The following is a 282,171-nucleotide window of genomic DNA, read 5'->3' as shown; positions in this document are numbered from 1 at the left end:
CCTCCGTAATCAAAAGCGTGTGATGTGAGCCAGGACCAGAAATGCAGAGCAGGAAAATACCACAGAGGAGTATGTTTGGGAACCTAGTTGATGACAAAGTGGAGTGGCAATTCACCGAGGGCAAGGTGGGCATCATTCATTTGACACTGTCAACTGGACGAGAAATGAATTCTTATGGAGTCTTCACTGTGACGCAAGACTGACCCTTCTTCTACGCCATTGCTCTGCTTCGACTCTGCAGCCCCCCACCCTCCCCATTCCAACCTTCCCTGAGCCAGCAGAAGCAGAAAGCCCCCTCCCACCTCCCCACCTGCCCACCCCCCGCCCCCAGTACCCTCATTCATTCAGCCAACACCAATTTTATTGAACACCTTCCAGCACCATGTGCTGGGTGTTCGTTGAGAAAAAGAGACAGGATGCCTGGCTCCGTGGTCGCCCACCGTCTGTCTCCCTGTTCAAAGTCCACCCGTCCATCCGAGCTCCGGGGCTCACACCTTCCTTTTCCAGCGGATTTCTCTTCTGTGGTTTTCGGCATCGTGCCCCGCCCTGCTGGGTTATTCCCATCAGCAAACCGCACGCTCAGATATCTCCCACTTTGAAAAACAAAACATCTCCTTTGAGTCACATCTCCCTGCATTCTCTTCACTGCTTCGTGGAGAAAAATAGCTGTAAATAAACACACGTCTATCAAAGAGTGTTCTGCATGTTCTGTTCCGTATGCTTTGCTTCCCACCACTTGTCTGCTTTCCTCCAATGACAGTCCCTGTCCCCCATCATTCCAGGGAAACTGCTCTCGACAAGGTCACCCATGAGCCCCGTGTGGCCAGAAGAAAGGGATATTTCAGGACTTCCTTGATGGCCCAGTGGCTAAGACTCTGCACTTCCACTGCAGGGGACGCAGGTTTGATCCCTATTCAGGGAACTAAGATCCCACACACCTCACGGCGTAGCCAAAAGAGAAAAAGAGGAAGAAAGGGGGTATTTCTCACTGCCCTTCTCGCCCCTCCACGCAGCAGCAAGTGACACAGCTGAACACGCCACCTTCCTGAGACTCTCCTCGCCTGCTGTGGTGATAATCCCACAAAGTCCGATGGTGTTCCTCTTTCTACTTACTTCCCAGCTCCTCTCTTCTCCTGGATGATCTGGGTTCCCCTGCCTCCATCCTCCGTGCACCCCACTGTCTCTCTGGGAGACACAGCCTGCGCTCGGGCACACGGCCCACATCTCCGGTCCTGCTGCTCCCCCGAGTTGGACACTCAGGTGCCAGCCTCTTACCGGATATCTGCCCTCAGATGTCTGACGGGCACTGCACACCTAACCTGCCCAGTAGAACTCTGAGTGGGGTATTTTTCCCTAAAGCTCACTTTTCTCAGATTTCCCCAGCTCTGTACAGGATGTCACCACTTAACCCAGTGAGCAGTGAGATTGCGCCTAAACCCAAAGGCCTATCTTCAGTCCTCTTTGCCCTGACATCTAACCCGTAGCCGTGCGCGCTCAGTTCTCAGTCGTGTATGACTCTGTGACCCCATGGACTGTAGTCTGCCAAGCTCCTCTGTCCACGGGATTTCCCAGGCAAAAATACTGGAGTGGGTCACCATTTCCCTCTTCAGGGGATCTTTCTAGTCCAGGGATGGAACCCTCATCTCCTGCATTGGTAGGCGGATTCTTTCCCACTGAGTCATCTGGGAACCCCAACCCATAACCAAGTCCTGCTAATCCATGTTACCTCTAAACTCACCTTGTTAATCTCCACCCCCACAGCCTCCAATATCACCTCTCACTGGGCTGACTGGATAACCTTCTGGCTTCCACTCTTCCTCCCTCTATTCGGCGTCCTCAGAGCCTTTGGAGGGAGGCTTTAAACAGGAGGCAAGGCACCTTGATGCAGCTCCTTACCCCCTCAACACACACACACACACACACACACACACACACACAGTCTTTTTTTTTTTGGCAACACTGCATGGCGTACAGGATCTTAGACCAGGGATCGAACTCATGCCCCCTGCAGTGGAAGCGTGGAGTCTTAACTGCTGGACCACCAAGTCCCACAGTCTTGTACTTACTATACGATCTAAACGTCTGCTTATGACCAGCTCCCACGACCTCCCTGCCCCAACACTTTGCTCCTCAGACACACTTCTCTTTTCTCTTCCTGCCTCAGGGCCTTTGCACTTGACTTCTCTCTGCCTGGAAAGCCCTTCCCCCAAAGTCCTCCCAGGGCTAACTTTTTCTGCTCCTTTCTGTCTCGGTACAGCAGGCACCAGCTATTTAAACAGCTTCCCACCAGCCATTAGTCTCTATTACAGCATCCTGTTTATCCCTTCTAACAATTGCCTCGATCTGGAGTTATCTTACCCATTCCCATTTTTTAAAAAAATTTCCTTTGGGTCTCCTTCCACCATGACATCATCCCCTGAGGTCTGGAGCCCCCTCCACCTTACTCAAGTTTGTAGCCGACACCTAGGACCAAGCCTACCCTCCCCCCAGGAAGTGCTCAATCAGTATTAGTCAAAAGAACAAACAAAAAAGAAAACAAATAAATAAATAAAGTGATGCAGAAATGAAATACAAGCTTTTCTTCCCCTGTGGAAGAGGGAGATTAGAGAGGAGAGGGGTTAGTAATGAGAGACTCTAAACTTTCCTGTGAGCTATTTTGGTATCACTTGACTTGTTTCATTAATCTAGCACCTTGTGAATCATTAAACACTAATAAAGTCACTGCGGAAGAAGAGGTTTCCAGGCTGACAAAGATAGGGAGAGCCAGGTTCAGGCTGCCAGGGCCAAAGTCCACCCAAGCATCAAATACTACCTGTAATTACATGGCTGGGAGGAGGAATTCTGGTTCGGAGCCAACTGGCAGTGCCCACAGGGGGAAGAGGACAGTGGAGCTTCACGGTGGTGATAGAATAAACCTCGCCCTGTACCCAGGTTACAGTATCACACGTACATTACCACGCGTCAAATAAATCGCCAGTGGGAGTTTGATGCCTGACACAGGGCACCCAAAGCCGGTGCTCTGCGACAACCTGGACGGATGGGGTGGGGTGGGAGGCAGGAGGAGGGTGTTCAGGATGGAGGGGACACATGAATGCCTATGGCCACTTCATATTCATGTATGGTAAAAACCATCACACTACTGTAAAGTAATTGTCCTCCAGTTTAAAAAAATTAATTAAAATGAAAAACGTACCACACCACAATGAAAGGAGACAAGGCAGTTGAAGACGAGCCCCTGAAAACTAGACCCCAAATGATGACGAGTCAGGATTTGCTAGCCGTCCCACCAAAGGGTTTTCAGTAAAACCCAGATTTCAGTCTGGGCTCTGGAGAGTGTTTCCACATTAGCAAGTCTACACTCCCCACCCCACTCCCCTCATGGCTGATCCCCTGTGGAAGGAGAGGCAGGGAGCAGGAAGTTGCAAAGAAAGGAAAATAGGAGTTATGTGGAAGGATGTGACCAAGGATGAGGAGTCCACAGCAAAGGCCAGGACTCCCCCACCCCAACCTGTACCCTCTCGTGGCAGTGTCTTTTCTATGCTTCCTGGGGGTTTCCCAGGTGATGAATCTGTCTCCCTCCCCGGAGGACTCCTCTTCTCCTCCTGGGCTCTACCTGGATCCTCTCTAACACAGCCACAGCCACCTGTCCTCCCCTGGCCTCCTTCCTCCTGGCCAGGAATAGGCTCTGTCCCCTAGAGGCCAGCTCAGCTGAGGCCCCCAAACCGGCTTCTCTAGCCCAACCCCCTCCAGGCTCCTGGCCTGGGCCCTTTTCTGCCTGTGATGCCAAGCCCTGGCATTCCTGCCTTTGCAAAGGCTCTGGGGCCTCCGGTATCTCCGTGACTACTGGACAGACGTGTGCTCACCTTCAAACTCCATAACCAGATTTCAGGGCTTGCAGAAACTCCTGGACCTCTCAGAGCATCGACTGAGGTGGAGCTGAAACTATGTCGAGATGGATTTAGAAGTTCCCAACACGTGCAGAGAGAATATCCTTGTTTCCAGCCTTATGACCTAAAAGCCAGGTAGCCAGGCAAGGTTACACTGGTACCTGTGTGGACACAGTCAGTTGTAAGAGCATCTTCTTCACTCTTAAGTCCTGCTTACTAATTATTTGTATTATAACTGCAGCCTATGTGAGCAATGCTTAAAATATTATAACTTTAAAACGATGCATTCAATATCTGATAATATAGAAAACGAGCCAAATAAAAAGAACAAGAAGAGAAAATTGTAGTCAGGAAATCATTGCAGAGGGACTTCCCTGGTGGTCCAATGGTTAAGAATCTGCCTGCCAAGGCAGGGGACATGGGTTGAGCCCCTGGTCTGGGAAGATTCCTCATACTGTGGAGCAGTTAAGCCCACATGTCCCAACTACTGAAGCCAAAGGGCTCTAGAGCCCTTGATCTGCAACAAAAGAAGCCACTGCTATGAGAGGCCCCTGCACCGCGACTAGAGACTAGTCCCCACTCGCCACAACCAGAGAAAGCCCTCACAGCAACGAAGACCTAGCGCAGCCAAAAATAAATGAGTAAAAAATACCAGTTAGCAGCTTACATTCCTTTTTTCTTTTTTAAAATTTATTTTTAATTGAAGGATAATTGCTTTACAGTATTGTATTGGTTTCTACCAAATATCAGCGTGAATCAGCCATAGATTTACTCCTGTCCCCTCCCACCTGAACATCCTTCCCACCTCCCTCCCCATCCCACCCCTCTAGGTTGTTACCAAGCAGTTTACAGTCTTTAAAAAATAGCCCTTTCAGAAACGGAAGAATTGTGTATGTCCACAGCTGCAGGATTCCATTCCAATATTTCTCAAAATCTCCCAGGATAGCTGGCCTTTTAGACACAACTGGTGGCCATTTGGTTTCTGCATGTGATACAGGTTTTAAAACCTCATTTCCTTCAACCATGAAAACACCCCCTCCCAGCCTCTGGGGAGACCAGAGTGGCACCTTCCCTCCTGCTTCGTGATCCCCAGATCTGTCTACACTGCTTTTCACGCACGGCTCCTGAGCTTCCTCTCACCCGCATCAGTGCTTTCATGGCCCAGTGCACTTACTTTACAAGGTTACGGGGCAAAGGCAATAACGCAGTGAGGCTGTGGTGTGCACCCTGCCGTAGAGACAGAGCTGGCGTTTCTGCAGACACTTGGGCCTGTGCCAGCTGGCCTGTCAGAACCTACCTTGGCTGTGGAAATGGTGCCCGGAGCTGCCAACTATCACAGCCCACAGGATGAACTGAGCCAACCCATGTCGACTACCAGTCTGAGGTAGCCTGATGGCCAGGCCCCTTCTTTCATACAACCACAGTGGTGAATTCTGTACAAAGGGGTAGCAGGCCCACCTGAAGACAGAAAAATGTCAATTTCATGATTAAATGAGAACCAAGTGCCCAAGAGGTAGATAGACGATAAATAGATAGATAGATAAATGATGGAGATGATAGACAGAGGGAATTCCCTGGCAGTTCAGTGGTTAGGACTCTGAGCATTCACTGCAGGGGTCAGGGGTTCGATCCCTGGTCAAGGAACTAAGATTCCACATGTAGTGTAGTATGCCCCTCCTCCGCAAAGATAGATAAACAGGTAGATAAGTAGACAGACAGTTGGAAGATAGACGATAGATAGACGATAAAGACAAAGACAGGTAGATGGTAAATAGATGATAGATGATTGTTTGGTAGGAAGAGAGCACTCGAATGTTGAAGCAAATGGGGAAAAGATTGACAACAGGTGAATTTGGGTAAAGGGTATATGGATGTTCTTTATATGCAATTTATATGCTAAAATAAGAAGTTTAAACAAATAAAAAGTAAAATTAAAATGCTCAGTATCTCTAAGGTGGTAATATGAATTGTTTTCTGTCCCAACTTATCTCTGCTTTTCAAATTTCTACGGTGAGTGTTGTTCATAATAGCTACAGATGTTATTAAGAAAGAAGTCTCGAAGCCATCATTTCTCCAAGGGTAGATCTCACCCCAGGCACAGTCTAATAAGGCCCCTACCATGGGAGCCACTGTTTCAGTCTACAAAGAACCCAGCAGGGCGAGCAGGGGCTGCCGTCCTTGGGTCAGGTGGCGCCTCCCAAGGGCCAGGAAGAGACAGAACACGTGTGGGCTGTAGGAGCCAGAAGTTGAAGAACGGAAGCCACGCTCACCTAGAAAGAGTGCGCTGCTTTTTTCTACCTCCTCAGATCTTTCTGATCATGATGAGTTTTGCTAATGCCTTTAATACCTTAAAGCCTAAGGACAGTGTCTTTCCAGCCTGTGCCTCTGGCTACAGCAACTGACGGGTAATGACAGCCCAACCTTATTGGACACTGGTCCCTTCAAAACCAGAGATCAACAGAGTCCAATTTTTCCAGAATCCAGGACAAGAGCTGGGCCTGCTTAGCCCCAAATGTCACTTTTCATGATTTTAAATTCTTGAAACTCCATATCTTGTTTTCTGTTGCTTTAATCTGTTTGGGCTGCTATAACAAAGTCCCATAGACTGGATGGTTTAAATATACATTTATTTCTCACAATTCTGGAGGCTGAGATCAGGGTGCCAGCATGGCTGGGTTCTGGTGAGACCCTCTACTAGACGGCAGACGGCTGACTCCTCGTATCCTCCCGTGGCAGAGGGCAGAGAGGAAGCAAGCTCTGCAGGGACTCTTATAAGGGCATTAACTCTCATGGCCTCAGCTAATATTAATTACCTCCCAAAGGCTCCACCTAATACCATCTCATGGCCAGCAGGGTAGGATGGGGGCGAGTGGGGTGGTGTTCAATTTTAGGAAAACACATTCAGTTCATAGCATCCTCCAGGACTTCCCAGGACCCTGACACCTGGACAGACTTGAACCCCACCCTTTCTCCACTGGCAGTGCTGGGGAGAGGAGTGACCAGGTAGGTATGAGGCTTTAGAACCAGGGGGAAGTTTGCATCACAGCTGCTGTGGCCACATAGGCTAAGGTAAATGTCAAGAATTCCAGGGGCCCCAGAGCCTGCCCAGGTATGTTCTGACTCACTGGCTACTTCACTGCAGATAGAAAGGACAGAGTGGGGAGGACTTAGATCGTGAGTGGATCCCCAAAGCTGATTTTCGTGAGGCTGTGATTCCCAATTGTCTTCTTCCTTATTCAAAATGATGGGGGAAGGGGGTAAGCGCGGGGAATGGACCACGTGAAGAAGAGGCCCTGCAGACAAGAGCAGAGCAAAGATGTAGAAGCCAGGAGAGGCAGGGCTGTTGAGGGGGAGGTCAGAAGTACAGCACGCTGTCACTGGGACATGATCTGAGGGCCAAGAGGGGCTGAGGGGGTAGCTAAGCCAGGACACAGAAGGCCTTTTTTGAAGTTGTGGTGAAATATATACAAAAAAATGTTTTTTTACCTTTTTTGTTTGTTTGCTTTTTGGCTGCTCCACGTGGCTTGCAGGGATCTCAGGTCCCTGACCAGGGATTGAACCTGACCATGGCAGTGAAAGTGACAAATCCTAACCACTGGGCCACCAGGGAATTCCTGTAAACGTAACCACTTTTAAGTAGACAGTTCAGCTGCCTTAAGTAAACACTTTTGTGCAGCCATCACTGCCAACCATGTTTTAGAATGTTACCGTCTTCCCAAACTGAATCTCTGTACTCATTCCTCTCCATTCTCCTTTCCCTTCCAGTGGCAAAAATGTCAGCTGTTTTCAAAACGTGTGGGACAGTTTCTACTTCACGTCGGCAAGTCTTCACTCATCGTTGACCGGAGACACATTAATGTCACGGGCGTTAGTTTCTGCAAAAATCCCCCTTAAATAAATGAAGTGTTATTTCACTTTAATAAAATGCGAACGTTTTACTTTAATAAAGTGCTAATCCACAACAACAATTTCTGATTTTTTTTTTAAATTTAGAAGTCTCTTAGGATTGCGAAATTAGCTGCCCAATTTCATTCAGCCACCACACAGAAAACAGACCCCACAGTCCCAATAGTGCGAATTTTGAAAGGATTGCGGTTATTTGACTAGAGTAGTTATGACTTGTTTTACCCGAAACTTTTGGCTTATTCTCTTAATAAGAACCAATCTGTTTCAGGTCTAACTTTGCAAGACTGGGCTCCAGAAGCATAGTGAACAAGAAACACAAATTCAAAGTATGACAACTTAAAAGTCAATCTGTTACTTATACAGACAGAACACTTTGGAATTTTGCAAACTGCATAAAGACAGTTGTTTTTTGTGGGTTTTTTTTTTTTTTTAACAATGTTGTGTTAGTTTCTTATATACAGCAAAGTGACTCAGTAATGCATATATATATTCAGATATTCTTTTTTACAATGGTTTATTACAAGATATTGAATGTAGTCCTCTGTGCTACAGAGGACTTTGTTGTTTATCTATCTTGTATACAATAGTTTGCGTCTGCTAACCCCAAACTCCGCACGACTTGGTAACCACGAGTTTGTTCTCTTTCTTCTCTTTGAATCCGTTTCTGTTTCATAAGTTCATTTGTGTCATATTTTAGATTCCACATGTAAGTGACATCATATGGTATTTGCCTTTCTCTTTACGACTTACTTCACTTAGTATGATAATATCTAGATCCATTCATGTTGCTACAAATGGCATTATTTCATTCTTTTATGGCTGAGTAATAGTCCATTGTATATATGTGTGTGTGTGTATGCCACATCTTTATCCATTCATCTGTCAATGAACAGTCAAGTTGTTTCCATACCTTGGTTATTATAAACAGTGTTGCTATGAACATAGGGATGTATATATCCTTTTTTAATTAATTTTTTTTGTTTGGAGTATAGTTGCTTTACGATGTTGTGTTAGTTTCTGCTGCATAACAAAGTGAATCAGCTGTACGTATACATATATCCCCTCTTTTCTGGATTTCCTTCCCATTTAGCTCACCACAGAGCACTGAGTAGAGTTCCCTAAGCTATGCAGTAGGTTTTCATTACTTACCTTTTTGTTTGCTTTATATATATTTTAATTGAAGGATAATTGCTTTACAGAATTCTGTTGTTTTCTGCCAAATCTCAAAATGAATCAGCCATAGGTATACATGCATCCCCTCCCTTTTGAACCTCCCTCCCATCTCCCTCCCCATCCCACCCCTCTAGGTTGATACAGAGTCCCTGTTTGAGTTTCCAGAGACGTATAGCAAATTCCCGTTGGCTATCTATTTTACATATATTAATGTAAGTTTCCATATTACTCTCACCATACATCTCACCCTCTCCTCCCCTCTCCCCATGTCCGTAAGTCTATTCTCTATGTCTGTTTCTCCACTGCTGCCATGCAAATAAATTCTTCAGCACCATTTTTCTAGATTCTGTATCTATTCATTACTTACCTATTTTACACAGAGTAGTGTACACACATCAACCCCAATCTCTCAATTCATCCCACCACCCTTCCCCTCTTGATATCCATATGTTTGTTCTCTCCACCTGTATCTCTGTTTCAGCTTTGCAAATAAGTTCGTCTGTATCATTTTTCTAGATTCCCCATACGAGTGATATTATATCTGTTTTTCTCTTTCTGGCTTACTTTACTTTGTATGACAGTCTCTAGGTCCATTCACATCTCTGCAAATGGCACAATTTCCTTCTTTTTATGGCTGAGTAATGTTCCATTGTATATAGTACCACACCTTCTTTATCAATTCCCCTGGTGATGGGCATTTAGGTTGTTTCCATGGTCTGGCTATTGTGAGTAGTGCTGCAATAAACACTGGGGTGTATGTATCTTTTTGGATTATGGTTTACGCTGGGTATATGTCCAGGAGCAGAATTGTTAGGTCAAATGGTAATCCTATTTTTAGTTATTTGAAGAGCCTCCATACTGTTCTCCATAGTGACTGTACCAATTTACATTCCCACCAACAGTGTAGGAGGGTTCCTGTTTCTCCACATCCTCTCTGGCATTTATTATTTGTAGACTTTTTAAATTTAATTTATTTTAATTGGAGGATAGTTACTTTACAATATTGTGATGGTTTCTGCCATACATCAACATGAAGCAGCCTCAGGTAATCCCCCCATGTGTCCCCCAATCCTGAACCCCTCTCCCACCTCCCTCCCCACCCCATCCCTCTCGGTTGTCCCGGAGCACCAGCTTTGAGTGCCCTGCTTCATGCACTTGCCCTGCTCACCTGTTTTACATATGGTAATGTATATGTTTCAATGCTGTTCTCTCTATTTGCAGACTTTTAAATGAGGCCCATTCTGACTGGTGTGAGGTGGCAAATGAAGATAGTTTTGATTCACATTTCTCTGATAATTAGTGACGTTGAGCATCTCTTCACATGCCTATTGGTCATCTGTATGTCTTCTTTAGAGAAATGTCTATTAAGTTACAGACTGCTGTTTGTTCAACAGAACTGAAAAAATTCTGGCCCAAGTGGCACTTATTTAGCCCAAATGACCAAAGACTATTTTATACCAAATTTGAATTTTTGAGAAATGGTTAACATTAACACTATGTGTGTTTTATACGTCAGATTAAGAGGTCATGGGCTTTCCTGGTGGCTCAGTAGTAAAGAACCGACCTGCCAATGCAAGAGACACAGATTCAATCCCTGATCTGGGAAGATTTCAGATGCCTCAGGGCAACTACGCCCAGGAGCTGCAACTGCTGAGCACACGAGCCTAGAGCCCAGGCTCCACAAGAGGAGCCACCACAGGGAGAAGCCGGCGCACCGCAGCTAGAGAGTGGCCCCCGCTGGCCGCAGCTAGAGAAAAGCCCGCACGGCAACAAAGACTCAGCACAGCCAAAAATAAATGAATAAAAATTATTTTTAAAAAAAAAGGGGTTCAAGAGTATATAAAGTAGAGCCATGCGTTACTACCTCTGGCTTCCCAGGTGACTCGGGGGTAAAGAACCCATCTGCTAAGCAGGAGACACAGGATTCTTGGGTCAGGAAGATCCTCTGAAGAAGGAAATGACAACCCTCTCCAGTATTCTTGCCTGGGAAATCCCACGGACAGAGGAGCCTGGCAGGCTACAGTCCATGGGGTAGCAAAGAGTCAGACACGGACACAAGTTAGTGACTAAACAATGATTACTACCCCTAAGGACATTATGCACAAGATAAACCCAAGAGGTTATGACAGTGTTTCGGGTGGAAACAGTCTTATGCAAAAACAGTCTAGTGTCTCTGCTGCGTGGGTCTGTATCTTAAAGAAATTTCAGGGATGACTGAGAGAAAAAAAAATCTCAGTCCATTAAAGATGGATAGAAAAAGTCAGTTTGTGGGATTTTAAATGCTTGCTTAAGAAAAAAATTCAGAACACATCACTTTCCATACAAAGAAAAATAGCAGACTTCTGGATGACCATATCTGATCACACTACGTGATTTAGAACAGGGGTCACAGACTGGTTCGGGTGCATGGTCTTTTAGGAGCTGGGCAGTACAGCTAGCTGGAGGTGAGCGGCTGGGCAAACGAGTGGTTTCATCTGCATATTTGCAGCCACTCCCCATTACTCACATTACCACCTGAGCTCTGCCTCCTGTCAGATCAGTGCAGGATAATAAATGTAACACACTTGAATCACTCCGAAACCACCACCACCACCCCACCCCACCCTGGTCCGTGGAAAAACTGTCTTCCACAAAACCAGTCCCTGGTGCCAAAAAGAGGTTGGGAACCAATGATTTATAATGAAACCATGTCTATGGTTAAAAGCTATTTTCTGCTGTACTCATTCCTTAAATAGCATCAATTTGTGAGCTAAAGTTCATCTTCAGTTCAGCTACATTTATGGCAGCAGATCTTGTTTCCAAATCAGTGACACTAATTTTCCTTAAGTGTAACAGCACTCAATTTTTAGTAGCAATTATATTTTTAAAAGGTTAACAACTTGTAGGACAAAAATATTCTAGCCATGTTTATTTTCTACCTTTTTAGTCACTATCACTTACACTATTTGCAGAAAGAGTAATCTACCTACAAGATGGTCTTTCTTACGCTCCCATCCCACATCTCATTCAAAGGATTTTCCTTCCTCCTTGCTCATTTCTAACTTGGTTGGTGCAAGTGCAGGAATTTCAGATAATACACAAGATACCTGTGTATTTTGGATAGAGTGAATAGCCATTCCCTTCTCCAGGGGATCTTCCTGACCGAGGGATTAAACCCAGGTCTCCTGCATTGCAGGCAGATTCTTTACCATTTGAGCCACCAGGGAAGCCCCAAAGGTAGAAAGAAGACAAAAAATCCTTAGTTTTACAGTGTCCCCAAAATTAGATATGAGAAATAGTTGTCTGTCAAGAATCTTGAGAAGATCGGGCCACCGAAGGTCCCTCTCTGTGCAATCTGATACGTCTGCAACAGTAGATTAGCAAGAAAGTCACCTTAGTCAACTAGTTATGCAAACAGCACTGACAGCAAGTACTAAATACACCTTCTGATGAAAACTGATGAAACCTTTTGTTAATAATCCCTTCCGAGAGGTCCCCAGCTCTACAGTTACGCTTTGCGTTAAATCACTGTTCAGGACTTCCCTGGTGGTCCAGTGGTTAAGAATCCACCTACCACTACAAGGGACACAGGTTTGATCCTGGGACAATTGCACATGCCATGGGGCAACTAAGCTGGGTACCATAACAACTGAAGCCTGAGCTTCAAGAGAAGCCACTGCAAAGAGAAGCCCATGCTCAGCAATGAAGACCCAGCACAACCAAAAATAAAATTAAAGTAAATAAATAAAATCATTAAAATAAATAATTAACCCTTAAGTTATTCGAGGAAATACTCATAGGAAGTAACTAGTGGCAAGACACTCGTTGTGAAAACTGAGGCAAATGAGTTGACAAATTCCCGAGAAAAGCCAAGTGACATCATTTGTCAGAATAAATGCTGGACAATACAACACCGGTCCAAACCTGAAATCTGTAAATTAAGATGGTGCTCCTACCAAGCAAGTTTTGGAATGGATGGCAAATTTCTCGAGGTGCCAGAAGGAGTATTTTCACCAGTCTCCCCTTCCCCCAAAGGAGTGGCTGAACATGTAAATAGTGTGAGAAAGAAAATGGGAAAATGTACCCACAGGAAGTGGCTCCGACTTGGAGAAGCCACCATGAGAAAACAAACCACAGACTGATGCCCAATGGACTCTCCAAAAAACACAAAGGGGGCGGAGGCAGAGTTAAGGCACCTAAATTTTTTTTTTAATCCAAGTGACTTTGGCCTTTTACAATATTTTACACTATTTTTTAAAAGAGGATTTCAAGCATGTGGGAAACAGGCAAATTGTTTCAAAAACCCTGCGTGGCAAATTCAGTTTGCAAGTGTCCTTCAGATGTTTGCCAAGGATAATAAAGCCGACTGTTGGCGGTGTCCGGTCCTTCTTCCTCCCTGACGCTCGCTGGAACCCCGAGGACTGTGCAGAGTCACAAACAAGTGGGCTGCAGGAAAGGGGCGTGGCATCTACATCGCTCGAAAACAGCTCGGCTCTCGCTTGGCAGATTTTCGAGAACCGTGATTGCCTCTTCCACGTGGAATCTTTCTCCTCGCCATATTCACAGAATTTCTCCAATCGTCTAATATTTCAGTGACAGTCAGGACACAAACACGTGTCCTGCGCCGCATTTATGGCAAAAGATCTCGTATTCAAAACCGTGGCCCCCATGTTCCCTGTAATAACAGCACTCGATTTGTAGCGGCCATCGTATACTTCAAAAAGGTTAACAACTTGGCGTCTTGGTGCAGGGCACCTCTGGCCAGGCGTCTCCCTCATTTTCCTTTGACGCCAACCTCTTCGTAAACCTGCCTTCCGACCGCACGGCCAGGTTCTCGCTGCTGCCCCATCCGTCCTTCCCAGCCGCTTGGTCTCCGGCGTGGCTGCGGGGGCAGGTCCCCCGCTCGCTGCTGTTCGGGCCGCAGCCCGAGGCGGGGCGATAGCGAGTCGGGGGCGCAGGTGGCGCGCGCGGAGGGCGGCTAGGCGCGTCCCTGGGGTGTGCTGGGGCCGGACTGGGCGCCCGGCGCCATCCAGCTAGCCAGGGTCGCAGCTGGCCCCGCACCGTGACCTCCCTATGCCCAGCGACATCTGTGCCAGGGTAAAACAAGGCTCGGCGTCAGGGGCGGCGATGCCAGGGACTCGGCCTACTGCGCAGCAGCGCCGCGCACCGGAAATCTCTGAATATTGCATAGATCCTCCCTTGGTACGCGAGACGATCGACTCAACATCAAGCTTTGGTTTTGTTTAAAAAAGCGGAAAAAAAGGCCTTTGGGATTATTTTTGCTTGTTGAAAATCTATACCGATAAAATGATGTACTGAGAGTAGTCCTGATTTGGGGTGTGTGATTGGCAAACAGAAAATGAAAGAATAGAATAATAAGAGGTTGAGAATATACGAATGTACTTCTCTAAAAAAAAAAAGAGAAAACCTTGGGGAGTCGGGAGGCGGGGGTGGAGGGCAGGCCCGCTCATGGGATTCTCCGGGTCGCAGATAATGTTAAGCTCTCAGAAAGCAAATCTGGCAAAGGGATCCGTGTTCTTTATTTTTATGGGCCCCCACCCCTCTGGGTCAGAAGAAGGCTAATTATGCCGCAGGAACAATCAGTCCGTGAAATCTCAATGGCTTAAATCAGTGGAGTCTTTTTCTTGCTTGTGTTCCCGGTCCACCGTAGGGGCTAGGGGGACCCTCTATCCGGTAGGGCTCGCCAGCCTCCTGGAGGCAGGCTGAAGCCACCGAGGCTCCACCTGATCACTCAGCAACCTGGCAGGGACCCTGTACATCACTCTCCAGCTCTTAAAACTATTGCCAGAGAGTGGTGTGTCACTTTTGCTCCCATTTTCAGTGGCCAAAGCGAATCACATGCTCACGCCTACCCCCAAAGATATGGGAAAAGAAAACTTCAGCAGGGGCAGGAACAAGGATAATGGGAGTGTTCTAAAGTAGTCCTGATGGCCATCACACCACCCAATCACTGTGCTGAGCCAACTTCTTTTTTCTTTTTTCAATTTATTTTATTGAAGTGTTTCAGTACTTCATGGTTTACCATGTGTTCATTTTTGCTGTACAGCAAAGTGATTCAGTTATTCATGTACATATGCATTCTTTTTCATATTCTTTTCCATTATGGTTTATCACAGAATATTGAATAAGTTCCCTGTGCTCTATATATACAGCAGGTTGTTCTTTATCCATTCTATATTTTATAGTTTGTATCTACTAATCCCAAACTCGCGATCCATGCCTCTGTCATCTCCCTGCCCCCTTGGCAACCACAAGTCTGTTCTCTCTGTAAGTCTGCTTCAGTTTCATAGATAAGTTCATTTGCATCGTGTTTTAGATTCCACATATAATTGATATCATATGGTACTTGTCTTTCTCTTTCTTACTTCACTTAGTAGAATAATCTCTAGATCCATCCATGTTGCTGCAAATGTTCGTCTGTCGATGGACATTTAGGCTGTTTCCATGTCTTGACTGTTGTAATTAGTGCTGCTATGAACATAGGGGTGCATGTATCTTTTTGAATTATAGTTTTGTCTGGATATATGCCCTGGAGTGGGATTGCTGGATCATATGGCAACTCTGTTTTTAGTTTTTTTAAGGAAACTTCACCACGTTTCCCATAGTGGCTGCACCAATTTATAGTCCCACCAACAGTGTAGGAGGGTTCTCTTTTCTCCACACCCCCCTCCAGCATTTATTACTTGTAGACTTTCTGATGATGGCCATCCTGACCCATGGGAGGTGGCACCTCTTTGTAGTTTCGATTTGCATTTCTCTAACAGTGTATCTGGGGCTTCCCAGGTATTCTGCCTGCCAGTGCAGAGGATGCAACAGACACTGGTTTGATCCCTGGGTCGGGAAGAAATCCCCTGGAGTAGCAAATGGCAACCCACTTCAGTATTCTTGCCTGGAAAATTCCATGAACAGAAGAGCTGACAGTCTACAGTCCCATGGGGTCTCAAAGAGCTGGACACAACTGAGTGACTGAGAACAGATACACACAGTAGTTTATCTAACTTCTTTGGGAAGGTCTGAGTGAATAAATAAACCCAAGAAAGGGAAAGACGTAAGATAATTGGAAAGAGGTTACATTTGTCACTGTTTTTCTATTGTAGCTCCCCTTAAAAGGACAGAGGCCACAGCCTGGCAGAAGTTGGTATCACTGCCCCAGCTCAGCACAAGTATGAGTTGGCTTAGGTACAGAGAATGCACCTGCCTGGTGTGCTCCCTACACACTTAGCTACCAACCACCTCCTGGCCACTGAAAAAGCAAAAAGCTTCTATAGAAAGGTCAGGACAGAGGGAAAGAGACTAAAGACAAAGTATTAATGGTCTCACAATCTTGATACATTTGTTCAAAGACTTGCCGGCTTTCACCCATCTCCTTCCACCCCCAACTCCATTTCTGTCACTCTCTCACACACACACACACCAAAAAATGCCACCATGAAGCTTCAGAACATCAGGAATAAAATCTTCAAAGCTACCGGTTAGAAGAGATACACTGCCTAGAAAGGAGTAAGAATCAGACAGCCCTGGCAGAGGGCTTTTCGCTTGCAAGCTGCTGTTTATGTTTGCTATTTTTGAATTACTGTGGCTACTGTTGTGTTGCATTCCCCCCCCCCAGTTCACAAAAATGAATCACTGGCTCAAAAGAGGTTCTTCAAAATGTAGAGGAATGATGAAAATGGCATCATGAATCATCAGAAGAACACAGTAGGCATAATGAATAAATAGTTCTCCAGTATAGCTATGAAATACGAAACTGCATATTCTAACATAGATAAATTCTTGGGTAATGATTTTTACACATGTAGCCATAAATGAAAATTTGGAGTATAAGTTCAGTGAAAAATATTTGAAAATTTTATTTATTGAGCCAGCAATCCATTGCCCCTAGTCCTCAACATGTTACCATTAAAATTAAAACTTTGATAAATAGTAGTCTGAAGCTATTAAAAAAAAAAAAAAAAGGCTCCATTGTCTTTCTAAAAGCAACCAATCCAGTTTTTGCGGAACAAACATGAAATAATACTTTCTAAACATAATTAATATCCTTGTTACTAAAAGTGCAAAGGAGACCAAAGCATCACTCTAGGCATCGTTTTAAGCTGCTGCCCTCTTTAACAAATGCACATAGAAGTCACACAACTACCAAAAAGGCTGTAAACCAGCTGCAAAAACAATGATAACGACTATTCTTGGAGAGACAGCCAAAGAGATTATTGACAAAATTCCTTTATCAGATAACACGGTTAGACATTGCATAACATTAAGAATACACAAAAGTAGAAAAGCAATTAGTGCGTACACATGCTATCGGATAGTTTTGCTTTTCAGCAAGCCAAAACTGCTCACGTGGGGGGTATGAAGCAAGCCCTTGGCATATACGGGGTTCCAGCATGAAGGAAAATGTTGCCTGGCTTGTCATTTTGTGTGTCGCGCCAAAGTATGATAAGAGACTCCTCAATTACAGATTATTTACTTTGTGAGTCATGTGCTGGAAATGGTACTTTAGGATGGGTGCCAGAGTTGAAGCGGTCACGGCTGCCATAAGCAAAGCCCTGCACTGTGGATAAAAGAGGTTGTCCCTTTACATGCTGTTTATTCACAGAAAAGCATTAATGGTCAGCAAAATGCAGCTGGACCTTGATTCCGGGTTAGGGGAAGTTAAAAACAAAAACAAAAACTATCATCTAATTCTGGTAGACTAAAATGCACATCTTTTCAGCATATGGCGGGGGGGGGGGGGGGCGGGGAGGCGGGGGGAACAGGTAGTATACAGGTCAGTATGCTTTTAGTTAGGGACAACAGAAACCCAATTCCAAGTGGATTAAACAATAAATGGAACTAATTAGATCGTTTGTGATGTCAGGGCTCTGGCTCCATTTCACTGCAGGTGCCTTGGCTCTGTCCTCCTTTGTATTGGCTTCTTTTCAGCTTCCCCTATGGTAGAAAATGGTTACAGCAGCACCAAACCCCACACGTTCAAGCCACACACTCCAGACAAAAAAAGTGGCTGTATGCCGAATCCCCATAAAAATCCCGAGGTTTACACTGATTGGATGGGTTTGGGTCATATGTCCACTTCTGAACCAATCACAGTGTGGCTGGGGGTGGAACCCTCTGATTGCTCCACCCCTTGGACCGAATAAAGAGGCAAAGCCAGAGAACAACAGAGGATGGAGTAGGAGGGTGATTTTACAGATACAAACTATTCCTTAGTCTTAAAATACTGTTTTATCTTGTAATTTAAAATCATTGTTGAAACTCTGTGTTTTTTTGTTTGTTTGTTTTTTGCTACAGATTGGTAATGCGTGGTGTGAAACCTTTGAAGAACTATGCTTAGTGGTAAAGAACCCGCCTGCCAATGCAGGAGATGCAAGAAATGTGGGTCAGATCCTGGGGAAGATCCCCTGGAGACAGAAATGGCAACCCACTCCAGTATGCTTGCCTGGGAAATCCCATAGAGGAACCTGACGGGTTAGAGTCCATGGGGTCGCAAAGAGTCGGACAGCACTTAGCGACTGAACATGTGTGAGCGTGCTCTAAGAGGATGCTTCAAGAATCTAGTACCTAATGACCATCCCTTGCAAATCCACGTTTCCCTTAGTAGCAAATACTTAAACAACTATTACAAATTCACACCTCCTAATAAGTCTCTTTCATCCATTTCTGTCACAGGGAATGGAGTCACTAAGTGGCATGGAGAGAGCTGGAAGCATCAGGGCTGACTTTCTGCTGTGCCATCATTCCCAGCTCTGCCCACCTGGCACCAGCTCTACAATGTCAGTGTCCCCTGCAGGTTGTCCTTGCCAAAGCAGCGCCTCTCTCCGGCTCGTCCTCTCTGTTTCTGCTTCTCCTTCTGCAGTTCCTACATTCCATCCCTCACCAGTCTGGTCTCTCTTCCTACACAAGGACTCATGCCTGTCCCAAAATGACCTGCTCAGCCCCAGGGCTCCCTGACCTTCCAGGTCCAGCAGCCAAAACCCACCTAGGAGAACCACTGCCTCTTAAGTCTAAGTCTCCAGAAGAGAGAGATTGTTCTGCTTGCATCAGGTGTCCACATCTGGTCCCATTAGCTATAGAAGCCTGTGGATCCCACCAATGTGGAGGAAGAAGGAAGATCACAGCAAAGGGGACACTGGCTCCATAAGTACTTCAGAGTGTGTCTGCAGATCCTTTGGGCGACATCCTGACATCCTCCTCTAAGTGTACCTTTTGCAGACAGTTCACAGGACGGCATGGACTTCGCTGTCCCATGAGTGGAGAACAGCACACCAGTGAACCAAGTGGAATCAGGATAAGCTCCCTGTAGGCTAGAAAAATCTCCATTTCCTGCTGACATGAGGAGATAGCTGGCCTGACATGGATCCAGAGTTGGCTGCACCCCTGGATCTGATTGAAGTCTGGGTGATTGCCAAGCTGATTCATCTAGGAACTGGAGAAAACCACCAGGCTGTAGCTTAGACCAAGCCTCACACCACATCACCTGATTCCTGTCTTATTCCCCTGCCAGATCTGTTGCATCTTTATTGGCTCTCCTGATGACTTCTTCTGTCATTGGAAGTTACTCATACTTTGGCTGTGCAAAACTGGAACACGCATGAGGCACTGAGGCAGGAAAAAAACCCTGGGCCCTGCTGAGAGTTGAACCCCAACTCTCCCTCCACCCCCTACTTTGGATGTAAGCTCCTGACCCCAAACTCTTATTGGCAATAGTTGCCATCCCAAACCAGCTCTCTAACCTTTTAATATGATCTCCAGACATTAAACAAGATCCTTGGACTTCCCTTGCGGCTCAGTGGTAAAGAATCTGCCTGTCAATGCAGGAGACACGAGTTCGACCCCTGATCCGGGAAGATCCCACATGCTGCAGAGCAACTAAGCCTGTGTGCCACGACTACTGAGCCTGTGTTCCACAGCCCAGGAGCTGCAACTACTGAAGTCCATTCATCTAGAGCCTGTGCTCTGTAGCGAGAGAAGACACTGCAATGAGAAGCCTGCGCATCACAACTAAAAAGTAGCCCCCACTCACAGAAACTAGAGACATGCCCGCACAGCGATGAAGACCCAGCACAGCCAAAAATAAATAAATAAACCAATAAAAATAAAAGCCAGGAACCTTGGATTCCTTGACAAAAAATAAAACACGATCCTTTTACAAACTACAAGCCCATTTTTTTCCCTCGTGGAATTTTATCTCTCTCTCCTTGCATAAGAAGGAAGTAGCAGTGATGATGAGGAAAACATGGCTTTTGGGGTAAGTAAGACCTGGATTTGAGCCCTTGACCCACACGGGAGCAATGGGATTCCATTCAGGAGGCTTGCCTCTATGAGCCTAATTCTTGACCAGGAAATTTGTGATGAGACTTTCATGAGGATTAAACTAAAGAACCTAATATCAAATGGCTGAAACAGTTGAGTCTCAAATGTTAGACCTTTTGCCCTCCTTTGGGGAAGGGATGAAAGCAAAACCTATTCTAAGTATCTACTCCACACTCTTTCTCTTCCACCCAAAAGCTGATCAATCCCACCAACACTTATTGAACATCTGCCATATACATTGACAAGGTAATAAGAGAATCCAGCATGAACTCTGAACTCCAGGAAATCACATCTCCATATCTCCATCCTCACCTATAAATTTACCATCAGTGGGAAATCGTGGTGTCTACTTCCCAACCTCCCAGAGGTCTTGGTGACCATAAAACTTTGTAAATGACACTCAAAAGAAATAGTCCCAGTTTCTTCTCTCCAGGAATGTCTCAGCAGCAGGATTCTCCAAAGGACTCAGTCTGTTTTTCTCCCTTCTCTCTACCTCTTACATCCTTGCTCACTCGATTCCCAGCCCCTTGGAGGAGCTGAACATGAGTGATCACCGCCCCAGTGGAAAGTGGAATAACAGTGCAAGAAAGACCAGTAGCTGTGGTTCAGGACCATGAACAGCGCCAGATGGACTCCTCCTGGTCCAGACAGGTGAGTCCTCCTAGCCCGGGGCCTCCCTGCATACAAGAACCATTCTGCTGACAGAATGGCTGCCTCGCATAGGTTTGGCTCCTGATGCTCCAGTGTTCTTACCTGGAGAATCCCAGGGACGGGGGAGCCTGGTAGGCTGCCGTCCGTGGGGTCACACAGAGTCGGACACAACTGAAGTGACTTAGCAGCAGCAACTGGAGTCACTGGATCTACAGCAGTGCTCATGCTGTGAATTAGGATGACAGCCCTCCTCTTGAGGCTGGAAGATGGCTCTGAAAACCAAAAATACTGGGAACACTTTCCATTTGGACCTATGCATGGAGAAAGGGGAGCTCCAATTGTCAGCTTTGAGGGTAAGCAGATGTAAAGGGGTGGGGCATCTGTGGATTTGCCTAAGAGCTGTTCATAAGCCAAGTCACAGTGCTTTTCTGCTTTAAGCCTCCTGTTCAAGTTAGTCAATGACTTTCAGGTACAAGAGTTTATGGAGGAGTGTCCCAGCAAGGACCAAGCCCAAAGGAGGTCTGAACCTTTTCTGCTGGTCTTGTCTGTTGCACATGGAAGGTGATCTTTCCCTCCTCGAGACTCCACTTTTAGAGCAATGCCTCTCATAGCAAAACTCCTTGACCAGTGTTGCTTCCTCCTCCTACCCCTCACTGAGGCCTTGGAGAACATGAAGTCTGTTTACTTCGTCTACTGTCTGTTTACTCTCTCACTGTCCTCCTTTCCTTGTATCTCAAGCCTCAGGTCTCACCTGCCTGTCTTTGCCTACAAAATCTGCTTCACCACCCTGGATGCTAGACTCTCATCCCTGAGGCTAGCAATGTGGAATCACCTTTGATTCTTCCTCTCCCTCCTCCTCTGTTATATCTGCTAGTGAAAACTTTTATCCTTTCTTTAGAAGTCTCTAAATCAACCATTCATCCAAAAGCTTTGTATGAAGGTTTTTAATTATTTTCCAGATTGCCAGTTGAAACTGAGGAGGTGACCACACACATTCAGCCTATTCACCCTTGGAGATCCTTCCAAGATGATGGTAAAGAATAAAAAGGGAATAAACCCCAAATTAAGAAGAGAATAAAAGGGTAGTCCTAGAAAAGAAAATAATCTGAAAGACTGAAAATAGATGGAGAAGAAAAAACTGATGATGTTTGGGTATGCATGGAGAGAAACTCAACCTGTGAATGAAATTTGCCCCCAAGGACTGCTCACAAAACGGAGGGCAGGGCCCAGGTTCACTGTTTGAAATCTTGGATCTTGGGTGGATTGTTCCCTGCTTGTGAAAAGAAGATCTAGAGGAAAGGACGGAGGGAGATAGAAACTTTCTGGCCAGGGGCTGTGCTAACCTCCCACTGTTCTGTAATGGGACCAGTCATCACCCAATATCATAGCAGAAAGGTAACCACTTGAGCTACTGCTGTGAAATGAGATCAAGGTTGGGGCCTCAAGGATCTAGCAACTGAAAGATGCTGACAGGGAGGATGATTAAGAGAAAAGGAGGGGAAGAAAAGAGAAACAAAAACAAACGTTTCAAAAGAAGTCTGCAAACCAAAATCCCCAAAGCCTAGAAAGAAAACTAAAGCTAAAAAAGAAAGTCAACAAAATCAACACATGAGGTCACCATGTGGAAGGTGATCTTTCCTTCCTCGAGACTCCACTTTTAGAGAGATGCCTCTCAGAGCAAAACTCCTTGACCGATGTTGCTAAGCTTTGGTGATGTTGGTCCTTATAAACTCCTTGACCGACTAAGTAATCTCACAGAGCAATATGACAGTGGCTTTAAAGAAGTACATGGAGAAGATTCAAAGACCTAGATGCCTGCTCTGACTCGAGGTTGGGAGACACTGCCGAGAAGCTTCCTCTGGGGTTTCTGGGAGGTGATGTTACTGACAGAAGCCACCCTTGAACTGGCATGCACAGGGTACGACTTCTCTGCCGTTCATCACTTGCCAGTTCTTGCCTTTGAGAATATTCCAAAAGGTTCTCAAGGAAGGTAACTGAGGCACCCCTGCAACCAGAGGAAGGAAGATCAAGTTGAACAATTAGAACTCTGGTCTAGTGGGGTAGGCTGAATGATGTGCCTCTGAAACATGTCCATGTTGTAATCTCAGAACCTATGAACATTCTACCTAATATAGAAAAAGGGACTTTGCAAACATTATAAAGCTGAGGATTTTAAGATGGGAGAGTACCCTGGATTATCTAGTGGGCCCAATAAAATAACAAGCCTCCTTATAAGTGGGAGGTAAGAGGTCAGAGTCAGAAAAAGATGTGGCAACATCACCAGAGGTTAGAATGGTGTGCTTTGAAGATGGAATAAGTGGCTGTGAGCCAAGGGTGGCTGCTGAGAAACTGGAAAAAAGCAAAGAAGTAGATCCTACCCTTAGAGTCTCCAGAAGGAGCCAGCCTTGCTGACACCTTGATTTTGGCCCAGTTAGACTGATTTTGACTTCTGACCTCCAGAATTAACAACAGTAAGATAATAAATTCATGTTATTGTAATCCACTGAACTTGTAGCCATTTATTACCATAACAATAGGGAACTAATATACCTGATGAAATAGAATCCAAGTGGATTTCATTTTTTTCAATTACACACACACAAAATTTCTCGGGGCATAAAACATAGTTTTCAACTAAAAAAAAAATCAGCAGGTAAATTGAAGATTATTCATATCCAGTTAGCAACCCTGAAGATGACATGCAGGAAATATCTCAAGAATATGGAGAAAGATAATCCCCCACAAAATGTAATTTATGAGGGAAGGAAGACTTGGTGAACAAAACCAATGGATGTAATGGACAAATAATAGCTGTTCCAGATGGAGATAAATGCTAACAGATGGGGGAGACGTCATAATCAAATACTAGAAGAAAATTTTTCCTGAACTGGGGAAAATACGCCCACCAACTGATTTAAAGGCTCACTGAATTCTATCTGGGTTGATGAGAAAGTCACACAGGAGGGCACATCTTAGTAAAATGCATGATCTTAGAAGATAAAAAGAAAATCTTCTAGGCTATCAGGCAGAAAGAACAACTTGAAAGGATGGAGTTCTAGCTTATGGGACACGGTTTATTCTTTGGGTTAGAAATCGATATTCTCTCTCATCACCAGAATATATGAGCCCAGGAATTAAGAGATAGAAATAAGAGAAGGTCCTCTCACTATTGGCGCTTCTCAGGTGATGCTAGTGGTAAAGAATCCACCTGCCAATGAAGGAGAGGTAAGAGACATGGGCTCCATCCTTGGGTTGGGGAGATCCCCTGGAGGAGAGCGGGGCAACCCACTCCAGTATTCTTGCCTGGAGAATCCCATGGACAGAGGATCCAGGCAGGCTATGGTCCATGGGATCGACTATGGACTGACTGTAGCAACTTGGCATGCACCCACACCTCTCACTATTACACTTAGTAACCTGCTTACAGAACTTTTTCTTCCCATTCCCACGACTCTGAGTACTGTGGATTTGGGGTTGCTACCAGCCATTTTGGGTCTCCCTGCCACTGAGCCAAGAAAGGGATTACTGCCTGGGATGACTGATATTGATTATGAAGAGAAACTGATTTGCTGCTACACAGTGGAGGCAGGGAGAGCAATATCTGAAACCTAGAGGATGTTGAAGCTGAAAGTCCAGTCCTTTGGCCACCTGATGTGAAGAACTGACTCATTGGAAAAGACCCTGATGCTGGGAAAGATTGAAGGCAGGAGAAGAAGGGGTCAACAGAAGATGAGATGGTTGGATGGCATCACCAACTCAATGGACATGAGTTTGAGTAGGCTCCGGGAGTTGGTGATGGATAGGAAGCCTGGCATGCTGCAGTCCATGGGATAGCAAAGAGTCAGACATGACTGAGCTACTGAACTGAACTGAGAGGATGTTCTGGGATTCCCCTGAGTATTGGGTTGGCCAAAAAGTTCATTTGCGTTTTTGACACTACCATGCAAGAAAACCTGAACGAAATTTTTGGCCATCTCAATTCTTCATGTCAAATCATAAAACTTAATGGAAAACTATAACAATCAAGGACCACTAAGAATTCAGAGACTTTGGGAATGAAGACTTATGTCACCTCATCAGTTTCACCCTAGCCAGTTGAAAGCAAAGGATATGCAGAATGAGGAGTAGAAGAAGAAATGATAAATGTCAACTACAGCCTCATTGCCTGTTATAGAAACAAAGACTGTGTCAACTGTGATTATTTTCTTCCTTGACTGCTTTATGGGATGTGTGTTTGTGTTTCTTCTCTTTCCCCCTTTCCTATTATTATTTTATATAAGTTTCGTTGGGAGTTAACTTTCCAATTTTGTATTTAGGTAGCAGAATATTCAGGTGTGACTGTGACCAGATTTAGGAGTTATTAACATTGCCCAGAGAGGGATACATGCCTGTTAGTACTTTGCATCTTCTCATTTGGGGGAGAAACTGGGAATGTCTTTATTTGCGTGAAGGATTGTGGCATCAAGTTAAATGGAAACCGAGAGTTGTTTCCTTGTTGTGTGAAAGTCAAAACACATATATAATGGTGACTATGAATGCTGAAAAGCCTGTGAGGTGGACTTGCCCCTTCTGAATCTATTGCCTCTCAGCTCGAAAGTGAAAGTCACTCAGTCGTGTCCAACTGTTTGTGACCCCATGGACTATACAGTCCGTGGAATTTTCCAGGCTAGAATACTGGAGTGGGTAGCCTTTCTCTTCTCCAGGGGATCTTCTGGACCCAGGAATTGAACCGGGGTCTCCTGCATTGCAGGTGGATTCTTTACCAACTGAGCTACCAGGAAGCCCAGATGCCCTTCTATATTCTGAGTTGTGATGCTGTAGCTGCCAGTCGAAACCTCTTTTCGGCTTGGCCAGCTGGTGCCATGTTAGATTGCCAGTAGGAGACGCTAGAGGAAAAATAGGAATCCAAGGGCGGAAGCTGTGTCTGCCTGTTTTCCATCTACTTCCTATTTGACTCCCTTGAGAATCACCTAGCAATTCACCCTGCAACAGCAACTGATTCCAGTTTGAAGTCTTTCCAACACTTGCAGAACCAGCCTGATCACACCCCACACGCACACCCCAGAGACACTAGCCAGCTTATGCCCCTCCTCACAAGTTGGGTTTCCAAACTCGTGGGGTGCCTCCTCCAAGCTGACCGACACCTGGATCAGTCTGACCTTACCCCTTCCATTAGAGGTCTGAGTTTCATCTTTATGGACCCCCCTCCTCAAAGTCACTAAATTTTAATAAATCCAACACTGTCCCTTTGCTTCCCCAATCCTAGGAGTGATAAATGCATTCTAAAGTTGCTAGCAGCAAATCTTAGAGTTATCTTTTTACCCTTTCAGTTACCCAATTAATGCCTTTGTACCTAGTCAACAATTCTTTCCATTAAATTCTCTCTGCTCAAATAACCAGTTTGGTTTTTTTTTTATTTCCTAAGTAGATCCTGAATGTCATATGATTCACTCAATATATTCAATGGCTATAGGACTATTCATGTTTTCTACATCCTCTTGAGTCAATATTGTAAGTTATATTTTTCTAGGTACTTGTCCATTATAAAATTTCAAATATATTAGTATAAGTTTATAATATCCCACTATTATTTTATGTATATCTGCAATGTATGAAGTTATGTCCTTATTTCATTCTGGATGTTATTATATTATTCATACCTTACTGCTTTCTCTTGATCAATCTTAGCAGAAGGTTACCAAGTTCATTAGTATTTTTAAAATATACTCTCTTTGCTGATCTGCTCTACTATATATTTTCTCTTTCATCAGTTTCTATCCTTTATTATTTTTCTTCTTTCCCTGTTTTGGGGATTTGTTTTGCTACATTAAAAAAAAAATACTTCTTGATATGGATGTGTAAATGATAAATTTTTAGTCTTTCTTATTTTCTATTGTGGGCTTCCCGGGTCCCCTTCATGGATCACAGCCTTGTTGTAGTGAAGGGGCTTGTGGGGGGCTCAGTGGTAAAAGAATCCTCTTGCTAAATAAAGCAGGAGACACAGGGAAGATACCCTAGAGTAGGAAATGGCAACCCACTCCAGTGTTCTTGCCTGGAGAATCCCACAGACAGAGGAACCTGGTGGGCTATGGCCATAAGGTTGTAAACAGTTGGACACAACTGAGCACACACACACACCTATTTTCTATTGTATGAAATCAAGGCTTTAAATTACCTTCTAAATACTATTTTAATTGAATGCCACAATTTTTAATATGTAAAATTTTCATATTATCTTTCAGTTTAACATTATACTTCATCTTTGACTAAAGGATTATATAAATCCTTTATATGAGGATTTATAAGATGTGAGCATCTTAACTTCCAGCTACATTAATAATCTATTATCTTTTTATTGATTTATAACTGGTCCACTATAATCATAGGAAGTGATCTGTATAATTTTAATCTTTGATGTTTGTTGAGCCCTGCTTTATAGCATAACATATGGTTAATTTTCACTAATGTTCCAAACCAATGAAAAATAGACACATTGGGCTTTATCTAAATTTAAAACTTTTGTATTTCAAAGGACACTATCAAGAAAGTGAAAAGACAACCCACAGAACAGGAGAAAATATTTGCAAATCATATATCTGAAGCTATTATCTCTCAGCTCTGAAACTGCCGTTCTGTACTCTGCTTTGTCCAGTATCAAAAATATGTAGAGTTCTTACAATTCAACAACAGAAAGACAAACAAGATGATTTTTTAAATAACCAAAGGAGTTGAAAAGACATTTTCCCAAATGGTCAATAAGCACTTGAAAAGATGCACGACATCATTAGTCACCATTGCTATTGTTTAGTCGCTAAGTCATGTCTGACTATTTTGTGACCCCCCTGGACTGTAGTCTGCCAGGTTCCTCTGTTCATGGGATTTCCCAAGCAAGAATATTGGTGTGGGTTGCCATTTCCTTCTCCAAGGGATCATCCCGACCCAGGGATTGAATCCACGTCTCCTGCATTCGTAGGCGGATTCTTTTCCTGGATCCACAAAATCAAATCACAATAAGATATTATTTCACACCCACTGAGATGTCTATAATCCAAGACAGACAATAGCAAGTGTCAGGGAGCATACAGAGAAATTGAAATTCTTGTATATTTTTGGTGGGTATGTAAAATGGTTCAGGGATTGTGGAAGATGGCTTTGCAGTTAGTTCCTCAAAAACTTAAATATAGAATTACCACATGACCCAGCAATTCTACTCCAAGGCATATACCCCAAAGAATTGAAAATAGGTATTCAAACAAATACATGTTTGACAAATGTAGTCAAACAAATATGAACTCATGTTTATAGTAGCACTATTCACAATAGCCAAAAGATGGAAATAACTCAAATATCCATAGATAAACAAATTGTAGTAAATGCATACAATGGAATATTATTAATATTCTGTCATAAAATGGAATAAAATATCGATACATGCTACAACATGGATGAATCTAAAAACATTATCCTAAGAGAAACAAGCCAAACATAAAAAGTCACATGTTGTGTGATTACATTTATGTAAAATATTCAGAATGGGTAAATCCATGAAAGCAGAAAGCAGATTGATGGTTGCCAGGGGTTGGGGAGAGAGAATGGAGGTAAATGGAGAATGGATACGGGGTCTCCTTTTGAGGTGATGAAAATTTTTTGGAACTAGATAGGGGTAGAGGCTGGGCTTCCCAGGTCCCACTCAAGGTAAAGAATCCTCCTGCCCATGCAGGAGACATAAGAGACTTGGGTATGATCTTGAGGGTTGAGATGATCCCCTGGAGGAGGGCATAGCAACTCACTCCAGTATTCTCACCTAGAGAATCCCATGGACAGAGGAGACTGGTGGGCTATAGTCCATAAGGTCATAGAGTCTGACACGGCTGAAGCAACTTAGCATGCAGACAGAGGTGGGGATTGAACAACACTTAGTGAATGTACTCAATGCAACTGAATTGTTCATTTTCAATGATTAACTTAAAATAACTCAATTAAAAAAAGGACAGAAGACCTGAATAGACACTTTTTCAAGATACCTTTTTACTCATACACTGCTGCATTGTCAATTATATCTCAATAAACTGGAAGAAAAAAAGATGCAAGTGAGAAAAAATAAATAGATGATGACTTTTATGTATGCAAATTTCACAGCAATAAAAAAGGCAAGGATTAGTCAGGTTTGATATCAAAACAAAATCCAAGTTGGAAAGTAAACAAATGAAAAATATATACTGGGAAAATACCCAAAGAAAGCAGGTGTATGTATTTTAACATTCAGAGAGGAAAAGAGACTTCAGGGCAAAATAGCTAATGACAAAGTGAGTCACTTTATCTTTGATGCAAGTGACACCATTTTCATCAGGAAGACAGAAAAATTCTAACCTTCATTTCCAACATAGCTTCAAAGTACATAAACAAAAAAAATCACAAATAGAAATTGACAAATCACTGTCAGAGTGAATCATTTTTACACAGTTTTCTCCATCAATCATGAATTAATTCACTCAACAAATACTTTTTTGAGTTACTCCTATGTGCCAGGCACAATTCTTAGCAACTCCTAATACAGAAGAGAGTGATCAAGTCCTCTGTAAATAACAGCAGTTTTGGTCCTTGTATTCCAATTTTATGATTTTTATTCATTTTTTCTGGCTCTACTGTATTTTAATGCCAAATAAAAATGGTGGAAGCAGGTATCTTTGCCTTGTTCCTGATCTTAACATTTTATCATTTACTAACATGTTAATTGCCAATCTGATCACATGGACCACAGCCTTGTGTAACTCAGTGAAACTAAGCTATGCCATGTGGGGCCACCCAAGACGGACGGGTCATGGTGGAGAGAGGTCTGACAGAATGTGGTCCACTGGAGAAGGAAATGGCAAACCACTTCAGTATTCTTGCCTTGAGAACACCATGAACAGTATGAAAAGGCAAAATGATAGGATACTGAAAGGGGAACTCCCCGGGTCGGTAGGTGCCCAATATGCTACTGGAGATCAGTGGAGAAATAACTCCAGAAAGAATAAAGGGATGGAGCCAAAGCAAAAACAATACCCAGTTGTTGATGTGACTGGTGAAAGAAGCAAGATCTGATGCTATAAAGAGCAATATTGCATAGGAACCTGGAATGTCAGGTCCATGAATCAAGGCAAATTGGAAGTAGTCAAACAGGAGATGGCAAGAGTGAACGTCAACATTCTAGGAATCAGCGAACTAAAATGGACTGGAATGGGTGAATTTAACTCAGATGACCATTATATCTACTATGTGGGCAAGAATCCCTTAGAAGAAATAGAATAGCCATCATGGTCAACAAAAGAGTCCTAAATGCAGTACTTGGATGCAATCTCAAAAACAACAGAATGATCTCTGTTCGTTTCCAAGGCAAACCATTCAATATCACAGTAATCCAAGCCTATGCCCCAACCAGTAACACTGAAGAAGCTGAAGTTGAATGGTTCTACGAAGACCTACAAGACCTTTTAGAACTAACACCCAAAAAAGATGTTCTTTTCACTATAGAGGACTGGAATGCAAAAGTAGGAAGTCAAGAAACACCTGGGGTAACAGGCAAATTTGGCCTTGGAATACGGAATGAAGCAGGGCAAAGGCTAATAGAATTTTGTCAAGAGAACACACTGGTCATAGCAAACACCCTCTTCCAACAACACAAGAGCAAACTCTACACATGGACATCACCAGATGGTCAACACCAAAATCAGATTGATTATATTCTTTGCAGCCAAAGATGGAGAAGCTCTATGCAGTCAGCAAAAACAAGACCAGGAGCTGACTGTGGCTCAGATCATGAACTCCTTATTGACAAATTCAGACTTAAATTGAAGAAAGTGGGGAAAACCACTAGACCATTCAGGTATGACCTAAATCAAATCCCTTATGATTATACAGTGGAAGTGAGAAATAGATTTAAGGGTCTAGATCTGATAGACAGAGTGCCTGATGAACTATGGATGGAGGTTCGTGACATTGTACAGGAGACAGGGATCAAGACCATCCTCATGGACAAGAAATGCAAAAAAGCAAAATGGCTGTCTGGGGAGGCCTTACAAATAGCTGTGAAAAGAAGAGAAGAGAAAAGCAAAGGAGAAAAGGAAAGATATAAGCATCTGAATGCAGAGTTCCAAAGAATAGCAAGGAGAGATAAGAAAGCCTTCCTCAGAGATCAATGCAAAGAAATAGAGGAAAACAACAGAATGGGAAAGACTAGAGATCTCTTCAAGAAAATTAGAGATACCAAGGGAACATTTCATGCAAAGATGGGCTCGATAAAGGACAGAAATGGTATGGACCTAACAGAAGCAGAAGGTATTAAGAAGAGGTGGCAAGAATACACAGAAGAACTGTACAAAAAAGATCTTCATGACCCAGATAATCACGATGGTGTGACCACTGACCTAGAGCCAGACATCCTGGAATGTGAAGTCAAGTGGGCCTTAGGAAGCATCACTATGAACAAAGCTAGTGGAGGTGATGGAATTCCAGTTGAGCTATTCCAAATCCTGAAAGATGATGCTGTGAAAGTGCTGCACTCAATATGCCAGCAAATTTGGAAAACTCAGCAGTGGCCACAGGACTGGAAAAGGTCAGTTTTCATTCCAGTCCCAAAGAAAGGCCATGCCAATGAATGCTCAAACTATCACACAATTGCACTCATCTCACACTCTAGTAAAGTAATGCTCAAAATTCTCCAAGCCAGGCTTCAGCAATACATGAACTGTGAACTTCCTGATGTTCAAGCTGGTTTTAGAAAAGACAGAAGAACCAGAGATCAAATTGCCAACATCTGCTGGATCATGGAAAAAGCAAGAGAGTTCCAGAAAAACATCTATTTCTGCTTTATTGACTATGCCAAAGTCTTTGACTGTGTGGATCACAATAAACTGTGCAAAATTCTGAAAGAGATGGGTATACCAGACCACCTGACCTGCCTCTTGAGGAACCTGTATGCAGGTCAGGAAGCAACAGTTAGAACTGGACATGGAACAACAGACGGTTCCAAATAGGAGAAGGAGTACGTCAAGGTTGTATATTGTCACCCTGCTTATTTAACTTCTATGCAGAGTACATCGTGAGAAATGCTGGACTGGAAGAAACACAAGCTGGAATCAAGATTTCCGGGAGAAATATCAATAGCCTCAGATATGCAGATGATACCACCCTTATGGCAGAAAGTGAAGAGGAACTAAAAATCCTCTTGATGAAAGTGAAAGAGGAGAGTGAAAAGATTGGCTTTAAGCTCAACATTCAGAAAACGAAGATCATGGCGTCTGGTCCCATCACTTCATGGGAAATAGATGGGGAAACAGTGGAAATAGTGTCAGACTTCATTTTTCTGGGCTCCAAAATCACTGCAGATGGTGACTGCAGCCATGAAATTAAAAGACGCTTACTCCTTGGAAGGAAAGTTATGACCAACCTAGATAGCATATTCAAAAGCAGAGATATTACTTTGCCAACAAAAGTCTTTCTAGTCAAGCCTATGGTTTTTCCAGTGATCACATACGGATGTGAGAGTTGGACTGTAAAGAAAGCTGAGCGCTGAAGAATTGATGCTTTTGAACTGTGGTGTTGGAGAAGACTCTTGAGAGTCCCTTGGACTGCAAGGAGATCCAACCAGTCCATCATAAAGGAGATCAGTCCTGGGTGTTCATTGGAAGGACTGATGCTAAAGCTGAAATTCCAATACTTTGGCCACCTGATGCGAGGAGTTGACTCATTGGAAAAGACTCTGATGCTAGGAGGGATTGGGGTCAGGAGGAGAAGGGGACGACAGAGGATGAGATGGCTGGATGGCATCACCGACTCGATGGACATGAGTTTGAGTGAACTCCGGGAGTCGGTGATGGACAGAGAGGCCTGGTGTGCTGTGATTCATGGGGTCGCAAAGAGTCGGACACGACTGAGCGACTGAACTGAACTGAACATGTTTAATTACATTTTTTAAAAAAATCTTTGAAATAAGAGAATTTCTTTCTAGTCCTAGTTTGCTTGGAATTTTTAAAAAATCATAAATGGAAGTTGAATTTTATCAGACATCTTTCCTGCGTTTGTGGAGATGCTCATGTGGTTTTTCTCCTTTTATCTATTAATGGGATGAATTATACTGCTTGATTTTCCAAAGCATTCCTGGCACAAACCCAGCTTGGTCATGATGCATTATCTTTTGTATGTATTGTTGGATTTGATTTGCTAATATTTTAAGAAAAAGATTGGCCTGTATTTCCTTTTCTCCAGCCATCTTTGGTTTGGATACCAAGATTCAGCCAACTTCTTAAGAAATGAGTTAGGGAGTATTGGGGATCTTTTTCTGTTCTCTGGAAGAGTTTGTGTTAGATTGAAATTTTTAAGTCTTTAAATATTTGGTGAAGTTCCTGAATTTTTAAGTTCAGTTCTGACACTCTTTTTTAAAGACGTATTTATTCATTCATGTGATTTGATTCTTTGGTTGTAGTGGGTCTCTGTTGCTGCACAGACTTTCTCTGGTTGTGCAGAGCGGGGCCTACACTTCGTTGCGGTGTGCAGGCTTCTCACGGCATTGGCTTCTCCTGTTGCAGATCACAGGCTCTGGGCGTCAGGACTTCAGAAGCTGGGGCACATGGGCTTTGTTGCTCCACAGCGTGTAGGATCTTCTCAGACCAAAGATCAAACAGGTGTCCCTTGCATTGCAAGGAGGAGTCTTAACCACTGGACCATAAAGGAAGCTGTCTGATACTCTTTGATATAAAGATGTTTGGTCACCAATTCAATTTTTAAAATGGTTACAACATTGTTCACATTTGAAATTTCTCTGGAGCCAAAGTGTATTACTGGTAAAAAGTTTTGCACACTCAAAATTTTCAACATTTCATTTGATTTAAATTTTCCAAATTATTGGCCAAAAAAATGCTCTTGATAGTCTCTCGATATATTTAAATGCTTTCTCTGTCTGGGGCCATGTTTCCTTTCAATTCCTCTTGATGGTTTTCGGGTGCCACCTCTCCGTTTCCTATTTAGACTGGCCAGAGGCTTGCCTGTTTTCTTACTCTTTTCAAAGAACCAGAATTTGGTGTCATTAGTCACATGTACCTTATGGATGTTTTCTGTTTCATTATGTCTATTCTTATCTTTTACATTTCCTTCTTCGTAATTCCTTTGAGTTGATTCAGCTGTTCTCTTGCTAACTTTTGTGTTGAATGTTTGGCTTATTGATTTTCAGCCTTTTTATCTCACAGAGGCCTCCCACATGTTCTAATGTGTGGAATTTTCCTTATCATTCACTTCTAAGCATATTCAAAATTTTATTATTCCCTTTTTTTATCCATGAATTATTTAAAGAGTGGTTTTTTTATTTCTATATTTTTTGTTACTAACTTCATCCTGAATTATGTGGTGGTCAGAAAGTGTTATTTGTTCAATCCAACTTTTTGTCATTAACCAAACATTCCTTTTTGATGAGCTAAATGGTCAATTCGCATAAATGTTCCAGGTGTGCTTGAGAAGAATGTTACGTCAGCAGTTACTTGGTGAAATGTTCTAGAAATTGCCATGAAGTGACATTTGTAATTCCATAATTCTCATCTTCTCTATCCTCATCAGTTTTGGGGGATGGAAGGCTGCTTGTTCCATGCAAGTGAGGTGTGTCAGACACAGAGGGAGGGGGGCCAGTGAGAAGGGAAGACAAAAAGCCCAGCTGAATCCACATCACGACAAGGAGCCAATCCGACAAACCCAGAAGGAAGAACATTCTACAGGACAATAGCTTAGTCCCCTCGATTCATGTTAGGAAAATAAGAACTGTTCTTAATTTATAAAGATTTATGGATGTAAGCAGATTGGGCCCTGGGTCCTAATTTAGAAAACCAGCTATAAAGGATATTTGGGGGATAATTGATCTGGGCCTCTCTAAAGCTTGAGGCCCCCCCTTGCCCAGGACCAAGGGCATCCAAGTGTCCTGCCTTTCCAGATGGCCAGTGTATTGATCATGCCAGAGGAAGGTTGACATCATCATCAACCTATTCCAATGATGATACAAGCTCCAGTTGCCATGATAACAAAATATGGTCCCTAGCACTGGGAGAGTGTCTGGAATATGATAGGAGCTTGAAAATACTGTTTTGAATGATTTACCAGTGGACTTTAGAAATGGTCTGTTCTTGCTGGGTAGGTTCTCTCTTAGGTCTCTTGATTGGGGCGATGGTTTCACAGGTTTATCCAAACTCACTGACTGTATACTTTAAATATGTAAGTTTATTATAGATTAATAATATCTCAATAAAGCTGCTTTCATTTTTTAAAATATCTATTTTGGCTGCACTGGGTCCTAGTTGTGGCATATAAGATCTAGTTTCCTGACCAGGGATCAAACCCAGGTCCCCTGCATTGGGAATGCCAAGTCTTACCCTCTGGATCAACAAGGAAGCCCCAATAAAGCTGTTTTTAAAAAGAATAAATGAGTATTGTTTTAAACCACTGAGTTTGGGGATGCTTTATTTGATTGCAAAGGCTTACTGATACATCTCCATTGTTTTATGTTTTGCTAAAACATTTCCCATCTCATCAGAATGAGAAGCAAGGGCCATTTCCCAAAACGTAAAGTTCAGTTTATCAAGGCTAACAGAATAGATACGTCTGAATAGCAGACATCAAACCCATGGGGTGCGAGTGTGCCTAAGTGTGGCGTCGTGATGGGATTTTAGGCTCTGAATCCCGAATTACCTTTTAACTGCCCGTGTGCGTGCTCAGTTGTGTCCGACTCTTTGTGACCCCATGGACTGTAGCCCACCAGGCTCCTCTGTCCGTGGAATTTTCCAGGCAAGAATACTGGAGTGGGTTGCCATTTCCTACTCCAGGGGATCTTCCCAAGCCAGGGATCAAACCCCACATCTTTTACATCTTCTGCCTTGACAGGCAAATTCTTTGCCACTGAGCCACCTGGGAAGCCCAACTGCCTGTATAACCCTGGACAAATGACCTAATCTCTCTGTGTCTCATTTTCTTTACCTGTAAAATGGGGAAGTTAACAGCACCTACTTCAAGAGTTGTTTGAATGGAATGAATTAATAGTGAAAAGCACGTGGAACTATTCCTGGAGCAGAGTTGGGCTTCCATAAACGTTAGCTACTAATCTCACCAAACTCGAAGGACTTTAGGCATTTTTATACATTTTAAGAGGCAGAATCATACAAAATCCAATCAGTGATGTAGAAACTCAGGTCAGAATTACAAATTTCTATGAACAGAGGGAAGAATTAGGTAATGGGATGATTCAAGCTCAAGGAAATGGACCAAGAGCTCTGAGATCACCCCACAAGGGAGATCTCGAGACATAAATACGTTTATAGATGCTTAAATGGCCTGGGAGGATCACAGGCGAGAATCTTGGCTAAACGTCTCAGATCTTTATGTGACTTTGAATGGTTGAGTAGGTATCCTCAGAAATTGCTTAAGTACTTTTTACCCTCAGGAAGAAAGTACATGACTTAAGTACAGAAATGTAAAAAGAACAAAAACTGAAATGTTAATATTTTCATTTGAAGGCAGTTTTGCTATTTTATATCCTTACACTGTTAAAGAGAACTTGGCTTATTAGAATGGATTGCCTTGTGATTCCAATTTAAAATATGTCTGGTAATTGATCTGCACTTGAGATTTTTACTCTTTCATACACAGGACTAGATGGTTCATCAAACTTCAAAGTTGCCATAGTTTTAAGCTAAATGTGTTAAGTTTATAATAATTGCTTAATTACTTGAGAAGATTTATCAGCCTATTCTACTTAGGAAGTTAAGCAAACATGTATGCTGGATAATGCAATATGAAATGTTTAAAGGAGTTAAGTTTGTAAACGAGACCAAAATTAACAAAGCCTTCTTAAAAGTGAGAGCTAAACTTTGCTAGATCTCTAATTAAAATAATAAATTATTAATATGGAAGCCAAAATTAAGAGATTAAGGGTGAATTAGGGTTTTTCCTTTTGTGTATAACTTTAACTAATTGAATATTTATTTTTAAAAAGCTAAACAAACCCCTAAATAATCTTTTTGGCACACAAAAACTCCTTTTAAGGGCACCCAAAAACTAATATTAATGTGTATATGTGTGTATGGGTTTGAGTTGTTTGAGACAGTCTCATCACCTCTTGGAGTGTCCCTGGTGGCTCAGTGATAAAGAAGCCACCTGCCAATGCAGAAGACACATGTTCAGTCCTTGGGTCAGGAAGATCCCCTGGAGGAGGAAAGGGCAACCCATTCCAGTATTCTTGCCTGGAAAATCCTATGCAGAGAGGAGCCTGGTGGGTTACAGACCATGAGATCGCAAAGAGTTGGACATGACTGAGCACGCATGCACGCATGCATCACCTCTTACTTCTCTATCTTTGTGGGGCCAACAATAGGACCCATCCCAGCAGGCCCCTCAGCTGACCAACCGGCCCCCTTCAATTCACACAGAAACTGCGCACAGGTCCCGACTTTGCCTGCTGCAAACACCCATCACCTGTTATGGGTCCCCTAGGACCCAGAGCACAAAAGTGTTCCCAGCCCCCATGAGACTAAGGTTGTGGTTCATAGTGTCCCCCAGAGCGATGTCCCACCTCTGAGAGATGGTGGCATGCAGACCTAACCCAGGTGCCCCAGGCCTCCGGCTCCCTCCAGGGCTCAGAACAGGAAGAGCAGGTACAAATTCTCTTTGGCAAAGTCCTCATGGGCCACCCCCTCCAGGTGAAGGCCCGTGCCTGGCAGCAGGATTGCCCGGGTAGAAGAGCTGACCTCACAGATTGGGGTACGCACACAACGCTAGAATGCTCTCAGCCCTGGAGGACGCTGAAGAACTTGGCTGGTGACCAAGTTCAGGGCCAGCCTCCCCTAGCCGGGGATCTCCACCAGCACTGCTTCTAAACGACATAATCAGGCCAACACGTTCTTTTGTCCTCTGGCTGTGGTTTACCCGCTCACCTGAGAAATCATGCCCCTGGGAAATCCCTCCCAGCGATGGGTGGGAGGCCCAGGTGTGTCCTCAAGTGCTGGAAATCCCCTTTCCCTCCCACCTTATCTGAGCCGCAGAGCGGGGTACAGTAGCTTTCTCCGCCAGGCATGCAAGTTAGAGGCAGAGCTCAATGAATCCATCAGAGGAATTCTTTCTAATTTAACCCCAAGAAGTTTCTTTTAAAACAGGTCCCAGAACTGCTGTGTCACAGTAAGGTTTGGTCTTTTCTTTTAAAGATTGGTGTGTGTGGGGGGACAATTTTTAAAGTCTTAATTGAATCTGTTACAATATTGCATTTCTTTTAAGTTTTGGTTTTTTTGGCCATGAGACATGTGGGATCTTAGTCCCCCAACCAGGGATCGAACCCACATCCCCTGCGTGGGAAGGCAAAGTCTTAACCACTGGACTGCCAGAGAAGTCCCTGATTTTAGTTTTCATTAGCACCCACCCTGGAGACCCCAGGGCTTCCCTGGTGGCTCAGACCAAAGAATCTGCCTGCAATGCAGGGCTTGATCCCTGGGTTGGGGAGATCCCCTGGAGAAGGAAATGGCAACACATTCCAGTATTCTTGCCTGAAGAATCCCATGGACAGAGGGGCCCAGTGAGCTACAGTCCATGGGGTCACAAAGAGTCGGACATGACTGAGCAACTAACACTTCCTTTTACTTTCGAGACCCCCGGGGAAGGAAGGAGGAGGAGAGGTAAAGGTGATGGAACACAGTGAGAAGTTCTCCTTCTCCGACCAGGTTAGTCGGCTCTAGGGTGACACTGGTCCCCACTGTGAGCAGGAATGGAGATGAAGCCAGGATGGTGGGGAGTGCAGGCGGCCAGCAGCAGCCAGCCTCTTCTGGGTCTCTCACTGGCCCACTGCGGTGGGGTGGGGTGGCTGGGTGTGGGAAGGGCAAGCAACTTGGCAGAACTCTCAGGGTGAAACCAACACAAAGAAGCACTCGCCTCTTGCCTCTCTTTCTCCCAGGTGCATCCTCCCAGCACCACCTGTCAGGTTGCCCTCACCCTTCCTTGCAGTGAAAAAGAACTTGGAGAAATTAACATCCCCTCCCAAACAACTGAAAAGTATTTGAAAAGAGAAAAAAAAGTTTCCCAGCAAAACAGGAAGAGCAGGAAGAGGGCAAGTTTGCACAGAGAGGAAAGGGAACTGCTGGGAACTTTGCATTTCTTCCCATCTGTTTTGCATTCACTAGAAGAAGGAAGGTTCACCAGGGCCAGGGGGCCCACAGGAGTGGGAATCGTCCAAGGATTCTGTCATGGCTCAGGAGTCAGCTTCACCCTATCGTAGCCTGGACCACCTCTCCCCTGTTCAGTCCTGCTGATCCTGCTGGGGACCACCAGCAATCAACAAGCCAGACAGTTGTTGAAGAGAGAAACAAATCCTTTTACTTTGGGATGTCTTTGCAGAGAAGCTTAACTAACCAGCAGACCAAGGGAATAGCCTTCTCACCCTTGCTCATCTCTCTATTAGAGGGTGCCCAAGCTTGGAGAGTCTTAACACAGCTCTCCCTTTTTAACCACAGCCTACTGCCTCCCTGGGCTTCCCTGGTGGCTCAGATGGTAAAGAATCTGCCTGCAATACAGGAGACCCGGGTTTGATCCCTAGGTCGGGAAGATGACCTGGAGAAGGCAATAGCACCCCACTCCAATATTCGTGCCTGGAGAATCCCATGGACAGAGGAGCCTAACAGGCTACAGTCCATGGGATTGCAGAGTTGGACATGACTGAGCGACTCACACAAGCTCTGCCTTCCTGGACTTACATCTAGGAGGCTGGACTGGGGTTGATTGGAGAAGCAGTCACTGCTCAGTGCTCAGAACCTCTCCAACCACCTGAGGCCTTGCCGCTACATCAGCCTCGATCTCACTGTGCCATGACCCATCTCCTCTCGCCATGAGCTCTCTCCTGGAGTTTCGTTACAGATATGAAAACAATGCCCAAGCTCTCCTTTGTGGCCTGTAAGACTCTGCACATGGGGCCTCTGCCTTCCTGGAAGACCTCAGTCTCCACTTCAGGCTCACAGATTTCCTTCGGTCCCTCAGATACACCAAGCATGTCCCTGCCTTGGGGCCTTTGCACCTGCTGTTCCTTCTGCTTGAAAAACTCTTCTCCCAGGTCTATGCAGCTGCCTCCTTTTCCTTGTGCAGGGCTCATCTCAGATCCAGCCCCTCAAAAGGCCTGCCCTAACCGCCCTAGCTGAGCACCCCACCCAGCTCCCCTGTTCTCCCTACCACACGATCTTAGTCTTACATTGTTGTTTTTGTTATTCAGTGACTCAATCATGTCTGACTTTGCAACCCCATGGACTGCAGCACACCAGGCTTCTCTGTCCTTCACTATCTCCTGGAGCTTGCTCAAACTCATGTCCATCAAGTCAGTGATGCCATCCAACCATCTCATCCTCTGTCATCTTCTTCTCCTCCTGCCTTCAATATTTCCCAGCATCAGGGTCTTTTCAAATGAGTTGGCTCTTTGCATCAGGTGGCCAAAGTATTGGAGCTGCAGCTTCAGCATCAGTCCTTCCGATGAATATTTAGGGTTGATTTCCTGTAGGATTGACTGATTTGATATCCTTGCTGTCCAATGGACTCTCAAAAATCTTCTCCAGCACCAGTTTGAAAGCATCAATTCTTTGATGCTCAACCTTCTTTATGGTCCAGCTCTCACATCTGTACATGAGTACTGGAAAAACTACAGCTTTGACTATACAGACCTTTGTCAGCAAAGTGATCTCTGCTTTTTAATATGCTGTCTAGATTTGTCATAGCTTTTCTCCCAAGGAGCAAGCATCTTTTAATTTCATGGCTGCAGTCACCATCTGCAGTGATTTTGGAGCCCAAGAAAATAAAGTGTGTCACTATTTCCATTGTTTCCCCATCTATTTGCCATGAAGTGGTGGGACTGGATGCCATGATCTTAGTTTTTTGAATGTTGAATTTTAAAACAACTTTTTCACTCTCCTCTTTCACCTTCATCAAGAGGCTCTTTAATTCCTCTTCTGCTTTTGGCCATTAAGATGGTGTCATCTGCATATCTGAGGTTATTAATGTTTCTCCCGGCAGTCTGGATTCCAGCTTGGGCTTCAGTCAGCCTGGCGCTTCACAGGCCTGAAAATCATGCCCTTGTCTTGTGTGTTCCACCTCTGCAGCTGCCTTCATAACAATCTTCCGGAGGGCAGGGATCTATCTGTCTTTTCTCTGTCGCACCTCCAGCACCTAGAATAGTGCTGGGTACATGGGTGGCACTCAGTAATGTGAGTTGGTTGGCTGCCCAGTGTCAGGGAAGGGAGGGGGGTGTGCAGTTTGGCCCTCGGGGAGGTCATGCTTTATAGGAAGTGATAGCAAGTAACCAAACAGAACTCTTCTGTGCTCTGAGAACTCTGCAGGCACTCACATGGGGCCAAGGACGTCTAGCCAGTTCTACCTGGGGGAACAGAGACAGTTTCATACAGGAGGATAAATCAGGATTGTGTTTTGAAAGATATGTAGGTGCTTCCCAGATGAACTGAAGACACGAAAGTGTGAAAAAGCAGGGACCATTCAGAAGACAGCAGGTGGTTTGATGAGATCAAAGGAGGGGGTTGTGCAGGGTGGGGGCAGGGAAGTGAAAACCCTCGGGAGGGGCCCCTTTGCCATGAGAAAGAGTTCTTGCTGACTTCTAGAGACAGCGATGAGCCACTGAGAGGGGGTTCTCCCTGTTGATATTTTAGCTTCTTCCAGTGTTGAAAAGTCTTAAAAGGAGGAATGACTGGGTCAGAGCTGCTTTTCCAAAAGATCCTTCTGCCAAAATTGGCGTTCCCCGTATCCCTTGCCCAATTATGACTCTATTCAGGCATATTTCCAAAAGTCTCTACTGCTCTCCTTCTAAAAATAGTTAGCCTTTCTCTGGGGGCACATAATTTCACAGCACAATATTTCAGAAGGCAATGTACGTGTTTCCATTCTTTGAGACTCATATTGACACCTGACTGCAGATCTTCAGCTTCTTTGTCCGTACTTTTGTTAAGTCAACTTACATCACATGATGGATCTCACTTGGTACCGGGAAGAGATGCGGGACATCTGATGAATGTAGAACTTAACGTGTTGTTCATCTCAGCTTCAGCATCTCCCTTGTTTGGATAGAGACCCAGTATTCTCAACAGTGAAATAGAATAATGGTATCCACCTCATAGGATTATTTTGAGGAGTAAATTAGTTAATATCATATGTACAGCACTTGGAAGAGTCCTTGAAACATGACAAATGCTATACAAAGTGTTTGGTGTCCACTGACCAATACAATTTTAGTTTCTAGAACTGAGTTTCAGTGGAAGAAAGGGTTGTAAGTATACACATTGTGTGTGTGTGTGTGTATCTTTCTCTAGTTATGAGCCAGACTGGAGCATCAGTCAGTCAGTTCAGTTCAGTTGCTCAGTTGTGTCCGACTCTTTGCGACCCCATGAATTGCAGCACGCCAGGCCTCCCTGTCCATCACCAACTCTCAGGGTTCACCCAGACTCACGTCCATCGAGTCGGTGATGCCATCCAGCCATCTCATCCTCTGTCTCCCCTTTTCCTCCTGCCCCCAATCCCTCCCAGCATCAGAGTCTTTTCCAATGAGTCAACTCTTCGCATGAGATGGCCAAAGTACTGGAGTTTAGGCTTTAGCATTATTCCTTCCAAAGAAATCCCAGGGCTGATCTCCTTTAGAATGGACTGGTTGGATCTTCTTGCAGTCCAAGGGACTCTCAAGAGTCTTCTCCAACAACACAGTTCAAAAGCATCCATTCTTTGGTGCTCAGCTTTCTTCACAGTCCAACTCTCACACCCATACATGACCACTGGAAAAACCATAGCCTTGACTAGACGGACCTTTGTTGGCAAAGTAATGTCTCTGCTTTTGAATATGCTATCTAGGTTGGTCATAACTTTCCTTCCAAGGAGTAAGCGACTTTTAATTTCATGGCTGCAGTCACCATCTGCAGTGATTTTGGAGCCCAAAAAAATACCCCATGAACAGTATGAAAAGGCAAAATGATAGGATACTGAAAGAGGAATTCCCCAGGTCGGTAGGTGCCCAAATTGCTACTGGAGATCAGTGGAGAAATAACTCCAGAAACAATGAAGGGATGGAGCCACAACAAAAGCAATACCCAGTTGTGGATGTGACTGGTGATAGAAGCAAGGTCTGATGCTGTAAAGAGCAATATTGCATAGGAACCTGGAATGTTAGGTCCATGAATCAAGGCAAATTGGAAGTAGTCAAACAGGAGATGGCAAGAGTAAACGTCGACATTCTGGGAATCAGCGAACTAAAATGGACTGGGATGGGTGAATTTAACTCAGATGACCATTATAACTACTACTATGGGCAGGAATCCCTTAGAAGAAATGGAGTGGCCATCATGGTCAACAAAAGAGTCTGAAATGCAGTACCTGGATGCAATCTCAAAAATGACAGAATGATCTCTGTTCATTTCCAAGGCAAACCATTCAATATCATAGTAATCCAAGTCTATGCCCCAACTAGTAACGCAGAAGAAGCTGAAGTTGAACGGTTCTATGAAGACCTACAAGACCTTTTAGAAATAACACCCAAAAAAAGAAGTCCTTTTCATTATAGGGGACTGGAATGCAAAAGTAGGAAGTCAAGAAACACCTGGGGTAACAGGCAAATTTGGCCTTGGAATGTGGAATGAAGCAGGGCAAAGGCTAATAGAGTTTTGCCAAGAGAACACACTGGTCATAGCAAACACCCTCTTCCAACAACACAAGAGAAGACTCTACACCAGAGTCTTGGACATCACTGGATGGTCAACACCGAAATCAGACTGGAGCATATACATATACAAATCTCCAGTGTCACACACATATTGTGTGCCCCACAGAGTTCCAGGTGCCATATTTGTGTTATCTCATTATCCTTATAATAAAACTACAGGATGTGCTTACTTATCAGCGTGTGTTCTCAGTCGCTCAGTGGTGTCCAACTCTTTGTGACCCCATGGACTGTAGCCCACCAGGCTCCTCTGTCCATGGGATTTTCTAGGCAAGAATACTGGAGTGGGTTGCTGTTTCTTCCTCCAGAGGATCTTTCTGACCCAGGGATCAAACCCATGTCTCCTGTGTCTCCTGCATTGTAGGTGGCTTCTTTGCCACTGAGCCACCTGGGAAGCCCTACAAGATAGGCATGAAGAAAACTGAAGCTCAGAGAAGTTGAAAACTAAAAGTTGGCACAAATCACATCTGTTTACACCTTCATCCCTCCATGCACCTCAGTTCCTGGAGGGTAGAAATCCCACCTCTTCCATCTTTGAGTTCCCTGAGTCCAACATGGCGAGGGAAGGGGACACCCAGAGAGTGTTTGCTGGGTGTGAATTCATACATATGTTATAGGGTCAAACTTACTCTCAAAAATCCCTTCAATGGCCCACTCATGTGTCCAAAAAATATTTATTGAACACCTTATATGAAGAGTACATCATGAGACACACTGGGCTAGAGGAAGCACAAGCTGGAATCAAGATTGCCAGGAGAAATATCAATAACCTCAGATATGCAGATGACACCACCCTTATGGCAGAAAGTGAAGAAGAACTAAAGAGCCTCTTGATGAAAGTGAAAGAAGAGAGTGAAAAAGTTGGCGTAAAGCTCAACATTCAGAAAACTAAGATCATGGCATCCAGTCCCATCACTTGATGGCAAATAGATGGGGAAACAGTGGAAACAGTGTCAGACTTTATTTTTCTGGGCTCCAAAATCACTGCAGATGGTGATTGCAGCCATGAAATTAAAAGACGCTTACTCCTTGGAAGGAAAGTTACGACCAACCTAGACGGCATATTAAAAAGCAGAGACATCACTTTGTCAACAAAGGTCTGTCTAGTCAAGGCTATGGTTTTTTCAGTGGTCATGTATGGGTGTGAGAGTTGGACTGTGAAGAAAGCTGAGCGCCGAAGAATTGATGCTTTTGAGCTGTGGTGTTGGAGAAGACTCTTGAGAGTCCCTTGGACTGCAAGGAGATCCAACCAGTCCATCCTAAAGGAGATCAGTCCTGGGTGTTCATTGGAAGGACTGATGTTGAAGCTGAAACTCCTATACTTCAGCCACCTGATGTGAAGAGCTGACTCATTTGAAAAGACCCTGATGCTGGGAAAGATTGAGGGCAGGAGGAGAAGGGGACGACAGAGGATGAGATGGTTGGATGGCATCACTGACTCACTGACATGGGTTTGAGTGGACTCCGGGAGTTGATGATGGACAGGGAGGCCTGGCGTGATGCGGTTCATGGGGTCACAAAGAGTGGGACACGACTGAGCAACTCAACTGAACTGAACTGAGGTGTCAGACTGTGGAAGAGGTGGGAGGGACTTTCTCTCACAGAAGCTCCTCTCCACTGACCTGAGATGCCTTTCTCATTCTTCACTAGCAGGCAACGCCTCTGCATCTTTCAGGTCCCACGTTAAATGTCCCCACCTCTGAGACTTCCCAGCCTCCCTTCCTCTAGGCAATGGGATGCTCCCTTATCTAGCAGGATGTTTCATTTTATAGGTCAGCCTGCCTGGGCTATGGGACACCCAAATAGCTGGTACACATTATCATTCACTTGTCTGCATTAGATTCAGTATGCCACGTAAAGAAGTCTACTCTTACCGATGTAGAAGGGCACCATGGTATTCACTGTTGTTGTTCAGTAACTCAGTCATGTCTGACTCTGTGCAACCCCATGCATGAACTGCAGCACGCCAGGCTCCCCTGTCCTTCACTATCTCCCAGAGTTTGCTCAAACTCATGCCCATTGAGTCCATGATGCCATCCAATCATCTCATCCTCTGTCATTCCCTTCTCCTCCTGCCCTCAATCTTTCCCAGCATCGGGGTCTTTTCCAATGAGTCAGCTCTTTGCATCAGGTGGCCAAAAGTATTGGAGCTTCAGTTCCAGCCTTTCAATAAATATTCAGGGTTGATTACCTTTAGGATTGACTGGTTTGATCTCCTTGCAGTCCAAGGGACTCTCAAGAGTCTTATCCAACACCACAGTTCAAAAGCATCAATTCTTCAGCGCTCAGCCTTCTTTATGGTCCAACTCTCACATCCGTACGTGACCACTGGAAGAACCACAGCTTTGATTCTATGAACCTCTGTTGGCAAAGTGATAACAGTACCCATGGAGGACCCAAATAAAACCAAAAGGTGGAGGAATGGCAAATTCCCTTTCTTTTTGAGCTGGGACATCGATCTTCTCCTGCCCTCAGACATTAGAGTTCCTAATTCTCAGACCCTCAGACTTGGGGACTTATCCCAGAAGCCCCCTGGTTCTCGGGCCTTTCACTACTGGCTTTCCTGTTTCTCCAGTTTGCAGACAGCAGACTTCTTGAGTTTCCATAATCATAAAGCCAATTCCTATAAGAAATCTCCTCTTACATATCTCTGAGTGAGTGTGTAGTCTCTTAGTCGTGTCTGACTCTTTGCGACCCCATGTAGGCAGGCGCTTTACTTTCTGAGCCACCAGGGAAGTCTTCTTATGTATCTCTATATACATGCTATTGGTTCTGTTTCTCTGGTGAGCCTTGGCTAATATATCTAGACCCCCAGGGCATCTTAAACATACCTTTTGTAGTAAGTTGAATAAGGCCCCACCCACCAAATAGGTCCCCAGAACCTATGAACATGATACTTTATATACTTTACATAATATGTAACTCTATGGTGAAAAGTACTCAGCAGATACAATTAAGGTAAGATATGTCAAGATGGGAAGATTGTCTTCAATTATTTGGGGGGCCCAATGTCATCACAAAGGTCCTTATTAGAAGGAGGTGGTCAGTCAGTCAAGGGAAGGCAAAAGTAAATACTAGAGTGAGCCAAGGAATGCCAGCAGCTTCTAGAAGCTGGAAGAAGCAAGGAATGGATTGTCTCCCTAGAGCCCAAAGACACAGATCTGGGCCTTCTGACCTCCAGAACTGTAAGATGAAACATGTGTGTTATTTCAAACCACTGGCCTGTAATGTTACATCACTGCTGTAATGTTATAGCAGCCATAAGAAATGAATGCATCTTTATTCAAGCATGGGTAACAGATGCCTTTCTCACCTCAGAGCTCCTCAGGCCTGGGCAACTTGGTTTTTGACAGTTGAACACAAAGCCTGAAAAAGGACTCACAGGAGCTGCTGAAAGAACCAACAAATGGGTTAATGCTTACCGGCTTCATCCAGCTGTCTGTGTTCTGCAGCCTGAGAACACACACACATTCATATCCACGAAGCTCACCTGTCCAACCACCTCCACCACCCCCAGGAGGGCAATTCTTTACTCACACAGAAGCCCACTTTGAGCTGGACAGCAAATAGCTATTTCTCAAGAGCATGTGGACTTTAAGAGGGGAGGGGGATCTCGCCCAAGGTAATAATTGGACAAATTAGCAGGCTGGTAGGGATGAGGAACAGAAATTTTGACGTGGTTGACTTGAAACCACAAGAATTGGGGTTGCACCACAGGACATGTAAAAATCTTCTTTTCCAACAAATAAATAATGAAAGCAAGAGACAGCCCTGATCGGAACCACATCCCCAGCCCTCTCCACCTCCGTCTGGGTCCCACCACAGACAAACGATTGGGAAATTGTACTCAATGACATCAAAAAAGGTCCATTTTATATCATTAAGGGAGAAAAGTGGATTCCAGCTAGTGTGAACAATGCGATCCCGTTCTGTGAAAACAAAGTATTTAAATACACATCTATACTACATATATATAACGTACAAAGGAGCATAGGTACGTGTGTTTATTAGGCATGGGACAGAGGCTAGAAGAAGATCCGTGAAGAGCTTAACGGTTGGATGGAGATTATAGACAGTTGCTTTTTTTTTTCTTACTTAAAAAATTGCAAAGAACAGGGCTGTTGGTGTTCTTTAAAAAAAAATAAAGTTTAAATAATTCAAAATAAAAGATATGGCGCTGTTTGTGTGGCAGGGCTGCTTTGTGCCCCTTCCAGGACAGCCGAAGTCTCCCTTTCCCTCCCCAAATAGGAAGCTGGGCTGTGGTCTCCCCGTTAGCAATGGCGGAACCATTAGAGGAACTGTAGGCGGCAGAAGGATGACGCGGCCAGGGGGCCTGGGAATCAGAAAACAGACAGACCTGACCGCGAAGGCGGCTTTTGCCGAGTGACCCAAGGATGACCCGCTTCGGGCCCAATCTGGTATGTAGGAAGCCTGTAGTCACCCCGCGGCCTCTTCTCCCTGGACCGCCCCCCCACCCCCAACCACCGCCACATCTTGCTCGCTGCGTCTTCACCCGACCTCCCTCCCGGTGAAGGCAGGTGCCCGCCCAAGACCCCGGCCGAAAACAAATCCAAGGGATCACCCCGACCTTCCTCGGCCCCATTCGCCGCCTCACCCCACCCTTTCCTGCGGTGGCGTTTTTGTTGTAATTCATCTGAACTGGTTACAAAACCACACTCCCACGAATACATAAATAATGGATAAGGGGGGGGGGGGGGGAGCAGTGTTTTAAAGAAATTCCCGCAGGGCCTGGCAAGGCAACAGCAAATGCATTTCTGCTGTATCATATTTAACTGTTTGCAAACTTCTTCTGGGAGGCTGAGCGGCGGCTGTAGAAATTCCACCCCCACTTCACCGCCCAGGGCCCAGGAGTGACTGTAAGGGAGGGTTAAGAGGGAGAGGTAGTCAGCGGTCGGGGGCCAGGAAGATGGAGGGGAGAATGAGAAAGTGTTTGTAGGATTGAAGCCGGGGTGTCCACAACCCGGCTTCCCGCAGGCCAAGCATCTCCTTCCCCGGCTTCGGGGCCGCGGCTCCCCGAGCCAGGCTAGGCCCCTTTAAGAGCCAGCGCGCGCCCTGGTCCCGCGTGCGCTCACTTTCCCTAGCAACCGCCCCGGGGGAGGAGGAGGTCCTGGCAACGGCGCACCAGCCCGGAGGGTCACGTGACGGCCCGCAGCTGGAACGCGAGCGCGCGCCCTGCCGCGCGCCCGCCCGCCGAGCCTGAGCGCTGCGGCGCGTGCGCGAGCGGTGCAGCACCGGCCGCGGGAGCAGGGAGTATTATGGGCTGTGGGTGCCGCTGAGCAAGATGGAGCTGTCTGCAGTGGGCGAGCGGGTCTTCGCGGCCGAATCTATCATCAAACGGCGGATCCGAAAGGTGAGCCGCCTCCCAGGGCGGGACGCCTCGCCCCGCAGCCGAGGCCGGAGTCCGTGGGCCAGCTAGGTGAAGCGGTCCCGCTAACCTGGGCTCTCTCGCCCACCCCCGCGCCGTCGCCTCCTCGCGTCCCCGCATCTTCCCCACCCCCACTCTCCTCTTTTTTTCCTTCTCTTTTTCAGGGACGCATCGAGTACCTGGTGAAATGGAAGGGGTGGGCCATCAAGTGAGTGTCACGGGATCCAGGAGCGAGGGGGGAAGGGAGGCAGCGGACATCGGGGCCTTTTTTTTCTTTTTTTTTTTTTACCTTGGGGGGTGCGCACATTTGGTCCCTCGCATGTGCCTCTGCCTCTCTGGTTTTGTTTTTTATTTTGTGCATGTGTAACTCGGCAGGTACAGCACTTGGGAGCCCGAAGAGAACATCCTGGACTCGCGGCTCATTGCAGCCTTCGAACAGAAGTGAGTTTGGGAAGCTGGCAGGGGCGGTGGGGCCGAGGCTCGGCTGGGGCGCCGCGCGGGGAAGCGGGAGGGCCGGGGAGGGCAGCGCGGAGTGGGGCCCGGGAAGGGGCTGGGTTTTAACCTCGGGTGTTTCTCGGCCGCAGGGAGCGGGAGCGTGAGCTGTATGGGCCCAAGAAGAGGGGACCCAAACCCAAAACTTTCCTCCTGAAGGTAACCTGGCCCAGCCCCAACAGCCCCCTCTCGGGCCCCTAGCCCGGGCGCAACACGGGGCCTGCAGGGGAGGGACAGATCCGCGGCCGCCCTTGCGGGCGGGCCTTTCGAGAGGGGGGCCCCAGCTGGGCAGGGGGTGGTTTTGAGCCCCCGACGAGCCCCTGGCAGGCGGCCCTGGCCAGTTCCAGCTTCTCTGCAATAGGGGCCTGGGAATGGGGACGAGGAGGGAGGATGATCCTTGCTCACAAAACCAGGGTCTGGGGAGGCCAGCAGGAAGAGGGTGGATGAGGCAGGTGGGGGCCTCTGCACGTGAGAGCTCTGCTGTCCCCCAGCCTTGAGCTGGTGGGGCTCTACCTGGAATTCACGTCCAGAGCAGGAGTGAATGTGATCTCCCTCATGGTGCGGAACAGGGAGAGGCTTTTGGGGTGGGGGGCTGCCTCCCTGTCTCTAGCTTGCCTCTCAGGATTTATTCTGCATGCCTTCCCTTCCGACAGGAGGATCGAACTTAAATTTGACCTTAAGTCACTTCACTTTGAGTTTTATCACCCAGACTGGGCCACTGGTTTCCAGTTATCCCCACTTCTGGCTGCGTCTGGAGGTTCTAATGAGGATGGAGGGGGAGAGAGTAAAAGCATGGCACATTGGCCTTGGCAAGGGAGGGAGACCTAGCTCCAGAGGAAGCCATCTTAGAGGTTTTTGGTGTTTATTTATTTATTTTTTTTTAATGAGAACAGAGTCTGGGAAAGGAAAGTCGAGATGACCCAAGGTGGCAGGCAAGGCTGCAGGCAGTCTCCGTGGGCAAGCACTGTCTCCCCCCTAGTGCTAAGGTTTTCTCAAGGCCCCGTCCCACCCTGACAACCTATGACTTTGTGGCAGTTGGCATGAGCAGGGCAGACGGGACTCTGCAGAAAAAAAGGCTGTTCAGAATGGCAGGTCCTCAGAATCTCCGATCTGTCCGAAAGGCTCAAAGCCCAGTTGGTGAAATTTCCAGCCCCCCGCTTCCCTCAAAAGGACTGTACATGTGTATAAAGTTTGCCTCGGACTTAAAGCAGAAGTGAAAGAAATAATGGTTTCCAGAATTACATCCTTCTGTGACCCTTGTCTCCAAATTACACACATCTTAGGAGATTCGTGGAGCAATCTTAACCCTTGATGTTTCTTTTCGGGAGGGATGGGGCAGAGCAGCAGGATGCCAGTGGGCTGTGTGACAGCCTCTCACAGTGCAGCTGGAGTGCCCTCTAGCGGGGAAGCGGGTAACGGCCATAAGCATTGATTCAGAATGCTTTTCTTTTTTAAATAGCTGTAGTTCTGGCTGTGGGCCTCATAGTGTTGAGCCCCGACATGGATTATCTCCTTTCGATTGCTCAAAACCCCCCTACGAAGTAGGGAATGGTATCCCTCTTTTGCAGATGAGAAAATCAAGGCCCAAGGAAGGGACGTGATTTTACCTGAGCTCCCATCACCCAGCTTCCTAGCTTTATCATGTCTCCTTTTCTTAACCCTGTTCCTCAGGGAGTACACATCAGGTTAAGGAGAAAAGATGGACACACACAGGAAACTATGAAGGCTGCAGAGCTGGTGGGGCAGGGGACAGAGAGGCAGATGAGAGGACCTTGATTTGGAGACGAGATGAAATAGATACTCAGCATGAGAGAGAGATTTGCAAGGGGTGATGGAGATCAGCTTGGTCTGAACCCAAGAGGCAGTGTCTAATAAACAAATCACACTCAGGTAGCACTCACTTGCTGCAGGGAACTATTCTGAAGAGAACAAGAGCCCATGAGGTACGTTGCATTATCTGCATTTTATACATAGAAAAACTTGAGACCAGAGAGGTTAAATAACTTGCTTGTGATCATGGAGAGGGAGTGGTAGAGTCCAGGGCTTTATCTTCCACGTTATCTAGATGTAGTACATGCCAAGCCCTGGGAGCTATGCCCATCACCCCGTCAGAGTGCAATAAATGCACTGGCTGTGGTTACCATTTTTAATTCACAGGCAGACCCAGGTCTCACTTTCAAAGAATTCTCATCCTGGGGAGGGGAGAGGAGGAGGAGCATAAACTAACCCCCTTTGAAAAAACATTTAGAAATTACAAAGTAAAATTTTTTTGTAGAAAGGTTGGAAGCCATACATTAGAAAAAGGTTACTCTCAAAAGCACCACCCCTTGGATAGACAAGTCTAGCATTTCTCGAGTGATTGCTGTGTGCCAGGCGTTTTGCTAAGCAGGTAACATATACTATCTCATGGTCCCAGGAGTCCCACAAGCAGCCAGGGTTTCATCCTGGATCTGACGTTTGCCTTGCCTACATGCTTCACCAGTCCCCAGGGACCATGCATCGCTGCTGGACTCCGGCAGAATCGTAATTACAGAGGTCCTGGAGCCCCAGCCGCGTTCAGAGGGAATAAAGTCTAACCCCCAGGGTATTGGAAAGAGTGGGGAATCCCCTAAGCTCCCTTGGGGATGAAGCTGCAAAAAGCCCTTACTGCCTTGCCAAGGAAGGCTGGCTTTCCCCTGCCTTTGTCTGGGAAGGGGTATGAGGGAACCAGCCCCTGGCTCCACTTGCTCTGAGCTGGAGGAACTGGCAGCCCTGGCACAGGGAGGTTGGGCCCACATATGCTGCCACCTAGTGGCTGGAGGGATTGTTAACTAAGCCACCCCAGGAGACGAGACAGAACTTGGAGGACATGTGCCTCTTCCACGTTCTAAATGACATCCTCACTTATTCAGCATTTAAGTCCACACATAACTTCCTTCTGGGGCTTGTGGTCAGATACACTCTAGTCTTGTCTACCAGGCTACCTCCGGGGTTCTGATTAAGCGTCCAGCACCGTGGGGATGGGTGGTGGAGAGACCCCTAACCACAGATCACACTCTTGGGGACCCCAGAGACTGACCCGTGGGAATGTGCCCTTCCTCTCAGCCACCCCAGCTCTCTTGGCTGGAGACAGTCACTGCCTAACAATCTCCCCCACCAGGAGCAAGGGTATCTGTACAGAACCCAGACTGGTCACCCATCTCTACCCTCTGTCCAGCCATGGCTTTCCGTTCCCTGGGCCCTCTCTGCCTCCACCATTGGTCTTAGCAGTACCCCTTCAGCAGGCCACCTGGGCCTCCACAGACGCTTGGGGCATAGCTCAGGAAAGTCAAGGGTGTTTTTTGTTTGTTTTCCTACTGATGCTTCATCCTCCAAGACAGGGACCTAATCTGTGCTCCTCTGGAACCTGTACTTCTTGCGTTGAATCACCCTGTACCCTAATTGCCTGTTACCTGTCTTTTCCTTGGATTGCTGCCCCCAGGACGTAGAAGCTGTGTGTGGTCGCAGCGGTAGCCCCAAGCAGCTGGCAGGTGACTCATTAGCACTTTCTTAGTGAGGGAAGGACTGGCCCCCGGAGGATGGCTTACCTAACCTTGTGAGTCTCTTGCCCTGGACCTGGGGTCTCTGAGGGCCCTGCCACACACATCCTGCACCTTCCCTGAGGTAGCAGGTGAGCTGCTGCAGAGTCCTGGGGCTTTACACACTTCACACCTGGGACTGTGTGCAGCTGGGCTTAGGAGCCTGGTGCAGTAAATATCGCTTGTTCCCCACAGACTTCTGCCCAGCCGTCCTGCCCCCAGGCCATCTTGGCACAGACTGTGGCGAGGTCCATCCCACCTCTTAGCCCATCCCCACCAAACCGATGCCAAGGAGGTTTTAGGTGCTGGCTTTGAAATCCGTTGGCACCAGTTTGCTCAGACCCAGGCCTTGAGCCAGACCCTGGGCAGACAGATGAATCAGACCCAGGAGGGGAAGTGCCAGGGGCTGGGAGTGAAGAGGAGGGCTCAAAGGTCTGCCCCCAGAGTTGAGGAGGTGAGACTGAGCTGGAGGTGCAGCTTGTTCAGAGGCAGAGAAAGGGCTCAGGGCATCTACAGATAGGTCCATTGGGCTGGGGTGTGGGGTGGAGCAGGGAGAGATCACCCTCTGCGTTTGGTCACCAAGAATTAGTCCATGGAGGAGTGCCAGGCTGGGCCGGGATCTTCCCAGGGCAGAAGTGGTCCGGGGCTTCTTTGCATGCAACATCCTGGCAGTTCCACTTCTGTGTGTCAGCAAGGACAGCCAGTGACTAGTTTGTCCCTGTGGCCCACAGCCGAGCTGGGAAAGTCAAGCCTTGCAAGTTGGGCCTGGATGAGGGTCTGCCTTGCTCCCCAGCCTTCTGCACTTTGCATCACCTGTCTGAACCTGTTTCTTTTTATCACTCAGGCAGGGGTAGGAGCACAGGCTGATTTTCTTAAGTGCCCTCAGGATGGTTTCTTGACCCCAGTACTCGTGGGTGGCCGAGGCAGGGGATGTCCAGAGGTCAGCGGGCAGCCCGAGCCCTCAGCCACCTGCCGCCCTCTGTCTCACAGGCGCGGGCCCAGGCCGAGGCCCTCCGCATCAGCGACGTGCATTTCTCCGTCAAGCCGAGCGCCAGCGCCTCCTCGCCCAAGCTGCATTCCAGCGCTGCGGTGCACCGGCTCAAGAAGGACATCCGCCGCTGCCATCGCATGTCCCGCCGCCCCCTGCCCCGCCCAGACCCCCAGGGGGGCAGCCCCGGCCTTCGCCCGCCCATCTCCCCTTTCTCCGAGACGGTGCGCATCATCAATCGCAAGGTCAAGCCGCGGGAGCCCAAGCGGAACCGCATTATCCTGAACCTGAAGGTGATCGACAAGGGCCCAGGCCCAGGCGGCGCCGGGCAGGGGGCTGGGGCTCTTGCCCGCCCCAAAGTCCCGTCCCGGAACCGCGTCATCGGCAAGAGCAAGAAGTTCAGCGAGAGCATCCTGCGCACGCAGGTCCGCCACATGAAGTTCGGCACGTTCGCGCTGTACAACAAGCCCCCGCCCGGCCCTCTGCAGCCCCCGCCTGCCGGCAAGACCGACATCACCGCCTCCCCCGGCCAGGGGCTGCTCCTGGCGCCCCCCAGTGCCCCCTACGACGAGCGCAGCTCCAGCTCCTCCGACTGCCCCTCGCCCGTCCCGCACTCCTCCGAGCCGGAGGACGCGCCCCCCAAGCTACTCCCGGAGACCACGAGCCCGTCGGCCCCCGACTGGCGGGAGCCCGAGGTGCTTGACCTGTCCCTCCCGCCTGAGGCGGCGGCCACCAACAAGCGGGCGCCTCCCGAGGTCCCTGCAGCTGCCAGCCAGGCCCTTCCCACCGTCCCTGAGCCGGCCGGCGCCGCCTCCGAGCCCGAGGCGGGGGACTGGCGCCCTGAGATGTCACCCTGCTCCAACGTGGTCGTCACCGACGTCACCAGCAACCTACTCACGGTCACTATCAAGGAATTCTGCAACCCAGAGGATTTCGAGAAGGTGGCTGCTGGAGTAGCAGGCGCCGCAGCGGGGGGTGGCAGCAGCGGGGCGAGCAAGTAAGGGGGGCTCCACCAAGGAGGGGGGGCTGGGGGGCGCCCTCCTGCCCAAAGTCATACTCTTGCTCCCGCCCCCCACACTCCCCGCCCTCAGACAACCCCGCCTGTGCTTTGCTTGTTTCAAAAGGCTCGGTGTTGACCCCGGGATGGGGCTGGGTAGTTGGAGACCCCCTGAAGCCCAGTGGGAGGGGCAGGCCTGAAACGGGGTGGGGCTGGGGTGGGGGCGAGGGCACCAGGAAGTCCTCCCTCTTACCTCTTGGCACCTTCCTTGCCCACCCACGCACGGTGGGGCCTGCCGGGTGGCTCCTGGGGAGTTTCAGAACCTGGGGTTCAGCTGCCCTCCCCACATCCCGCCCTGTGTCTCCCCAGCTTGCTTCCAGCTCTCGCGCACAGCATCTGATTTCTCGGTGCTAACCCCCGGCAGCTGCGGGGATCCTTAGGGGACCCCCATCCCAGCATGGGCACCGTCCCTTTCCTTCCTCCAGATAACCCGGGAAGGAGGGGCAGGGATGGGGAAGCCAGGACAGAGGTGGAGATGAAGGCGGCCGTGGCCCCTCTCTTCCCCTTCTCCCCTCCCGTGCGAGGGCGGCAGGAGCTGGGCCCACGTTTGGACCACCCAGGCGGGCCCCCGTGGGCCCCGCCCACCCGTCTCTTTCCTAATTTCTGTCTTGAAGGTGGGAGGGGCTGGCACGAACCTCGCCTGCCATGGCCTCCGGGCGTCTAAAGGTCCCTCAGTTTCAACCAAAGGTGCTACAAGAACCTGCAGCGCGGACTTCCGGCTGCGCATGCGCCTGCCGCCCCAGGCGCGTCCGCGTGTATCCGTGTCTGCGTGGGGCCCCGGACCTTCCCTGGCCATCAGCCGGGCCTGGGACCTGATCCAGGTCCGAGGAGTTTGCTGCGGAGGCCTAGCTTCCCGGCGCGCGTGTGCAGGGGCGGGGCGCCCGACCCCTGCCTTTCTCCTTTGGGGTGGTCGGACCTAGCATGATGGGGACTGAGGCCGAGGGGAGACAGGCCCCCGTCCCAAGCTGCTGCTTCCTCTTGGCTGTTTGCGGGGAGTTGGAAGCCTGGACACCGTTCTTAGGGTCTCCGGCTTCTCCCCTCCCTGCCCCCTCTCTCTTGCTTGTGATCGCCCAGGCTCTGTCACAGCCCAGCCTTCTCCAAGCAGCAGGAGGCCTCCACTGCTCTAGGCAGCTTCGTTTGCTGCTGCAGCCTGGAAACGAGTTGTCCACGCCAGTGGCAGAGACCAAAACCCCGGTTTTAGGCCGGGTGTTGGGAGGACAGACTGGCCAAAGCGGGGGATAGACGAGGGGGCCCGGTGTCCTTCAGGATAGCGGGCATGTGCAGGACCCGGGGTCTGGGGCACAGGGAATACAACCCCGCTGGCCAGCCCTGGGGCACTGCCTGGGCGGTTTGCAACGAGTCGGAGTCCTTACTGGTGGCTCGAGGTGGCTTCCTGGTGTGTCAGCTTAGAACCAGTGATGTTAGAAGGAGGACGCAGAAAGGGAATTCCGGCTGGTTAACAAACGCCTTGGCCCTAAGCATGGGGAGGACTCTGTCTTCCGACTCTCCCTGCCAGATTGTGGCAGGGTCCTCTGACCCTCCCCGAAACATTGATAGAACGAGGGTGGTCACAGGGTTTGGGTGTCTGGAGCTCCTGACCCCTCCCCATCCTGCCCTTCTGTTGGCTCCGTGGCCGTCCAAGTGCCAATTGGCTTCGCCCCAAATAAGGGCTGGTATTTCTCCTCTGTCCTTAGAGGGGATTCCGCCCCCCCCCCCACACACACACACCGACCCCCACCCCAGGTGCGTGTCCACCTGGGTGCCAGTTACAGGTGTTTCCAGAGACCATAGAAATGTGTTTTCCTGAGAGTCCTTGTCATTTGTGACCTTTTTTGTAAAGAAGTTGTGTTTTCAGAGGTGATTTTATGACAGGAAAGTGAAAGAATTAGTTTTGCAAAAAACAAAAAAAAAGAAAAAAAAAGGGGGGGAAGAAATAGAAAAAAATATTGTGGGATTCCTATGGGGTTGGGGAGGGTGGGGAGAAAGATATTTAAAGAAAAACTAGTAACGCAGCGATTGCACAGCTGAGGCGGCAATGTTAGGAACGTGGACAGAGGCCTAGGCCCAGTTGGGAGGGCACCCCCACCCCGGCGACAGCCCCTCTCCTTGGCCCTAGACAAGTTAAGCCCTCCCTCCTGTGCTCTGCCCAGGTTCCACTCTTGTCCCAGCTCAGACGGAAGGATGACCCCTGTTCCCAAAGGAACTTGCCAGAAGCTTCAGGGGCCAGGCAGGTAGAGCTGAGATTGGGGGAGGTAGGGGTCAGCAGGGGTTCCACTGTTGCCGGGACCCAGCGTTGGTGACTCTCCAGGAAGGCTGGTGAGTGGGTACAGTTGGGTTCCTTGCCCCCCTGGGAGAGTCTTCGGTGGTGATCATGGTGGGTTGGGGGTAACCCTAGGGAGAGGGTGTGTCCGCCCCGTCTCTTTCCACAGGCAAGTCGCTGCCCTGGACCCCCAGCTGTGCAGCCATGCCCCAGCAGAGGCACGCATGCGCATGGCTGTCTCCCAGGCGGGCAGCTCCCCTGGGGGCCCAAGTGGGCACCAGGTCAAGAGCAAGCGGAGCCCTCCTTACCTCTCTCCCAGGGTGGCTCTGAGCCGGGCCCAGTAGCTCCCACCACACTTGCACAGACCAGCCTCCCATGGGCCCTCCCTCCCCTGCTGCTGCTTTTCCGTTTGCCTAATTACCAAGCAGAAGTTGCAGTTTGGTTGGCTTTATTTTTTGTATGTGAAAGACCCCTCAAGACCCGGTCTTCTTCCTTGTTCAATATTGGTTGGGGTCATCTCCCCTTAATGCCACCCTCTCCTCGCCCCCATGACATAGGAAACAGATGAGGTCTGGTGTCTGGTTTGAGGGGGGAACTTGGAACCCATCCCTGTCTCATTCCCCTCCCAGATACTCAGTTTGCCCATCTGTGAAATGGGTGTATTGGGCAGCATGGCCTTTTCCTAAAGCATGGCCTTTTCACCTGTTGGTGTCCAGGCAGCTGCTGAGGATTAGGTGGTGGTGGAGGTTGCTGGCACTGGGGCCTCTACTCCCACAGCTGCTTTTCATTCTCACCCTGCAAGGGGGTCAGGATCAAAATGGGCTCCAGCAGAGCCCAGTGAGGCAGGCAGAGTGGGAAGGGTCACCCCACTTCCAAGGCCAGGAAACTGGGCCTCTGAGAGGCAAAGCTGCTTCATTGGAATGAAGAGCCCAGCTGCTCTGGCCTTTCGGGGACAACCTTTGAAAGGTGGAGTCCAGGGCCCTGGAGCTACCACAAAGCCAGGGGCTTTCCCTGAGCCAGGCAGTCTTGGGTGAGAGGTCAGCCCAAAGGAGGAAGCTGTTGGCTTGGGGAACTGGGCCACCACCAGCCTTTCTAGCCTCCGGGTGGACCCAAGTGGACACACTGCCTTTTGTGTCTTTAGGGGTTTTGTTGGTGGTTGTTAGTTTTGTGTTTTGGGAGGTTTTTTTCTTTTCTGTTTTTTTTTTTTTTTTGCACTTGGCCCATGCCGGACAGTGGGACCCGCCTGGTCAGTTCCACTTTCAGGCTCCCATGCACTAGCCCAAGGCAGCCTCTTGGGGGCTTGTATGGTTTAAGGAATCACTTTTGGAAAAAAAAAAAAAGGAAAGTGTTTAAAGGTTTTTTTCTTTTTTTTTTTCTTTCTGCATCTCCTCTCAGATTGAGAAAGCCCAGAATTAGGGGCTACCACTCCAGGAGAGAGGGAGGGTGTCCCCATCCTGGCCCTGTCTTACTGATAGTTGCCAAGACACCAAGATGGGGACAGGCTGGGTGGAGACCGAGGTACCCATCTCCCAGGCCTGTGGGGTCACCCCATCCCGCCTTGAAGGAGTCAGCACCCCACTCCAGCAGTGGGTGAGTGCCTGTTGTATGCAGAGCTTCAGTTAGGCAAAGAGGGGCTGGTGGTCTAATTGAGGGACCCCTTGCAAGAGGCCACAGTACAAGGAACCAAGGGTTCTGGGGCCTCCCCTTGCAATTGGGTGGAGTAGAGATGGAGACTTCTTGTTGGTTTTAATTTAAAAACGCAAAAGCCTAAAGAAATGTATCTTATAATTTTTTTTTAATTTTTGAAAAGCTCATTTAATGAATTGTGCACGAATGAATTCTATATATATAAAATATACATATATAGCTCTATATTTGGGGAGGGGTGCTATCTCTTTTTTCTCTCATTTTAAAAATGAAGTGTTGTTGCCTTTGTCTGTGGTTCAACCATCCAGCTCCCAGCTGGCTAAACTTTGCCTCCAGTGGTTCAAGACAGGAAACTAGTGGGGGGAGCGGGAGGCCGGAGACGCGGGGCGGGGGTGCCACCCCAGCACGGGCTGGGCCTCCGGGCCACCTGCTCCTCTGCCAGAGGTCACGGGTGGAGAAACGCCTCGTGTGGGCTGTGGGTTTCGGCTCTGTTGTTCGGGCATTGGTTGTTTCTGGGCCGGGGGAGGGGGGTCTGTGCTACTCTCATCTTGGATGTTTTGTTCTGCTGCTCTTCAATATCGTATCAATGCCAGGAAGGGGGCGCGGAAAGCCTCTTTGGCCCCCCCCCAAATAAATTGTCACATTCCGAAGCTAAGCTCTAGCCCCTGGTCTGTCTCGTTTCTTCTGGCTGGGACTGTGATCTAGAAAGCTCAGGCCGTGCCTCCCCCACTGCAGCGAGGAGAGGGGGTCCTGGCCCTCAGCAGTGGTGGGCCAGTGCTCCAGCCCATTTCCAAGCTCTCCCTCTCCTACCCCGCCTCCACCTTGTAAGTAAGCTAAACTTGAAGGGAGTGCCCCCTACACAGGTAAAGCGACGTGTGTGCCACATCTTGGAACCTGGAGACTACCTGGTCGGCGGGCACGTGGCGGGGTGGTGAGGGTCCCACCATTGCCCAGTCCCCAGGTCCTCACAGCACCTTCAGAGAGGGCATCCCCCGGGGGCTGGATCCCTAGCCAGCGGGTCACCACAGAGCCTGGGAGGGAGCAGGCTAGGGTAGGGGGCACGAGCTAGACCCTTGCCAGCGGTGGTGGTGGTTCAGTCAAGTTGTACCCGAGTCTGTGACCCCATGGACTGCAGCACGCCAGGCTTCCCTGTCCTTCACCATCTCCCAGAGCTTGCCCAGACTCGTGTAATTCCTTTGCCAGTAACAACCAGTGTTAACAAGAAGCTGCTTCAGTTCAGAGAAACCTGTTTGCTGGGTGTTTGTGCGCCTTCTCTAATGAGAATAGTGGACTGAGGAGCGTGTCGGACGCCGCGAAAGCATCAACCCCCTGCAGACGCCGGAGCCCTCACGGGTCTGCTGTGAGCAGCACCTCTGTCCATCTGTAGCCACTCATTTGTCAGGCCTGAAACAGGTGTTGCCTTCCAGCCCTCCCCTTCCCCACCGCCCCCACCCCCTTGTTGTGTAAGCCCCAAGGCTGGCCTCTCCAAGGTGTCCCCACCCTGCGCCCCCACCCCACCTGTCCTGACCCCAGCTCCTCTGACAAAACCTCCATGATCTGCTGTGCCCTCCCGGCACCTCACCTCAGGGGGCTGGCAGCCCTGCTGAGAGTCTTCAGGAAGCCCACTGCCCTCGGGATCATGTCCCAAGTGTCCCCCACCCCCCCGGCCACACACACACACACACACACACACACACTGTACCCAGGGAGAGTGCCCTGCCTGAGCCCCCATCCCTGTTCTGGCCTGAGGTCTTGGCCCTCCCGTCCCTCAAGGCGGGCGAGGTCTTCATCCCCAGCCTCATCCCCTAGGATCCATGCCTGACACCTTTTCTACTAAGTGTCACCAAGCTCGGGCCTCCTCCCTTGTTAGCACTGTCAGCGAGGCTTGAGAGTGGCGGAGCGGTCGACGTGGGGCCCCAGTGCCACTCGTCCAGCTGGCCGAGGTCCAACAGGAGTGTGTTTCTGTCTGAGAATGGTCTAGAAACAGAAGTTGGGCAGGGGGGTGGGGAGGTGGGGGCGGGGGGAGATGGGACCCCGGGTCGAGTCCGGGCTCCGAGACCCGCTCCCACTTTGTCATCTCGCCCAGTTCAGGGTTCCATCCTCCAAAAACCCCCATTTGGTACTTAAACAGCAATAACCTGAGTAGTCAGCACACCGGCTGCCTGTCAGGCCTCTGTGAGCTCTCTGCCTTCCCCTCTCACGCCCTGCCCACCCTCCCCAGTGCCCAGGGTGATGAGCCAGTGTCACAGAGGAGGGCCAAGGATAGAAGAAATTCCTTGAAAAAAAAAAAAAGAAATTCCTTGGCCCCCTCAGTGGCACAGCAGAGGGGGGCTTCCCCACCCCCACCCTTTTCTCTCTGGGGTTGAGACCATGTGGGCTGCCCTTGTGAGGGGCAAGCATCTCGTTGCAAGCATCATGTTCAGGGCTTAGCATCTCGATTGCCCCTTGTCACAAGTCCTGGGGGCCTTCTCTCAGCAGCCCAGTCCACCTATTAGCTGCGGATAAATGAGTGTGACCTCGGCAGCTTCTTAAGGAGGATGGGAGGGTTTGTGCCAAAGCTTGGGCAAGACCACACAGCTGGGCTCAGGGAGCCCAGCGTGCCCCGCTTGAGGTGAATCAGCACCCTGGCATCCTGCCGAGCTGGTGCCTCGTCCACCAGGCGAGCGGCCCCCTCCCCTCACCCTACCCTATTCCTGGGCGTCACCGGGAGTGAAGGTCAGCCGTGGGGTGCAGCTTAGGAGCCAGGTAAGGCGGAGGGGTTGAGATGCAGTGAGAATGACAACTTTGCAGATTTATTGTCATCCCATAGAAGCTGAAAGTGTGCTGCTATTTCTGTCCTTGTTACGCTGTACCTGAGGTGAAGGGGGTCAGAGTGGCAGCATCTAAATGCCGAGCACCCCCGAGGCTGGAGCCCAAGCCTGTCTGCACCCTCTTTGTTCAGGCTGCTATCCTCTGAGGGCTCACGCTTCAAAAGGTCTCTGCTGGGAGAGGCCAAGCAGGGACAGCTCGCCCATAGGGCGGAACCCAGAAGGGAGCAGAAGTGAGCGGGGGTCCTGGCCTCTGGGCATTCATGCGCTCTGAGCCTTTGAGAGTCAGAGGAGGGACAGAGGCCAGGACTTGAAATCACTGCGTGAGCTCTAATGAGGCCTGGACGTGGCCCAGGCAGTGGGAGGGGGGTGACAGGAAGTGGGCACAGAAATTTGGAATATTGAGGATTTGGTGATTGGGTTTGAGTGTGGACTGCCCTGGTGGCTCAGACAGTAAAGGTCTGCCTACTATGTGGGAGACCCGGGTTCGACCCCTGGATTGGGAAGATCCCCTGGAGAAGGAAATGGCAACCCACTCCAGTGCTCTTGTCTGGAAAATTCCATGGACGGAGGAGCCTGGTAGGCAACAGTCCATGCGGTCACAAAGAGTTGGACACGACTTCACTTTCAAGTGCTGTGAGAGGGACCCTCTGAAATACCTCCTGGGTATCTGGTGCAGGTAAAGGAGTGGGTGTTGTCATCACGGGCTGGGGGGCCGGCGAAGGAGTCAGCCTGGGAGGGAGGTGAGTGTAGTTTGGGACACCTTGGATGGATATCAGGCAGAGGAGCCAGGAGGAATTTTCATGCAGAGGTTTGAGACGTGGAGTGAGTTCCTTCTCAGGCTTTCCCCGTAGCTCCAGCAGGTTAAAAATCCGCCTGCAATGCAGATGTGGGTTCAATTTGTGATGCAGGTTGGGAAAGCTCTCCTGGAGGAGGAAATGACAATTCACTCCAGTATTCTTGCCTGGGAACTCTCTCGGACAGAAGAGCAGTGGACTATAGTCCATAATGTCAAAAAGAGCTGGACACAACTTAGGGACTGAGCACGCACACCTACCTCCCAGGTGCTGCTGGAGAAATCGGTCCCTTTGCTGAAGAGCCTTTGCCCCCAGGTGGCCCTCAGCTCTGAGATGACTGATCACCAGACATTCTGGAAGGACCACTGGGGACTTAGGTGCTTAGCTGCTGAAGCCATTGGGATATACAGACCCTGCCTGCCACCCCTACCCTCCCAACTTTATGCCTTTCATCTGAGTGAGGTTATAAAGTAGGTGGCTGGGGGATGATGAACCCCATCAGATAGGCGAGGAGGTGGAGCAAAGGACTTCCCAGGGTCACTCAGAAGCAGAAGAATGGAAGCTGGATCTTGGGTATGATGGATGGAACCTTTAAGAGCCAACTGCTGCACAGTACTGGAGACACCAAAGAAACTAGAACATTCTTTTAAATACCCAACTGAGCTTCCAAGAGAGTAAAGAAATCCCCAGGGACTAAAAACAAACAAAGAGGAAGCCAAAATCGGGGTGACGAGTGGTTGCCAATCCTTCGGGGGGGTCTGTGGTGGCTTGGGGACAAGGGTGGAGAGGTTGTTGACCTTTGCTGATCTTGGTAACTGAGGAGCTTGGATTTTACATCTATGTTGGGATGGGAGACAAGGCCTTGGGTCCCTGCCGAGAGAGTTTTGGAACTAAGACACCTGAGTAAAGCTGGATCCATATCCTCAGTGAAAGAGCAAACGGAAAAGAAATAATCCTTTTGCAAAAAAGCAGAAGAAGTTGTCAAAGAAGTTGGCTCATTTTGGGCTCTGTTGGAAAAATAAAAATCGAGTCTCTCTCGAGAAATTCTAACTCTAGGCGTTCCCTCACACAAAATTTGAGGTTTGAATTTGCATTGCCCACACGGTCCCAGAACTCCTAAGTCTGGAAATTAATATAAAAAGCAAACACGGGGTGGTTTACACCCACAGAGCAGGTGGCAACAGCAAAGGCAAGCCTCTCTGGAGAGACATTCCCACAGCAAAGGCCACGTGGGCTACTCACAGATAAAGCCTTGCTAACACGAGCTCTCAATTCCAAATTACAAATCATACAAAGAGGCAAGCCACAAACCGCAGAACAACAAACAGCACATATAGAATCCTGCATCTGATGTGTTATTTTCAAGCACACACCGAAGGTTTCCAAAAAAGATCGTGAATACAGGATGTAGTAGGACATGAAGCCAGTCCCAATAAATTTCAAGAAATTGGTGTCACAGATCACGTTTAATTTAAAAATCAATAGCAAAAACTTAACTGTTAATTAAAGACAAAACCTCATGTATTTAGACAGAAGCCCAGATCTCTCATTCCTGTGCATTTTTGTCCCTTCCCAAACTTCTGAAGTCTCTTTGGAACAGTGAGATTCCAGGATGGATGTGAAAGTGTTGGTCAGATGGCAGGCACACGGGAGGGTCACAGCCAGTCTGAGTTGAAGCTGGATATGGGAACAGGTCCCCCTCTGATCTCTAGACAGGATGTGATCATTAGAGCCAAAGACCAAAGTCCTCTCTGTCTTTTCCAAAAAATGGGCTCAGCGGGTGACAAAGACACGAGCCTGCATTTAAAAGACAGCCATCAGCCTTTATGAGCCAGAGGGTCTGGGAAACATTCTTGGAGAGCCAGGGTGGGCTGCTAGGAATGGGACAGAGCAGGTGGTGGGGGTTCTTGGTGCTGTCTCATAAAGACGAGCCCCGCTGCCAACAAGCCCCATGCTCTTTTGGGATGGATTTGGAGGTCCCAGGGGTTCTCTGTGAAGGCTTGGATACTCCCATCTGTGAGCAACAAAATAGGACACACTTTGGAAGAGGCACACGTGGCCTCTGTCCCCGACGGGGACTCATTACAGTGATCATCATCTCACTGGCTCCCCGGGCCATCCGTGCGAGTGCTCACAGCTCAGTTTCCACGCAGTGGTGTCCTAATGGAGGCTTGCTGTTCTCACCATCCCTGGCTCCCTCCCGTGCTCATCTGCCTGCCTGCCTTTGACAACTCAGGCACTGTAAAGAGACCCTTGTCCACGTTCAGGTGGCCATGTCACTCCCTTCTCAAGGTCTCCATGCTCCTCAGCAGTAAAAGAGGCCAGGACTCCTTGCTTGGCACGGTTCCTTGGGAGGACTGAATGGAGTGAGTGTGAAAAGCATTTGCTCAAGCACCACATGGGTAAGAAGGGACACAGATCTTCCTGACCTGTCTGGCCAGGATTGACCACTCCTCTGACTTCCCATCCTGGCGTTCCAGCCTCCCGCTTGCCAATTCTTGATGCCTTCCTCCCATGGAACAGCTTGTCAGTGGTGGAAGAACAGTGGAGGAGTCTGAGCTCTGCCAGCTGTGTGATCTCAGGCTGGTCACTCATGCTCTCTGAGCCCCTGTAACCTCTTCTGTAAAGTGGAGGGGAGCGCTTCCTCTCATTATCTTTTCCAACTCAGAATGACTCTAAGGGTAACTAACGAGTACAGAGTGGACCTTTTGAGGACTGACTCATTAAATCCTCAGCTTCCAGAGAGCACAGTGAGAACAACACACAGATGAGGGAGGAACTGAGGACTCAGAAAGGCAAAGTAACTTGCTCAAAAATTCCTACGTGGTAGAGCTGGGGTGTGAACCCATGCAGTCATACTTACCCACCAGGCCAGCATCCTCCCTGTGTAGCCTGGTGAGGGCTCAGTCACTGGGGCTGGACTGCCTGTCTGAGTGGGACCCTGGGCACATTGCTATCTCTTCTGTGCCTCTATCTCCCCATCTATAAAATGGGGGGTGAGAGTAATCCTCCCTTCCTCCTGGGACTGCAGGGAACTCTGCTGAGGACTCCAGGGGCCAGGCTCTGAGCTGCACACTCGGGTTTCAGTCCAGTCTGAACCCTCCCACAGTGCAGCCAAGGCAGCTGGAGAGAGAGGTTGAGTCACTTGCTCCAAATGGTACAAACTTGCGAAGCTGGACTTCAATCCCAAAGCCCCAGCTTCAAAGTCTGTGCTATTAACTACCCTGCTCTACCTCCTATGAGGCCCTCAGACTCCAGGTTCAAAACCAAATTCCAGACTGCAAATTGGCAGCCCCCCCACGGTCTGCCTGACTCACCACCCTCCTTGATGGGGGCCTGAACCCTGCATCTCTTCTTTGACTCATCCCTTCCCAGCTAGTCCTCAGCATCATGACTAATTGACCCCTGAATGGAAAAAACCATTCTGATTCCAACCATTCTGATTCCTCCCTTCCTCCTCAACTCTGCTGCCCAGCTCAGTTCAGACCCCAAAGGTGAGGATGATGGATACCAAGAATGCCCATTCTAGAGTGTAGACTTGCAACAGAGCTGGACAAAAATGCTCTTGGTCCCTCAGCTCGCCCAGGCTATGGGGCTACCAAGCCACGTGGAGGTGGGGTTTAGAGACAGCTGGGAAAGGGAGTTGTCTTTAGAGACAGTTGACATCACTCACCAACTTAAGCCAGGTGAGGGGGCTTCAGAGAGTGGGAGAGCACAGTGGCAGGTGTCCACCGGGTTTTGGGAGGTGGGTGACTGGGGAAAGGTGAGAGGCTGGCTGAGTCCCCTGTTTCTGCGAGGCAGGAAGAGACTGAACTGCTTTGGGGATGGTCTTTACCCCCAGCACTTGGGGGCCAGGATGCAAGCATATCTCCTGGGGTCCATGCCTGGAACTTTGCAGAAGGTGGCTGGTTTGAGGTCACTGGATTAGGATCTAACCCCAAGAGGATTGGGGGTGGGGAGAAACAAGGAAGGGATACATGATCTTATCAGAAGACTTATCATGTTGGGTGGGTGGACCTCGATGATAGGCGCTGAAGAGGGGTTGTGCAAGCCAAGGAATGCTGTGCCCAGGTGGGAACTGCAGGTGGGACATTCCTAGTGATGGAGGGACCCATGAAGAACGCACAAAAGTGCCCCTAATGGAAAAAGCACCAGCTTTCAGGTGATCATCTGACCCACCTGAAAACACTGATCTCCTGAGAACATCTGAACCAGACAAGCCAGACTTACCTTGTTACCTCTCTCTCCTCCCTGCCCCAGTCTCCCACCCTGGAGAAACCAGAGGCAACTAGTAGGGGAAAGGGCAAGGGGAGAGCAGACCAAATTGGGGTCTTAGAGCAGAATCCCACCGTGCCTCCTTCCGCATTATATAGGTCTTTGAGTTTAAGGCAGACTTGAGCTGGGGGAGAGGAGAAGCTTTGGCTAGAGCTTAGAGCTTTGCCATTAGACCCAACTGTTTCAACATCTAAAAGTAGGATAAAGCCCCGAAGCGACTGAACAAGCTATGAAATATGCCCAAGACCTCATCCAGAGGTAGGGAAGTTTGGGTCAACAGAACAGGTTAACAGGGTAGCCACTGAGAGTAAAATTCTTTCTGCTGCTTCCCTGGAAGCACAGCTCATTCTGTGTGTCCCGTCACTGCCTCAGCCTCCTGCTGCTGCTGCTGCTAAGTCGCTTCAGTCGTGTCCGACTCTGTGGGACCCCACAGATGGCAGCCCACCAGGCTCCGCCGTCCCTGGGATTCTCCAGGCAAGAACACTGGAGTGGGTTGCCATTTCCTTCTCCAATGCATGAAAGTGAAAGTGAAGTCGCTCAGTAAGTGTCCGACTATTCGTGACCCCATGGACTACAGCCTACCAGGCTCCTCCGTCCATGGGATTTTTCCAGGCAAGAGTACTGGAGTGGGTTGCCATTGCCTTCTCCCCTCAGCCTCCTAACAGGCCCTTTTACTTTCTTCTCCTGTTCCTACCCTGGGCTTCCCAGATGGCTCAGCGGTAGAGAATATGCCTGCCAATGCAGGAGATGTGGGTTCAATCCCCAGATTGGAAAGATCCCCTGGAGAAGGAAATGGCCACCCACTCCAGTATTCTTGCCTGGGAAATTCCATGGACAGAGGTGCCTGGCGGACTACAGTCCATGGGGTGGCAAAAGAGTCAGACATAACTTCCCGTCTAAACAATACGATACAATACAATCGTACCATACCCTGACCCCATCCCAGTCTACCAGGGCTTCCCTGCTCATCCAGGGAGACAGTCCATCCTAGTGATCATGAGGTTGGATGTCTGAGTTAGGACCCTAGCTCCTTGACTTGCAGCTGTGTGATCTGAAATAAGTTGCCTAATCTCTCTGTGCTCAGTATCACTGCTGCAACAGGGGGATCGTGATAGCCACACGCCTGTTCCACCGAGGCCTTGTGAGGCTCTTAATGATTACTTACAAAGGCCTTAGAAACATTGTAAGAAGGATCCCAGTGTTAGAGATCAACACTGTTCTCAAATGCTTCCTCCTTGCTGTGCAATCTTGGCAAAGTCCCTTTTCTCCCTGTTTCTCAGTTTCTGAAAAATAAACCGTGTGTGGGTACAATTTTTTTGTGGCTGCAGCTAGTGCTGGTGGCTGACAAACTTCAGTGAGGAGAGAGATCCAAGCCTGGACCCACCCCACGATGGGCCGAGAAGAGAGCTAGCAGGCTCTGCAGGCAGGAGCAGGGGAGGGTCGAGCAGGCAGGACTGCCCACTCTACCCTGGTCTCATGCCTTCTGCCTTCTTCTAGCCTCTGGGAGAGTCTCCCCAACCTGCCCCCTCTTCCCATAGGGATCACCTTGGGTACCCTGGGCTAGATCAGGAAACAGATGGCATTTGAGGGGTAGCTGCCAGGTACCCTTGGCTCCTCGCTGGATACAAGTGAAGAGCCATCCAGGTGAGGTCCCAGGTACACACCCCCTTGGTCTTGAGCCCCATCACACACCTCTGTCTGGCCCTGCAGTGTCCACCTGCCCCTCCTTCAGCAGCCGGCCTTTTGTCTTTCACCATGTCTGTAGGCAGCACAGGACTGCTCCTACCCATTTTACAGACTAAGGAAAGAATGTTCCCTAAAACTCAGCTTTCCTGCCTCCATGTGCTATAGCTACAGAGTCAGGGATCATCAGAAAAGTGCCCTTTGGGGACTGCGCTGGCAGTCCAGTGGTTAAGATTCCACACTTCCAATGCAGGGGGCGAGGGTTTGATCCCTGGTCGGGGAAACTAAGATCCCACCCACATGCCATGCGGTGCCGCCAAAAAAAAGGAAAATAGCCTTTTCTAGAGGAGCTGGAGTCACAGCCACCAGCCCTGAGGTTCCATTGTGCTTGGATGGAAATACACCCTGAACACAGGCAGGGAGCCAGTGACCCAGATACGAAGCAGACGTGGTACCAGACCTCAAGAAGTTCTTGAGCTGGGGAATGCAAGTTACAGGCGAATGCAGTGAAAACTGGTGCTGGGGCCACTGGTGAGGGCAGGAGGGGCGCTGCGGATCTAGGTGGGCTCCTGGGCTCTGCCTGGGAACTGCCTGGAGAAGAGGGTAGAAGGGGATGGGACTAAGCCAAGGGCGGAAGGAAGCTCCCAGGACATACTGCTTCCTCACTGGGTGGGGCTGATTGGCCCAGTGGAACAGGCGACATGGTTCAACTCCCAGATGGACACCCACTGACTAGGGGACCCTGGGGAAATGAACGAATCCCTCTGATTTCAACTTTCTTATTGTTAAATGGGGACGGTTACAGTATGGAGCTCCTAGGTTGCCACCGGTCAGGGTTAGGCAGAGTAAAAAGTTCAGGGGAGGAGGAACCGGGGGCTTTTGAGATGCTGATGAAACAGTGAGAGCCCCGGCCCTTACGTCTTCAGAGAGAGGACACAGCCTTATTAGGCAGCCACTCCTTCTGGTCCTTCTTGGCTGGACCTGGACTCAAGCTTACACGCTCCAGCCAACTCCCAGGCCCCCCACAAGGAGGACACCCGTTTCCTCCTTGATTCTCAGCTCCTCCCAAGCTGAGAACAGATGTCCTCACTTCCTGCTTGAGCCTGAGAGGTGAGTTGGCTCCTTTTCCCGCTTCCAAGGAAGTAAACACCCTGGATGGAAATCTCTGGGCTTCCCCAGAGAGGAAAGCTCCCTCTTCCCTGGCTGCTGCCCCTCCTCTCTGGTCTGGCTCCTCATCCCAACATCTGATGCTCAGACCTAAGCTTTTCGGGCCCTACCTGAGCCCTGTTTCCCCCTGGAAGGCCCCAGATTGGGGTGTGTTGATGGAACACATACAAGAACCTCAGCCTGAAGGATTCCCCAACGCTGCTCAGAAAGAGGGTGAGAGGGGAACGAAGAAAGGACAGAGCAACTATGGAGGAAGGCACTGTAGGCTCCTGGGGAATCAAGGAAAAGAAGTAAAAAGGGAAATTAACATTTACTGAGCATCTAATATACACTAGAAATAAATAAGGAAGAGGGTAGCATGTACTGGAGGGGCTTCCCAGGTGGCTCAGTGGTAAAGAATCCACCTGCCAAGGCAGGAGATGTGGGTTCGATCTTTGATTTGGGGAGATCCCCTGGAGAAGGAAATGACAACCTACTCCAGTATTCTTGCCTGGGAAATCCCGTGGACAGAGGAGCCTGGTGGGCTACAGTCCATGGGGTTGCAAAGAGTCAGACGCGACTGAGCATGCATGCAGCAGGTATTGGGCATCTACTGAGTGCCAGGCATACTGAGTGCCCTGGGAATACAAAGCAGCATGGTAAGAACTGATCCCTACCTCCGAGTTTGTGGGAGGTTTCACATGCAACATTTCATCTGGTCTTCTCATTCTCATTATAATCCTATGAGGTAGGTACCACAGCCCCATTTTATAGATGAGGAGACCGAGGCAGCTCTGGTCCAGGGACAGCCCATCCGTGGGTGGAGACTAGCCCCTTGGGATGGGGATGTCTGGAATGGATGCAGGCAGCTCTCTTTGACCCCAGTCCCCACCTCTCCACCCTCTGGGGAAAGGAAGTTCTTTGGTTCACGAGCACAGCCCTGGTGATGTCTCCAGTCACTGGGAGTTTGAGTATCCACAGGGGCTGGCCCTGGAGACCCAGAGATGAGGACGACAGAGCTGGTTCCTGCCTTCGAGGAGTTCACAGTCTTCTGATAGACAGGTAAAGGGGAAGATGCTGTAGTGGAGGGAAACCCGGGGGCTGAGGAAGGCAGGAAGAAAGAGAGTCGTGTGTTATTCAGTGTCCATTAGGTACCAGCACTGAGGGAGTGTAGTTTAGGGACAGTTCGGTTGACCAGCCAGCCAGATCTGCCCAGGACTGAGAGGTTTCCTGGGACACAGGACCTGCCATGCTGAAACTGGGTGAATCAGGTCACCTTAAGCCCTGATTTCAAAGTCTGGTTCTGCCACAGGCCTATAACAGAAACTAGTTGCCTGACTAGCGCCCACTCCCCTGTTCTTTTAGAAGTGACTTTCTTATAGTCTGAAGTTCTCCCTGCACAATCCTGCCTCCTCCCTCCCCGCCTGCAGATATGTTGTGCATGGACTTTACTAGGCTGGGGGAGGAAAGAATATTCTCCAGCCCTTCCTCGCCACCGTTTGCTCAGCAAGAGGTACTAACAGAAGGCAGAGGGAATTTAGACTGGGTGGCAGAGATAGGAGGCCGTGAATTCCTCTTGGGGCCCTGAGACCAGCTGTGATGGGGACTGTGGTTCATCATACCAACCCCTACTTCTCAACGTACCCTCATGAAGAGGGGCCCAGGGGACCTCAGAGGGGCTGCTCCTGGGTTGTGTATGGAGAAGTGAATGTTCATGGAGCAAGGGGTGGGATGTGGCAGCCTTGGAGGGCGCCTGTAGGTGCAGCTTTTGCTGGTTGGGTGGTTAGAGCAGTTTTCAGTTCGCAGTATACTGAGCAGAAGGTATAGAGGTTTCCCATATCCCCTCCCACCCCTACGTATGCAGCCTCCCCCATTATCCACATCCTACACCAGAGTGGGACATTCTGTATGACTGATGAGCTGATTTTTATGACTGATTCTACATCATTACACCCAGTGTCCATAGTCTACATTAGGGTTCCCTCTTGGTGGTGTACATTCTGTGGGTTTTGATAAATGATACCATCACAGTATCATAGAGAGTAGTTTCACTGCCCTAAAAATCCTCTGTGCTCCTCCTATTCATCCTCCCCTCCCCCGTAACCCCTGGCAAGCCCTGATCTTTTCACCATCTCCATAGTTTTGCCTCTTCATATGCTGGAGTCATACAGTATGCCGCCTTGTCAGACTGACTTCTTTCACTTAGTAATATGCATTTAGGGTACCTCCTTCTTTTCTCATGATTTGACAGCTCCTTTCTTTTTATTGCTGAATAATATTCCATCGTCTGGATATATCTGTTTAGTTATTCATTCACTTACCGAAGGGCATCTTGGGTGCTTCCAAGTCTTGGCAATCATAAACAGAGCTGCTGTAAACGTCCCCATGCAGGTTTCTGTGTGGACATCACCCTAGCTTTTGAGCCAAAGCCACCCTCTTCTGGGGAAGTACTCAAGTAATGACTGGGCATGAAAAAGTTATTGGGGAATGGGCATTTCTGCCAAATGCCAAACTTCCCTGATGGGCACTGTTGGCCACAGAGTGCATGCGTGCTCAGTCATGTCTGATTCTGCGACCCCATGGACTGTAGCCTGCCAGGGTCCTCTGTCCATGGGATTCTCCAGGCAAGAATGCGGGAGTGAGTTGCCATTTCATCCTCCAGGGGATCTTCCCAACCCAGGGATGGAACCATTGTCTCCTTCACTGGCAGGTGGATTCTTTTACCGTTGAGCCACTGGGGAAGCCCATTGGATCCAGAATACCCTGTTAAGATGGCCAAGGGTTTGTCAGATCTGCATGGAGGTCTGAGGTTCAACCTGCCCAATTCTTCTTTCTCCTCTTTATCTTTCACAGGACTTAATCTCCTATCAACCACTTGCATATCTAATGCTATCTTAGTGTCTGCTTCCTGAAGGACCCAACTAAGAGACTCTACCTCTAAAATCAATCCATGATCCATCCAATTTTCTCCATTATCATGACCTCCAAACCACTCAGTCCTCTCACCTAGATGGTTGCATGGCCCCTACCTGGTCTCCATGTTTCCTCTCCTATCCCTTAATGACCCAGCCCCCATACAACTGCCATTGATCTTTTACAAACACAAACCACATGATGTTACTTCCTTGCTTAAAGCTGACCAATGGAGCTTAACATCAAACCCATTCCCTCCCCTTGGCCTGTAAAGGCCCAAATGACCTTGCCCTGCCTTCCCCTCCAGTTTCCTCTCTCTCCAAGTGTTCACTGTGCTCCAGCCCCACTGGCCTTCTTTCTGTTCCTGGAATCTATCAAACTCATTTCTGCCTCAGGGCCTTTGCACTAGCTGTTCCCTCTGTCTGGAACACTCAGTCCTTCCCCAAGTTTCTCCATGGCTGGTTTCTCAGGTCATTCAACTCTCAGCTAAATGCAGGCCTTTTCTGATAACCTTATAAGCAATCCCCATCTCCCAACACCCCTCCCACACTCCCCACACACCTCCTATAACTTTCTATCATGTTACTTTAAAAATTTCCTTATAGTTCTCAGTACTATTGCTTATTTAATTATTCAGTTATTTACTGCTTGCCTCCCCACTAGAATATAAAACTGTAATTTTGTCCTGTTTCCAGCTCTCCCTGGTGCCTGGCACTATGCCTGGACCAAGTTCAGTTCAGTTCAGTCTCTCAGGAGTGTTCAACTCTTTGCGACCCCATGGACTGCAGCACACCAGGCTTCCCTGTTCATCACCAACTCCCAGAGCTTGCTTAAATTCATGTCCATTGAGTCGGTGATGCCATCCAACCATCTTATCCTCTGTTGTCCCCTTCTCCTCTTGTCTTCAATCTTTCCCAGTACCAAGGTCTTTTCAAATGAGTCAGTTCTTTGTATCAGGTGGCCAAAGTACTGGAATTTCGACTTCAGCATCAGTCCTTCCAATAAAGATTCAGGACTGATTTCCTTTAACATTGACTGGTTGGATCTCCTTGCAGACCAAGGTACTCTCAAGAGTCTTCTCCAACACCACAGTTCAAAAGCATCATAAGGGTGGTGTCATATCTGAGGTTATTGATATTTCTCCTGGCAATCTCAATTCCAGCTTGAGCTTCATCAAGCCTGCATTTTGCATGATGTACTCTGCATATAAGTTAAAAAAGCAAGGTGACAGTATACAGCCTTGACGTACTCCTTCCCCAGTATGGAACTCCTTCCCTATATTCCCCAATATGTCCAGTTCTAACTGTTGCTTCTTGACCTGAATACAGATTTCTCAGGAGGCAGGTAAGGTGGCCTGGTATTTTCATCTTTTGAAGAATTTTCCAGTTTGTTGTGATCCACACAGTCAAAGGCTTTGGAGTAGTCAATAAAGCAGAAGTAGATGTTTTCCTGGAACTCCCTCTTCTTTTTTAGATGATCCAGCAGATGTTGGCAATTTGATCTCTGGTTCTTCTGCCCTTTCTAAATCCAGCTTGAACATCTGGAAGTTCTCAGTTCATGAACTGTTGGAGCCTCACTTGGAGAATTTTGAGCATTACTTTGCTAGTGTGTGGGATGAGTGTAATTGTGCGATAGTTTGAACATTCTTTGGCATTGCCTTTCCTTGGGATTGGAATGAAAACTGACCTTTTCCAGTCCTGTGGCCACTGCTGAGTTTTCCAAATTTGCTGGCATATTGAGTGCAGTACTTTAACGGCATCCAAAGTCAGGCTCAAAACATATATTTTGAATGAATGACTATATTTGTTCATTTAGGGCAGAATTCCCTTTCCCTAAGGATGGAATGAAAGTGAAGGAATTTAAAAAAAAAGGAAAGTGAAGGAATAAAGAACCTCAGAGATGTGAGCTTCAGAAGGAAAATGTGAAGACTGTTGTAGTCTTATGAAAGTTCCCCTGTGAATCCTATTCTGGCCATCTCTTGAGGAATTCTGTGCTGGGATCAGGAGGGCCTCTCGCCAGAGCTCCAGAGAGATGGGTTTCAAGTCCTCTCTGTCCTAACTTCTCCCCTCTGCCTCCAGCAGCAGCCAGTGCTATCTGTGGGGGGAACTAGTACTGCAGACATTCACCCAGAGGCTGCCCGGGGTGTGGCCTCCTGCTGGATGCTGAGGATAGAGATGAATCAAGGAAGAAGGCGGGGTGGCATTCCAGGCAGGGGACAGCATGAGCAAAGGGAGAGACGGGAGACAGTCTGGTGTGTGGGGAAAGTTAGGCACAGTTTAATGCTGCTCCAAGAGTGAAGATGGGAAATGAGGCTGGGAGGGTGAGCCCGCCAAGTCTTGTAAACCAAGAAAAGCTAACATCATAAGGCCCAACATTTATTAAAGCTTTCCATGTGCTAGTACTCTTCTCCCATTTTATAGATTGTGGAACTAAGGCACAGAAAGGGTGGTGTCAGGCGCTGTCAAAGACCTGCTACTTTACCCTCTTTGCAAACTAGGTCACACCACTGGTAACAGGTAGAGGCAGGTTTGAACTAGGCCTTCTGGCTTCAGAATCCCTGCCTTAACCACTAGGTACTAGCGCCTTAAGGAATTTGGACTTTCTTCCATAAAGGGATGGGGATGCGTGCATGCTCAGCCCCTTCAGTTGTGTCCAACTCTTTACGACCCCATAGACTACAGCCCTCCAGGCTCCCCTGTCCTTGGGGTTCTCCAGGTAAAAATACTGGAGAGGGTTGCCATTTCCTTCCTTCTCCAGGGGACCTTCTCGACCCAGGGTTCTACCCTGCACTTCCTGCATTGCAGGCAGATTCTTTTACTGCTGAGCCACCAGGGAAGCCCCAAAGCGATGGCAACGGGGAGTCACTAATAGGTTTGTAAGCAGGAGAGTGACATGTTCATATCATAGGTTTAAAAAGTCATTCTAGGGGATAAACAGATCACTTTGAGCAAAATTCAACTCCAGCCTCTGGACCCATGTATCCAACTATTCCATCGCTCACGGAGCAGCTCACATAAAGGGGGCACCATTTGGTGCCCAAGCCACAGAGGCCTGCTGCTCTGGGCAGTAGGCCCCTCTCTTGGCCTTCTCTGCCCTTCCAAGATAGAATGTCAGTGCTTCTGTCTTCATAGAACACACGTAGATGTACCAGGAGTCCCAACGCCTCTCGTGTCTGCAGGACTTCAGGCCCCCTACTGCCTGTCTGCCTTCACCTTCAGAGAGCCTGGCCCACCTCTCTGTCGGGGAGATGCGTCCTCCAAGCTGTGCTGCTTGGCAGGTTTCCAGGTCACTGCTCCAATGAGTATTAACTCACATCCATGCACATACAGCTCTGGGGGTTCATCGTGTACAGAGCTGGCATTTGATTTGCTCCTACTTTACAAGTTAGGTAACCCTCGACTCCCAGAGATCAGGTAAGCAGGGCAGACATGATCCTGAGGCTGGGGTTGGGGTGAAGTGTGTGGAACATGTGCCCAGGGACCCCTGGGCAGGATCTCAGCAGCCACACAGGGCCTCCCTGGGCTGTTGATTCTGAGAAATGTTCTGGTCTCTCCCCACCACTTTGCTGAGACCACACTGCATCCCTGGTGGTCCAGAGCCCCACCATGGGCCTTCCCTTCAAGTCAAGAATGCAGGCTTGGCAGGGAGACAGGCCTGGGTGTGGCCTTGGCCCAGGACTGAACTGGGTGTGGCCTTGGCCAGTCCTCCAGTGAACCACAGCCCCTCTCCTCTATCCCAGCCTTCTGAACACTCTCCAAGTCCTGGAAACCCACGGCCAGGAAATGCTTCATGGAAAATTGGAGATGGAGCTGGATTCTGAAGGATGGTAGAATTTTTTAAAACATTTTTCATTGAGAGTTAATTTGCAACAAAATGTATATATACATTTTCAACAGGAGACAGTAAAAGTTTCCTGCATCACCCTGGCACTACAGCCCGCTCCCATGCCTGCTTGTTTGTCCCAGTGCCCAGTCCACCTGCCCACTGGGCTTTTGCCATGCCAGTGTAGACTGCAGTGGGAGAGGGGTCTTCTCAGTGACCCTTGATGTTCTGTGCTCCTGAAGATTCAGAGATGCTACCTTCTGAGATCACAGGGAAAAAAAAAATTTTTTTTTTTTGTATGGGGAGAAGGGGAGTCACCTCTGCTTTTTCAAGGGGTTGGGGTGGGAAAGGACGGTTGGGTGGCCATAGTATAACTAGAGGTTGGGTCAAAATCTCCAGTCCCCTCCCCTCTAACACTAGCCTCTTTCCTAGCTCTCCCTAGGCCCACCCCAGCTCCATTGCATAGTCTGGGTCCAGTCAGATGCATCTGAGCTCAAATGCTGCTCCAGCGCATACTAGCCTCGTGACCTTGGACAGCGACCTGACCCCTGTGGGTCTCATTTGTACTGGGAACGTGTCCACGGTGAGGCTTAATTGTGATCAAGCCCCTGGCTCTCTCAGCACAGAGCCCGGCGTGGAGAAAAGCTCCCCACAAGCTAGCAGACGGCCTGGTGGGCTCGGAGAGGGGGCCAGAGAGTCGTGGTGGGGTGGGGCGGGGGTCGCCCAGGAGTCCCGCCGCCCGGCCACCAGGTCGCCGCCCTCTGCGAGGCGACGGCTGCGGGCTGAGGCTCCCGGCACCGCCCCCGGCCCTCGCCGCATCCCGGGCGGCGCCCCCACTCGGCGCCCGGCATGGAACGGGTGCGGGGCTGGGCCAGGGCCGGCCCGGGGGAGCCGGCGGGGCGGGGCCGCCGCGCCCCGCTCCCCCTCCCCGCCGCCCGCCGCTTTCTCCTCCTCGCGCCGCCGGGGCTCAGAACGGCGGCAGCAGCGGCCGCGGCCACAGCTCCGGCTCCGGCTCCGGCTCCTCCTGCGCCCGGGCCCCGCTCGGCCCTGCGCGCCCGGGCCCCGCGCCCCAACCCCGCCGCCGCGCCTGCCGGGGGGCCTCGGGCGCCCCCGCCGCCCGCCTCACGCTGAAGTTCCTGGCCGTGCTGCTGGCCGCGGGCATGCTGGCGTTCCTCGGTGCCGTCATCTGCATCATCGCCAGCGTGCCCCTGGCGGCCAGCCCCGCACGGGCGCTGCCCGGCGGCGCCGACAACGCCTCGGCCGCCGCCGCGTCCCCGGGCCCGCAGCGCAGCCTGAGCGCGCTGCACGGCGCGGGCGGCTCGGCCGGGCCCCCGGCTCTGCCTGGGGCGCCGGCGGCCAGCGCGCACCCGCTGCCGCCAGTACCCCTCTTCAGCCGCTTCCTGTGCACGCCGCTGGCGGCCGCCTGCCCGTCGGGGGCCGAGCCAGGGGACGCGGCGCCGGGCGAGCGCGAGGAGCTGCTGCTGCTGCAGAGCACGGCGGAGCAGCTGCGCCAGACGGCGCTGCAGCAGGAGGCGCGCATCCGCGCCGACCAGGACACCATCCGCGAGCTCACCGGCAAGCTGGGCCGCTGCGAGAGCGGCCTGCCGCGCGGTCTCCAGGAAGCCGGGCCCCGCCGCGACACCATGGCCGACGGGCCCTGGGACTCGCCCGCGCTCATCCTCGAGCTAGAGGATGCAGTGCGCGCCCTCCGGGACCGCATCGACCGTATAGAGGTGAGCGCCGCGCCGCGCGCCGTCGGGGACCCTGCCGGGGGTGGGAGGGACCGCCCGCGGGAGTCGAGGGCATCCCCGGTCCCGCGGCCACCGCCGGCTCAGGGACCCTGGGGCCGCGGGGCGGCTGTCGAGTCTCTGAATCTTGGGTTTCCGTCTGTGCAAAGGGGATGGTTGGACCTTCCTCCCAGGGGAGAAGGGAGGAGTCAGGTAGGACCGGAAACTCACACTGCGGCTCAGGGAGCACGCGGGAAAAGCTCGCTCCCGATCCTTTTTCCTCCAGGCGCCTCTGTAAGCCTCAGTTTCTGAGTCTGTAAAATGGGTATAACGGTGCCCACTTGTAGTGTGGATTGATTAAAATGTAGATACGTGAAAATGCTCGGCACGTACCAGGACCTCTTTAAATGTCCGTTTCATTTCCTTCTTTCGGACATCCCCAAAGCAGCACCAGCCACACACTCAGCCCCCTGTGGTCAGGAGATAGGAGGGCTGTCTGAGGGACTCGGGGTCGTCCTCTCCTGCAGATTCGCAGGGAACAGTGTCTCATAAACCAAACCCGGATGCGCCTCACCTTCTGCACCCCTAAGGCCCCCAGCTGGGCTCGGACCGTGGACATGGACAGCAGAAGCTCAGATGGCTCTAGCCCTGCCAAGATGCCTGAAAGCCGGCCACTCTGGGCTGGGGGCTGAGTGGAGAGTAGGTCCCATCTGGGTTTCTCCCCCTCCAGTCACCTTTTTCAGATGTTCCTGTCTCAGGCTTGGAGTCAGACATGAGGGACCCAATAGGGGCAGTCCACCCTTGGCTGTCCTGTGATCCTGGACCAGCCATTTCTCCTTTGAAGCTGCCAGACCCCTGCCTCCCTCTGAGAACCTATTTGGAGCCACCTGGAGGGGGAGCTGGACAAATTAGTCAGGACAGACATCCAGGAGACCCTGACCACTCCCAGCATCCATGACTTCCAGACTGCAGGGAAGGGGTTTCACAGCAGAATAGGATCCTTGGAAGGAGCGGGCAGAATGAGGCCCAAGCACTGGCTGCCCCCTTTATTACCTCCCCCTAAACCGAGTGCAGCTGGTGAAGGGGGGAGAGTGGCTGGAAGAAAGGAAAGGCAGGGACTCTTCCCTCTCCATGGCTCTCGAAGTTAAATCCCCGGCGGAGCAGCACAGGAGATGCTGGTGTGGAAGCCTGGCCTTACTCATGGCCCAGTGGCCCTCCAGAAAGTCTGTGTGGTGTCTGCACCCACCCCGCAGGGTGTCAGAGCACAGCCAGGCAGCTATCACAGCCATCTCCAAACCTGGAGTTCAGAGACCTCCTCACAGAGAAGACCTCCTCTAACAGACTTCTCACAGAGGTCTCAATTTGAGTGACTGCTGTTTTTATCATTAAGTTCTAATATTACTAATTTTTTTTAATAGCCAAAATTTAAAATGAGAACAAATCCTCCATTTAGGAAATAGAGTTTATTAATGTAAAAATAAAAAAATTTGGTCGTCGATCAATTTCCTCTTGCCTGCCCTAGCCCCTGCCCCCACACCCAGATGGCTCCCGTGGTTCCTCCCACGTCTGGGGCTGGCAGGGCTGGGCTTGCCCTGGACCTGTTCCCCCAGCATCTGTGCATTTGGCAGGGTGGGCTCCCCTCCAGTTAGCCCGCTGAGGTTGAGGGGATCCTAGTGGCTGGGGTTCAGCACCAGGTCAGCCTCCTGGGTGGAAGAAGTCCTGCTTCCCTGTACGCATGCCTGCTTTCTGAGTGCAGGGGACATGGAGGGGGTGCCTGCCCACCAGGACTGTCTTCTGAGCCTGACAGCAGCCAGAGCCGGTCTCTTTGGGGTGTTTGACAGTGGCTGGGACTTGGAGCCCAACGGACTCGGGATCAGACTACTGGTCTCAATTCATGCACCTTTCAGCCACTGACTAGCTTCCCTCTTCCCTTCTCATCCAGAAACCTCAAAAGGATGCCCTTCAGGGGTCTACTTTATCACCACTAGTGTCTCTCCCACCTTGATTTGCCGGAAATACTCATGGTATTGAATTGGTAAATTGAGCAGGAACATTTCAGTCCTTCTCTTGCTGGTCCCCTCTCTGACATCTGACCTCATAGATCATTCCCTCCTACAAATCTCCATGCCCTGGGCTTCTAGGTACCTCTCAGCTGCCCCTCCTGTCTCCCTGCTTCTCTGTCCCCTCTTGGGTCCTCCTCCTTTAACATGTGCACCCCTCCAGACCCTCCTCTTGCTCTCCCTAGCAGAACTCAACCACACCCTGAAGCTTCCAACACCATTCCACTAAAGTGCCCCCAAACCAACTTTGTCCCCAGCCCAGGTTTCTCTCCAAGCTTCAGATCAAGAGATCCAATTGCTTCTTGAGCACCTCCCCGTGGGCATCCCACCAGCCCCCTCCCTTCATCATGTCCCAACCTGAACTCAGGTCCTCTGCCAACTTGCTTCTCAGGTGTACCCTGAGAAGCCATGCTTGGCTCCTTTCTCTCCCTCCTCCTCCCTGTCAGCCTCATTTTTCTATGGATGTTTGCAGCAGCCCCCTTGCTGGTCTCCCACCTGATCAGGCACACCCCTCCATCCATCCTCCTCCAGGCCACCCCAGGGATCTTCCTTAAGCCCACCATTGGGCTCTCCTGTGATAGCAGACTCCTGCCTGCTCCCAGCCTGCCATTTCATTTCCAACGTGTCTCCCAGTTCCTCCTTCTTCTGCCTAGATTACCCCCAGCTCATCTATACTCATCATTTAAGTCTGCTCTGAGGACACCTCCTCCCAGGGGTCCTCCCTGATTACACTCTGTCCCTTTCCTGTCCCCACCTCTGCTCCTCCCACCTCTCTGCATCACCCCCTTCCCCACCCCACTGGACTGACTGCTAAAAGGGAGGAAAGGTCTCTCTGGCCCACCCTCTGCCTGCAGACCTCAAGTTGGAGTCACATTTGAGGGCTTAGGAGAAATCGTTTGTCTTGTGTTTTTCTTTGTTGTTGTCGTTAATTGAAAAAATGTCAAAAGATTTGAGGGGGAAATTACATTTAGTTCCACCATTTTATTCATTTTTGAAGCCCTCCCCCTTTTGGTCCTTTATCAGAATGTGGACATTGTTTCCGAGTTGCTGGGGTTGCTGGTAATTACCATTTTAATGATGACTGTAAGATCCTGGATCCAGCTCAGCTTCCTGCATGCATCAATCCTTCGGCTGTCTCCTGTTGCTGGAGATGTAGGTTGTTTCTAATTATTTTTTCTTCTGGATGCTCATTGCAGGATCGATTTCATGCAGATAGTTGTTTTTTGTTTTTTTCTTTTTAAGTCAATTGAGTTATTTCTTTAGGCTGAATTCCCAGGAGTGGTGTTACTGGGTCAGATGATATTGACTTTTATGGCTGTGGCCAAAAACCACTTTCCAAAAGGGCCATTTATGTGGCAACCAGCCATGTATGTATGTTGCAGTGTTATGTTTTTGCACTAATTTATGTGTAAAACGGAATTTCTAAATTGATTTAAGTAGCAATTCTTTGACATAAACCACATTCTTAACCCTATGTGGCAAGCTAGTGGCCTCTCCTCATCTTGGGGTGGAAGTGATGAAAAGGAGCACCCTGATGATAGTCACAGAGGTTCCTGGACTATTATAACAGTTAGAGCTCACATTTACTGAGAGCTTACCGTGTGTCAGGTGCTGAGCATTATCTCATTTAATCCTGAGAAAATTTCCATGAGGGAGGTACGATTCTATCCGCCTTTAACAAATGAAGAAACCAAGGTTCAGAGAGGTTAAGAAACTGGCACAAGGGGACACAGCATTGGAGCCTGGATTTGCCTCTGTCAGTGTCTGGCTCCAGAGTCCTTGTTCTTCATCATTAACTCTAGGTCCATGTGAGGGATCAGGCCTCAACTTCCTCCAAGAGAGTGAGGAAGACGGGTGAGGGAAGTGCCTCTTGTGTAGTAACCTGGACCATTTCTGAATCAGAGCATCTGGAGCAAGAGTGATGAGGACCAGTCCTCAAAGGTTTGTCCTGATGGCTGGCAAGATAATCTGGAGGCCAGAAGCGATAAATAACAACAAGTAACATGTATTAGGCACTTAGTGCATATTAGCTTATTCAGTCTTCAGCCCTATGAAGCAGCCTGTACATATTCCCATCTTACAGATAAAGAAATGGAGGCTCATAGACTCTGGAGAAACCAGAGTGAGCTAAATCACCACCTGCCCTCCCTACCCCCAGCTTCTGTTTCCCCTCCGTAAAATGATACAGTGAGTAGATGCTCCGTAACCACCTTGCAGCTCTAAATATTCTCTGAAATGGGAAGACCGTATGGCATAAAGTTGAGTTCTTCTTGCTTGTGACTTTAATCACTTTCTCTCTCTGGGCCTCAGTCTTCTCATCTGTAAAATGGGTAGAAGGAGGGGCTGGGTGTGGTTCAAGCCCTTTGGGCTCCAAATTCTGAATTCTTGGGCAGATGTTTCCTGATTAGGAATTGTCATCTGTGCCCTGGAGGCCTTTCCTCCCTGGCAGGACTCCCCCTGAGAAAGGAGACCCCTCCTGCCTTTTCCAAGCCTGGCAGGAGCCACTTGGGCAGAAGACAGGGAGGGGCTTACGTGTGACCCTTTTTTTTAAGGTGTATCTTACATTCAAGATATTTAAGAACTCACATATCATACTTTAAAAAGACACAAAATTTTTTAATGTATTTATTTTTAACTGGAGGATAATTACTTTACCATATTCTCTTGGTCTCTGCCATACATCAACATGAATCAGCCATAAGTATACATATGTCGCCTCCATCTTGAACTTCCCTCCCACCTTCCCCCCCACCCCACCCCTCTAGGTTGTCACAGAGCACCAGTTTGAGCTCCCTGAGTCACACAGTAAATCCCCACTGGCTATCCATTTTACACATGGTAGTATATATATTTCCATGCTACTCTCTCAGTTCATCCCACCCTCTCCTTCCCCCACCGTGTCCACAAGTCAGTTCTCTCTGTCTGTGAAAAAGACGCAGATCTTAAATGTACAGCTGCATGAAAATATATGTATGGGCACACCGATGAAGCACCATCCAAATAAGAATCAGGACATTGCCAGCACCCTAGAAGGCTCCTTTGTGACCCCAAAGTCCAGGCTTCCCCAGAGGTAGCACGATTCCAGTTTTCATCGCTGTAGATCAGTCTTCTCTGTGTTTGAACTTCCCTCAGGTCGACTCAGACAAGCTGCAGCCCTTCATGTCTGGTGTCCTCGCTGCACGTTGACCTTCAGTCATGGTGTATGTGTGTCAGTGGTTTACTTTTCACTGCTGTGTAGTGTGTCAGCGTGTGGAAACACCTTACTTACCCATTCTCTGATGGAAGGACGTTTGGGTTGTTTCTGGCTTGGGATTATTACAAATCAAGCTCCTGTGAATGTCCTTGTGATATCCCTGGTTGGCTAAAAGTCCTCATTTCTCCTGGATGTATCCCCAGGAGTGGGATGCTTGGGTTCCAGGAGAGGCATATATTTAGCTCTAGGAGGCTCTGCCAAACGCTTTTCCAAAGTGGCATCTAAGCGTTCGCACGCCCACCTGGTGTGAAACTTGTCAACCTTGCTGTGGTCATTTTAAAGACACTCCCCATTCTGGTGGGTGTGTAGTGGACTCATCGTGGTTTCAATTTGTATTTCTCTGATGACTCATGATGTTGAGCACCTTTTCTTATGTTTATTGGCCATTTTGTGAAGTCCTTGCCTGTGGGAGGTGGACCGAGGTCAGGGGCTGGTACACCCCACCCCCCGAGTGACAAGGCCATTGGGTTTCCCCAGGACAGTCAGACACTTGATCCCCACAGAACTTGAGACAGGGATTGAGGCAGCCAACCCGAAGTGGAAGCTCTTAGGTGCCCCCGCCCACCCCACATTTGACTCCAGGGGAAGCTGAGGCTCAGAGAGGCTGAGTGACTTGCCCAAGGCCACACAGCATGTTGAATGCTGAGCCAAGATGACAGCTAGGATTTTCCATGAAAATGGGCTGAGGGTGGGGTCCTCAGTCTCTGCTGCAGATTTTGGCCCAGGGCCCAGAAGGTATGTGGGCAGGCAGGGCCAGGAAGGGATTTTGTGGCAGCTTGATGGGGAGTATGTGAAGGGAGGGGAAAGGGGCTTGGGGTTGGCGTGTCTAGTCGCTTGCTCTGAGGCCTCAGAGGAGGGTGTGTGGACAGACCCTCACAGAACTGCTCCCCCTTCTCCCGACCTCCCCTCCTGCATGCCGACTGCCATGACTTGTACCCTCAGTGTACAGAGGTCCATTTATCTGTTTTCCATTCCAACTGCAAAGTGGCAGTGGGGACCAGGACAAAGATCGGTCTGGCCTCTGCCACCTGCTCTCCTGCCCCTCCCCTGCCAGGGTGAGATGGAGACAGAGAAGCCTGCCAGGCGGGCTCCTGGGGAGGAAGTGGGGAGCAGGACGCCCCCTCTGAAAGACCTTCCCTCGACTCACCTCACCCTCTCTGCCAGCCTGTTCTGAGAGCCTTACAATTTAGTCCCACAAGAACCAGGGGATTGTTACTCTCCCCATTTCACAGATGAGGAAACCAAGGCTCATAGAGGTTAAGAACCTTGGCCAGGTCACTCAGCTGGGATTTCAGTCCTAAGCAGTCTGGCTCCCTGGCCCACATCCCACTCAGTTACTACTCACTATGCTCTTCTTGGTGGCTTAGATGGTAAAGAATCTGCCTGCAATGTGGGAGACTCGGGTTCGATCCCTAGGCTGGGAAGATCCCTTGGAGAAGGAAGTGGCAACCCATTCCAGTATTCTTGCCTGGAAAATTCCATGGACGGAGGAGCCCGGCCAGCCTAGGTCCATGTCATCGCAGAGAGTCGGACATGACTGAACGACTGACACTTTTTTCACTTTCATGCTCTCCTGCCTCTCAATAATAGGAAGTAATAATAATGGTTATGACTCTCTATCAGCCATTTTTATATACCAGGCTTTACATATTTTGTCATTTTTGTCATTACATATATCCTAAGATGTAGATATTAGTATTCCCATTTTACAGTTGAGGAAACTGAGGATCAGAGGAGTTGAACAGCTTGCCCAGGGCCACAGATCCAGTCAGTGGGGAGGCTTGTCTGACCTGAGAGTCATGCTGGTGCCTGTGCATCGTGTTGCCACAGCACATGGGTACAGATGAATGAATGAATGAACAGAGTGAGGACTTGCAGTCCCTCCAGAGATACCCTCGTTCCCTCTCCCTCTGGAGCATCTTGGCTGAGGCGTCAGGAAGCTGCCATCTGGTGAGGGTGAGGAGGCACTGGCCAGAGGAGGTGGAATGGGGGCGGGAAGAGTGTTCTTGGCAGAAGGAACAGCATGTGCGGAGGCCCAGGGGTGAGAGGGAGTTAGGGACAGCTGGGCTTTTCAGTTGGAGTGAAGGGTAGCCTCTAGGGGTGTGTAGTAAGGGCTGAGAGTAGAGGGGCAGGGTATCGAGGGTGGGAGAGGAGGACTACCGAAGGGTGTAAGCAGCGTGGTTGGATTTGCATTGAGCTGCCTGCCTTTTTGGCTGCTGTGTGGAGAAAGGCCAGAGTAGGAGCCTGGGGACGGTGGTCTGGACTGGGGTTGTGGGGGAGGATGAAGGAGCTGAGTGAGGCTGTGGTTAAGATTCTACCCTCAAAACTCTGCTTTTGGATCTCCCCCCCCCCGCCATTTTTTAAAAGAAAATTACTGGGGACTTCTCTGGCAGTCCAGTGGTTGAGACTCTGCCTTCCAAGGCAGGGGGTGTGGGTTCAATCCCTGGTCGGGGAATTAAGGTACAACCACACCATACACAGCACAGCCAAAACAACTTTTTAAAACAAGACATGCACTAAAGTGTAAAGACGACCATCCAAGTCCCCACTGACGCTCAAGACCCAGGACAGTTGCAACTGGCTGATGCCCCTGAGGGCCTCTCCTGTCCCAGCCCCAAGAGAGGGTCACCGCTGTCCTGAATTTGTATTTATCACTCCATGCATTTCTTTATGCTTTTATAAATACATGAGCTGGCTTTGAATCTTTGTACCTTTGTATGAATGATATCCAACTGTTCTTCTGTAACTTGCTTTTTTCCCTCAATATAATGATTAAACAAAAACATCAATGGTTGAAGGTGGAGGAGGATGGGCTCCTTTAAGAGATGTTTAAGGAGTGTTAGTAATAATCATAATAATAGCTGACACATACCTGTCATTTGCCAACTCTAAGGGCATTATATCTGTTAACATTTCTCACTGCAGTGCTATGAGCTATTATTTTTGTGCCCTTTTTGCTGATGAGGAAACTGAGGCAGGGAGGCTTTCCACAACAAGGTCACTGGGCTGATGGAGCCTGGGTGTGAGCTGGGGCAGACTCACACAGGACTTGGGGATGAGCCCGTATGGGAGATAGGTGGCCTGACCCACACCACAGCCACCAAGCCTGCTCTCTGCCCTCCTGTGCCTGGAGCTGGGCCCTGTGCTCTCTGCGCGGAGGGGAACTGTGCAGAGGGTGGAGCCTTGACCATGAAAACCGGCACCTTCCCGCTGCCCCTCATAGGAAAGGAGTAGACCCCACCTGGGAACAAGGTGGCAAGGTCTTCCCCACGCCCTCCCAGCACCAGAGCTCCCCCACTTAGGCAGGTCCCTCTATCCAAGCCCCTCTACAAAGCTGCCCCACACCAGGATCTGGCACCACCTGCCAGATCGTCCCAGCCTTCTCACGGCCACTGAAACCTCTTCTGCTGGTCCTCGAGGCAGGCAGGACAGCTGGCAATGTGCCCATTTGGCAGACCGACAAACTGAGACCCAGACTTTCAGGCAGGACCAAAGAAGGAGAAGGGGCTCTGGAGTCAGAAGGGACTGAACTGAGGTCCTGGCTCTGTGACTTGGCAGTGTGTGCCCTCAGGCAGATGACTTCACCTCTCTGAGCCTCTGCTCTCTCCTCTGAAAAGCAGCCCTCCTTAATTCCCCAGATAGTTGAGAGGGCTTGTGGAATGTTTGCACAGTACTTCCGGAGTGCAGGACTTGGCACGCGGCGCGCGGCAGTGAGGACAGCTGCCTCCGTTAGCATCTTGTTACCGAGTGCTAATGAGCCCAGCACGTTAGCTGAGTTGGACCGGAACCCTGGGCTCTGGCTCCAGGCCCCACGTACTTCCACCAAACCCCACCCCGGACTCCCAGCACGACAAGTGTGGGTTCCGAGCCCCCATCAGGACCCGCGTGGGGTGATGGCGTTGTCTCCCCACCATCTTGGGCTGGGGGCCCACTTGGCATCAGGCCCAGAGCCCACGCGTCACAGCCTGTGCCCGCAACAGATGGGTAAGTGGGGGGAGTCATGTTCTTCTGATGCAGACATCAGGGTGGGGAGGGGGCCACATGGGATCCGGTGAGCCCACCTCCTCCCTGGCCTTCCTGCCGGTGGCAGAGCTGGCGGCTCTGACAAAAGAACAGCTTGTGTGCCCACCTCCCTCGGCCTGTGCCGTGTCTCCTCGCAACGGCATCTGTGTAAATAGCACTTGACGTCCTGTTCCTTCCTGGCAGGTCTTTCTCCCTCTGAAGGAGGAGGACGCTTTGTGGGAGAGAGAGAAGGCTTTGGCTCCAGAGGGGTCAGCTTTGCTTATCCCCTCAGAAGGACGTCTCAGTTTCCCCATCTGTGAAATGGGGACACTAAGAGTGCCAATCAAAACGAGTTGGCTGTGAGGATTCATGAAAAATTACCTGCAAAGTACCGAGGGGAGACCTCCTTCAGAGGTGTGCCCCTCATGCCCAAGGAGGCCCAGTGGATGTAGGGACAGTGAGGCTAGAAGGGGGCCCATTCCAGGAGACCCGGCCCCGGCCCTTCCAGTGCTGATGTAGATGGCACTTCATGAGCTAATTGCCTCAGCCTAAGGTTTCCCGGAAGTCCCACTGCCTCAGATACAGTGGGTGGCTGGCCCTGTCACTCCATGAGCTGTCTGTGGTCAAGGAAAGATTCTGGAGGTAGCAAGCTCCCCGTCAGCTGATGTATTCAAGCCTCACAGTTTGCATTGTTTTTTCTTCTTTGGCCACACTGCACAGTGTGCAGGCTCTTCATTCCCTGACCAGGGGTCGAACCCAGGGCCCCTGAAGTGGAAGCATGGGGTCTTAAACCACTGGACTGCCAGGGAAGTCCCATGCATCCTGCTTTTACAGTCCACAAGGATCTGTTACTTCCACTGTTTCATCCTTACATCTGTCTTGCAGATGGGCAGAGTGGGGCCGGTTGTCCCTATTTTATAGAAGGGGAAACTGAGGCTTTGTGTTTAGTCAGCACCAGAGTCAGGATTCGTGGGCACCTGGGGAGTTCCAAGGAGCCCTCCAGAGGGTGGACAGTGAAGATTCGTGTAATAGAGTGGGCCATGTGTACTGAGCAGTTCATCCATCCATGCCCCGCCCCCCTCACCTGGGCTCCCCACCTGGTGGGCCAAGCAGGCGTCTGCATAGGTGGATGGCTGTGCCCTCCGACGTGGGACACTGCAGGGCATACAGGTGGCCACGCCAAGTCAAGCTGGAGCTCCCACTATGCGCCATCTTTTAATCCTGACCACAGGCCTGCAAGTCCAACATTCCAAGTCCCCACTTTACAGAGGAGGAAAAATGACCCCAGAGACATTAACCCACCTGCCCTCTGTCTCAGGGTGGAGTGGTGGAACCAAGTGCGTGGTCCCGTCACTGTCTGTGGCGGCAGCTCCCTTCTCTCTGGTGCTGAGTGTGGCAGTGACGCTTTGCCTGCACTGCCCTCCCCACCCCCAGCACTTTGAAGCAGGGGACACATTTATCCTCTCATCACAGGGCTAGGAAAAAAAAGAGCTCAGAGAGGTTAAGGGACTTACCCAGTGTCACACAGCAAATGACTGACAAGGTCAGAGCTGGGCCAGTGAATCTGACCGGGGTCTCTTGTGCTTGCCCCTGAGCTGTGGGGCCGTCCCTGTAGGCACAGGGTGCTCAGGGAATGCTTGGTTGTGCTCCTGGTTTTCTGTTTGGCCCACAGTAGGGGCTCAGGGAATATCTGCCCGGTGAAGGAATCATGAGAATTCAGTGAGCTCAGGTCTGGGGCTAAGCCTGTGGTCGGGGCCCAGGGCAGGTGAACTGGGAGCCAGCAGGGCCCCTGGACAGTGAGGAAGCATCGGGCTGTCAGTAGGGAGCATGGAGGAGGGGAGAGCAGACAAAGCTTGTCTAATTTGGCTCCTAGAAGCTCAATGAATTATTCATTTCCTACTCGTCTTCCCATGACGTGTCTACCAGAGACTGTCCCTTCCCAGCATCAGGACTTGTGGCCTCAGCTGCCTTCCTCCACCCCAGAAGGGGTTTCCTCCAGCAGGGGAGGGGAAAGGAAAGACCCCCTGGCTTCTGTCCCAATTCTCCTTCCCACGGGGGTCTTAAGGTGGGCCAAAGGAGGACCCTAAGACACTTTGTCCTCATCCTGGGTGGGATGGGGGTGTCTTAGACCACCCTCGAACACCCTGCTCTAGACAGCAGAGTAAACAGCCTCTGCTCACAGGCATTTACCACCTAATCATCCCCACAACCCTTCTAAATAGTCACAGTTGTGCCACATTGCCTGAGAGGAAGCAAGGGTTCAGAGAGATGGAGGCATTTGCCTCAGGCTGCACAGCAGGTTGGTTCTTGAGCTGGATTTGAGCCCTGGGCTGCCTGCCTCTGGAGTCTGTGACCTTAACCACCCATCACAGCAGCACTGGAGCCCTATTCCAGAAGCCCCCTGGTTTGTGCCCCTGGGTCTGCCCAGCACCCACACAGAGTCTTGAACCATCTTGGAGAAGTTTGGCATGTGAGTAAGTGAGGATCAGGATAGCCCACCTCTTCAAGGACCCATCAAGGTGCTGCCTTCCAGTGATGAAGTGCTCGGCAGTGGCTTTCAACCCCAATTGCATGTCGGACCCTCTGGGGGACTTTTGCAGCTCTCCACTGCTGAGCCCCATAGGCTGAGATGTCCCGAGGACAGGAGCCAGCCTGCTGTCCACTCCCGTCACACACCAGCACTGGAGACAGCCTGCTGCTGCACACCCAGTGCACATTCACTGCCTCAAAGCAGGCATTGCCGTCCCATTCTACGTATGGGGAAGCTGAGGCTCAACAGGGGTCACTCAAGCAGGGCTAGTGGACATCTCTGGGACTTTGTCTCTTTCCATCCTCCCTCTGACTGACTTCGAATGTCCCTTTCTCTGTCCGTGAGCAGCAGGAGCTTCCAGCCCGAGTGAACTTCTCAGCTGCCCCAGCCCCCGCGCCCGTGGTGCCCACTGCCCTGCACTCCAAGATGGACGAGCTGGAGGGGCAGTTGCTGGCCAAGGTGCTGGCGCTGGAGAAGGAACGCATGGCCCTTGGTCACAGCAGCCAGCAGCAGCGGCAGGAGGTAGAGAAGGAGCTGGACGCCCTGCAGGACCGTGTAGCCGAACTGGAGCATGGTGGGTCCTAGGCCCCACAGAGGGCATGGTGGGCGAGGGTATCCTTGGTCCTCGGATGGTCCTCAGGGTGGCAGATTCACTCAGAAAACGTTTCCCAGAGGTTAAAGCTAGATAGGTTGGTGGGAAGAGTCTGAGAGAGAATGATTGGGATGTTTTGTCAGCATTACCAGTTAGCATTTTCCGGCTCATTTTCACCCACTGTATTCTGGGAGTGGGCTAAGTACTTGATACGCCAGCTGGTTTAACCTTCACAGACCATACAGGGGTGGCTCTGTTTATTATCCCCTAATAATAAATAAGGCTATAAATAAATAAATAAATTTTATAATATTTATTTTATTATAATTATTAAATTATTATATTTATAAATGAGTATAAGCAAATATTTATAAATAAATAAGGAAAATAAGGCTCAGAGAGGTCAAGTGACTTGCCCAAGGTCACACAGCGAGTAAGTGGTGAAGCTAGACCTTAAATCAGGTCTGACTCTAAAGCCCCTGCACTTAACCACCCCCCACAGGAGTACCTTTGCCATCAAAATGTTGTCATTTTATAACACCTGGGCCTGGCAGCACAAGGGTCATAAAATCATGGCATGTGGACATTGTACAGGTGTGAGCGTGAGGAACCCTGGCTCCGCGGTCCTCAGCTGTCACTGGCTTGCTCCGTGACCTTCAAAGTTCACTTCCTCTCACCAGGCCTCATTTTCCTCATCTGAAAAATAGGAATTTAGGACTTGTGAACTCTCAGGGAGCTTTCATCTTTTAAACTTGGTGAGGACCACCCTTGAGGCTTATAGACAAGTTGAGGTTACCAGGGGGCTAGTAGCCCTTATTCTGGAGTGTGCCCTGCCCACCTCCCCAGTCCGTGTCCACTGACCCCCACCATGTTCGCCTTGCTCACCCCGCTCAGGGTCCTCAGCCTACAGTCCCCCAGATGCCTTCAAGATCAGCATTCCCATCCGCAACAACTACATGTACGCCCGCGTGCGGAAGGCGCTGCCGGAGCTCTACGCCTTCACCGTCTGCATGTGGCTGCGCTCCAGGTCTGGCGGCACTGGCCAGGGCACCCCCTTCTCCTACTCGGTGCCTGGACAGGCCAACGAGATTGTGCTGCTGGAGGCGGGCCACGACCCCATGGAGCTGCTGATCAATGACAAGGTGAGTGGGGGCTGGGCAGAGCCGGAGGGATGGGGGTGAGGCAGGGGGGAGCCTTCCAGGAGCATTTGCACTGCGCTGGTCCCAGACGGGCAGGGCCTTTCCATTCTCCTGCTGAGCACAATCAGCACACATGAAACGCCTCCAAGGTGGATGAACCCATTCCAGGCTGGGTTCTGGGAATTCAAGATAAGCCAGACCTGGGGCTGATAGGATGAGAGCTCCTGTCCAAGAGAGGCTGTCAATGGTGGTGTGCCATTTACAGAGGAGCATGTGAGGATCGTGGAGATTAAGAGACTTCCCCAGCAAGACGGCTGTGGGAGCAGGACTGGAAGTGCTTCCTACAGCAGGGCATCTCAAGGGCCCCAGGGCCCTGCTCATTCTCCTGAACAAAGAGAGAAGCAAATGAGGTCCCAGGACCTCTCTGGGGAGGGAGGTGGAAGGAAGGGCAGAAGAGCTGCTGGATTCCTTGTCCCCCTCCCCCTGGCAGTCAGCCCCATGCCCCTCCCCTCACGTGGCGAGGAGGCTGGTGCCATGGTCAAGCTCTGGCCTGAATGCTGGATTTGAATCCTAGTTCTGCTGCTATCCCACTGTGTGACCTTCGACTAGTCACTTACCCTCCCTGTGCCTCAGTTTCCTCATCTGTAAAGCAGGAATAACAATAACCTCAACTGTACATGGTTATGGTGAGAATTAAATGGCTTAAATACATGTAAACGGCTTTAAGCAGAACCTGGAGTTTAACAAACTTGGATAAACGTGCCCCATTTTTATCATTCAGAGTCCCGTGCTAGTACTTTACCCATATCATCATCCTTGACCCAACAGCCCCAGGAAGTAGACACCCTATTATCTCCACTTTGCAGATGGAAAAGCTGAGGTTCAGTGGAGGCAAATAACGCACCCTGGCCACAAAGCTGGTGAAGGGGTGATGATGTGATGTGGGGGTCTTGGGCTCCACTGTTCTGCCCTTGGGTCACCAATCTTCCCTATGCCCAGGACTCCCACCCGTCACCACTCTCCCAGGAGTGGACAGGGCAGGACAAGCTGGGGAGACAGGGGGAGTGATGTAGCAGGGGCATGGTGATTAAGGGGGAAGCAAGGTGAGCATCTTATCATGCCATTCCCCACAGATATCTTCCCCAGCCTGACATGTTGCTTTGGGTCTTGATGGCATGCTGGTCTTTTGAGATGCCCTTGGAAATGCAGAGAACATATATTGCACCCACTTGTGACCAGCCCACAGGCACACAGAGCTGCTGGGAGTGGCTGACAGCAGAACCCTGCTCAGCAGGAGGTGCCTTTCATGGTGTCCTGGAGGAGGAGGAAAGAGATAGGCCCAGGGGACAATGAATTTCCCTTGTGGCCCAGTACACACTTACCCTCTAAGTCCATCAGAGAGTAGCTGGATGACATCTAGATCGTGCTACCCAGTTCCCCTTCATAACCCCCCTGATGCCATCCTTGGCTCTGCCCATGGTAGTAGTCACTTCTAGTATAATAGAAGGAATTCAGCACCCTGGACAGGGCACAAGGCAGCCCAATTTCCTGACATTCTGGTGCCTTTTGATTACCAGCCTCACAAACTACTCACAGTTCTCATTTTATTCCAGCCTCTAATCCCTTGCCCCTGCTGTGCAAACCGACCCTTCCCCCAACCTTGGTTTGCCTTACAGTGGAATTTCCAGAGTTCATTATACTTCCAGATGTGTTTAGATTTCACATCTTCTGTTCCCACACTCCTCTCTGCCTCTGGGCCTTCACGGCTTCTGTGTCTCCCACATGGCCCCTATGTTACTCTGGCTTGTGATATTGTCCCTGAAGTCCTCCCCTCCTGTGCAGACTCAGCTCATTTTAGGACCGGATCCATATCCCCCGGTGTCCAGAACAAGGCCTGGCATCAAGTAGGCCTCGGAGAACATTGTAATAAATTGTGATCTCAGAGAACCTAGGAGATGAAAGAGCCCTTTGGGAGCCCCAAATCCACAAGCAGCAAGTACCTTTCATCTCACAGGCCAACTCCAATCAATCAGCAGTGCCTTCCAAAAGCACTGCGATGAGAAAGATTCCGAGGGTGAGTCTAGGCTCATGATTGATTAGCCATGTCTGCCTTGGGTGGAGTAGGAGGCAGAGGTGGCTGCATATTTGCCATCCTTTGCCCAAGCCCCTGACTTTATGGATGAGGAGACTGAGGCCCATGGAGGAAAGACCAACCTCCCCAGGGTCCCACAGGGCGTTGTGGTTGACAGTGCTCGGCCTCCAAGTACAAGGCTTGTTCCATCATTCCCAACACTTCTTGAGCCCAGCTGTGTGCTGGGCACTATGTGAGATATTCAGGGAAGGGAGGCTTGTGAGATACAACTCCCACCCAGCGTGACCTTACAGGCCTGTCAGAGAGTGAATAAACTACCTAGAAACAACCAAAACCCAACACTGAGTAGTCCCTTGTGATCTGAGTGAAGTGCCTGATGATATTGCTACATTGTGGGGAAAGAGGAAAGAGTGGCTGGAAAGACACTGGGCAGGGAGGACAGGCAGGGTCAGATCTTGGGTCAGACCCTGGAAGGAGGGTCACTGGTCTCCCCATCCCCCATCCCACTGCTTCAGCCTTGGGGCTTGTGGCACCTCTGACCCGGGGCTGGGGGACCTGTTTCCAGGTGGCCCAGTTGCCCCTGAGCCTGAAGGACAATGGCTGGCACCACATCTGCATCGCCTGGACTACAAGGGATGGCCTGTGGTCTGCCTACCAGGATGGAGAGCTGCGGGGCTCTGGTGAGAACCTGGCTGCCTGGCACCCCATCAAGCCTCATGGGATCCTTATCCTGGGCCAGGAGCAGGTAAGGGTCAGGGTGGGATGCAACTAGATATCCCACCCACTCCAGGCGCCTCAGGAGGAGGGGTAGGCGGAGGGTCCCTGAGAGCACAGAAGTGAGCACTCAGTCTGACCCAGCCATTCTGCAGATGGGCAGACTGAGCGAGACCGGCCCAAGGGGCAGGGCCAGAACCTTGGGGCGGGACTAGGACCTTGGGGCGGGGCTAGAACCTTGGGGCGGGACCAGGACCTTGGGGCGGGGCTAGAACCTAGAGGGGGCGGGGCTTCAGCAAGGACGGAGTTTTGACTCACTGAGCACCTGCGTATCTTTTCTCTCCCTCACTCCATGTCTTTCTTGTTTCTTTCTGCTCTTTTGGTCCAGGATACCCTAGGCGGCCGGTTTGATGCCACCCAGGCCTTCGTGGGTGACATTGCCCAGTTTAACCTCTGGGACCACGCCCTGACACCAGCCCAGGTCCTGGGCATTGCCAACTGTACGGGGCCACTGCTGGGCAACATCCTCCCATGGGAGGACAAGCTAGTGGAGGCCTTTGGGGGTGCAACGAAGGCCGCCTTTGATGTCTGTAAAGGCAGGGCCAAGGCATGAGGGGCCACCTCGTCCAGGGGCCCCTCCCTTGCCTGCAAATTCGGGGACCTTCCGGGGCGGGAGCACATTCCCTCCTTAGCCTACCCACACATGCACTGGTCTCCTTCTTTGCCCCACTCCTGGCCATGCCTCCCGTTTCCCCCACCTGTACCCACACCTCCAGAACGCCCTGCCCTTGATGGCTGTCCCCTGAACCCACTTGAATGGGGACAAGCAGCTTGAGTCAAAAGGTCAAGCCTGGGGTGAGTCCAGGGCCTGGCAGGGGGTGCATCGCAGTACCCATGACTCTTGCCCCACCGCTGGCATTAGAGTGGAGCCATATCTCACCCCATGTCCCCTTACGCATCAACCACAGCTGATTCCACTGATCTCACAGCACCATCCATGGGGCTGTGTACAGGCGAAGGGCCCACTGTCTCAGTGGCAGGGATGGTTATCTGTCCCCTTTCCTCCGTGAGGCAGGCGTGCCCCCTTCCTCTTCAGGGCCATCTTGGGCTGTGAAGCTGTCCCCCAGCTGAGAGGGAATGACAGAACCACACTGGAGACTCAGACTCACCCCCTTCCATCTTTCCACCAGCTGCCAGTCACGGGCAGGGGAATCTTGGTGAAGCTTCTCCCCCCCAACCCCTGCCCCCACCTGCACCCTTTCTTCCTCCTCTTTCCTTGTTTCTTTGTGTGCTGAATGGTTGCTTTGAATGTTGGTTCCATGCCTGGCCCAGCCCCACCTCAATTTCCAGGACATTCCCTTCCCAGCTCCAGCCTGGAGGTTGGGGACCAAGATCTCAGGAGGCCCACCATGGCTGCGTCCACTGGCATGGTCACCTTGCCCCTTCTGTGACCAGAACAGGGCATGGAACACTTGAGCCTGGGCTGGGGACAGCGTGGGACAGAGGCATGTGCCCCAGGAGACCCAGGCTCTGGCAGAGCCACAGTACTGATCTGCTCTGCATGGCCCTGCAGCCTTTGGGGAAGGAAAGAAGCAGAGAGGGCAAGGAGAAGCACGGAGTGGCGTGCAGAGCTCTGGATGAGAAGAAGGAGCCCCTGGTTCCTGGTCTCTGCTGCCAGCCTGCTGTGTAGTCTGCTGTCAGTCCCTACTCTCCCCTGGCTGGCGATCCTCATTTGTGAGCTTTGGTCATTTCTGAGAGGTCTCCAGATCAAAAGTAGGATGGTCTGTGATTCCAGGTGGATAGGGTGGGACAAGCCTGAGAACCTACCTAGATGTCAAGGTGCATAGCAGGGGCAGGCCCTGGGACTGGGCAGCAGATGGGATCTGGCTAGGCATGGGTCAGGGTCAGCAGCTGGCTCCAGAGAGTCAAGGGCAAGGGGAAGGGTCAAGGCAGACCAAACTCATACACAGATTAAGGTCAGCTCTTCTGGATCACCCCCAGCCTGACACCCTTGCCCATCTGAGTGTTTCAAAGGGCTGGTGGCTAACCTGGGCCCTACCCTTGAGTCCCCACCGGCTCCCCCAAGACAATGGAAGAATATCAGAGCTGAGAAAAGCCACCCCAGTCTGACCTCTTGTTGCTCATATGAGGAGGAGCTCAGAGAGGGCAAGTGACTTGCACAGGATCACACAGCTCAATGGAGCTGAGCCAGGACTAGAAGCCAGTGCTCTTTCCCCCACACCATACTTCTTGCCTGTGAGAGTCTTTTGAGTCCAGCCTAAACCTAACAGGATGGACATTTGAGGGGTCAGAATGCTTTCCAACATTCCAACAATGCTTTCCAACACTGGACCACTTTCCTGTATGAAACATACAGACATCCCACCCCCGATCCCTGGAAGGTAGGGTGGGAGAAGTGTGATCTCCCGGCACTCTGGCAGGAATGGAGCTGAGAACACTGGGGTCCCTCCCCAGTTACCTACCGGGTGTCTGGACAGATGTTGGCTACTTAAGTCAGATGGACACTGGTGGCGTTTTGTTCCTTTAGTTCCCTGTCTCTGCTCCCCACATCCACTTAGCCTGAGGCACGATGCCCGAGCTACAGACTGTGGGGCGCAGGGCCATGGAGGCTTTTCCAAGACTTGTTGCTTCCAGCCCCCAGATCCTCGTTTCCATTTCAAGAGCGCAAATAGACCATTCACCACTTCCAGCCCAACTCCCCCTAGAAGGAGGGATGGCGCGCTTTAGCCAGAACCTGCCGATATCTAGTTGCCCTGGTAACAGCCAATGACATCAGCCCCGCTGCTGGGTCAAGCATCTCATGATGACATACGCTGTTGCTGGGGTGACGGTGAAATTTGGAATTTAGATTTCAGAAACACTGGGCTTTATTGGGTTTATGGTATTGTCTTTGAGGGAGCAGCTTTTGTGGAGGCCTTGAGGGGAAAGAAAGAATCTTAGGAACGAGGTGATAGAACTTGTTTGGTCACTCGAGCCCACCCAGAAACATTATCCCAAGTCCTTTATGCTTTGTCATGGTGATCATGAGACTTCTGACCTGTGCTGAATCACCCTGGTCAGCCCTCCAGAGGGAACAGGAACAAAACCAGAGATGTTGCCATGTAGGCTCTGAGTCTGGGCCATCGGTGAGTGGCCTGGGTACCTATTTACATTCCAGAATGATGAATGTCCTAAGTCCCCACTCCTCCGTCTACTGATTATCCTTCTTTGCTGAATGCCTGTTGTTTGGACTCCAGCTTTGACCTTCAGCTACTTCCAGGCACAGCCAAAAAGATGGGGAGGAGAGAGGTGCTCAGCTGCATCCTCGAGCTACTCCCAGCTGAAAATGAGTCTGGACCCATGTCTGTTACACCCTTGTAACCTTGCCATGCTGGGCACCTCACAGGGATCAACTCATTCACCCTCACAACAGTTCTAAGTAGGACTGTTCTTAGTCCCATTGTACAAGTAGAGAAATGGAGGCCCAGAGAGGTTAAGTAACCTGCCCATGTCAATCAACCCACAAGTGATGGAACCCAGCATTCAAAGCCAGTGACATCCAGGGCCCACCCTTCAGCCTGAGGGGACAGGCGCTACCATTGCCTGTGGAGTGGGGTTTGGCTATCTACTGCTCCTGAGCCTGTTTACCCTGACCCAGAGGAACACAGAGGTGAGGGATGGACTGGCCCCTGGGCCAGAGTCCCCTTGAGTGAGTCCAAGGGAGGGTTCTTAGCCCCTTCAGGGAGCACGTCCCTGTGAGGGGTGCTCACAGCCCAGCCCTTCTCTCACTGGCTGGAGTTTCCAGGACAGCTGAAGGGAGAGGAAGCTGGGTGTCTCCCAAGAGTCCCAGGCTGCAAAGGGGAGAGAGCTGACCCTTCTCAAACCCCTGCTTTGGGCCCAGCCCTGCGCCAGGTGCTTCACAGCTCTTATCTGCCAGATTTTCCCACCTTGTGGCACATGGCGCCCCTAACCAACATCCCAAGAGGCCGATCACCTTGCCACATCTGTGCAAGACCTGGGACCGCAGGCGTGGACAGGAAGGGCTCCGAAGCCCTCTTTTTACAGATGAAGATGCCAGGGCCCAGGGAGGATGAGCAGTCTTTGGGGTTACCCAGCCGGAATACTGGGAGACCTGAACCCAGCATTCTGACTCTGCATTCAGTGCTCGCTCCATGATGCAGCGGTCCTAGCCCCCCCCTCAAATGGGTCCCCTCTTCACTGTGTTTCCCAGCATCCTTGCTCTGACCAAACCGGGGAAGGGACACAGCCCACCCCCAAAAGATGGAATCATTCTCTTAACCGTCTTTGTCCCAACTGCCTGCCACTCCAAACCCGTCCCCCTGGCCCCTGACCCTGCTGGGTGGGGAAGAGGCTCACGTGGGCCCAGGCTGAGCAGTGAATGAGCATGTCAAGCTGTCAGACTCTGTGAAATTAGTGCATCCTACTGGCAACCCGCCTCCCTGATCCCGCCTGATTTTGTACATAAAGTGACATGAGATGCAACATGTGTGTGTATGTGTGTGCGCGCGCGCGTGTGTGTATGCTATGTCATGGTTTTTGTTACTTTTTGTTTTTGTAAATTTGAATGTCCAAAATAAACGTGATGTTTACTCTGAGGCTCTTCTTGCAAAGGTGGGGCTACCCTGGGGGTATTGGGCAGGAATGAAGTGGCTACTACTTGGAGCAGGGCAGTAGGTAAAGACAGAGGGGGTGCCACCCCACTATGCCAAAGCCTCACCCAACTCCACCTGTGCCCCCCTAACCTGACAGGCTCTGCCAGGTACCAGGGACAGACACACCCCTGTTTCCAGGATTTCTGCAGGAAGGATGTAAAGAACACGCGTCCCACATGGAGAGTGTCCCAGTTCTGATAACTGGGCTTTGGCCTCATTCCTAACACCTCATCCCCACCTCGTGCCCCAGTTACGGGATCCCAGTTCCTGACTTGTTCCCTGAGACCCAATCTGCCTGAATTACTTGCCTGGGTCCCCAGAGCATCCCTTGGGGTCCTGGGGAGATGAGGTGGTGGAGTGGGAGGAGCCCTGTTGTATTTCAACGGTCTACCTGGACCCCTGTGACTCACGTCAGAGACTAGACTGACTCTCAGCGTCAGGGTCTGCTACCCCCGCCCACCCCTCCAGGGCTCAACCCATCCCTGAGAGGTCTTGACTTGGTCCCCAGCTCTCCCCATGCAGACCACCTCAGGGGCACAGCCTCCACCCTCCTGCCCCATCAATATTGTCACTGCTCCTAGTTAGACCTTGTCCTCAGATGATCCCTGGGAAATGCTAGGGGGCCAGTCTGGGGTTACAGGAAGTCACACCAGCAGAACAGCCTTCTCAGGCTTTTCCAAAGTTTCCCAAACTTCCAACAAGAGGAATTCACCCCCATGAAGCAAAGGGTATAGCTGGAAGCAGCACTTCAAACAGGAAAACCATGTTTGAAGTGCACTGAGTAATCTGAAAATCTCCTGCGCTTTCTGCATTCTACTCCAGAACGAATCCAGATTTGTTTTAAAACATTGCTTTTCATTACTTAGCACTGAGCAAAATGAAGCTGCAGGCAGATTTGCTTTGTTTATCCTCTCTTCCACCGGTTTACCTACAACACCCTCTTTCCCTCTGTCCCACTCAACTGGCACCATCCAACCGTGGTTAAATCCCGCTGTCCACCTGCTTCCTGCCAGCACCTGCACATCTGAACACTGATGGGGAAAAGCACAGGGCTCTGATGTGTGCTGACTCTCATTTTACATTCATGGTCAGAGGTCTCCAAGGGGCGTTTCTTCCTTTCCAGCTAGTAAATTCTCTCTGGAGGAAGATAGCATCATCCAAACTCACATATTTTTGCCACATGAGGTTTGGCAGTACATAAGAAATGATCAGACATATCTGGAGACAAACTGAATGACTGAAAATCAAGAGTGAAAAAACATTTTTAAGGGCTAATAGCCCTACACATGTGATAGAGTTGCACGGAAGTAAACAAATACACTATATTCAAGACAGGCACATATGAACACATCCACACACATCCACATGAGAACAAGGAAAGCTGTGGAAACTGGAATAATAGTGTATCGATGTATCTTGGTAATACTGTACTATAGCTTTGCAAGATGTTACCACTGATGGTAACTAAAAAGGGAACATAGGCTCTCTCTATCATTTCTTACAATTTAATGTGAATCTATAATTGTCTCAAAATTAAAAGTCTAATTTTAAATAAATCTCTATAGGAGATTCTTATAGTGGAGTTATGAGACCCACGCTTCGAAAATAATCATGGTTAATATATCTAAGAATTCAGATGGCAAATAGAATTTCGAAAGAGAATTGTAAACTAAAAAATAATCAAATGAAAATTCCAGAACTGAAAGATACATTAACTGAACTTATGAGCTTAATAAATAGGTGTAACAGCAGATCAAACACAGCTGAAGAAGGAATTGTGCACTCCATCAGTGATCTCAAAAGAAATAATCCTTAATGAAGACGGAGGGGAAAGAAGAGAAAGTACAGGGGGTGGGGAAAGCACAAGATTCATATGGAAAGTAATGAAAAGCTCTAATATGAGGAGCTCCAGAAAGGGAGGGAGCAAATAGGGCAGAAATCAAATCTGAATAGACAATGTTTCCAAGGTACACACTTTCCATGCCTAGTGCAGGAACATTCCACACGATGGGGCAGCTAAGCCTTTGCACCACAATTACTCAAGGCCATGTGCCCTAGAGCCCGTGATCCCAACAAGAGAAGCCGCAGCAACGATAAACCTGCGCAGCAGCTGGAGAGGGCCTCCCACTCACCGAAACTAGAGAAAGCCCGCACGCAGCAACGAAGACCCAGCAAGCCAAAATAAATAAAGAGAATCTCGGGGAACGTCAAGGATGGGAAACACAAAGAAAACCGTAACTGGGACTTTGATAGTGAAACAGCTGTAAATCAAAGACAAATTCTTAACAGATCCCAGAGAAAAAAGATACATGATCTTCCAAGGAGCAAGGACCAGAGCAACAGCTAACTTCTCAAGAGAAGGGATGGAAAAAGGAAGACAATAAAATGCTGAAAGGAAGTAATTGCCACCCTAGAATTCCACATTCACTGAAGACCCTTCAAAAATGAAGATGATATTGGGAATTCCCTGGCAGTCACTGGTTAGGACTCCACGCTGTCACTGCTGGGGCTTGGGTTCAATCAGTGGTCGAGGAACTAAGGTCCCACAAGGAAGATGACAAAAAGATGTTTTCATACAAAAAAAAAAAAACAAACAGAATATTTATCACCAAGGCTTTTTGTTATCAACAAAGTTTCTCTTAAAGGACAGACTGCTTTAGGGAGAAGGGGAAAATGGAAAGGAAAAGGAAATATGGAAATTCCAATGAAGAACAAAGGAGAGGGGGGATATGTGGATAAATCTAAGTTAATATTGATTGGGAAAAAATTATGTCTCGTGAGCTTTAAAATTCATGGCAGCAACAGAATTAAAAAGTGGGTAAATGCAACTAAAATATCCTAATGTCTGCATGGTCCTGGAAATAGTTAAAGTATTAATTTTATGTTTGATTTTAACAAGCATAGTATCAATATTGAATTCTCCTAGGGTAATCAGTAAAAGGATTGTAAAAAAAAAAAATGTAACTAACAAGTTAACTATAGGAGAATAAAATAGAATAATAAAAATCCAAAGAAGGCCAGAAAAGGAAAAAAAAAGGAACACAGAAAGGGAGGGATTAGTAGAAAATAGTGAAGTCATTGATTTAAACCTAAATTGAACATCAGTGGTTAATTAAATGTGAAAAGATAAATATTCCAATGAAAATATTAATATTGTCAAATTGGACTTTAAGTCTATAGAAAGGTTGAAATTAAAAGGATAGAAAAATATGTACCATGCAAACACTAATTCAAAGAAATTTTGTCTATGGACTTTCCTGGCGGTCCAGTGGTTAAGACTCTGGGCTTCAATGCAGGTTGTTTGGGTTCCAGCCCTTGTCAGGGGACTTCAGTCCCACATGCCACAGAGCTCAGCCGAAAACAAATAAATGAACAAAGTACGTTGATGTAGCTATACTCAAAGTAGACTTAAAGCCAAGAAGCACTGCTAGAGATAGAAGGCCCATTTCATGATGGTAAAGATTCAGTCTCTTAGGAAGAGATAATTATAAATTTGCATGTGTGTGTCAACACAGCTTTATAGTTATATAAAGTAAAAATTGATAGAAACAAAAGGAAAAGTTGACAAATCCATACTTGTAGTGAGATATTTTAACATACCTATCTAAATGATTTATAGGGCTAGCAGAAAAAAAATTTCAGTATAAGTATGAAGCCCAAGCTGGAATCAAGATTGCCAGGAAAAATATCAATAACCTCAGATAGGCAGATGACACCACCATTACAGCAGAAAGCAAAGAAGAACTAAAGAGCTTCTTGATGAAAGTGAAAGAGGAGAGTGAAAAAGTTGGCTTAAAACTCAACGTTAAAAAAACTAAGATCATGGCATCCGGTCCCATCACTTCATGGCAAATAGATGGGGAAACAATGGAAACAGTGACAGACTTTATTATCTTGGGCTCCAAAATCACTGCAGATAGTGACTGCAGTCATGAAATTAAAAGACGCTTGCTCCTTGGAAGAAAAACTATGACTAACCTAGACAGCATATTAAAAAGCAGAGACATTACTTTGCCAACAAAGGTCTGTCTAGTTAAAGCTATGGTTTTTCCAATAGTCATGTATGGATGTGAGTTCAGTTCAGTTCAGTCGCTCAATTGTGTCCGACTTTTGCCACCCCATGAACCGCAGCACGCCAGGCCTCCCTGTCCATTACCAACTCCCAGAGTCCACCTAAACCCACGTCCATCGAGTCGGTGATGCCATCCAACCGTCTCATCCTCTGTCGTCCCCTTCTCCTCCTGCCCTCAGTCTTTCCCAGCATCAGGGTCTTTTCAAATGAGTCAGCTCTTCACATCAAGTGGCCAAAGTATTGTTGATCAGTCCTTCCAATGGACCACAAAGAAAGCTGAGTGCTGAAGAATTGGTGTTTTTGAACTGTGGTGTTGGAGAAACTCCTGAGAGTCCCTTGGACAGCAAGGAGAGCAAACCAGTCCATCCTAAAGGAGATCAGTCCTGATGTTGAAGCTGTAGCTCTAATACTTTGGCCACCTGATGCGAAGAACTGACTCATTTGAAAAGACCCTGATGCTGGGAAAGGAGGAGAAGGGGACGACGGAGGATGAGATGGTTGGATGGCATCACTGACTTGATGGACATGAGTCTGAGCAAGCTCCAAGAGTTGGTGATGGACAGGGAAGCCTGGCATGCTGCAGTCCATGGGGTCGCAAAGAGTCGGACACAATTGAGAGACTGAACTGAACTGATAGAACATCTGAACAAAATGGTAAACAGACTTGGCCTAACAGAGCAACTACAGAATAGACATTCTTTCCAATTATGTGTGAAAATTTTACCCATACTGACTATAGGGAGTAAAATAATGCCTCTCCCCAAAAGATGTCCACATCGTGATCCCCAGGACCTGTGACTATGTTCTCATGTGGCAGAGGGAAACAAGTTTGTGGATAGAATTAATGTTGCTAATCAGATGACCGTGAGATAAAGAGATTAATGAGGATTATCTGGTTGGGTGCAAGGTAATCATTGGGGTCCTCAGAAATAAAGAGGCTGAAGAGTCCGTGTCAGAAGAAGACAGGAAGTCTCTAGAAACCGGAAAAGGGAAAGAAATAGCCTTCTGCAGAGACTCAGGAAGGAACACAACTCTGGGGACACCTGATTTTAGCCTACTGAGACCCATTTCAGACTTCTGACTCCAGAACTGTAAGAATAACAAATGTATGTCATCTTAAATCGCGATTTTTCCATTATCTATGACTTGCAGCCAATGCAATTGCTGATTCCAGGGTGTCCATCATTAACCATCCTAAACAGCAGGGGCAGTGCATGAAAGGGTACAGCCAGAACACAGGCTGGATCTCGGGGATCAATGTGAGCTGAGTCTGAAGAAGCAGGGTAGGATCCTATCTACCTCATTTATTTATGAAACATTTACTAAGCACCTACTCTCTGCTAGGTCCTGAGTGAAACACAGCAATGTGGAGATGAACAAGACAAAGTCCTTGCTCTCAGGAAGCTCACGGGGAAGGATGGGGAACTAAAGTCAAGTAGAAAACAGTGAAGAGAAGTGACAGGCACGTGCCCTGGATGCGAAGGGAGTACAGAGGACTTTTCTGGTTGCAAGTGATAGAATCCCAACGTGTGCAAGAGAAGACCAAAAATGTATGGGCTACTAGAGTCAAAAGGAGGGATGGCTAGAGGCAGAATGTGGGCAGAGAGGATGCAGGGAGGTGAGCAATGGCATGGAGTGTGTGGAGAGCCATGAGAGCTGGGGTGGCTTGGGCATAAAGCACAGAGGAGATGGAGGTGCCCACAGGCCACACTATGGTGGGGGCCAGCCTCAAATGCCAGGCCATGCATCTGGATGTCATTTGGTAGGCAATGGGCAACTGTGGAGGGAGGGAAGCAGTTGTTAAAGAGAGGAAGGGAGGGACTTCCCTGGTGGTCCAGTGGCTAAGACTGAGTTCCCAATGCAGGGGACCTGGGTTTAAGCCCTGGTCGGGGAACTAGATTCCACATGCTGCACCTAAGACCTGGTGCAGCCAAAATAAATAAATACTTTAAAAAAGAGAGAGAGAAATGCAAAATGGTGAGATTTGGGTGTTAGAAGTATCACGCTGACTGTGGTATGGAGGGTGGATCAGAGAAGGGCTAGACTGCAGCCAGGCATTCCTATCAGGAGGTTATTGCAATAATACAGGTGGGATGGTGGTTCTGCGTCTATGAGGAGTGCCATCAGAAGGGGATGTAAGCAGAACACAGGAGTCAGAATCAGAAGGCTCGTGATTGATTTCAGGTGGGTGACGGTCGTGGGAAAGGAGAAGGACCAGATTCCCTGATTTATTTTTTATTCTATTATTTTTTAATATTTATTTATTTTTGGCCATGTCAGGTCTTAGTTGCAGCTCAGGGGCTCCAGAACATGTGAGTTCAGTAATTGTGGCGGGCAGGCTTGGTTGCCTCATGAGGCAAGTGGGATCTTAGTTCCCCCATCAGAGATTGAACCCATGTCCCCTGCACTGGTAGGCAGACAATTCTTGAAAACTGGACCACCAGGGAAGTCTCAAATTCCCTAATTTCTGATGGAGGCAACTGGGAGTGGGGTTAATGCCATTGATCAAGATGGGGATGCAGGAGAGGAGTTTGGAGGAAGATGATGGATTCAGATTACACTGAGTATAGAGGGTTTGTGGGACATTCTGGTGGAGACAGTCAAGGGGCAGCTGGATATTTAGGCCTATAACTCCAAGGAGAAGCCTAATCTGGAGAAACACAGGAGCCATCAAAATCTACAGGGACATTGACAATAGAATCATTGTCAGTTCGGTGGCTCTGAAGCCTACTTTGAAGATGAGTTTAGTCAACAGTTTTATCCCAGCAGAGTGGATGGGTCCTGTAAGAAACAAACTACAAGGGTCTACTGTATTCTGCTCTTCAGGAGGTCACTGGTAACCATGGAAGAAAGAATTTTGGTGGCATTGTGGGAGTGTAAGCCAGATTGCAGTGGGCTGCAGAATGAATGGGAGGTGAGAAAGAGAAGACAGAAAACGTGGACCCCTTTGGGGAGAAGTTTGGATGAGAGGCGGAAGCAAGAGCTTCATCCCCCTCAAAGGCCACCTTCCATCTCCTGGAGGAACTTGGCAAAGAGGATTGGGAAAATCTGGAGGCTGAATCAGATGTTCCATGGACCCCAGATCACACCAGGGAGGCAAGCTGGGAGTCGCCAAAGGCCTAGGGAACCTTAAACTTACAAGTCTCAAAACTAAACCTGCTGTACCTGCCTTTATCTACCTATTCCAAATCCAGTCTGCCATCTTCTCCATCCAAGTAATCATCCATAACTCAAATCTGCCCATGTTTCCGCCCCACCTACAACCCCCCAGCAGCTACTTTCCCCACTCTCACCTCACCTCCCTGAACTGGCATTCAAAACCCTACTTTCTAGAGTTCCCTGGCAGTGCAGTGGTTAGGACTCAGTACTTTTGCTGCTGTGGTCTGAGTTCAATCCCTGGTCGAGGAACAAAGATCTCACAAGCCGTGCAGAACAGCCAAAAACAAACAAACAAAAAACTCTACTTCCCTCTGCATCTTCACCTCCACAGTCTTCACTACCCCCTCATCCTCTACCCAGGCCTCCTGGAGCCACAGAAGTTCCCAGTGAACTCTGCTCTCCCACCTTCATTAGCCTACTAGTCATCTTAGACTCAGTCTACTCAAACACCACCTCCTTTGAGTTAGCTACTCCCTCCTTGGAGAGAACCAGGACCTTGCCCACACCTCGATCAGAACTCAGGTAGAATGAATTACTCTGTGTCTATTTGTTGACATGGCTTTCCCCACACTGGACCATGCTTGCTATGGGACCAAGGTCCCCATTATTCCTTATTCCTTATCCCCTCATTCCTCTCTGAATCATCAGCACCTGGCAAGGGCTGAGTTCCCAGCAAGTGCCAAAGAATGTGAAGTGGAGATCCACCCAGAGTACCCATCATGAGAGGGTAAATGTTTAAAATATGAAGTACTTCACTGACCCTTTGATCCACCAGTCAAAACCTTGAATCTGCAGGGTTATCTCCCTTCCCCCCTTTCCTTTCTCCCTAATTGTACTAATACATTCAGATTAATTTCTCCTAAGGGAAAGAAAAGGCAGGCTCTGGAAAACTATATCTTTAAGTCATATGCTACAGTGTCTCCTACGGACCAGGTTGAGGCAGCTCTATGAGGGTGTGCCGCAGTGCAAGAGCCCTGGGTTCCTTCTCTAGGAACCTAACCTTGATTTTTTTTTCCTTTTACAAACTATGTAACCTCTCTGAACCTTAGTTCAGATGGATGTGGTTACGAATACTATTACCTAAAAGAACTGTGGAGAGAATCAGGTGCAATACTCATGCAAAAGCCCTACATGATGTTACTTTATATTAGGCTTTTGTTCAGTTCAGTTCAGTCGCTCAGTCGTGTCCAACTCTTTGAAACCCCATGGACTGCAACACACCAGGCTTCCTTGTCCATCACCAACTCCTGGAGCTTACTCAAACTCATGTCCACCAAGTCAGTGATGCCATCCAACCATCTCATCCTCTGTCACACCCTTCTCCTCCTGCCTTCAATCTTTCCCAGCATCAGGGTCTTTTCAAATGAGTCCTTTGTATCAGCTGGCCAAAGTATTGGAGTTTCAGCTTCAGCATCAGTCCTTCCAATGAATATCCAGGACTGATTTCCTTTAGGATGAACTGGGTGGATCTCCTTGCAGTTCAAGGGACTCTCAAGAGTCTTCTCCAACACCACAGTTCAAAAGCATGAATTCTTCCACGCTCAGCTTTCTTTATAGTCCAACTCTCACATTCACACATGACTACTGGAAAAAACATAGTGTTGACTAGATGGACCTTTGCTGGCAAAGTAATGTCTCTGCTTTTTGATATGCTGTCTAGGTTGGTCATAGCTTTTCTTATAAGGAGCAAGTGTCTTTTAATTTCATGGTTGCAGTCACCATCTACAGTGATTTTGGAGCCCAAGAAAATAAAGTCTGTCACTGTTTCTATTGTTTCCACATCTATTTGCCATGAAGTGATGGGACCAGATGCCATGATCTTAGTTTTCTGAATGTTGAGTTTTAAGCCAACTTTTTCACTCTCCTCTTTCACTTTCATCAAGAGGCTCTTTAGTTCTTCGCTTTCTGCCGTAAGTGTGGCCTATTAGTGTCAGGACACCAACAAGTTGCATTTGCTGTTTCAAATGACTAAAAGACACTCTCCAGATAATACCGCTCTTCCAAATTTCTCTAAAATGAGAACTTCTGTTTATGCCCAACTCCTCAGGCCCATTTAAGACAACTATAAGTGAAGCCCCGCCTCCTCAATATGTAAGCCACGCCTCTTTTCGTACATTTTACGTTGTAGGGCCCTTCAGTGTTGATTGACATCTTGGTTCACCAATAATAAGTAAAAGTCCCGTAACGTCCGGTGAGGGGGCAGGACTTCCTCGCTGTTGCTAAGACACTCTTGTTTCGCTCCTTGACAACCCTGGCGGGGGTGCGCTCGCTGAGGCCTTAGCTCCGGCCCCCTCGGGAGCAGGTGAGGCCACGGGGTGCGGCGGGCAACCGGGCGGGGAGGGCCGGCCCGAAGCGGGACCGGGAGGCATTGCGGGGCGGGCGGGGCCTCGCCCACCGCAGAGGCCCCACCTCAACCTCCTGCCTGTTGGTCCCCAGTTCCAGATCCTCCCAACCCCCATCCTCCCCACGCCCCCACCCCCCCGCGCCGCCACCACACTTCGGGGACCTGCGAGCTCTGTCGAGACAGTTTCGCTGTCGCTACTCTGCAGGCCCTTCTGAGATCCCCTCCAGCTTCACGTTCCTCCGTCCTCTCTAACCCGACTCCCCCTGCACCTTGATACCCCATCATTCGCAGAGTAACCCCCTCCTCCCATGGGTGGGCGGGTGGTCGCCATCGCCTCCTCCCAGACCGCTTGAGTTGGACACTTGACGACTGTCTGAGAGTCGAGGCTGGTCATTTCCCTCTTTGGGCCTCAGTTTCCCTATTTGTAAATGAGAAGTTAGGTTGAATGATCCCTAAAGTCTCTTTGACTCTGACGTTCCAGGATGTGATTCTTTGACCCAACTGTAGACTTCCCCGAGGACGTGATCTTCATGGGAAGTTTGGAGTATAGTGAACAGGACTTTGTTGTTGTTCAGTCGCTCAGTCGTGTCCTCCGACTCTTTGCGACCCCATGGACTGCAGCACACCAGGCTTCCCTTCCTTCACCGTCTCCTGGAGAAAAGGACTTGGCAAACCTAATTTGGATTCCCAGCTACAGGACCCTAGCAAGTTCTCTAATCTCCCTGGAGTCCAGCCTGAGTATATACAGAATTAGGATACTATAGCATATCTCCTCGGGGGATTCTGAGAATAATATGAACTTCCTTCCTTTGTCTCATATTTCCACGCATTTCCCTCCCTCTGAGAATCACCCTGTTTCCCCGTTTCACCCTCCAATTCACATCTCCAGCTCAGATACTTCTCCTGGGCTTCCATCGTTAGTGAGACTTTGGGGGTGGGGGTTGAAATAGAGATTGCTTTATTGATGTAGTGATTGGACTTGATGGCTCCCCTCCTCCCCCTGGTAATATCCATGATTCTGTGATCCCCTTCTCCTGAGGAGATACCTCCATTTGCATATCTCACCAACAAATTAAACTCAGTAATTCAAACATCAAAGTGTCCCGCATTCTCTGTCTGTCCATCTGTTCTACCTGAATTCTCCGGTCTCTTTCAGTGAGATCACCGTCCTCCTGGGGCGTCATCTGCCCCTCTGCCGTGCTTATCCCACTTAGGCAGTGTCACATCTTTGTTTCTGCCTTTGCAAGGATCTCATAGTCTCTCCATGTCTGAAGCCATCATCCTGGTTCAAGTTTTTAATGCCTGTCACCCAGGCCATCTCTATAGCTTCCTAACTGGTGTTCCTACCCCCAGTCTCTCCTCCTGTTAACCCAGTCCACCAGAGTAATTGTCAAAACACAGCCATGTCACCAGCCGCCAGGAGACCTCCAAAGGACTTCTCCTTCTCCACTAAAAATATGCATATTTCTTAAGCCTGGGTCTCAGGGCTCTTCTCCACATCCACAACCCTATCCCAGCCTCTTTCCCAGCATGCCTCCTCTCTTCTCATTTGCCAGGTTCTGTCCTCTGGCCAAATTGGACTGTTGGACTTTCCCATAAAACCCTTTGAGCTTTCTGCTTCGACATCACTGTGTTTGCTCATCACTCTGCCTGGAATGTCTTCCTCGCCTTGCGCACCAGTCAGGATTCCCACTCACCGTTTAAGGTCTGACTCAAATGTTGCCCCTGCCACCACACACTCACTGTCCTCTCCCCTGTCCTCCAGAATTCTCCTCTTCCTTCTAGTTCCGTGTCTGTCTGGTGGCACTTCCTGTTCTCTGCCATGAACCATAATTAGTTCCTTGGGTATGTGTGTTGTTCCCTCATATTAGATTGTATGCTCCTTGAAAGCGGAGACTCTCTCTTGCTTATAGCAGAGCAGTTGAGAAAGCTTAGTCCTAGTCATATATGCCGAGTGCATCCTGGCTCATCCATTTATCAGCTGGGTGGGAAGTCGCTTTGCTTTGCTCAGCCTGAATGATCGTCAGGGAAGTAAGGATAATAGTGCTTGTCTGATGGAGTTCTTAGGGGGAGTAAATGAGATCCTCTACATAAAACACCCATCCTGTTGCCTTGCTCAAGGTCGGTGCTCAATAGATATTATTGAAGGGATTTGATAGGGCCCCCCTTCCCAGGGGGCAAATGAAATACAGTTTAATTAGAGTTTAGATATTTGTTGGGCTTCTGCCACGTGCCAGACCCTGGACGCTGCTCTGGGGGCATCTACAGAAGAGCAGAGCAAGTCCTTCATCCTCGGGAGATTGTCTGGACTCACGACACACTGCTGAGTCGTGACTGGCTATGAGACGTCACCAGTGATTAGTGATTATGAATGATTTTTTTAAAAAGTAACTCAGTGCTAACTTCAGTTTATTTTTGTGATAACATCATTCTTAGTCACTTACGTTCAAATCTGTTCCCTTGAGTGGGAGAAGGGGGAGTAGGTGTGAAAGGGGGGGTGGGGAGGAGGCGGGTAAGAGACTTAGTAACCCACTGTCTGTAGTAAGCAGCTGTCCCCTTGTGATGGCTGTGATAGGTAATGCTTTGTATCTTGACTAAAGTGTGCGGATGGCATCCAAACTTGGCCATGTCCATGAGGGAGAACCATATGAGTCAGTATGGTTTATTACATCATCTTATACATAAAGAAAATGTCTTGATCTCTATCTCTCCATCTTTCTTTCCCTCCCTCCCCCTGGTTTAAGGCACATCAGAAGTTTTCACCAGACATCAGTGAAATGAAAAAATATAAGGGGGATGTGAAACAAACCAAAACCCTTTGTGTACATGAAAGGTAATTGTCTTCTCGAGGACTGTTCTTTATCCTGCAATCATCACTTTCTTACTCTTGAAACTTTCTTTTACAGTAGATGATGCATTTCAAACTGATGGTGAAACCTAGATGGTCCGTGTTGTTTCCGGACCTCCCTGATATCTTAGGTGAAAGCCTTCAAGTCCTCTCCTTTCTCCTCACCTTACGAGCCTCACCTTTTGTTTGCCAGAAGGCAGAGGGCGGACTTGTCAGGGGAGGGCGGGAGGATGTCCGAGGTGCCGAGGGTGTGTGTGGCCTCACTACAGCTGGAACCAGCAGGCCTGTGTGGGCAGGAGTCTGGACTGCTGGCTGCCAAGGATGGACACTGTTTGTGTTACTGTCTTGCCTCCTACTTGCTCGGGACAGGAGAGAAAGCACAGAAGGTAGAGAAGAGTAGATAAGGATTCAGATCCTGGCTGTGTCCCTCCAGGCCAGCCCCCAGACCTCTCTGAGGTGCCTTGTCTGAGAACTGTGAGTGGGTGCTGCCCCCACAGGTTGTTCTGGGATGAAATGAGACAGCAGGTGTGAAAGCAATGTATCACTCACTGCACCAGAGCTCCTCCAGCCCAACTGTGTTTGCAGAATTCACTTGTGACTCCTTCCTGCCTCAGTACTAACGGCACAGAGCGGGAGCTCGATGAGTGTTGGTTTGTTTGCCTGAGCATTTCGCTGTTGAGTTGGCTGGGATTCAAAGGACACTTCCTCCCGCGCCAGTAACAAAAGCTGACATTGACTGTGAAGTAGAGTCTGTTTTTAGACCCAGTTTCCAGATGAGAAAAATGAGGCCTGGAGAGGTTAAACACTTATCTGAGACAGTCCGAGGTGTGAAGCCAGACCTTCTTGTGGAGTCTGTACTCACAACCATAAAGCTATGCTCCACACATGTCCTCCCATCTCTCCGATGCTGGAAAGAGGTCAAGGCGGCAAGCTGTGGTCTGCGAACCAAGCTTATTCCAGGTGCTGAGTGGCTGGACGGGGTGGTGAGGGGCCTTTGTTTCCCAGAATTCATTCCTTTTTCCTTCCTCCTTCCTACATCCCCTAACCCACTTAAGGATTCTTCCCAAACATTTCAGAAGCAAAAGAATAAACAGTGACTGAGGTCAGTGTCCAGAAAAGAACAAAGGACACAGGCTTTGACAAGATGATGAGATGAGGAGCCCAGCTCATTGCCGAGGAGAAGCCTCATGTCAGACATGGGCGAGGCTGTGTAAGGCTCCATAAGGGCCCTTGGGTGAGAAGGAGAATAAAGGGCAGAGCGGGAGCAAGGCTGACGCTGGCTCTGTGCGCCCAGACGGACCCCGGGGAGAGTCGAGCTCTGCTACCCAGCAGATTCGCGTGCCCTGGCCGGGAGCACACTTAAATTATTAAAGGGCTCTCTTTTAGACCTGACGCAACTGCTTTCTGGCCTGGACCTGTCAGGCACACACTCGTTTGCATGGAAGATTGATAAGGGTATTAAAACTTGAGTTGTGCTATTTTGGGTAACAGTCAGCAGGGCTTTAAAATCGGAGCTGAATGACTGTAGCTGTGCTATAATGGTACAGTGTCATAAAAATTCTACCTTCGTACATTTGGAGACACCTTGTCTGTCACTGTTCCTTTTCATTCTGAGTCTCATCCCTTTTGGATCCCCAGAAGTGTGTGTAGAGGTTAGGAAAAGCCACTTGCAGTCATGATCTTTAATAAATGTGGCCGAAAGATGTGGACGAAGTCTCAGCTGATAACGTGGCGGTGGTTAGAGCAGCGCAGTGCTGGGTGCAGAGGGCCCTCCGGTTTCCAAACGCTCGTGTGCATGTGTACTTGGTGCTCACGACAGCTCCCTGAGAAGGACAAGGTGGGATCGTCCCATTTCGCAGAGGAGGACACCAAGGCTCAGGAGGTTAAATTACTTGCCTCAGGCTGCAAAGCAGGGAAGAGGGCAGAACTGCTTTCGGTTTTAGAGCTGGTACTCTAGCCTCAATGCCCCACCTCATAGTCTTGTATCTTCTCTATCAGGTGATATCCCACCCACCCCACCCCCCCAAAAAAACAACTGTCCCAGTGGCTTTCCCACTTTGTTCCTGAAGAATGGGCTTTGATAACACCTCTGAAGTGTGGTTTCATCCAGGATTCCACATGCTGAAGCAGAGTCCGAGCAGTGGTCACGGACCCTGAGGTCCCCGAGGGCAGACGTGTGCACGGTTGCCTCTGAGCTCCCCTCCACGCTGGCTCTTGTTAGCCCAGAGGCCGAATTGAATCGGATTGAAATATTCGGGTGGAAGGGGCCTAAAGCAGCTGCTTCAGCATCATAAGTTGTTCCCACTTGAAAGTCTCAGGAGACAGCAAAGCTTACAAAGGATGTAATCCTTTTACATCAGTGTAGCCCCCACCTTCTGTCACCCCTTGATGATGTGGGGGAGGAGGCAACGAAGTGGCCTTTACCAAATACCGCAAGGAGGACGGGGGATGGGGCCTTAATCGGAACGAGAAAGGACAAGTTGATTCACTGCCTTTTGTGAAATAAAGAAACTTGAGCAGAAAGGACAATGAGATCGTACTTGGTCATTTGCCAGCTTATATGTAGAGACAAACAGACACAGCTAATATCTGGGTGGTACAAATGCCCAGGATGGTGAGATAAGAAGCCGTCTGTCTGCTGGGAAACCAGAGCATACCCGGGCAATGGGGGGGAGGACCCCCCCCCCTGCCGGGCAGAGGGTGATGCCAGGCTTCCAGCTTCGCTCGAGGGAGCCAACCACATGGAGTAGCACTGAGGATTTCTGCAGCACCAGAGAGAGGGATAAACTTGAAAGCACTGCCCAGAAAAAATGTGCCCAGAAAGCTCAAGGCTTGACCAAACAAGGATCAAGTTAGCGCTGGACAGGGAGACACCGAAAGGGACGCTTTAACATTCCTCTCACTGCTGGGATTGTGGGAGCCATGCTAGTGGTCATGCCTCGGGGCGAGGTGTGTGGGCGCCCACCTCGTGTGCTTGCTGTGTGCAGGCCCTGTAATGTGAGGACGGTGTTAGGATCACCTGTGTCGGAGACCATCCCAGGTCAGCTGCAGCTCTGCCGCTCAGTAGCTGAGTGACCTCCAGAGTGGTGATGCCTCCCTTACGTGCAGGACCTAACTCACGGGGTGATTGGTGGCTCAGGACCAAGTAAGTGCACGTGGAGTACTTGCAACAGTGTCTGGCCCGCAGGAAACCCAACCGATGTCACCCGTCATTACCTACCCGTTACTACGCTGGGCATCTTCAGGGTTCAGGGGCTGTGCAATGAAAATTAAATTTATTTGGAAATGTGAGCGATGCTGGAATATGATAACATTATTTGGCTGTATTTGCATACCAACTCAGTCCTATCCAACTCTTTTCAACCCCATGGACTATAGCCCGCCAGGCTCCTCTTGTCTGTGGGACTCTCCAGGTAAGAACACTGGAGTGGGTTGCCATTTCCTCCTCCAGGGGATCATCTCAAGTCAGGGATCAAACCTGCGGCTTCTGCATTGCCGGGAGATTCTCTACTACTGAGCCATCAGGGACACCCATTTGTCCAGTAAGGATAGTTAAAAGGGGCTTAATGATGTGGTGGTTCGTTTTCATTTATATTAGTTGTACTTCTGAGATTAAAAGTTCTTTGAGTTATAGGATAAACTGACTTGTAGGATAGAGAGAAACACTGAGTTTCAAGCACTGCTTCCAGTCATTTAGGATCCAGGCCCATCTTTTAAGGAAAAGCCCCATCTGTTTTTCCGTAAGATTTGGAAAGAAAAAAGAAATCTACGCATGTGTATTAGGCTTTATAACTTTTCCATCATATCCTTATGTGAATCTCCGAGGAGCCAGAGGGAGGGAAAAACAGTTTGCTGGGTGTTTGCTGAGTGCCTACTACGTGCCTGGCCTACGCCATCTCATTTGATTCTCGTAACAGCCCCACGAGGTAGATATAACCACCTTCATGTTACTGATGAGAAATCTGAGGCCCCAAACCACATAACTAGTGAGCGGAAGGACCAGTAACTAAGGCCTGAGCCTCCCAACTCCTGGGCCAGCCGGATAGGACAGGGTGGCCGGAGGGAGTGGACGAGAAGAGGCGGGCTGCCTGGCACGCCAAGGAGGGCGCAGAGCGTCACTGGTCACATTTCTCCTCTAGAGCCAGGACCTGCAGAAGGAGGCACTTGCTTGCCCATAAGCCCAGAACTGTTGAACAACGACCTGACATTTCACTTCCTGACCACATCTGCCGGGAAGCAAGGACGATTTACATAGTAGCCTAGCAGAGAAGCCAAGTTCGTTAATTGCAGGCTGAAGGCTCCACCCTCAGCCTGGCGGGCAGTCAGTATTTGTCTTGATAATGACAGTGTGGGCTTGCAGCATCGTACCAGCGTGTTCTTAACTGGGTCCCAGCATCTCATGTTGACTCATCCTCCCGTCTCCAGACTTGCTGGCCATTTGGAAAGGGATGTGGAGGAGTTGAGACGGGGAGGTGTCAGATTGTTACTGAGACATTTCTAATTTGTGATGTATAGTGTTTAAGCCAACTCTTTTCTCCTGGTTTTTCCTGTTTTCTACAGCACCCCTTGGGGAAAGACATTTTCTGCTTCCACCAAGCTGGCAGGGCCTGCTTCCTGAATCTCCTGGGTGTGTCTTAATTACCAGTCCCAGCACCTCCTGAAAGCATCCCTCTCTCCTCCTGGTCACAGTGGAAATATCATGGGAGAAACAGAAGGGAAGAAAGATGAGGCTGATTATAAACGACTGCAGACCTTCCCTCTGGTCAGGGTAAGGCCCGGGGGAGGGAGGCAGTGGCCAGCAGGGCCCAAGCGCCTTAGAGAGAGAGGTGAGGGGGAGCTTATCCCCGCAGGATAGCATTGGGAGGAGATTATGACGGGCTCTGCTGGCCAGTCTAGAGACTGAGGGGGCGCCCACAGTGATTCATTCATTCATTCATCCATTCATTCATTCAACAATTACTTAGGCCACTTACTACATACCGGGCGCTGTTCTGGGCACTGTGGATACGGGAGTGAACAAGACAGAAGCCTGGCCCATGTGGAAAAAAGGTTTAAAGAACATAATTTCAGGTCACAAGTGCCCTGAAGAAAAATAAAGCAGAAGTAAGGAGCTGGAGAGTAAATATTGGCTTCTGGAACGAGTTCTCTGATCAGAGACCTAAATAAAGTTAGGGAGCACGCCTTATGAGAGTCTGGAGAACATTCTCTAGGCAGGGGAAGCAGCAGGCATGGAAAGCCTGAGCAAGCTCAGCATCTGGGAGGCGCAGGAAGGCGGCAAGTGTGGCTGGAATGAGTGCCAAGTGAGGGGGCACAGGACGTGAGTGTCAGTGTGACAGCCAGGCCAGCCTCCCAGGCCTGGGGGCCACAGTGAGAAATGGGGATCCCATCCTGACTTCAAAGGGAAACAGTCAAGAGCCTTCAGCAGAGGAGTAGGAGTCTGGTGATCTGTTTAATGTTTCTGAAAGAGCCCTCCAGCTGTTGGATGGAGAGTGGATTTTAGGGAACCCGAGTGGAAGCGGGGAGACCAACCAGGATGCTACTGCAGAGACCCAGGGAGAGAGAGGGTGGCCAGGTCCAGGTCACGGAGCAGAGATGGCAAGACACGGTAGGGCTCTAGACAGAAGCTGAAGGGAGAGCAATGGAATTCAGCAGCGCACTGGATGCTGGGTATGAGGGAAAGCAGGCCACGGGGGACTGCCAGGGCTGGTTTTGTCCTGAGTGTGGGAGAGAGAACAGTGTCGGTTACCAAGAGGGGGAAGACAGAGGACTAGGTTTGTGGGGGAACATCAAGCGTTATCTTTCAGACCTCTGAGGCTGGCAAGTAGGCAGCTGGACATAGGAATCCAGAGCCCCAAAAAGAAGTCAAAGTAAGGATGAACATGTGGGAGCCCTGCCTGCATAGAAGATGTCTGCATCCACAGAGCAGGGCGGGATCCCTGCAGAGCAGGAGCTGGAGAAGAGGCGAGGGTGGAGACGGAGCCCAGGGGAAGAGGGCACCCAGAGAGGGCCGGGCAGAAAAGCAGGGGGCCCTCAGAGCGGCCGCACCATCTCTTCAGGACCTGAGCGAGTCAGCTGTGCTCTGAGGCTGCTGGTAAAGCGTCTCCATGGCCAGCGTGCTCCTGCCTGGCCAGCCGCCTTCCCCAGTGTGTCGCTGGTTGCACAGGGACCCTGGATGTAAGAGCCCACTAGGCCTCGCTCGGTTCCGTCAGCAGATGGGTCTTCTCTCTGGGCTCTGCCCGTGCCTTAAGCTTGGGACGAGAGGCCAGCCCAGAAGACGGGTCACAGGCTAAGGCTGTCTCTGTTTGTCCCCCGCCCTGTCTCCAGCACTCGGACATGCCAGAGGAGATGCGAGTGGAGACCATGGAGCTGTGTGTCACGGCCTGTGAGAAATTCTCCAACAACAACGAGGTATTGCCATCAGTGCAGCCCCTCGTGTCTTGGGTGACCCCTGCGGCCCCAGTCCCCGCAGCCAGCTACACAGAGTGCCACTGGGGCCAGGCTAACCCTTCCTGGGAAGCTTTCAGAGCGTGGGGAAGGCCAGTGAGAGCAGAGGCTGGCGCTGTCTCGGGCACTGACCCAGTGCTAGAGGGAGAAGAGCCAGGGCACTTTCTCTGACACCCCTGTCCACATGCACCGTCTCAGGTGGGCTGCAAAATAGGATGCTTACCCCTTGGCTCCATCCCAGTGGAGAACAGAGGCCCGCCCAGGCATTCATTCATGTATCCATTCATCCATTCAGCAAAGATGTTAAACACCATCCCTGTGCCAGGTACTGCCTTAGGTGCTGGCGACACCAGGTAGGCATGGACACAGGCAAAGTCATTCATCAGTCTGCTGGTGAACAAGAAGGAAGCCAGCGTGGTGGCAGCCTGTGGGGGAGGCAGACCCTGGCCACTGCACCCGGCTTCAGGCCAGGCAGGCCCAAGCTCAGATCTCAGTCTCCAGCCCCTTCCTATGTCTTTAGCCTTGGACAGGCCAGTTCTCATCGCGGGGCCCCAGTTTCCCGGTCTGTGCCAGGGGGCGAGGATGCTGCCTCCTCGCTGGGTGGTCCTAAGGACAGACGTCCTGAAATGGTATGGGTGAGGCGCCTGGCATGGCGGCGGGACAGCAAGTGCCGGAGCCTGGGGCTTCACCCCGCGAAGGCCGGGCCTCTGCCCCTCCCGAGACCTCTTGAAAGAGCGAGCTCGGGAAGGACGGCGGGTGCCGCTGCCGCAGCTGACAGAGGCAAGGCCGGCTTCTCTCCCAGAGCCCACCAGATGCGCCAGGGAAGGCCGCTGTGCTCCCTGAAGGTAGCCCTGAGCCCTCGCTGTGACGATGGCGATGGCTCCATCCACGGCGATTGCTCCATCCGCGACGATCGCTCCATCCTCAGCATGTGCTCAGGGGTGCTGGCTCATTGAGGGCTGAGAGCAGCCTCCAAGCTCCAGCCGGCGCCCCGTCTCAGGCCCGATGCCCCACCCTGCCGCCTCACCGGTGTCTTCCGACGGCTGAGGTAGAAAGTCCGATTCGCCGTAGCTGTGTAGCCGCCCCTGGTAGGAGGGGCCGGAAACCCTGTCTGAAGGTTCCGAGAGCCCAACAGCAGTCACGAGTCTACAAGGCCTCTCTCTTGCCGAGACTTCTGCTTTCCCCGCGAGGGCACTGACTCACGCCCACTCTCACCCCCAAGCTGCCCCCCACCCGCCCGCCCCCGACGAGCCTGCTCTCGTTGCAGAGCGCTGCCAAGATGATCAAAGAGACCATGGACAAGAAGTTCGGCTCCTCCTGGCATGTGGTGATCGGCGAAGGCTTCGGCTTTGAGATCACACACGAGGTGAAGAACCTCCTCTACCTGTACTTCGGGGGGACCCTGGCTGTGTGTGTCTGGAAGTGCTCCTGACACACCGTCCCCCCGCCCTTCCCCGCCCCGCCCCACCCCCGCAGGCCTTTCCCCCAAAAGCTGTCCCCCTGGGAGCGGGGAGCAGCCACGGGCAGGTCCTGACTTCCCAGAGGAAAGCTGGGGTCTTTTCTCCGTTGTCCTGTGTACCGTGTCCTGAGCCGCGCCCCGCGTGTGCATCCGCAGCCATCTCACGCTGAGTCCCCGGGTGTGAGGGGGCAGCAGGGGAGGGCTGGGGGGGGGGGTGTGTGTGACAGGGTCAAAGGAGGGGCGGGGGGTGGCATTTTTTTCTCACAGGGACCTGCTAAGCCCCCACGCCTTCCCACACCCAGCACTGTGGGCAGGCGTCCGCCCGTTCTCGTCTTGACGGGGCCTGTGTGCAGATGGCCTCGAGGGAGCCTCTCCTCTTAGGGGGTCACTAAGGGCCCTCTCCTCGTCTTCTGGAGAAGCGGTGACCCCACCCCCAGAAGCCCCTTTTCCCGCCTGGCCCCGGGCTGAACATGCCACCGCGTCTTGTCCGGCCGACAGCTCCACAACCCCCTGGCTTTGGCATGAGGACCAAGCAGCCTGCCCCCCGCCCCGTCCCCGGCCCTCCCCCCACCTTGCCTCCACGTGTGCAGTTGGTAACCAGGGGCTGAGGGTGCGGGAACCGCGCCTGCGCGGTTTCTGGAAGTGTCACTGACCTCCGGTGAGACGCCTGGGCCAGGAGCGCCCTCGCCGCGAGGCCTGTTTCAGCAGGGAAACCTGGCCTGCCACTTACTTCTCATCAGGGACCGCATGCCGATTTGTACTTCTTATCTCTGCTGGGTTTTCTATATTCTTTTTGAGTGTGGGAAGAAGGGTTTTAGTAGAAGGGTGAATCCTATTTTACACAGCGGTCTTATTTATATATAAATGTCTTGGTTTTTACAATTAAAGTAACCAAAAACTGACCTTGATCTTATAGTCTCTTGTGGGGGGAACTGGAGCCAGGCTCAGTATTGTCAGGCTGCGCGGGAGTCCCAGGAACCTGGTAAGGCTGCTGGTGTCTCAGCGCCCAGGCCCTGCGCCTCCCTGTTCCGTCACGGTGCAGGCCCTGGGGACACTGACTTGAGCACCCTGGTTGCCAGATTGAGCCACCGTAAAGACGCTTTCAGTCTCACATCATGTTGTTCTGTTCAGAGATGTTTCTTCAAGCATTCCCCCCATGAATGGGGACACCGAGACGGAGAAGCCACAGACCCTGCCCTCAGTGAGTTCGCGGTCTATGGAGGAGGAGCACAGGAACCCAGTTGTTCCAACTGGACATGAAAAGTGATGAAATAAAAGAAGGGTCTTCCCTGCCGGTCCAGCGGTTAAGAATCCATGTGCCAGTGCAGGGGACAAGGGTTCAATCCCTGGCCTAGGAAGATCCCACATCCCCTTGAGCAACTGAGCCTGGGCACTGCAGCTACTGAGCCTGGTCCGCAAGGAGAGAAGCCACCTCCACAAGTGGAGAGCAGCCCCCAATCATTGCAACTAGAGAATGCCCGAGCACAGCAAGGAAGAGCTGAAGCAACTAAAAATAAATTAATTCTTTAAAAAAGAGAGCAGAGGGCATGGTGGGGGTGGATGGAAGGCCTCCACATCCAGCCTAGGGAGTGTCAGGGAGCCCCTGGCAGGGTGGGCCCTGAAAGCCAGCTCTCAAAGGAGAGAGGGATTTCCCCTAGGGAGGAGGTGCTCCTGGCCAAGTGATGCTGGGAGGAGATGCGTGGCGTGAGGGGCCGCCCTGCAGACCCGAGAAGCCCCCTTCCCCCCAATCTGAGTCTTACCCCTAGAAATGCCGGGTCTGGGCAGACCTGGGCCAGCCTGTCCTGCTCCCCAGCCTACCTTCCCTTCCTGAGGTGGCTCACCAGGACATCCAGGCCTGGCAGCCCTGGGCCCTGGCCCGGTCACAGCCTCCTAAGGCTTCGAGTCCATTTGTCATGGGATCTGTCGACAACTCTGCTGTACGGCATCCCATCCCTCCTCAGTTCTACTCAGAGACCCAGGCAGCTGAGCAGGGAGGGGAGCGCGGCAGACTGCTGGTGAATTTCACAAGTGTTCGCTGAGTTGCTGCTGGTGTGGGGTCCTGAGAAAAAGGAGGAGGTCAGGGTCACTGCCCCAAGGCTGGTTACCTAGACCTAACTGTGGTCATCTAGACCTAACTGGTCATCTGACCCTCTGGGACTTGTGGGATGGGGGTTCGGTGGGGAGGGCAACTCCTTGACCTTGGACCTGCGCTGACCTGAGCCCTGGGCCACAGCAGGTGCTGCAGGGGGCGGTTGGCGAAGCGTGCAGATGGGAATACAAGGAGGTGGGCGCTGAGGCCTGGAATAGCTACAGTTTATTAACTGCTGCCTTGGCAGCTGTTCTCGCCTCTAATCTGCCACACGTAGGTGCCACAAAGTAAGCCAGGCTCAGCGTGAATCCCAAGTGGTAGGGTGGCAGCCAGGGAGTGTGGGCTCTGAGGTCCACAGACCTGACTCAGGCCCAGCCCTGCTCTTCCTAACTTCGCTAGCCTCAGTGGCTTTGCCTATAAAAATGGGGATAAAACGCACCAGCTCCTGAGGTTGCTAAGAGCCTCAGGTCTGCCCCTGGAGCAGACGGCACCCCCGCCATACACACTGTGCTTGGGGGTGCTGCCGTCTCCCCACCTTGGAGATGGGAACCTGCCTGACACTCAGCTGCTGCAAGACAGGGCGGAAAGTCAGCACGACGCTGCTGACCTCAGTGGCTCTCCTTCTCTCTCCCCGCTGGAACCCATGCCAGCCGTGGTCACCCTAACCATCCTCCCAGGCCCCTCCCTGCTCACAGCCAGAGATTCAACAAGCAGTTGCTGACCGGGACTGAAAAGGAGAGGGTCGTGACCATTGAGCGGTAGGCATGCTGGAACACCCCAGCCTTCGCGGCAGGCAGCTGGCAGTCCACTGAGGAAGGCAGACCCAGAAATGGAAAAGCAGGACGCACTTATAAGTCATCTGCCAGAGGGAGAGGGAGGGTGGGGTTCAGAGGAATGTGGGGTTCAGGGAAAGAGGCACTGTCACTGCCCCCAGGGCGCTGGGGAAGGTGTCACAGAGGAGGTGGCATTGAACTAGGCTGAGGCTTTCCCAGGGGAGGGATGAGATGGGGAGGGGAGAGATACTTGGAGAGGGCAGCCTCAGGTGAGGGGGGCCAGCATGTGCAGAACAGCAGTGCCCGAGGAAGCCGCCGAGATGGATGTTGAGAGTGGTGGAGGATGTGCGAGTGGAGTTCCCAAGAGGGCAGAAGGAGGAAGAGGTTGAGGACAAGGAGACTCCAGCTGCTCAGTGTCCCCCACTTGGCAGGCACTTGGGCTCGCTTCCTTATGACGTGATGTTTTGTATCCTCAACAGAACTCCAAGGTGGTCATCACTGTCCCCATTTACAGATGAGGCTGGGTGGATGAGAGATCTTGCCTGGGTCCAGCTAGGAAGCGGCTCCAGCTGGGACCCAGACCCCCCGCCTGCCAGCCTCACCAGTCCTGCTCATCGGGGCACCAGCTGAGTTCACAGGCCCGTTGCCCAGACACCTCAGTCCCTTCTGCCGGCTCAGCATAGGGGAAGTCGGCAGCCTTTTTTGCACACATGTTGGGGGGCCAAGTCATAGGCCCCCCACCCTCGGGGCCCCGGCCCTCTGCCTGGGAGAGCAGAGAACTGAACACTGGTCCCCTCCACCAGGACCTGCACAGACCCTAGAAGCACAGGCCTCCCTAGGATTGGGGGTGGGAGCGGGGCAAGGGCACCAAGGCTGTCAGTGTGAGAAGATGAAGGGCAGGGGCTGGGTAGCAGGGCCCCATGGCAACCAAGACGGTGGGCACGCTGCCAAGGGGGCGAGAGGGCTGCCCTTGAAGCTGGCGGTGGGCCCGTGGAGAAATCTTCTGGTGAAGATTTAATGCTCTCTCGGAAGTGATGCGGAGAAGCTCCAGGGTCCCGCTTAACCTACTTCTGCTTCTCCCGAGAACAGAGCCTTTGGGGCAGGCAGGTGGTGTCCCCTGGGGTGGTGGGGGTCCCTGGCCAGTGTCTCACCCGCCCCCAGCTGGACTGACGGAGATGTGAAGCAGGACTTGTTGGTTCCTTAAGAAGAAGGAGCAGGGAACACCGATACTGTCCTTCAGATCCTCCCCCGAGTCTGGGAGGGGAATTGTTCCATTTTAGCCACAAGCCACCGCCCTGTTCTATTTTCCTTTTGTTCTCCTCATCCCATATTTAAAGTAACCGCCTCCCACCGCCAGCTGCTGTCTTCAGTCCTTAGGAAGGCGGGGCGGGGGCGGGGTAGAAAGGGAGCAAGCTTAGGCGGTGGAGGATCTGAATTAGTACTCGTAATGTTTCCGAACTATTGGGGGTCCCAAGTGTGCCAGGCGCTGCCCTAAGCATTTTCCAAACTGTTTCGCTTAGTTGGTACATCTACCCTGTGAAGAGATACTGTCATGTGCGTGCCAAGGTGCTCCTCCCGTGTCGAGCTCTTTGCAGCCCTATGGACTGTAACCCGCCAGGCTCCTCTGTCCATGGAATTATCTGGGCAAGAATACCGGAGTGGGTTGCCAATTCCTCCTCCAGGGGATCTTCCTGACCCAGGGATCAAACCCGTGTCCCTCATCTCTCCTGCATGGGCAAGCAGGTTCTTTACCACTAGCACCGCCTGGGAAGCGTTTTCCAAACGGTCTCATGTAGTTCGTACATCCATCCTGTGAGAAGACACCATCAGCCCCCGCTTTTACAGATGAAGCATCGAGGCCCAGAGAGGTTAAGCTCCAGGTCACACAGCCAGGATTCACCGCAGGCCCACAGGGCACTAGAGCCCAGCTCTCCAGAGGTCTGCCTGCCATGGGACAGCCACTCAGCTTCTCGGATCTGTTTTCTCACCTGCAAAATAGGGCTCCCGGCTCCTGCCCTGCCTCGTCTCCTTGGTCACTTCTCCTAGGGCACCAAGGAGATAGTGGTCATGAAGGTGGAAATGCCTGAAGGTGGGAAGTGCTGGTCAGGAATTGGGGTCAGGGCCAGTGTGGGAGCCCCCGCGACCCCTGGGAGATGTGGGAATCTGGAAGCTTGGGCTCAGCAGGCCAGGTAGGTAGTTGCCTCCAAGGCCCTGTTGGCATCTGGGCTCTGCAGGGTCACGGCATGAGACACAGGGTGACCACACACACGTCCAGTGACTGAGGATCCCAAACAGCCGGGACCAGACGCTGTCTTTCCATCCTGAGGTGGGAAGGACTGTCCTGACAGCAGATACTTGTGAGGACTCTGCTGTTGCCGAGCACTCTCCAAGCTGTGTCTGTCCTTCGAGCCTCAGAATGGCCCAGTGAAGTGAGCCAGGCAGATTCTATAAGGGTCTCTGCCCCAACAGTGAGGAAATGGCCTCATAGAGAACTTGGGATGTGTTGGGATGGGGGCCGGCCTGGGGCAGAGGTTTCTCCTCTACACACCAGTAGCCTCAGAGACGTGGGGAGGGTGCTGCCAACCCCTCTAGGACCGCCCCCCACTGCAGTCCCTGGACACTCCAGGTCACTTTGTGTCCCCACCGTGCCTCATCATCATATCTACACCAGCTACGTTTTATTGACTTTGTGGAGATATGTCTTCTCTCTCTAGCATAGGACCTGCTATGTATCAGAGGTGCATTGTGACTAGTGAGCAGGTGAGTAAGGCTGGTTAGAGGGGTGAATAGATGGATGGATGGATGAGGGATGGTTGGATGGATGGATGAGGGATGGTTGGATGGATGGATGGATTATGGATGGATGGATGAAAGATGGATGGATGGATTGATGGATAGATGAGGGATGGTTGAATGGATGGATTATGGATGGATGGATGAAAGATGGATGGATGGATTGATGGATAGATGAGGGATGGTTGGATGGATGGATGGATTATGGATGAAAGATGGATGAACAATGGATGGATGGATGGATGGATAAATGGGTGATAAATTAGAAAATTCTCCAGGAAGCTCAGAGCAACAGGGCACACGAGCCAAACACACCAGTGATGGCTGCACCAGGGGCATCCCTTTATTTCTGATGCCCTCAGCCAAATCTCCAGGCCCCTCAAAGGAGACCTCAAGTTTATTTGGGACTCAGAAAGTCACCCCTCTTTAGCTGATTAATAAGAAAATACAAAGACTCAGAAGCAGCGCGAGTTGATTCCTAAGGCTGGAAGAGCTTGCTAAGGAACACCAAGAACACTGGGGATGCCATCAGACCTGAGTTCCAACACCAGCCCCACCGCTTGCTGGCCGTGTGGCCTTGAGTGAGTCCCTGCTCCTGAGCCTCGTTCTCTTCAGGCGCGAAAAGGAGTGAAGTCCTTGCCCTTCTAGCCCAGAGGTCACAGGGAGGATTAAGCGAATGAGCAGCCCCAGGAAAGGGGTCAGGGCGGAGCTCCTGCTATTAAAGCCTCTGCCAGAGCATCGTCACTGGCTAGCGAGCCATCAGCCAGGACCCTGTGCCCCAGGCTGGCCTTTTGCCTGCTGGCCTGATGCTCTTTCCAGCCATCACTCAGCAAGTATTTAATAAGCTCTGGAGATGCCAGGCCCTGTGCAGAGGAAATAGGCCCCCACCCTGGTCCCTGCCTGTGGGAGCACAGTCTAGGGGAGGTGAGCTCTAAAGGGGCTCCTGGAGAACACTGTGCGGGCCAAGCACAGGGAAGCCGGCGGGCTGTTCAGGAGTGTTCTAGGCAGAGCCCCCGCCAAAGCCCCCAGTTGCCCTGGGCAGGCACAGAACCTCCCCCTTAAACACTGTGTGATCTAGAGCTCTTTTGAGAGCCACAGGGCCTTGCATTATGAAACCTCTTACAGGGCTGAGCACAAGGCTGTGTACACAACCCGTGCTCAATAAATGTTTATCAAGTGAGTGTCCTCATCCTCGTCTACAAAACCTTTCAGCACATTCTTTGTGCTGCTTGCGCTGGGGCCCAGGGACACAGGACAGCGGGGCAAGTCTGCCCGCCCCTCCCCGGGGGAGCTTGCATTAGGCAGACACGGGGGCCAGTGGGACAGCTCCATGTCCATTGTGTGACCGTGGCGGGTGGGTGTGCCCAGGAGGGGTGCTGAGACCAGAGGAGGGACACGACGGAAGTGGACGTGGAGTTCAACACAAGGGGAAGGAATTGAGGCTGAAGTCAGGGTGTGGACGCATTTTTCAGAAAACAAGGCCATTGGGTGGAGCGGGGGGTGGGGGAGATGAGCCAAGAAATGGCTCCAGAGAGGCGGGCAGGGCCAGGCCTCTGTGGGCCTCCTTCATGGCAGGAAGGATGGAGGTGGGGGGCAGTGAAGGAGGCGACAGCGTCCACGTGGCAGGGGCAGGCTGGGGTCTCAGGGCGAGGCCGGCACCAGGATGGAGGGAGGGTGCTGAATCCGGGGAGGCGACAGTGTGCGGTGGCCCGCTGAGTGCTGGGAGCACAGGGCTGGGTGGAGGGCCTCAAGGCTGCACGCGGAGCGGCTGCTCAGCCTTTCCTTGGCCTAGCTGGTCCTCGCACTTTGCCCCACCCCCGGCTCAGAGCCCCTGTGGAGCTGGGAGGGGCAACGCCACCTTGATGATGGACCCACATCTTGGGAGGTTTGCCAAGGGCCAGGAGTAGGGCGGAGTAAGCATTCAGTTCCCGAGGAATCCAGAGCCCAAACCTGCCTTCCCCTTGGTCCCTTGGCCCCTTGACCTGCGGCCCCTTCTCTTGTCAGTGCCCCTAAGCCCAGCCCGCCCCACCCGGCCAGGGCTCCCTCCCTTGGCCACCTCCATGGCATCCCCAGGGCCTTGGGCACCCTCTGGACTCCATCTCTGGACAGCCCTCCAGGAGATGCCCTCCCTCCATGGCTGGGTCCAGGAGGTGCCACTTCTGACGATCCTCACAGTATTAGCATCCCCTGAGAGAATGCCTCGGAGAAGGCGATGGCACCCCACTCTAGTACTCTTGCCTGGAAAATCCCATGGACGGAGGAGCCCGGTAGGCTGCAGTCCATGGGGTCGCTCAGAGTTGGACAAGACTGAACGACTTCACTTTCACTTTTCACCTTCATGCATTGGAGAAGGAAATGGCAACCCACTCCAGTATTCTTGCCTGGAGAATCCCAGGGACAGGGGAGCCTGGTGGGCTGCCGTCTATGGGGTCGCAAAGAGTCGGACACGACTGAAGCGACTTACAGCAGCAGCAGCAGAGAATGCCTGTGCGGTCCAGCTTCCTGGCCTTGCAGCTGTTTGAATAGCGGCCACAGTGCCCCCTCCAGCTCCTGGGACTCCTTTCGATGGCCGTGCTGCTATTCTTGGCTTCCCCCTCCTCTTGGGCCCCTTTAAGTGGCCTTGTCACAGCCAGGGAAGCCCATGCCTGACCCCCACCCCCAAAGCTTGGCCAGCAGCCATGGGGGCTTCAGGAGCCATAGGATTTCAAGGGTGGCAAGGGATCCTTGGAGAAAGGGGTGCTGCCCAACACAGCCTGGGGCCACAACCTGGCAGCCGGGCCAGGGCAAACGGGGCAAGTCCTCTGCCCACTTCATGCACACAGCCACGTCAACGCTGGCGCAGAAGGACAAGCTCTTCTGTGTCACACCTAGGAGATGCCCACTCCATGCACACAGCCACGTCAACGCTGGCGCAGAAGGACAAGCTCTTCTGTGTCACACCTAGGAGAAGTTCGCTGACCAAAAAGTGAGAGTGTCGAACTTGAGTTCAGGGACTCAAGAGTGGGGCTCAGCCTCCCTGGACCCCTCTGTCCTCTCTCTCCACATCCCTCTTGCTGGATGATGTACCTGCTGCTGGGCCAGTCCCTGCATTCAGGCGGCTCCACCCCCTAGGCCTTGGCCAACAACCCCACTCATGGTAAGCATGGAACTTCCAAGGGATGGGGGTGCCAGGGAGATGCTTCACTGCCCAAACTGGCCAGGAGGTCCTCTCAGAGGAGGTAATATTTGAACTAGGCCAAGAAGGGATTTCTGCAGGCCCCAGGGAGATGAGGAGGGGTCAGAGCACCGCAGCTGAAGTCGCTGAAGGTGGGAGTGGGCAGAGCTGAGGACGGGGCTGGGGGGGGTGTCCACCTGCCATCAGACCAGCTGTGGGGAGCCAGGGAAGGCGTCTGGCAGGATCCTGAAGCCAGACAGCCAGGAGAAAAGCCTCCTCTCCCAGCTTGGAGGGCTGAAGGGAGACAGCCAGACAAAACCAGTCACCTGCCCTGCAAGTCAGCGTGAGCTGGGCTGTGAGCTGTGTCGTGGGTGCAGGTGACCACAGCCTCCTAACCCAGCTCCCCACCCACATCTTGCTAACCCAGACCAACCTAGACAGCATATTAATAAGCAGAGACATTACTTTGCCAACAAAAGTCCGTCTAGTCAAAGCTATGGTTTTTCCAGTGGTCATGTATGGATGTGAGAGTTGGACTATAAACAAAGCTGAGTGCCGAAGAATTGATGCTTTTGAACTGTGGTGTTGGAGAAGACTCTTGAGAGTCCCCTGGACTTCAAGGAGATCCAACCAGTCCATCCTAAAGGAAATCAGTCCTGAATATTTATTGGAAGGATTGATGCTGAAGCTGAAACTCCAATACTTTGGCTACCAGATGCGTTGGAAAAGACTCTGATGCTGGGAAAGATTGAAGACAGGAGGAGAAGGGGACGACAGAGGATGAGATGGTTGGATGGCATCACCGACTCAATGAGCATGAGTTTGAGCAAGCTCTGGGAATTGGTGTTGGACAGGGAAGCCTGGTGTCCATGGAAGTTGCAGTCCATGGGGTCGCAAAGAGTTGGACACGACTGAGCTACTGAACTGACCTAGAAGGGCCACGTGCTCCCCAGTTTAACCCCCGCCTGATAGATTCCCCAATGGCCCAGGACAAACCCAGCTCCTCACCTGGCCTGCAGCATGGCCTGGCCTCTCTGCCTCTCAGGAGGACCCACTGGGTGCCCAGGGCCAGGCCTGCCCCTCAGGCATGGGGTTCCAGGGTCAGTGAGGGCCAAGCCAGAGCCCCTGGGGCACCCGCCTCACTTGGTGATGTTTCCACATCAATGGAGACAAGTTGTACCCACAGCATGACTGGTTGAGCCCTCCCTGCAGGAGGAGATGGCTACCAAGAAGGCGGTGGCCTTGGGTAAGCCAAGTGCACCCCGTGGCCCCACCACCATCCTCCCCGCCCACCAGCCCTGCCCTTCCTGACCCCCATCTCCACCTTGCAGTCCAGAAGTCTGGGGGAACCCAGACAAAGCGGCCCCAACGACAGGAGGCCCTCTTCAAATCCATGTGATGAGGACCTCGGAGGGGTCCTCTGGGGGTGGACTAGCCGTGTGTCCCTTGGACCAGCCACCCCTCTCTGGGCCCATTTCCTCCTCTGTGCCCCAAGAGTCCCTTTCACAGTGTCCCTCAGCTGACCCTCCAGATGGTCTTTGTCCAACCCTGCTCCGAACGCATCCTGCTTTCTGCAAGGTGAGTTCCTTTCTCCACCGCTAGGGGTCCTCTGGGAGGCTGGATTCACGGCGGCTGACGGTGCGGGGCGACCTCTCGTGGCCACATGTGCGCATAACAAGGCTCCCTGGAGACTGCCCGCTCTGGGACCGCAGGACTGCGCTGGGGGGACCCGCCCGGCTCTGTCCACACCCTGCCCTCCTCCCAGGCCTGGGGAGGAGGGGGACTACAGCCACTCCTCAGGTTCATCAAGCCCAAGTGGGAAAAATCATGAATCCCTCGGACCTGACTTCCTTTGGCTCTTCACTCACAAACATTTATTGAGCACCTACTGTGTACCTTGCCAGTGTGGGTACGGAGGCAGCCACCTAAGAGCAGGTGGGTCCCCACCGTCACTGAAGTTATGATGCAGCCAGGCCCCAGCGCCTCCACTTCACACTCTGAACCCCACACTCCTCCTGTAACTCAGCTCCACAGTCCCCATCTTGCAAGACTTCCCCTCTACTCTCACCGTCCAGGGAAGGGGTCCCGTTAATGGAATCTGACTGGGGAACTTTTCAAAACAATGAAGATCCTCTCGGAGACTGAGGGAGCACTCTAAAATTTGGACTTTCAGGACTCCTTGGAATTTTCTGTTCAGTGGGTTCGCTTTAAGCAAGGCGATACTGAGCCCCTCCCCACTCCAGTGGCCAAGCCAGGCCAGAGCTTGTAGGCCTTGGTGCTGTCACCCCAGGCCCTGGAGGAAAACACAGGCTGGGCCAGCCCCCCTCAGCCACCAGGAAGCCCTCCCAGAAAGCAAGAAGGCAGACCCTCGCACTTCATTCTGTGGCTGGGTTGTCACCTCTGGCACAGAGCCCCGCACCCCAAGACTACAGTCACCCTGGAGAGGGACTCTTACCATGCTCCGCATTTCACCCTAAAAAAGAAAAAAACAAAACAAAAAACCCAGCCACTCACACATCTGTGGTTTACCTGGTGAGGACGCTGAAGCACAGAGAGGTTTAGTACCCTGCCCAGAGTCACACAGCCACAGGAACTGTGCAGAGAGCAGAATCCAGAGAAGACTGCAAGTTCAGGGCTCTTCAGAGACCCCAGGCCTGTTTTCCTGGACCATCGGGCTCAACTTCAGATTGACCTGCCTTGCCTGCCTGTGGACCAGTTTGGGAAGGAAGCCAGGGAGCCAGTGAGTTAAGGGCGAGGCTCCATGTCAGTCCTCATTTCATCCTCACCGTGGTTCCTCAAGACAGATGGTGCCATTCCACTTTTTATTTTCTTTTTTAAATTTAATTAATTAATTTTATTTTTGGCTGTGCTAGGTCTTCCTGGCTGTGCACAGGCTGTCTCTGGTTGAAGTGAGTGGAGGCTTCTCTTGTTGCAGAGCCCCAGCTCTCAAGCTCAGTAGTTGTGGAGCACAGTCTTAGTTGCCCAGTGGCAAGTGGGATCTTCCCGGACCAGGGATCGAACCCGTGTCCTCTGCATTGCAAGTCGGACTCTTAACCACTGGGCCACGAGGGAAGCCCCACTATTCCACTTTTGACAAAATGCAGAAACCAAGGCCCAGGGACGCAAGGCCACTCCCACAGTCACACAGCTCTCTCACAGGGGCCGGACTTGGTCCCTGACACTGTGGGCAGGAAGCCGGGACATCCCCTCCACCAGGACAGGGAGGTCTCTGGCCTCCAGTAAGGAGTCCCGACCTCTGGGCTCAGGGGTGGAGGGCCAAGTAGGGAGCAGTCAGGGGGACCTTTCCATCTAATGTCAAGCTGGCCCAAGAACAGGAGACCCCTGCCAGGTTCCGACTTTGAGCAACATAATTCAGAACTCACAGCCTTTCTCTTTGCACCTCCACTGGGCAGCTTCCCGGTAGCCCTAGGCCTCTTGAGAGCAGAGACAGGTCTTCCGGTCTCCTCCAGCTTCTCCCAGCCCTGGGGTTCCCTGCCCCACCTCTCCTTCCGGGGGCAGATTCTTCCCCTGACATTTGGCCCAATCCTGGGGGCCACTTGGGGGTGAGAGAGGGCATCACTGTGTGTCAGACACTCTGGGCTCCCCCCCCACCAGATGCTCCCCTTGGACAAGCCCCGCAATTTCTCCAAGCCCAGCTTCCTGTAAAGGTGACGATCACCCTACGTCCCACCTGTCAAAGATTTTAGTGAACTGCTAGGTGGTAAGAAGTGCCAGAGGCCTGACTGAAAGTGAAAGAAAGTGTTAGTCCCTCAGTCGTGTCCAACTCTTTGTGATCCCGTGGGCTGTAGTCCGCCAGGCTCCTCTGTCCATGGGATTCTCCAGGCAAGAATACTGGAGTGGGTTGTCATGCCCTTCTCCAGGGGAGCTTCCCAACCCAGGGACAGAACCCAGGTCTCCTGCACTGCATGCAGATTCTTTACCAGCTGAGCCGCCAGGGGGAGCCTGACCAACAGGCACTAAGTATAGGCAGTTTCCTCCCCTTCCCTTTATTCTGGGGCCGAATCCTGCATTTCAGGAGGGTCCTCTCGGTCATGAACTGAAAGGTGAACAATGTCAAGGAGATCTGAGATGTCACTGCTGATAAGAGAGCCCTGCAAAACCTTCCTCATGTCCCCCGATGACGGGGCCCACTTCTCCAGAGTCCCAGGCCCGGGGAGGCAGTGAATTGAGAGCCCTCCTCACGCTGAGACACCCGCTGAGGCCTTCCCCGCCCCCAGATTGTCTCCCCACACGGGCCACACCCTAGTGATTCTCCCTGGGCACCCTGCGTCCAGCGCAGACCCCAAGGCAGTCCTGTGGACTCCACCCACTCAGTCTATACACTGCTGGCCAGCCCCAGAGATGGAGCTCATACATTGGCCTGTGTCTGGCAGGGAGACAGTGCTAATGACCAAGGCAACAGGATTTATGGGTACAGTGAAGGGACGCATAGACCACCCTGGGGTCCAGGGAGACTTCCTGGAGCAGACGCTATTGTCACTAGGATTTGAAAGATTTGTGAGTGTTTGTGTGTGTGTGTGTCAGTGTGTGCGTGTGAGTTAGTGGAGAGAGGAAAGGTGAGATGGACTGCCAGGAGGAGGTCACAGCACCAACAGAGGGGTGGAGCCTGGGAACAGCCTGACAGGTGAGGAAAGCGCTGCCGAGGCTGTTATTAGAATTTTTAAAATGTTAATTTGGCTGCGCCAGGTCTTAGTTGCGACAAGTGGGATCCCGTTTCCCGACCAGGGATGAAACCCGGGCTCCCTGCATCGGGAGTGTGGCGTCTTAGCCACTGGACCACCAGGGAAGTCCCTGTTATTGGAATTTGGGGAAAGAAAGGAACAGACTGGGGACCGAGGTTCGGGGAAGTGGAGTGCCTGACCGAGCATCTCCGACCGGTGGATCAGCCTGGCTCCCAGGCCCACGCTCTCTCTCCTACCCCGGGCTGGCTACAAGAGGGCACGGTTGTCAGAATCTAGGCACAGGTGTTGCTGGAATCTGGGGAAAGTGGCAGAGATCACATCAACCAAAGCAGAGTCAGAGCCCAAGAGAGTCACCTCTTCCTGGCAGGAAGGGGCAGGGGTCCTTCTGTCCCCTCATCCCACCCCCAGCTTGGGGTGGGGGCCAGGGCCTTGCCTGGGCTGAGCCTGGGGGAGCCTGGTGAGGGACAGGAGCCCCAGACGTGGCCCATACGGCACTGCCTGCAGCCTCCCACCTCCCGCAGCAAACAACTGCGTATATGCCTCCTACTGCTGTAGGGAGCCCACGCTGTGCGATGGCCCCACACGTTGGAGGGCCCTGAAGTCCCCTTTCTGCCCAAAGCCACCCTGGCCAAATGCCACAGCTGGTACAGCCCACAGATGCTCCCACAGCAAGAGTAAGAAGGCCAAGTGAGTCAGGGCAAACCTGTCCTGTAGAACGGCTCCGGTCAAGGCCATGGGCCTTCTTCTCATTGCCTAGCACTGTTCCCCAGGTTGTCCTCTGAGGTCTAAGGCAGTCACTGGTCAAAGGGAAAGAGAAATGTGCTTTAGGAATCAGAAGGCCCTGGCTTTGTTAGGCACTGGCTGTGTGACTTTGGATAAATCACGTCTCTGAGCCTCAGTTTTCTTATCTGTAAAATGGAGACAACAGTGGGGATGGTTGTTATTCATTCTATAGATATTTACTGAACACTGACTATGTGCCTGATGTTCGATTAGGGACCAAGGTTATGGCAGTGAACAAAATGGGTCTAATCCCTGCCCTCAGAGTGCTTTCAAGTGGAGAAGTACTAGCAATAAATAACAACCGCAGCTAAGTAAAATGTAGGGTGTGTTCAGCGGTGACCTAGCGGGAAGATGAAGCAGGGAAGAGGGACTGGAGGGAGGAGGTGGTGGCACAGTTCTCAACGGGGTGGTTTGAGAAGAACAGGGCCTCACTGGGAGGATGGAGACTGAGCCAAGTGGCCATGGCAGGAACGGGCTCCAGGCAGGGGAGCCGCAAAGCCAAAGTTGAGGTGGGGTTGAGAGTCACGTGGGTGCAGCCGCTGGCGTGGTCCAGGCACTGGCTCTTCTCCCCACCAGGAATCAGGCCCCTGGAGGACAGGCATTGTGGTCCGGCTTACCAGGACCCGCAGGCCTGGCACGTGTCAGATGAATTCATCAGTGGTCACATTGTTTACTAGAGAAAACCGAGGCCCAGAGCAGAATAGCGTCTGAGCCAAGCTCCTTCCCAAGCTAAGGGCACAAGTGGGATTAGGGCCCCGTCTGCCAACAGCCCCCAGGCCCTTCTCAGGACACCCTGTGCTGTCTCAGCCACTGCCCTCCTCCCTTAACCCAGCCTGGCCTGGCTATTCCCCATCACTGGGTCAGCGTGGGCTGCCCAGCGCAGCTGAGCCAAGCTGCACCCCATTTCCGGGCCTCTCAGGCGGGAGGGGAACCTGGACTGCTGTGCCAGGTCCAAGGGCCTCCCACCTGCTCCCTGGCCATCCTGGACTTCCTCCCGAGCGAGACGCGGGCTCTGGGAAGTCGGCCAGGCCAGTTGTCCATTTCGTTTGCTTGGTTTGTTTTCTGGCAGCAGAATTCTTTTTGCAAACTACTTTGCCCAGGGAACCCCGTGTGGTGAACAGACAGCACAGAATGGCTCTGGCTGAGGGGATGGGGGAAGCCTGGCTTCCAGGAGCCCCCTGAGCCCCCTCAGATCTGAGGCAACACTGGGTGAGCTGCTGTCTTGGCCACCTGCTCATCCCCCCCTCCATGGGCCAGTGGGCCTCAGAGGTCTGAGCTCTGAGCAGCTGGTCTGTCTGGCTGCTTGGGCCCGCTCCGACCAGGCCTGTCCTCTGGAGCTGGGTGGGCCCTGCGGTCTGCAGCCTCCCCACGCCTGGGGTCCCAGCGGCCTCCCTGCGGCCCCCTCTGGCTCCCCTCACCTGGGTTTAGGTGGCCCTCCCGACCTGAGCATTTCTAGGGTGACAGTACTGTAAGTCATATACATACACACACACACAGTCACATATATATTCATATATGTATGACTTACAGCTGCTGTCATATATATATATACACATAGTCATATATATATATTGGAGAAGGCAATGGCAACCCACTCCAGTCCTCTTGCCTGGAAAATCCCATGGACGGAAGAGCCTGGTAGGCTGCAATCCATGGGGTGGCGAAGAGTCGGACACAACTGAGTAACTTCATTTTCACTTTTCACTTTCATGCACTGGAGAAGGAAATGGCAACCCACTCCAGTGTTCTGGAGAATCCCAGGGACGGGGAAGCTGGGTGGGCTGCCATCTATGGGGTCACACAGAGTCGGACACGACTGAAGCGACTTAGCAGCAGCAGTCATATATATATATATGTCATATATACGACTTATAGCTGCAGTAATATATATATACACACCATCATATATATATATGTCATATATATGTGACTTATAGCTGCTGTCATATATATATGTATACACACACACACACACACACACACAGAGTCAGTATCTGATATATATATATGTGTGTGTGTGTGTGTGTGTGTGTGTGTGTGTGTAGGGGCTCCCAGGCGCTCCTTGGAGTGTGTGTGTACGTGTGTGGGTCTTAGTGTGTCTCTGTGTATCTGTGTGCCTGATGTGTGTGCCTCTGTGTGTCTCCGGTGTTAGCTGCATCAGGTCTTAGTTCAGCATGTGAAACCTTTGGTTGTGGCATGTGGGATCTAGTTCTCTGACCGGGGATTGAACTGGGGACCCCTGCATTGGGAGCACAGAGTCTTAGCCACCAGACGCCCAGGGAGGTCCCCGCTCTAAGTCTTTAATGGGCAGCCCCCTCACTGTTACCCCAGTGGCCCCGTAGACCCTCCTACCTTTACCTGGGAACGCCCCAGGGGGAGCCCTTCTAGATTCTCTCTCCCCTTCCTGCCTTACCCCCTCCCGAGGGAACCTGCACCACTACTGTTCCGAGAGATGCCGGAATATCGGCAATGACAACTTCCTGCTACACCTGGACAACAACTGGAGGTTAGGCCAGGACCAGCAGGGGCTCCCTGGGAGTGTGTGTGTGTGTGTTAGTATGTCTCTGTGTATCTGTGTCCCTGATGTGCATGTGCCTGTGTGTGCCTCCTGGGTTGTCTGTGTTTTTGTGTATTTGTGTTTCTGTGTGTGTGTCAGTGTGTGTTTGGAAGCGACCACAAATTTCCCTCTATGCTTCTGAGTGCTAAGAGAGCAAGGGAGGGCTGCCCCAGGGAGGGGGTGATGCTACCCAAGCTCTGAAACATCCATGAACCACCATAGGTGAGGGTCAGACACGAACACTGCGTTTCAGGCCCAGGGAGACCCAGAGGATATCCTCTTTATCCTGAAATGTGTAACACAGATTCATTCATTTAGTCATAATATTTCCAACAATTTTTGGAAGAAATTCATTTGAGATAAAGATCATTTCATGTAACCCTTACCGCAACCCCATGAAGCACCACTGTCCCCAGAGAGGCAGCTTCGAGGGTTCTGCAGCCCCTGCTCCTGGCCGCTGCCACTAACAGCTGCTCCTGGTTCATCAGGGGTTCATCATGACCTTGCCCCCACACCCCCACCCCCCAACCCCATCTGAGGCTGTGGCTGAGTGGGCTGCATTGACAGTCCCCTCCTGGTTCCCTCCGGGACCTGAAGCTGGAATAGCTCCATTTAGAGACCCTCATGGCCCTTGGTGACCTGACCTCCCTCCTCATGGTTGGGACAACTGTGATGACCCCAGGATGGGCCCTGGAGCCCCAAGGACTAAGGGGATGGAGCATGTCTAACAGCCAAAGCTGGGGTTGATTCTCTCTCCTTCTCGAGCTCTTTCCCTGCTGCCCAGGGTGTGTTGCTTTGTTTTTTTTTTTGGCTGCACCATGCAGCATGCAAGATGTTAGTTCCCCGACCAACCACGGGGACTGAACTCGCACCTCCTGCAGTGAAAGTGCAGAGTCTTAACCCCTGAACCACCAGGGAAGTCCTCAGCCAGGCATCTTTGCCAGCCACTTCAGACCATGGTAGGAGGGGGCAGCCAGAGCCCCTGCCCGCTGAGGAGTGTTGTTATCAAGACACGAATCAAGTCAGGTGTCCCGCCAACTGTCACAAGCCTGACCCTCAGGCTCACCACGCTTCACAGCCTGGCAGGTCCCCTCAAAAGCTATGTGCAAATAACCAGTCTCATTGATAATGCACGCAAGAGGCTTGTTAGTGACAAAACATTTGAGAAGAGGAGGTATCCTCCTTCACCTCCCCTGGTCAAGCCAAGAAGCTCTTGAGAAAGGAATAACCACCCCCTGACTTCTTAGGGGTCCTCGATTCAGCCAGCACAAGGCCGGGCAGTGCCCACAGCACCGGGTCACGAATGTACAGCAGAGGGCAGGGGGACCTTGGAGGAGGTCACCTGCGTCCTCCTCCAGATGGGCCCACAGATGGGCCTGCCGGGTGAAATGGGGAGATCAGCTTACAAAGCAGGAGCAGTGGGAGCAAAGGCATGGAGGCCAAATACCCACAGAATATTTGAGAAAGGATCAGTGAGCTGGGGGCCCCCAGGACACCCCAGATCCCATGATTGGCTAGGAAGACTTACAGGGCGTGGCCCAGGGTCGTACTCATGGCTATTTCACAAAAGGATATGGAGCTTAACCAGCAAAGGGAGGGACTTCCCAGGTGGTCCAGTGGTTAAGACTCTGCGCTGCCAGTGCAGGGGGCGCAGGTTTGATCCCTAATCTGGGAACTAAGATCTCATATGTCACATGGCAAAAAAAAAAATCAGCAAAGGGAAAGGGCACAAGGGCCATACTGGAGGAAACCAAGCTCAGGCCTCACAAGAGTCCCTCCCAGTGGAGTCACCCATGCTTAACGTCTTCAGCAACGAGCTATGACCACACACGTGAAGAGTCGTCAACCGGGGAAGCTTGTTAGAGACCCAAGGCTCAAGGTTTTCACTGGGGGCTGGTCATGGAGGTACCCTCTGCCTGGCATGTACCCAAATCCAGACTCCCAGAAGGAAAGCAGGGGTTCAGCATAAACCACGCTGGCTTCACCAGCAGTTTACCCCCAGTGGCCTCTCTCGTCAAGGAGTGATGGGAACGTCCTGAAATCCACGTGTCCAGTTGCCAGCCCAGGTCCAGCCTTGCAAGCAGGCCTTTGTCTCAGGCCTGCTGTGCTCCTTCTTTTCTGCATGGTTAGAATGGAGGTGGGGAGGGAGACAGGGGCTGGGTGGGGGGCAGTGGAGGCCACGTCACAGAGGGCCTTTGAGGCCGGGCTGGACTTGATAGTGGGAGTGATGGAGCCACTGACAGGTGATAAGCTGGAAGCAGGTCACAAGGCAACAGCCTGAGCTTAGGGAAGATCCTTCTGGAAGTTTTGTGGAGGCTGGGGTAGGAGTGGGTTGTAGGGGGGCGGGGGCAGAAGGTGGCTCAGGTTCCAAGGAATCTGCCCTGGGAGAGAGACTGGCCCTTAGGGGTGGGGCACAGGGTTGGCAGGGACCCAGCTCTGGAGCATCTGGGCTGGGAGCTGGGGACAGGCCGGAAGAGGAAGGCTGAGAAATTGCCTGAATTACAGATAACCTCAGCCTCCTTGGGTCCTAGGGCGAAGCTGTTGAGGATTAAACACAGGAGGATGGAGTAACAGAGAAGCAGGGGGCCAGACATGAGTGCTTGGAGCGCTTCAGACAGAGAACAGAACAGGGGGGCTTCTCTGGTGGGCCGGTGCTTCAGACTCCATACTCCCAACGCAAGATTCCCAGGGTTCGATCCCTGGTCAGGGAACTAGATCCCACATGCTGCAAGTAAGAGTTTGCATACCCCAACTAAAGATCCCACATGCCACAACTACGGAGCCCGAGCTCAACACCAAAGACCCCAAGTGCTGCAGCTAAGACCCGCGGTGGCCAAAAAATTTAAAATAAATAAATAAATACCCCGACTGAGCCGCAGGCACTGTGCTGGGTGCGGAGGCAGATAACTCACTCTCCCACATGTCCTGGGGGCTGGGAAGGTTCTGGCAGGGTGATCAGAGCAAAGATGGGCCAGTGGGAGGGATGAGGCCTGGGTGGGCTCTGGAAAGGACCCCAGAGGCAGTTCGTTCAACCCCTGGGTGGGCAGACTGAGGCTTGCCCGAGGTCACTTCACTCCCAAGTGGTAGCCCACGTCTACCATCCGTGTTTTGCACACACACAGGCATGCACATAGGCACACACACACCCCAGCTGCTAAAGGCAAGTCCGGTCTTGGACCAGTGGGGTGGAGGGGCAGACCCAGGCCATCCCCTGTTGATACTGTCCTCCCCTCCCGCCTCATTCTTCAGGATCAAGAAGACAATCTTCTTGAGCCCACGGCTCCTGACCACCAGCTCCTACCACCCGAGGGATGGCACCTGAGAGCCTGTGAGCATCTGGAGGCCCTGGGCTGGCGGGTGCAACCATGCTGGTATGATGCCCAGGGGAATGGGTTGGGGGCCCTCAAAGGTGTTGGTGGAGGAGCTTGCCAGACAGTAGGCCTGAGCCTGGCAGGTGACCACGTTTAATCTCTGCAGCCCTGTCTCGCTCCACCTCTGTGGTACCAAAGCGGGTCACCCAAGATTCCTCATACACAGAGGGCTTTGGCTCTCAGAAAGCAGAGCCTTCAGGAAACGGGCGGTGTGGAAGGTGGTGGGCACAGGAGGAGGATTGAATGAACTGGGGCCCCCAGATTGAAACGCCCTCAGCCGTGACCCAGGCCCACCTGTCCTGCACCCTCTCTGGGACCGCACTGAGCGCCGTGCGATGGAGCATTCCTCCCCAGGCGGGCTGCATTGCTGATGACCGGGTGCGGGGTGACGAGGCCCCTCTGAGGTCGGTCCTGTGTGGGAGAGGCAGGCCGACCACACCGACAATAACACGGAGGCAAAGCCTGGCTGCCTCGTGAGTCCTCGTGCAGCCCCTTGTCCCCAGGCCTTGGAGAGTGGGGAAGGGTGGCAAAGACATTCCCTTAGCGCAGGTGGGAAAGCTAAGGCTGGGGAGCGGAGGAGGGGGCTGGGCAAGTGATGGGGTTTGGCTGGGGTTGTGCTTAGGACATCTCAGGTTAGCCCAGGGGACAAGAGTGAAGGATCCAGGGACCGTGCAGTGGGCTAATCGATCCTGCGATGTCCCCACCAGCTGGGTGCTCTCCCTGCTGTCCCCTCTGTCCCCTGGCTACTCCTCCTGCCCTTCCGGTCACTGTTTCTGCAGCCTCTCTGACTTCCCAAATCTGGGTGAGGAGTCACAGGCAGACACTGACACACAGCAGGTACGATGTCAGGGCCTGCCGCACTTACAGGGCCACGGAAACGCTTTGATTCTTTTGATCAATTAGAAGAGGGGACTAAAATTTTAAGGAGAAAAAAGAAAAAAAAAAAAAAAGAAGTGGGAGAAATGGATATAACCCAGCCTGGATTCTATCCTTTTTTTTTTTTTTCTGGAAGAAGGTACCCATGAAAGTCATACTGAGGCCCTGGTCATGGGGGGCCCTTAGAGGCCCGTGTGCCTCCCAGGGCCTCACTGTGGGGATGCTCGCTCAATTGCCTCCTCCAGCAAGGATCACGTCTTACTGTCAGAGCAGGCTCACAGTAGGCACTGGGTGAATAAAGACAAGCTTGTAAACAGAAAAGTGGTTTACATTGACTGAACTCTTGCCCTGTGCCAGACACTGTACTCAGCTCCTGTGAGGCAGACACATTACTATCGTGCCCATTTTACAGATGAGCACGTGGAGGCTGAGAAAGGCAGCATGACTGGCCAGAGCTGTTCACCAGGAAAGCCTGAGTGTCGAGCCTGCACCACGGCCCCAGCCACATCCCCACGGGAGGTGGAGCAGCTGGTGGATGTGTCGTTTCCAGGAGGGACAACCTCACATAGACATCAGACAAGCCCCTGATGTCAGCCTGTGAGTCCTGACCCATGGGCCAGTGCTCTTGAAGGCCCCAGTGCCGCCCTGACCTTCCTCCAGACCGCACAGCCCATAACCAGATGCTGTTCCAGGGGAACCAGGGGGCGATAAATGATGACTGCAGCTCACAGTCACTGAAGGCCAGGCACCAGCCCATCCAATCTTCATGGCATCCCTGAGGGCCATAGGGGACTCTTATTCCCGTTCTAGAATCCAGCCTGAGAAGTATGCAGAGAGAGGGAGGTGGGATCCATTGCTTCTGCCTTGGGAACTTGGAGGCAGAGAAGCAAGCCTTCATGAGACTAGAGACCCGTGAGCCCCTCCGTGAAAGATTAGAATTTCATCGGGCATTCCAGGCCCAGGCACAGCCTGAGCAAAGGTGTGGGAGTGCGAGGGGCCCCAGGGTGAGGTTGTGGAGGGCTCCGCTTGGACTGCAAGCCAGGCCACAGGAGGTTTCCAGCTGCTGCCTTCGGAGGCCATGCAGGGGAGTGGGCTGTTTGAAGATTGGGGAGGTGCGGTCAGGCAGGTACTTGGTGCACTTTATTGGGCATTCATGAGGAGTGGGGCACTATAATAGGCGTGGGGGAACAGCAATGACTCACTAGACCTGCCTGGGAGAGTCCCTCTTGGTGGGGGACCCACAGTCTGTCCCTGGCGCCCCGCTGGTTCCAATAACCTGGATCCATCATCTTTCCCTCCTCGGACTGGACTTGTCCTTCCATAAAACAGGCTTAACTGCACCTGCCACCTGGTGACGGAGCTCTTTGAGCTCCTTGGATAAAAGATCCTGTAAATACAGAACCCGGTCATCAGACTGGGTGGAGTGGAGTAGGGAGCCCACATCAGATCCTCAGGAGACAGAGAAACAGCCCCTGGGGGTGCTGAGGGGGCACCAAGGTCCTCTGAGGTTACCATCTCTTGATGGTTGTCAAACGTGTTCCTACAGTCAGCAAGTCTGACATTAAAGTCCCCTGCCCAGCCCCCGCCCCTACTGAGGCTACTCTGCCTGTGATGCTTAAATGACAGACGCCACCACCTTGGCAGCTGATGGGTGTGATGGCCAGGAGGAAGGTATAGAGGAGCCTTGGCTGCAGGGAGGTGGCTGAAGTGTGTGAATCTGACACAAGCGTAGGAGCGCCGACCAGGACCCGTCCTGGCACAAGGGTCAGGAGTCCAGTGGGAGGCAGACAGGGAGAGGGCTCATCCAGCCATCACGTGGGGGTATAAGGGGGAAGCCAGGCTTCTGGAAGCACAGAAAAGCTACCTGATTTGACTTTGCAAGCAAGCAAGCTCAGTTGCGTCTGACTCTTTGTGACCCTATGGGCTGTAAGCCCAGCCCACCCCTCTGTCCATGGGATTCTCCAGGTGAGAATACTAGAGTAGGTTGCCATTTCTTCCTCCAGGGGATCTTCCTGACCCAGGGATCAAACCTGAGTCTCCTGCCTCTCCTGCATTGCAGGTGGATTCTTTACCGCTGAGCTACCAGGGAAGCCCAATTTGACTCTGAGTCCAGTATCAACCCTTCTCCCTTCATCTCCCAAAGACCATCATGGCAAAAGCCCTTTATGCTGAAGCAGCGCCTCTCCTCGCCCTGACCTCACACCTGAGGAAACAGGGGCCAGGGAACCTTGGTGATTTGTCCTGGGTCACACAGCCAGACAGTTATTTGCATTTTACAAACAAGAGGTGAAGTGGCTCCCAGAGCAGACACAGAGCAGGCAAGCGGTGCACCCAGCCTAGACCCAGGGCTGTAGATCGAGCCTACCTGCTGCCTTTGGCCAGAGCCTAGTCCAATGAAGAGTTTCTCTGGTAGCTCAGATGGTAAGGAATCTGCCTGCAATGTAGGAGACCTGGGTTTGATCCTGGGTTGGGAAGATCCCCTGGAGAAGGGGATCCTCTGTCAGGCAGAGGCAGGGGTCTGGGCCCTTCTCACTGAGCTATTCCTCAGTCTCTCCAGCACAGAGCCAACTTCCCCATTCGCCCAGGACACAGGGCCCTTCAGGGGCCCACAGAAATGTTTTCATTTCTTTTAAAACCAGAAGAAAATTGAGTATAATAATAATGAATACTTACTAATGCATCAAGTCTAGATTACAGTCATCTTTCTACCCATGTGGTTGTAAAATATAACTTTTTTTTTTTTTTTAACGAAGGAAGGGGCCACTGAAGCAGAAGTGGCTGGCAATGGAGAAAGCCACCACGTGGCCGCATGGTAGCAGCCACATTTGTCAGCCACCAAGAACCTGTTCCAGCGGGGGCAAAGCCAGCCACTTCCACCCTGCCACTGTTTGTGAAATGATGATAGAGAAAGGAGGAACAAGAAGAGAGCCGTGAAAAAGAGAGAAGGGTGTTGGGAGAAGACTGCACAAATGAGTGGCAGCCAGACAGAGGGGAGTCTGGAAGGGCAGAGCATTGCTGAAGGAGAAGAGGGCAGAGAGGCAGGGGCAGCAGAAACGGGGAGACAGGGCTGTGTGTGACTGCCCAGTCTGAACAGATCCCATCAGAGAGAACGGTCAGGACCAAGGGAGGAGCCTGGCACAACCATGGGGGCCTTGAATGACAAGCCCAGGGGCCCTTATTACGTTTCTGTTCCTGCCGTAGCAAACGACCACAAATTCGGTGACTTAAAGCAATAGAGATTTGCCCTCTCATAGTTGAGAAAACTGGAAGTCCAAAATCAAAATTACTGGACCACAGTGGCTAAGACTTCGTTTGTGCTCCCCAAGCAGGGGGCCTGGGTCCGATCTGTGGTCAGGGAAATATTAATAGATCGCATACGCTGCAACTAACAGTTTGCATGCTGCAACTAAAGATCCACGTGTCACAGTGAAGGTCGAGACTCTGAGTGCCGCAACTAGGCCTGGCTCAGCCAAATAAATTAAGTAATTAAAAAAAAAAATCACTGGACGAAAGTCATGATCAGTAGGGCCTTGTTCCCGTTGGAGGCTCGAGGAGCGATTCCGTCCCTGTCTTCTCCTGGCGTCTGGTGTCTGCCAGCATTCCTTGTCTTGTAGCCACACACTCCGATTTCTGCTTCCGTGGCCGCACCGCCCTCTCCTCTTCTCCTCTGCCTCTCTCTTCAAAGGACACTGGTGATTGCATTTAGGATTCACCTTGATAATCCAGGATAATCTCCCCATCTCAAAATCCTTCCATTTAATTGCATCTGCAAAGACTAACCATGTGCGGTAACATTCACAGGAGCTAAGGATTAGAACCTAGTATCTTTGGGGCCCATGGTTCACCTACTACAGGCCTATAAAGTCAACATAGTTTAGTCAGGGCTGCCTCTAGTCAGCCTGTGGGCATGGCCCTCTCCTGTGGCCAGTGGACGGCACATGGCCTCTCGCTTTATAAACCAGCATATCCTGGGAAGGGAATCCTTCTGCCAGGATCCCTGGAGAGAAGTGAAGCAGGGTGTGCAATGGAGGTGGCAGGATATGGAAACTCCAGCACCTTGGGGAGGACAAGGTGTCAAGAGAGGGCCCTCTCCCCTATTGGATGCTGACTCTAAATCTGATTTGAATTCTCATTTAACTCATCCCATGTTCACCAGATACTCAGACCAGAGCCAGCCCTTGTCTTCAGGAAGCTCGAAGTCTTAACCCCAGAAGCAAGCACTGTGGTCTTCAATGGGCTGTTAGTGCAGGTGTGGAGACCCAGGGATGGGCCGGGGTGGGGGCGTTCATCTTTGCCTGGAACCGGCTGAGCACAAGGGTTTCACATGTCCTCAGTCCTCTGCCCCCAGCATCTTCCTGTCCGGATTTCGTCACTTTGAGTCTCTTCCTCTTGGCACTTTAAAAGTGAAATAACACCATTTCACCTTCTCTTAGCACAGGAAGTGCTTCTCCCAAGTGGGGCCCTTTCTGTGCCTGTACAGCTGGCTCGTGGGGAACCAGGGCCCTGGACCCTTGGAGTCAGGCAGAGTATTTATTATTCACTCAGTATATATCAAGCGCTTATTCCACAAGCAGATCTGAGTAAGGCATAGGAATAGATAGCCAGTCTTGCCTTCTCAGCACCAACTGGGGCAAGTGTCCTCCTTAAAGTGGGGAAAAAAAAAAAAAAAAGCTTCTGCCATGAAATTTCAGAGAATCTTCTAATCTCAATTTTGCCTTTTTCAAGCTGTGTGACTTTAAGCAAATCACTTAAAAACTCTACAAACCTGTTTCCAGACATGCTTTTTTTTTTTTTTTAAGTGTTGTACCTAAGCGAACAATTACGCATAAGCCTCCAACAATCATTTTTTTAGGGGAGGGGCGGTCCCCTAAGGGCTAACTACGTGCTACCCCTCCAGGTAGGCCCTAGGCCATCAGGGGTCGTCCTGTCCCCTGCTCCCCACTTCTTCGTGCCCTCTTCAATGCCTTTAAGGTCCTGGCACCGCGGCCCTATGTAGTCAGCTTGCGGAGCACTGGGACGCAGAAGATCGCGGGCGGGGTGAGGCGCGCGAGGCGGCGCTAGGAGAGGTCTCAGGTATTTTCAGCCACCAGACCCAGAGTCAAGTGCGCAGTCAGGCCGGCTTCAGCCGAGTACCCCAGCAGGGAGGGATCGCAGCCCCCTCACCCGCGCCTCCCACGCGCGGATTCTGGTCTGGTTCTGCCCCGCCCGCTGGGCCCACGCGGCGGGCGGGGCGAGCCGGGGGCCTTTGTGTTCAAACCGCCCAATGGGCGGTGGCAGTGGGCGGTGATGCGGGCGGAGTCTGGCCAATGGGTTGCGGCCTGTCAGCGTTGACTGACAGGCGCACACATACACACTCGGCCACGCGCGCGCCGTCCGGCCCCACGCGCGCAGCGCAGTTCAGCGCGGGCCGCATTGTCCGCCTGCCAGCCCTCCTGCCTCTTCTCCCCGAGCGCCCCGGGTCCCCGTGCCGACCGCCGCTCCCCGGACTCCGACGCGGTAAGGGGGGGCGGCGCGGCGGGCCTCGGAAGCCCCTGGCCTTGTACGGAGCAGCGGCGGAGGCAGGTAACAGCCGGCCGTGGGCCTCTGGTGGGCGGGCGCGCCGGGCGAGGGTGATGGGCCGGCCTCGCCCCCTTCCCCGCGGGTCCCGGGCCGGCCTGACCCCGGGGTCATCGTCAGGCCACACCGGCCAGAGCCGAGCTGCCCAGGCCTGGTTCTTCCTCTCCAGCCAAGCTGGGCCAGGCTGCAGCCCCTCCCGGAGCACGCCCCTAGGCCAGTCGAGAAGGGCCAAGCGCCAAGGCCGTCCTGACTCATCGCCGCCGCGGCCGGGCCCCCGCCTCCGGGACTGGCCGCCCCACTGGTCGGCCCAAAGGGCGGATGTCTCCGGGCGGGACTTCCCCGGGCCGAACCTCCCCAGGAGGAGGGAAGCGGAGACCCGGCTGTCCAAACCGGCCCAGGCCGGTGCCTGCGTTTTCGTGCCAGTTCGGCAGTTTCTAGGGACTGGCAGTTCTCTGCTTCTTCCGCCGCCTGTCAGAACTCTGGTAATAGGGAGGAGGCCCATTTTGTTCAGTTCTAAAAAAAAATATAAAAAGGCAAACAAATAGGGGGCGGGAGTGTTACTTAGAGCAGAGAGGCAGGGACAGGCGCGTGGTTGGTTAAAAAAAAAAAAAGAGAGAGAGAGAGAGAAAGAAAAATCTCCCGCAGCTTCAGCCAGTAGGGCATGAAGGGAGAAGAGAGTTAGCACCTGGAGCGGTTTGCCCATCCCACGAGGGAATGCGGTGTGAAAACGTCAGGCGGAGGTTGCCAAGATCTAGGTTAAGTCCGAAGAGTGGCTGGATACTGCCATATAAGTTTGTGATGAGGGCGGGAAAGGTGAAGTTGAAAAAAGGATGTGGTCAGCTCAAAAGTGGGGAGGGATGTTTTATTCGAGGATATCTTAACTGTGTGTGTGTTGCCGGGGCGGTGTCTTCTGATATGCAAAAGATTTGAGCTCCTAGAGGCTCACCTCTTGTTTTGTTTTGGAGGACAGAGCCTTGACCTTTTTCATCTTGTGAAACCCAGGCTCAGTTTTGTGTTAGCAGTTATAAACTGTTTTGTGATAGCAGAACCCTAGGAGAAAGATGAAAAGGCACCCATCTGGGAGGGTGTGCACTGCTGATGGTTTTCAGCAACCCCTCCCCCAGCCCCAACACACACACACCTCTCCATCTACATATTTCTTTATATTCTTGCCAACGGCAGCCTGAGTTCTGCATAAACATTTTGCTTTGTTCCTGCCCCAGGGCAAAAGCTTCATCAACTTGATCAGGGCAGGGTTAAGAGGAGGAGCCTGTGCCTGTGTGGGCATCTGGAGCTTTCAGGTAGGGAGGGTAGTAGTGGGGGTGGAATTACCTTATAAGGAGTTGAATATAGAAAAGGACCCAGGCCAACTTCCTGCTGTGGCTACTACCAGTCGGTCCCTTTACCAACCTCGGCCTAAACCAGGGATGATGCCAGGTGAGCATCCTACCTGTGAGGACACCAATAAGTCCCAAGACATGAGACTGCTTATGTTCCAGAAGAGAACTTTGTAGAATTCTCTAGCCAGACCAACTAGATCTCCTGGTTTCCATAGTGAGTTGGGATGTGTTAGAGCCTATGGCCACCTCACAACCCAGAGAAGTAGTAATTTAAGTATCAACCAGGAGGGGCTTCCATGGTGGCTCAGTGGTGAAGCATCCACCTGCCAAGGCAGGAGACCTGGGTTATATCCCTGATCCAGGAAGATTCCACATGCCAGAGCAGCTAAGCCCATGCACCAGCCCTCTGCAACAAGAGAAGCCACTGCAATGAGAAGCCCGCGCAGCTGCAGCAACAGAGACTGAGCACAGCTTAAAAAAAAGTATCAACCAGGAATATTAGAAGTGATAACAAGTCACAAGTACTACTAGGGCCAAAGTGTAACAGTGACTTTGTAACACAGGCCAACAAAGGCACCATGTTTGGAGTGCTCACACGGTTTATCAGAGATTCTGAATTTGGGTTTCTAGAGCTAAAAGGTTTATTAATCCCCCTGTGTTGTAGAATGCCGCCTTTTGCCAGGTTTTTTCACCTTGGCCTCGTCCCAGAGCCTTGGTTTCCACCCACTGTGGTGACTGGTCTGGCTGGTAGAGGCTGACAGTAATCTCACACAGCTGCTCCACCGGCCTGTTTTGTTAGTTTGTTAACCAATATTTGTAATGTAACAGCTCTGTCCACAGCCTGTTCTGAACATAATTTTTTTTTTTTAAAGTCACTCAGTCGGTTGGACTCTTTGCAACCGCGTGAACTATACAGTCCATGGAATTCTCCAGGCCAGAACACTGGAGTGGGTAGCCTTTCCCTTCTCCAGGGGATCGTCCCAACCCAGGGGTCGAACCAGGTCTCCTGCATTGCGGGCGGATTCTTTACCAGCTGAGCCACCAGGGAAGCCCAAGAATACTGGAGTAGGTAGCCTATCCCTTCTCTAGCAGATTTTCCCGACCCAGGAATCGAACCAGGGTCTCCTGCACTGCAGGCGGATTCTTTACCAACTGAGCTATCAGGGAAGCCCTCTGAACATAATGGGGGCTATGTAAGACTCTCGTTGGGGACACAGCAACACCTTTCTGAAACAACTTGAAAACTTCCTGGTGGAATGGAAATATCCAGGCCCCAGCGCAGCACACCCTCTGCCTCTGTCACTTACAGCCTGGGTTACTGATCTATGGGCAGGTTACTGATCCTCTCAGTGCCCCCGGGTTCCCCACTGTACAGTGGGAGCGGTGATACCTCCCTTGATCATAAGGATCAGAGATGAGTATGTCAGGAGCCCCGTACCCAGGAGGCATTTAACCGAGTATTTTATCACCACCGTCAGCATCATATCAAGAGGCACTGATGTTGCAGGCCAGTAATCACTAATAGGCTAGGCACGCAGGCTCCAGCAGAATGTAAGCGGGGGTTACCGTGGAAAGGTTTTCTGGAGTCAGAGTTTGACTGGGGCTCTGAATCAATGGATACAGCTACAAAGAAAGAAACGCATGTCCCACTTAAGGGAAACAAGCTAGAACAAGAGCGGGCACAGCTTTAGGACTGGGCAGCCCAGTAAGAGGCTGGACTGGAGAGTCTGCAGGGCAGCAGTGACGAGCGGTGTTTATTTAGCACCTGTAGCTACCTAGCTACGAGCTCCGCCTCGTGTCAGAAGCTGCAGAAGGCCCAATTCTGGATCTCGGAGCTCAGCATCCAATAATCTGAAAGTTTGGAAATCCTATGAACCTGTTTTGAAAGAGGCTGGCAGAGTGCAGAGGGCTGCAGGTGGGCGGGGCGGGGATGCTTAATCAATGCCGGGTCTCGCCCACATGTCAAGCTCTTTGGTTGAATGCAGAGGGGTGTGTGTTTGCTGGGAGGCTGTGTCTTGTCTTTCCTCCCTGCCCCTGCCACGCCGGCCCCTGGAAGCCTCACCTGGCCGCCTTTCTCTCCCCAGACTCCCTTCAGGGGAAGGGTCCCCCCGCCCACCTCATCATGTCTCGGCGAAGCCAGCGCCTAACGCGCTACTCCTCCCAGGGTGAGGATGATGGCGGCAGCAGCAGCAGCGGAGGGAGCTCAGTGATGGGGAGTCAGAGCACCCTGTTTAAGGACAGCCCTCTCAGGTAGGGGCTCACCTCCACCCCCAGCCCGCATGGGTCCCCCGACCCACCGAGCAGATGTCTTGGGCCCTTCACCGTGCTGCCTCTTGCCGTTGTGACTTCCGTGGGCAGAGACCAGACCTTGCCCATGTCCGGTCAGCCACACCTCCGAGGGTGCCAGGGCCCAGTGCTGTTTCTTCTCTCTAAGCTGGGCTGTTTTATATTCAGGGAACAGGAAGTGAGGAGAGGCAGTTTCAAGCATAAGCCAGGCCGGAAACCCCAAAACCAAGTGCTGGGCTCACAGGAACCCCTTCTGCTGTGGATGGCTGTGCCAGACCCATAGCCGCCTGCCTCACCATCCATCCGTCTGTAGGGCCTCAGTAAGGCCAGCGAAGCAGCTGAGGACATGAACAAGTTCAAGGGCACCTGGGACGTGAGCTAAGGCAGGCGTTCCTCCCTCGCATCCTGCCCCCTGGCAGGCACAAGGCCCAGATGACAGCCCCCCGAGGAGGCTTTGAGTAGCTCTCCGAGGCCAGGTCGGCTTTGTCTGGGTTTTCAGTGGGTGGCAGAAACGACTAATCCATCAGGAAGCATGAAAGAACACTGGGGCTTTGAAGTTCGAGACCTGGATTTGAATCCTGACTCCCTCACTGATCTTACCTAACTGCTTGTGAGATTTAGAGATAATGGGAGCACGGAAAGTACCTGCTTTGCGTGGCAGTCAGCAGATGGGGGTTGTTAGTTGCTTAGCAACACAGCTACCCACCCGACCCCCACCTCCCCACGCCACTCACCGTAGGAGGGCAGAGCATTCCAGGCCGGCTCACCTGCCTGCTCTGGCCTCTCCCCTCCTGGCTGACCTCCCACAGGACCTTGAAGAAGAAAACCAACAACTCGAAGCGCCTCTCCCCAGCGCCACAGCTAGGTCCCTCCTCAGACACACACACCTACTACAGCGAGTCCGTGGTCAGGGAGTCCTACATCGGCAGCCCGCGGGCCGCTTCCATCGCCGCCTCCCTCACCAGGCACTCCCTCCTCGACGACCCCTACTGGAGTGAGTATCCGCAACCCTCCTCCGGGGCCTTGGCTTCCTTTGGAAATTTATGGTTCAAAATCTACCCCCAACCCCCGCAGGGCGTTCCCTAACCACTGCTGGGCCAGAAGAGGGGTGCCCCACCTTTGGAAATCCTGGGGAGAGCAGCCAGGTGTCTTAACTCCCAGGTTCTTTCAGATGATGAAGTAGCCACGTGTCTGCTCCAGACTTAGGAGACAGGGCTGGGTCCTGGTTCACCCATCCTTGGACTCAAGGGAGCTCAGGAGGGGCTCAGAGTAGATTCCATCTGCCCATCAGAGATGCTCATCAGGGTGTCCCCAAGCACACCACCTCCCTCCTTGGAGCATCTGCCCCAGGAGAACCCCGAGTTCTTCCCTCCGCAGGTGAGGACCTGCGGGTGAGGAGGAGGAGAGGCACAGGCGGCACCGACAGCAGCAAGCCCAACGGGCTCCCGGAGAACAAGCTCTCCGAGGACTTCCTCGGGTCCTCCTCGGGCTACTCCTCCGAGGATGACTACGTAGGTAGGCGACGTCCTCCTTCCCCAGGCTCGGGGAGATGCTCCGCCAGGTTCCTGGGCCTATGGGAAGCCGGGGAGGGTGCCCTGACAGCTTGGGAGAGCACCCATGTCTGGCTGGAGGTCGCTGCTGGGCCACCATGGTACCCGAGCCAGGCTGGGGGTGGTTCTGGACATGCTGGGCTCCGATGGCCAGGCTCCACGAGGCCCTGAGCAGCCTGTGGCCAGTTCCCTTGTTTTGATGTTTCCAGCAAGTGTTTAGCGTGAGCCTTCACACACAGGAGGTGCTTGATTCCTTAGTCCAGTTCTGAGTGGCTTGAGGGACTGCTGGGAAGCAGAGGGAAGCAGACAGTTCGAGGGAAATAGAACGTTGGGAGCCGAGCACGTCACTCCAACAGCATTTACTGACCTGCTGCCTGCCAGCCTGAGTCAGCTGGGGACATGAAGGAGAGTGACACATGGTCTCAGCTCACAGGCCAGAGGAGCAGACAGTGACCGTCTTCCATATTCCAGAGCTCTTAAGGAGGAGGACAGTGGTTAGGACTCTGTGCTTCCACCGCAGTGGGTGTGGGTTCCACCCCTGGTTGGGGAAGTTAAGATCCCACATGCCATGTGGTGCAGCCAAAAAAAAAAAAACAGTTAAAAAAAAATGAAAACATGAAGACAACTGAGCTGTTCCCTCTCCCCCCACCACCCCGCAGGCTACTCGGAGACAGACCACCAGGGTTCAGGGTCACGGCTACGGAATGCTGTCTCCCGGGTGGGCTCTCTGCTCTGGATGGTGGTCACCTCTCCAGGTGGGTGCGGACTGCTCTGTGCACGATTGTCCATTTTCTCCGGCAGTTACTTTCGCCCATCTTTCTGTGGTTGGGCATCCAACTCCGTTACAGAGACTGTAGCGCCACTGGGAGAAGCTTGTTCCAGAATAATCGCTGGGAGCCGAGAGCCACAGGAACACCCTTGCTTGGAAGCGGGATGGAGGGCGTTGGCATCACGGGCGGGTGGTGGGTGGGATGATGGGAACTGGGAGGCGTGGGACAGGACAGAGGTGCACTGGCTGTCAGGGTTGGGGTCAGGGCAGGGAGGGCCGCGGGGAGAGACCCGCAAGCCGATGGTTCAGGGTGGCACTTGGGCTCCATGGGCCCTCTTCCAGGCCGGCTCTTCGGGCTCCTCTACTGGTGGATCGGCACCACCTGGTACCGCTTGACCACAGCTGCCTCCCTCCTTGACGTCTTCGTTTTAACCAGGTGAGCGAAACTGACAAGGAATCAGAAGGCCCTGGGCAGGGGGGTGGCCAGTAAAGCATCTAAACCTGTATGCGACCGTTTCTCTGAAGGGTTTTTCCCCAGTATTTGCTGCTTGTATTAGAGAGCGTGGAGTGGACGCCCAGAGCTCGGCTCTGCCTGACAGAGGGCGGGACGCAGGGTCAGGTTTTGCTCCTTGAATTGGTAGCTCATCAGGGAGCGTTCCAGAACACGGGTTCTTGTTTCTTCTCTGGTACTTCCTGCTAAACACCAGCCCAGCCGAGTCTCAGACAAGCTCGGCCTTACTCTCACGGGCCAGGCCTTAGGCTCTAGCCGGCAAGTTGTGTTTCCCGGCATCGAGGGCGTGGTACTCTTGGCCCCCAGGGTTTCCCATGTTGCATTCAGAAGCCACGAACAGGTGTGGCCTGAGGATGCTGTGGGTCTGTTCCCCAAGTCCCTGACCCAGTAGAGCCAGATTTGGAGAGCTGGTCCTTGGGCAAAGGAAGGAACACTGAACCAGGAGGTTAGGGTCCCTCTGGCCCTAAACCTGGTTGGAGCAGGCAGCCAACTATGCTGAAAAGACGAGCAAGGATGAATTCATGTCACCAAAAAAGGCTCCTCATTTTTCTAAAAGAAACATCGTCTGTTTAAGGAATTAACTTTTTTTTTCTTCTATATTTGCTTGCCTATAAGACCTCTATGTATAAGAGTTTTAGGTTATTCAAGGACCCCAGGATTTATTTTTAATAACGTCAATACAATTCAGAGTCAGAACTGTCCCCATCACTCCAAGCTCTGCAGGTAAAGCTCTCAGCATCCAGTCTGGCTCTGGCAAGATGCGAGGCTTGAGGGTGTCCCCTCCAACTGTAGCTCAGCACTCTAGGGACTCCCTGAGGGCACCCAGAGGCCCTGGAGTCCTCTTGACCCCTCCACCCACCCTCTCTCCCCTCCTGTGGTCCAGACGCTTCTCATCCCTGAAGATGTTCCTGTGGTTCCTCTTGCTGCTGCTGCTTCTGACCGGCCTGACCTATGGTGAGTTGCCCACTGTCACTGGGAAGGGAGGACTGTCCTTGTGGAGCCGGGGCTGGTGAACCAGAGGGGCAGGCAGAGCGTGCGCCGAGGGTGGCACTGAGCAGAAATGTGAAAATTGGAGGGACACTGAAAAGCTACAGTAAGTGGAAAGACAAGGCGGGGTCGGATCAAGCCTGGGCAACATCCTGTCTGGCTGTCCTGGGCCCTCTGGTGATCAGCGGATGGAAGGGGCAATGCCCCAACCTGCCGATCTTGTGGGTTTGGGTGTCTCTGTTGGACTGCCTGGCATGTCTAGAGCATCCTTGGAAGCCACGGGGCCAGAAGATGCCCCATTACAGGAGTGCTGGGGTGAAAGGCAGGGACTCTGACACTGTCATTGCACTCACTTTCCCTCCATTCCAAATCAGGATGTAGCGTGGGTAAGTGAGTTATTACTCCAGTAAGGCTTCAGCTGTCTTTAAGATCAAAACAATGAAGTAGGAAAGAGAAGTAAGGGCACTTTTTTGCACCAAGATACTAAATTACATTTCATTTGCAAGATGTTCCACGTTGTCCTGATCTCTATCATTGAACTTTCACAATTTTTTACAGTTATAATCGCAACACTTTACTATGAGCGTCCCCTGTGGCCCCAGGCTCAAAGTTACCAATTTATAACTAAAGACCATGCTTTATTATTATTTATTATTATTATTTTGGTTTTTTTAGCATCTACTGAAGTTGTATTTCTTTAATTTATACCAAAGTAGGACATTTTTCGGAGAAGGCAATGGCACCCCACTCCAGTACTCTTGCCTGGAAAATCCCATGGACGGAGGAGCCTGGTAGGCTGCAGTCCATGGGGTCACTAGGAGTTGGACACGACTGAGCGACTTCACTTTCACTTTTCACTTTCATGCATTGTTAGAAGGAAATGGCAACCCACTCCAGTGTTCTTGCCTGGAGAATCCCAGGGACAGGGGAGCCTGGTGGGCTGCCATCTCTGGGGTCGCACAGAGTCGGACATGACTGAAGCGACTTAGCAGCAGCAGCAGCAGGACATCTTTCCAAGTGTTGATTCCCTTGCTTTTATAAGAACAGCTTGTTCCTATTCAGTGGAAACTGGGTATCACTCTTAAAACAATTTTAATGACTTTATGATCATACAGCGTTATGTTCAGGAAGCACATTCCCTTGTGTTATCTCCGTTTGTTTCACCATCCCCTCAGGGGGTTGGTGGAGCCAAGGTCATCACAACCTCATGAGGAGATGCACATAGAAAGTCTGAAAGGCAGAGAGATGGAGTGACCAGCTCAGGGAGGGCAGTAAGCAAAGGCCTGTCCAGAGGGTCTGACTTAAAGCCCTGTGGTCACATGCTTCCCATTGCACCTGCTCGAGGCCAACAGTTGTGTGGCAAGCGTGGCATCTTACCAGGCTGGAGGCCCCACCGCCAGTATGATTTCTCCAGGTGCATCACCGCCATGCATACTTGTACACTCACACACATGCACACGCATAGCTCAGGAGTAAAAACAGGCGGCTCCTAAAGCAATATGTCTGTGTGTGGCAGCCTTGTGCTCTGTTCTGGGGCCACAGGCAGCCTCTCTGAGCAGGTGGGTTCTGTTCCAGTGATGGCTGAACTATGGCCAACCATTAGAGTCACCTGGGGAGCTTTTAAAACTTATTGCAGGGGGATCCGCCCAGGCCAGCAAGCTCACTCCCTGCCAGGTGGGGCCAGACGCTGTTGGAGAAGCTCCCTAGGTGATTCTGCTGTACAGTCTGAACTAAGAAGCACCTCAGGGCCTCTGGGTTCCATCCCTGGACAGTCCTCAGCTTCCAGTGATTTCCTGCAGGCTTTACCATCTATGGAAAGATGAGGATTCCTGAGGGGATGTGAGAATGCTTATACTCTGTGATCGTCAGGTGGAGGTTGCTGCCTCAGTGGGGGAACCTCCGTCCCTCGTACCACCTTCGACAGGAGCGAGGCTCCCATGAGTGAGATAGGCTAGTGACGAGCGCTACTTGTGAATCTGCCGTGCTCCCTGGCGTGTGCCTCCTCGCTGGGCCCCGGCCCCAGTAACTAACCTTTCCTCTGTGTGCAGGAGCCTGGTACTTCTATCCCTTTGGGCTGCAGACGCTCCACCCCGCTGTGGTCTCCTGGTGGGCCTCGAAGGGGAGCATTGGGCAGCGTGAGGTGTGGGAGTCCAGAGACTCATCCCCACATTTCCAGGTGAGCATCTTAGGGTTGCAGCACCCGCCCCCTCCCCACCACTCTCGGCCTGCATTTGCCATCACATTCCTTGCCCTCACTCCTCCCACTCCCAGCGGATGAGATGCTGCCTGTCTCCTAGGACACCTTCCTTTCTCTACTGTTCGTGGTGCAGGGGCTGGGGGGAAGTTTTGCCTGCACTTAAATGTGACTCAGACCTGTCCTAAAGTTAGTTTGCATCCTACGAAGCACAGAAAACAGAAGGAAAAGAAATAAGACAAATTGCTTTCTTCCTTTTTAATACAGTATCACAAATATTTACTGAGTACCTTCTGGGAGTCAAGTAATATCCTGGTCTGTTACCTACTACCACCAAAATCAGTGCCTTAAGATTACCGGCACTGGAGGGTCACCTGCAGCAGTCCAGTGGTTAAGACTCTGCGCTTCCCCTGCAGGGGACACGGGGTTGATCCCTGGTCAGGGGATTAAGAGCCCGCAAGCGGCAGTATGGCCAAAAAGAAAAGTGCCAGCATTGGACTATCTTGTGAATCCACAGGTCCTCTAGGTAGCTTTTCTGGTCTGAGCAAGGGCAGCTGATCTTCACTAGGCCCCCTCGACTAGAGCATCCATGGTGGACTGGTGCGTCAGCAGGGGTGGCTGGTCTAGGCCTGGCCTGGCCGGGCTGTACCTTTGATGTCCGGCCAGCTAGCCTGGGCTTGCTCTCACAGCAACCGGGCAGGGTTCCAGGAGGGTGGAGTCAGGCCAGACTTCAAGGACTAGGTTCACTTCTGCTACATTCTGTTGGCCAGATTCACGGAGGGGGAAAGAAACTCCCCCTCTCATGGGAGCACCTGGGAAGCCACTTGCAGGGGGTGCAGGTGTGGGGAGGAGGGCAGGCAGTGGCCATTTTCTGCATCTTGCCTTAGACCAAAGATGGATCAGGCCCAGGCCATGCCCTCAAGATGCCTGGGGTCCAAGGTGGCAGGGGTGATGAGTGCATAGACAACAGCAGTGTGTGTGTACAGGTTCTGGGCTCTGCGATGAAGATGTAAAACTCTTTGTCCTCTAATTACTGTTATGTGAACTTTGCTTGCATCCTGCTGAATTTAACTTGGCAGCACATTTTTAACCATTTATTTTGGTGGAAAGTACTTTCCTGACCGTGATGTTGTTATTTCACAAAATAATGTGTTGTGGCAACTTTTTTTTAATCACTAGTAAAGACAGTTCCGTTTCAGGACCAGCTTTTCTGTAAAATGGGGGAAGTAAAGGATGAATCTATCTTTGTATTTACTTTTATCTGCATTAAAAAGTAGTTGCCTAGGAAGGGTTGGTGGTCAGGGCTCTGGGTGGATGGGGCAGAGGTTAGGACCTTGACTTTGCTGCTTGCTTCTTGAGTCATACAAATACTGCCTAGTTTAAAAATGGAATTTTTGAAAGTTGAAAGCCCAACCTCTGTTCCCAGTAGGCTCCTGCCTTTTAATCGAGTCGACAAGCTGTGTGTTTCTGGGACTTCCTTCCGTTTCTCTTTAGGAAGCTCTGTTGTCATGAATGCCTCACCTCTGTGGTTTTTCCCTCCCTGCCCCACCAGGCTGAGCAGCGCATTCTGTCCCGGGTACACTCGCTGGAGCGGCGCCTGGACGCTCTCGCTGCCGAGTTCTCGTCCAGCTGGCAAAAGGAGGCCATGCGGCTGGAGCGCCTGGAGCTGCAGCAGGGGGCTGGCGGGCAGGGAGGCGGAGGTGGTGGCCTGAGCCACGAGGACACCCTGGCACTCCTGGAGGGGCTGGTGAGCCGCCGCGAGGCTGCCCTGAAGGAGGACCTCCGCAGGGACACTGCTGCTCGGATCCAGGTGGGGACAGGAGCTGAGGAGCCTTCCAGCCCTCTCTGTGGGTGGCACCCTGGGTGTGCGGGTAGGGGGGTGAGGCCCCACACCCCTGACATGACTTGGATCCAGGTCGGGGACAGGAGCTGAGGAGCCTTCCAGCCCTCTCTGTGGGTAGCACCCTGGGTGTGTGGGTGGAGGGTGAGGCCCCACACCCCTGACATGACTCGGATCCAGGTGGGGACAGGAGCTGAGGAGCCTTCCAGCCCTCTCTATGGGTGGCACCCTGGGTGTGTGAGGGGATGAGGCCCCACACCCCGACATGAGGGGCTGCAGTGTGTTGCCGTTTCAGGGTCAGACACTCTGCCACTTGGCAGTTACCTTCTCTAAGCCTTACTTTCCTCCTCTTTGCAACGGAGGCTCTCCTGTCTGCCCTGTCCCTGGTCTTGAGAACAAGAGGTTGTCGTGCATCTGGCACGGTGCCCATGTAGGTGTGGCATACCACGCACACCGAGAGGAGTCTTGCATCTTTCCAGAAAGGCACTGTAGCAGAAAGGCTAGGAGCTGAAGTTTGCAATCAAATAGGCCTGGTTTGAATTTCAGTTACACCACTTACTGGTTTTAAGTGGCCCTCTGAGCACGGCTCACTAGAATCCTCAGCCTCTCTCCTATACTTGATAGGAAGAGCTGGTCACCTTGAGATCAGAGCATCAACAGGACTCAGAAGACCTTTTCAAGAAGATTGTCCAGGCCTCACAGGTTGGTGAGCTTGGGGCTTGATCCAGTTCATCATCTCTTCTTGGGCTGAGACACCTTGGCCCCAAAGGGTCTGCTTAGACATAGAATGGGGAGAAGGATGTGTAGTCTCCTGACTTCTGCTTAAACTGAATCCCCCTGGGCTGGAACACTCTGCAAAGACCCCCCCCGGGAGTGTGCCAGAGGACAGGAAGGGCTACTTTCAAGTGGCCTGTTGTGCTGGGTATAACATGCTGCATGAACGAGTGAACGGCTGAACGCCTGAGCACAGTAGTTATGGGGTGAGGCTCGCATCAGGACATCAACTGGGAGGCCAGTGTGACATTTGCTGAAACAGCCAGGAGGCTCTGGGGTGGGGATGTGGTTAAGCAGAGACCCCAAAAGGAACAGATCCTGCTCTGGGAGACTGATTGCTGTGAGCCCGACAGTCCTTGAATTGGTGCCTTTTTCCTGCTTATAGGAATCTGAGGCTCGACTCCAGCAGCTGAAGTCAGAGTGGCAAAGGTAATGGGCACTTCCGTCTGTCCTAGGCTTGCTCATCTCCAGCCTCCCCATTCCCACCTCCAGACAGGACTGCTGGGCAGAAACCCGGAGCAGAGTTCTGTGTCCCAGGCTGAGAAGATGGTGGACCATCTTCTCAGGACCATCTGCTCAGAGCCTGTCCTTGAGGGGCAGTGGCGGTCGGGGTAGGGGATCATGGGCACTGCCAGAAAATCGGGATTCCTGGGTTCATTTATAGATACACCATCTTTTCTGTGCTGCCTCATGCTGGCTGCCTCCTCGTGTCCCAGACGTCCATACTGGTGGAGGATGTGAGAGCTGAGGCAGTGAATTCTGGATCTGGGCTTAGGAGGGAAGCAGGATAATAACTAGCTCCTTGGGATATGCAGGCCAAGAGTAGGCACCAGAGCTGTGTTCTACAGCCTCAGTTTAGAATCCCCGAGAGCAGGCCTCACACTCACGTATATCAGGTGCCAACTAGGGGATCCTCTCATTTGCCTCAGCATAGCCTTACCCCTCACTGGAGACCCACAGCTTACTCTTCTGTTTGGGAGTAGGATGACCCAGGAGTCCTTCCAGGAGAACGCCATGAAGGAGCTGGGGCGGCTGGAGGGCCAGCTGGCAGGCCTGCGGCAGGAGCTGGCAGCCCTGACCCTGAAGCAGAGCTTGGTGGAGGACCAGGTGGGGCTGCTGCCCCAGCAGCTCCAGGCCGTGCGGGACGATGTGAGTTGGAACCCTCTGGGTTCCCCAGGAATACCCCTCCTCTGCACTGGTCCTGGGAGTCTGCGAGGCAGAGTGCCTCCTACCCCTGCTCTGGGCACAGATGCTGGCTTTCTTTGATGGAAGGTCTTCCCGTTTTGTCACTGATAATAATATGGAGGGTTGTTCCTCCTTCCCACCTGTGGCCTGAGCAGGCACGTGCCGGCCCTCCTTTCACTGGAGTGACTACAGAGGGGCCTGTACTCACTGCCTGGCCTCTCGACGCAAGCCAGGTGCCGCCCCCAACCCCCAACTCCAGGCCCCTGCGGTGGCATCTTCCACCTTCCTGGTGAGCCTCCCAGAGTGAGACCTTGTTTTGGTTCCTAGGTGGAGTCTCAGTTCCCTGCCTGGGTCAGTCAGTTCCTTCTTCGAGGTGGGGGAACCCGCACTGGGCTCCTTCAGCAAGAGGAGATGGAAGCTCAGCTGCGGGACCTGGAGAGCAGGATCCTCACCCACGTGGCCGAGATGCAGGGCAAGTCGGCAAGGGAGGCCGTGGCCAGCCTGGGGCTGACGCTGCAGAGGGAAGGCGTGATTGGGGTGACCGAGGAGGTGAGGACTCTGTCCCTGGACCCCCCCCCCCCACACACAGTGCTCTCCTCCTGGGAGCCATAGAGCTGCAGTCCCACCCAGCCAGCTCCCTGGCAGGTTCCAGGACCTAAGTAACATGCAGAAGCCTCCAATGTTTGTTTTGGGGCCGGTGTGAGGGGGCAGGGGTACGCCTGGGGAAGTGCCACGTGTGTCTGGACATCAGGGGCTCGGTCTGCGGGTCTCTGGCCCGACAGTGGGCAGAGGTGGATGGCTGGCATCCCCATCACAGCTGCGCTGGCGCCTGTTTCAGCAGGTGCACCGTATCGTAAACCAGGCTCTGAAGCGCTACAGCGAGGACCGCATCGGGATGGTGGACTACGCTCTGGAGTCGGGAGGTATGTCTAGCTCGCCTCCCTTTGCTGGGCCCCCTTGCCCCACACTGACAGGTCCCCTGGCATCTGCTGGGGCAGCCGTGGTGCTTAGCAAGCAGGGCTTGAGGTCAGCAGAAATCAGCCAACCCAGAACTCACCACAAAGGCGAGTGACTGTGGGAGAAGGCAGGATACACTGAGCGCCATCCTTCACCGCGGCGGGGCTGACGCTTACTCTGCTCTGTGGTCTGGGTCAGATGTAAAGACCTGTCCTGAGGGACAGTAGTCTCTCTTCAGCCTCCCTTGGCTGGCAGCTAAGCCTGGGTCTCCCTCCCCTTCTAGTGTCTAGCCCCAGGCGCCCACCCTGCTTTTCTTCCCTGTCTCAGGGGCCAGTGTCATCAGTACTCGATGCTCCGAGACCTACGAGACCAAGACGGCCCTCCTCAGCCTCTTCGGCATCCCCCTGTGGTACCACTCCCAGTCTCCCCGAGTCATTCTCCAGGTGGGACCCTGAGCGCCCCGTGTCGCCTCCGTGGCTGTCCCACCCTGGGTCATAAGAGCTGCGCTCGGGGCAGGCTGTCTTTGCCACATGCCATGTGCTGACCCGCCTTTTTCCCCTCCAGCCAGACGTGCACCCGGGCAACTGCTGGGCCTTCCAGGGTCCCCAGGGCTTTGCCGTGGTTCGCCTTTCTGCCCGCATCCGCCCCACTGCTGTCACCTTAGAGCATGTGCCCAAATCCTTGTCGCCCAACAGCACCATCTCCAGTGCCCCCAAGGACTTTGCCATCTTTGTGAGTATCCCTCCTGGGGGCTGCGGGGCTGGGGGTCTCTATCAAGGATACAGCTAGGGTCATTCTTTGGCTGGGCGGCAGGGCATAGATGTGGAAGACAGTGCCAAGGTGGGAAATGGCAGTTCAGTGTTTCTGCCTCAGGCTGCAGAGAAAAAAAACGGGAGGCCTAAGATGTTAAGCAGCTTGTCACAGATCACACAGCAGCCCTGTGTCCAGAGCTCAGGACCCCTGCAGTCCCCAAGGAGGCCAGTCCCTGCCCTGCCAGATGGCAGGGGGCCAGGGGGAGCCAGGAGGGAAGGCCTTCCTCCCTGGGGGCCCGCAGCTAAGGGCAGGGTCCTCCCTTCATCCGCAGGGGCTCGATGAGGACCTGCAGCAGGAAGGGACGCCCCTTGGCCAGTTCACCTATGACCAGGACGGGGAGCCCATTCAGACGTTTTATTTCCAGGTAAGGAGCTTCGGGTCTGCTCGCAGAGGTGATGTGCTTATTTTCCCATCCATTCGCCATATGTTTTCTGAGTACTTACCCCGTGCCAGGCACTGAGAGTCCCAAGTGAGAAGCCACAGCCCGGCCCCCCCACAGCCTGAGATATGAAACAGAAAACGTCCAAGCGGCGTAGGGCAGGGCCCTTCCAGGTGGGGGACGTTGGGGAAGCTGTGAGGGCAGGTGTCTTGAGTGAGGCTGTGGCCCGGCAGGGTGTCACGCGGCACAGCCTGGCTGGGTCTCAGACAGGGGCCTCTTGCCTCAACCTGAGTGGACATCAGTCTCCTAGGCCCTTGTCAGAAATAGCTTCCCAGTCTCCAGCCCAGGTGACCTGAGAGCCACCCCAGAGGAGTCCAAGTGCGGGAAACTGGGTGAGGTGGGGGAGGGGCCGAGGCAGGAGGAGAGGCAGGCCTGGCTGCCAGGCCAGAGAATTCCAGCTCGCGGCCGAAAACAAGCGTACAGGACAGAGGCTTGATGGGAACTTGACAAAAAAAAGAAACTCTGCTTAATTCATGGTGAAGGAATTCTTTTTCAACATCAGCATATATCAGACTCTCCTAAAAAGTAGTCCTGCTCATGGTCAAAAGGAGCTCCTGTGAGTTTTTCCCAGTTCACGATGCATCGTGCTCGTGTTCAGTTGTAAGGTTGTGTTTCTGTGGCCGTGGGTGCCTCACGCAGCCTTAACGTGCGTTCCCGGCCCCTGCAGGACCTCAGAAGGCTCTGGGGCTTCTTGGTCCACCCGCTGGAAACTCTGTTCCAGGGCCTGAAGACAGGATTTTTGAAGTCTGGTTTCTCTGCAGAGGCCTGAGGGAGAGGGTGTCTGGCCCTGGGTATGGCCGTCTCCCCTCCAGTCTGCGAATTCTTAGCCTTTGCTTCTCTCTCTGCAGGATCCTAAAATGGCCACGTACCAGGTGGTGGAGCTGCGCATCCTGACTAACTGGGGCCACCCCGAGTACACCTGCATCTACCGCTTCAGGGTGCACGGGGAGCCCGCCCACTAGGCCTTTTCTGTGCTGCTGCCGGCCATGCCCCCTCTCCGGGGTTAGGTGCGCAGCACCCCCAACTCCCTGCACACGCTTGAAGCGCACTGACTTCCAGGAGCAAGAAAGGAGCCCTGGCGCAGTGGAGATGAAAGAACACGCGGGCTTTTCCTGTGCGGCGGCGGCTCGAGCGGTCAGCAGGCTCCACTCTCGCTCTTCCTTCTTCGCTCTCCGCATGCCAAGCACTGGGCGTCTTCTCCCTCCTGGGAGGGTGTATATATGTAGCATGTTGTGGGGAACTGAGGCGGGAAGAGCGGGGTGATGCCCGCGGTCCAGCGAAGGTGGGCCAGACCTGCCTGCCCTTGGCCCGTGTGGAGGGACTGACACCTTGGGAGCTGCACAGATGAAGCAGGTGCCAAAGCCGTGCGTGAGACAGGCGAGGGCCTGGGGCAGCTGGGCTGTGCCCCCTCCCTCAGTGAGGGGGGTGCTCAGGGTGCAGGTCGGAACTGGTTCCCAGGCACGAAGCTCCTGGGAGAGGGTGGCTGGGCTCCTCCAGACACCAGTGCCATCAGCCAAGGCCTACAGCATTCCTGAAGGGCTTCTGCACACTGTGTGTGTCCTGGGTCAGGGTGGGCCAGGGGCTTCTTGTACCCTGGAGGGTCTGGCTCCTGGGAGCCTCCAGGAGCCTCTCTGCTGGGGACAGCAGTTGTCTTCTCTCTCCTGATGCTGGGACTAGGGCCCGCTCTGCTCCCCTCTCCTGCTCAGGCCCACCTAGTCCCCAGAGCAAGCTTGCCACATTCCCCCAGGGTGTAGGTGTCCAGACCTGTCTTTGGGGGCAGCCAGCAGTGTTCACGGAGCTCCCTGGGCTCTTGTGGTGGCCCAGTGACACGATGAGAGTGACATTCAGGGTGTTGCTGGGGTGGGGTGGTGTAGACTGTTGGCCCTGCCCCACCCTATCAGGCCCCTGATCCTAAGCCATCCCTGGGGGCTCATTCAGCTCTTGCTTCATTGTTTCTATTCTGACTCATTTTCTATGGGGAGCAGTCGGGGTGGGGGTGGGGGTGGGGGGTTGGCTATGGAGGCGGGGCTGAGGTGGGAGCTTTTGGACCCAGCAGGCCCTGCTCTATTGTGTATATATTTTTCAAGGTCTTGTTTTTTTAACTGAGAAGCTAAGGGCTTGATTTCTAGCCCCGTTCTGTGGGGCCTTGGGTGAATGCAGTTCCTTGTAACCTGGCTGCCAAGAGGGGTCTGGTTCTGACTCTGTGGTTCATTGTGGCCTGTGGGGAGGGGGCAGGAAGGGCTGCTGCATAGGTGGGTGCCCTTGGAAGAGTTCCTAGATGTGGCTGGAACAACAGAGAGGCCCCACGGACCCCTGTGTGTTCCAGCACCAGCCCCTGCCTCCAGACAACCAGGTTTTGTTTGCGCTCTCCTGTCACAAATGCTGCACTATTGGTTCTTAATTTTTTTTTATCTCCAGATTCTAATTTATGCCTATGCAAAAAATAAATTATGCCCAGGGTTAATGGAGTGTGTGGTGTGGTTTTTATCTGGCCATTGCATGGGACTCTGCTCTTGGGAAAAAGAGAAAGGATTCTTAGCCAAAACAACGTCGCAAAGGCTTACCTCCTAAGCTTTAGAAACCCAAGCTTTAGAAACCCAGGCTTCTCAGCTGTGATGGGAGATGGGACCCGAGGCTGGCCCTGTTCTGGTGACTCCTGGGTTTGACGGTGGCAGGAGAAAGGGAGGTGGCTTTAATAGCCACCACTGATGTCCACTGGGAAGCAGGAGGCTTGTCCTGCGTCTCTCAGTGGAGCAGGAGATAGGAGTGACCCACCTGACTCAGCTCGTCTACGTTGGTGTCGCAATCCCCCTCCACAGGAGTTAGACCCTTGTCCCTTGTACCTGTGTTGGGATGGGATGAGGTAGGTCCCCTGAAGAGTCAGACTCTTGCAAGTTCCGGGGAGCAGGTCCTGGCCCTTCCCTGCATGTATCTCCCCAGATTCAGTGCCTCCAATGAGCAGCTCCAGGTGACAGGGGTGGTTCCCCATCTGGACTCAACATACGCCTCATCCTGACCATGGCACCTGGCCCAGGGCTGGGCCCCATCACAGCTGAGAAAATAAAGGCAGGAACAAGTCAGCAGGGAGGAGCTGGGGGTGAACTGCTATAGGAGAGGGTGCTGGGTGGGATCCATAGCCAGGCCCAAGGCTTTGGGCCAGTTGCTCAAGCCCTCAGCTCTCCACACCAGGACAGAGCCAGTCCCAGGGCGCACTGCTCAGCAGCCGCTTGCTTCACTGCCTCCTGTCTCACTTAACACCGGCACTGTATTTACCACCATTTTTCAACAAAGGCCACATCCCTAAGCAGCACCAGTAAATGGTTTCTGGAACCAACCACATACAGAGAGCTCAGGGCCTCCGCTCATGCCCTCTGGGGCCTGTCTGTGCATATTCAAATCTCATGAGTCCTTCATGGTACAGCCTGCCAGGGGTGGTTCCCCATCTGGACTCAACATATGCCTCATCCTGACCATGGCACCTAGCCATCTTCTCCATGGTCCGTCTCATGACCCCAGTCAAACCTACTCTTCCCTGCACCATGGCATGTTCCTGTTACCTTATTCTGGTGCTGGGAAAGTCAGGAAGCCAGAACAGAGGGCCTGGATGAATTAAAAAAGGCCATACATGCTAACTGCATTGCAGAAGGTCAGGATTTGCCATTTAAGATGACTGGATTAACAACTTTTCTTCATCAGCTATGAAAGGGCTGGTGGTTTGTTCCAAATAGTGGGTAGGGCTGAGACTCACACAGGACCGTTGCAGTCCCAGCCAACGACAGTAAAATGCTGCCGTCAGTCCCCTGGCTAGCAGGTGGGGGCCCGGTGACCACAGAGATAAGACTGACCTGAGTGAAGGCAGAGGCCAGGGTGGAAGCCATAGCATCTAAATGTAAAGGAAGTGGTTATGTTCACAGAGGCAAGAGACTGCCAACCAAATGTGGTTCTGCCTGTTTCAGGGTCCCACATGAAATTCCACAGCACCTGCCATGGGAACCAAGAGCAGGCGCTGCTACTCCACCTGGAACTCCCACTATGAAGGCACCACTGGGCAGGGCCCCTCTAAGCAGAACCAGAGTCAAAAAAGCAAAGGGGAAACAGCCAGCAGACAAAGGAACCAGGGCCGACCGGAGGACATGCTGGAGCGGGTGACTGGAACGGCTGGGGGCACTGCTCCGAGTTCTCCTTAACTGGAAAGATGTCATGAACGCCACCTCCCTCACAGATGGTAGCTGCGAATGTCGAAGAACATGAAGCGAGGGAAATGCCTGGCACGGTCCCAGCTGCACAGCAGAGCCGAGTCCGTGCCACATTTCTCCTTTGGAGCCTGTGACTCAGCTTGTGGCCTCTGCTGTGGACTTGGGAGCCAGCGTGGGTGAGAAGCCACGCGGTGACCACTCACCGGGTACCTCCCACATGCTGGGCACATCGGGACCTCACGCTCCTTCTCTCGCTGAATCCTCACAACCTGATGCAGGCATTCACCTCTCTTGCTGTGGATGAGGAAGCTGAGGTTCAGAGGATGCCAGCTGGTCCTGGGTCACCGCTGGCCGAGAAGCCTGGGTTCTTGAAGCCACGCCTGCCTGGCAGGAGAGGCTGGGCTCCTACAGGCCCCGCCTGCGGCCGGGGCTCCAGGGCAGGCAAAGCAATGGAGGTCCCTGTGGCAGCGCCTCCACCTGGAGGGGCTGGGCAGGGAACACGACACCGTCAACTTGGAACAAACTTTTATTTTGTGTGCTGGTCTGGTCGGTCCATGGCCACAGGTAAGTGGTAACTAGAAATAGTTAGAAGGAGGGGAGGAGAGGGGACCAGTGGTCTGGACGCAGGAGGAGTGGTGAAGGGTTGGGGACGGAGGGGAGGTGAGGCTGAGAAAGGACCCAGCCAGGTAGGTGAGTGTCCCAGGCTAGAGAAAGAACACAGCTCTGCCCACAAGTCCACCCTGAAGTGAGGGCTTAGTCCACAGCTCAGGCCAGGCTGGTTTGGGGCCCACGTTGCCCTCTGGCCTGGGCAACACCACTCCCACCCCAGGCAATGATTCTTCCTGAGGGCTTAATACTCTTGAGATGGGTCTGGAAGAATCTTGTTAATACCTCCTACCTGCCCTCCCTGTACTCCAATTAGAGCTTCCCAATCTGGGGCTCTGGCCCTTCACTCTTGTGCTCCTATAGCAGCCACACTGGGGCGATGTGGGCAAGGAGGGGTTCTGACCCTGCCTGGCTCAGAGGAACAGCCGGCACCCTCACCAAAAAGATGGGCTGCTGAGTGTGAGCCTGAGCGGGCGGCCCCCAATCCTGGTCCTCAGTGGCCCGAGGTTCAACAAGACTCAGAGTCCAAGTCCAAGCAGGAGGCAGCCATGGGAAGGGCGAGGCAAGAGCCTCTACCGTGACAGAATCGGCCGAGGAGGGGTCACCCCAGTCAGCTAGGCAAACAGAAGATTGTCTTGGAGGGGCAAGAAAAGCCATCAGCTGTCTAGATCAAGGGCGAGGGTCAGAGATAGGGGAAGGAGGACCCTACAATCCAATTGCCAATACCCTCCACACATCTACAGGTTACAGCTTAAGAGCTTTTGGCATTAACTGTTTGGGGGTTCAAGGGGAACAAGAGGGAGAAAGAGACTAGGGAACCACCACTCTTGGCTCTGCTAAGATTCCCAAGTGCCGGAAGGAGGACTCCAGTACCAGCAGACACTCCCACCTGGACGCCCGCAGCCCCGAGGCGTCTCCAGGCGCAGAGAATGGACACAGGGAAGGGGAGGCGGGGCGCGTCAGCCCGACAGCCCCAGAAGGTTCGCACAGACACACACAGACGGACGCACGGACAGGCAGCCAGCTAGCTCCTGGAGGCCGGTGGCCAGCCACAGAGGAAAAAGAAGAAAGACGCCCAGGGCCCTGAACGGCCGCACTCCTGCACCTCAGACACACATACCCACACACAACCACACGCACACTAGATAGAGAGAGAGATATATAATAAAAAGAATAAAAACTAAGGGCCTGGATGTACAAAAGAGGTGTGAGTGAGGAAGAAGGCAGGGAGGAGGGTGGGAGATGGCCAGTCCTCTCTGGAAGTCTGGCCACCTTCCTCAGCTTATAAATTACAGCCCCCCTGGAAAATGGGGGTGGGGGGAATGATGAGGCTCCGGGTGCGGCCGGGGGAGGGCAAGTGGCGCCAGGGCTGCTCTGGTCCCTCTGGCAGAGCCGGGGCCAGAGCACTAGGATCCCTCGGGTGGCGGAGGTGGGCTGGGGAGACTCAGCAGCCGCTGGCGGGAGTCATGCAGGCCCCCTGGGACTTCACCTTGTGACGCTGGCCCCCCCGTCGCCGGCCCCCACTGCTGGGCTTGGGCTGAAAGAGAGAAGGAGGAGCTTGAGAAGCGGTGGTCCGCTGGGCCCAGGGCAGCACAGGGTACAGAGGGGCCATGGGAAGCGGGGGCCGCCTGTGAGCAAGCGGCTGTCTGGGATGGAGCCGGCGCCCACCCTGCCTTCCACGCAGGCGGTGGGTCCCAGTGATCAGGGTGTGAGGAGCAGTTCAGGGGGCACACGGGGCGGGAGCAAACACGTGCCACCGCTGACAGGTGCAAAGGGAAAGCATGCAAAGGACGCAGAGGGGAGACTCGACAGGAGGGCGGGGGGAGAGCAGGAAGGAGGAGTCCAGGCAGAAGGTCTCTATCCAGAGAGGAGTCAGGGAAGACTCTGGAAAGGAGCAATGTGGGGGTGCCAGGAGAGGACTCCAGGGCCCAGAGCTGGCCGGAGGTTCTGAGTGAGAGCCACACTGACCGGGGCCCGAGGCCACCCACCCCTCACGTCACGTTGGGGAAGGGGCCCAGAAGGACCCTTGAAGGCAGCATCTTTCGGACACCCGTGGCTGCAGTGTGCACACATTACTTGTATTCTTACACACACACCACTCGCTCTTATTGTGACAGGGAAACTCTGACATTTTAAAATTCTATTTCATTAAAACTAAATGCTGGTCTGACTCATTAAGTTGACTTTACGTAGGCCACATCTCAAGTTTGAAAAACACTGCCTTAAGAGACCAAAAGCTCCCATTTAGAGAACACTTACAGGCCTGGAGTGTGGGAAACACCCACCGAGGAACTCAAGGACACGGCAGGCTGGCAAAGGCTGCCTGGGCTCTTCTGTGAGTCACCTCCACCCCCAACTCTCGCCCCCGCCCGCCTGAGGTGGTCAGGGGCCGGACTGGCTGGGGAAGCACTCACCTGTGGCTGGAGACTGCTGGATGCAGCCAGCTGGGTGGCCCCTAGGGAGCAAGCTTCATCTCCTGGTGGGGGGCCCCCCACTGTGGGCCCTCCAGAGGGGCCCCCCTCTTCTCTTTTGGGCAGGGGACCCTTTTTCGTCGATTGCATTTTAATCTGCTGGGGCTTGGAGTTCATTGGGGAGTTGTTGGTGGTCTGCAGGAGCTGCCAGAACCAAGGGGGTGGGGGTAAGACTGGAGTTGTCAGCCATGACATGGGGTCAACTGCCCCCGCCCCAGCCCGAGGTCTCAGGGACCTCCCACCCCTGGCCTGGAGGGCCTGGGCAAGGCAGGCAGGGGCTGGAGGGTGGCGAGTTGCCCTCTCCCCTCAGTGCACTCAGGCTGCCATGGTCGGGGCCAATGTCTCAGCGGTCTCCACCCAGCCCAGAAGGGTTTCAGGCTGTTCCCCACCCTGGCTGCTCTTCCCACAATCTGTGAACCCCAGCATCTGCTACTCAGCTCAGCTCCCAGGCAGGGGGTCCAGCCTGCCCTGAGCATCAACCGTACCTCCTGCTGCCCATGGAACAAAAGTCTGGGGCAAGTTTTCATTTCAGGCTTCCCAAAGAGACCAAGTGAGTCTCCCAGGAGCTGGAAGCATTTGGAGTGCTGCCATCAGAATTCTTAAGAGCTACCACCCAGGAAGACTGACTCAGAGCCTTCCCTGATGATCCCAGTTCAATCTCAAAGCAGGGAACAGGCCCGGCTGCACCCCCAAGGGCACTAGAGCACGTGCTAGTAGCTTCAGCCAAACCCTCAGCCAGTCCGAAGCAAGGGGGCCTTCAAGGACACGATCCTCCCCTCTCCCCAACACACACTGCAGGCCCAGGGTCACACGAATGGGCCTAAGGCCATTCTGGAGAGAAAGCAAGCCTGAGCCTGATTCCAAGATCTCAGACAGGCTGTATGGAGCAGGGATCAGACCACTTTCTCAAGGGCCCCTACTCAAGGCCACGGATAAAGTCTGCAGAGGGCATGAGGCGGGCTCCAGAACACAAAGAGCTTGAGCCTATGCCCCAATGCTGGCCAGCACTCATTCCAACTGGACCCACTACTGTAAGGGCACTGCCCCAGCCAGGCCACTGGAGCCTGTGCCCAGCTTCTCAGAAGCTGACCCTGCCTAGGCCAGGAAATTCTCCCACCATTCTCTCCTACCGACGACTGCCATGCCTCAACCCCACCTTCTCTCCACCATGGTCGCCACCAAAGCCCAGAAGGACGGGAGGTCTAGGGATGCCTCTCAGGGCAGCAGAGCAGATGGCACTTGGTAAGATTTCACAGGGCTTCTTGAGAAGAGCGTGCTGTGCTCACAGGCTAGAACCGGAAGCCCCCAGCACTTCCTGCAGGCAGGCAAGGTGGTCTGCCCGGCCATACCTTAGTGATGGTGCCCACGGCCTTGGTGCGGCCTTCCCGGAACACCAGCCGCTGGTCTATGTGCAGGTACTCGGGGGTCTTGATGAAGCGGAAATGAACGGTGGCCTTGTCCCCAGTGCGCAGACAGTCCTTGTCCATGCTCAGGATGGTGGCCGTCTGCCTGATGCTCCCACAGTGCACTGCCAAGGGAGCCAGGAGGTCAGCAGAGGCCTGAGCCACCCAGGGGCCTCAGGGCAGGGGAGGCAGTGAGTGAAAGCATGAACCATGCTTGAGCTATGTAGCAGGCTAAACCTGGAGGGGCCGAGTGTGGCTAAGTGAGCTGGAGGCCTGCTCTCAGACTGATCCTGCCTCACACTCTCCCACTGTCCTTCAGTTTATAGACCCCGCTGGTCCCTGGATCCACCGTCCTAGTTCTTGAACACAGGCACTCTGCTGGTATGCGTGCCTTCTCTGGACTTTGGGCTTCTTGATGGCAGTGCCCTCACCCATCTTGTCTTTATCCCCCAGCACCTTAGCATCACTGCCTGGCACACAGCAGCGCTTGGCAGACGTCCGCTGAAGGACTGAGTGTGAGGTCTCTGAGGGCAGGTCCGAGTCTCCAGTGCCCAGCGCAGAAGCAGCGCTCGGTCAGTGTTTGCAAGAATGAACAGACCACAGGCTACAGCTTGTAGGTGGAACAGAGGGGATGGTGTCATTAAACAGGACAGAGACCTGACTCTTGGCTGCAGCTGGAACTTTGGGGTGAGGGCTGCTGGAGCCGGGGACTTCCGGCTGGCAGTGCCCTTTGACACCTACCCATGGCCTGGTACCGCGGGCTGATTGTGGTGGGGTGGTGAAGGACCAGGATCTCGGCCTCAAACTCCCAGGAAGCTTGGGGATTCAGGCGTGGAGAAACCATCACCATGCCCTTCCGGATGGATGAGCGCTTGATCTGAAAACAAGAGGGAACCCCAGACCTCAGGGACAGTAATGCCCTGTGGCTTCACGCCCTGGTGTGGTGGGGCAGGAGTCCCTCTGAGAACTGGGACCAACAGGGCCTTGACCTCTCATTGCGCTGGACCACCAGCTTTCTAGGGCAGACTGTCCCAGGCAGACTTTAGGGCTCTGTCAGGGGGTAGTTATGGGGGCTCAGGAAAGACTTCAGTCAGAAAGCGTCATTTCAGCCAGACCTTGTGGATGGGCTAGAATTGAGTGAGTGGCAAAAGGGCAAAGATAGGCAAGTACTCAAGTGGGAGAAACAGGGTAAGCACAATACGACTGATGGAAAGTAGAAAGCCTGGCCTTGCTGGTTAATTTGTTTGGTGGGAAAAGTGGGTGACCCAGGAGCCAGCAGTCACCCCAGTCCCCTGCCCCAGGAACTGAAAGCTGAATGGCAAGAGACTCTGCAAGAGACCTCAACAGCCCCAGGTAGAAAGACCCTCTGCACAGCAGGCAGGCCCCCAGCTGACCTCACCCCTGGTGCAGGGTACCACGGCCAGACACTGTGTGGAGGAACAGAGCTCAGGAGGCCGCAGGCCTGGGTTCAAGTCCCAGTATGCTCCCCTGACAAGTCACTCAGGCTCTCTGAGCCTCAGTTTCCTCATCTGTAAAAGTGAGGTCAGCACTCCCTGCCTTGCAGAGCAGCTGTTGAGAGCTGGAGATGAGTCAGAGCCCAGCGTGACGCAGAGCCCGAGGGAGCTTGCAGCTCTCTCCACACTCACCTTCTTCAGTGCGAAGGAGGCAGTCTGGCCCCCGCGCACCTCCTTGACAGGCATGCGCTTGCGATGGATGGATTTGACAGCAATCGACAGGAAGTTACCCAAGGGATCTGGGCCCAGCAGCAGCGTGTCGTTCAGCTTGATCAGGCCCCTCAGTGTCGTCCCAGACACCACGGTCCCCACACCCTGCCGAGAAGACCCCAGCCCAGTGAGTCCATCCGCAGCACAAGCTGGCCCCAACAGCCCCGGAGAAGCACCGCTCAGCGCCCCAACCCTGTTCAGCCCACTGAAACGCACGCACCGGGACGGAGTAGGTGTCGTCAATCTGAAACTCGGCAGGCTCCTCCTCCCGGTAGCTGGTGCGAGGGGACAGCAGGTTGAGGAACATCTTGAGCAGGTCGAGGTTCTCACCTGTGACGTTGGAGATTTGGAATATCGGGCACATCCTGGTGGGGGTGTGGTGTGGAGACAGAGGAAGAAAGGTGCGCCCGTGGTGAGCGCCTGCCTGAGCAGGGAGGAGCAGCAGGAGGCCTCAGGCACGGCTGCTGTGACTGAGGGTGCCCCCACCATGCTGTCACTGGCCTCCCAGGCCCCGCCTAGCCCACCGACCCGTGCCTGAGGCCTCCTCTCCTTACACCATTTTGTCCCTGAAATCTGTCCCCTCCTCTCGTCTTGGCACCACTGCCCTATTCCGGGAGCTCGTGAGTACCCCTTCTTCTTACAGCGCACACATCCTTAAACCCTTAACCAACTCTCCACTGATGAGATACCAGATGGAATCCTTCCTCCCGACACCCCTACCAGTTTATTTCTCTCAGAGTCCTGTATTCCAGCTGGACTGGCGAATCCTCCCTTCTCCTCAAAGCTTTTTTCATTCCCATGTACTTGTTCACTCTAATCCGCCTGCCTGGACTCCTTCCCTCTTATCCAACTACTAAATCCTCTCATCAGGAAACTGTATGCAGTATGAATAGCCCATCTCTAATGCCGCCTCCTTCCAGAGAATCCTTCCCAGATGGGTACCCTTGACTCCCTCTGAGTTTTCAGAAAACTTTAAAAAAAAAACAAACACTGAAATATAGTAGTTGATTTACAGTGCTAAATTTTTATGTAAAGTGACTCAGTTATACACATACATATATATTCAATATAATATATTCTTTTCCATTATGGTTTGTCATAGGATACTGAATATGCTACACAGTAGAACCTTGCTACTTATCCATTCTATATATAATAGTTTCCTGCCTATCTGCTATCCATGGTTAATCAAACTTCTCAAGATCAGGAATTACACGTTTGCTACATCTAGAATAAGGACTGTACAGAACAGGCACTCAACAAAATGAATGAACTGAAATGGGGCCAACTGAAGCGTACCCCCTCTGCTGGCCAACTGGTGGTACTAAAGACAGAGGTAGGGCAGAGAGAAAGGCCAAAATGTCGGGCTGCTCTGGGTCCTGGAGCAAACAGCCCCAAGACTACGGGAGAAGAAGCGGAGTCAACAAAATTTACTACTACCAAGAGACTATCTTTGACCAGTAGCCAACCACCCTGAAGACAAGGACTGTGCCCAAGTCAACTCTGAGTCCTCAATGCCTAAATGAAAAGCCCAGCACAGAACAAACATCCAATAAATATTTATGGAATCAAGGAATTCCCTGGCAGTCAACCACCTTCACTGCTGGCCTGGGTTCAATTGTGGTCAGGGAACTAAGAGCCCAAAAGTCATCCAGCACGGCCAAAAATATATATATATTTATAGAATCAAAGGACATGCTAATGAGTAAATGCCAAAACTCATCTGTGATTAGAGAGCTTTTGAGGAACAACAGTATAAAAAAAATTAGGGACTTCCCTGGTGGTCCAGTGGCTAAGACTCTGCACTCCCAATACAGGGGGCCTGGGTTTGATCTCTGGTCAGGAAACTAGATCCGGAATGCCGCAACTAAGACCCAGTGCAGCCAAATAAATAAAATATATTTATTTTAAAAGTCAACAGAAACAGTTATAAAAATGGCTGTGTATCTATCAAACACCAGCCACGCGCAGTGCTAAGTGCTTTACATACATCATTGCCAACACTTACAAGAGCCCTATGAAGAAGATAACATCCATTTCACAGATAAGGACACTGAAGTCTCAGCTAGTACTCCAACTTCAGTGAGGCCAGCACCTCACAATCTGGGTCACCTCATACAGCCCCTGAGCAACACCGCTGCGAGCAGAATCATCTATTTCAACCAATCTCTGTGCCTGTGCCCAAGTGACTGCTCCCCACCATTACCTCTCAGAGCTGAAGTTGGAGGCTGTAACAATCACATCATCCTTGCTCTGCACCAGCACAGGGATCTTCCGGCAGCCTGGTGACTTCAGCAGGCGCTGCAACAGCTTCAGGGTTTCTTAAAGGGTGAAATGGAACAAAATTAGGGGGACACAGCCTTCTCTTTGGCCAGGCTTCCAAGGCAAGACAGGTCCACTCATTATTGACTCAGCAGGAGACAGACAGACACACAGTGTTAAATGCCATAATGCCTGGAGAAGAGAAGGAGGGCCAAAACTGGGTGAATGCTTGCCAGAGTAGGAGGAGACTGATGGGGAGTGTGTGCTCAGGCCACAGGTCTGAAACCTGTCAGGTTTCTCCAGAGTCTCTAGAAGACTCACATCCTATACGCAAGTGACTTGGGGGTCCATGAGAAGGACAGTGTTGTTCCTAGAATGCTCTGTTTCCTGGGAAAAAATTCATCTGACAAGAGGATCTCTGGATGTTTAGACACCTGCAGAAGCCCTTACGAGGCCCTCCAGAAAGATCATTCTCTCCCACCATCTATAGCCTAGTCTTTCAACTTTGTTTTGAAGCCTTTGGTTGCAAAAGACCATCAGACTCTGCCCAAATGTCTCCATATATGCCCAGCTTAGATGGAAAAACCCAACTCCCTCTGCCTAGAACCATCTGAAAAGAGATGCCAGATTAGGGCCTTCAAGGATCCTGCATTTTTAACCAGAAGGAACAATGAGCAGGAGGTAACTCCAGGCTGTGCTCAGACCAAGAGCCAAACAGGGAGGAAGCAGAAGTCTCTGGGCTGGTGGACATTCAGGCCAAGGTCTATGCCCAGTACAAGGAAGCAGAAGATCCCAGGCTGCAGACCACCAAGGAGCCACCGTGGGTGACTGTGCCACAGACTGCTGCCGCCAGCACTTACCTTGTAGGATGTTGGCAGGACACATGTCAATCTTGGTGACCACCACAAACACAGGCACGTTGAGGGCCAACGCCAAGCCCAGGTGCTCCTTGGTCATCCCTACGATGCCAGCGTTGCTGCCCACCTGCCCCAACACAGAAAGGACTATCAGGACAAGGGGCACAGAGAGTGCTGCTGGTGGGCACAGGGGCGCAAAGAAGCCTGAGGGAAGAGAGCACTCTCATCTTTGAGGCCACTATCAGAACAGAACACAGGGGCCGCAAGTCTTCGGCCAGAAACCAAACAGCTGTAGCTGAAAGCTGGGCTGGGCACAGACCGCTTTAACCTCCCATATAACAAGATGGCCTGTCAAAATCTGAGGAGACTTGGAGGCAATAAAAAAGAAGACAAACTCAGTCTGGGAAAAGAACTGTCCAGAGTCATCAAAGTGGATTCAGTTTAACATCCCTGGCCCCCAGTTACCCTATCTATAAAATGGGAGGAGAATACTATTCACTTTAAAGGGTTCACTTGAGGTTTAAATAACCAAACATGTTTTAAAGAGCCACACAGAACTAGCAGGAATTAGGTCTTCAGGCAAGAGCCACTGTTACTACTGTTATCATTCCTTCCTGTAACAATAAACATTTCCAAGTATCATAAAGGCCAGTTACATGAATTAATGCACATGCACAAGTGTGCCTGCAAAAGAAAGAGGAAATTCCTCTCCACTGATATGGGGTACTCTCTAAGACATGTTTGAAGGGGAGAAAAGCAAGGTGGTATAAGAGTGGTGATTAGATCACTGTTTGAAAAAAAGCAGCTGTAAGACATCCCAGGGAACATCTGAGATAATGTAAACACTTTTAGACTAGATACTGTATGATATTAGTGCACTCTTGTTCATCTTCTTGGGTGTAAAAACAGTAGCAGACTGTGCGCTCAAGTATTTTAGGACCTGTGAGAGGCATTTGGGGTGAAGAGTCACAATGTCTATAATATAATCTACTTTCAATACACACACATTTGCTGGTATGATTACGAAATATCTCTAGAGGATGTATAAGAAACTGGCTGTACTGGTTGCCTACGGAGAAAACGGAACAGAGGCAGGAGAGAGACTTCTCACTCTAAAGTGGAAAGCCTCTAAAGTCCTTAGGTACCTTTTAATTTTTATACCATATGCATGTATTACTCACTAAAACAAAATAAGGTTAAAATTGCCATGACATATTTATACAGGCCTTCATACATTCCAGAGTGTTTTCAAGCGATGCTCTCACTGGTCATCACAGTTCCCAGGGGAGCTATCACCCCACCAACACAGATGGCCCACACATGTTCCCTCTGACTACACCACGACCTCTCTACCATCTTCCTCCTAAATCTTCCCATCCCTCCCACCACCTTTCCTAACCTACCCAGACCTGCTTATCTTCTTCCAAGAGGGATATGAGAAAGCTCTCTCTCTGCTATCTCTGTATTTTCAAGGTTTTTTTTTTTTTGAAATTGACTGCCATGAAACAATAATCAAGTATTTCATTGTTTTCTACAGAGATTTTTAGTATTTAGCTCCTGACCTAAAAGTTAAATAATTTATAACATCTCATCTGGGGTGAAGACATGTCCATTGATCACTGTGGCCATGTGGGAGACCCAGGTTTGATTCCCGGGTTGGGGAGATTCCCTGGAGAAGGAAATGGCAACCCACTCCGGTATTCCTGTCCAGAAAATCCCACGGACAGAGGAGGCTGCAGGGCTATAGCCCATAGGGTTGCAAAGTGACTGACACTAGCTAACTGTAGCTCAGTTAGAAAAACGCTCATTTTAAACTGATTTCTATACCCTTAATTTTAATCCAACAACTGCCCCAAATACACTCTACGCTCTTCCTCTAAAACCCCTTCGGGAAGAGCAGCTTTCCTTGGCCAGTCAAGGTTGGTAAGGGTCCTCTGCAACGTCCAAAGACACAGGAGATGAACCACACTGAGATCCTAAGAACCTTGGGCAGAGAGCTGACGAGTGTTCACACATATGCTCTGCCTCTCTTTGCTCTCCAGGCTGGAGAGAATTTGCCCGAGAACCTGTTCGTTGGGCAACTTGATCAAGTTTGTGCTGAACAGATGCTTTCATTTACTATACTTATTAATACAGGCAGCTGGAGGGACTGGGAAATGGGGAAGGGCTTTGAGAAGGATTTGCCAAAGGAAAACCAGCTTGCTTGCACTCTGTGAAAGCTTTGAAGTCGTGACCAAGGCTGTGGGCCTCACAGACTCCTACTCTCTGGCCAGGAAGATCCAAGAGACCCAACTGCAGGATTCACAACGTGATCCAGCCCAGAAGCCTCTGCTCCCTTCCCTCTTCAGTTTATCCACGTGGTGAGGTGCTGAAAAGTCTATTCCCACCAGACTGTGAGCTCTATGGGTGCTCAGGACAGCCTGTTCACGGCTCTATTTTCGGGCCTGGCACAGTGCCAGGCACACAGAAGCCTCTCAACAAGTAGCTGTGAGAGGCGGACACCAGTCCCAGGCTCAGAAGAGACCGCCTTCTAGCCCCTCAGTGGCTGTCCGTGCTCTCGCCTCCACTTCGTCCCCAGGCTGCCCCATCTCTGAGGGTGCTGCCCAATATCACCTCAAAAATAGCCCGACCCCAGGAGGAAACACCTTTCAGAGGTGTTTCCTTTCAGAAGGTAGTAAGAAACGCCCCGGGAGAACCCTCCTCTACACCTCTCTGAAAAACAAGAGAGGTCTGCAGATGGCACCTTGGTTTCTCTTCGAGGATCTCTTCCTGGCCTGACCTAGCAGAAAGATCAAGGTACACCCTTGAGAAGACCGGGCACCCTTGCAACACTTGTCATTCTTATCCGGTTTCAAGGCCCTAAACCAAAAGGCTCCTGCCTCAGAACAACTGTAAACACTTGTATACCACCATATCCCAGGATCCGAGCCGAAGCCCCCCGCCCTCCTCAGCAGCACCTCACTTACCATGAGCATGCAGAAGTCAGGCAAATGGCCGGTCATGCCAAAGACAGTGGTCTTCAGGTACTTCTCATGGCCGGCCAAGTCGATGAAGGTAATCACCTTAGTGGATTTCTCACAGATCTTTGTCCACTCCAGGCTGCCGCCGTGGCTGTCTGGCTTGTTTACCACATTTCCTTCACTGTCAAAGCCCAGAATGTCGTTGCCCACGCTGCTGGTGCGACCCGACTCAATCTCATGTTTGTGGCGGAAGAGTTTCTGGCGGGCAAAGCCTCGCCCATTGTCCAGCTCCCCGTGTGTCAGGACCCCCAGAAGCGTGCTTTTGCCAGCATCCACGTTGCCCACAACTGCTACCCTGCGTGTACACAAACCCATACATTTGTGTGAGAGTTGGTGGGTGAGTGAGAGTTGGTAGGTGAGTGAAGTGAACTCCAGCAACTGGACCTGTAGGGACGGGCTCACCCCTGAGCCTCTCCAGTTCTCTGCTCCTTTGAGTCATGGGTGAGCACGTTGGGAATGCTCTTGGAGCTGTACCCAGGGACTAAAATGTTACTTAGGAGGAACTGAGCTCCCCGACAAGAGCCCTAAAGCCAAGAGGGGCACATGCTGCTCTCCTCCATGACCCTGGTTTCTAGCCTCCCAGGCTGAGGGGAGAGCAAGTACCCCCACAAAGTGGCCACAGAACGCAGGGCTGGCCTCCCTCCCACTCTTTCCAAATGGGAGGATTTAAAGATGAAAAAGTATGGAAACATAGAATGGAGCTATTGATGTCACTGGACACTCTTTCCAGGCCTCAGGAAGCAAAAGGACGAAGTGAGTGTGCCCGGTGTCAAAGGCTCAATCACCATTCTCTGTGGTGCCCGGGACCCCAAGGTCATGCTGCAGGGGACCTGGAACCGTTCAGGGCCCCTCACCTGACTTCCAGGAAGTCATTGTCTCCTACTCGTTTTCGGACCAGGTAATCGCGCACACGGCCCCCGGCCTCTTGCCGCTCCCGCAGGAGGATGACATCAGCCTCTATCTGCTCTGCCATGCTCTTCACGGTGGCGTAGGAGGCCTCCATGTCAGCTTCACTCAGCCCGTACTCAGTCCCATCTGGTGACAAGAGTCCACACGTCAGCTGCCACCAAGTCAGCCAGTTAACCACCCGTCACCAGGGCCCCACTCTGGGCACTGCAGAACATGGCTCTCTACCTGACACTTCTGACACTCGGGCACGTGTGGAGTTCATAAGTAACAGGGCTTCCCCATTAAGCAGGGCAGTCATTAATTCCTTCAATGGTAATCAGGGAGACTCTCCCAGGTTTCATGCCAAGTCTCATGCTGGGTACTGGGAATACAGGTGCCCTTGGCGGGTTCACAGCCCAGTGGGAGAGACAGGAAATTAATTAATTGCCATACTGCTTGAGTGCTGTACTATACAACAGTACAAAGAGAATGTAAAGCATGAGCAACTAGCATTGCCTAGGGAAGCTGAACACAGCTTTGCAGGGTGCTGACTTCAAGCTGGGACTCCGAACATGAAAAACGGGCCTGCAGAGAAAGGAGGGAAAACATGATAAGCAGCAGAGCAAAGCGTGGAGCCCGGCAGATCATGGCACATTCAGGGACCGAGAAGCAGCTTGGTGTGCTGGGGAGCAGGATGTCAAGTGGCAGGAGACCATGTGACAGGTGGAAATGGTCAGGCAGGTGAACATCACACAGCAGCAACACACACATATACCAGGGAGGGAAGCCTTGGTGGTTACATGGGGGAGTAACATGATCAGATCGCCGTGGGACAGAAAGATCTCTTGAGCAGCAATGTAAAGTGTGTGCTGGCAAGCAAGAGACCAGAAACGGGGAGCCAAGTTTAGGAAGGAATTCTAATAATACAGTCAAGAGATAACAAGGACAGGAGACAAAGGAAAATGGGGAGAGAATTTACGAACGGCTTTAGGGACAGATTTTTCACGGAGGTGGCTCAGGTGAAACGTCCAGCAAGGAGCTGGAAAAACTGAGTCTGAGCTTAGGATGAGGGAGGAAGGACCAATCAACCGGTAATTTATGGAGTGCCTACTGTCTGACAATCTGGTCAGGTGCTTCCCACATGGAGTCACACTTAATTCCCACAGTAGCTGCCTCCGCTTTCCTCCAGCCTGTCTCCCCGAGAGCACCCCTGCTCCTTCCCTGGGCTCACCTGCAGCATATGCCCCACCTCTTTTCTTTTCTGCCTCCCAAGACCCTGCAGCTGCTCTCATCTGCTTCCACGTCTCCCCTTACAAACAAGTTCAAGCCATTCCTAAACTAAAGGAGACCAACCTCTCCTCCTGTGCCCCAGCAAATGTACCGTGCTGCCATCCCCGCCAGAGGACACTTGGTGACTGTACCTCCTCACCACCTACTCACTGATCTGATGCCTCTGGGAAAAAACTGGCTTTCAAGTCAGCAGACGCCTTCTACCCCCTCATCCAAAGTCCTTTCCTCAAGCCTGCAGAGTCAACGCCACTGGCCACCGTCCCTGTTGACTGAAGCACCTCACTCCCACTCTGCTTGCCTATAACCCGAACTCTGTTTTTCTTTTTATTTATTTACTTTCGCCATGCCTTGCCACATGTGGGATTAGTTTCCCAACCAGGGATCGAACCAGTGCCCCCTGCACTGGTAGCTTGAAGCCTTGACCACTAGAGCACCAGGGAAGTCCCCCAGATTCTCCTGCTTCACCTCCCACCCTCTGGTTTCTCCTTCTGTCTCCTCTCCTGGCTCTTCCTGCTCCTGCCCCTAGATGCCAGCCTTTTTCAGTAGTTGGTCAGTGGCCCTCTTCTCTATCCTTGAACATTCCCCTCAACTATCTGGATATTCTATGGCTTCCACTGTCATTTGAAAACTACAAAAAACATTCATAACTAGTCCTCTTCCCAGAGCTCTATCCACTCCCTTTTTAAACAACAGCACAAAAACTAACAGCATTAACAAAGCATTTCAGTCCTCCCTGTAGCCCTATGAGTTAGATACTACTGTTCCCATTTAGTATTGGGGTACACGGAACCCAGAGGTCTCAGAGCTGGGAGGGAGCAGAGGGGCCATGGGTCTTCTGATTCCACACCTAGAGCCTGTTCCTTTGGCAAGGGCTCCCCTTAAAGCCAGACCAGTTCCTCCTCCTGCCTTCCCTGTTTCTGATGACACCACTATCCTTCCAGTCACCCAAGATTAATACTCATCACTCTAGTCCTGCCAAGTCTAGCTTTCCTTGTTCCTGCTCTCCTTTCTTTGCCAGTCCAATGTCACCAGCCTGATTCAGGCCCTTATTCACCTGAATCATCACAAGATCCCTAACTGGTCTTAACAAATCCCATCTGTTTCCTCCAACCCATCCTGCATAGATGCACAAGCTCGAGTTCCTAAACAATGCACAGCGCTGACATTGTCACTTTCAAGTCAAAACCTTGGAAGGGCTTCCCAGGTCCAGCAGCGTCCAGTTCTAATTCCTTAGAGGTGTCCATCTAAGGAATTAGAACTACTCCACCCCTTCCCCATCCTCCCCTCCTATATTCTGTTCCAGTGCAGATGGCCCAGTCACCATCCCCCATGTTTTCTGCACTCTGCCAGCTCTACACCTTTGCTCATGTATTTCCTACCCTGGAAAGCCAATCAGCACATTTCCACTTGTCAAAAGCCTACCCATTCTGCTCCCTTATGAAATTTACCACGAATAGTGTTTTGGATGTGTCTTCACCCACTATACACAAGCATCTCGAGGATAAGGACCCTATCTCAAATATCCCTGGACACTCCATGAGGGGTGCCTTTCCTATACCAAGTCCGCAAATGTCTGCAAAATGCTAAAACAAATGAGCAAAGAGTGAGCAGTTGGGTCAAGGAGCTTCTAAATGCATGGCCAACTGAGCTCTGGAAATCTTCTGGATTAGAGAAGGGATTGGAACTGTTCCTGAGAGAAGGCTGGCTGCCTTGCCATTCTGGCCAGATCCCCTTTTCTGTTTCTGTTACATTGAAAAGCAATGCTTTCAGGTTCTATCTCACACCAGGGGGCAATCAATAGCGTCACCTATCCATCCAGGGCTCCCAGTATTCTGTGACTGAAAATACCCCCAGTCACATCAGCCTTCTCCAGCATGTCCTCACTTGGTAGGAGTGGGAAAAAAAGCCAAGGAGAAAAGTCAGAGGTCCAATCACTAAGGGCCACATATTAAGCCTCGTGGGAAGCGAGTCAGATTTCAGTCCTGCTTCCTGACTCACCCTCCTGCTCAACATGCAGTAGGGGGTCCCCATACTTTTAGGATACAAGTCTAAACGCTTTGGTGTGGCATTCAAAGACTCTCAGAGCTGGGCCCTGACTACCGGTCCAGTGTCCCTTCCTGACACTCCCAATCTCACCCTCATTCCCACTTTACTGAATCACCTCTGATCCACCAAAAACTCCACAATCACAATGCCCCCATGCCTCTGTGCTTGTGGCTTTCTAGGCTCACTGACTACTGCCTCCACTCACCTAGGAAACTCCTACTCATCCTTTAGAATTCACTCATCGGGCACCTCCTCCTTCAGAAAGACTTTTAAGCCTTCTCTGACCCTGCCACAAACTTATAATACTCCTCCCACATTTCCTGAACTTTTAATGCAGTACTTAGTTCTTAGAAAGTCATGATTTAATATTTGAGGAATGAACAAGGTTCTTTTTGAAAGAGATCTCATGGTAAATCAATTATAACCTGGAACCTTTAAAAAGTGACTAACTACTAATACTAACTAAGCATTTATATAGTGCTTACTATATGCCAAGTGTTAATCCTCACCACGATACCACGGGCTAGATTCTATTATTATCTCCATTTTAAGGCAAGGGAAAGAACCCGTAAGGCAAACTCAGACCTGCCAGGTTCCAGAACCTGACCTAACTACAGAACTTGAACTAACTAATCACGGTGCCTCCTTTTAATATCAGTCTTAAGAATGTATATTTAAAGAGCACAATCCTCCACCCTGCTTAGAATTTTTTAATAACCTAATTTATCTATACAGATTTCTCTGAGGCGGGGGTGGCGGTGGGGGTGATGGTACCATTAGCCCCATTTTACAGATGAAGGAAGCAGTCAACAGAGGGGAAGCCCCAAATACACAGGAAGTCAGTGCTGGAGCTGACCCCTGGGGCTTTGCATCTCCTTCAGTCTTCCATTTGAAGTTGAACTTGTTTAACTAGTTGCAATCTTTTTCTGCCTCTAAAAAATTCCAGCAGGAAGGAGTCACTATGAATCTAATAGTATCCAATTGGTAGATGCCAAGATAATGCTTTGGTGTGTAAGATACATGTTAATGAATGTTTGTTCTTATGCTTTGCCATGGGAGGGTTAATTAACTGTGAGCCATCAAGGTCTGGTAAAGTTCACTAAGAGTTCATATTAAAGAATAAGGGAGCAGTGGGGGCTTTACAGGGCTTCCCTGGTGGCTCCAACCGTAAAGAATCCGCCTGCAATGCAGGAGCTGCTGCTGCTGCTAAGTCGATTCAGTTGTGTCCGACTCTGTGCGACCCAGTGGACGGCAGCCCACCAGGCTCCCCCGTCCCTGGGATTCTCCAGGCAAGAACACTGGAGTGGGTTGCCATTTCCTTCTCCGGATTCAATCCCTGGGTTGGGAAGATCCTCTGGAGTAGGGAATGGCCTCCCACTCCAGTATTCTGGCCTGGAGAATTTGATGGACAGAGGAGCCTGGCTGGCTAGGGTTCATGGGTCGCAGAGTCGAACTCAACTCAGCTTTAAGAATCTGCATCTTCAACAAACAGTCCCAAGACTTGTCAGAATTGACCTAGATGTGGTTTTCTTCAATTTTATACGTTTGAAGTGATCTTTGAGTGGTTCATCCTATTACAGCAGGCCAGATGTGACACAAAGGCTTTCAAAAGGCTACCAATGAACCCCTAGTCACCAAATGGAATGGCTTTTTCTGAACCTAACTCTCCCTGCTGTCTCTGTAACACTTGACAATGCTGACCATCTCTCTCTCTCGACATGAACCTCCTGCTTGGCCTATCTCTCTCACCATGCCTTCTTTAAAGTGATAAGACCTGAAACTGGGGAGGTGGCAGCAAAGACAGAAAGGAAAGGATAAACATGAGAAACATTTCAAAGGAAAGCAGAGCAGTATTGGGAGATCAAACTCTTCTTCCTTGCGTCAATTTTGCAGCATTTCTAAATGCTGTTTTCTACTGAAGTTAATTATGTATATGCCATCTTTCCTTCTCAGGACAGAGGACAGATTATAAGTATCCAGTGTTTTGCAACAGTATCAAGACCTTAGAAGGATACTTAATAGATATTTGTCAAACAGTTCAAAACTGATTTTGAGATTTCTACCATCTTAGACTCACACTGTAGAAGAATTATTACCTGTCTTTATAAAAAGCTACATTCAGTGAAGAGAACTAGTCCTTTAATGATGCATGGAGGCCTACTTAAAACTTGCAAAGACCACAGACAAGATCTAGTACAGGCTAAACTGATAACTGTTAAACAAGCCCAGCTGCCATTTTAGCAAAGATAATGTCTAAATGAAGGTAAGAGTAAGCAGGCTTTGCATTGAGAGTATAAACTAGGAATGACCGGGGGTGGGAAGCCCAGGATATAATCTGGGATTCTGTCAGGGGGATGGCCTTCCTCTAAAACAATGGGCCCCTAAAGTGGAATAAGAGGGCTAGAGGGCAATAACCAGTCTCTTCCAGAATGGCAACAAGCCTACGTATGTGATAGGATCTCACAGCTATTCCCACTGACTGGTCAGTGTGGACCAGGGCAAGGCAGCCTTGCTGAAGAGAGAATTCTGGATGTCCTTTTCTTGCTGACATCAAGAAGTATCACAGAGGTTCTCTGCTAAGCAGGCAACAAGCAGCAATGGGACTGGTAAATCAGACTTGGAGGGGAAGACCTAGAACTACCTAGGGAAGACTTAATTCTAGACCTAATTGTGACTTACTCCATTATCTCAGACAAGAAGTTTCCTTGCTCTGTGCTTCATCACACCTTATGCAAATGCAGGGTACTGGAAGCAGAAACGAAGCTTCTGTAAAATCTCTTGGAAAGTGAATCTTTAAAGTCAAGCACATTAGGACCACTAAGGTGGGAATTAACATTATCACGTTGTACTTTCACATTCTCCCAAACAGTTCTGCAGACACTAAAGAATCACTGCAACTGAGACACACGAACAGGAAAAGTTGATAAAAGAGGGAAAATGTGCTCTAAATAATGTTTTTAAAAATAAAGTGAAAGGAAAACTATGCTCACCTGATCCCTGCCCAATGACATATATGGTCTCTCCGCATCCCTCGTCCATCCTCTCCCACATTTGCCGAAGTAGGCTGTCATACTGCTCTGATGTAGGGCTCACTAGAACCAGCTAGAAGAGAAACCAACAGCCTTAGGACCACACTTACTAGAAGAGCACCACAGCCAAAGCAGATCAAAGACCCTGACTGAGCCCCACTGCGCCCTGACCTAAACTAGCTTCGCAGCCCCTCATGGCCTCTTTGCCTCTCTTCAAATAGCCTTTGAGCTCAAGGCCTTATGAGTTTGTTCGAACCCCAACCCACAGAAAAGAGGGTGTGAGCAGCCTGCCTCCTGCTGCTTAACACAAGGGGCAGGAGCCACAGGGACTGACAATGTGGCACTGTAGCCAGAAATTAATGAGCAGTGTTTTACACCTACATGCCAAGGTCTTCTACCTGCAGCTTGCAACTCACAGGACAGGGATCTCATATACTGCCATGCTCTCCATCCAAGGCCAATGGTTCCTATAACAACATAAGAATTCTGTTCCATCTTGCCTTGGCTATCTTGATTATTTAGGAATCGGCAAAAACTGCTGCAAGATTTATCTTTATCAACAAAACACCCTTACCTCTAAGATGGGTATCAACACCATCATTTTGTGAATTTCTGCCAATAACATTAAAATATCAACCATTTATTTGGGGAGGCTGTTTACCAACAGGCATGTCAAATTCCATTCTCAAACTGTCATATGTGACCTTGGACAAAGAACTTAACCTCTGAGTCTCAGTTTTTTTAGTCTACAAAATGGAGATACTATTACCTACCTCCTAGGGCCACTGTAAAGACCAAATAAGATAACATGTAAAGCATCCACTCCACAGCTCAATAAGTGGTAATTACAGTTTTCCCCACCCAGTCATTCCTAAATGAAACTAGATACCGCAATTCACTAATTCTCTCTCTCTTTGGAAGCTCTCAGAGTCTTATGTCCATCCCCACATTTAACTATGGCAAGTATATACACTTACAGCTTCTAACCTTTCCCTCAGGAATCAGTCTATTTAACCCATCTCTTCTCTCTCATCACATCAGTTTTTTTCAATATCATCAGTATTAATTTACATAGCATCTTTAAAATAATGAGAAAGACTTCCTCAGCTTCATGACGAAGACACACCTCCCTACCCTGGAACATTAAATAAGTTGGTCAGGAAATAAATCTGTTTGCAACTCTGCTGGGCCATTTCCCACTGTTTTCAGGCTTCTTCAGCACCTTGGCCATGAACTGACATCTAGTTCATCTGCTTCCGAGTCAAGTGCGTCTCTTACAATTTCCTGAGTTGACTCATCAGAGCCTGTACTTTGAACCTAGGTGCTGGGTCTTCTGCATTGTGTCCCATTGCCTCATACACTTCCCCTGATCATCCTCTCTTTGAACCTGGCCGGCAGCCTCATTATGGCAGTAGAGGCACCAGAGAGGACCCTGTGCTAAGCTGGAGTGCTGGCTTTTAAGCGCTCAGTGGAGACTAGAGGGAGAGAGCGGTTGGTTTCAAGAAAGTTCTCTCCAGTTTAGATCAAGTTTCATGAAGTTTTGTCACCACAGACTAAAAAATCACAAATGTTTTCAAAACTCATTAAACATCTCTATTGTAAGTATCCAACAACAGGTAGGAGGTGAGATGGGTGTGCTCTCTTGCATCAGCTGCTATTTAATCTGCACAGAGAATCATCAGTTCCTTCAATTCCCTTCAAACATTTACTGAGTAGTAAGTAACCGGCAGTGTAGTAGATTTCTTACATACGTTTCTCATTTTTACTACGTATTTGTACTAAAAAAAGATGATGAAGCTGGAGAACTGAGAGGTTAAGACACTTTCCCAAGGTCACAGAGCCTTTTTAACTGGCAGGGCAGCAAAGGGAACCCAGCCTAGTCCGACTCCCAACCTAGCATTCTTTCCTTTAGCAACGTTAGGAACCTTCAAAACGCCAGTCCCAAATTATACTTAATTATTTATCCCCGCCCCCACCAGCGCCAAGCAGAAGGTTGAGCCCTTAAAATCCTGCCCACCTTCGCAAAAGCTCAGAAAACACGATCTAAAACGTCCTTCATTATTCCAGTCATACAAGATAAGGTTCCATTCCCAGAAGACGAAACTATGGGTCATGCCCATCTTTCACTTTTGTTTTGGGTGGATTTCTAAAGGAGACATTCTTGATTGAGTGACTACTTAATATTGCCTTTCTCCACACCAGGAAGAGCCGCAGCTGCCTCCCGGCTCCCCCTTCGACTACCTGATCCTCCCGCGCTCGCCCTGCCAGAGCCACCTTCGACCCTCGGCTGCCGTGGACAGTCCACGGAGAGAGTCCCTCTCGATGTCCCGGGGAGGCGGCACCGCGTGGGGACCGCCACTGCGCGGGCAGCTGCCGGCGTCGGGCGCCCGCGTTCCACGTGGCGGAGCCGAGGGGTTGTGATCTCGGCGGGAGCCGGACGGCGGGGAGGCCGGGTGGGCGCCACCAGAGAAGGACTGCGGTGCCCGCGGGCAGCCGGAGCCGCCCCTAGCCCGGGAGCCCGCCGCGCGTCCCGCACTTACAGGTGGGCGGGCTTGGCCCCTCCCGCCCCCGCCGTCGCCCCAGAGACGGCTCGGCCCACCGCCCGGTTCCCCCTCAGTGCCCTGTCCCCTCAGCCGCCGGCGCCCGGGGCCTACCTTGCTGGTGAGGTCCAGCTCCGGTTCGCCGTTGAGCGCCTCGCCGTCCTCGCTGCAGTCCGAGTCGAAGCCCCCGTGGAGCCGGGCGGCAGCCGCAGCGGCTCTGGCCGCCCCCGGAGAGCTGGGCTCGGGGGCGAACATAGAGGCCGGGACCGGCGACTCCATCGGGGAGCGACTCCGCTCCGCCGCCATCTTTAATAACTTAGGCTAATTCGTAGCCGGCCTCCCCTCCCTCTCAGCTTATTTGCCTAATCTATGAGCGGCCACGCCCCCAAACCTTATCAGAATAATTTATGCGAAAATTCTCCCGCCGCGTAGAGGGTGACACGTATCTCTAGCTAAGAAACAATCGACCGGCCCTCTCGGCCACCAATCGCTACAGCTCGTTCAAGTACCTAATGAATAATTAATGAGGCCCAAAGCCCAACAACAAAAGTCTGGGACGTCACGCGCCTGGATCGTAGCTTTCAAGTGGGCAGTACAGTGTCCACGCTACCGGCCTGGAGTCTTCCCGCCAATGGGAGCAGAGCGGTGTACGACTGACACATCAGCCAACCAATAAGGAGAGAAATTCACACCGCGTTTACCCTTACCGCCCATCACTCCCCAAGATTTCAGAGGCGGTGCTCAGCTTCCAAATCCTGCAGTAGGATTGTCGGGGGCGGAGAGCCTTCCGATGATAGACAGGAGAAAGGCCCAATCCAGTCTTCGGATAAGTCCCGCGCCCACGGAGATTGTAAATTGAGCAAGGCACCTCCCACTCAACTCAAGGACTCCAGGCTGTCACAGAAGACGGATTTTCAACCTGCTGGCAATCTCCAGGCAATTTTAATAAGATCGATGCCTGGAGTACTATAGCAGCCGGAGCGCGGCAATTAATTAAATGCTGACCTTAGGGAGAATTCCCCATTCATTGTCTCTGCGGAGAAAGCAATTACACGACCAAAATGAGGCAACCAGCTCAAACAGAAGCCAAAAGTACCTCACCACATTTGTAAACTGAAAGGCGAAACTCTAGTGTCTGCTAAGGTAGCTTCCTATGGGAGATTCTTCCAGTGTCATCAGCTGTGGAAAACTCCAACTCAAAACACTATCAATACCCGTTCTACTGTCTTGAATTCTTCTTCCAAAAGACTGAAAAGCTTGAAGTTAGGGATTAGTCAAACTCTAATAATGCTGGCCACGGCGACTCGTCCCAGGCAGCAAGCAAGCAAGAGCAGCCATTTGAGTTGAGAAGATAACATACCCAGGTTTAGCGGTCTGAAAACACAAAGTTTAGTTAGCAAGAGACGGAGTTCCAAAGAACCTTCAGTTCCAAGGATCTACTTGAGAGTTAAGAGACAACTTCTTGTTCCTGTTTGCAACCAAATCTGTACAAATACAGCTAGGAATCTGGAACAAGAAGTCATCCAACTCCAAAGGTTTTGATCAGTTTTTTTGTTCTGGAGAAATTGCTCACCGTTAAACTACTGCACAATTGCACTCATCTCACATGCTAGTAAAGTAATGCTCAAAATTCTCCAAGCCAGGCTTCAGCACTACGTGAACCATGAACTTCCTGATGTTCAAGCTGGTTTTAGAAAAGGCAGAGGAACCAGAGATCAAATTCCCAACATCCGCTGGGTCATGGAAAAAGCAAGAGAGTTCCAGAAAAACATCTATTTCTGCTTTATTGACTATGCCAAAGCCTTTGACTGTGTGGATCACAATAAACTGTGGAAAATTCTGAAAGAGATGGGAATACCAGACCACCTGACCTGCCCCTTGAGAAATCTGTATACAGGTCAGGAAGCAACAGTTAGAACTGGACATGGAACAACAGACTGGTTCCAAATAGGAAAAGGAGTATGTCAAGGCTGTATATTGTCACCCTGCTTATTTAACTTCTATGCAGAGTACATCATGAGAAATGCTGGGCTGGAAGAAGCACAAGCTGGAATCAAGATTGCCGGGAGAATTATCAATAACCTCAGATATGCAGATGACACCACCCTTATGGCAGACAGTGAAGAACTAAAAAGCCTCTTGATGAAAGTGAAAGTGGAGAGTGAAAAAGTTGGCTTAAAGCTCAACATTCAGAAAACGAAGATCATGGCATCCGGTCCCATCACTTCATGGGAAATAGATGGGGAAACAGTGGAAACAGTGTCAGACTTTATGTTTTGGGGCTCCAAAATCACTGCAGATGGTGACTGCGGCCATGAAATTAAAAGACATTTACTCCTTGGAAGGAAAGTTATGACCAACCTAGATAGCATATTGAAAAGCAGAGACATTACTTTGCCAACAAAGGTCTGTCTAGTCAAGGCTATGGTTTTTCCTGTGGTCATGTATGGATGTAAGAGTTGGACTGTGAAGAAGGCTGAGCGCCAAAGAATTGATGCTTTTGAACTGTGGTGTTGGAGAAGACTCTTGAGAGTCCCTTGGACTGCAAGGAGATCCAACCAGTCCATTCTGAAGGAGATCAGCCCTGGGATTTCTTTGGAGGGAATGATGCTAAAGCTGAAACTCCAGTACTTTGGCCACCTCATGTGAAGAGTTAACTCACTGGAAAAGACTCTGATGCTGGGAGGGATTGGGGTCAGGAGGAGAAGGGGACGACAGAGGATGAGATGGCTGGATGGCATCACTGACTCGATGGACTTGAGTCTGAGTGAACTCCGGGAGTTGGTGATGGACAGGGAGGCCTAGTGTGCTGCAATTCATGGGGTCGCAAAGAGAAAATCACTGCAGAAACTGACTGAACTGAACTGATCCTACATATATCTCCATTAGATAAAAATATTAAAATCCCAGTTTGTCGGAAGAGCCAATTATGGCATTATATTCTAGAATAATATTGATATTTAGACTCTTACCAACTGGCTCTTCCAGAAGGAGTTCAAGTTCAGAATGTGCTTACACCTGATGGTATGCGTTTAAAAAAAAAAAAATGCCCTTCTCACTACAGGGCTTTACCCATAAAAAATATATATTAACAGAGAAGGTACTACTTTTTTTTTTTTTTTTTAAGAAATGTCGGATCTTTTTTTGTTTGTTGATTTATCTGTGGCTGTGCTGTGTCTTTCTGCCATAAGGGTGGTGTCATCTGCATATCTGAGGTTATTGATATTTCTCCCGGCAATCTTGATTCCAGCTTGTGTTTCTTCCAGCCCAGCATTTCTCATGATATACTCTGCATAGAAGTTGAATAAGCAGGGTGACAATATACAGCCTTGACGTACTCCTTTTCCTATTTGGAACCAGTCTGTTGTTCCATGTCCAGTTCTAACTGTTGCTTCCTGACCTGTATACAGATTTCTCAAGAGGCAGGTCAGGTGGTCTGGTATTCCCATCTCTTTCAGAATTTTCCACAGTTTATTGTGATCCACACAGTCAAAGGCTTTGGCATAGTCAATAAAGCAGAAATAGATGTTTTTCTGGAACTCTCTTGCTTTTTCCATGACCCAGCGGATGTTGGGAATTTGATCTCTGGTTCCTCTGCCTTTTCTAAAATCAGGTTGAACATGGCAGAAAGTGAAGAGGAACTAAAAATCCTCTTGATGAAAGTGAAAGAGGAGAGTGAAAAGATTGGCTTTAAGCTCAACATTCAGAAAACGAAGATCATGGCGTCTGGTCCCATCACTTCATGGGAAATAGATGGGGAAACAGTGGAAATAGTGTCAGACTTCATTTTTCTGGGCTCCAAAATCACTGCAGATGGTGACTGCAGCCATGAAATTAAAAGACGCTTACTCCTTGGAAGGAAAGTTATGACCAACCTAGATAGCATATTCAAAAGCAGAGATATTACTTTGCCAACAAAAGTCTTTCTAGTCAAGCCTATGGTTTTTCCAGTGATCACATACGGATGTGAGAGTTGGACTGTAAAGAAAGCTGAGCGCTGAAGAATTGATGCTTTTGAACTGTGGTGTTGGAGAAGACTCTTGAGAGTCCCTTGGACTGCAAGGAGATCCAACCAGTCCATTCTGAAGATCAGCCCTGGGATTTCTTTGGAGGGAAATGATGCTAAAGCTGAAACTCCAGTACTTTGGCCTCGTGATGTGAAGAGTTGACTCATTGGAAAAGACTCTGATGCTGGGAGGGATTGGGGTCAGGAGGAGAAGGGGACGACAGAGGATGAGATGGCTGGATGGCATCACTGACTCGATGGACTTGAGTCTGAGTGAACTCCGGGAGTTGGTGATGGACAGGGAGGTCTGGTGTGCTGCGATTCATGGGGTAGCGAAGAGTCGTACACGACAGAGCGACTGAACTGAACTGAACTGTGCTGTGCTGTATCTCCATTGCTGCTCTCAGGCTTCCTCTGGTTGCAGTGCACAGGCTTCCCGTTGCCGTGGCTTCTCTTGATGTAGAGCACCAGCTGCAGTAGTTGAAGCTCACAGACTTATCTGCCCTGCGGCACGTGGGATCTTCCCAGACCAGGGATCCAACTGGTGTCCCCTGCATTGCAAGCCAAATTCTTAACCACTGGATCACCAGGGAAGTCCAAGAAGGTACTTCTTTAAGAATCTGAAATCACATTTTAGAGAAGGACTTCCTTATCATGTTTACATCCTTTTTCTGAAGACAGGTTAGGACCTAGGTTCAAATCCTAGGTCCACTACTTACTAGCTATGTGACCTCAAACAAATTAATCTGTGCTTCAGTTGTCAGCACAAGGAGAAGTATGAACTTAACAGGATAGTTCACAGTAAATCAGCTAATATAAGTAAAGCACTTAGAACAATGCTTGCAAGCCTCAATAACGAATCTTTTGCAAATATAACTTTAATCCTTAGGTGGGTTACACATTATAAAAAATTCAAAAGTTGTGTCAATCAGGGCAGAGGACTCCCGATCACACAGGCAGGCACATAACCTGCTAAGTGCTAGTCTGTACAGTCACTGGTTGGTGCGTGCTCCGTCACGTCTCTTTGCGACCCTGTGAACTGTAGCCCACCAGGCTCCTCTCCACGAAATCTTCCAGGCAAGAATACTGGAGTGGGTTGCCATTTCTTACTCCAGGGAATCTTCCCGGCACAGAGCTCAAAACCCAGACCTCTTTCTTGCCTCTCTTGAACTGGAGTGCAAATTTGGAGGGCCTCCAAAATCTGGAGGCAGATTTTTTACCACCGAACCATCTGGGAAGATATCACTTGTGTTAAGCCCAGCCAAGATTTAACACCTAACTAAATTGCAGTTTCAGCCTCTATCAGGAGTAGCATCTTTAACTAATCACTACTGAACTACTCTGCCTGATAAAACCCTTGCCTTCCTATAAGGGAATGTGCCCTTCCAGCGATACAATCCACTTTCTTCTATTAAAAACCTTCCATTTTGCACAACTTCTAGGAGCACCTTTCTATTTACTAGCTGGGGTGCTGCCAGATACATGAGTTGTTTAATAACTCAATTAGATTTTCAAATTACTCAATTGAACTTTGTGTTTTAACAGTGAGTTCTGTTGGAGCAGAATTAAAGAAATGACCGAATCGTTATTTTTTTTTATTGTTTTTCGAACTTTCTGAACAAAAAATTCAAAAAGAAAAAAAAAAGCGGGCGGCGGCGATTCATGCGAGACTGAATTCATCTTCCTGATACACACACTGCTCTCAAGATAGACCTAGAGAAAATTCAGAGGAAAACTCTATGGCCACCACCATGGACCAGACGGGAACCTGAGGCAAAAGGACGGTGATCTGTGAGTAGCAAGCCGAAATTCGACACCAAGGAACTGAAATAGGGCTGTACACCACTTCAAACTCGGCTCGCAGCTAGGAACTCAGCACGCAGGAGCTCCTGGAAAGTGACGGCGGTCGGGCCCACTAACCAAGAAACTCTGCGCCCGTCCGCGTCAGTAAAGTGCTATGAAATAACCTGGGAAACGGCGTGCTAGACAAACATAAAACGGTCGGCGCAGGTAAGACTAGTCCGGGTTCGCGCAAGCAGTCAGCCCCAAAAGCACGGTCAGAGAGAGCGGACGGGTGGGAAGAGCCGCTAAAGTGCAGCCGCGGGCCGGGTCGCCGCCCTGGAACGGAGCCGACGCCCAGGGGAAGCGAAGGGCGGAATAGGCACCGGGGCGGGACTCGCCGGGCCGCCTGGCCAGCCCAGCCCAGCCCCGGAAGGAACAGAGCCGAGGAACCCGGCACTTAGCTCTTCCTACGGCGAGCTAGCGCCGCCGCCGCGGCTGCCGCGGCCGCCGAACTCCCAACCCCGCACCCCTAGGAAACCCACCGCAGCCCGCACCCTGTTAACGGGCGCCGCGGCCCAGAAGCCGGCGCCGCTGACGTCACGCTGACGTCAGACGTGACGCCGCGGCTGGGCGGGAGCGGGGAAACGGCGAAGGAGGGCGTTTCCGGAGCACGCGCCGGGCGGGGACCGCTGACGTCGGGCTCAGGTGCGTGCGCTCCCCTGCCCGCCCGCCCGGAGCGCGACCCAGGTGGCGGCCCGCAGCTCCAGGTGGCGGTCGGCAGCGGTGAGAGGGCGAGCGGCGGCGCGGCAGCAGGCTGTCCGGGCGGCGCGGGGACCGGGGTTAGGGGAGCGGCGGGAGGGCGGCTCGGGTTTTGCACTCACGTGACGGGGGGGAGGTTGGGGTGGGGGCTACGAGCTGGGTGGGCCCAGGCCCCCGAGAGCGAGGCGAGCTGTCCGGCCCCACCCCTGACTGGCCTGCGAGTCGCCGCGAAGGACCTTCCCTGGGGCTGGGGCTGGGGCTGGGGCCGGACCCGCCGCGCCGCTTCCCGGGGCAGCCCGGTCCTCCGCGGGGGCCCGCACGACCGCCGGAGCTGACAGGAGTTGTCTTCTCCGTAGGGCCGCGTCGAGAGGGTGAGAGTTCGCGCTTTCCGAAGGAGCTGCGTCCGTCTCGGCCTCTCGAGGTCCCGCCGCACCCAAGAGGATGGAGAGCCTCCCCCGAGGCCGCAGCAGGGCCCGCGAACCCACGCCGGCCAGCCCTCGTTAGCTGCTCGAAATTTGCGTTTTATCCGCCGCTTAGGCCTTGTTTCCCAAGCCAGTGACTTCGTGGTTCCAAAGAAATGGAAGAAAAGGAGCGATGTGACCGATTCCATCCGGTCGTCCTGCCTTGAGGCCTGGTTGGCATTTGCAGAGAGAAAATACAACAAGAAAATCGTTGGGTTTTTTTGGAGGGGGTGGAAGAAGGAAAACAAGGTCTTTGATTTTACATGGTTTTTTAAAACTTCTGCACTTTGACAGTGGCGGTGAAATACACTAATCCAAAAGTTAATTTTTTGTTGAGAAGAGAGGGATTATTTTTCCTTTTGAGTCCAACCTTTTCTTCTCCCCGTGACAAAGCATAAATCATGGACACCAGAAAGTAAGGTGGACCTCAGGAAATCTCAAAAGACTGAGAAGCTTACATTCCTCCTCAGGAGGGAAGGGTGGGGTGTTTTTAGCCCTCTCTGGAACCTAAAAGGAAAAACATGAGTTGCGTGCCATGGAAAGGAGACAAGGTCAAATCTGAATCATTGGAGCTGCCCCAGGCAGCACCCCCACAAATCTACCATGAGAAACAGCGCAGGGAGCTCTGTGCTCTGCACGCCCTCAATAACGTCTTCCAGGACAGCAATGCCTTCACCCGGGAAACGCTGCAAGAGATTTTCCAGAGGTAGGGAACTCCCCTTCTCGTTCAGGTCTTCATACATATAGTTTTTGCTCTTTCTGAATTTCTGTGCATGGGGCAACTTCTCTGCTGCATAAACCTTCAAACTAACAGGTCTTATTAGCTAGATGCTGTTAGCAGGTGTAAGGGACACAGGAATGGGAAAGAGAATAATCAGGACCATTTACTGAGCACCTCCAGTGGGCTAGGGTCAGTGCTAAGAGCCTCAGTGGTGTTATCTCAAGTGATCCCCTCTACAGTCCATTGGAATGTGTAATTATTTCCATTTTGTGGATAAAGACAGGACTCAGAGGAGTTCAGTAATTTGTCCAAGGTAACATAACAAGAAATGAAGCCAAGCTTAAATCCAGGTTTGTTGCTGTGCTGTTGACCACGGTGATATTAATGCCGCTCAAGTCCTGCCCTCAAGGAGTTTAAGAGTTTAGAAGGGGAACCAGATAGGTACACACTCAATCACCTGTCATCAGAGTTGAAATGTTGTGGGTTCCGTAAGAAAGTTCTTGCACAATACTCAGCTTCTCTGTGAAGCCATGTGCTGGCCTTGGTGCTTTTTATATGGTGTTTTGTTTAGCTCTCTTAGTTGATTTACTGTTTCTTTTTTACTGATAAAGAAAGAGAAGGAAAGGTCAGGTAATGTCCAAACAGCTTTGAAGTAGCAAAGCTATAATTTGAGGCTGACTCTAGGTCCTCTCCCCTTTCTACTTCATTCCAGATGGCCTTTCTTATCTACTTTGCAAAGTGCTACCAGACAGGTTGATAGAAGTTCAGCTTTTTTCTCTCAGCTTTGATGTTTTAAAACTTTTCTCTCAAAGAGTTTGAGAAATGGTTTGGCAGTGTCTGGATAAGCAGCATGTCTGCAGTCCATAGCAACTTTGGCAGTGAGCCTGTCTCACTACTCTAGCTACTAAAGAGTTATCCTGCTCAGTTCTCAAGTGCGAAGAAAGCTCAGGAATTCTTCAAGCAGTGCATATTGGCAGTTACAGAAGATCCTTCTCTGACTCCATTCAGAGATGAAATTATGGCCCCAGGAGGGCCTGAATTACAGCTGAGAGCAACCTATCTGGGGTGATTTTTGAAGCATAGGTATGGACCATTTACCCTAAAAGAACCATAGGCCCTCTTTTAAAAGAATGTTAATCTTGGTGTGCTGACAAAGTTATAATGAGGGTAATTATTTTCCAAGGTCAATAATAACCATAGTAATGCCTTAGCAGGGCAAATGTGTCCTTTGCATCATAGCCATTACCTGGCAAGTAGAATGAACTCTTCAGGCAACAGGGCCCTGGGAGATGAGATAATTTGTCTCAGATTGCTGGAGGCCAGTCCTTTAGACTGCTCCCATTTGGCCAGCCATTAATACATCTTCTACTCCTGATTGAATATTTGCAAATTATTTCCTAATCGAAGACTAGGGAGAAGGAAAAGACCCCGAGTGCTTGAATGTGCTTAATACTTTGAACTCTGACAAGCTTACAACCTTATTAGGAGTGATCCTAGGAAACCAGAATTCACCTTAAGCAATTTACCCAGTTTCACTCAACTAGCAAAAGTCAAGTACAAGATTCTGTGTGTCCATTTAGAAGTTTTTCACAGATAAATTTGGCCCGGGTCAACATGATGATAACCACTAACACAGATGAGCGCTCACTCTGTACGAGCACTGTTCTGACTGCTTTCCTTGTGTTAACTTGCTCCTGACACCCATTTTACAAGGTAGATCCTGTTACTTCTGATTTTTCCAGATGGGAACATAGACCTATTAATCGCAGGATTTGGACCCAGGCTTTGTGAATGGAGGACCTGCTTTCCTAACTACTCTGCTCCTTCCTGAATATTGGGAAGGGATGTCAGAGCAATTATATCGTCAGTAGCCGCTCACCCTTCTAGGAAGTTGGGCCTGGGTCTGAAGATGTGGACTGTGATTATAAGCTGTTTGTGGATAATAGCAGGACTCTTTCAGCTGTGTTTTCCCCGATTGAAAGAATGCTAAATATTTGCTAAACTCACATAGAACCAAAGTTCTGTTCTGGCTTTTGAAGCTTTAGCAAGTTGTACTGCATTCTCCAGTTACCTGTCAGCATGATGTAAATGTCCATGTAAATACGAGAATATTTGTACCTTACCACTCCAGAGGTGGCATTCTGTACAGAGTATTTAACATGGGAAGATTCTGTGTGGATACACAGAAACAAAGAAGTGTGAAAGGAATCAGAGCGGGGGAAAAAAAGGGAGAAGAGGTGAGGGAGAGAGGATGGAATTTTTTAAGCAAACATTTACTAGCTGCCTGCAGTGTGCCAGGCACCACTCGGCACTGTAAAGAAAGCAAGCTGAACAAAACTTAGCCACAGAGAAGTAATACAGCTCAGAACTGTACATTGACCCAGCTTGAGAATAGATTTAAGTGAATTAGAACTTTGGAATTTAGAGCAGTTTAAAGGGAAAAAGATAATCTGTTTGGATCTTAACAGAAAAGAGTAATGTTGACAGTAATGTTAACTAGATAATTTAAAATTCCCAGATCCAAAGTTCTGTGCTGTTTTGAAGATGTTGATAAATGGTAGCAATGGGGAAAAGTTTTTGATTAATGCCATTTGTTGAGAGGAAGTTCATCCCTGTAGTTGAATTCTAGCCAGGTAGAAGAAATACAAAAGCAGGGTGGAGTTTCAGTGCAGTTGTGGGTATGAGATGACTCATGGTAGAAATGGAAATGAATAGGGATTTGGAAAGGACTAAGCTAATGACAGCAACACAGGAACAGGGAAGAGACAGTCAGGTGTGACAGGCTCAGTCAGGATTTGAAGATAGTGGTCACGATTGTAGTAATAGCAGAGAGGTTGTTGGAAAGGATGAACAACTGAAATTGGAGAAAAGATCAAACTATAAGGGATTATAGATACTGGTGAACATCCTGTACCACAGAGAAGCCCTTCTACGCACCCCCCTCCCCCCATTAAAAAGTCCCTGAGCACACATTTAAAGGAAGGAGCCACATTTAAAGGTATGGTGGTTGTAAACTGAGAAAACGTGTTGTTGAGTGTTAACCTCTAGAGATTTAAATTTTCTTATCCAAGGGCCAGGCAGACTCCTCCTGCTCATCGCCACCACCTACAGAATCCTTTGGTGTGCCTGGCCCTGTAATCTGTGCTTTATGTATTTAAAAATTTTAAAACACGTTAGGAGGTCCCAGGCCATATTTTCTAAGGTCACACCTCTTCAGAACTGATAAAAAGGAAAAAATTGAGAGAAAATGAATCTTGATGAAATGTTTCCACATCTCCTTTTCATTGAAACCTGAAACATCACCTTAGACAAACACAGAACCCATCTTTTCACTTGTGGATGACTTCACATCTCATGGCTCTTACGTCTGCCTTGGTGACAAAAATGAGAGGCTAGTGTATAGTTCAGAATCTCTATGGAAATTATTAAGACAGTCTTTAACAGGAGTTTGCTGCGGAATCTCAAGAAAACATTCCACTGAGACAGAGTAGAATTCCCATGGGATTCAGCGGGAGCAGGTATTGCGGTATCCAGGAGACCGTTGAGTGTAACTTTAGGTTTAGAGGTGGATTCCTAGCTCTGCTACTTACTAGCTGTACATGACTGTATAAGCCACCCTGACCTCTGTACCTCAGCTTCCTTGTTTACACTGTGGGGCTAATCTCAAGATTGTTGGAAGGATTACGTGATAAATCTCTTAAAAGTAGCTAACACAGTGGGCACCTGATTATTGTTAAAGTAGAAACAAGTACTGGTTTAATGGGCACAATGGATAAATCCCATTTCTTCAAAATATTTTTTATCTTTTTTTTTTTTTTGGCTGCACCCAGCCTGCAGCAGCTTAGTTTCCCAACCAGGGATTGAACCCATGCTCCTGAACAGGAAGCACAGAGTCTGAACCACTGGGCCACCAGGGAAGTCCCTGGATTCCACTTACTCAAATGACCTCTCCTCTAGGATTGAGACGGAAACCATTCTTGGCCTTCCCTATATTGATTGGTTTGGCAAACACATGGTTATTCAGTTGCTAGTGCCCAGCTATGAGAGATACAGTCACCCCTTCACTTTGGGCATTTATTTAGCCACTCCTTCATCGGCTATTTCACTGGGCAAGTGTGAAATTACTGAATTCTTCAGTGGTCCTATAAGATAGGAATAGTTCCCATTTTACAGGTAAGCTAACAGGTGTGGAGATTAAATCGCAAAATTGATACTGATGCTGCTTGGATGTGAACTCAAATACGTGTGGTCCTTAGATCGCTCTCTTTTTTCCTACTACGTTGGAGTCAAGAAGGGTTTCATGGAAAAGGTTGGGTATTAGGTGGAACTTGAAAAAGCTTTAGGATTTAGCTCGGAACAAGGACGAGGCTAAAGAAGAGAGGCCACATGGCCATGGTACCTGAAGTACACTAAGCCCCATGAAAGGGAAAAGCACATCAAGTGGGGCTGCGAGGGTTAGAGCTGGCCAACGAGGCAACTGGCTCCATCGGCAGCTCTTACGTAAGTAATTGAAATGACACTTTGGTGAATGTGGCAGGAACATACAGGCTGAGTAGGTGGAAGGAGTGTTTAGAAGCACGGAGGTCAATTTAGGAACCTGTTTCAAAATATCCAGGTGTGAGATGAGGGGCCTCCAGTTAGGGGGAGAGAGTAGGAATAGACAGGCAAGGGTTTGAATCTGAGATAGAAGATGTAGGACAAGGGGAAGACGCCTTTGGAAACTCTAGTCCTCGAAGATGCACTTCAAAAAACTGCAGTCAAGGATGTTTGGGAACTGAAACGTTTTACTACCCACCCTCCCCAAACCCCACCCCCAACCCCTGTCTCCTCGAGACTCAAGGTAAATATTAGCATTTTAGGGGCTTCAAGGAATCCTGCAGGAAACCTGTTTCCTTGATTCATTCAGCTACTGTATTGAGCACCTTCTGTGGTCCTTTGGGAACACACTGAGGGGACAGCACAGCACTCAGGTTCAAGCCTGGTTGGGAGTTAGGTGGTAAAAGAGGTGGAAGACTTGGCAGTTTCTCTACTGGGACCTTCATGCATCTACTGGCTGGAGACTTCACTGAAGGTCGAGACACTATTGAAAAGTTGGTGAAGGAAAGCAATTCGATATATCTTGAGATAGGCTTTCTCCCATAGGCTTTCTCATTTGATCTAAGTGCCCAAGAATGCACTGAGAGCCTTTATCCCAGAGCCTTTATCCTATCAAACTACATTTTAGACCCAAGCCAAGGGACTTGGCTGGCCTTTCCTCTTATTAGCCCACAGGCAAATCAGAAAACATGTCCAGTAGTAACCTGGGCTGTAATTAAATTGGAGCAGGTGGATGTAAGAGGAAATGACTGGGAGAAAGTTAAGGTTGGCCAGTCAGAAAAGGTCTCTAGGGCAGTAACACTTGAGACCCACATGATGAGGAGCAGGCCGAGTGGAGATGTAGGGGAAGAGCATTCCAGACATTGGAGACAGTGAGTGCAGAGGCCTGAAAGAGAGAAAGAGCTTGTGTGTCCAGGTAGTAGACAGAAGGTCTTTGTGCTGCGAGGTAGTGATGAGGTCAGCAGAATCCTAAGGGTCTTACAGACCTGCCAATGTCATTTAGATCTATTTAAGTGCTTTGGGAGCCTTGAAGGCTTTAAGCAGTGGCAAGAGTATGTTGGAAAAATACCAGTATGGTTGCTGTGTGTAGAGTCTAAGATCTCTTAAGTTTTTAGAGTTGACTGCAAGATCTGATTCTCTTCTGGAGATGGCAGTTAGCAGCCTCCTAGATAGCCGCTCTCCACCTGTATTCCTGAGGAACTCACGACGCTTCCTTGGGGTGAGAGGTGTGCTGCCCCTGCCTTTCCGCAGGTCCTGGCCTGTGCGGCCTGCGAAAGCAAATTAATAGGATTGGAAATGCCTCCAGAACTGACCTTATCTGAAGATGGAGGAGTGGCTAAAGAGGCCTGACCCAAAGATGGCTTAAAGCCAGCGGGCGAACCAGACTGCAGTTGAGTTTTGCTTGTCTGGTGGCAAAAATATTTTTTCAGTTGGCGTATTTTCTTTCAAATTCCAGTATTTCACACACATGTATATTTGGAATACCTTTAGGTGGTTCATGCATTTCAGGTTAATACTGTTTTTAATTGCTTTCCCTGGGGCCCCAGTTGATACATTGATGTTACCTGTGTGTAGGCCTTTATTTAATAATTAATAATTACCAAGTATGCAGGCCTTAAATAGAAAGCATTTAAATTGTAAAAAATAAAACTAATGACAGATACTACCCATGCAAATCAAAATATCAAATACTATTTTCTAATGTTAAAAAAAAAAAGGCTGTATCAAAGCAGGAAGATCAGCAAAGAAAATTTCAGAAAAGGGAAATCTGGGGATTTCATAAATGAGAGATTTCTTTCTTTATATCCATTGAATTCACTATAGACGCACTTTCTAAATGGCAGGCAGATAGGCGCCACCACTGCTGAATTACCGTTTTGCATCAAAAGATAAATCCCTAGGACAGCAGGAGCTCAGACTACAAAATACTTTAGTAAAAAACTGGTTACGTTAACTTGAGTGGACGGCAACGGGCTTCCAGGGGCAGTGGTGTAAAGTGTCTTCTGTCCCTGCCAGTGTGGGGCCAGGAGGGCTTGGGCTGGCCAGCCAATCTCAGCTTCCCTCCTGTCGCATTTGCAGGTTGTCGCCAAACACCATGGTGACCCCCCACAAGAAGAGCATGCTGGGAAATGGGAACTACGATGTGAACGTCATTATGGCAGCACTTCAGACCAAAGGCTATGAAGCTGTTTGGTGGGACAAGCGCAGGTAATCGAACCAGGCTTGACTTGAAGGGATCTGACGCTCAGCTGGAAAGGAAGCTGGGGTGGGGTTACAGCCGGGGAATCCTGGGGAGTTGGCTGACACTGTGGAGCCTGACTCCGTTTGTGTTCTGCAGGGATGTTGGCGCCATTGCTCTCACAAACGTTATGGGCTTCATCATGAACCTGCCGTCCAGCCTGTGCTGGGGTCCCCTGAAGCTGCCACTCAAAAGGCAGCACTGGATCTGTGTTCGAGAGGTGGGAGGTGCCTACTACAACCTGGACTCCAAACTGAAGATGCCCGAATGGATTGGAGGCAAGAGCGAGCTCAGGTACCTGTGTGGCTGGTGTAGTGGCAGGTTGAACTTACCTTTGGGTATTTGACAAGGCAAGTGAAATTCCTAGCTCTGTGGATCCTCTCCCTGTTGTTACTTAGAATCATAGGGTCTTAGATTTAAAAGACCTGAATCTTCCATGGCCCCAGAGGATGTTAAGTCCCCTGGTAGAGAAGTGCCATTACCTTGGATGCTGGCTTTCTGGTTTGGTGGGACTGCCCTTGTAACATTCTCCAACTTAGACAATTGTGACAGTATAGCTGCCAGTTCGGAGAAGGGAAGACAGACATTTGGGCCACAGAGGGCTAAATTTTCTTAGGACCAAAGAAGAAACCTTTTCTTTCTTTTTTTTTTTTTTTTTTTTACAATTAGAAGTTCTTTAGAATACTTGGGGCTCTCTTCCTCACAGAACTGGCTACTGTTGGCAGTAACATATGAGGATGAGCAAAAGTTCAGATTGGAAATTTAACTGGAAAGATTGAGAGGTAACCAAACGTGGAGTGCCCCAAGAACAAGACGACTAGATTGTGTTCAGGACTGCCAAGGGTATAAATAACAAGGTTACTGCCTGGCAGTGAACATGTGGCCCCAAGACTGGCATCTGCAGTTTTGCTAGCATTTCATTTTCTCTCATCTACCCTTTTTTTCCTGTAGGAAGTTTCTAAAACATCATTTGCGAGGAAAGAACTGTGAACTCCTGCTGGTGGTACCAGAAGAGGTGGAGGCCCATCAGAGCTGGAGGGCTGACGTGTGATGCAGTCCTACCCAGCCTCCGGCACCTCAGCCCCCTGGAATCCTCCGTGATGTGCTGCGGCCTCTGCCGTGGGTCCGCCCTTGCCACTTCCCCAAACATCTCATCGGGTTTTTTCCCTCTGATTTGACAGTGCAATAGGACAGACACGTGGACTGTTAGAAGAACCAACCAGCGTTACTCGCTCCTGGAAAAGGAAGGCAGGAGCTCTGTGTGCTTAGGGCGAGCTGTGGAGACCTTGGTTTTATTTTAAAGAGAAGGAAGGTGGGTCTCAGCTGCCTCTCCCGGCTTCTGTGAGGGCTTGGCAGAGGCTCTGCTGGAGTTCACTGCTGCTCTGACCCCCGCGGGACGCTGCCTCCCCATCCCCTTCCCTGGCAGCTGGTGAATCTGAACACAGTCCAGACAAAGCCCATGGGACTGGCTTGAAGGCCTCAGAGCAGGAAGGCCTCTCAGGAAACCATCTCCAGAGCTGCAGCAGCCGCACAGCAGGCTGAGTCCAGCCCTCAATGCCACCCTGACCCCATTTTTAGGAGTGGTTTATGGTCGTCCTTGAAGTTTGATAATGAAAAGTTCTCTAATATTTCATGCCAGGTGGTTGAATCCTGCAATATTCTAACATGACAGGGTGAGCTAGATACCTAAGAGGATGTGGCCAGAGCCAGGCTGGGGACAGGCACGGACAGCCTGTCTGCCTCACTCCAGCTTTGTCCCCGCCACTTCACTGCACTGGTTTAGAAGGTTTGGGGACACAAGACAGGCCAAAGGGCAGTTTTCCCAGCTGACCCACCCCGGCAAAATCAGAAAAAAATAAGACTGCCTTTACCATCAAATTCTACTAGTTTGAGACAGTGTTGGGCAAGGGAAGTATTGTGAAGCTAAGCCCTCAGAGATTTGGAGCAGCTCAAATTAGTAGAAGTCTTAGGCTTGGAGTCACTCTGGTGACCAGAAGCAGGGCCCTCACGTTGGGTAGATATGTGCATTCTGCTTAGGACCTGGGTTTGTCATCTCTCTGGAGTTTCCTTTACAGATCAACTGAGAATTGACCCCCCCTACCTCTTTAAAGAGCTGTAGGCCACTTTTCTCCTGGTAACTTTGGAAAACAGGAGAAGTGTTAGACTACACCGCCTGTCACCAAAGGGGCCGTGGTGGTCTCAAGGCAGGGGGGCAGGCAGGGGTGGCCTGTTCAGCCCTTCACAGATCAGTGGTCTTGGCAGGTCTGAGAGCTGCCCCACTGGCCAGACTCCTCTCCAGCAGCAGAGCCAGCCTGGGGCTTGCATGTCCAGCCTGAGCAAGCTTAACGGGATGAAGCTGAGGCTTTCTCCCCACTGTGACTGGAGTGCATGTTTACACCAGCACCTTTTCTGCACATGTATCTTCAATCCCACAAGGCCATTTTTTTAACGCTGAGTAACAGAGGCCACCAAGCAACTACTGCGTTTCACCCTCTCAGCAAGTGGCCGCAGTCTCTTCTGCACCATTTTCTACACCAGACCTGCTTGGCACCACAGGGAGCTCATCACCCCTGCACAATGACATTCCAACCACCACCAGCCAGAAGTTACAGCCAACCTTGCTGACTGTCACAAGCAGGACCTTGGGTCCATTGGCACGGTCAGTGATGTAAGCCATCTCCTGGGAGGAGGAGGAAACTCCTCACCACCAGTCTGCTTGGGCCTGTGCAGACAGCACTTCAAAGGAGTCCTCATGCACTTGGGAGTCCATAAGCCAATGGGATATGCAAAGACGCTTAACCATTTCAGGGCTGGTTCCTCTGTTCATATCCAATTCTGGTGCTTAGGAACAGGGACCTATGCTGATGCCCAAGGGCAGAAAGCCCCACTTCCTTTAAGGAAGTGGGCAGGCCTGACCCTGATGTCCAGTAAGGGGCAACCCTAGGCTTTTTGTTTTTTCTTGCTTTTATTCCTTTTTGTTGGCCTTGTGCTGGGTTTGTTTACAAAAGATGTATTTTGTTTAACCAAATATTAAAAATGGAAAACTCCATAAATTTCACGTCTGAATTCTGTAACTATGTACATTTTAAAAAGTGAACTTTAGCTTTAAAAGGCATTCACAACTGCTCTAAGTCCTCTTTTAGAGACATACTTTGCTTTGGTCAAACCTCTCACTTCAAAAATCCAGACAAAAGATTCACCAAGTACGACTTGATTCAAAAGAAGTCTAAGACATTTCTCAATTTAACTTAAAAAACTAGGCTCCACAATATGAAGAACCCTAACCTTCATCTAAGTACAAGTTTTCTTTATTGACAAGTAATATATTTTTCCCTGATTAACAAGTAGCATTTCAAGAGGGCCTGGAGGCCCCAGCATCAAGTACATTGCAGGATTCTAAGTAGGACTGTCTAGATTTGAATTCAGATCAGGCATTTTCTGTTCAGCCCGGAGCAGATCATTTTAACCTTTCTGGGACTGTTTTCTTCTGTAAAATGAGAATACTACCACCTCCTAAATTGTATAATAAGGTTCCAGCAACCCACATGAAAGGCTTAGTATTGTTACTAGCACAATGCCAATAAAAATGTATGTTAAGTGGAAAATACAGAGTGCAAAGAGCTACAGCTGGATTCACTATTAAGAGCTCATCAGCAATTACGGTTGATCCTCAAACAGCACAGGTTTGAACTATGCGGGTCCACTCTATACATGAAATTTTTTCAGTGAATACTACAGTACCACAATCTGTGGTTGAACTGCAGACCCACACAGGGCCGTTGAAAAAAGAACTGCAGAGACTTGGTTGCATGGAGGGTTAGTCCCCCCAACCCTTTATTTTTCAAGGGTTAATTGTATTTTTTAAAAAAGAACAAACCCAAGATGTACTTGCTACCTTCCTATTCCCAGACTAGAAATCAATACTGTCATTCTTTACAAGTCCTTTATAATTTTTTCTTTTTTTGGATTTGCTGCATGGCCATGTGGAATCTTAGTTTCCTGACCAGGGATCAAACCTGTACCCCCTGCAGTGGAAGTGCAAAGTCCTAACTACTGAACCACTAGAGAATTCTCCAGGTGGCTCAGTGGTAAAGAATCTGCCTGTCAATGCAGTTACAATCTCTGGGTCAAGAAGATCCTGGCAACCCACTCCAGTACCCTTGCCTGGGAAATCCCATGGGTAGAGGAGCCTGGCGGGCTATAGTCAATGGGGTCGCAAAGAGACACGACTTAGTGACTGAAACGTCGTCGTCGTAGACTGCAAGTTCATGAACCCAGTCCTCTGTTGCCAGACCTGAAAGTGACTGCTGCAACTCAGAGAGGGTCTTGGACAAAGAGGAATTTTTTACCTTTTTGGCCTTAAGGGGTCAATCAGTATTAAATGGTGCTGCTGGCTTAGGTGAGAGAAAACATGAGGGGCAGCCTTTGTCCTGCTAAAATGGTCCAAGTAATTTCCGGGTATGTATCACAAGCACTTGGAAGATATTTTTTGGTTGGAATCATTTTTTTTTTAATATTTAAATACAAAATGTGAGCACTGACTTTTTTTTCCTTTTTAGACACATATACACACAAGTCTAACAGCCGAAATATTGGAGGAAATGAGCTCCTGCTCTGTCCTCCAGTCCCCATCTTGTGGCTGAAGCTGCCAGCCCTCCCTCCATCCTTTCCAACATACACAGAAATTCACAGTGGCTGCTTTGCAGCAGAGCTGTAATTAATGCATTTTGTATTTTATCTTGTGTGCACATCCCTCCCCAACATCTCCATTCTATTAACGGTCAGGAGCATATCCTTCTCCACGGCATCAGTTCCCACCCCAGCAAGGGAATAGTGAGATCTTCCACCAGGAGTAATTTAGTGAGGGGGGGTGGGTGGCCAGAGCTGGAGTAACCGTCTGCGTTGCTGCTCTCTGGTATCAGCATTGAGGAGAGAAGAAATAAGTCAGGACAGTGGAGGGCACAGCTGCAAGTGAGGAGTCTCTCCATGAGCCAATGTGGGGAGAATTCCCGCCACCAGGTTTATAGAGCCATGTGCCAAAGTTTAAAAAAAAAAAAAAAAATCCAATAATCAGCAGTTCAAACACTATTGAATTTTCAAACTTCTTCCCACCAAGACAGGTCAAATATAGCAGTAGCAATCTAGATTTTTCCAGGAAGTGAAGGTAGAGCCCCCGGCATTCCTCCTGACAGCCCTGTATTAGGCCCTAGAAGTATCTGGAAAAGAAAAGGAGGGGTGTAAGGCATTGTACAGACCCAAGGGTCTCATTTTCATCATACCTGTCTGGGCAGACAAGGTCTATGAAAACAATGTTGCGAAAATGGTACCCAAAGGGCTTGGGCCAGATCCCAATCCTGCATGGCACATTAGCTGCCCTACCTAGGTGCCGGAGGAATAAACAAACTTGTGTCGCCACTATTGGCAAAAAGCCCAGGGTCTGGGCTCACCTGCCGTTGCTGCAGCTGCTGCTGTTGCTCCATCTGTAACTTCTCAGTTTCAAAGACGACCGGAAGAACCAGGATCATGAAGGAAGTGGTTCCAATCCACAAGGCTGCCCTGGAAAACCTGCACAGGGAGCATGAGCGTGACGGCGAGACAAAAACAGCTTCCCCAAGAACGAACTAGTAACCAAACCTCTCACCCTGCACACACTGATGTTTTTGATAAACGTGTTCTACCCAATCCCTGCACCGTGCTCCTGCCACAAACAGGAGGAGCAGTCTGGGGGCTGTACACTTAATAAGAGTCTGAACTGAGTTCTCACAATGCTGCTTTTATTACACATAATCTGATCCTCACAATGACCCCCCACCCGATAAGAAGCCTCACTTTACAGAAGAGAAAATCAAGACCAAGAAAGGTTAAGGTGGCACCAATCCGAGGTCACTCAGTGATCGAGGTGGCCTCCAACCCAGGTCTGCTGCTTCCAAAGCCCGTGTTCATTCAGGGCACCTCGGTCACGCCAGGCACATCCCAATGTCTTGACCCTTGTCCCTTACCTGTACATTTTTTGAGCCACGAAGAGGGAGAGATCAAAAGTGGCTCCAGCCGCGGACCGGACCCTCTCCGGGAACATCTCCGTCAGACCCCACAGTCTCTCCGAGAGGGTTTCATCTAGCTGTGGTGGAGGAGGCGTGGATATGGGCCGAAGCTGCGGCAACCACCCCGGACGCCGGGACACCCCGGTCCAAGCAGGGCCTCACCCCGCCTCCAGGAGACGCCTCCGCTGGGACCTCTCCAGGCTCCGCGATGCGCCTTAGTCCAGATTCCGCAGCACGCGGATCCCACACCCCCACTCCCTGCCCACACCTCCCAGCCCCTCTCTGCCCTGCGGCGCTCAGTACCTCCTCGTCGTCTTCCTCCTCCAGCTCCTCCTCAGGCTTCTCGGCATCGCCTTTCGGAAGCAATTCGTCCGCGGACAGAGGCGCCCCAGGGCCGGCGGCGGCGGCAGCCATGGCTGTGAGGGGGCACCGGAAGCGAAAAAGAAGAAGCGAGTGCAGCGACGGCGGCGGATAGAGCCGCTCTTCCGGGAGCCGGAGCTTGGCGGACTGGGGAAGAGCGCCGTCTGGCGGATTGACTTCAGTTCAGTCAGTTCAGTTCAGTCGCTCAGTCGTGTCCGACTCTGCGACCCCATGAATTGCAGCACGCCAGCCCTCCCTGTCCATCACCAACTCCTGGAGTTCACTCAGACTCACGTCCATCGAGTCAATGATGCTTCACTGGCCTTCAAAAGGCAGACGGGAACGTGACACAACTGGAAAACTTGTTAAGGCAGAGAGTCGGGTGTGCCCGCGCTAATTCTGTTCAGTGGACTTAGGGTGAGTCTGGAAATCTGCATTTTATTAATAACAAGCCTCCCAGATATCACACTTCAGTTCAGTTCAGTCGCTCAGTCGTGTCCGACTCTTTGCGACCCCATGAATCGCAGCACGCCAGGCCTCCCTGTCCATCACCAACTCTCGGAGTTTACCCAAACTCATGTCCATCAAGTCGGTATATCACACTTAGGCCAACACTAGAAAGCAAAATGGCTGTCTGGGGAGGCCTTACAAATAGCTGTGAAAAGAAGAGAAGCGAAAAGCAAATGAGAAAAGGAAAGATGTAAGTATCTGAATGCAGAATTCCAAACAATAGCAAGGAGAGATAAGAAAGCCTTCCTCAGCAATCAATGCAAAGAAATAGAGGAAAACAACAGAATGGGAAAGACTAGAGATCTCTTTACGGAGAAGGCAATTGCACCCCACTCCAGTACTCTTGCCTGGAAAATCTCATGGACAGAGGAGCCTGGTAGGCTGCAGTCCATGGGGTCTCTAAGAGTCAGCCAGGGCTGAGCAACTTCACTTTCACTTTTCACATTCATGCATTGGAGAAGGAAATGGCAACCCACTCCAGTGTTCTTGCCTGGAGAATCCCAGGGACGGGGGAGCCCAGTGGGCTGCCGTCTATGGGGTCCCACAAAGTCGAACACGACTGAAGTGACTTAGCAGAGATCTCTTCAAGAAAATTAGAGATACCAAGGGAACATTTCATGCAAAGATGGGCTCGATAAAGGACAGAAATGGTATGGACCTGACAGCAGCAGAAGATATTAAGAAGAGGTGGCAAGAATACACAGAAGAACTGTACAAAAAGGATCTTCACGACCCAGATCATCACGATGGTGTGATCACTCACCTAGAGCCAGACATCCTGGAATGTGAAGTCAAGTGGGCCTTAGAAAGCATCACTACAAACAAAGCTAGTGGAGGCGATGGAATTCCAGTTAAGCTATTCCAAATCCTGAAAGATGATGCTGTGAAAGTGCTGCACTCAATATGCCAGCAAATTTGGAAAACTCAGCAGTGGCCACAGTACTGGAAAAGGTCAGTTTTCATTCCCATCCCAAAGAAAGGCAATGCCAAAGAATGCTCAATCTACCACACAATTGCACTCGTCTCACATGCTAGTAAACTAATGCTCAAAATTCTCCAAGCCAGGCTTCAGCAATACGTGAACCGTGAACTTCCTGATGTTCAAGCTGGTTTTAGAAAAGGCAGAGGAACCAGAGATCAAATTCCCAACATCCGCTGGATGATCGAAAAAGCAAAAGAGTTCCAGAAAAACATCTATTTCTGCTTTATTGACTATGCCAAAGCCTTGACTGTGTGGATCACAATAAACTGGAAAATTCTGAAAGAGATGGGAATACCAGACCACCTGACCTGCCTCTTAGGAAACCTGTATGCAGGTCAGGAAGCAACAGTTAGAACTGGACATGGAACAACAGACTGATTCCAAATAGGAAAAGGAGTACGTCAAAGCTGTATATTGTCACACTGCTTATTTAACTTCTATGCAGAATACATCATGAGAAATGCTGGGCTGGAAGAAGCACAAACTAGAATCAAGATTGCCGGGAGAAATATCAATAACCTCAGATATGCAGATGACACCACCCTTATGGCAGACAGTGAAGAGGAACTCAAAAGCCTCTTGATGAAAGTGAAAGAGGAGAGTGAAAAAGTTGGCTTAAAGCTCAACATTCAGAAAACGAAGATCATGGCATCTGGTCCCATCACTTCATGGGAAATAGATGGGGAAACAGTGGAAACAGTGTCAGACTTTATCTTTCTGGGCTCCAAAATCACTGCAGTTAGTGATTGCAGCCATGAAATTAAAAGACACTTACTCCTTGGAAGGAAAGTTATGACCAACCTAGATGGCGTATTCAAAAGCAGAGACATTACTTTGCCAACAAAGGTCCATCTAGTCAAGGCTTATGGTTTTTCCAGTGGTCATGTATGGATGTGAGAGTTGGACTGTGAAGAAGGCTGAGCGCCGAAGAATTGATGCTTTTGAACTGTGGTGTTGGAGAAGACTCTTGAGAGTCCCTTGGACTGCAAGGAGATCTAACCAGTCCATTCTAAAGGAGATCAGCCCTGGGTGTTCTTTGGAAGGAATGATGCTAAAGCTGAAACTCCAGTACTTTGGCCACCTCATGCAAAGAATTGACTCATTGGAAAAGACCCTGATGCTGGGAGGGATTGGGGGCAGGAGGAGAAGGGGACCACAGAGGATGAGATGGCTGGATGGCATCACTGACTCGATGGACGTGAGTCTGAGTGAACTCTGGGAGTTGGTGATGGACAGGGAGGTCTGGCGTGCTGCAATTCATGGGGTTGCAAAGAGTTGGACACAACTGAGCGACTGAACTGAACTGAACTGAATCCAGTTTCATTTCCCTGAATCCAGTTTCATTTCCCTGAGGGCTGTATTTGGTGGGAGTAAATTAGAGAGCTGGAGATTTATTGGTCTTCTGGGAAAATGTGAAGTTAACAATCTCAATGTATTAACATAAAGGTGAGTTAACACTCAAGTATCAGACATCATTTGTGTCCGAAGGTGGGTGTTTGGGGGTGTTCATTTAATCCTCAGATCAACCTACAGGTGCTATTTCCCCCATTTTAGAAATGAGATCGAGGCACAGCACAGGGTTGCTGCAAGTATTCCTGAAGGATGGATTTCTAGAAATGGGTTTCCTGGACAAAAAGTTGTTCACTCAGTCATGTCGAACTCTTTGTGACCCCATGGACTGCAGCACTCCAGGCGTCCCTGTCCATCACCAACTCCTGGAGCTTGCTCAAACTCATGTTCATCCAGTTGGTGATGCTCTCATCTCATCATCTGTCATCCCCTTCTCTCCCTGCCTTGAATCTTTCCCAGCATTAGGGTCTTTTCCAGTGAGTCAGTTCTTCACATCAGGTGGCCAAAGTATTGGAGCTTTAGCTTCATTCCTTCCAATGAATATCCAGGGTTGATTTCTTTTAGGATGGACTGATTGGATCTCCTTGCAGTCCAATGGACTCTCAAAAGTCTTCTCCAGCATCACAGTTCAAAGGCATCAATTCTTAAGCGCTCAGCCTTTTTTTATCATCCAGCTCTCACATCTGTACATGACTACTGGTAAAAACAAAAAATTAAGATCATGGCATCCAGCCAAAAAGTGTGAACATTTAAAATTTTGCTAGGTATCAGGTAACTGCCCTCAGAATTACAGTATCATATACTTTCACACGGAGAAGGCAATGCCAACCCACTCCAGCATCTAGCCTGGAAAATCCCATGGACGGAAGAGCCTGGTAGGCTGCAGTCCATGGGGCCTCGAAGAGTCAGACAGGACTGAGCGCGACTTCACTTTCACTTTTCACTTTCACGCACTGGAGAAGGAAATGGCAGCCCACTCCAGTGTTCTTGCCTGGAGAATCCCAGGGACGGGGGAGCCTGGTGGGCTGCCGTCTATGGGGTCGCACAGAGTCGGACATGACTGAAGCAACTTAGCAGCAGCAGCAGCAGCAGCATACTTTCACAATAATAAATGGAAGTATCCTTTTCTCCAAATTCTCCAAATTTTAATTTTTTGTCTATACAATGGATGAAAATTCTTCTTTTTATAATGTGCCCAAAAAGTTAACATAAGGGAAATTTAATATACCTCTTTAGCCAACTGACTGTGGAACCACAGACTCTCAGGACTGGACAGTCCCAATCCTTCTTTCATATTAGGCCATGGAGGGACGGGGACTCAAGAGATATACCTAGCCTTTGAGTTATGTAGGAATTCAGGTCCCCACGCAGGAGGAGGATTGTAACCTTAGGCTGAACACAAGATTCCTGGAGAACTGCCCTGTTATCTCACCACCAACCAATCAGGAGAAAGTCTGCACAGGATGGAAGATAAGGAAGACTGATCCCCTCCCCAAATGACTGTCCCTTTAAAAACTGTATGGTCAGCAGAATTTCAGAGTTGGCTTTGGACATGAGCCTGCTTCTCCCCAAGTTGTTGGCCTCTTGAATAAAGCCACGTTTCCTTTCCAACCAAGACTTGTCTCTGAGTACTGGCTTTTAAGCAATGTGCAGCTGAACCCGGTGTTTCCCCAGTGGCTCAGTGGTAAAGAATCCACCTGTAATGCAGGAAACTGAGGTTCGATTCCTGGGTCAGGAAGATCCCCTGGAGGAGGGCATAGCAACCCACTCCAGTATTCTTGCCTGGAGAAACCCATGAATGGAGGAGCCTGGCGGTCTAAGTCCACAGAGTCGCAAACAGTCGGACGTGACTGAAGCAACTGAGCATGCACGTGGTTGAACCTGAGTTCAGTAACAGGCTAGCTCTACAGAAATAAAAGATCAGCTTAATAGCCCAATGCCAGTGGCATCTGGGGCTTCCCAGGTGGCGCTAATGGTAAAGAACCCATCTGCCAATGCAGGTTAGGCATAAGAGACGCCAGTTTGATCTCTGGCTGGGGAAGATCCCCTAGAGAAGGGAATGGCAATCTACTCCAGTATTCTTGCCTGCAGAATCCCATGGACAGAGGAAACTGGCAGGATACAGTCCATAGGGTTGCACAGAGTTGGACACAACTGAAGCAACTTAGCAATGGCATCTGATTTCTTTTACAGGTTCTTTCAAAAAATGCTAGAAGACCAATATTCTTGAAGGGTTGAGAAGGCCATCTTGTGTGGAATCTACAGATATCATTGACTCTGATGAAATAAAATTCATACTATAGAAAGATAAGAAAAATGTAAACATAAAATCCTCCTTTGCCTTTGCGGCCTCCTCCCTCCCCTTTAGCATGTATTGTGACTGTTTTAACTAGACCTCCTTGTTGCTGTTGCTTAGTTGCTAAGTCCTCTCTGACTCTGCATGTCCAACCCCATGGTCTGCAGCACACTAGGCTTCTCTGTCCTCCACTCTCCTAGAGTTTGCTCAAATTCATGTTGATTGAGTTGGTGATGCCATCCAACCATCTCATCCTCTGTTGTCCCCTTCTTCTCCTGCCCTCAATCTTTCCCAGCATCGGGGTTTTTTCCAAAGAGTTGGCTCTTCAAGTCAGGTGGCCAAATATTGGAGCTTCAGCTTCAGCATCAACCCTTGCAATGAATGTTCAGGGTTGATTTCCTTTAGGACTGACTGGTTTGGGAGACCTCCTTGGGAGATAGATAGACTGCCTGAGGAAGGGTCACAACTCTTTAGGAGGTAGGCTTCCTTTTTTAAAGAAGTTTCTACTGTTTTATTTTTGGCCTTGAGCCACGTGGGATCTTAGTTCCCAGACCAGGGATCGAACCTGTACCCTCTGCAGTGGAAGAGCAAAGACTTAAACCACTGGACCCCCAAGGAAGTCTAGATAATCTTCCTTCTTAATCTCATAAAATGCAATGATGACCCATTGATCTGGATTGTGTCAACTGTCCATAATACGGGCCTTATGGGACTTCCCCAGTGGTCCAGTGGATACAACTCTGTGCTCCCAGTACAGGAAGCCAAGGTTTGATCCCTGGTCAGAGAACTAAGATCTCACATACCGCAACTACTGAGTTGGAGTACCACAATGAAGACCCAATGCAGCCAAAATAAATAAATATATAAAAATAAAATCTAAAAACAAACCCCCACAAAACCCAATAATAGGGGACTTCCCAGGTGGCCCAGTGGTTAAGACTGTGCTTCCACTGCAGGGGTGGGGGTGTGTGTTCGGGGCACAGGTTCAGTCCCTGATGGTGGTGATGGTTGTACAATACAATGAATGTATTAATATGATTTAACTGTATGCTTTAAAATAGTTAAGATGGTAATTTTTATGTTATGTGTTTTGCCACAAAAAAACTTTTTAATTAAAAGCCAAAATATCAGAATAACAAAAAAAATCAGAACTATCCTCCAAAAATCCCCCTAAAAGTGTCAGGGGTAGGGAAGGGCATCTTCTTCCCCCAACCCAACAGTGAATTCAAGGAGGAGTTGCTGGGGAGGAAGGAGGGAAAGCGTCATTGATTATCTTAAGGAGCAATGGTTCCGTGGCAGCAGAGGAGACACACGAGAAGACCGATGGCAGCCCAGAGCCTCTGTGCAGGGACAAGCTGCGGGTGCCATCAACGAGGGGTGATGTCCCACGCTGGGTACAAGGGTGACTCTGCCGTCTGGATGGAGCTGAGGTGTTCTAGAACCGTGCCCCCAGCTCCTCTTATCCCCTATCCCCTCAACTCTATAGTTTCCACCTTTTCTGTTTCTCTCATATCAGAATGTGAAACTGGCAATACGGTAGTTCCTAATTTGGTTTGGTTCAGTGTGGGACATAGATCCCTTTGAGAATTTTACAAAAGTTCTAAGTACCCTCTCCCCAAAAACCATACACATCAGCCCATATGTGTACAATTATGCATATGGATCCCCTTACTAGGCCTCAAGATGTAATTTTTTTTTTTAGCATTTCTTTATTTTGGGCTGTGCCGGGTCTTCATTGCTGCTTCGAGGGTTTGTCTAGCAGCAGTGAGTGGGCTACTCTCTGTTGAGGTGTGCGGGCTTCCCGTTGTGCTGGGGAAGCCACCACACATCTCTTGTGTGGACCACATGCTCTAGAGGGCTGGCTTAGTTGCCATGAGACACGTGGGATCCTCCCAGAGCAGGGATCAAACCTGTGTCCCCTGCATTGGCAGGTGGATTCTTAACCACTGGACCACCAGGGAAACCCCTTCTCTGGTTTTTTGCTCTTCCTCCCTCATACCCACAGAACTTTCTATCTCAGCTCTTCAATAATAGTTCTTCCCTAATGACACTCAGCTCAGAAATTTACAAGACGGTTGCAGTGATTACAAATGATAGCAAACATTAAGTAGACAGCACTACTTACTTGGGTGCCCCCCAAAGTAGTAGATTTGGTCAATAAAGCTTGGAGGAGGAAGCACTTTAGCCAGCATCTGATAGATGTATCTGACAAAAAGGTAAGATCTTGAAGGTATACAGCTTTTTTTTTTTTTTTTTTTTTGGCCACACTGCATGGCTTGAAGATCTTAGTTCCTTGACCAGGGACTGAACCCAGGCCCTCAGCAGTGAATGCAGAGTCTTAACCATGGAACTACCAGGGAATTCCCAAACCACATAGCATTTCAGTGTGTGTGTGTGTGTTTGTGTGGCAGGGGGTGGAGGGGGGAACCAAAAAGCTTTATGGTAGTGAGATACGGCTGATTGTTTTTCCCATTTCTTACAGATTTTCATTATCCTTGACTTATCCTTTGTGCCCAAAGATAATAAACAGTACAGTCCAAATCTCATCTATAACAGTATTAAGGTAGGTATCATGTGAACAATGAATACTGCTTAATCAAAGTGTGACATTACAATACTGGGAAAATGGAAATGGAAAAAGGTAGGGGCTAAGAGCTAAATCCTCATCTTCTTGACTTATCCTTAGACTCAGCTCACACAACACATTCATCAGCAAACACTGGTGGCTCCACCTTCAATTCCAGCCTAGAATCTGACTTCTCCTAAACTGCCACCTCTCTGGTCCCAGCCTTGCCCCCTTCCATCTGTTCTCACACACAGGGAAGCCAGAGGGATTTTTTTTTGTCAAATAAAAGTGAATCGAAAAAAAAAAAGTGAATCGGCTTTCCTCTGGTGAAACTCACCAATGGTTTGCTTCCCTCCTCACCCTAAATACAAGTGCTTCCTCACTGCAGAGCTGTTCCACACGGCTGAATCCCCATCAGGTGCCCGTGGTGGTGCAGAGGGAACCAGGACCCACATCACTGGGACCATGAAACACGCCCCTCCTGATTCCAAAGCTTTCAGTCCTGGATCCTTCCCTTCTATCTGGGTCATCTTGCTGAGCTTGTTTCTTCATCTAAAAGCAGGGGATGATGATAACAAACATGAGAATTTTTCATGAGAATTAGAAACATAGCCCTTCTTTGGTTTATGTCCCAATAAACCTGTCTCAGCCTTCTCATCCTCTGCCACCTCCTTCTTTTGCTTTCAGTCTTTCCCGGCAGCAGGGTCTTTTCCATTCAGTTAGCTCTTCGCATTAGGTAGCCAAAGAATTGGAGCTTCAGCTTCAGTTCTTCCAATGAATATCCATTTTGCTAGCCTGGAAAACTATCGTAAGTCAAAATACAGTTTATACTAAATGTATATCACTTTGGCGCCATTCTAAAAAGAGAGTCCCTTGGACTGCAAGGAGATCCAACCAGTCCATTCTGAAGATCAGTCCTGGGTGTTCTTTGGAGGGAATGATGCTAAAGCTGAAACTCCAGTACTTTGGCCACCTCATGCAAAGAGTTGACTCATTGGAAAAGACTCTGATGCTGGGAGGGATTGGGGGCAGGAGGAGAAGGGGATGACAGAGGATGAGATGGCTGGATGGCATCACCAACTCTATGGATGTGAGTCTGAGTGAACTCCAGGAGTTGGTGATGGACAGGGAGGCCTGGCGTGCTGTGATTCATGGGGTTGCAAAGAGTCGGACACGACTGAGCGACTGAACTGAACTGAACTGAAAGTCAAAACATTTTAAGCTGAACCGTCGTAAGACCATTGAACCACTGTCTACAGATGTCTAGCATCCAGGGTGCACAGTAAATGGTTGCTAAAGACACTGGCTGAGCAATAGGCAAGCTCTCCATTGCTCCTATTATTTGCACATGAAAACTTGCAGTCTCATCCAGTATCCTTTCTCAGTGTCTTCTAAGTTAGTCTCTCCTGCACCAGGAAGGAAGATTATGGGCTGGGGCTTCTCTATCTACCCCACAGGGAGCTGGCCCTGAGGATGGACTACATGAGGCAGCCCCTCACCAGCTCTCCTCTTTCACTGTGGGCTGTGGATCACAGGCTCCCACACTTCCTCTCTGATCCCAGACCAGCTTTTGGAACCTCTGGAGTTTGGTTCCTTATCTGCCAGCAGGCATGCAGACTGATATGCCCTGCTCTGCAGGGCTGAACTGAGGAGCAAAAGAGAGTCTAAGCAAGATCCAAAGCCCTGTCCCAGGTGGGTAACAGGCGTCCAGAAACAGCTGACCTCAGTAGCCATCCCCAGTCTAAAGCCTGGAGCTCCATGTCCTGCCCTCAGAGCCTTCTCCCTGGACTTTGCAAGCTGGACTCCCTCTCGCTGACTTTGGCTGGCTCCCTCCACCAGCCTGAGAAGCCCGGCTCCCTCTAAGGGTACAAACTCCCACTTGGGGAAGCCAGCCCTCTATCCCAACCACTCAGTCTCTGCCAGGTCCAGACGAGTCCCAACACCCGGAAAGAAGGCAGGGGATCTGGGCAGAGTGACCGTTTTTGCTCCAGCTCAGCCTCTGCTGAGGCCCAGGAAACTGGAATGCTTCTCCTGTGATGGGGACATCCCCCCTACACCTAGCGGATGGCGCATCCCAGGATTAGAACCCAGCCTCCATAAGTCACTTCCTCAGGAACTGAGCCTTCTTTTTTTCAGTCACTTTGGCCACAGAGATTAGATAACATCATTTAATTTTAAAAAGTAGGGTAAAGAGGAAAGTAGAACAAAAATATAGTGTTGCCATGGAAGGCTGGCACTGGCTGCCGAGATGCTGAAGCCAGAGGAGGTTGTGGATCTGGGGGAAATGAGTGTTCTTTAAAGGAGCGAGAGGATGGGCTGGAGGGAAGAGAACCAGGACAGCCTCTCATCTGAGACCCTCCTAACGAGAGGGCACCACACCTCAAACACCGACGTGAGGGGATAATGGGATGACCTCCATCCCAGGATGGTGAGCCTGGGCCATGGGCATCTGGGTGTTAAGTGACTGGAGAAAACCCAAAGGCTTCCGTCACCTCCAGGCCTCCCCGGGGAGGTCTCCCCTGCCGTGAAGCACAAGACTGGCCTGGAATCCACTGCGGTCACCTTCCTACCCCCAACCCAAGGGGGCTGGTGCCTTCTGACCCCATTATATGATGCTCTCTCTCGGGACTTGATCCCTCCGTTTGGCTAAAAATACCCTCAACCACATTCCCCTCTTCTGATGAATGGGTTTCCCTCTGTTCTCTGAACAGATGTCTTTGGGGGTCTTCATTTTCTCCGCCTGCTGACGCTCTTCAGTTCATCCAGCTCTTTCTCCATTAAGTGGGATTCAGCAGTGGTCTCTGAGAGCTGGAAGAAGAACAGCAAACCATTAAGCGACAGGGACGTTTCACGGCCATGACTCAGGTTGGCAAGGTCAGCCCTGTGCGCTGGTAGAGGCCCCCTGGCATTTCTCTAACGTTGCCAGCGCCTCCATGATGGGAACCCCTTTGTAACTGGGCAGAGAGTAACCTCCTGATGACCCAGGGCCTCAAGTGCTTGCGGAACATTCACCATCCATTCTGTCATCACTTTTGATCACCTAGGATTGTGTGGCACTCACTGTGTTAAGGACACCAGGTTTCAGGGGATGAAAAGCGCAGATATTGGTGATTTCAAGGCTAAAGGACCAAGCTGCCTCTGAGTCATGGCTCACATAAAAATGGCTGATAAAGAATGCCACTCCCCTCATCAGGATCCCTCAATTGTCTCTGGAGGAGAGGGTGGAAGATGCTGCAGACAGGGATGGAGAGACACAGACTCCAGAGGTCAGCTGACTGTGAAACAGAAGAGCGGTACTTCCCGAGCCAGATGCTATTCCCAGAGCTTTACTTGTATTAACTCAGTAATGAGGTGGATCCTCTCTTCTGGCCCATTTTACTGCTGAAGACACTAAGCTTCTTCACACAGAGTAGTTAAGTAACTTGTCTGAAGTCACAGAGCCAGGGGCGAAGCTGGGTCAGGGACCCAGGCAGTTTAGCTACAGACACATGCTCTTAACCACGACAGGGTGCTCTCCTGCCTCTCGGCAAACCTTCACATACACCTCTATGTTCAACAGGCTATTTTTTTTTTATTTTTTTTTAAACAGAAATGGAGTTTTTTTTAATGTTTTTAAGAAACTCACAGGGAGATAGGAAAAAGAACAGAAAAATAAAAACAGAATAACTAGAAATTAAAAATTAATTGGCAGACTTAAGCCCTAACATATCATAATTACACTAAATTTAAATGGTCTAAAAAACATCAATTAAAAGACTGGAGGATATTTTTTAAAATGAACCAACTACATAAGAAACCCACTTCAAATAACAATAATATAGGCAGGTTAACAAAAAAGGATAGAAAAAGATATATAATACAAACATTAATCAAAAGAAAACAGTGGCTATGTTGATATAAAGTAGACTTCAGACTGAAAGGGTAACGGGCAGGAAAGCTAGGGGTCTCCAAACTGAGGAAACAGGCTGCAAGTGTCAGATTCTCCTCTCCCTTCTCTATACAAAGTTAAAAGGAGGTTTCTCTTAAAATCTTGTGTTGCCATGACGACACCTGGTTCCACCTGAACTTGCTGCTGCTGCTGCTAAGTCGCTTCAGTCGTGTCTGACTCTGTGCGACCCCATAGACGGCAGCCCACCAGGCTCCCCTGTCCCTGGGATTCACCAGGCAAGAACACTGGAGTGGGTTGCCATTTCCTTCTCCAATGCATGAAAGTGAAAAGTGCAAGTGAAGTCGCTCAGTCGTGTCCGACTATTAGCGACCCCATGGGCTGCAGCCTACCAGGCTCCTCTGTCCATGGGATTTTCTAGGCAAGAGTACTGGAGTGGGGTGCCATTGCCTTCTCCCAACAGGCTGTTTTAAAAGCCACAAGAAACCGATGCCAACAGGCAGCGTGGCTCTCTGCAGGTCTTCGCCAGGCTCTGGCTAATGGCTGCTTGGTGTGGGTCCCTGCCTAGCCAGGAGCAGACTGTCCTTCACTCCTGAATGCCTTCTGGCCGCCATGCCTCCCTTTATCTTTCCTTACATATCCCTTCCCCTGATGGGCTCCTGACTGGACAGATGACGCTCTCTCTCCCCTTTGCGGATGCCAGGCCTGGACAAGACTCCAATCTCTGTCCTTACCCTGAGGACTGTCACCGTGTTTACTGTCCTTCTCTCAGTTAGACTGAGCCCTGGAGGGTGGGGACTGTGTCTGCCTTGGTCTCGTATCTTTGGATTCAGAGCACTGTGCCTGGGAAAGCTGGCACTCGAGAGTGTGGGCCGGCTGAAATGACTCGTGGTGAAGCTGCCCAGGGAAAGCCAAGGCATCGCCCCCGGCCGCCCTCCTCACCATGTCCAGCAGGATGTCCACCTTCAGCCGCAAGAGGTTGTTCTCTTCTTCCAGCTGCTGGTTCCGTCTCCGCAGGCGCTGAGCCTCCCTCCGGTCCACACCGCCACTAATCCCCGTCTCTGGCAGAAGGGGCACAACCAGCGGTCACCAAGTGGTGGTTGCTCTCCACCATCTTGCTGGGGCAAAACGGCAGGAAATGCAGCCCACCTGCTATCCACTGGCCATTTTCAAACTTCAGGCTCTGCCCGGCCAGGTTCATGGTGGGGGTTCCGTAGTCAAGGCCCAGTTCCACCTCCCGCGTTGACCGGTCCAACTGTGGGTGAGACATTCATGCTGGCATCAGGCAGCCAGAGTACACGGGCTTGTGGCCCAGCACCTCTTCTGCTAGCTGTGAGACCCCCTGCATGCACTCAGCTGCATCAGACTCTTTGCGACCCCACCAACTGTAGCCTGCCAGGCTCCTCTGTCCATGGATTTTTCTGGCAAATACTGGAGTGGGTTGCCATTTCCTCCTCCAGAGGATCTTCCTGACCCAGGGATAGAACCTGGGTCTCCTGAATTGGCAGGCAGCTTCTTTACCCTTGTGCCACATGGGAACCCCCGACTAAGTGACCCCCAACAACTCATTTCTTTTTCTCTAATCATAACTTGGCACATTTAATAATATTTTTTTCAAATAAAGTCAGAAAATTAAATAAGGTACCAAAAAACGTTTAAACTATAAAAGAAAAGTACTGCTTTATATAACAAGTGTTTTCTAGAAAATCTATATATGATGAAATTTGCAAACTGAATTATTTCATATCTATAGAGCACTTGGCAGTTTAAGAAGTCTCACTGTAAATTTTTTGTCAAGTGAAAAGTCTTTTTAAATGTAAGCCTGAGCCATCACTTGCTTCCTATGGAGCTACATATGTCCTGGAAAAGGCATAAAATGCTAAGTCCCAATTAGTGGTAGCAGCTGTTCTTTAACGTGTTTTTCGATGTTTCTACAGCTCACTGAGCGCCCACCGTGGGCCAGGGCTGGTACTGGATATACAGAAATGAATGCAAACCCTCTATCCTGGAGGAGCTTGGAAACTGCCTTTGGAGCTGCGGCAAATCCTTTTGAACGTTTTTAATGTTGGCAAAACATCATCCTTTGAGAATGAATTTGTTCTCAGACATGACTAAAAACTGATTCCTGGCCAAGTCTTGGGAATCAACTGAAGTCAAACTGGATAAGATCGTTTGGTCCCCAAAATCATAATGAGAACGACTGTCTTTTATGGTTCTTGAACAGCTCTGATAAGAATTTCCAAATAGGAGTTAAAACATGTTTTCAGCAATAGCAATCATATGAATTAAAAGGATACCCTCCCACGAGGATGCCTCTGGAGGACCACACTTCCCAAAAGAGGCCAGGCTCGAGGCTCTGTTCACACTGCACACCACTGCTGATACTCACATTATGCAGGTTGGAGAGAGAGGCCGACTTCCGAGGGGGCGTCTTCTTCGGACTAAACGTACTTCCAAAGAGAGGCATCTTCAGCCTGATGAAGGAAAGGTCAATGCTCCCTTCTCCCAGGGTCAGAAAAAGTCAAGGGGTACAAAGAGTTGGATTGTGCCCTTGTGCCCCTGTCCTGCAATCACATAAAACACACATTCTGTCGTGACCATTAACTATCCTGGGGACAGCTCCCCTGTGCTGAGTGCTCATGATGTGCTAGCCAGCATGCCCAAGCCTTGGCGACATCTCAGTCCTCACAATCGCCCTGGTTCATCTCCTCTGAGTATACACATCTGACAGATGAGCTTTAGAAAGACTAAGGGTCTAAGTGGGAGCTGATATTTGAACACAGGTCTGTGTGACTAGTCTATGTCAACCACAGGCAAGTGCCTAACTGGCTGGTCCTAAGTTTCATTAAAAACTGGCATCACTAGATTTATAGACTAGACCAAGGCACTAGAAGGACTCTCAAGAGAGTCCTTTGGACAGTAAGGATATCAACCCTAAATATTCATTGGGAGGACTGACGATGAAGCTCCAATACTTCAGCCACCTGATGCAAAGAGCTGACTCATTGGAAAAAGACCCTAATGCTGGGAAAGATTGAGGGCAGGAAGAGAAGGGGGTGTCAGAGGATGAGACGGTTGGATGGCATCATCAACTCAATGGACATGAGTTTGAGCAGACTCTGGGAGACAGTGAAGGACAGGGAAGCCTGGTATGCTATATAGTTTGTGGGGCAGCAAAGAGTTTGACACGACTGAGTGACTGAACAACAAAAGGCATGAGATCCTTACTCCTGGACACTGCTAAGACTCATAACTGGGGCAGCAGCTTTTACACATACTCTATTTTAAATAAATAAAAGCCTTTTTCTGGGAACTTGTCTTTTTGCTTTCTTATTGGTTTCTTTTTGATTAAAGAAGTTCTCAATTTTAATGGGATCTGACATTAAATTTTTTTAAGGATTACTGGTTTTTATTTCAGAAATTTTTGCCTACCCTAAGGTCATGATATTTTCCCACACTAACTTTTGGAAGTTTTCTTCTTTCAGCTTTCACATTTAGGACAGCCACTCATCTGCGATTAACTTTTGTATGTGGTGAGACGCAGGGCCACGGTTCATTTCTTTCCCTGTATTGCGTGTGTGTGATTTGCTCAGTGGTGTCCGACTCTTTGCAGCCCCCTAGACTATAGCCCACCAGGCTCCTCTGTCCATGGAATTCTCCAGGCAAGAATACTGGAGTGGGTTGCCAGTCTCTTCTCCAGGGGATCTTCCCAACCCAGGGATCGAACCCTGGTCTCCTGCATTGCAGGCAGACTCTTTACCATATGGGCTACCAGAGAAGCCCAATTTTAATGTATAATACACAGATAGCTTAACAAGATTCCCTCTAAGAAACCGTAGAATGACGAGAACAATAATGAAGGCACAAATGAGCAAAAAGAAAGCAGCAGAGCTCTCACCTTTCCTCCTCCCAGGGATAAACTCTTCCTTCACCACATTATGAGATAAAAATGGTAATGAGTTTATCATATCTAGCAAGAAATTGGCCAAAAAGAGAGGGTACTTCTCCAGACTACTTGAAATAAGGCTTTATGTCAGCTATTATTAAAAAATAACTCATAGTAGGTTTTCATCACAATTAGCAAGACATATATTCAATAAGAACACAAAGGAAAAATTTTGTACTGTTTTCAGTGATGTAGAAATTAATATCAGTAAAATTAATGACAAAAGTTTAGAAGCTTCTTTAGAAGCTTTACAATATAGATATACATATATGTATAGAAGTATATGTACATATGACTTACAAATAAAATACATAAGACATTTAGGGGTGTGTGCTCATGAGTTTTACTGGTGTGTGTTTGTGGTTAAAAACACAGAGATAGAAAACAGAGTTGTGGACACAGTGGAGGAAGAGATGAGACAAATTGAGAGAGTGGCATGAAACACATGCATTACCATACATAAAAAAGATAACTAGTGGGAAGCTGCTATATAACACAGCTCAACCCAGCGCTCTGTGACAACCTAGAGGGCTGAGATGGGGTGGGGGGTGGGAGGGAGGCTCCAGAGAGAGGGGAACACATGCATACTTATGGCTGATTCACAGTGTTGTGCAGAAACCAACACAACATTGTAAAGCAACAGTCCTCCAAAAAACGGTGGTGGACCCACAGCCTGAGAGATGGCATTTGGGCTGGGGCATCACACTTTAGGACTTGGACAAACCAGAATGCTTCCATCTTGATGGTGAGTGGGATAGCAGTGGGGACCGAGATGCTGAAGGTCTTTGAAGCTGTGCTACTATGTCATCCAAACACCGTGGAAGGCCCTGGCATTGTTTCTGCAGGAGAAAAGAAAAAGCATGGAAGAGGGAAAACAATTACTCTTATGTCCACAGAGGGCAGAACAGGAATGAAATAGGAATATCCAGGGAGAACAGTTTTAACCCAAAAAAGAAAAGGTCATAACAAAAACTAACTAACTAATATCACTTCTTGAGTATCCATGAGAGGTTGGAGCCAATGCTGGGGACAGTTCATACATTTCTTTTATTCCTTGCAGGAATCCCATAAGGTAATTTCCCTGTCCATATCAGAAATGAGAAAACTAGGGCTCAAAGAAGTTATCCAGTTTTCCCAAGGTTCATAGCCATGGTCAGTTGGCTAAACATGTATACCAAATTATCCTTGTATTAATAACTGGTGGGGTACATCATAAAAAGAAGCATTTTCATCCATCATGTTGGCAACATTTAAGAGATTAATAATCGCATGTTGGTGAAGGTATGGAGACAAAGATACTCTTGGTGGAAACATAAGATGCTATCATTTTTCCCATTAGGCAAAACCTAGTAAAGTTTTTCAGGTGCATAGTTTTTGGCCAGCAAATCTACTTGTAAAAATTTATCCTCCAGAAAGAAATGGACATGTTCACACAAATATTCTCTGTTGTTGGTAGCAGTCAAAAATAAGAAATAATGCAAAAGGTCTACCAATGGTTGGTATAGCCAAATAATACTGGGGAAATCCATAAGGGAACACTAGATAGTAAAAACAAAGAGACAGTAATACGTGTACTTACTTGAAAAGACATCCAACACACTCTATCGTTAAGAAAGCAAGTGACAGGGACTTGCCTGGTGGGCTGGTGGTTAAGACTACACACTTCCAATTCAGAGGGCATGAGTTTGATCTCTGATCGGGGAACAAAGATTCCATATGCCAATGGCATGACCAAAAAAAACCAAGCAAGCAACACAACAATGTATATATTATAATCCCACATGAGAAGACAAAAAGAAAAAAAAAAGCAAAATATAGGTCTCTAAATAAAAAAGATTTGGAAGGATAAACACCAAACTGCACACAGCAGTTAAATCTGGGAAAGGAAGCAGGATGGCTGACTTAACTGAATTTACCATTTTTAAACAGATTTTTTTAATTTTAATTTTTTTAGCTGTGTTGGGATCTTACTTTCCCAACCAGGGATGGAACCTGGGCCCCTGGCAGTGAGAGCATGGAATCCTAATCCCTGTTCTGCCATCTTAATCCCTGAATTTGCCATTCTAAAGGTTAAAAAAACACCCCAAATGGCAAAATAGTGGCAATTTCGTGTTACAATATAAAGTTACAGTAAAGAAATATGTTTGTGGATTTAATGAATTATTACAATGATAATATATTCACATGTAACTTATGAAAACAAACCAAACTAATGTACAAAAAAACAGATAAGAAGCAGTCCCTGCCCCTCCAAGCACCTGGAGACGTCTGAAGAAGGAAAAATCAGCCAAGTTGTTCGTGCAAAGCCCACGGTGGTGCTAAGAACACTAAGACTGAGCATAGTACCTGGACACAACAGGCTAAGTTCTAGGCCCAGTTCTACCTCTCAGTTGCCGGCTAAACCTTGGTCAAGCTACTTTAGTCTTCCAGGTTTTAACCTATTGCTGACGGGGTGGACTTTTGCAGAATCTAATGCCTATGGCTGGCGATTTGTTATGTAAGTGAATACATCTCTGGTCAATAACATTCAGGAAACAAAACCTCTCTGGTAAATAATGTGTTCACAAGGACACTTCACCCATGACCTCACTAATTCTTGTAAACCAATGCCCATCATCAATATATTACAGACAAGGAAAAGGAAGGGTCTGGACTAACTTTTAAGTCAGATCCACTCATCCACAAACAACTCCGGCTAAGACCCTGAGATTCTGGAACATGAGTGTGGACCAAGAGGTACCACCTCTACCCCTGGCCCCAGGCAGCCCTCTTTCCAGTGAAATTCCCTGGAGAGAGAGAGGGCTCAGCACAAAGGAAGCAAACGGAGAGCATCTGGGTTCCATCGGTTGCTCTGCTGTTCACCCCCACTGGGCTCCTGCACTTACTTCTCTGGGCCCCAGGCTTTTTTATTTACAATCAGGGCTTCCCTGCTAGCTCAGCTGGTAAAGAATCTGCCTGCAAAGCAAGAGACCCCGGTTGGATTCCTGGGTTGGTAAGATCCACTGGAGAAGGGCTAGGCTACCCACTCCAGTATTCCGGCCTGATGGAAAAAGATCAAGTAGTTTTTTCCCATCTACAGATCAGAAAACTGAGGCTTAGAGAAGTTAAGTAATGTGCCTCCAGTCATGCCGTGGGAAGGCGGTGGAACTGGGTTTCAAATAAGGTCTACGCCTCTGCGCTGATGATCGTAATCACTTCTTCACTATGCAATGCTTTACCGTTTGCAATGGGCCATAAAATACAGTATCTTCTTTTAATCTAACAAGAAAGTGAGAAAGAAGTCTCTAGCTTTCATCAGAATCTCAAAGACTTCAGAGCCAAGCAAGTACGTGCCACGCAGGTACACGGCCACCTCGCAGGGCTGTTAACCGCAGAGAGCGTTCATTCGCGCGCTCTCGTTAATTACCTTCATCGCTGACCTACGAGGGGAATTACCACCACAACTTACAAAGGAGGAAACACACTACGATAGATGCGGTGCACCGCCTGCGGAGAACCCGGCCCCCGCCCCCTGCTCCGCGTCCTCCGGTCGCTCCAGCTGCCGGGAGGCCCTAGGTCCCCCGGGGAACGCCGGTGTCCCACCCTTTCTCGGACCCTAGGGCGATGCCGGGCTCAGAGACGTACCTGAAGTGCCCTAAAGTCGGGGGTTCCAAACAAACCCCCGACCTCCCGCCTGGTACCCACCAGAGGCCCAGTCAACCGCGGCTAAAGCGAGCGCGGGTGTCGCCCGGCCGCTACGCGCATGCGCGGGCTCAGCCCCGCCGGATTCTACCACCGAGAGATCTGGGGGTACCCGGCGCCGTGCGGTCCCCATCGCGAGCCTACGCGAAGCGCAAAAAACTCATGAGGACGGTTCTTGACATACTTGATAGACTCCACAGAGGCAGTATCTTCTGGAGTCACTTGAGCTATAGGCAAGGTCGAGAAACCACACTCACTCTCCCCGAAAACCCCTTGGTCTGGTCTTTCCCCCGCCTACTGGGACCGTCGCCATGGTAACGGCGTGTCACGGATGCCGGCAAAGTTCGCGATGCCACCCATTGTTGTGAGAAAGGGTGCAGGTGCCGGCTGTGGCCCGCGTTGCCGGGAGAACGTCAGGACTTATAGCAGCAAAATGGGCCTCTCCCAGACGTCCCTCCTCCTCTTCCTCTTCCCAGATCACAAAACAAAGGGTACCCCTCCCTGGTGGATGTGGGGGCCAACAGGTCTCGGGTGTCCCATCCAGAACTTCACAGGGTCCCCTGAGGGCCCCGTGGCGGAATCGGCACCGCCGAGTTCCGCGGATTCCGTCTGCAGTCTTCAGGTAAGATGAACAGACACAGACCATGACCCTGCCTTCCCATGCTCCTCGGCTTTGACAGGTGGGGGAGACTGAGGCCAGGGGCCGCTTCAAGGTCGCACCTTGAGCGGGGTGCAGAGAACTACTCGAGAAAAGACTCCAGATCTCCTAAAATCCTAACAGTGTGTGTTTGATAAACATTCCATTTGATAAACGAAGAAACTCGGGCTCATTCAAGGGATATTTACTGGGTGCCTAGTGAATGCACCAGGTCATCCAACCAATGAGGGGCAGGACCCATGGGTCTCTGGCTCCAAGTACAATTTTCTTCCAAGACCTAATTCAAATCCTTTATGATTATACAGTGGAAGTGAGAAATAGATTTAAGGGCCTAGATCTGATAGATAGAGTGCCTGATGAACAATGGAATGAGGTTCGTGTCATTGTACAGGAGACAGGGATCAAGACCATTCCCATAGAAAAGAAATGCAAAAAAGCAAAATGGCTGTCTGGGGAGGCCTTACAAATAGCTGTGAAAAGAAGAGAAGCGAAAAGCAAAGGAGAAAAGGAAAGATATAAATATCTGAATGCAGAGTTCTGAAGAATAGCAAGAAGAGATAAGAAAGCCTTCTTCAGCGATCAATGCAAAGAAATAGAGGAAAACAACAGAATGGGAAAGACTAGGGATCTCTTCAAGAAAATCAGAGATACCAAAGGAACATTTCATGCAAAGATGAGCTCGATAAAGGACAGAAATGGTATGGACCTAACAGAAGCAGAAGATATTAAGAAGAGATGGCAAGAATACACAGAAGAACTGTACAAAAAAGAGCTTCACGACCCAGAGAATCACGATGGTGTGATCACTGACCTAGAGCCAGACATCCTGGAATGTGAAGTCAAGTGGGCCTTAGAAAGCATCACTACAAACAAAGCTAGTGGAGGCGATGGAATTCCAGTTGAGCTATTTCAAATCCTGAAAGATGATGCTGTGAAAGTGCTGCACTCAATATGCCAGCAAATTTGGAAAACTCAGCAGTGGCCACAGGACTGGAAAAGGTCAGTTTTCATTCCAATTGCAAAGAAAGGCAATGCCAAAGAATGCTCAAACTACCGCACAATTGCACTCATCTCACATGCTAGTAAAGTAATGCTCAAAATTCTCCAAGCCAGGCTTCAGCAATACGTGAACGGTGAACTTCCTGATGTTCAAGCTGGTTTTAGAAAAGGCAGAGGAACCAGAGATCAAATTGCCAACATCCGCTGGATCATGGAAAAAGCAAGAGAGTTCCAGAAAAACATCTATTTCTGCTTTATTGACTATACCAAAGCCTTTGACTGTGTGGATTACAATAAACTGTGGAAAATTCTGAAAGAGATGGGAATACCAAACCACCTGATCTGCCTCTTGAGAAATTTGTATGCAGGTCAGGAAGCAACGGTTAGAACTGGACATGGAACAACAGACTGGTTCCAAATAGGAAAAGGAGTTCGTCAAGGCTGTATATTGTCACCCTGTTTATTTAACTTCTATGCAGAGTACATCGTGAGAAATGCTGGACTGGAAGAAACACAAGCTGGAATCAAGATTGCCGGGAGAAATATCAATAACCTCAGATATGCAGATGACACCACCCTTATGGCAGAAAGTGAAGAGGAACTCAAAAGCCTCTTGATGAAAGTGAAAGTGAAGAGTGAAAAAGTTGGCTTAAAGCTCAACATTCAGAAAACGAAGGTCATGGCATCTGGTCCCACCACTTCATGGGAAATAGATGGAGAAACAGTGGAAACAGTGTCAGACTTTATTTTTCTGGGCTCTAAAATCACTGCAGATGGTGACTGCAGCCATGAAATTAAAAGATGCTTGCTTACTCCTTGGAAGGAAAGTTATGACCAACCTAGATGGCATATTCAAAAGCAGAGACATTACTTTGCCAACAAAGGTCCGTCTAGTCAAGGCTATGGTTTTTCCTGTGGTCATGTATGGATGTGAGAGTTGGACTGTGAAGAAGGCTGAGCGCCAAAGAATTGATGCTTTTGAACTGTGGTGTTGGAGAAGACTCTTGAGAGTCCCTTGGACTGCAAGGAGATCCAACCAGTCCATTCTAAAGGAGATCAGCCCTGGGATTTCTTTGGAAGGACTGATGCTAAAGCTGAAACTCCAGTATTTTGGCCACCTCATTTGAAGAGTTGACTCATTGGAAAAGACCCTGATGCTGGGAGGGATTGGGGGCAGGAGGAGAAAGGGACAACAGAGGATGAGATGGCTGGATGGCATCACCAACTCGATGAATGTGAGTCTGAGTGAACTACGGGAGTTGTTGATGGACAGGGAGGCCTGGTGTGCTGGGATTCATGGGGTTGCAAAGAGTCGGACACGACTGAGCGACTGATCTGATCTGATCTGATACCTTACTTCATTGAAAAGGGGAAAGTTCCATGTCCTGGAACCAAACTGCCTGGTCTAACCCAGCACCATCCAATGGAAACATAATGTGGGCCACATACATAATTTAGAATTTTCTCAGAGCCATATTTTTAAAAAATTCTTTTGAAAATCAGGTGCTATTACTATGAATAATGTTTATTTTCACTCATATGTCCCAAATATGATCATTTCAACGTACAATCAATATTTTTTACTTTTTCTGCTTTAGGTTTTAAATTTTAATTAGCTAAAATTAAGATGTTAGGACTTCCCTGGTGGTCTACTGGCTAAGACTCCACACTCCCAATCCAGGGGGCCCAGATTTGATCCCTGTTCAGGGAACTAGATCCCATGTGCCGAAGCAAAGAGTTCTCATGGTGCAGCTAAAAGGTCTCACATGCCACAGGGAAGGTCAAAGATCCTGTGGGCTGCAGCTAAAACCTGGCACAGCCAGATAAATAAAATATTTCTTTTAAAGATTTTAGTAGTTTGGTCACACTAACCAAATTCCAGGGACTCAGGTGTCACATGTGGCTCGTGGCTACTGTGATGCACAGGTCTAGGCTTTTCCTGTCCTTCTACTCTGTGCCCCTCTGCTTGGATGGTGTTTCCCTTCCTCACTTATCTAAGTAACTCCTGCTCTTCCTTCAAGTTGTGACACCTTGACTGGGTCGATGTCCACTATTATGTCGTCTCTCACAGCACTGTGTCCTTCCCTTTGAAACAGCGCATGTGCTCAGTTGCTAAGTCATGCTGACTCCTTTGTGACCCCATGGGCTGTAGCCCACCAGGTTCCTGTGCCCATGGGATTTTCCAGGCAAGAATACTGGAGTGGGAGCAGTGGTCAGTTATAATTCATGCTTCCCAGGTGGCACTAGTGGTAAAGAACCCGCCTGCCAATGCAGGAGACCAAAGAGACGTGGGTTCAAACCCTGGGTCGGGAAGATCCCCTGGAGAAGGAAATGGCAACCCACTCCAGTATTCTTGCCTGGAGAATCCCATGGACAGAGGAGCCTGGTGAGCTACAGTCCATGGGGTCACAAAGAGTCAGACACGACTGAAAGCAGCTTAGCGCTAGCACGTAATTAATTAGCACTTGTCACCTCTAGTTGACATAAGCTCCATTAGGGCAGGGATCAAGTCTGGTTTAGTTCACCATCCTGTCCCCCAGTAAGAATGAATTGTTGGTTCTGTTGGGAAGTCAATAGGTAGTCATTTAATGACTGGAGGTTAAACTGAAGAAAAGTCTTCCTGACTACAACCTCAGCATTGTTTTAACTTAACATGTTTAAGTTAAAACATTTAACTTTAAACAGAGGACTTTCAAATCTCATGTGCAAGAATATGCGCTCCATGAGGGCAGAATGTTTTTTTATTCTTCTACTCATCTGCCCCTAATATACAGCACAGTCCTGGACACAGGGTAGATATTCAATGAAGTTAGTGTTCTCCCCATCCTCTTTTTCTCCCCAAGTAATGACAGTAAAAACTTATCATGCTTCAGAGAATACTTATCCTAAAATAGTACGATGAAAAATTCAGAAAGGAACAGAATTTTAAATGTTTATCTTAAGCATAATATTCAGTTGTCCCATTAGACATGAGTCAGTCAGTTCAGTCGCTCAGTCGTGTCTGACTCTTGGCGATCCCATGAACTGCAGCACACCAGGCCTCCCCGTCCATCACCAACTCCCAGAGACTACCCATACTCATGTGCATTGAGTCAGTGATGCCATGCAACTATCTCATCCTCTGTCGTTCCCTTCTCCTCTTGCCCTCAACCCTTCCCAGCATCAGAGTCTTTTCCAATGAGTCAGCTCTTCGCATGAGGTGGCCAAAGTATTGGAGTTTCAGCTTCAACATCAGTCCTTCCAGTGTAATGTTAAACGAAAGCAAGAGGCTTCTTAACAGAGTCCCCCTAAGCCTGGCTTTTCAGAGAATGTGTTTAATTTTCCAGTTCATGTTGGGGCAGGGGCGTGCAAGAAAACTCAGAAGCGCTGTATGGCTAAAGGCTAGGAGCAGAGTATTGGCCTGGGCCAACCTTTCCTACAATCCAGCTGACTTGGGGCAACCCAAATGGATAACCTCTTTGGCCCAAAAAGAAATGTGATGAGTTAGAAAGGGACTCAGGGAACTTCCCTGGTGGTCCAGTGGCTGAAACTCTGATCTCCCAATGGAGGGAGCCTGGGTTCGATCTCTGGTTGGAGAACTAGATCCCACATGCTGCAGCTAGGAGTTTGCATGTCACGACCAAAACCTCCCGCATGCTCCAACTAAGACCCAGTGCACCTAAGTAAATAAAATGTAAAAAAAAAGGAAGCAAATATTGACTGAACCTACTTCCTAGAGGGTAATTTGCCTAATGAAGAAAGATGTGGAAGCAAATTCTTCTAGTTCAGGATAGTAAGTGCTGTAATAGTTGCAAGCAGAATCCTGGCCTTCACAGAGAAGGTGTGGTACTAATGGCCTGGAGTAATTCAAGAAGGTTTTCTAAAAGATATATCACCTGGGCTGATTGAATGGGGGCAGCAGCATGTACAAAGGCATAGAGCACACAGCACAGCAGGGACCAGGAAGAAGCTGAGTGCAGCAGGCGTATAGGATGGCTGTCTGAGGAGGGTGGGCAGAGAGCAGAGCAGAAGGCAGGAGCCAAAGGAGAGGAAAGGAGACTGTGGTGAAAGGGCACCTGGTTAATTTTTTTTTCATCAAACTATACCTTTTCTCTCTCTTTCCATTATGTATGAGCTTCTTGAGGGCAGATCTGAATCTTTTACTTCATTATAACCAGGCCTATACCCCCAGGCTCTAGACAGGGAGGACCCACAGATGGTAGTGATAAATTCCTCCTGGCCAGTAAGCAAGGACCTCGGAGAGCAGTCTGGCCAGCACATTCCAAATCCAGGAGAAGTAGTGACGGGGCCACTGGAGAGGGAGCAGAAAGCCTCAGGTCCATCAGGAGCCTCATGCCGAGGGGATGGACCGCCCACCCCAGCGTCACAGAAACCCAGTATCTGAGAGCTGAAGAGGGTCCTAGCAACCTAATCCACATCTCCGACTATAGGTGAGGCTTAGAGAGGCGCAGTGGTAGAGAATCCAAAGGAAAGCTTTGACCAACCTAGATGGCATATTCAAAAGCAGAGACATTACTTTGCTAACAAAGGTCCATCTAGTCAAGGCTATGGTTTTTCCAGTGGTCATGTATGGATGTGAGAGTTGGACTGTGAAGAAGGCTGAGTGCCGAAGAATTGATGCTTTTGAACTGTGGTGCTGGAGAAGACTCTTGAGAGTCCCTTGGACTGCAAGGAGATCCAACCAATCCATTCTAAAGGAGATCAGTCCTGGGCTTTGGAAGGACTGATGCTAAAGCTGAAACGCCAGTACTTTGGCCACCACATGTGAAGAGTTGACTCATTGGAAAAGACTCTGATGCTGGATTGGGGGCAGGAGGAGAAGGGGACGACAGAGGATGAGATGGCTGGATGGCATCACTGACTCGATGGACGTGAGTCTGAGTGAACTCCGGGAGTTGGTGATGGACAGGGAGGCCTGGCGTGCTGGGATTCATGGAGTCGCAAAGAGTCGGACACAACTGAGCAACTGAACTGAACTGAACTGAACTGAAGGCAGGAAATGCAGGAGACTCAGGATCGATCCCTGGGTCAGGAAGATCCCCTGGAGAAGGAAATGGTAACCCACTCCAGTATTCTTGCCTGGAGAATCCCATGGGCAGAGGAGCCTGGCAGGCCTTAGTCCATGCGGTCACAAAGAGTCAAACGTGACTGAAGCGACTTAACACGCACGCTCCAGGCATCTTGTGTTCAGCCTGAGGTTACAATGCTGCACCTGCATGGGGACCTCAGTTCCTGCACAACTCAAAGGTTACGTGTATCTCTTGAGAAGCATGCACACACGCGTATGTAAAATAGAGAACTAATAGGGATCTACTGTGTAGTACAGGGAACTCTACTCAATACTCTGTAATGACCTATATGAGAAAAGAATCTAAAAAAGAACAGATATAAAACTGATTCTCTTTGCTGTACGGCAGAAACTAACACAACATTGTAAATCAAAAGAAGCAATGAAAAAAAAAAAAAAAAGAATGGGTTTCTCTAACAAGTCTTTATTCCTCATGTTGTATGCGGCGTGTGCCTCGCCATCAGCCCTGCTTGCGAGATGAACATGGTTGAGCTTTCTAAGTTGGTTCTGTGCTTATTTCTGATTTCCAGGAGGCTGGCTGAACAGAGAACAAGACCGTAGTGGGGGAATGAGAGGCTCTTAAAAGTGGAAACTTAACTGTTGGTCAGTGTACAAGGAAGTGGACAATGGCTCGCTTCAGGAGGTTGGAAGTCGTCAACCTCACTGCTTTGCCCATGGTGCCGCTGGATGAGCCTCTGGGTGTCTCCCTGATGGCGCAGAACGCGCTAAAGGATGCCATGAGGAAGAACCTGAAGGACAATGTGCCCTGTATCCTTGTCTGCAACGGAGACAACACACCTGCACAGAGGCGTGACAGGGGCTCTATCATTCACCACTTACTAACTTGTTTCTTATGTGTGTGTTGATTTTCTTCAGTTATTTCAGCCCCACCTATCCTCTAAAAGAATTTGAGGCTGCGAAGGAGTGTTTGACTTGAGTTGGTTTTACTAAGACAGAGCAGAAATAGCACCAAAGGAAGACATACTGGAAATACTTGTTGAAAAGGTGGGGAAAAAGAGGAAAAAAATGCTCTTTTTTCCCCATTGTCTCCTTTCCCTTCTACCTTCCAAAGAACTAAACTTAGAAACTAAGTTACAGTCCAAGCCTCTGCCCTCAGACCAGTTAGCTGAGTACTCAACTTTTTTTTTTCTTTTTAAAAAAATTGTATTTGTTTTTGGCTGTACACAGCATGTGACTTGCAGGATCTTAGTTCCCTGACTAGGGATTGAAACCAGGCACACACGGCAGTGAGAGTGTGCCAAGTCCTAACCGCTGGGCTGCTAGGGAATTCCCTTTCTTTCTTTCTCTCCTTTTCTTTCTTTCTTTTTAAAACTCCATCTGGGGGACTTCCCTGGTGGTCTAGTGGTTGGGACTTCACCTTTCAGTGCAGGGGGTGTGGTTCGATCCCTGGTTGAAGAGCTAAAATCCCACGTGCCTCACTGCCAAAAACCAAAACAGAACACAGAAGCAATATTGCAGCATATTCAATAAAGAATTTAAAAAAGTAACTCCATTTGACCTTTCTAACCTGCCAGCACCTCTACCTGGGCCAGACTTTGCCCTTCTGGCATCATCCAGACACTACCAGAATCTTCCTTCTCTGACTCTGGCCTCATTGATCCAGATCTCACTTCTGACCCTGAACCTTGTGTCTCAGGGACCCACAGAATCCCGTCTCTGGGGAACCATAAAACTCATGCAGCAAATAGAGACCATCTTGGGTTATAAATAAGTCTGTCTTTCCATTTTCTATATAGCTCACTTACCTTCGAGTCATGCTCCTGCCAGCCAAGCTGCGTGTATCTCTCTGCATCACCTCACTTTCCGGGCCTCTCCGAAACCCTTCTCAAGATGAGCACAAATGATCCCATGAGGATCTGCTTCAAGGTCTCACTTTCCTGGGCCTTTTTCTCATGTGCCCTCTCTCTTAATCCCACACTCATCACAACCCAAGCAATCCATTTCACTCCCTATGATTTGTCATGTCTCTCCTTGGCATCTTCATTTGTCAAGTGTCCTCCAATTTGTAAGAACACTTGAGGGTAATGGAAGTAACAGTGAACCTGGCTTTACGTGAAGGCTGTGAGGAGTGATGGATTATGGGGCTTTTACAAAGGATGTATCCTAGACCACTTGAGACCACGACAGAAAGAAATGCAAACGTAGAGAGGGTAATAAGAGGAGCCATCAAACTGAGCAGAGATTTCAACAGTGATAAACAAGATCGAGATGCCCTTGGACCCAGGCATCCTTCACCTGAAAATCTCTCTTAAAGGAATAATCCCAAATAAGGAAACAGCTCTCCGTGTGACTGTGTGCATCACAGCGTGATTTATAGTTGCAAAAAATATAAACAGCTTAAATATTCAATAGCCAAGGGACAGTTAAGTCTATTAGGATGCATTCTCTAAATGAATTTGTATACTGCCATTTAAAATATTACAAAGATTATGGAAAGTGATCGTAATAATGAGTGGGAGAGAATTCAGAGTAGTAACTAACATAGGTATACACTGATATTATAATTATGTGAAAAGGTATGTATGTAATACTGCTAGAAGGAAGTCTCCCCAGAGCCTAGTAAGTTGTCAGGGTGGTAGCATAATGGGTGATTCTTTTTCAAGGTGTCCAGAATATGGTTAATTTTTGTTTACAATTTTTAAAGCAGCTCATTTAAGGCAAGATAAAAGAAGTGTGAATGTTTGCAGAGAAAATAATGGAGTGGGGAAAAAGCACAGGAAAGGAAGTGAGCTGCTGTCCTGGCCGGGCTCCCCCAGCCTATTCTGTTTGTGTGTAATCATCACCCAGAAAGTTTCCTTAACAGGCCCACCTCCCAGCGTGCCTGGTTGGCTCCATTCAGCAGGTGAACCAGGTGATTGCTGACGCGGATCTGAGTCCCAACCCGCTGGTGCACAGCCTGGTGAGTTTTGAGTGCTAAGGTAAGGCTTCCAGGAAGAAAGGACTCTAGGGACCCCTTTATTAATTTGAAAGCACGTTTGCACAATAGAAGTCTTAAAGACATGTTTCTTTAAATTCATAAACTTTCATTTTTATCTATATAAAAGTCCTATTTTTTTATATAGGATTTGGCTGTGGCAAAATCAATTTGACTCTTCCCTATTCCTTATTTCAGTGGCATTTTCATCATAGTAAACATGTGAATATTTTTGTACATGTATCTTGGGACTCATTTGCACGTATTTCTGCCAGATAGAGCCCTGGAAGTGAAATTTAAAATGTTGATGGATACAGTCAAGTTGCCTTTCACAGAGGTTAAGCCACTCTTTACCGAAGCTGGAAGGAGACCACGAGCTTTAGTTCCCTTACCCCACTGTCGAGCAGAGCCTAGAATTGAATTGTGAATAAAAGCAAAATACACACACACACTATTTGGAACAATTTTGTTTAAGTTCGAAAGCACTCTGTCTCTGTACGTGTGCTCTGTACATGTACATGAGGGTGTATGTAGCTCCAGAGGCTTAGAATAAGACTGTCAGAGTTTGAATTCCTGCTGCTGTACTGTTCTGTCACATTCTGACATTAGGTAAACTATTGAGCCTCTATGAGTCTCAGTGTCTTGTAAAATGATGATAACATTGATGCTATATCTACTTCATAGGTGTATTATTATATATGCAAGAATTAGATGAGTTAAGTAAGTTCAGTTGCTCAGTCGTGTCTGGCTCTTTACGACCCCATGGACTGCAGCACGCCAGGCTTCCCTGTCCATCACCAATTCCCAGAGTTTACTCAAACTCATGTCCATCATGTTGATGATGCCGTCCAACCATCTCATCCTCTGTCATCCCCTTCTCCTGCCTTCAATCTTCCCCAGCATCAGAGTCTTTTCCAATGTATCAGGTGGCCAAAGTATTGGGGTTTCAGCTTCAATATCAGTCCTTCCAGTGAATATTCAGGACTGATCTCCTTTAGGATGGTCTGGCTGGATCTTGCAGTCCAACGGACTCTCAAGAGTCAGTCTTCTTCAACACCACAGTTCAAAAGCATCAATTCTTGGGCGCTCAACTTTCTCTATGGTCTGACTCATCTTAATAGATGAGTTAAGACTCTCAAAAACCCTTAGATGGCTCTCAGGAAGGACATTATATGTGTGAATGTGTAGGGAAAGAGTCTGGAAGGATACATGCCAAATGGAGTCAGTTCTGGAAAGGGAATGGGATGGAAGATGAGTAAAGTTATTACTCCAAGTATGTCTGTAAATGTTTGGGTATTTTACAACAAGACTATATTTATATGTCAGTTCTGTGGGGTTGTTTTGATAATTTTAGAGCCAGGAACATGAATATTATCCTTCCAGTAGCAGGATCTGGTGACTTTTCAAGGCTGCCCAGCATTGGCACAGCTTCTCGGCGTTCTTCATTGCCAGTCAGAGCCAGGACGGGGCTGGCAGGAGCAACTGTGGGTCCTCACGTGACCTGGAAGGGGGGCTTTGTCCTTTCTGCTCCTCTGTCCAGGCAGCCTATCAGACCTGGAAGGTGCTGACTGCCTGCTGCCACCAGAGCCCTCCCCTGGTGACCCTGCCCAACCTCTGTTGACCACGGTGTGCCCTGACCTTTATACATCAGCCTTGACCATGGGACTGCTCCTCCCACGTCAGCATCTGAGCCAGACTAGTGTCTCCAGGCTCCACGCTGCCCAACCAGAGGGCATCTGGCACAGTACCAGATGCATAAAAAGTGTTCAGTAGATGTGTAGTAAGTGAGCCATCTCCTTCTGAGATCCAGACCCCCCTGCCTGCTTTAACCCTAGCCATGTCCTGTTTCTATTCCTTCTCCCACACCCTGAGTGTGGGTTTCTCCTCCAGTCTCTGGCCATGAACTTGCCTAGCTCTTCTTTCCAGTCTCCTTCCCTCAGGAGCTTGTACACTCACCATTGCAGCTTCACCATTCACTCCTGCAGTAGGGAGTACGGCGTACCTTCCTCTGCCTATAGGCCACAGCCTCTGAAAAGGCCTTCCTTGCACCCTCCACCCCGAGACCAGTGTAGGTGCCCCTTCAGGGTGCACTCCTGACACCTGTCCCCCACCCTCAATAGCACTGATTACCTTGGTCACCTTGCAGTCACTGGCTTCTCCCCGCTAGTCTCTGAGCCCTCGGAGGACAGAGACGGGCTTTGATGCTCATGGCTGCATCTTCAACACTAGCCCAGTGTCTGACTTTTAGTAGATGCTCAGGAAATATTTGTGGAATGAAGGATATGTTTGCAAATTTGAGCTTTTCACCTGTATTTCAGTCTCAGATTCCTAGTTATCTAGAGCAGTGATACCTAAAGCTAACTGATCATCAGACTCCCCTGGGAGCTTTTTGAAAAACTAAAAGTGAAAAGGGCCAGGTGCAGACCTGTGTGCTGTGTATGCTCTCATCTGAATCAATACAGAATACCTCTAGAAAACCTCTAGAAAGCTATGCAAGAAACTAAGAATCTTGAGTGAGCAGTAGGAAGGAGACTTCTTACTGTGTTTGATTTTGTACCATGTAAAATATTTATGGTTTTAAAAATTTAAATAGAGACCAATTCAGAGCCACAATAAATAAACAGTTCAAAACCCAATAAGGAATGATATTTATTCCAATAAGGAATCAGTTCAGTTCGGTCGCTCAGTTGTGTCCAACTCTTTGCGACCCCATGGACTGCAGCATGCCAGGCTTCCCTGTCCATCACCAACTCCTAGAGCCTGCTCAAACTCATGTCCATCAAGTCAGTGATGCCATACAACCATCTCATCTTCTGTCATCCCCTTCTCCTGCCTTCAATCTTTCCCAGCACCAGGGTCTTTCCTTATGAGTCAGTTCTCATCAGGTGGCCAAAGTATTGGAGCTTCATCTTCAGCATCAGTCTTTCCTCTGAATTTTCAGGACTGAATAAACGTCTCTAATAAATCCGTACATCTGAATAATTCCCCAGCGAGGCTGGTCGCCAGCCAGGTTTGGGAGTTGCTTCCTATGAAACAGCCCTACCTGTAGGTCCTTCTGTCATCTCAAATGCAAACTCAGGTCTCATTATTTTTTGCCCTAAAACTTACTTTTCCTCCAGGATTCAAAGTTCCTTTCTGTTCTTTCGCTGTGGAAATCTTGTGCATCCTTCTGGGCCCTGCCAGTGTCAGCTACAGTGACATCCTGGTGGGTGGCAGAGGCATGGCTATATTGCTACGTCGACACTAACCCATCCAATTCATTCATCCATCGTGCCTTCTCTGATGCATGTGATTGGGGCAACAGTGTTGGTGCAAAGACTTATCAGTGTGACTCCTTCCCCGACAGGCCCACACACCTGCACACATTCTAGTACCTTTAGCTCATCTCGCAGGCCAGGGCTGCCAGTTCAGGAGGAAGGTGGCGGGAGGCTGGAGAAGCATCTCACGGTTTATCAAGCTAAGGAGAGCTGCCTCCTCCCTTATCCCCAACACTCGTACCCGACCTTTTCTGGCCAGTCCTCTCTGCTCCAGCCCATACTGATCCCACTCATTTGAATCCTAAACATTTAAGACTTAATTGTCCCATGTATGTTGATTTGGTTCTCTGAATAGACTGGAAATTCCTTGAGGGCAAAGACACAGAATCATACTTGGTTAATTAACTTCATTATCCCAGCTTAGCGCTGGGCTGGTTGACAGTCAATGCAGCTTGTTGGGTCACTGACATTTGTTTTTCTTTCCTCCCTTTTATCAGGGCTGGGGGAGTGGGGAGGAGGAATCAGAGATCAAGAGAAATCTCTTGAGAGGTTGGGGTATGGTGATGATTAATAATAATCATAATAATAGTTACTCTTTATTAAGCAGCTCCTATTTGAAAGCCTACGGAGTGCTAGTGTTTTAAAACGCATCAGATTCTTTATAGTAGTATCTCAGCCTTATAAGAGCACTGGGAGGTAGGTGTTATTATCCCTCTGTACAGAGGTTAAACAGCAGCTTGTCACCCGTGGAGCCATGATTGGAAGCCTGCTCCAGGCTTCCTTCCTGTGTTCCTCGGGAGTGTGGCCAGGAGGAGGGGCAGCGTGGGAGAAGGTGGGGGTGGGGGACATAGTGGTGGTGACTCTCAGGGGGATGAGGTCAGTGACACACATGGCCACCAAGGCCCTACCACCTAGCGGGGAGACAGCAAGGCCCTGCCACAAACTTTGCTCCAGGCCTTTTGCGCACCGGCAGGAGAAATGGCCTAGTTCCTGACCCCTGCCCTCCCCTCAGATTCGCACTAAAACCCTAAAACCCCTTTTCTTTTTTGGTTTTTGAAGGCAATTGAGAAATATGAGATGGAGAAGAAGGCTTTAAAAAGAGAGCGAAGTCGTGGCGGCTTGGCAGACAGAGGCAAAACTCCTTTCCTGTAGACCTGATGGTGTTTTTGTGGGGTTTGGATTTTTTTTAGTGTCTAAAATGTAATTGAGTAGGAGTCCGGAGTTTCAGGTGAGAGTATCTCTGGCCTCTTCTGAGAGAGCCTTTAATCTCACTTCTTGGCATCAGGCAAGGAAGGAGGGACAATGCCATCTCGAGACGACCTGCTGGGGGACACCTTGCACCAGGTGTTTTCATACGGATCCCCTTGTTAAAGCTTCCTAAGACCCCCTACCTGTGAGGCAGGTGCCTTCTAACGTGTTTTATACTTGAGAGAAGGTAAGGGAACCACTTGCCGAGAACCACCAGGCTTGTCCACCGCAGGTCTTAGATTCGCCCCAGACTGACTTCAAAACCCATGTTTTACCTGCGCATCCTGACTGCTTCTCTGAGCTCAAAAGCAGTCTGATCAGATAAGGAGCGGAGTCTTAGCAAGTCAGCAACTCAGGCAAATTAATAGTGCGTTATGCCATCTGGCTGCTCAGGATGAATGAAAAATCACAAGTATGATTACCACACAGCCGTGGGCAGACCCCGTGGTTACTCACATCCTATTTCTCTTCTTTCATTCTCCTGCAGAAAAGAGCGAAGGAAAATCACAGTATATTTGCAAGGGCTCAGAATTCAGGAATGTCAAATCTTTCGTTATCAAAAGGGTAAGGGATCTCTTGCTGGGTCGGTTTCTGCTGGGCCTGAACTATATTTTATTCCCAGGGAAAGGCCCCTTGGCACCTGGATGGTGATTATGTAGGAAAATGGCAGAGTACCTGTTTTAGAAAATCTTAACCTATCTTAACGTCCAATTCAATGGACATGAACTTGGGCAAACTCCAGGAGATGGTGAGGAACAGGGAGGCCTGGCATGCTGCAGTCCATGGGATCACAGAGAGTCAGACACAACTTGGTGACTGAACACCACCAATGTATTTTAATAACTTTAGAATTTCTCATAACACCTCAAAAAGGTAGAATCAAGAGGATTCCAGAGGTCAGTTGTCCATTTATTTTTAGAACTTAGAAGCTGTTTATCCTTAGAAACAATGAGTTCAGCTTCAGTTCACACAGAGCCACCATGCCACAGAGCTCCCAGGGGTGCATTCCCACAGCAGTGGGGGTTTTTTGTGGGTCCCTGCAGACACCCCAGGGAGCTGACAGGAGCAGTCAGAGGACCCGTCCAGCGTCATGCAGCTTGCTGGTGACAGAGCCCCCTGCCTCTGGCTCAGATACCCACGCCTGGGGTCTTGCTCTCTCGGCGGCCTCTCCAGTAGCACTCTGGCCCCATCTCATAGCCGCCCCAGATAAGATCCTCCTAAGTGCTGTCGCTTCACTTGTGTCCGACTCTCTGCGACCCCATTGAGCCTGTAGCCTGCCAGGCTCCTCTGTCCTTGGGATTTCCCTGGCAAGAAATCAGTTGTCTTTTCCTCCTCCAGGAGATCTTCCAGACCCAAGGATCAAACCTGTCTCTTGACTCTTGCATTGGCAGGCCAGTTCTTTACCACTAGCACTCTCTGGGAAGCAAGATCCTCCTAAGCTCCCTCTAAACTACCCAGCTCATGTGTATTCAAGCCTTTAAATGCTAGAGGATATGTTACCCTTTTTTCACCTCATAGCCTGGAAAATTCCCACACAGCATAGAGCCCGATGGTTGTGGGTCCACATCAAAACTGTCATACAACCCATGATGGTGGCCGAGCAGGTCTAAATGTCCTGTCCAGAGCGGCACAGCAGTACACGGGGGAGCTGACACCTGACTCAGAGTCAATGCAATTAGTCACTTGGTTCTCCATTGCCAAGGCCATCACCCAGTTACAGAGGAGCTCAGTCCCTCAGAACGTTTCCAGGAGGTGCCTTTGGGTCATGGTTATTGATCTCTCTTCCTACTTTTCTGTATTTTTACATTTTTATAATCATATTTTTATCCTAAAATCCATTTAATGATATATGTTAAGAACCATAAAGGTGGGGTGGTCATATCCTTTGATCCTAATAGTGCCATTTTGAGAAATTCATGCCAAGTAAATAACATCAAAGAGGTGAACCATATGGTCCCAGTTAGTAATAATACTAATTTGAACTCATCTGTGAGTAGTTAATTAAATTATAGCACATCTTAACAAGATACACTACTTTATATGATGAATTTGAAGACAATGTGAAACATCTAAGGGGATAAAGCAAGACATAAAAGCGTGTATGCATATATGTATCGTAAAATGAAGTAACACATACATATTTGTATACATGTGCTCAAAGCCTGAAAGGAAAATAGAAATAATGTAAATATCTTTTGGATAAGAACTACTTGAATCACGCATGCACTCTCATTTTCTTCAACATTCTCTAAGATTGTTAATATTATCTCCATGATAAAAAGGAGAAGATATTGTGTTGTTTTAAACTGTCAAAATGAGGGACCCCATTTTCATATTCTGTTTTTGTCTTTAGAAAACAGCAGATAAAAATCTCCTGGCAGAGCTGTACCAGTACCCATCCTTTGACGACTCTAGGCCAAACAATCTTCCAAATGGGGTGGACTTCTGTGACTTGGTGGGCAACGTGATCCTGGCTGAGAAAAACCCCCTTAGCGGCAAGGTAAGAAGAGAGAGCCCTCTGGGCCGCCCGCCTGCGCGGGACACAGCGCTGTCCCAGTCTCACACCCCAGGGAATTGAGTCTGGCAGGTAAGTTGCTGAGGGCCACACAGTTTGCAAGCAACTGAGCTGAGATTCGACCGACGACGAAACTGACATCCTTTCCCCCAGTGCTCTGGGCTCCTAACCGTGCTGATCGCATGACCTGTTAGTGTAGCATTTTGAGGTCACACCCTTGTGATACATGTTAATTAGTGATGCATGTGTTCCCTTGTCAGTCACTAAGTTGTATATGGGTAACCTTAATTTTTTTCTTAATTAGACAGTAGTTAGAATATGTATTTGCCCCACAGTTACCCCTTGGGGTGAGTCACCAGCTTGGAGAGCCAGGTTCCTTAGAAAGGAGAAAAGTAAAAGTGAAAGTCAGTCAGTCATGTCCGACTCTTTGCAACCCCATGGACTCTAAAGTCCATGGAATTCTCCAGGCCAAAATACTGGAGTGGGTAGCCATTCCCTTCTCCAGGGGATCTTCCCAACCCAGGGATCGAACCCAGGTCTCCTGCATTGCAGGCAGATTCTTTCCCAGCTGAGCCACAGGGAAGGAAGAAAGGGAGTATTCTAAGGCCCAGAAGAACTTGTGTGTGTGTTAGACAATGCTGGCCCCTCAGAAGCTGGGGGAGAGTTGTGAGCAGGGGTTGAGAGGGGAGGAGGCCCAGAAAATTGTCTCAGCCATCTTCCAGCTGTGCCTCAATGCCTCTCACAGCTGCACAGCCCCAGAGTCCCCAAAACAGCTATGGCCATTGACCCCTCAGCTCCTAACTACCCCCCCATTCCTGGCACCCAGCTTTTCAGTCTCTTCTGTCTGTACGTCTCACTGCTTCAAAACATACCCGCATCTCGCTCTGTCCCTCCTCCCTCTCTCCCTAGCCTTTCTCTGCCTTCTCCTCCTCTTCATGATTTTTTCCCTGCTGCCCTCGGCTGTGTCTCTACCTCTGTTCCCTCTTGCAAGCTGACTTCCTAAGAGCAATGATCTGTTTAGGCCAGTCACTGCCCAGTATGACAGTGGTGTTTTCTGGCTCTCCAGTGCCAGGCTCCAGCATGGACTGTGGTCACTAAGCGGATGGCTGCCTTTCACCAGGTGCTGGTGCCCAGGGCAGGCAGTGGTCACCCTGGGACCAGGTCCTGGATCCCCTGCCTTCTTTAGCAGAGAGGTGTAGGAGCAGCAGGCACTCAAAGCATCACATTCTCTCCAGGGCAGCATAAAAAGGATGTTCACTACGTGATTTTTGTGATAACAAGGACCTGGAAGGCAGTACATCTTGGAGATTAAGTAGCTCTCTGCACTCCCATTTATTCTTCTGTAAATAGCAATAACAATAGCCTCTACCTTGAAGTATTACTGTAAAATTAAATAATGTACATAAGCACACAACACAGCACTTAGGCATAACGTCTCAAAAAATGATCATTTTTATTTATCAATGTTATTAGAAAAGTTTAATGACAGAACATCAGTACGTCATTTTTGGTTTATATATCATGGACTACTTTGCCACTCTAATGAGTATTTATAAAGAGTGTATTTTAACATACTGTGCTATGACATTAAATGACATTAAATGAAAAGCATCAGTATGTAAAACTCTGCAGTACAATGTTATTATGTCAGCACACAGGAATATCTGGGGTGAAACCATTAAGAGATAGCACCAGCATTCTCTGGGTGATAAGATGGTAGTTTTTTTCTTTCTTTATTGCAATATAGTTGATTTACAATGTTGTGTTAGTTTCAGGTATACAAGATTGTAGTTTTTTCTTCTTCCTTTTTCTAAAATTTAAAAGAGGAAGAATGACATGAAAAATGGATGGTGTGTTTCCTGGATCCACTGTTCCTGTGCCACCTTCTCCCCATCCTTGTACCCTTGACAGGCCCACTGACCCTCTCTGGAACCTGAGCTCTCGTTCCACGTGCTGTGTGGGTGCCCCCAGGATGGCGACTGCTGTGCTAACTAATGTCCCATTTCTCAGGTCCCCTGGGAAATGTTTTCCTTAGACCTTAATCCCAAGAAAAACTGCATTTCATGGAATGCTTTTAGTCTTATATCTGATGCTGGCTCCTGCTTTTCTTTGGCTCCCAGGAAACCCAAGAAAGATTTGTGCCCTGCCTTTAAAAGGACTCTCTTTCATCCTGCTTTGGGGCCATGCCAAATTTATTTGCCTCCTCAAATCTTTTCCTCCATCCCTCCCTATGCCCTCAGCAGCCAGCTTTGCCTCTGGGTCAGAGAACCTGGTGGCCACCCCTAGACCATGAGTTCACTCGTTGAACCCTCACAGCCGTTCTGGAGGTCAGGACTGTCATCACCATCTCCATTTCCCATATGAGCACAGACAGATTCAGTACCATTGGTCAGGGCCCTGCAGCTAATTAGTGTAAGAGCTGGACGAGAATCCAGGCAGTGGGGTGTCAGTCTGCTCTCTCCACCCCTCTGACTGTCCCACCTCTCCAAGGAGACATGAGGAATGGCAGAGAGGACTGAACCGAGAGCAGGGCTCAGAGCACTCTTTGCTACCAAGGGCGGCTTGCTTATGCACTCTGCCCGCAGCTTCTGGAGGCCTGAAGGGACTGCCAAGAAGTCTTTCCCTTTGCATCCGGGACACACTCTGTTCCTCCAAATGGTAAGAGGAGAGGCAGCCGGTGCAGTATCTCTGGGGCCAGGCTGCCTGCTTTTTGCTCTTTTTTTGGCCGCTATATGTGGCTTGTGGGATTCTTAGCTCCCCAACCAGGGATTGAACCCGCGCCCCCTGTATTGGAAGCACCAGGGAAGTCCTAGGCTGCCTGCTTTTGAGCTTCCCCGTTTGTATAAGCTTAGGCAAGAATTCTAACCTTTCAATCCTCACTTCCCTCTTCTATACATTGGGGATAACAGTTTCATCATTCAGCAGCAACCACAGAGACAGATGGTGAAAAAGTGAGATAAGGAATGAATGGCATGGGCCAGCGCGAGATACATGGCAACTGTTCCCCTCCTTCCTGAGCCTCCCTCCCACTCCCCACATCCCACCCCTCCAGGTAGTCACAGAGCACCCAGCTGAGCTCCCTGTGTTATCCGGCAGCTCCCCACTGCCTGTTTTGCACGTGGGAGTGTATATATGTCAGTGCTGCTCTCTCAGTGCGTACCCTCTTCTCCCTGCCCCTCTGTGTCACAAGTCTGTGCTCTACCTCTGTGTCTCTGTTCCTGCCCTGCAAATAGGTTCATCAAGATAATTTTTCTAGATTCCATATATACGCATTAATATATGATATTTGTTTTTCTCTTTCTGACTTACTTGACTCTGTATAACAGGCTCTAGGTTTTTTTTCTTTTTCTAAGTTGACCCCAAAGTATTTTGACTCCAAAGATGATTGGTGGGAAGGTGGTGTGATTAATAACAATAACAAGCCATAGAATGTGGGCGGAAAGGAAGGGTTTGAGTGGAGATGATTATGAATCTGGCTGTAGCTCCAGGTAAATTTCAAAGAATAAATAAATAAATAAGCAATAATAACATGGATTGTGTTTCTTTTCCAGTCTTTCTGTTCAGGTAGAGAATTAGAGAAGTTTCTCTCTTCCCCTTCTGTAAGAGCTATATGGCTGGATAGCTTCTGGTGGATCTTTCATGAAAGGTACCAGGTAAATGCAAACCTGGTTGCTTCTCTTTCCTTGCTTATTTTTCTGTGGGACAAACCCCAGCCTCTTTTTTTTATTTTAAATCCTGGCCTCTTTAACATGGGTTATCAGCCCCTCTGATTCCACAGACCACCCATGGATCACGCCTCACCTGTCACCCTCATCCTTCCCCACCCAAGCCTTCTCCAGACACCTTGGGCTGGAAACATTGCACCACGCCTGCAGCAACCCTGAGCTTTAGGAACTGGCCCGTCATGTGGCTGATCAAGGGCAGGGCAGAGAGCAAAGTCGGGACCTCCTGGCTCAGAGTTTCGGGTGCTTTTCTCAACACCCTGCCTCTCTGTACATGTTCTATAGATCCTAAAGCAAATTATTATAGCATTTCATAAATAAAATGAAATTAAATACCTTGCAAATAAGATTCCTAAAAATGAAACACTTAGTTAAGGTTCTCAGCCCTTGACTGTTTCAACAAGTAATTCTTGTAATTCCTTCTCTATTTGTATTCCTGGTAGCCAAAGAAGGAGGTCCAGAGCAAGCTGTTCGACCGGATAGCCCAGAACTATGCTTTTCTTTTGTTTTGTGAATCCAGGACCCATTACGAAGAGGCTCTCTTAAAAGTGAGCATCAACCACTATTTAGGAAAAACAAATCATCTTAGATAGCTATTCACTGCTCGTTCCAGGTTAATGCCCTTAACATTCTTTCCATAAGAAAGTAATTAGTAGTAAGTTGTGGTATCTTCCTTCATATGCATGCTTGCTAAGTTGCTTCAATCGAGTCTGGCTCTTTGCAACTCAATGGACTGTAGCCCACCAGGCTCCTCTGTCCTTGGGATTCTCCAGGCAAGAATACTGGACTGGATTGACATGCCTTCCTCTAGGGGAATCTTCCCATCCCAGGGAATAAACCCACGTCTCCTGCGTCTCCTGCATTGCAGGCAGATTCTTTACTCACTGAGCCACCTGGGAAGCTGATAGTTTCATATACTGACTTGTAATGCTGCAGTGAGAGACTTTATTTTCTTGGGCTCCAAAATCACTGCAGATGGTGACTGCAGCCATGAAATTAAAAGACACTTACTCCTTGGAAGGAAAGCTATGACCAACCTAGACAGCATATTAAAAAGCAGACACATTACTTTGCCAACAAAGGTCCATCTAGTCAAGGCTATGGTTTTTCCAGTAGTCATGTATGGACGTGAGAGTTGGACTATAAAGAAAGCTGAGTGCTGAAGAATTGATGCTTTTGAACTGTGGTGTTGAGAAGACTCTTGAGAGTCCCTTGGACTGCAAGGAGATCAAACTAGTCCATTCTAAAGGAGATCAGTCCTGGGTGTTCATTGGAAGGGCTGATGTTGAAGCTGAAACTCCAGTGCTTTGGCCACCTGATGGGAACAGCTGACTCATTGGAAAAGACCCTGATGTTGGGAAAGATTGAGGGCAAGAGGAGAAGGGGACGACAGAGGGTGAGATGGCTGGATGGCATCACCAATGGACATGAGTTTGGGTTGGCTCTGGGAGTTGGTGATGGACAGGGAGGCCTGGCATGCTGCAGCTTATGGGGTCACAAAGAGTCGGACACGACTGAGTGACTGAACTGAGCTGAATGCAGCAGTTACAAAAAATAAGGTAGCTCTATAGCTCTATATAATGATATATTTTAAGTGAAAAACAAAGGAACTTATACAACTCCATACTATAAAAAGTATATGTATATGTATGTGTGCCTATGAGTGGGAAAAAAAGTCTGGAAAAATATTTGCCAAACTCATAGCAATGCTCATCTCTAGGGAATGAAATTGAAAGTGTTAGTTCCTCAGTCGTATCTGACTGTTTTTGACCCCATGGACTGTCGCCCACCAGGCTCCTCAGTCCATGGGATTCTCTAGCCAAGAAAACTGGAATGGGTTGCCATTCCCTTCTCCAGGGGATCTTCCTGATCCAGGGAAGCTCAGGGAATGAGGTTATAAGAAACTTCCTTCTCTATTTATTTCTATAGCATTTAAATATGTGATTTCAAAATTGTGAATATACATATATACTTTTTATATGTGTGTGTGTATGTATGTGGGCTTCCCAGGTGGCTCAGTGTTAAAGAATCCACCTGCCAAGCAGAAGACATGGGTTCAGTTCCTGGGTCGGGAAGATCCCCTGGAGAAGGAAATGGCAAGTCACTCCAGTATTCTTGCCTGGGTAATCCCATGGACCGAGGAGACTGGTAGACTACAGTCCATGGGGCCACAAAGAGTTGAACACAACTTAGTGACTAAACAACAGCATGTATGTATATGTGTGTGTGTATATTTATATACACTAAAAGGGCTGCTAGAAGAAAATATAAGTGAACATTTATATGATTTGAGGATGGGGAAGGACTTTCTAAATATGACCCCAAGGGACTAACCATAAAAGACTGATTTAACTATTAATATATAAATTGTTTAAATTACTGCAAAGAGGCAAATGAGAAATTATGCAAAAATACCATTAGCATATATGCAACACAACATAAAAAAGTCTTACAAATGGGTAGGAAAAATGGCCCAATGGACAAAGGACATAAGCCAGAAATTCACTAGGAAGAAATACAAATGGGGAAAAAGTTCATCTTTGACAACAACCAAAAATATAAATTAAAACAATAATCATTCAATTCTCCTTTTTACCTGCTAGATTGCATAGATTAAAAGGTGTCAGTCCCAGGATTATGAAGGCTAATAAGTATTTCCCCTGGACAGTCTGAGTGGAAACTGAATTGATACAGATGTGCTGAAAGGCACTTATACTGATAAAGTGTCTGCTTAACAAGTCACTTAGGCTGTCTGTGTCTCAGTCTCATCATCCATAAAATGGGGATGATATTAATAATGCCTCTCTCACCAAGTTGTCCTAAGGATTAAATGAGATTGTAAGACATCTGACATATCACCCAGCACTTGATGGGCCCCCAGTATATAATAGCTGCCATGATTACTATTATTATACCATCTAATGCAAGTCATAACCTAATAAATAGTAAAAGCTGCTTTCATTCATACATTCAACAAATTTTTAACTGCCTAATATGTGCCAGATACTGAGCTAACTTCATAAATAAATATAATTACTCTGCATAATTTGTAATGCAAAGTCTAAGAAACATGACAATATCTTGTCATGTTTAAGTAAATTTTGAAATGGCCACTCACACAATATTATGAAGGTCACTTTTGGAAAAAAAATTCCAAAGAGTTTATAATAACCTGGGGAAGTATTTATGTTATGATGTTAAATGAATAAAGCCAGATATAAATGTATAATTTGAGCCTAAGCATAGCTGAAAAGATACAACAGTACCACTTGTTCACGTTAAAAAAACTCAGTAAGTAAGACTTAATATTATCTCTGGGATGGAGCAAGATGTGGGTATGCCAAATGTACTTGTCATCTTTGAGCTACTCTTTGACCAGGTGGTAGAAAGGGCTGAGCCACAGACCACATGCAGAGGAACTGGAGGAGGGGAAGGTTGCTGGCCAACACAGCACGATGTTTGAGGTGTGGTCTCCACGTAGGATAAGGGGTCCACCTGGATATGTGGCAGCTGCAGATGGAAATTGCTCCCCTCATGGGACTTCCCAGGTGGCACTAGTGGTAAAGAACCCACTTTCCAATGCAGAAGACGTAAGACATGTGGATTCGATCCCTGGGGCAGGAAGATCCCCTGGAAGGAGAAGGCAACCCACTCCAGTATTCTTGCCTGGAGAATCCCATGGACAGAGGAGCCGGGCAGGCTACAGTCCGTGGGGTCGCAGAGAGTCAGACACAAGTGAAGCAACTGAGCACGAACGCTAAGCATGTGATCAGGAAGGTAGCACAGTGTCAGGTAGAGCATTTTATCACAGGTCCTTTCTGAAGTCAGGGGCTCTTTTCTGGGTGTGGAAATGTCCAGAACACTGCCCGGGCTCCTTTTGCTCCCAGAGGTTGCCATCGCTTCTGAGTAAAGCCCTGTACACCAGCTTCTGCTGCTGCTTCCCTCAGTCCTGGTTCAACACACACGAGTTCAAGTCTGACATCTGTAACACGATGAGCCTGTGGATTTCAGGTGAGAGGGGGCTGCTTTCTCCTGGGAAAGCCATTCCAGATACAGGTCTTCCACCAGAGCCCAGGTGGGTTCCTGTTTGCCATCACACCTCCTCACTGAGCCAGTTGTCCTTTTCTCTCCTTGACAATCAGGAAAGTCAAGTGTGCAGGTAGATCCCAAGGAATACCCATGAGCCTGCTTCCTCAAGCAGTCTGACACAGTCCTCGTCCCCCTTTGCCCCTGGCTGCATCTGCAGGGAGCAGGTTTCAGCAGTCCTGCCCATTAACCATGTGCTGTAGGTGGGTGGACCCAGGAACCCCCTGCCATGTGCTGACCAGATAGCCCTACCTTCCACCCCCGGTGTGACCCCACATGACCAAGGGTTGTCTCTCTCTCCCTGCAGCACACACAGTGCCAGTTTGACGTTTGCTTTTCAACTATTTTTCAGTCTCCTTCCTCACTCGCCCTCTCTCAACCCAGGTATCTTCTAAAGTCATTGAAAGCTGAGAAGTTCCCTGTGGACTGAGTGCTGTGCTAAGTAAGCACTTTTCACATTTCCTCCTATGTTGAGGATCACTTCCACATCAGGAGATGTGGTCGAACTCACAGATCTCAGCATACAGTTGTATTTATAGCTAAGATTTATTATTGCAATGGAGTGAGGATACATAACCAGATCCTAAGGGGACAGACAGGCAGAGTTTGAAGGAATTCACGTGCAGGCTTCCTCCTCCCATTGATGCAGAGCGCCTCATCCCGATGCAATGAACATGTAGCCACACATGTGTGGTGGTTCTGCCCAGACGCCCGTTGGAGAAACAGTGCCCAAGGTTTTTACTGGGGACTGCTCATGTAGGCACCTCTGTCTATCATGTACCAAAATTCCAGGGAAGCAGATGGTTAGCATCAGCTACATTGTTTTATAAGCAGTCTAGGCCCCCTGAGTCATTTGTGTCAGGGAAGAAATTTCCCCCAGCTTTATTGAGATGTAATTGACATATGACATTGCGGAAGTCTCAGGTGTACAGTGTGAAGATTTGATGCACGTATATGTCGTGAAGTTTTTACCACAAGCAGATTAGTTAACACATCCTTCACCTCACATAATTCCCGGTCCTTTTAACATGCAGCACTGAGATCTGACCCTCACACTGTCGGGAGGGCAGGGTTGGCCTCACATCTCCATTCTCCAAATGAAGAAACCAGTCTCACAGAGAGGAAGTGGCTCGTGCCAGGCTACAAGGCCAGCATGGCGGGGGGCGGGGGGGGCAGCTCATGCTGGAAGCCCAGTCCCCCCAGGACCAGCAGGGGTATCTCAGGGGCCTCGCTCTTCTGTTCCCTGCCTCCCTTCCTCTTCTGCAGCAGTTTTCATGATCACTCTTAACTCCTTCTCAGGTATATATCCTTGCCCACACAGCTATAACAGCTGGGACTACTCAAAACTGGACCCAGAGAGGTTCCGGAGAGAAGAATTAATGTTTCAGAGAAGAAGACTGCTGAAGGGTAAGGTGCCAGCTAGGGACTACCATGCCCAGTGCCCGATGCCACATCCAGCTACCACCCAGTCCAGGCAGTTGCTATGCTGTGCTAAGTCGCTCCAGTCGGGTCCAGCTCTGTGCGACCCTATGACTGTAGCCCTCCAGGCTCCTCTGTCCATGGGATTCTCCAGGCAAGACTACTGGAGTGGATTGCCATTCCCTTCTCCAAGGGATCTTCCTGACCCAGGGATGGAACCGTTGTCTCTTACGTCTAACCTGCATTGGCAGGCAGGTTTCTTTACCACTAGTGCCACCTGGGAAGCCCCTAGTCTGGGCAGGGAGGGACCTTAATACTGAAACCCTCGGACATGGTTCTCTCTCAAGGCTTGCTCTCACGAACCTTAAACTAGCCTCCAGCAGACATCGTGGACACCCAGGAATTTCAAAGTAAAAAGAAAAAAAATCTCACCTGGAAATTGTCTTCACATTTAATGACATTTCAGTGAATATTAAATTTAACATCTTAAGAATTTGATAGGTTGTTACTCTTTTAAGTGTTTAGTTCAAGATTTTATTCATTTCAATTCATTTATTCAATTCATTGCAAGGTTCTGAGTTTTTGTTTGTCTTTTAAAGCCAGTGCCTTTTGTTTTCTTCTTGTGAGTTGAGTGCTTGCCCTGTTTACCCTTTGCAGACATTATTTCCTTTAATTGGCTCATCAGCCCTTTGGAGTAGTTAGTATTTGCACCCTTTCATAGGATCAAACATGTTAGGTAATTTGCCCGAGGTCACTCAGCAGGTGGGATGACAGAGAGGCTCTGGGTTGCCTGATGCCAGTCCTCTTGTGCTGTTGTAGCCTCCAGGGCTTCCCTGATGGCTCAGAAAGACTCTTCCTGCAATGAGGGAGACCAGGATTCGATCCCTGGGTTAGGGAGATCCCTGGAGAAGGGAATGACTACCCACTCCAGTATTCTTGCCTGGAGAATCCCATGGACAGAGGAGCCTGGCGGGCTACAGTCCATGAAGTCACAGGAGTCGGACCTGACTGAGTGACTCTCACTTTCGTAGCCTCCAGGGAGGAGCTGTCTCAGAGCTCCTGCTCTGGTGTCACCCTCAAGACCAGAAGGAACTGATGAACTACTGTCTTTCCTCTTCCCTAGGAAGAGACATGTCTTTCCTCACTGCGAGGAGGCACTCTGTCTGGAAAGCCACTCAGAACAGGAGGACCTGCTGCCATCACGTAAGTGTGAGGTCCACACCCAGACCTTTGGAGCCCCCTAAGCTTCAGTGACTTCTGGTTGGTTGCACATCTCTGCACTCCTTGCCCCGTCATCTCAGGGAGCAGCCCTGGATCTGGGTCCTCAGGTCTGCAGGGATGAGTGGGGGCGCTAAAGGGCAGCTGGAAGTGCCGGGATTGGGAGGAGAGAGGAAAGGAAGCCGTCTTTCAGTGTAGGCTGCAGCACACATATCTCTGTATCTTCTCCTCCTTGGTGACCCTCATCTCATCCTATAGCCTGGACATCCTCCCGACACCTCCTTGCTCCTCTCCTCCTGGTTCTTCTTCCCTCCTGTGTAGCGCCGGGCACCACCACCCCTCTGCCTTCCACTTCCAACACCCCAGTTAGAGCTCCCTTTGCTACTGCAGGAGGCTCCCATCTGCCTAGGCTCTCGTACCCCTTCAAGTTTTTCAAAACACAAATCTAATTACATTATCCTGTCCCTATCGACCCTAAACACTGCCCTGTCTCTCAGCCTTCCAGGCCTCAGAAGGGGGAGGGGTTCGATCCCTGGTCTACTAAGATCCTGCATGCCTGCCACAGGGCCTAACCAGAAAAACAGAAAAAAAAAAGCAGCAGCAGCAGTCAGTAGGAAGGCCCTCGCCTGCCTGCCCCGAGACCACCTGCCCCCGTGTGCCCTCGAAGTCTGCTGTCTAGGAGGAAGGGCCCTCGCCCTTGGACTTGGACCTCACCACTCAGCTTCCACTCCTGCACTTGGCACGGTCTTTTTTGCAGCATCGTTCCCCACCAACCCCCCCACCCCCTCGCCTCAGTCTGTTGGTTCACTCCCATCGTTGAACAGTCCTCTAGCATCTGTTGCCTTTACAGAGAAAACCCACTTTGTCTCTGCACCCCCGTTTCTTGCTGCCTGTCCCACAGAATTTCCTGAAAGACTCGTTTGCCCCCGCATCTCTTCCTCAGCCACCCCATGGTTCCTGCCCGCTGTGCTCCTCTGCACCTGCTCTGGCCAACTTGGCCTGGCCCCCAGTCTGTTCCCTCTTCTGGTCTGTTTCATATGGCTGGTTGCTCTCATCTCCTTGAAATCCTTTTTTCTCTTAGCTTCTTTGTTATCAGACTTTTCGAGTGTCTTCCTCTCTGGCTGGCTGCCCCTCCTCTTGTCTTTCTTGCTAGCTCCCCATCTCATCAGTCAGCTCTGTCCTGGCCCCTTCCCTCTCTATCTAGCTATCCTTTCCAGGTGATTTCGTCTGGTCTGGTGGCTTTCTTTTCTTTTTTAAAATGTATTTATTTATTTTAATTGGATGATAATTACAGTATTGTGATGGTTTTTGCCATACATCAATATGAAGTGGCCATAGGCATTCATGTGTCCCCTCCATCCTGAACACCCTCCTCCCACCTCCCTCCCCACCCCATCCCTTCAGGCTGTCACAGAGCACCAGCTTTGGGTGCCCTGCGTCATACATCAAACTCCCACTGGCAGTCTATTTTACATATGGTGATGTATATGTTTCAATGCTATCTATTCTCTCAAATCATCCCACCCACCCTCTTCTTCTCCCACTGAGTCCAAAAGTCTGTTCTTTATGTCTGAAAAATATGGAATGCTTCATGAATTTGCATGTCATCCTTGCGCAGGGCCCATGCTAAGCTTCTCTGTATTGTTCCAACTTTAGTGTATATGCTGCCGAAGCGAGCACGGTCTGCTGGCTTCCTGCATGCCAGTAACACCCAAATCTCCCTCCATACCCTGGCCACGCTTGAGACTCATCTGGTCTGTCCAACTGCCCTGTTGGCTTTCCCAGGAGGCCCTCAACTTAGCAAAGCAGGGGCCTGGGGAGACGAGCCCTGAATCCCAACCTGTGCGACCCTCCTCTCCTGGCCCATGGCTGTGACCTCTTCTTGAGCTCTGTTCTTTCACTCTTAGCCCCAGCTGCTCTCCACACAACAACCAGAGTGACCTTTTTCAGACACACACTGGCTGAGGTTCCTGGCTTAAACCTCACCAGCTTCTCCAGAGCCCCCAGTCCCCTGAACCCAGCCTGAATTGCTCTGCAGAATCCAGCCACCTCCACCTCTCTCTCCTGCGTCCTCACTTCCATTCCCTCGCTGCACTTCCTTCTGCCTCTGGGACACTCCAGGCCTGTGTCCAGTTGGATCACCAGCTGTCGCCTTTACCTGGAACGTGCTTCCCTCAGGGTTCCTGAAGGAAAGGGCTGGCTCCTTCTTGCCTTTCAGATTCCAACTTGCTGTCATTACCTTAGCAGTGTCCCTGGCTCCCTAGTCACTGTTATCATATCGCCTGTGATTCCCCACACAGTACATATCATGCTCCCTGCTAGTCTTTTTTTTTTTTTCTTGTCTGCATGACATGTGTGATTCCTAGTTCCCCAGTAGGGAACTCGAACCTCCTGCATTGGAAATGCAGAGTCTTAACCACTGGACTGCCAGGGAAGCCCCCTGCTATTCTTACTGCAGGATTTATATGTTGTTCAGTATCTGTCTCCCCCTATTAGAATATAAACTGTATGAGAACAGGACCTCTTTTCCTTTATCCCTCTTCTATCTCAAGCTCCTGGAATAGACTGAGCACAAAGAAGATCCTCAACAATCATCTCTTGACTTCACAGAGGAGGTCATCTATGTCAACTCTTCAGCCTCTGCTTAGCATATAATGTGCTTAGTCACTCAGTTGTGTCTGACTCTTTGCAACCCCATGGACTATAGCCCGCTAGACTCTTCTGTTCATGGGGATTCTCCAGGCAAGAATACTGGAGTGGATTGCCATGCCCTCCTCCAGGGAATCTTCCCAACCCAGGGATCAAACCCAGGTCTCCCAGTGCTCTATAAATGTCAGGAGGCTTCCCAGGTGGCTCAGTGGTAAAGAATCTGCCTGCCAATGTGGGAGACACAGGAGACTCAGGTTCAATCCCTGAGTTGGGAAGATCCCCTGGAGTAGGAAATGACAACGAACTCCAGTAATCTAGCCTGGGAAAGTCCATGGACAGAGGAGCCTGGCAGGCTACAGTCCATGGGATCGCAAAGAGTCAAAAAGAGTACAACTGAGCATGCACACACGATATAAATGTCAGCCTCCAGAAGTACAGACAGAACAGGCACTGTGGAGAGGCAGCTGTCACTCCCAGACCGAAAAGAAAATATTATTCAGTGTTTTTGCACTGCCTGTCACAACTGTGTCAAGCAAATGTATTTTCTTTGTACTGGAATACGTAAAATCTTCCGACAGTTATTTCAGAAACCCAGCTAAGAGAGTCCATTTTCTGCCCCAGAAATAGAAATAATCAAAAGCTTTCCAACCTTAAAAGCAGCTGAAGTTTTACTGGGAAAACCAGAATGGAGGGAGTCATCAAATTCCACGGTGGGGACAGAGCTTCTCTCTTGTTTTTAGCAGACACGCTTTCCCATCTGCTCGGGGAGATAGTTGGCTGTGTTCAAAATGTGCTTTTCAGTGGCAGCAATCTGTCTGGGAGTCCACAGTTGAACGGACGAGCGGCAGGTTTTAAGTCTTACCCTGTGGCGTGCCCTGTTCCAGCTTCATGTTGTGAATTTGCAGAGTGGGAATAAAAAAGCTTCTAACTATGTATCTGGCTTCCCCTGTGAGGCTCAGCTATAAATAAGGGCTCCTACCTGTTAGAGACTGAGTCACTTGTTCACTTAATAAATATGGGAGAATAGTCAAATAAGACCTTTATAAGGAGGAGTCATCATCGTAGTTCTTATTTGCAAACAACGGAAGCTAATCCAGCTGCTTTAAACGGGAAGAATATAATGAAGAGTATTAGTGGTACTAGTATTAGTGGAATAATAGTAATATAATTAGTATTCAGTTCAGTTCAGTCGCTCAGTCCTGTCTGACTCTTTGCGACCCCATGAATCGAAGCCCACCAGGCCTCCCTGTCGATCACCAGCTCCCAGAGTTTACCCAAACTCATGTCCATTGAGTCGGTGATGCCATCCAGCCATCTCATCCTCTGTTGTCCCCTTCTCCTCCTGCCCCCAATCCCATAATTAGTATTAGTGCTATAATAAAGAGTATTAGCGGCCCAGGATGGCCCAGCATGGGCCAGGGCATTAGTTTCAGAGGCCGTGCCACCAAGAATGATGTGCACTGACCGATAGTGGGAACTAATGGTCGGAACTCCACTCTTCTTTCCTTGAAAAGCCAGTTGCTCCTGTTAGAGTCTTTCCAGAAGCTAAAGTCTGCTTGGTTCCTCACTTCCTCACGTTGCCCATTTCCAGCTTAAAGTCTCAGGCAGGTGCATTGCATCTGAGGGCAAGAGCCTAGGTAAAATGTCTGCGCTCAGCCACAGAAGAAGCTGGGAGAGTAGCTCAAGTCTTTCACTCACTTTGGGGCCTGGGTCTTATGTACATGGAGAAAAAAACATGAAAGTGTTAGTGACTCAGTTCTGTCCAGTTAACTCTTTGTGACCCCATGGGCAGTAGCCCGCCAGGCTCCTCTGTCCATGGAATTCTCAGGCAAGAATACTGGAGTGGGTTGCATTCCCTTCTCCAGGAGATCATCCCAACCCAGGGATCAAACCCAGGTCTCCCTCATTGAGGCAGATTCTTTACAGTCTGAGCCACCAGGGAAGCTCATGGAGTACATCAAGAACGTGTGACAAATGACTCGTCCAGGATGTGCCATTTGAGTTGAGAAACAAAGGACGAGAAGGAGCTAGCCGTTAGAAAAGTGAATGAAAGAACCTTCCAGGAAATGAGAACAGCATGTGCAAAGGCCCTGAAGCAAAAGTGGGGAGTTGATATATTCAGGGAACAGGGAGAAGGCCAGTGATCCTGTAGCCCAGTGTGAATATGGAAGAGGGGCAGAAATTGATCCGGGAAAAGTGGCAGGGGCTATATCCTGCAGTGTTGGCTCAGCCACAGTACGGTGTATGGATATGGTTTCAGTGCTACAGGAATGCGCTGAAATAGGGGAGCGACATCTGATTTCTACTTTTAAAAGATTATACTGTCTTCTGAAGATGGAGAATATAGTGAAGGGAGGAGACAGGACACCAGTTAGGAGGCTTTTGTAGTTGTCTAAGGGCTTCCCTTGTGGCTCTGCTGGTAAAGAATCTGCCTGCAATGCGGGAGACTTGGGTTCGATCCCTGGGTTGGGAAGATCCCCTGGAGACGGGAAAGGCTACCCACTCCAGTATTCTGGCCTGGAGAAGTCCATGGACTAGTCCATGGGGTCGCAAAGAGTTGGACACAACTGAGCGACTTTCACTTTCAAGGAAGAGGCAGTGACAGCAGGAGGCAAGAAGCAGAGGCCTAGAGTGTGTTTTGGGGATTTTGATCTTTCAGGACGTGCTAATGGACGGCTTTGGGAGTGGGGTGGATAAGAAGGAAAGGGAGGAGTCAAGGATGTGTCCCAGTGTGTGGCTTAAGCAGCTGAACGGTGTGTGGGGTTTGTGAGATGCAAAGTGTAGGGTCTCGGGTAGGAGAGTATCAAGAGTTCAGTTTTGAAGTTGTTAATAAGATGCCTGTGAGAGGTTCAAGTGGAGATGTCACATAGGTAGTGAAACATACTAGGCTAGACTGAAGGAGAGGCCAGGGTTACAGAAAAAAACAATTTCTACCCTGTGACAAAATATGGAAACTACAAGTGAGTGACCACCGTGGAGCCATAGGCCAAGGCGGGAAGACATACTAGGCTTGGTTCAGAAGAGCTAAATTTTCGTCTAGGTGAGGCCACCTATCAGGTAGATAGCTTTATCAGTTCTAGAGCAAATCTGAGCCTTTGTGTTCTTGTTTGTGAAATGGGCATCATGGCTTAATTTTATTATTTTAATTAATTTTATTTTTGGCTGCATTGGATTTTTGTTGCTCACAGGCTTTCTCTAATTGCTGCGAACTGGGACTCCTCTTGTTGCGGAGCCCAGGCTCTGGGCTCAAGGGCTTCAGTAGCTGTGGCTCCCAGGCTCTAGAGCACAGGTTTAATAGTTGTGGCGCATGGGTGTAGTTGCTCTGCAGCATGTGGGTTCTTCCTGGACCAGGGATAGAACCCATGTCCCTTGCATTGGCAGGCAGATTCTCAACCGCTGAACCACCAGGGAAGCCCATGATTCGTACTAATTCTTAAAGATTCAATCCATGGAGAGGTGCAGTCCCATAAATTGTTGTCTAGCCATGTCCTGTCAGAATGTTTTCTCATTTTAACCAGAATTTCCTCAAGTTCCAGAGCAGAGGTACATAAGGGTCATTTAACAATAATGACCCAAATTCCTGACGCTCATTCCTGTACCTGCTGATTCCAGATCGGCCAAGCCCACGTCCCTCACAGACATTTCTGGGCATCCCCAGATTGAGTGTCAACAGTGGCTCAAAAGCTGGTCTCCCTGCTGCTCTGTTCCATCACAGCTAAGCCTTCAGTGTACAGAATCTGAGTGTCAGGGTGACAGGGCGGAACGGTCCCATCTCCACTGTGCTGCAGTGGGAAGGGGGTCCCAGAAGAGTCTTAATTTACTCCCCCATCCCAACAACATGCCTCACATGCTCAGAGAGGGGGTTGCTGATCAGAACACATGAGAGTGGGTGGGAAAATAATCTGGAGAGTCCCCCATGTGCAAATTTTCTTTGTGTGTATTCTATCCTAGCATTTACAGCATCCCTGCATGGTAGGTCATTATTATCTTTATCTAACAAAAGGAGAAATAGACTCAAACTGGTGAAAACTTGCCCCAGGCCACATAACTAACTTCAGCTGACGTAGAAAGCTGTTAATCTGAGCTCTTTCTGCATCATCCTACTGCCTCTCCAACAATTGTGAAGGTCTAATGACTTCGTGGCAACCCACTGCAGTGTTCTTGCCTGGAGAATCCCAGGGACGGGGGAGCCTGGTGGGCTGCCGTCTATGGGGTTGCACAGAGTCAGACACAACTGAAGTGACGTAGCAGCAGCAATGACTTCAACCAAGTCCATCTCCTTGTGAATATTCTCCGCTCCATGACAGAGCTCTCTGAAGCCTGAAATCAATGAGTGTGATGCTTCGCTGAGCTCTGGGAGTGTCTTTTCTCTGACAAATCTGAGTAACCACTTAGACACTGCAAAACGCAGCTGCTGTTGGACAACCAGCTGCATAGTGGATGGGAAGTCCTTTCAGCTTTCTTCTTCCCATTCAAATATCATATTTATGTAAAAGCAAAGTGATGATTGTTGAGGCTGGAGGGCTGTTTGTCTGCCACTTGGTGGGCCATCTGTTTAAGACTCCAAACTCCTACTCATCTTTAAAGACAGAACGAAAATGTCTTCTCTCCTTGGAAGCCCTCCAGCTCTGCCCCAGACAGAATCAAGCATTCCCACTGGGGCTTCCTAGAATACTCTGCTGGTACTGCTTGTGACAGATTATCAGCTGTTTCCCAATATTTGTTGTTTCTTCCCCCTGTAGAAAAGAGAGAGACTTCCCGGGTGGTCCAGTGGCTAAAACTCTGCATTCCTAATGCAGGGGAGCCGGGTTTCGATCCCTGATCAGGAAACTAGATCCCACATGCAGGAACTAAAGATCCCGCATGCTGCAACTAAGAACAGGTGCAGTCAAATACATAACGCACATAACATAATTTTTTTAAAAAGAGAGAACCTGTAAAGAAAAGGTTACATTTCCTTCCCTTCCTTCCATCCATGTGTAACCATGTGACTAAGATCCAGTTAATGAGATATAAACAGATGTGCCATGTGGCAGTTTCTGGGAGTCTTCCTAGAAAAAAAGGAAGATTCCTTCATCTCTTTGTCCTTTTCTCTATTCTGCTTGGAATGTGAATGTGATGACTGGAGCTCTAGTTGCCATCTTGGACCCTAAGAATGAAGGTCCTATCTTAGGAAAAGTGGAACAGAGCTGGAAGAAGTCAGAGTCCCTAAGATTTGTCACAGGAGAAATAATGTATAAACCCTGAATTGCCTACCTTCAGACTGTTATATGGGAGAGACATTGCCACCTAGTTTGAATCACTATTCATTTCAAGTCTCTGTCACTCATGTGCAAACCTAATGCTGAGTTATATCACCTCTGTAACAAATAAGTGGTATTTTCCAATTACCTTAGCATAATTGTGGTTTCCTATTATCGTCCCTGCTAGACTTGTAGCTCCTCTCAGCAGGGACTAGGTTTCAGGTTTGGCTCAGTGCCAGACACATTAGTAGTTGCTCAATGAAATATCTTCTGAAGGAGGTGTGGTGAGTGATTGCATGAACAACCATGCAATGTCTGCAGAGCACTTCAACCATGAGCAACAACTGCACTTTGCATTCGTTAGCTGACTTAATCCCCTTAAGAACCCCGTGAGGAAACCGAGGCAATCAAGACGTTCATTGACTTGCCCAAGATCACAGGCCATTCTGACAGGGCAGAGACTAGAACCCCAGTCTGCCTCAGGCCCCAGCTCACGTGTTTTTCTACATCTCTTTTCCCCATGCTCCCAGGATGGAGGGCTGAGTTGTTGAGCTGTGCCTGAAAGGTCTCCCTTACGTGCCTTTGCTGAGAACAAGGAAAGATACCTAAGAAATTGCATGTATACTTTTTGTATTCCTTTCACTACCAGTTTTACTAAATTTGTTCTTCTGTGATTTTTGTGTGTATTTTCTCTCTCCTGGAGTCTGCTGATATGAATTCAAGCAATGAGAGAGCCAGTTCTGCCCAGAAAAATTCAGCGGATGGCCCAAAAGGTACATTAACCGCCCGAAGGGTTAATGATTTAGTTATTATCTTCAAAACCCTACTTCCTTGTTGTTTTTTTAAAACCTAATCTGCTGTCCTCATTTACACTAATGGTTCTAGCCTTGGGTCTTGGAAGTAGGTAACATCTTAAGAGAAGACATAATTGTCTTTTCAGTTTGGTTATCACTAATTAAGTTCCATTTTTGTGATAATGAGTTCAGCACAGTGTTGATATCTGTGGGGAAGAGAGATTGACAGCACTGGAAAAAGAAACCTAAGAGGTGATTACTGCTCCTCTCCCCCATCAGAAAACAGAATTTATTGAGTTAGAAACCTATTTGTGCCTGGGTGTTAATTTATTGGGTGGGCCAAAAAGTTCATTTGGGTTTTTCTGTAAGATAGTGTAGAAAAACCTAAATGAACCTTTTGGCCAACCCAACACAAAGGTGACTAAGTGACTACATACGTCAGTGCCATTAAAAAAAACTTCATATTCTCAGTTCTAGAAATGGGAGGCATAGCTTGCCATGCAGGGCTATAGGAGGAAGCTCCAGTGTTGTCAGGAGGCAGAAGGGAGTAAGGGGAAGGCATAGGCCACAGCCACTGGAATTTCCTTAGGAAAGGCCAGATATGACAGTGTAAACAGCATAGGATTGGCTATATTGAATAATTCTGGTGGGCTTTAGGGCATAAAGGCTGTCCCTAGTTGTCTGACACCTGGACCAGGATGATTTAAGTCAGGAGAAATATTGGCTTGGTATGAGAGTTAGATGCTTGCTCCTTGGAAGAAAAGCTATGACCAACCTAAACAACATATTAAAAAGCAGAGACATTACTTTGCCAACAAAGGTCCATCTAGTCAAAGCTATGGTTTTCCAGTAGTCATGTATGGATGTGAGAGTTGGACTATAAAGAAAACTGAGCATCAAAGAATTGACACTTTTGAACTGTGGTGTTGGAGAAGACTCTTGAGAGTCCCTTGGACTGCAAGGAGATCCAACCAGTCCATCCTAAAGGAAATCAGTCTTGAATATTCATTGAAAGGATTGATGCTGAAGCTGAAACTCCAATACTTTGGCCATCTGATGCGAAGAACTGACTCATTGGAAAAGACACTGATGCTGGGAAAGATTGAAAGCATGAAGAGAAGGGGATGACAGAGGATGAGATGGCTGGATGGCATCACTGACTCGATAGACATGAATTTGAGTAAGCTCTGGGAGTTGGTGATGGACAGGGAAGCCTGGCATGCTGCAGTCCATGGGATCACAAAGAGTCGGACACGACTGAGCAACTGAACTGAACTGAACTGTGAGAGTTAGATAAAGAAGGTGATTCAGATATGGCCTCTGGTTCATGCGGGAGATGTAAACAACTTTGGTCATTAGTTTGGCCCTGTAATTAATAGATCCCAAATAGACAAATACAGAACCTAAGAAAACTGTTAGAACATAAACTCTTAAGTATCATTCTAGATTATTTCACGTGTCATCAGTATTTGAAAAGTTAAGCAATCTTTTTTCTTGATGGATAAAGGGAGGTACAAAGAGGTATGTAAATTATATCTCAGTAAAACCATTAAAAATACCCTCAAACTTGAGGACCACTCATTGAGAGGTATAGAGGGGGTTCCAAATAGAGGTAAATATTTGTGGGAGACTTTGCAAGTCCCCCAAATCTACATATATATTTAATTCATGTAGAGCTATGAGTCAAAGAGGAAGAATTAAAGGAAATTAGAAAATATTTTGAACTGAGTAGAAATGAAACCCCTTTTTCTAATATGAAAAATGCTACAGAGTTTCTTCTGAACACTAAGCATTCCACAACTGTTTTAGATATAGTGATTTTATTTTTTTCTGTTTGAGTTATTTGTACTTTGTAACTATTATAAATAATGCTGCTGTGAACGTTCATATGCAAGTTTTTCGTGTAGATATATGTTTTCATTTCTCTTGGATATATGTATACCAAGGGTGGAATTGCTGGGTCGTATGTTTAGCATTTTGAGAAACTGCCATACAACATTCCAAAGTGATCATCGTACACATTTTAAAGAATGTAAGAGGAGAAAAATACAGTATTATATTTACTATATACAACCAGATAGGTTCACAATATATATCATATATTTATTATTTATATTCAAATTTACTGTATGTATTGTACTTATGATAGATGACCAGGTATTTACAGTTTCTGTTGCTTTTCCTTCATTTCTGAAGTTCCAGGTTTCCCTCTGGAATCATTTTCCTTCTTACAGCCCCTCCCCCCACCAAAAAAAATCCTCCGTTTAAAATAGGCCTGCTGGCAATTCGTTTTCTTGGTTGTCTTTCTTCTGATAATGTCTTTATTTCACCTTCATTTTTGAAGGATATTTTTTCTGGATATAGAATTCTGGGTTGACAGTTCTTTTCTTTCTATACTTTTCAATGTTGTTCCACAGCCTCTGGTCTCAATGGTCTGATAAGAAATCCACAGTTATTTAAATTCTTGTTTCCTTTTCTCATCATAGCTGACAATTTTATTGATTATTTTTTGTTAATATTGTACTGACAGAGCATACCTATCAGACTCTGGTTTTGAGGAGACCCACAAAACAAGTCAAGAGGATATCAGCAGCAAGAGAACTTGAGAGTATGGTTCCTAAGCAGGTGAGCACGTGATTGCAAGTTTCATAGTAGAGATGGCTTAAAAGGTGCTAGGAGTTCTGGCTAGAAAATTTAGGTCTGTGAAAATGTCAGAGTAAAAACTGGGGTGTTTCTGATTGTAGACTCGGTTAATACAGTAAGGAAATCTCCTGCAGATAATTATTGACTGAAGTGGGCACAAGTTTGAGTGAGCATTTAGCCTGGATTTCTCCAGATTTAAATTATTTGCTTGAAACTCAGGAGCCTGGGTGTAATGGAAAGAGAACCCTGAGCCTCCGTTTCCTACTCTATAAAACGTGGACAATAATTCCTAGGTCCTGGTGGTCTTATGAGGTTTATCTGAGGTAGTGATGATAATTAACACGTAATAAATACTTACTGTACGTCAGGCATTATACCAAACCTATGGAGAAGGAAATGGCAACCCATTCCAGTATTCTTGCTTAGACAATCTCATGGACAGAGGTGCCTGGCAGGCTACCGTCCATGGGGTCGCAGGAGTCAGACACGACTTAGCAACTAAACCACCACCACCACCATACTAAACCTGTGCATACAACATATTTTATTTTACTGTCACAATCCTTTGAAACAATTACTCCTGCTATTCTTTAGTTTATTAGTGAGGAAATTGATGCTCAGAGCATGCTGAAACTAAGACCCAGCATAGCCAAACAAGTGTGCATGTGTGTGAAGTTGCTTGTGACCCTATGGACTGTGGCCCACCAGGCTCCTCTGTCCATGGAATTCTCCAGGCAAGATTACTGGAATACTGGGTTGCTATTTCATAATGGCACAGACTGGCCCTCACTGGGAGATGGGGCTTTAGGAATTATAGGACTAAATGATCTATGAGTTCCCTTCTGACTCCAAGTTTCTGTGATCCCAGTGGAATCTTGCTAAAGAGTAGTGATTCCCAACTGGGGGCAGTTTTGCCCCCCAGGAGACATTTGGCCATGTCTGGAGGCATTTCTGGTTGTCACACCTGGGGGTGGTGGGGGCAGAGTACTACTAGTATCTGTTACATGGAGACCAAGGATGCCGCTCAGCATTCTACAGTGCCCAGGACAGTCTCCCACAGCAAAGAATTATCTGGCCCCAAATGGCTAAGTGCCAAGGTGGAGACAGCCTGCTATAGATAAAGGAAATCTCATTAAGCAATTAAAATGAATAGGATTAGGGACTTCCCTGGTGGTCCAGGGGCTAAGTCTCCACCCGCCAAATGCAGGGGGCCCAGGTCTGGTCCCTGGTTGGGGAACTAGATTCCACGTGCTGCAACTGAAGATCCCACATGCGACAGCTAAAAAAGATCCCGTATGCTGCAACTAAACTAAAAGAACACGCCGCAACTGAGACCTGGTGCAGCCAAATATTTAGTAAATAAATACATATGTTTTTAATTAAAAAATAAAGTAAAATAAAACAAAGTAAATAGGATTAGAGAATAATGTGGTTAGGTGCTGCTACAGTGTTTATTCACGACAGAATTTTTGTCTGGTTAAATTATAACCACTTCTTCAAAATAAAATGTATTTAAACAAATAACAAAAGTAGTACACAATCACTACAGACATTTTGGAGAAAAGGCAGAGGAATATAAGGAAAGAAAACAAATCACTGTCAGTCCCTGCCTGTTCTCTTTCCTGATCTCTATTCAGCATCTCAAACACAGAACATCCCAAACAGGCCTCTTGATTGTTCTACTCTGTCAGCCTTTTCTTTCCTAGACTTTCCCAGCTGGGCAACTGGTACCTAACCCTTTAGAGTCATCCTTGACTCCCCTCTTTCTCACACCTACTTTGACTCCATTAATAAATCCTGCCAATTCTGCTTTTACGGTATAATCACAAATTACATGATACAGTATAATCACTTCTCACCTCTCTCCCAACTACCCAGCCCCGGCCCCAGCACTAACCGAACCACTGTCGAGGCCTCCTAAGTGCTCTTCTTGCCTCCATGCTCACCCACTGCAGTCATTTCTCCACACATCAGTTAAAGGGATCTTTAGAAAAAAATTCATCAGATCATGTTGTAACCCAGCTCAAAACCTTCCCAGTGGCTTCAGTCACACTTGGAAAATCCTAACTCCTTTCAGTGGCCTGGAGACCCCACTGCTTCTTCAGCTTCATCATTTGTTCTCTTTTGAGCCACGTGGGCCTGTTTTCCATCCCTAAGCCACACTGAGCTCCTGTCTGTCTTGGGGTTCTCTTGCATTTGATGTCCCCTTTGCCTGGAACACTGCGCAGATCTTCCTTCCATTGTTCAGAGTCTGCCAGGATCGCTCCTCCTCGAGGCAGTCCTTCCTGACCACCCCATGGAAAAGATTTCTCTCCTCCCCAGGCTCCCATACCACCACCCACACGCCTTGCTCTGCTTGACTCTTACCTGAAGCCCTTATTATTCCATAGTATCATGCACTCTCTTACTTATTGATTAGTTTATTGTTTTCCTCTCAGCTATAATACAAGCCCTTTAGGGCTGGAATGTGTCGTCTTATTGGCTGATATGCCAGTGTCTAGATCAGTATGTATAGTAGTCACCCAGTATATATTTGCTGAGTGAGTTGCTGACATTTTAGGAACTAGGCTTCTAGTCTCTCATCTATCTTTTTTTGTTTGATTTATTTCATATAATTATATTCATTTCATACAATATACATAATATTATCTACCTAATTTTGTATCTTGATTTTTAAAATTACTATTGCATCTGAAACAATATTTTAGTACCAACTCTTAGTAAACATTTTAATAGTGGCATACTATGCCTTTGGGTAGAGATATCAACATCTCCTTGAACATTTAGATTATTCCAGTCTTCTGCTGTAGTAATTATCACTGCAGTAAACATCGTAGTGCGTAAGTCTTTTTTGCTTGTGGGTAATTTTCCTTAGGATAGCATCCTAAAATGAGTTCCTAGATAAAAGATATGAGTACTTTTACATTTCTTAATATATACTGTAAAAATGGCAGTTTCCTTTATTGTACTCCTCTCTCTTTCCTACTCAGTCTTACCCTGCCTGCAAAAGCCCTCCGCTGACTCCAAACCTCTTCAACATTTATGGGAAGAGCCCTCTGATTGTGTACTTCCTCCTGAACTACTCCACCCTGCAGCAGCATGGCCAAGATGTGTTGATGGTCCGGAGAGAAAGAACCAAGACCATCTCATATCCTTTCCACCGTGGGTTAGACACACATCACTCCAGATCCCTGCTTCCCCTTCCCAGAAGCAAGGGTGAAGAGAGACACATCCAACCCTTAGCACAGCACCTGACACACAGTAGGAACCGATCAAGGGTGACCATTGATACATGCCTATGGGTCAGAATCTTGCTCATTTTAATTCAAAACCTGCCTCATGCTGTGTGGGACCCTGGGCAAGTCAGATTTCCCTGTGTGCAAAATCTTTTCCTATCTACCATAAAGAATGGGCTACTTAGCGACTCTAACATACTTTGCAATTTACTAATGCCTCCCAGATGCTCACTGACCCCACAGTATATATTGATCAGGAATTTTGGTGTGTAAGTGTGTGTTTCTTCTAGCATCCTCCTCACACACACACCTCCCTCCTCAAGACCCATTAGCAAATTCCTGGCCCCATTGACATTTATCCTAAAGATATGGTCAAAACCCAGATCTTAAGAAAACGGGTGTGATATGTGTTGGCGTCTGAGTCTTAGCAGTTTCCATAGAGGGTCAGAACATAGGATCAAATAGACCCGGATTCAGGAACCAACTCAACTGCTTACCAGCTGAGTGATCTTAGACAAGTTCCAGCTTCTCTCTGAGCCTCATTTTTTCACCTATAAAATGGGGATAACAGTACCTGCCTCATAGGGTTGTAATGTAGAGAACAGGTACAGCGCCTGGCAGGTAACAAGCGATTGAACGAATGTTACCTGTCAGCATAGTACTTTGTTATTTATAAAATGCTTTCCCTTATATCACCTCATTGCGCTGTAAGGACAGTGTAGTGTAGTAGAAGGAGCCTGGGTTGGGGATACCCAGCCCTGGATTTGAGTCCCAGTTCAGTAGCCCACTGGCTTCAAGATCTCATGTGCACACCTTCAACTCTAAGCTCAGTATCTTTATCAACTCATTCCTAAAATGAGGATAGTCACACCAAATCAATAGTGTTGTGACCAGGATTAAATGGCATAGAGCTGGTACTAAAAAAAGTAGTAACCATCATTATTATCATTAACAGTACCTGCTGCTGCTGCTGCTAAGTCGCTTCAGTCGTGTCCGACTCTGTGTGACCCCATAGATGGCAGCCCACCAGGCTCCACCGTCCCTGGGATTCACCAGGCAAGAACACCATTTCCTTCTCCAATGCATGAAAGTGAAAAGTGAAAGTGAACTCGATCAGTCGTGTCCGACTCTTAGCGACCCCATGGACTGCAGCCCACCAGGCTCCTCCATTCATGGGGTTTTCCAGGCAGGAGTACTGGAGTGGGGTGCCATTGCCTTCTCTGAGGTAGGTATTATTATCCCTATTTTATAGATATGGCAATGGAGGCACAGAGGGTGACATACATTGTCTGATGTCCCACAGCTCATGATGAGTGAAACTGAGATTCTGACCAGTTCAGAAAGGGTGGAAGGGAGGGGAAGGTAGAGAGAAATTTTCAACATATTAATACAAACATGAGATAGGGAATCAGAATTGACCCTGAAAGGAAAGGAAAGTTGGAATCCCTTTCTATTCACCACTTTGATAATAGAGTAAGAATTTTAGATGATAGTCTAAAACAAGCACTTCTAGGCCTTCCAGGAGCTTCCTACGTGATGCAGTGGTAAAAAATAAATCTGCCTGCTTATGCATGAGATGCAAGAGATGTGGGTTCAATCCCTGGATCAGGAAGATCCCCTGGAGAAGGAAATGGCAACCTGCTCCAGTATTCTTGCCTGGGAAATCCCATGGACAGAGGAGCCCGGCGGGCTACAGTCCATGGGGTTGCAAAGGATCAGACACAGCTTACCGACTGAGCATAGCACACAGCCCTTCCATCAGCAGGAGGGGAGAAGGACTTTATTAAAGATGGGAGAGTGGCCGAGCCATGGAGAGGTTAGGCTTTTTCTTTCCCAAGCAGGCCACGATCAAGGCCATGGAGGGTTTCCTGCTCAGGTTTCTAGAAGCAGGTCAGTTTTCCCACTTGGGCATCTCCCCTCCCTGCTCCCCATGCCCTGGACATATCCCACCAACAAAGCTGAGTCAATACCAACTGATGGTATGGGGTTTTCCTTGACATGAAAGCCACTGAGTCCACCCTGACCTATGCTGAGGTCATCAACCTGACACTGAGCAACATGAAGAAGCGGAGGGAAAACTTTCACCAGCTGAACTGGCTACACTGGAGTGAGTGGAATTATTTTGACGAGTACCTGAAGGAGCTGCAGGACAACTTCCTCAGGTATTTAAGGGGCCTTCAAGGGAAAGCGGCGTGGTTTCAGCATTTGTCTATTGCAGCATGTCACACTAATTTGTAACTGGGGTCCAGCCCTGTAACCCGTGCGTTCAGAATGTAAATTCCACAGTAACAGAGACCAGGTCTTTTTTTTTACAAGTTATTTTTTTTCTGACTACAAAAACATTTGTGCACAATGAAAACAAAGAACCTGGAAAAACACCTATAGGTACACACTCACATTGCCAGTATTTTCCTATAAATCCATCCAGTCTTTTTTCCTGGGCACATATGTCGGTATCTCCAGGGGTGCAGTTGGTGAATCTGAAATAGGAAATTCTATAGCACAAATAAACTGGTTTCTTCAGCACATAAAAAGCAAGGAAAATAGAAGAGGAGGGAGGAGGAGCTGTTGTTGTTTAGAAGACACTGGAGAGATATATTAATCAAAACATTGGATCCTGACTTAAATCAACCAGTTGAGATCATTATCTCAATTATGAGATAACTGGGGAAATTTGAACATTGACCTGGTTTTAAGTGATATTAAGAAATTTCTTTTATTAGAGTGTTCTTTCTTAAAGATATTATAATAATTTTGTAGTTATTTTTTAAAGAGTTTGTCCTAAAGAGATATATCATGAAATATTTATGGCTGAAATGACACAGTGTCTAGGATTTGCCTTAAATTAAACCATTTGGCATGGGGACAGGGAAGCAAAGGAGATAATAGATGAATCAAGACTGACTTCATATTGATAACTTTTGAACCAAGATAATGGGTAAATGATGTTAATTATACAACTTTCTTTATATATGTTTAAATTTTTGAACAGTCTTTTTTTTTTTTTTTACAAAACACAAATTGCAATGTTTATTAGATTCAACAGATAAAAATTACATTTCCATTAATATAATAAAACAAATAACAAAGGTTAAAAAAAGTACTATAAAACTATATATAGTTCATTGAAAGTGTGCCTATAGGCAATCAATATATAGAATCACTATCACGCTCATAATTTTCCTCCTTGTGAATTATAACAAAATTTAAAATTATGAGTGAAATAGCAATTCCCCACATTTAATACATAAATGGACACTTTAAGTGAACATTATATATATCAATGTTATTTGTGTGTTGTCGTTGTTCAGTCACCCAATCATGTCTGACTCTTTGTGACCCCATGGAACATGCCAGGCGAAGTTTGCCCAAGTTCATGTACATTGCATCAGTGATTCCATCCAGCCATCTCATCCTCTGATGCCTTTTTCTCCTTCTGTATAAGTATTTGTATACTTTTATATATATATATATATGCTGCTGCAGCTGCTAAGTCGCTTCAATCGTGTCCAACTCTGTGTGACCCCATAGACAGCAGCCCACCAGGCTCCGCTGTCCTGGGATTCTCCAGGCAAGAATACTGGAGTGGGTTGCCATTTCCTTCTCCATGAACAGTCTTTATTGTTATTCCATAACAGTAATGGAAGATGACAAATGCCCACGTGGAATATTAGTTGTAGGTGGGTTAGGACTCTTCAGGGATGTCAGTTACCACTTGTTCCCCTAATGTGCCTCCCTTGTGGCTCAGTCAGTAAAGAATCTGCCTGCAATGTGGGAGACCTGGGTTTGATCCCTGGGTTGGGAAGATCCCCTGGAGGGAGGGCATGGCAACCCACTCTAGTATTCTCGCCTGGAGAATTCCCAAGGACAGAGGAGCCTGGCGGGCTGCAGTCCACGGGGTTGTAGAGTTGTACATGACGGAGTGACTAAGCACAGCATCTGTAATGTAGCATATCCGTTTGGAGCACTGGCATTGAAGGTGGACAGAAGCTGCAGGTACAGCTCTGTCTCACCCTTTCTATGAATTAGGTCCATCATTTAGCCCATGTGAGTCTTGGATATCCCATCTGTAAAACAAGGACACTACTAACAGAGTAGTTGTGTGGGTTAAAGGAGGTGTCTAGGTTGGTACCTGGCTCACAGGAAGTGCTCAGCAAATGACGGCTCTTAGAGGTAATACATGTGACCTCATTCCCTGAAAACTGCAGGATCCAAAGCAGCACCAGGTCTTGGAGTTGGAGAGTTTGCTACTGGGGAGGCCTAGAGCAGTGTTCCTTAGAAAAGGCAATCCAGGAACTATCTTGCAGGGATCTCTGCTCTAGGTGGAGGAAGAACCTAGTTAGCACATGCAGTTGGAGCTGCAATGAAAGAGCAGGATCAATTGCTGCTGCAGAACTTAGTTTCCTTGTGAGTCAGAGCCATGATCCTTAAACTTGTATGGGGGCCAAGCACCTGCAATTCAAAACACCCTTTGCAGAATTTTATGAAATGTTTCGACATATGACCCTGTCATACAAACTAAAGATGCTCTTACTAGTGGAAAATAGGCACCTAAGACAGGTATTGGAGAAGAAAATGGCAACCCACTCCAGTATTCTTGCTTGGGAAGTCCCATGGACAGAGGAGTCTGACACACTACAGTCTGTGGGATCGAAAAATTGTTGGACATGACTTAGCAACTCAACAACAAGACATGTATAGGCTTCAAAATCCCAAGAAATGACAATATAGGAAATACTGCTCAGTTGTTCAGTCATGTCTGACTCTGTGACCCCATGGACTGTAGCTCACCAGGCTTCTCTGTCCATGGACTCTTCCAGGCAAGAATAGTGGAGTGGGTTGCCATTTCCTTTCTCTGGTAGAAAATACTATCAAGGATTTATGTCCAAGTTTTCCTGTTAGAAAATGTCATCACAACAAAGACAAGAGCAGTTTGCTGCTTCTTTGTCTCTCCACTGCAAGCAGAAGCTGGCTTCAGAAGGTTAGGAAAAGAGGATGCCAAAAGTGAGAATGTTGTGTCAACATGATTTTTTTATCTTGACTTGGGGAAAGACGTTGGAATAATCACCGGTTCAGGCCAAGGTCAACAGTTGTTTCTTACTACCAGTCTTTTTACATCTATTCCATAGCAGCAGAGAAGTATATGATACATCTTAATTCATTTGAATATATTTTTATTGCTATTTTGACTACCTTGAATGTCCATAACTTGTTTCTTCATTGAATAGAGGTCTATTCACCTTTCAAAGGTCAGCTGGTGTACTTCCCAATTCCACTGAGAACCTTCTCCTATCATAACAGCAGCAGCAGAAACTGACATTTACTGAGCACTTCCTGTATATTACTACCAGGCCCTGTGCTAATCGCTGGACCTATGGTAACTCAATTTATCCTCAACATTATACTCGGTTCTATTATTACCATGTTGAGATGAGTACACTAGCGAGGAGAGGTTAAGTAACTTGCTCAAGGACACACAGCAAACGGCAGAACCCCAAACTGAATTCCGCTTGCCTAAAGTTCATGCTTCAGCTTTCTCTCAGATGGTTGGTTTTCCTCACCTGTCTTCCTAATTTGAGTACATTCCGCTGAGTAAGGGACAATGTCTTATTTCTCTGTACCCCACAGGGCTGTATGACTCCCAGCACAGAGCAGGAGCTTGGTGACTGAGTTGCTGTTGTGTGGCCAACATTCTGCTTCAGTCAGTTGCTCTTGACAGATGTAATGAATGAATTTGTAAATATCTGACACTTTTTCATGTGAAGATAGAGTAAAGAGTAAAAAGATAATGCTGACTCTTTAGTCTTTTTCCATGTGTCTTTGTGATTTCCCCACAGGGAGGTGAAGAATATTGATCAAAGAGCGAAAGACAAAAAAAAGGCAAACCACATGTTCATCCAGGCTTCAACCTTCCTTGAGGACACTCCTGAAAAGAAATCTAGAAGAAGATATCAGAGGGAGACTGAGTTTATTTTGAGGTTTGTTTGAACAAAGACCATAGGCAAAGTAGAAATGTGAACATTGTAGGAATTCTTAATACATGGAAAGAAAAATATATATATATAATATTTTTATATTATAAAAGTCCACTCACTTTTATATGTTAATCACTCAATTCTCACTTTATTTTTATTATTATTAGGGGTAACTGTAAGGGCTACCAATGACCTTGTACTTCCTCTATGCCAAATACTTGTACTTTATGAACTGTTTGAGTCAGAGCTCTTAGGTTGCAAGTGCCACAAAACCAACTCAAACCCGCTTGAGTGGAAGGAAAATCTCATGGTTTTTGTAACTGGAAAGGCCACAGACAGACTGGCTGTAGGTACGATAGACCTGAGGGCTCAAAGATTTTTTCAGATTCTTTCCTTTTCTTTGTTTCTTAAAAAATTTTTTTAAATTTATTTACGTAGGCTTTACTGGGTCTTTGTTGCTGCACGTGGGCTTTCTCTAGCTGCAGTGAGCAGGGGCTACTCTTCATTGCAGTGCAAGGGCTTCTCACTGTGGTGGCTTCTTTTGTTGCACAGCGTGGGCTCTAGGGCACATGGGATTCATTAGTTGCGGTGCTTGCAGGCTCTAGAGAGCAGGAGTTGGGCGGCTCAGTACTTGTGATAGTCGTGGCTCTTGGCTCTTGGGCTTAGTTGCCCTGAGGCATGTGAGATCTTCCTGGACCAGAGATCCAACAGGTGTCACGTATATTGGCAGGCAGATTCTTGTCCACTGGATCACCAGGGGAGTCGTCTCCCTTTCTTTTATGACCCTCTGTTCCTGTGTGCTGGCTTGCTTTTCAAGCTACCTCTGCCCTTGAAACAAAAGACCCTGATGCTGGGAAAGATTGAGGGCAGGAGGAGAAGGGGACGACAGAGGATGAGATGGTTGGATGGCATCACCGACTCAATGGACATGGGTTTGGGTAAATACCAGGAGTTGGTGATGGACAGGGAGGCCTGGCGTGCTGCGGTTCATCGGGTCACAAAGAGTGAGACACAACTGAGTGACTGAACTGAGCTGCCCTTGAAAGAAAGAGCGCCAAGAACAGCCCCAAGCCTATGTCTTTATAGTGTACGACCTGAAAGAAAGAGAGACACCCTCTCCCAGCCTCCATAAACTAAGTAAGCCTCATAAAAGTTTCTGATGGTGATGCCAAAAGCTCAGTCTCTGAACAGTGCCGAATCGAACCTCAGAGACAGAGTTTTGGATGAAGTAGAAAAGAAGAGACTTATTGTTTTGCCAGGTGAGGTGGGGACACAGTAGGCTCCTGCCCTCGAAACTGTGTGTCCTAACCCGGGAGGATTTGATGAGTTATGTAGCAATTTCTCTTGAGTTTTCTTTGACCTATGTGTTGTTTAGAAGCATGTTGTTTAATCTCCAACTATTTGGGGATTTTCCAGCTCTCTCTCTCTGCTATTGATTTCCAGTTTGATTCCATCTTGATCTGAGAGCAGGCATAATGTGATTTATCTTTTTTTCAGATTTGTTTAGGTACATTTTTTGGGCCCAGAATTTGGTCTGTCTTGGTGAATGTTACATGTGAGCTTTCAGAGACTGTATAATCTGCTGTTTGGGGGTGATGTAGCCTACAGATGTCAGTTACATCCAGTTGATTATTGGTATTGTTGAGCTCAAGTATGTCCTTACCGATTATCTGCCTGTTGGATCTGTCCATTTCCGATTAGAGGAGTGTTGAAGTCTCTGACTATGATAGTGGAGTCACCTATTTGTCCTTGTTTTCAAGCAGTTTTTCCCTTGTGTAGCTCGATGCTGCTTTGTTAGGAGCATACACATTAAGAATTGTTATGTCTTCTTGGAGAATTGACTGCTTTATCATTATATAATGTCCTTCTTTATCCCTGATAACTTTTTTTGCCTTTGAATCTGCTCTGTCTGAAATTAGTATAGTTACCCTTGCTCTCTTCTGATCAGTATTAGCATGGTGTATTTTTCTCCATTCATTTACTTTTAATCTATAGCCACATTCTCTTTTAAGGAGCATTTCCAGAAGTCCCAAACAACATTTCCACTTCCATCTCATTTTTGCTAGAACGTGAATGTATGGCTACAGCAATTTCTTTATTTTTAATAAATATTGTTTAAAAATATTTAGCATGTTCTTTTATTAAAATAAAAATGATTATGATTTTATAATATTAATGAGGAACAACTTAGCATAACATTTGCCTACTTTGCCAGTGCAATTCAGTGATTTTAGTAAATTCACAGAGATTTGCAACAATTACTGCAATTTAGCTTTAGAACTTTTTCATCACCCTAGAAAGATCCCTCACGCCCATGTGTAGTCAATTTCTTTTAACTTCTCCCTTTTTAACAACCTCCTTGGAAATATCATATAACATTACCGATTTATTTCAAGGGCCAGATATTAGTCACATGGTGATGTTGGCTTCAAAGGAGACTGGGAAATGGGTTGTTTGTTTGTTTTTTAAATCTGGGCACATTACCATCTTAAACAAAAACTGGCTCCATTGCTCAAGTGAAAAGGGAGAGTGGATGATGAGTTGTTAAATAACCATCTCTACCACAGACAGATGTGTTATACTCTCCACTTCAGAGGTAAAGAAACCAAAGCATAATGATTTGAGAAATTTAATGAAGGGAAACTTTCAACCTTCTAGTTGAAATTTTCCTTCAAACCGGGAAGGAAATTTTCCTTCCTTCCTTCACATTTAAAAAATAATAGTTTAGCTTGAGGCCCACCTGTTTGAGCCACGGAATCCTGTAAATTCAATGATGACTCATTAGCATTCTTTCTGATATCCGGATTAGATTCTCCGAAATACAAAAAGCCAACTAATCTAATTCACCAATGTTATTGTTATTCCCTCAGACAAGACTATCTTTCAATAACTTCTTTTTTAAAATTGAAGTATAGTTGATTTACAATGTTGTGTTAATTTCTACTGTACAGAAAAGTGATTCAGTTATACATCAAAATAAATTCTTTTTATATTCTTTCCACTATAGTTTATCTCAGGATATTGAATATAGTCCCCTGTGCTATACAGTAGGACTTTGTCATTTATTCATTTTATGTGTAATAGTTTATATCTGCTAATCCCAAACTCCCATTCTATCCCTCCCCCACCCTTTCAGTTTACAGCTTTTCACCCTTACTTCTTAATCTAGCTAACCCCTCAGTAACCCTTAAAACTCAGCTCAGACATCACCTCCAGGAAGTCTTCCCTGATTTACCCACTCAGGGTATTGTCCTGTGCTTTCCTGATCACATACCACAGAACATAGTATATTCTAGTCACAGATTTGCTTGTCCACAGATTGAGATTTGTCCTTGAGGTCCGGAATACTGCCCTAGATGACCTTTTTTTTCCCTCCAGGGCCTAGCATCCAACAGATCCTCAGTCAATACTTAGAAGATGAATGAGGGAGTCATTGCCATGTGTTCAGCACTCTGCTTCAGTTATTTGCTATTGCCAGTGTTTTGGCTGATTTGTAAACTTTTTCTGTCAATACTTATCAAGATTCTAGTGAAACCTTTGAAGAGATCACACTGAAGTTTTGAGCCAATTTTTGTTAATGTCTTTTTTGTTTCCCCCACAGGAAGGAAAAGGAAGAGAGGGATGGAGAATGGAAACAGAATTTGACTGACTCTTCCTTCTCACCATCAAGCACTGATGAAGTCTCGTCCCTGTAGGAACTTGGAAGCTCCTACAAAATTTCTGACATTCCTGCTAGTAGGAGAACAAAAACAGGAGAAAAAGAAACTTGTGGCCAAAGACTGAGAAATGGAAATAAATATTCCCAGGATCGGGGAAAGATTCCACTACAGTTTTTCCTACGTTGAGTGAATAGCAGGAGTGGGGAGATTTTTCCTTAGATCACTACATTTACTCATGCATTTACTCTTTTACCCATTATTTTACTTATATAGCTAACAATATTAAGTGGTGGCTCAGACGGTAAAGAATCCACCTGCAATGAGGGAGACCTGGGTTCTATCCCTGGGTCAGGAAGATCCCTTGGAGAAAGGAATGGCGAAGCACTCCAGTATTCTTGCCCAGAGAATTCCATGGACAGAGGAGCCTGGAGGGCTACAGTTCATGGGGTCGCAAAGAGACAGCTGAGCAACTAACACTTCCACTTTCTTTACCAGCTTACTGTTTACTCTGTGCCAAGCATAGAGCTAAACACAAGACAAACATGTACGTGCGTGTTCAGTTGCTAAGTCATGTCTTAATTCTTTGTGACCCCGTGAACTGCAGCCCTCCAGGCTCCACTGTCCATAGGATTTTCCAGGCAAGATACTGGACTAGGTTGCCATTCCCTTCTCCAGGGGATCTTCCCGACCCACTCGGGAGCAGCAGAGGCAAAGACTCAGACGCAGCAAGTAACATGGCAGGAGGTCAAGGAAGTATGTGAGGGGCTCTAGGAGAGATGAGCCTGGAGAAGATTCCTGGACAAACCATGAAGGAATTTTCTAAGCAAAACCACTTTAGTCTCTAAGTGGTGGGAATCCATGAACCATATTAAACAGGGAACCACATGGCCATATTTGGACTTTTCAAGTTCTGGTGGCAGATGGTGGGCTACATGATGGAATTATGTATGTACTTCAGGGGATTTGCAAAGTCTTCCACAAACATCCACCTCTACGTGAAACCCTGGCTATCTTTTTGATCAGTATTCTCCGAGCTTTTGGAGAAGGCAATGGCACCCCACTCCAGTACTCTTGTCTGGAAAGTCCTATGGACGGAGGAGCCTGGTAGGCTGTGGTCCATGGGGTTGCTAGGAGTCGGACATGACTGAGCGACTTCACTTTCACTTTTCACTTTCATGCACTGGAGAAGGAAATGGCAATCCATTCCAGTGTTCTTGCCTGGAGAATCCCAGGGACGGGGGAGCCTGGTGGGCTGCTGTCTATGGGGTCTCACAGAGTCAGACACGACTGAAGCAACTTAGCAGCAGCAGCAGCTCCAAGCTTTCTTGATCTTATATCTCTCTTAATAAAACATTTATGAGAACTCAGCTAACAGCTTGTTACAAAAATTGCACTTTTCCAGACCCCCTTGCCTATTCCACAGCAACACTTTCCACTTTCTTAACGGATTGTTTTGTTTTTTGTTTTCCTCCATATGTTTAAATACCCTGGTGCTCTTGATTTTCCAGTGTTAGGCATTATCTATTGAATTCTCACAATGAAAGGTGAGGACTAGACTCACACATGGACACACTTTCCCTCTCCCATCCTGCCAATGTGTTTCTGTTGTGATTTTTGGCTGGTTCCTTAATCAGTATTATTATACCATCAACACCATTACCATGAGCTACAGAATATACTTTGATTGTTTTTATTTCTTGCCAAACTCTTTGCTGTCACTGGAACTAAGTCTCTTTGTCAATCTACTTGTTTTCTTTTTTTCCTTTTTTAGTATACTTATCACAGTCTATCTCCAAATTCTCCCAGTACATTCAGACACTTTACATAACCTATCAGTTTCACCTCCATTTCCCAGCCTTCTGATCTACTTCACTCTAGGTGGTTCATTTCCAGGCTGTTTATATAGTGATGCGAATTCCTTTCTTCATTCTCTTGATCACATTGGTTTTTTAACCTACTTCTCTTTGTGTCTTTATGGTTCACCCACAGAAAGGTGATCAAGAAGTCAAATCCAATGCAGAAAAATGAAATAGTCTTTATCCTCTCACTTTCCATCTCACCTGCATGAATCCTTGTCTCAGAATCAAAAGAACTTTTTGGATGAAGTCTTCACATGCTGTTGGATTTACTCTAAAATAGAAACAAGAAAACAAAAAATAATAAAATAATACATTTAGTCATTCCCCTCCATAGGACAAAGAATGTTAAAGTCCATTCCTACCTGAGCCAAAGTCAGAATTTAAATTGGCATAAAGTGACCTCATTCATTCATGTATTTGCTTACTAATTCTTTCATTCACTTGTTTATTAATAATAACACTATGGAGTATATATAGGTATGTATTATATGTATCATATAATAGTAATCAGGCTGCTGCTACCGCTGCTAAGTTGCTTCAGTTGTATCCGACTCTGTGCGACCCC

General features: G+C 49.5%; 9 protein-coding genes and 2 non-coding genes across 41 annotated transcripts; 6 read left to right on the top strand and 5 right to left on the bottom strand.

The window, feature by feature from the left end:
- Window positions 1-24,826: 24,826 nt before the first annotated feature.
- Window positions 24,827-24,908, bottom strand: MIR2285M-4 (microRNA mir-2285m-4). Its single transcript, NR_107781.1, has one exon. It is a non-coding gene; the product is annotated as a microRNA mir-2285m-4 (primary transcript).
- Window positions 24,909-47,866: 22,958 nt separating this feature from the next.
- On the top strand, window positions 47,867-59,719 carry CBX6 (chromobox 6). Of its 2 annotated transcripts, none has more exons than XM_024991661.2 (5): window positions 47,867-48,089; window positions 49,222-49,265; window positions 49,433-49,498; window positions 49,642-49,708; window positions 54,097-59,719. In XM_024991661.2, the coding sequence occupies exons 1-5, from the start codon at window positions 48,066-48,068 to the stop codon at window positions 55,093-55,095; spliced, it is 1,200 nt and encodes a 399-aa protein (XP_024847429.1). In that variant the 5' UTR covers window positions 47,867-48,065; the 3' UTR covers window positions 55,096-59,719.
- A 17,937-nt stretch (window positions 59,720-77,656) lies between these two features.
- NPTXR (neuronal pentraxin receptor) lies at window positions 77,657-99,226 on the top strand. Its single transcript, NM_001435297.1, has 5 exons — window positions 77,657-78,234; window positions 90,422-90,647; window positions 91,560-91,807; window positions 94,462-94,641; window positions 94,999-99,226. The coding sequence occupies exons 1-5, from the start codon at window positions 77,662-77,664 to the stop codon at window positions 95,221-95,223; spliced, it is 1,452 nt and encodes a 483-aa protein (NP_001422226.1). The 5' UTR covers window positions 77,657-77,661; the 3' UTR covers window positions 95,224-99,226.
- A 9,500-nt stretch (window positions 99,227-108,726) lies between these two features.
- On the top strand, window positions 108,727-120,884 carry DNAL4 (dynein axonemal light chain 4). Of its 3 annotated transcripts, none has more exons than XM_059886758.1 (5): window positions 108,727-108,816; window positions 116,267-116,474; window positions 118,031-118,114; window positions 119,418-119,516; window positions 120,741-120,884. In XM_059886758.1, exons 2-5 carry the CDS (start codon window positions 116,406-116,408, stop codon window positions 120,867-120,869), a joined length of 381 nt encoding a protein of 126 aa, XP_059742741.1. In that variant the 5' UTR covers window positions 108,727-108,816; window positions 116,267-116,405; the 3' UTR covers window positions 120,870-120,884.
- Window positions 120,885-146,054: 25,170 nt separating this feature from the next.
- On the top strand, window positions 146,055-164,373 carry SUN2 (Sad1 and UNC84 domain containing 2). 5 transcript variants are annotated; one of them, XM_024992240.2, is made up of 18 exons: window positions 146,055-146,204; window positions 149,689-149,854; window positions 150,700-150,884; window positions 151,268-151,405; window positions 152,100-152,195; window positions 152,552-152,645; window positions 153,604-153,674; window positions 155,756-155,883; window positions 157,454-157,711; window positions 158,366-158,443; window positions 158,901-158,944; window positions 159,499-159,664; window positions 160,028-160,249; window positions 160,539-160,623; window positions 160,985-161,100; window positions 161,222-161,389; window positions 161,742-161,834; window positions 162,758-164,373. In XM_024992240.2, the coding sequence occupies exons 2-18, from the start codon at window positions 149,727-149,729 to the stop codon at window positions 162,869-162,871; spliced, it is 2,184 nt and encodes a 727-aa protein (XP_024848008.1). In that variant the 5' UTR covers window positions 146,055-146,204; window positions 149,689-149,726; the 3' UTR covers window positions 162,872-164,373. The 5 variants fall into 5 exon arrangements, with proteins under 5 accessions (XP_024848008.1, XP_024848007.1, XP_024848006.1 ...); XM_024992239.2 differs by having other exon boundaries at window positions 146,055-146,270; window positions 160,542-160,623; XM_024992238.2 differs by having other exon boundaries at window positions 146,055-146,270.
- Window positions 164,038-188,559, bottom strand: GTPBP1 (GTP binding protein 1). 6 transcript variants are annotated; one of them, XM_059886337.1, is made up of 12 exons: window positions 188,356-188,559; window positions 185,663-185,774; window positions 179,303-179,483; window positions 178,395-178,743; window positions 175,432-175,555; window positions 174,516-174,630; window positions 172,530-172,674; window positions 172,232-172,414; window positions 171,327-171,462; window positions 170,532-170,710; window positions 169,126-169,326; window positions 164,038-166,591 (listed from the first exon to the last, which is right to left on the bottom strand). In XM_059886337.1, exons 1-12 carry the CDS (start codon window positions 188,545-188,547, stop codon window positions 166,511-166,513), a joined length of 1,998 nt encoding a protein of 665 aa, XP_059742320.1. In that variant the 5' UTR covers window positions 188,548-188,559; the 3' UTR covers window positions 164,038-166,510. The 6 variants fall into 6 exon arrangements, with proteins under 6 accessions (XP_059742320.1, XP_010804012.1, XP_005207379.1 ...); XM_010805710.4 differs by having other exon boundaries at window positions 164,038-166,399; XM_005207322.5 differs by lacking the exon at window positions 164,038-166,591 and adding an exon at window positions 166,614-168,248.
- A 6,112-nt stretch (window positions 188,560-194,671) lies between these two features.
- On the top strand, window positions 194,672-205,858 carry JOSD1 (Josephin domain containing 1). 4 transcript variants are annotated; one of them, XM_005207319.4, is made up of 5 exons: window positions 194,672-194,734; window positions 195,145-195,955; window positions 202,646-202,774; window positions 202,905-203,099; window positions 203,757-205,858. In XM_005207319.4, the coding sequence occupies exons 2-5, from the start codon at window positions 195,771-195,773 to the stop codon at window positions 203,854-203,856; spliced, it is 609 nt and encodes a 202-aa protein (XP_005207376.1). In that variant the 5' UTR covers window positions 194,672-194,734; window positions 195,145-195,770; the 3' UTR covers window positions 203,857-205,858. The 4 variants fall into 4 exon arrangements, with proteins under 4 accessions (XP_005207376.1, XP_005207377.1, XP_059742274.1 ...); XM_005207320.5 differs by having other exon boundaries at window positions 194,672-194,812; XM_059886291.1 differs by having other exon boundaries at window positions 194,672-194,868.
- A 1,432-nt stretch (window positions 205,859-207,290) lies between these two features.
- On the bottom strand, window positions 207,291-209,267 carry TOMM22 (translocase of outer mitochondrial membrane 22). Its single transcript, NM_001100335.1, is given in 4 exon segments — window positions 207,291-208,021; window positions 208,253-208,370; window positions 208,805-208,923; window positions 209,150-209,267. Coding segments are annotated over 4 exon segments (423 nt in total). The 5' UTR covers window positions 209,261-209,267; the 3' UTR covers window positions 207,291-207,946.
- A 9,797-nt stretch (window positions 209,268-219,064) lies between these two features.
- CBY1 (chibby family member 1, beta catenin antagonist) lies at window positions 219,065-228,467 on the bottom strand. Of its 11 annotated transcripts, XM_024991388.2 has the most exons (7): window positions 228,367-228,467; window positions 225,467-225,581; window positions 224,695-224,722; window positions 223,186-223,270; window positions 221,946-222,051; window positions 221,739-221,857; window positions 219,065-219,718 (listed from the first exon to the last, which is right to left on the bottom strand). In XM_024991388.2, the coding sequence occupies exons 4-7, from the start codon at window positions 223,261-223,263 to the stop codon at window positions 219,638-219,640; spliced, it is 384 nt and encodes a 127-aa protein (XP_024847156.1). In that variant the 5' UTR covers window positions 223,264-223,270; window positions 224,695-224,722; window positions 225,467-225,581; window positions 228,367-228,467; the 3' UTR covers window positions 219,065-219,637.
- A 261-nt stretch (window positions 228,468-228,728) lies between these two features.
- FAM227A (family with sequence similarity 227 member A) lies at window positions 228,729-281,114 on the top strand. 6 transcript variants are annotated; one of them, XM_059887163.1, is made up of 16 exons: window positions 228,733-229,045; window positions 235,679-235,916; window positions 237,986-238,068; window positions 244,942-245,088; window positions 248,655-248,756; window positions 249,269-249,373; window positions 252,713-252,836; window positions 254,211-254,318; window positions 255,454-255,533; window positions 264,144-264,213; window positions 266,765-266,859; window positions 269,868-270,043; window positions 271,069-271,338; window positions 272,119-272,275; window positions 275,951-276,091; window positions 279,690-281,114. In XM_059887163.1, the coding sequence occupies exons 2-13, from the start codon at window positions 235,775-235,777 to the stop codon at window positions 271,088-271,090; spliced, it is 1,254 nt and encodes a 417-aa protein (XP_059743146.1). In that variant the 5' UTR covers window positions 228,733-229,045; window positions 235,679-235,774; the 3' UTR covers window positions 271,091-271,338; window positions 272,119-272,275; window positions 275,951-276,091; window positions 279,690-281,114. The 6 variants fall into 6 exon arrangements, with proteins under 6 accessions (XP_059743147.1, XP_059743142.1, XP_059743143.1 ...); XM_059887161.1 differs by having other exon boundaries at window positions 269,868-270,179; XM_059887159.1 differs by having other exon boundaries at window positions 228,732-229,045; window positions 269,868-271,338.
- On the bottom strand, window positions 257,122-257,228 carry LOC112446908 (U6 spliceosomal RNA). The gene has a single exon (XR_003034984.1). It is a non-coding gene; the product is annotated as a U6 spliceosomal RNA (small nuclear RNA).
- Window positions 281,115-282,171: the final 1,057 nt, after the last annotated feature.

This window comes from Bos taurus, chromosome 5, assembly GCF_002263795.3.
Source record: "Bos taurus isolate L1 Dominette 01449 registration number 42190680 breed Hereford chromosome 5, ARS-UCD2.0, whole genome shotgun sequence".
NCBI lineage: Eukaryota > Metazoa > Chordata > Mammalia > Artiodactyla > Bovidae > Bos > Bos taurus.
The sequence above is the reverse complement of the archived record's forward strand: the minus strand, read 5'-3'. Positions and strand labels throughout refer to the sequence as shown.

Excerpts from the sequence above, each read along its gene's own strand:
- CBX6 (XM_024991661.2), top strand. The coding sequence starts at position 48,066 with ATGACCCGCTTCGGGCCCAATCTG. Across the intron at positions 48,090-49,221 it reads CCCGCTTCGGGCCCAATCTG|GGACGCATCGAGTACCTGGT; the intron begins GTATGTAGGAAG and ends TCTCTTTTTCAG. Across the intron at positions 49,266-49,432 it reads TGGAAGGGGTGGGCCATCAA|GTACAGCACTTGGGAGCCCG; the intron begins GTGAGTGTCACG and ends GTAACTCGGCAG.
- NPTXR (NM_001435297.1), top strand. The coding sequence starts at position 77,662 with ATGCTGGCGTTCCTCGGTGCCGTCATCTGCATCATCGCCAGCGTGCCC. Across the intron at positions 90,648-91,559 it reads TGTAGCCGAACTGGAGCATG|GGTCCTCAGCCTACAGTCCC; the intron begins GTGGGTCCTAGG and ends CACCCCGCTCAG. Across the intron at positions 94,642-94,998 it reads TTATCCTGGGCCAGGAGCAG|GATACCCTAGGCGGCCGGTT; the intron begins GTAAGGGTCAGG and ends CTTTTGGTCCAG.
- DNAL4 (XM_024992237.2), top strand. The coding sequence starts at position 116,406 with ATGGGAGAAACAGAAGGGAAGAAAGATGAGGCTGATTATAAACGACTG. Across the intron at positions 116,475-118,030 it reads AGACCTTCCCTCTGGTCAGG|CACTCGGACATGCCAGAGGA; the intron begins GTAAGGCCCGGG and ends CCCTGTCTCCAG. Across the intron at positions 118,115-119,417 it reads AATTCTCCAACAACAACGAG|AGCGCTGCCAAGATGATCAA; the intron begins GTATTGCCATCA and ends CTCTCGTTGCAG.
- SUN2 (NM_001102319.1), top strand. The coding sequence starts at position 149,727 with ATGTCTCGGCGAAGCCAGCGCCTAACGCGCTACTCCTCCCAGGGTGAG. Across the intron at positions 158,945-159,495 it reads CTGAAGTCAGAGTGGCAAAG|TAGGATGACCCAGGAGTCCT; the intron begins GTAATGGGCACT and ends TCTGTTTGGGAG. Across the intron at positions 161,101-161,221 it reads CTCCCCGAGTCATTCTCCAG|CCAGACGTGCACCCGGGCAA; the intron begins GTGGGACCCTGA and ends TTTCCCCTCCAG.
- GTPBP1 (XM_005207322.5), bottom strand. The coding sequence starts at position 188,547 with ATGGCGGCGGAGCGGAGTCGCTCCCCGATGGAGTCGCCGGTCCCGGCC. Across the intron at positions 172,675-174,515 it reads TCCAACTTCAGCTCTGAGAG|GATGTGCCCGATATTCCAAA; the intron begins GTAATGGTGGGG and ends CACCCCCACCAG. Across the intron at positions 170,711-171,326 it reads CCCGCGGTACCAGGCCATGG|TGCACTGTGGGAGCATCAGG; the intron begins GTAGGTGTCAAA and ends CTCCCTTGGCAG.
- JOSD1 (XM_005207319.4), top strand. The coding sequence starts at position 195,771 with ATGAGTTGCGTGCCATGGAAAGGAGACAAGGTCAAATCTGAATCATTG. Across the intron at positions 195,956-202,645 it reads CTGCAAGAGATTTTCCAGAG|GTTGTCGCCAAACACCATGG; the intron begins GTAGGGAACTCC and ends TCGCATTTGCAG. Across the intron at positions 203,100-203,756 it reads GGAGGCAAGAGCGAGCTCAG|GAAGTTTCTAAAACATCATT; the intron begins GTACCTGTGTGG and ends TTTTTCCTGTAG.
- CBY1 (XM_005207306.5), bottom strand. The coding sequence starts at position 225,480 with ATGGAAGCATTCTGGTTTGTCCAAGTCCTAAAGTGTGATGCCCCAGCC. Across the intron at positions 221,858-221,945 it reads AAATGGCCAGTGGATAGCAG|AGACGGGGATTAGTGGCGGT; the intron begins GTGGGCTGCATT and ends CCCTTCTGCCAG. Across the intron at positions 219,719-221,738 it reads TGGACATCCTGCTGGACATG|CTCTCAGAGACCACTGCTGA; the intron begins GTGAGGAGGGCG and ends TTCTTCTTCCAG.
- FAM227A (XM_059887159.1), top strand. The coding sequence starts at position 235,775 with ATGGCTCGCTTCAGGAGGTTGGAAGTCGTCAACCTCACTGCTTTGCCC. Across the intron at positions 248,757-249,268 it reads TCTTTCATGAAAGGTACCAG|CCAAAGAAGGAGGTCCAGAG; the intron begins GTAAATGCAAAC and ends TATTCCTGGTAG. Across the intron at positions 249,374-252,712 it reads ACGAAGAGGCTCTCTTAAAA|AGGTTGCCATCGCTTCTGAG; the intron begins GTGAGCATCAAC and ends TTTTGCTCCCAG.